Here is a 288358-nt window from a genome sequence, read left to right on the forward strand (position 1 = left end):
GGGAGGTCGTAATATGTCCTGTAAAAATTCATTCATCATACAAGCAAAAAGGATTTTAAATTCTTGTGATGCAATATTTTCTGCCATTTTGAGTCATATTCAAAATTGGTAAAGATAATTTTATTAATTTGTTTACTTATTAATCAGTTTTTTTTGTTTTGTTTTGTTTTGTTTTGTTTTTTTTTTTTTCGAGACAGGGTTTCTCTGTGTAGCTTTGCGCCTTTCCTGGAACTCACTTGGTAGCCCAGGCTGGCCTCGAACTCACAGAGATCCGCCTGGCTCTGCCTCCCGAGTGCTGGGATTAAAGGCGTGCGCCACCACCGCCCGGCTATTAATCAGTTTTAAGGTGTAAAATTATCAAGTACTTTTTTTTACCTTGGATGAAATCCTTTAAATGCTGGTGTTTAGGTCTTGTTTTTGGGTGTAGTAGCGCTGTTCGGCCAGCAGGTGTCGTGCTGAAGCAGATCCCAGGTAAGACTTTGGCCTGTTTTTGCTTTGTCTGGTCTACAGAGCGAGATCCAGGACAGGCACCAAAACCACAGAGGAAACCCTGTCTGGAAAAACAACAACAAAAAAGCTACAGGGCAAGTTTAATAACGAGGCAGCTGCGGTCATATGCTGGCAGGCACCCGCGGTGTGGCGTGGAAGACCAGAGGGGCGGCCCACTCTCGAACCGCCGGTCTGGGGGCTAAGCCTGCTGCGGGACCGGACTCCCGAGTGGAACCGCACTGCACGAGGAAGTGCTCCCTGGCACCCACACGGGCGTGGCGAGTGACACACACTAGGTGTAGTCAGCGGCTAAAGGGAACCCAGTGGAAGGGGAGTGGGGGGGATTGTGCCTGCGAGCTGGGGAGGGGGGAGGGAAGGAGGGAGGGAAGGAGTAGCTGTATTCACGAGGTTGTAGGCAGATCGGGTAAGTGCTGGGTCCCCAGGAGAGGCGGGAATTTTAAAAGACACAGGGAAGCATGGAAAGTGTGCCACAGCAGCCAGGGAGGCTGAGGGAGGAGCACACACACACACACACACACACACACACACACACACACACACACACCAGGCGTTTGGAGTTTGCCCCACATGAGCGCCAGATAATGCGATTAAATCGCTACCAATCCACGGAAATAGCTTAAGGATTATAGGAATCTATTGGGGGGTTAACTCACAATCCAGGAAATCGGGATGGAGGCACGGTCCAGCGCTGTTCTCCCAAGAGGTCCGCCCTGATCAGCACCAGCAACCAAGACCACGAGGTAGGAAAGAGAGCAAGCACCTAGGTCATCCCAGGTCTTAAGGGGGGTCTCCGTCTTGGCCACGCCCCAGGGGAGGGCAGTACCTAGCAGTTAGCTGCGGCCTCACTAGGGGCGGTGCTTCAGGGTAAGGCACAGACCACCGCCCCCTACACCATAGTGAGGAGGCCCTGGGTGCAGCCCCTGGGAACAGAGTGGTGTCAGCTGACAGCCAGCTAGGGAGTGAGGACTCCCTAGAATGATAAGACATCCTGCCGATAACCATGAAGCTTTGGAAGTGGAGCTTGGACCTCAGACAAATCACGAGTCCAATTAACACCCCAGCAGAGGACACAGGCCAGCCCATGAAATCTATGCTATACTAAATTTTTGTTGTTTTAAGTTTCTAAGTTAATGGTCATCCATGACATGGCAACAGAAAAACGGATAGGACTCTAAAAACTAAGTGCAAGACGGAGCGGCGGTGGTGGACGCCTTTAATCCCAGCACTTGCAGAGGCAGGCGGATCTCTGTGAGTTTAAGGCCAGCCCGGTCTGCAGAGGGAGGTCCCGGACAGACACGAAAGCTACACAGAGAAACCCTGTCTGGAAAACAAAACAAAACAAAAAAAACCCACCTAAGTGCAATTCTACCATTACTATTCTTTAACACAGTTGCCAATATGGCCGCCACTACCCACAGAGGGCTGTTTAGTAATTGAAATATTCTTCAGTTCAATTTGAGATGAACTGAAGACTCGGGTACAGAGCCAATGAAATGGCCCAGTGCATAAAGACCCTCCTTGCCAAGTCTGAAAACTCAAGTTCAGTCCCCAGAACCCACGTGGTGGGAAGAGAGAATGAGAACAGATCCATTCAAATTGTCCTCTGACCTACACACACATACACACACACACACACACACACACACACACACGTAATAAAAACTAATTTTTAAAATAAGAATTAAGGGGATCTGGAGAGATGGCTCAGTGGTTAAGAGCACTTGCTGCTTTTGTAGAGAACTCAGGTTCGATTCCCAGAACCCACAACCAACCTTAATTTCATTTCCAGGGGACCTGTTGCTGTCTTCTGGCCTTCCTGGACATCAAGCACACAAGTGTACACAGACATCTGTGCATGCAGAATACCCACACATGAGGTCATTTTTAAAAGAATTGTTCTAACATGGTGCATATCCACTGTGGAAAACATTTTGATGTGATTCCTCTCTGGTGTGTGTGTGTGTGTGTGTGTGTGTGTGTGTGTGTGTGTGATACATGGTTGCCCTGGCCTGGTACTTGGTGTATAGATGAGGTTGGTCTTGAACTCACAGAGACCTGCCTCAACCTCCTGAAGGCTGGGTGCCTCAACACCCAGCTGATGTGATACCTTAAAAAAAAAATTAAATATAGATGGCTGGAGGTGTAGCTCTATGGTAAAGTACTTGCCTAGACTGTGTGAGGCCCTAGGTTTAATTCCCTAGTAACACAACACACACACACACACACACACACACACACACACACACACACACACTTCTGTGGGGGGAGGGGAACCATGTGACCTAGCGATCTACTTCTCAGCATACACCCAAAAGAACTGGAGGAGTATCAAACATACATTGCAACGTTTTGCCATCCTCCAAAAACAGAAACAACCCAAAGTTCAACAGACCAAGACCTAAGCAAAGCGTAGTATGGGAAATACTATTTGGCCTTACAAAGGAAGGAAATCTGATAACACAGTATATGGGGATGAAGTCTGAAGACGTTGCAGTCAGTGAAGTAAGCCAGACACGAACACTGAAATCCCATCATGCCTGTACGCACTGTCTAGACCAAGGCTCTTCTTCTCCGGCTTGCAACCTCCTTTCACCCCAGAAGTTTTTATATGGCCCTAAGTACATAGATCCATAAAATAGGTAATCATTTATTAAAGATGAAAGGATGTTTGCATAGAAATGAGGTAGACATCCTTGTTTATTTCTACATAAAGAATTAAGTCTGGCTGAATACTTGATACTGTAGTACACAGAGCATCTTCAGTGTTTTGGATTTGGTCAGCATTTGATCTTACAGCTGTCAACGGGAAGATCACCACTTCACACACACACACACAAAAAGCTGGGTGGTGTTGGTGACGCACGCCTTTAATCCCAGCACTCAGAGGCAGAGGCAGGCGAATCTCTGTGAGTTCGAGGCCAGCCTGGGCTACAGAGTGAGTTTCAGGAAAGGCACAAAGCTACACAAAGAAACCCTCTCTCAAAATAAATAAATAAATAAACAACAACAAAAAATTGCCACTTTACAAAAATACATAGTACAAGTGACAGAAATATGTTGAGGGCCATTTCTGAAACTGTTGGATATTCTTTTTTTTTTTTTTTTTTTTTTAAAGATTTATTTTTATTTATTATGTATACAGTGTTCTGTCTGCATATACACCTGCAGGCCAGAAGAGGGCGCCAGATTTCATTACGGATGGTAGTGAGCCACCATGTGGTTGCTGGGAATTGAACTCAGGACCTCTGGAAGAACAGGCAGTGCTCTTAACCGCTGAGCCATCTCTCCAGCCCCTGGATATTCTATCCCAAGCCAAATGCACTGAATGATTTTTTTTAATGAAATTTAAGTCAGTAACTCAAATAGAAATTTTTGAAAAATAGTTATCATTTAACTATGTGTACATACTGTATGTCTCTATGTTAGTATGTGTACCTGAGTGCCAGTGCCCACAGAGTTCAGAAGAGGCCTTTGGCTCCTCTGGGGCAAAGAGTTAGAGGAAATTGTGAGCTACCCATTGTGGGTGTTGGAAACCAAACTCAGGTTCTCTGGAAGAGCAGCATGCCCTTTTGACTACTGAGCCATTTCTCCAGCCCTTAGATAGCAATTTTGAAAATCAAACATTCCAACACAATACAATCCAAAGATACAGCAATTTGATAATTACATGCTGAAGAATGATAGTAGGAAAATAGTAAAACACTTTGTTTTCTGTAATTAAAACACTTCTTTGAAAACATTTTTTTATTTATTATTTTATTATGTGCCAGATCTCATTACAGATGGTTGTGAGCCACCATGTGGTTGCTGGGAATTGAACTCAGGACCTCTGGAAGAGCAGCCAGTGCTTTTAACCGCTGAGCCCTCTCTCCAGCCCTTGAAAACATTTTTAAGATTTTATTTTTTTAATATATGTGTATGAGTGTTTTGCCTGCATGTATGTATATGGACTGCACGTCTGCCTGGTGCCCACTGAGGCCAGAGGAGGGTGGACTTACAGATGGTTGTGAGCCCAGGAATTGAACCCAGGTCCTCTGAAAGAGTGGCCAAGTCCTCTTAACTGCTAAGCCATCCCTTAAGGTCTAAATGAAAGCATTGCATTTCTTTAAATTTGTTATTTTCTCTCTGTCTGTCTCTCTGTCTCTCTCTGTGTCTCTGTGTCTGTCTGTCTGTGTGTGTGTGTGTGTGTGTGTGTGTGTGTGTGTGTGTGTGTATGAGCATGCATGTGCAGCAGTGGTGTGGAGATCATAGGACAACTGGAGGGGGTCAGTTCTCTCTTTCCACCAGGTGGGTCCTAGGGATCAAATTTTAAGTCATCAGCCTTGGGGGCAAGCATCTTTACCTGCTGAGCCTTCTCACCGGCCCCTAAACCATTGCATTTCTATAAGAGCAGGATGGAAAGTGTAGTTTATAGCATGCACTAAGCTAGAATGAGCCGCGGTGTCTCAGGCGGTGTTGGTTAATGCAGCAGTGTGACATCATGTACAGGTATCAAGTGTCTGTGTTAGGCTCAGAATAAAGGCTGCACCAGAGTCACTTGGTGCAATTTAGCCAAGCCCTGCCCAAGACATCTCAGCCTCATTACCTTGGCTTTCAATTAATTTTTTGCTCTTTATATACACAGAAACTTTTTACGCATGCCGAATTTTTCACACACTACATGGGGTTGCAGCCCACACACAGTTAAGCTGTACCCTAGCTAGGCTTTGGAAATTTAGAGAGTAGTAAGACATTATCTGGGGCTGAGTGGAAGAGAGAAAGGCAGTTTATTCCCAAATAGGTGATAAATTTGAGATTATTTAAGATTGGCATGAATTGACAAGAATGGTGATAACCAGGAGGAAGAGACAAAGGGGGAAGCGAAGAGGAGGATTTTTTTGTTTTTGTTTTTGTTTTTTTTTTTTGGAAACAGGGCTTCTTTATATAGACTAAGCTTATATAGAACATGGTGACCTCCAACTCATACAAATCAGGGTTTTTATCATAGCAGAGGTTGGGGTGAGGGGATTTCCAGGGTTCAGGGCCCTGATTGACTGACAATTGTCTAGGGGTATTTGTAAAAAAAAAAAAAAATAGGTGTGTGCTAGACTCAGGGACATCTGGCCACCTTATCTAATGGTTGGAATGTTTGGGATGTCAGGTACTTCCTCTTCCCTGGGTGGATCCCTGCGTGGTATCAGCTTAAGGCTTTTCCTGGGTCTGGGTGTTGCCTGCCAGTAAGCCTGTCACAGAAGCCAGGTCTAGGCCCCTAAGCCTGTCATGGCTGCTGTGTGGTCAAGCTGTTTTGGGGCCCCTCCACAAGACCAAGAATGAACTGTGACATCACTATGGACTTTGGGCAAAAATGATGTCGTCTAGGTCCCATTCATTGCTGCAAGTACCTTTCTGTGAGCAGTGTTGAGAACAGGGAAGCTGTGCACGTTTCGGGGCAGGAGCTACATGAACACGCTCTGCTCAACAGTGTGTGTATAGTTACCAAGAGCAGGTCAGATTTATGGCGTCTGAAGAGTGATGTAAGACACAAGCACATTCCTTGCAGCTGGCTTCCCAGTGGCCAGCCTCTAAGCCCGGGGCCCTGCCCCACTTTTTAGGGACAATTGGTGTGTCTTCTGTTTGATGAGAAGGAACAGACACCGTCAAGAGAGACTTTGAAAGTAGAGTTGACAGGGTTTGCTGACAAACTGTGGTGACTGACAAGTGGGATGAAGTGTAGTCGGTAGCCATAATAATAATAATAATAGTAATAATTTCACCAATAATGAAGAATCCCACCCAGCAGGTGACTGGAGCAGCCTCAGATCTGGCTCACGAGAGCCGATGGCCAAACTTTCCACAAGTTGCAAGCTGGTTGTAAAAACACAGCCTTTATTTAAAAAAATTATGCGCACTTGTAATTAAGTAAATCGCAATTAAGTAAATTATAATTGATTGCGATTTGGTAAATCACATTAGAAGCAAAGATTAAAAACACTCAAATACTTATTTTTGAGTATTTGCTCTATGACCCGTTCTATTGAAGCGATCTCCATCTACTGCTTTTGTTTTCCAGAAATTCTAAAGAGTGTAGAGGGGAAGATATACCACACAGACCTCCCCAGTTCCTCATCCAGTGATATTGCTGATCAGTAGCTTGAATTAGGTCATGACAGAAGTATTGACTGCACAGAAATTAGCAATGCCATAAATCAGTGCTTGCTACACCTTTACCAGCACAGCATTGGGAGTATCCACTTTCTGACTTGGGCATCTAGACAGGTAATGTCTCTCTCTTTAGTAACTAAGGGGATATTGAAGAGCAGAGTTAAGAAAGAATAAAAAATATTAAGGTTAAGCCGGGCAGTGGTGGCGCACGTCTTTAATCCCAGCACTCGGGAGGCAGAGGCAGGTGGATCTTTGTGAGTTCAAGGCCAGCCTGGGCTACCAAGTGAGTTCCAGGAAAGGTGAAAAGCTACACAGAGAAACCCTGTCTCGAAAAACCAAAAAAAAAAATAATAAAAAAATAAAAATTAAGGTTTTGTTTGGAGTGTGTGTGTGTGTGTGTGTGTGTGTGTGCATGTGCAAGCATGCCTGTGATCATTTGTGGAGGCCAGAGGTGGATGTTAGGTGTCTTCCTCTGTCATCCCCCACCTTTTCTTCTCAGGCAGGGTCTCTGGCTCACTGAATGTGCAACTGGCTGTTTTGTACTATTACATGCACTACTATGCCCAGCTGGGAATAAGTGGGTGCTGGCAATGTGAATTCAGGTCCTCATGTTTGTAAAGAAAACACTTCCCTCACAGAACCATCCCCCAGCTCCATGAAATAGTAGTGCATGTCTGTAAAGCCAATGCTGGGGACCAGAGAGAGGCAGAACCCCAGGCCTCACTGGCCAGCCATTCTATGCAAAACAGTGAGCTGCATGTTCAGTGAGCGAGAGACCCTGCCTCAAAAGAAAAGGTGGGGGATGATAGAGTTTTGAGAATATTAAAGGTGAGGGGTCTGTGGAATAGCCAAGGGAGTATGAGAGTGACTGAAATTTAGGAACTATTTTTAACTGATGAAAGAGGTCAGAAGAAGCACATAGGAGTAGGGGAAGGCAAGTTAGCAACCAAGAATGCATTGCTTCAGATTTTTATCAGACTCCTTTTTCCCACCTAAAGAAAATTGTTGCCACGCTCATGCCTAATTCTGTAGCAGTTTGTTTACATTTCATATTTCTTTGGGTGTGGAGATCAAACTTCGGGCCTCACACACTGTAAGCAAGTACTCTACTATTCAGCCTACTACACCCCTATCCTTCAACAGTAATTTTAAAAGGACATTTGTCCTCATTAAGTCCATCTAAAGAATTCGGCATCACACTTTCACGCTGACTAGGTTATGCAATGTCAAATTAAGTTACCTAGCTACAGTGGTACCCACAACTTCCAGAAACCTGTTGGGGCACATAGCTGAGACTCAGTAAGTATATAGTATAAGTAAAGCAATGGGAGCCAAAGTTCAAGAGTTTTCTGTAAGTAGCTCACAGAGTTTGGAGACCGGTGAGTAGCAGTGTGTATTTCTGGAACTAAGGAGTCAATTGAGGGCTCCTTCTGCTTACAGCAGCAATGGCCAGGCATGTGCTCAGCTATCCTCAGACACTGGGTTTCTGCAACTAAGTCTCAGTCCTTTTTTTAAAAGCTGTTTTTGGTTTTTATTTATTTGTTTATTTATTTGTTTTTTGTTTTGTTTTCTCCGTGTAGTTTTGATGCCTGCCCTGGAACTCACTCTGTAGCCCAGGCTGGCCTCGAACTCACAGAGATCCACCTGGCTCTGCCTCCCGAGTGCTGGGACTAAAGGCATGTGCCACCGCCACCCAGCTTAAAAGCTGTTTTTATTTATTTTTCTTTGTATGTGTTTATATGTTTGTGGGTGCGTGTGTGCATGCCACAATGCACATGTGGAGTCAGTTCTCTCCTTTCCCCAGTGGGTACCAGTGATGGAGCACAAGTTGGGAGATTTGACAACAGACTCCTTTACCTGCTGAGCCATCTTCCTGGCCCAGGTCTCTTAATTTTAGAAAGTGACTGCAGTGGTTGGAAAGAAAATGGCCCCCAAAGGGAGTGGCACTATTAGGAGGTGTGGCCTTGCTAGAGTGGGTGTGGCCTTGTTGGAGGAGGTGTGTCACTGTGGGGTGGGCTTTGAGGTCTTTGTTGAAGCTGTATTCTGTGGTATGCAGTTCACTTCATGTTGCCTGTGGGTCAAACAGTAACAAGAATCCTTGTCTGTAACACAGGAACTGGAAAAACAAGAGAGAGTATCAATTTGTCCCACGTGATTCAGACAACTCAAGTTTTTTGGTTTTTGCCCCTCTGAGGCTATCTGTAAATGACTGCAAAGGGTGTGGGCTGGGAGATGGCTCAGTCGTTAAGAGCACTTCCTTCACCCGGGCAGTGGTGGTGCCCGCCTTTAATCCCAGGACTTGGGAGGCAGAGGCAGGTGGATCTCTATCATCAGTTAGGTGTGTATGCATGCTCGTGCTAGTGGTCAGAGGTGTTGGACACTGGAGCTGGAGTTACAGGCAGTTGTGAGCCACCTAATGTGGGGTCTGGGAATCAAACTCAGAAGACCAGCATGTGCTCTTAACCACTAAGCCATCTCTCTAGCCCCTGATTACTCTCTTCTATCTATTTATCTATCTATCTATCTATCTATCTATCTATCTATCTATCTTTTTTATTTTTATTTATTTATTTATTTAGTTAGTTAGTTTTTCAAGACAGGGTTTCTCTGTGTAGTTTTGGTGCCTGTCCTGGATCTCACTCTGTAGACCAGGCTGGCCTCGAACTCATAGAGATCAACCTGGCTCTGCCTCCGGAATTCTGGGATTAAAGTTGCACACCACCGCCGCCCAGCTCTCTCTTTTGTTTAGTATTAACAGTGGTGGAGTACTGTTTAGTTTGTTTGTGACTTCCTATTTAAAGAGCACCTGAGCCAGGCGGCTTCTTCTGACTTAGCCATGGTGATCAGTTTTATCTGTCCATGTTTCCCGAGAAAAGTCAATCCAGAGAGAGGTAGTTAAGTTTCTTTAACTTATGTAAGTGTGTGTTTATTTGAGTTTTATTTTGAAACAGGGTCTCACTTTGTAGCCGAGGCTGGCATGGAGCTCACTGTGTAGGCCAGTGTCTTTGAATTCATAGTGATGCTCTTGCCTCAGCCTCCCAAGGGCTGGGATTGCAGGGGTAAGGCTATCAGGCTTTATTTTTTCTTCCTTTCTTCCTTCCTTCCTTCCTTCCTTCCTTTCCTTCCTTCCTTCCTTCCTTCCTTCCTTCCTTCCTTCCTTCCTTCCTTCCTTCCTTCTTTCTTTCTTTCTTTCCTTCCTTCCTTCCTTCCCTCCTTCTTTCTTTCTTTCTTTTTCTTTTTTTCTGGGTTTTGTTGTTTGTTTGTTTTTTGAGACAGGGTTTCTCTGTGTAACAGCTCTGGCTATCCAGGAACTTGATTGATAGACCAGGCTGGCCTCTAACTCACAGAGATCCACCTGCATCTGCCTCCCAAGTGCTGAGATTAAAGGCTTGACTTCCTTTTTTTTTTTTAATTAAAAGAATATTTAGTTAGTTTTTATTGAAACAGTGTCCCTATATATAGACTAGGTTGGCCTTAACTTGTAGCCATTCTCCTGCCTCTGTCTCCCAAGTGCTGGGCTTACAGGCATAAATCATTGTACCCACCCCTTCTGAAGAGTATTTCTTTCCTTTCTTTTTTTTAAAAGACAGGGTCTCCTTATGTAACCTTGGGTGGCTTGGAACTCATTCTGCAGACCAGGTTAGCCTGGAACTCAGAGATCTATCTACCTCTGCCTTCCAAGTGCTGGGATAAAAGGCATGTGCTACCACACCTGGCTGGTTTTCATTTATTTTTAAATTACATCTATCTATCTTTTTTTTTAAACTCTCAGTAGGACCCTGAAAATGGAGAATGGTTGTTATAGCACATGTTCCGGGATAACAAACCAACATACACCAAGCAATGAGCCATGGTGTGAAGGACGCTTACTAGCAGCCTAATCAGGCTGTGCAATTGAGACAAAAACTGGAGTTTGAGGAAGTAGGATGTCAATGCAACTGAGAAGAGCTGAGAACCAGGATCTGAAGATCGTTCGCTTCCGCTGCGGAAATGTTGCCTGAGCAGTTTCCTCTGTGGACGGGGACTTGCAAGGTGGGCACCCGTGAAGGAGAGCCATTGCTGATCACCACGGCTAAGCCAGAAGAAGCTGAAGGAAACATTAGGAACTGGGTTACTTTTTCTGTAAATGTGATAACTGAACCCTAGGTAGATAGGGTTGTGAGGAGAGTCATATGTGAATCCATGAAAACCCCAAGTGAGCTAATTTAACCAAAAGGGGCTTATTTTCCTCACCCAGGCAGAGGTCTGGAGGACGTGCCTGCACATAGCATCCATTCTCCAAGCTCTGTGGATCTTTTCATGTCACTCTCCTTTTGAAGATTGGTTTCGTGTGTGACACATCACTTCAGGTTGTATGACGACTGTCTCATCCCTATCGTCACATCTGTGTTCCAAACAGGTTGAAGTGTGAGGAAGGAGTGTTATCTACATCAGGAAACAAAGACCTTTCTAGAAATCCCCAACAGGTTTCTGCTCGTGTGGAAGCCACGTATCACACAGACATACTGGCTCAAGGAACCTGGCCGAGCAAACATTGCAGATGAACACACGATCCAGATGAGCATCAACCTGAGTGAAATTTAAAAAGCAAGAGAGCAGGGGAATGGTTAGGAAGGGAACCAGTACCGTGCGGCATGTATTCTAAAATATGAGTATTATTATTATTTAATAAGGCAGAGCCAACAGACAAAAAAGTAACTGTCATTGGAAACACAGGGGCTGGGGTTGGGGAGACGGCTCAGGGGGTCAAGTGGTTGCCTTGACAACATAACGACCTGAGTTCAGATTCCCAGCACCCACCTAAGAGCCAGGTAAGGGTCTGTAGGCCCAGCATTGGGACGGGAGGGGTGTGGACAAGACAGGCAATTCCCTGGAGCTTATTGACCAGGCAAGCTAACCCTTTCAATAAGCTTCAGTTTTAGCTACTTAGAAAGATATTGTCTCAAGACGACAATACAAAATTAAAGCACATAGCTGTTAAACTCTTAGATCCCAAGAGAAGGAGGCATGTCATCCCATGGGGTGGTGAGGGTGGGGGGTGGTGACCAGGGGTTGGGGTCGGGGATGACCCTGAGGAGGCAGTGGGGTCAGTCAGCAAGGTAAGAATGAAGGACAAGCGTAGCCAAGAGATCTGATTATGGTTTCTATGGGAATAAACAGGCAAGGCTGAGTAAGCAGGTTTAGGATTGCCTTATCTGGGTGATTTGCACGCTCTGGGGCACGGGGGTTATCCCTCTGTGTTTGGTACCTGGCTGCTTTGGGAGTAATTAGAACCTGTGCAGAGTGTGAGAATTCAGTAAAGATGGTGGTTGGGGGTAAGGCCTGGCCTGGTTGGTTTGCACATGAAAGGTAACCTCACCTAGGTTTTCTTCACCCACCTTTTACTGTATCTGGAAGTTGGCCAGTTCTGGGAGGAGCCAGCCACACCCGGTCTGAGGTCTTTCTCAGAGGCCAAGGCATCAGAATATGGAAAATAAATAGGGATGAAGCTCAGTGGTATAGTTTGCCTAACATGCTTGAGGCCCTGGGTTCAATTCCCAGCATGATTAAGTTAAGAAAGCCACCTAGGTATGATGGCTCATGCCTGGAATCCCAGCATTCAGGAGACAGAGGCAGAAAGATCCCAAGATCAAGGCCAAACTGAGCTGCATAGCATGACCTTATGTCAAAAACCAAACCAGAATATGGAAAGTCAAAGCCAGGGTTATATATGTAGCATGGCGGGTCTCATTCTCTAGATAAATAATGTAAAATCATGACCTCAATAAAAGTAGGGTTACCCCCCCCCCAAATATTCAACATCAATTCTGAAATGTCCCTTGAGAACAAGATGTAAGAGTTTTTATTTTAGTGTTTTTTGTTTGTTTGGTTGGTTTTTTTTTTTTTTTTTGGTTTTTCGAGACAGGGTTTCTCTGTGTAGCTTTGCGCCTTTTCATGGAACTCACTTGTTAGCCCAGGCTGGCCTCGAACTCACAGAGATCCGCCTGGGTCTGCCTCCCGAGTGCTGGGATTAAAGGCGTGCGCCACCACCACCCGGCTATTTTAGTGTGTATTTTAATCATAGGCAGCTGAATCAAATCTAAAGCTCTCTCTCTCTCTCTCTCTCTCTCTCTCTCTCTCTCTCTCTCTCTCTCTCTCTCTCTGTTTTCCTGAGATAAGATCTTCTGTGTGGCCCACACTGGCCTCAACTGGCCTCACACTCTTTGGTGATCTTCTGCTTCTGCTTCCAGTGAACTGGAATAACTGGTGTGAGGCACCACACTCAACTCACAGGTACTGTTATTTTTATGTGTCAAATTGCTTGAAGACCTTGAACTGTCTTAATCAAAATACTGTTCATCCATCAAGTTATTCTCTTTCTTTGTTTATTTGTTTATCTATCTATCTATCTATCTATCTATCTATCTATTTTGAGACAGGGTCTCACTATGTAGCTCTGGCTGTTCTGGAACTCCCTATATAGACCAGGCTGGCTTCAGACTCAGAGATCCCCCTACTTCTGCCTCCTGAGTGCTGGGATTAAAGACACGAGCCACCATGCCAGACTAAGTTATTCACTCTTACATCTATGGCAATTGCTTGACATTATGCTTAATTTGGGTTTTTGACATTTGGTAAGCTGGTTCTTTTAGTCAGCTACCACCATCTAGTGGGAGACCATTGGAAATGAGACTAAGTGGTCATGGGATAAAAGACTTACTTTAAGAAGGGCTTTTTCCTTTATACTCAAGTGTGGTCAGTTTGTCAGGATGCAGTTTAACATGCGTATATGACTAAGGCAGTGTGTTAGCCAGGGTTCTCAGAGTAACAGAACCAACAGAATTAGTATGTGTTTAAAAAAAATTAAAGATTTATTTATTTTTATTTTTATTTTTATTTTTATTTTTATTTTTATTTTTATGTGTATGGGTATTTTGCCTGCGTGTATATCTGTGTACCTCATGCCTGGCCCACGGAGGCCAGAAGAGGGTGTCAGATCCCCTGAGACAGGAGTTCTAGATGGTTGTAAACTGCCGTGTGGGTACTCGGAGTCTAATCTGGGTCCCCTGGAGGGCTGCTCTTAACCACTGGGCCATCTCTCCAAATCCCAAATGAGTATATATTCTAAAAGCAGATTATCAAATTGGCTTATGTGACGAGCAGAGGCACTAGGCAGTTAGGATGTCCACATGACATTTGCCTTTCAAATATGCTGTTTATTCATGCAAACAGTCCTTACAATATCAAACTATTATAAAGATTACCAGTGTTCCATGTAAACCAACATCTCACCAAACTGGGAACAGTGGGTCAGGAATGCTACAGGCTTCTCCTGGGGAATCCTCTATGGTGAGGGAGCTTCAGGGGCGGACTTGACCCACATCTGCCGTGAGGTCCTTCAGCTGTGGCGGCCTGGGAGGCTGGCTTTGTTGGAAGTTCCAGAAGGTTCTTGAGAGCACTGTTCAGTGGCTAGTGCTCACAGGTAGGTGGGCATGTGCGAACTCAGCGACAGTGTAGGAAACTCGCCGCTCACTGGGGCCAGAGTCACACAGCGGCTGGTCTCAAAGTACCCGCTGGGCATGGGAATCGCTGCGGAGGCTGGAGATGCTGCTGTAAGTGAGATCCTGGGGAGCCACCTCCCAAGGTCCAGTGTTTTGCATTGTTCCAGTGGGCATTAGCTTTGTGTTATCTGGGCACACAGCTTAGGGCTGATGCGTTAACATATCAGAGCCCGCCTGAGGCTTGGCTCAGAGTTGCCTTGTGGCTGGCTCCTTATCTTGCAAGCATTGCATTATTCCAATTCACACAAAATAGTTTTCGAGTTACACAAGCATTTCAAGTTCACTATGTTCCTAACAGCTTACACAAGAAATAGAGAGATACGAGATGTCACCATTAGATAGCCCAAACACGTATGGACAGCTCTGTCCATGTCATTGATACCTTAGAACATCTCTGACAAACTAATACATATAATAAGATTATTCTTTCTTTCTTTCTTTCTTTCTTTCTTTCTTTCTTTCTTTCTTTCTTTCTTTCTTTCTTTCTTTCTTTCTTTTTCTTTCTTTCTTTCTTCCTTCCTTCCTTCCTTCCTTCCTTCCTTCCTTCCTTCCTTTCTTTCTTTCTTTCTTTCTTTTTTTTTGTTGCGTTGGACAAGGGGTTGGGTACTGAACTCAGGCATTTGAATTTTCGGTTCAAGGGCTATGTAATGACCTGGAAGTTTCTATTTTTGCAGCTGCTGGGATAGGCATCTTGGTACTGCGACTGGCCTGAGAGACATGAGACTAGGAAGCCAAATTTGGCTCCATTTTTAAAAATTAATTTAATTTTATTTTATGTGCACTGGTGTGAGGGTGTCAGATCTCCTGGAACTGGAGTTATAGACAGTTGTGAGCTGCCATGTGGGCACTGGGAATTGAACCTAGATCCTCTGGAATAGTAGTCAGTGCTCTTAACCACTCAGCCGTCTCTCCAGCCCCTTGGTTCCATGTCTTATATGGAAAATCCGGCCCCACGTTGGAACGCCACAAAAATAACAACATGGAGACTTCTTATTAATTATGAAATTAACTATTAGCTTCTTATTAATTATGAAGTTAATGGCTTAGGCATTAACTTAGGCTTGTCCCACTAACTCTTTTAACTTAAATTAACCTGCTTTTATTAATCAACGTTCTGCTGGGTGGCTTAGTTACCTCTACTCTGTACTGTATGTTCGACCTCTTCAGTGTCTCCTTGGCTTCTCCTGTGTGCCTATATTTCTTCTCCTCTTCCTCTCTCTCCCTGGAAACCCTACCTATTTTCTCCTGCCTAGCTATTGGTCATTCAGATTTTTATTACACCAATCACAGCAATTCATCTCCACACAGTGTACAAATATTCCACAACATTGCAGCAGTCAAAGAACAGGGTTGGTCCTGGAGGATGTTAAACTGATCTGAAATTTCTTTAAGGCTGTTTGAGAGCTGGTGAGGCAGAGATGTTAATTGATGTAGAAAAGGCTTTAGTCGCTGGGCGGTGGTGGCGCACACCTTTAATCCCAGCACTCAGGAGGCAGAGGCAGGTGGATCTCTGTGAATTCGAGGCCAGCCTGGTCTACAGAGTAAGTTCCAGGACAGCCAAGGCTACAGAGAAACCCTGTCTCGAAAAAGCAGAGAGAGAGAGAGAGAGAGAGAGAGAGAGAGAGAGAGAGAGAGAGAGAGAGAGAGAAAGGAGAGGGGGGGCTTTATTTAGTCTAGCTGTTTTAGTCTGGAGTAGTGACAGATGTCTATTCTTGTCTGTCAACTTGACTATATCTGGAATGAACTATAATCCAGAAATGGAGGGCACACCTGTGATCTGTCTCTTGAGGCAGGAAGACAATGTACTTTTGATTCTGGTCTTGAGGCAGATGACACAGGCCTTTAATCCAGATCTTCAAGTGGGGAAATACACCTTTAATCTGGGCCATACCTTCTGCTGGAAGCCTAGATATGGAAAAAGGAAGAGATTGTTCACCAGCTTGCCCTCACCTTGTCAGCACATCCATTCCTTCACTGGCACTGGAGCCTACTTCTTCAGGATTCCAGCATCTGCAGAAGGACAGCTGAGACACCCAGCCTCGTGGGACTGAGCAACTGCTGGATTCTTGGACTTTCCATTCACAGCTAGCCATTGGTGGACTGCAGCCTGCATGTTCCAATAAAGTCCCTTATATACATATATACATACATGCATACATACATACATACATACACACAGAGAGACAGACAGAGACAGAGACAGAGAGAAGAGACGACAGAGATAGAGATTCATTCTATAAGTTCTGTGACTCTAGAGAACCCTGACTAATACAGTTGAATGGCCCATAAGTCCCCTTATTGGTCACCCAAACTTCTTTGAAAGGTTTGGGGTTGCAGATCTCTCTTAACTGCCTAGATCTGACAAAAAGGGTCATGTATAAAGGGCAGTGGTTATTTGGGTCTGCCCTGAGTGAGAGTGAGCCAGCACCCTGAGTGCTAACGGAGGCCCCTTCATTCCCTCTAGAGTTATATAGTGCCTCAGAGGAGGGTCCATCCAGGGGGCCACAATAAAATCTAACAGATGGCAAGCATCCAGAACATAAGTCAGCCATTTGGAGATAACATATTTTGGATTGTGTTGCATGAGGGAGGCCATAACTGTACAACCTTGTGGAGAACATTAAGAGACAAAGTTAACGAGGAAAAGGTTTTACATTAAGATTAACTGAATTTTGTTTAGTAGGGTTAAATGTAGTTTTACAGCTGGCTGGACCCTGTACCAGAGCTTGGTGAAGAATAAGGTAACTGTAATCAGCTGTTTGTTACATCGTGAAGGGAAGCAAGGCAGCGTGCAGGCAGACATGGTGCCAGAGAAGGAGCTGAGAGATCTTACAACTTGACTCACAGGCAACAGGAAGTGGTCTGAGACACTGGGCATGGCTTGAGCATATATGAGACCTCAAAACCCACCTCCACAGTGACACACTTCCTCCAAGAAGGCCACACCTCCTAATAGTGCCCCTCCCTTTGAGGGCCATTTTCTTTCAAACTGTCACACACACAAAGTGCTATATACCAATAGGTTGGAGATATACAAGTATAATTTTTCTTTTTTTTTTGTCTTTTGAAATAAAGCCTTTAAAAACTCTCTGTGTGTATGAGAGAGAGAGAGAGAGAGAGAGAGAGAGAGAGAGAGAGAGAGAGGTGGTATGTGTGTGATCATTTGTATATATATATATATATATATATATATATATATATATAATTTATATATATAATTTATATATATATAATTTAATTTTCTGTGCATTGGTGTTTTGCCTATGTGAAGGTGTCAGGTCCCCTGGAACTGGAGTTACAGACACTGGTGAGCTGTCATGTGGGTGCTGGGCATTGAACCTGGGTCCTCTAGAAGAGCAGCCAGTGCTCTTAACCGCTGAGCCGTCTCTCCAGCCCCACAGGATCACTTGTCTGTGGAGGTCCAACAGACAACTTCAGGTGTCAGCCTTTGCTTTCCTCCTTAGGTCACATAGGTCTCTTGTCAGCCTCTGTGTGTGCCAAGCTACCTGGCCCCTGAGATTCTGGGGGTTCTTCTGTTTCTGTCTTCCACTTTGCTGTGGGAGCACTGTCATTACAGACACATAAACACCTCTGACTTTTTGTGGGGGTTCTAGGGGGATCTGAACTCACGCCCTGGTGCTTGCAAGACAAGCGCCTCACCTACTAAGCAACGCCCCTAGTCCCTGAGACAGACTCTTGACAGGTGGCCCAGACTGGCCTGGAACTCCCTATGAAGACCAAGCTGGCCTCAAACTTGCAGTAATCTTCTCGCCTCTGCCCCCTTAGTTCTGGGGTTAGAGATGAACACCGCCATGTTTGGCGAGTTGTTTACAATAAACTTATAGATGTATTATGATGAAGCAATATTTATGGCAAGCATTCCTTTAAAAGTGACAAAGGAGCCGGGCAGTGGTGGCGCACGCCTTTAATCCCAGCACTCGGGAGGCAGAGCCAGGCGGATCTCTCTGAGTTCGAGGCTGGCCTGGGCTACCAAGTGAGTTCCAGGAAAGGCGCAAAGCTACACAGAGAAACCCTGTCTCGAAAAACAAAAACAAACAAACAAACAAAAAAAAGTGACAAAGGAAATGATCAGACCACTCATAGAAAAGAACCTTCAATGGCGAATATTCTTCAAAAGGAAGCAGAGGTGTGTATTGGTGATGGAGTATTTGCCTAGATTGCTTGAAGCCCTGGTTCAATTCTCAGCCCTGGGGGTTGGGAGTCAGGACAAGAGTTCAACCTCCTCACCAGTCAGGCAAATAAAAATTGATGTGAGCCGGGCGGTGGTGGCGCACGCCTTTAATCCCAGCACTTGGGAGGCAGAGGCAGGCGGATCTCTGTGAGTTCGAGGCCAGCCTGGTCTCCAAAGCGAGTTCCAGGAAAGGCACAAAGCTACACAGAGAAACCCTGTCTCAAAAAAACCAAAAAAAAAAAAAAAAAAAAAAAAATTGATGTGAATGATGGAGAGATGTCTCAGCAGTTAAGGGCAATGGCTGTTCTTTCAGAGGACAGGAGTATGGTTCCCACCACACACATAAGCTGACTATTACTATTTGCCTATTACTCCAGCTCTAGGGGATCTGATGCCTTTTTCTGTCTTCTGTGGGCACTGGCACACATGTGAACACACACAATACATGTAGGTAAATAAGTAATATAAAACTGTTTTAAAAACTGATGTAAAGAGAAACCTGCAGGGTCTGGGGATGTAGCTCAGTTGACAGTGTTTGCCCAGTGTGCTTGAAGCCCTGTGTTTGATCAGAGAGTTTATAGTCTTTAAAGAAAGAAGTGTTAAAAATAAAAACAGCTAAATTGGCGCCTGCCACCTGTTTCTCAGGATGATGCAATTTTAGCCTTTGGGACTGTTTTTCTTATATTGGATCCTGTTAGGTCCAAAGGGGACACCCCAAAAGGGCAGTACCACTGACAGTGTCGTAAATGGCAATCTGAGCTCAGCTCAGGCTGGTCTCTGATGGGGTTAACAGAGGACTGCTAGCAGATAAACCAAAGCCTAAAACTAACATTCCTCAGAAACCTGTGAAGTGGGTTTCTGTTTGTCAGGAAGAACATTACTTCCCTTCTGCCCCTACAGCCCACCTCTGGCAATGGAGCATCTAGTTCCCTATCAACACGTGCCTGTAACACACATCAAAATCCCCACACACGCTCTCAGGCTTTTCTGGCCTAAAATTCTCTCCTCCCGGTAACCTAACTTCCAGGCTGTTCCCACTGACACACTTCCTCTCTCTGCTGTCGGTCTCTTCAAAACTGGAAGGGCAGCCAGGCGGTGGTGGCGCATGCCTTTGATCCCAGCACTCGGGAGGCAGAGGCAGGCGAATCTCTGTGAGTTCGAGGCCAGCCTGGGCTACCAAGTGAGTTCCAGGAAAGGTGCAGAGATACACAGAGAAACCCTGTCTCGAAAAACCAAAAAAAAAAAAAAAAAAAGAAAAAAAAAAAAAGAAAAAAACTGGCAAGGTTTTCTCTGCCTTTTGCTATTCTCTCTGTTCCAAAGTTTTGAATTTCCCTAATAAATCTCTCCTTCTACTCATGTGTAACACGAATCTTAAAAGGTCAAAAATTGCTAAACGGTCTTAGTAATAAGATATTGGGGTGAAAGTTGAAAGATCTCAGCCAATCCTGCTTCCACAAATCCTCAGACTGAAAGCCTCTGAGTCCTCACCCCTGAGGGTCTCAGTTGAACTGCAGCTTAGTTCCTGTCTCCTTATGCCTTATATACTATTCTCCACCCAGCCATGTCACTTCCTGGGATTAAAGGCGTGTGTGCTTTCCAAGCAAAGGCGTGAGATCTCAAGTGCTGGGATTAAAGACGTGTGCCACCTCTGCCTGACTCTGTTCCCAGTGTGGCCTTGAACTCACAGAGATCCAGATGGATTTTTGCCTCCCAAGTGATAGGATTAAAGGCGTGTGTGCCACCACTGTCTGGCCTCTATGTCTAATACAGTGGCTGGCTCTGTCCTCTGATCCCCAGATAAGTTTTTTAGGGCACACAATATAGTGGGGTACACAATATATCACCGCACTCGTGGAGTGGTCTAGTTCAGTGGTTTCAGAGCTCCCTTGCTTATAGATCCCAGCCTACTCCCTTTCACACTTCATCATTTCTCTCTCAATCAATCCCTGAGTGTATCAGTGTGATGGCTATTCGTGCTTGTCAACTTGACTGTGTCTGGAATGCACTATAATCCAAAAATGGAGGGCACACTTGTGATCCGGATCTTGAGGCTGGATGACACACACCTTTAATCCAGACCTTGAGGCTGGAAGGCACACCTTTAATCTGGGCCACACCTTCTCTGGGAATACTATATAATGGAACTTCAGTCAGCACATTCATTCCTTCTTCGAGATCCCAGCAGACCAGCTGAGACACCCAGCCTCGTGGGACGGAGCAGCTACTAGATTCTTGGACTTTCCATTCATAACTGGCCATTGTACTGCAGCCTGTAAGTCATTCCGTAAGTTTGGTGACTCTAGAGAACCCTGACTGATACAATCAGGTGGGAAAAGTTCTGGTTCCAATCAATGTTTATTGTAATGGAGTTACATTTCCTGAAGGTGCAGGGGACCATCACAGAGGTGTATTACAAACCTTCTAGAGTCAAACTAAAAGGTCACACAATAATAACTTTTGATATTATTTCCACATTTTTAATACAATTTTCAGGCATTATTTTATTTAATCTTAACCATTATCTAACTTGAGCAACTCATTGTGGCAGTACTAGAGATGCAGAAGTTTATTTATTTTTATTTTTATTTTTAGGTTTTTCAAGACAGGGTTTCTCTGTGTAGCTTTGCGCCTTTCCTGGAACTCGCTTTGGAGACCAGGCTTGCCTGGAACTCACAGAGATCCGCCTGCCTCTGCCTCCCGAGTGCTGGGATTAAAAGCGTGCGCCACCACTACCTGGCTGAAGTTTATTTTTAAAATGTAATGAGAGCCTTCTTAGAATAGTTGTACTTGACCCAAAGACCAAGGGATCCAGATACTCTGGTGAGTATCTGAGACAGAGGTCCCTGGATTAGTGTCTCACCCTAGTGATGATTAAAGACACAGGTATTCACGAACATGAGGAAATCAGAAGCAAGCGGAGCGGGGCAGTGGTGGCATACTCCTTTAATTCCAGCACTCGGGAGGCAGAGGCAGGTGGATCTCTGTAGACCAGGCCAACTTGGTCTACAGAGTGAGAACCAGGACAGCCAGGATATACAGAGAAACTGTCTCAGAAAAAAAAAAAAATAGGTAAGGAAAAGGGAGACACTCCAGAGAGTAGGAGGGGATCCTAGGAGAGAAAAAAGCCTTTAATCTCTTTGTCAAAGGGCTTTTATAGGGCCATGGCAGACACTGGAGAAATGCTGAGGTAGCTGCTGTTGAGATCCCTGGGCTATCATAGGCTCACCCACTGGAGGGCCACACACTCTATGCATGTCTTCCGGCCCCAAGCAGGGAGATGAGCATGCGCTGTTAATACGCATCCAGCTCAGTTAGGGGTGAAGAAGCCCCCTCTGTCCAGCTCTGGCTCCAGCTTTGTTAGTTTGATTGTCTGCAACAACCTTGATTGTCTGCACGCTGTTAGTCACTTGGTTGCACTGTAGCCCTAAGACCTTGCAGGTGTTGCTGGTGCTGCTCATTATACTAAGCCTCCTGTTCCCACAGCTGAGACCTGGCTGTGGGTAGCTGTTCAGCTGACTCCTTGTCTGCAGCATCGCTAGATCATCTGCTGTCTCTTTCCACACGTGGGTTGAAGCCTTATTAGACGCCGTCTTTATTTACAATTTGGTCTGTTACAAAAAGCTTCATCAGAAGCAGGGATATGTAAAAGAGCAATGGTACCTCGCATACAATCCCAGGAGGGGCTTCCTGGAAGCCAGCTAGCCAGCTTGATGATACTAGCTTTGACTTTGAGCTTCTGTTTTTTCTTTTTTGTCTTTTTTCGGTTTTTCAAGATAGGGTTTCTCTGTGTAGTTTTGGTGCCTGGCTCTCACCCTGTAGATGAGGCTGGCTTTGAACTCACAGAGATCTGCCTGGCTCTGCCTCCTGAGTGCTGTGATTAAAGGCGTGTGCCACCACCGCCAGGTGCTGTCTGTTTCTTGTTGGGTTGCTTGGCTACCTCATACCCACCTTCAAGTTTGTTTCTCATCCTACGGTTTCTGGTCTGTTTCAATGCTGATATTCTTTGTAACCTGAAAGGCCTGTAACATATGTGGGCAACCTGAGGTTTCCACTGGGGGCCTTTCCCCTTAGTAGCTGTGCTGGATAGTTTTATGCCAACTTGGCACAAACTAAAGACATCTGAGAGGAGGGATTAAGAAAATGCTTCCATCAGATGGAACTGCAGGCAAGCCTGTAGAGCATTTTCTTAATTAGTGATTGATGGGAGAGGGCCCAGCCCATTATGGGTGAGGTCATCTCTGGGCAGGTGGTCCTGGGTTCTATAAGAAAGCATGCTGATCAGGTCATGAGGAGCAAGCCAGTAAGTAGTACCCTTCTGCTTCAGCTCCTGCCTCCGGGTTCCTGCCCTGACTTCTCTCAGTGATGGACTGTTACCTGGAAGCGTAAGCTATTTCACCCTTTCCTCCCCAAGTTGCTTTGGTCTTGGTGTTTCATCACAGCAACGTTAACCTTAAGACCGTGTTCGAGTTTGGCACCAGATGTATGCAACAGGGTGGGGTGGCGTGTGCGGTAAAGAAGCTGCCAAAAGACTGCCTTCTCCATGATAAAGTTTTTATTGTAGATGTGAGAGACAGAACACCCAGAGGCATCTGGAAGAGTCCAGAGCAGAGAGAGAAAGTACATGGCCGACAGACTGGACATTGCCAGAGCTATCTGTGAGAAAGGGGAGAATAACCAGAGATAGAAAATAGAGAGAGCATTGTGGTTGATACATTGTGCACCCCAATAAACTTATCTGGGGGTCAGAGACAGAACAGCCACTCTATTAAACATAGGTTTAGGCAGTGATAGCACACGCCTTTAATCCTAGCATTCCAGAAACAGAGATCCTCTGGAATCTCTGTGAGTTTAAAGCCACACTGGAAACAGCCAGGCATGGTGACACACTCCTTTAATCCCAGGAAGTGAGGCGGGGAGCATAAACCTATATAAGGCGTGAGGACCAGGAACTCAGTTCAGTTGAGATCCATTCGGATGAGGATTCAGAGGCTTCCAGTTTGAGGAAACAAGATCAGCTGACGAATAGGGGAGGTGAGGTTGGATGTGACTTGTTCTGCCTCTCTGATCTTTTGGAATTTACCCCAATACCTGGCTCCCAGGTTTTTTTTGTTTTTTTGTTTTTTTTATTAATAAGACTATTTAAGATTTGTGCTACAGAGCATAGTGAGAAGAGCAGGAGCCAAGAACAGTGAGAATAGCTGGATTATCAGAAGGGGGAACAGCCAGGTGGTGGTGGCGCACACCTTTAATCCTAGCACTCTGGAAGCAGAGGCAGGTGGATCTCATGAGTTTGAGGCCAGCCTGGTCTACAGAATGAGTTCCAGGACAGCCAAGGCTACACAGAGAAACCCAGTCTTGAACTCCCCCTCAAAAAAAGGATGAGTAACTGGTGGGCAGGGAGAGCCAGATAACTGATGTGGGGCTTTGAATTTTATAACAAGTGCTTGTGAGTAGAGAGAGCCTGGCGGCTAGCATGGACATTGATAGGCTGATGGGTGCCTGGTATGCTGATGTCAACTGAAGAGCCATTTGTCACTTTTGCTGGATGTAAGGGGAATGAATTTTTGCTGGACAGGAGCCAGCCTCACAAGTTCCTGAGGAATGCTGGGTTTTTCCCCCATTTTTATTTATTTATTTATTTATTTATTTTTCTATTGTCAGCTTGATAGTATAAATTCTTATCCTAATAGTGAAATGTTTCATTGAGGCTTGCCCAGTAATTGAGTAAAACCAAAACTTATTATAAGCCACAGTCATCCTAGGGTCCCCCCCTCCTGCTATATAGCCTCCCTGGTTCTGTGGGTTGCAGTCTGATTGTTCTTTGCTTTATATCTAGAATCCACTTATGAGTGAGTACATACCATGTTTGTCCTTCTGGGTTTGGGTTACCTCACTCAGGATGATGTTTTCTAGTTCCATCCATTTACCTGCAAATTTCATGCTGTCATTGTTTTTCTCTGCTGAGTAGTACTCCATTGTGTATATGTACCACATTTTCTTAATCCATTCTTCAGTTGAAAGGCATCTAGGTTGTTTCCAGGTTCTGGCTATTACAAATAGTGCTGCTGTGAACATAGTTGAGCATGTATCTTTGTGGTATGATTGAGCATTCCTTGGGTATATGCAGAAGAGTGGTATGGCTGGGTCTTGAAGTAGATCGATTCCCAATTTTTCTGAGAAACCACCTACTGATTTCCACAGTGGTTGCACAAGTTTGCATTCTCACCAACAGTGGAGGAGTGTTCCCTTTGCTCCGCATCCTCTACAACAGTGACTGTCATTAGTGTTTTTGATCTTAGCCATTCTGACAGGTGTAAGGTGGTATCTCATAGTCGTTTTGATTTGCATTTCTCTGATGATTAAGGATGTTGAGCATTTCTTTAAATGTCTTTCAGCCATTTGTGATTCTTCTTTTGAGAATTCTGTTTAGCTCTTTAGACCATTTTTTAATTGGATTGTTCAGTATTTTGATGTCTAGTTTCTTGAGTTCTTTATATACTTTGGATATCAGTCCCCTGTCAGATGTGGGGTTGGTGAAGGTCTTTTCCCATTCTGTAGGCTGTCTTTTTGTCTTATTGTCCATGTCTTTTGCCCTACAAAAGCTTCTCAGTTTCAGGAGGTCCCATTTATTAATTGTTGTGTTCAGTGTCTGTGCTGCTGATGTTATATTTAGAAAGTGATCTCCTGTGCCAATGCGTTCAAGACTACTTCTTACTTTCTCTTCTATTAAGTTTAGTGTAACTGGATTTATGTTGAGGTCTTTGATCCACTTGGACTTGAGTTTTGTGCATGGTGACAGATATGGATCTATTTGTAGTCTTTTACATATTGACATCCAGTTATGCCAGCACCATTTGTTGAAGATACTTTCTTTTTTCCATTGTATAGTTTTTGGCTTCTTTGTCAAAAATCAGGTGTTCATATGTGCATGGATTAATGTCAGGGTCTTCAATTCGATTCCATTGGTCTGTATGTCAGTTTTTATACCAGTACCAAGCTGTTTTTATTACTATAGCTCTATAGTAGAGCTTGAGGTTAGGGATGGTGATGCCTCCAGAGGTTGCTTTATCATACAGGATTCTTTTAGCTATCCTGGGTCTTTTGTTTTTCCGTATGAAGTTGAGTATTTTTCTTTCCAAATCTGTGAAGAATTGTGTTGGGATTTTGATGGGGATTGCATTGAATCTGTAGATTGCTTTTGGTAAGATTGCCATTTTTACTATGTTAATCCTACCTATCCATGAGCATGGGAGATCCTTCCATTTTCTGATATCTTCTTCAATTTCTTTCTTTAGCGATTTAAAGTTCTTATCAAAAAGGTCCTTCGCTTGTTTAGTGTTATCCCAAGGTGTTTTATATAATATTTGTGGCTATTGTAAAGGGTGATGTTTCTCTGACTTCTTTCTCAGCCCTTTTATTATTTGTGTATAGGAGGGCTACTGATTTTTTTGAGTTGATCTTGTATCCTGCCACTTTACTGAAGGAGTTTATCAGCTGTAGGAGTTCCCTGGTAGAATTTTTGGGGTCACTTATGTAAATTATGCAAATAGAGAAAGTTTGATTTCTTCCTTTCCAATTTGTATCCCTTTGATTTCCTTTTGTTTTATTGCTCTAGCTAGAACTTCAAGTACTATATTAAATAAATATGGGGAGAGTGGGCAGCCTTGTCTTGTTCCTGATTTTAGTGGTATCGCTTTGCGTTTCTCTCCATTTAATTTGATGTTGGCTGTTGGCTTGCTGTAAATTGCCTTTATTATGTTTAGGAATGTTCCTTGTTCTCTCTAAGACCTTTATCATGAAGGGGTGTTGTATTTTGTCAAAGGTTTTTTCAGCATCTAATGAGATGATCATGTGGTTTTTTCTTTCAGTTTGTTTATATGGTGTATTACATTGACAGATTTTCATATGTTGAACCATCCTTGCATCCCTGGGATGAAACCTACTTGGTCATGGTAGATAATTCTTTTGATGTGTTCTTAGATTTGGTTTGCCAATATTTTGTTGAGTATTTTTGCATCAATGTTCATGAGGGAGATTGGTCTGTAATTCTTTCTTTGCTGCATCTTTGTGTGGTTTGGGTATCAGGGTAATTGTAGCTTCATAAAAAGAGTTTGGTAATGTTCCTTTTGTTTATATTGTGTGGAACAATTTGAAGAGTATTGGAATTAGTTCTTCTTTCAAAATCTGGTAGAATTCTGCACTGAAACCATCTGGTCTCTGGGCGTTTTTGGTTGGGAGACTTTTGATCACTGTTTCTATTTTTTTGGGGGGGGTTATTGGTCTATTTAAATAGTTTATCTGGTCTTGATTTAACTTTGGTATGTGTTATCTATCCAGAAAATTGTCCATTTCTTTCAGATTTTCCAATTTTGTGGAGTACAGGTTTTTGAAGTATAACCTGATGAATCTCTGGATTTCCTCATTGTCTGTTTTTATGTCTCCCTTTTCATTTCTGATTTTGTTAATTTGGGTGCTCTCTCTTTGTTTTTTGGTTAATTTGGCTAGGGGTTTGTCTATCTTGTTGATTTTTTTTTCAAAGAACCAACTCTTCGTGTCATTGATTTTTTTTTTTTTTTCGTATTGTTCTCTTGGTTTCTATTTCATTGATTTCAGCTCTCAATTTGATTATTTCCTGGCGTCTATTTCTCCTGGGTGAGTTTGTTTCTTTTTGTTCTAGAGCTTTCAGTTATGCTGTTAAGTCATTGGTATAAGATTTCTCTGTCTTCTTTATGTGGGCATTTAGAGCTATGAATTTTCCTCTTAGCACTGCTTTCATAGTGTCCCATAAGTTTGGGTATGTTGTACTTTCATTTTCATTGAATTCTAGGAAATCTTTAATTTCTTTATTTCTTCCTTGACCCATTGGTGTTTCAGGTGGGCATTATTCAGTTTCCATGAGAATGTAGGCTTTCAATAATTATTGTTGTTGTTTTAAACCTAACTTTAAGGCATGGTGGTCTGATAAGATACAGGAGGTTATTCCAATGTTTCTGTATCTGTTGAGATTTGCTTTGTGACCAAGCAGGTTGTCGGTTTTTGAGAAGGTTCCATGGGGTGCTGAGAAGGTATATTCTTTTGTGTTAGGATGGAATGTTCTGTAGATATCTAGTAAGTCCATTTGAGTCACAACATCTGTTAGGTCCTTTATTTCTTTAAGTTTCAGTCTGGTCGATCTGTCTTTTGGTGAGAGTGGTGTGTTGAAATCTCCCACTACTAATGTGTGGGTTTTGATGTGTGATTTAAGCTTTAGTAATATTTCTTTTATGAATGTGGGTGCCTTTGTATTTGGGGCATAAATGTTCAGAATCGAGACTTCATCTTGGTGGATTTTTCCTGTGATAAATATGTAATGTCCATCCTGATCTCTTTTGATTGATTTTAGTTTGAAGTCTATTTTATTAGATATTAGGATAGCTACACCAGCTTCTTCTTAGGTCCATTTGATTAGAAAGCCTTTTCCCAGCCCTTTACTCTGAGGTAGTATCTGTCTTTGAAGTTGTGTTTCTTGGCAGAAGGATGGATCCTGTTTTCTTATCCATTCTGTTAGTCTGTGTTTTTTTTATAGGTGAGTTGAGGCCATTGATATTGATGGGATGTCTAGTTTTTAAAACATAAGAAAACTTCTCTAGTTGGACAAAAAAGGAAAGGGGAGGAGGAGAGGAGACAGGACTTACCTTATCATGTCTTATCAGAAGAGATGTCCTGGAGCCCAGGGCTCTGTTTCTTCGGGAGCAGCTTAGTCCAATCAGTGTTAGTGGGTTCTGTCTCAGGGAGCAGTTGTTCCCAGTTGGTGCAGGGTGTGCTTATGGTTTCAGTGGTTGTTAGGTTCGTAGGGTTTTTTTTTTTTTTTGGTTTGTTTTTTGTTTTTTTGTTTTTTTTTTTTTTTTGGTGGGGGAGCAGGGAAAGGTAGCTGTCTGGTCCCTGGGACTCCGATGGGTAGGGCCTAGGGGCTAGAGACCTGATCTGCCAGTCTGGAGATGGGGGCTTACCTGTTCCCAGTAGGTGTAGTGTAGGCTTATGATTCTGGTGATCTGGTTCAGTAGCTGGGTGGCGCCTTCTTTTGTGTTCTCAGGTTACATTTTTGCTCATTTGTCAACTCCTCAGCTGATCTTGTTTCCTCAGACTGCAGACTGTAGGATTCTGAATCCTCTCCTGAATGGATCTTAGCTGCGCAGGTTGTTTAGTAGGATAATCTCACCAACACCTCTAAGTTGTTGGGTTTTGAACGATCGATCTCGGCAGTTAGGCCCTGGGTTGGCCTCAGACAGAGTGTTCGGATCCGTTCTGGTCGTGACCTGTCCAGGAAGATAGCTCCTTCCCCGGGTGCTGGGATCAAAGGCGTCCCTGTTCCAAGCTCTTAATCTCCTTGTTTTCACTAACTCCTCAGTTAATAGCTCAGTTGCCTGCCTCTGCCTCTGCTCTGCCTGCCTCCGCTCTGCCTGCCTCCGCTCTGCCTGCCTCCGCTCTGCCTGCCTCCGCTCTGCCTGCCTCCGCTCTGCCTGCCTCCGCTCTGCCTGCCTCCGCTCTGCCTGCCTCCGCTCTGCCTGCCTCCGCTCTGCCTGCCTCCGCTCTGCCTGCCTCTGCCTCTGCTCTGCCTGCCTCTGCTGCCTGCTCTGTCTATCTCTTGGAATGCTGGCTTTTGTCTGACCCCCAAAAATCCCTCTATAGACTGTAGGGCCCTGGCCTCCTCCCATATTGAGTAAGCTGTTGCCTGCTTGCCGACCTTGACCAGATGTCTTCCCTATGCTAATTCCCTGCCGGCTTCCACCCCCCTGAAAGCTTAAGGGAAGTTCCTTGTTTGTGTATCCTACATATTGGGCGTTAACAGCTTAGATGCAAGATTGTAAACATCAGTAGTGAACTTCTGCCCTCTGGGGTTCTCCCTTTGTGCTGTAAGCCTGTATTTAAGGTTTCCTCCCTCTTTCAATAAACAACATTCGGCATTCTGCTGAGGCGAATGACCCGCTGTTTCTTGTCTCTATTTTTCGATCTCTCTCTCGGACATGATGAACGGGTGATGGTAGCGCCGGCGATATTGCTACAATAGACCAGGTTGAGCTCATTTCTGGATCTTTGGACTGTCTTTTGGAGTTAGGAGAATTGTAGTTTCCTTTGGACCTGACAAAGACATAGCTGTAAAAAGCTAGCTCTTGCATCATTAGTATCCTATTTTGGGGGAGAGAACTGAGACTCCAGGGCAACTTGTACTAATAATTAAACCACAGCTACAGACATCTGAGCATTGGCTTAGGCTGTATGAACGTTCTAGGGTGCAGGATGGACCAATGATTTTGTTGTTGTTACTCAACCCCCACCTCCTTCTCATGTCTCTGAATCCAAAAGTTTTGTCTAAGACAGTTCACTGGTAAGGGCAGAAGCCGCTTTCTGTTTGAATTTGCCTTTGCTAGCTAGGTTTTTTTTTTTTTTTTGTTGTTCCATTTGCTAAAGAATGGTGGAGTTGGGGTTGGGGATTTAGCTCAGTGGTACAGCACTTGCCTAGGAAGCACAGGGCCCTGGGTTCGGTCCTCAGCTCCAAAAAAAAAGAATGGTGGAGTAACATTCTCTGAAGTTTAAGTGCTGGTGAGTGGCATTTAAGGTAAAGTCAAAAAAGCCTGGCATGGAGCACATGTCTGTGAACACAGTCAGCACTCAGGAGCCTGAGGCAGGAGGATCTCTACAACTTTGAGGCCAAATTCGCCTATAATTCAGGTTCTAGATCAACCAGGGCAACACAGTGAATCCTTGTCTCAAAAACAACAACAAAACCCTCCAAAAAATAACCATAAAGAAAATATTGATAATGTTGCCAGTTGGGTTGGACTCCAGAGCCCGCTGGAGGATCTGGTCCTAAGCTCTGACTTTCTGCCAAGAAAAGGCGTTTCCACCGGAGGGCGGTGGCGCACGCCTTTAGCCAGGCGGATCTCTGTGAGTTCGAGGCCAGCCCGGTCTACAGAGCAAGATCTAGGACAGGTACTAAAACCACACGGAGAAATCCTGTCTCGAAAACCAACCCCCTCCGCCCCCCAAGAAAAAGAAAAGAAAAGGTGTCTTCGCGTTCTTCATTAGAGACGTGTATCTTGGCGTAAAGTTGCCCGCTGCCTCTGAGCGCCCTCCGGTCGTCATGGAGACGTCGCACGCCCCAGCAGGCTCCGCCTCTCCTAGAGCAGGGGGCGGGGCGTGCAGTGACGCACGCACGTTGGCGGAGCGGCGTCGCGGTGGTTGCCGGGAGCCAGCGTCCCGCCGCCGGGACCAGGAAGTGGAGGGCGGAGCCGGCTCCGCGGCCAGTGGCTGGAGCCCCCCTCGGCAGGTCGGCGCTGGGCGTGCGCGGGGCGGCGGCGGCGGCGGCGGGGGCCGCTGACGAGGGGCGGGAAGCGGAGCCGCGGTGGGCGGGCAGGCGTGCGTGCGACCGAGGCGGAGGCCGGGAGGCGGCGCGGGCTGCGGGCGCTGAGGTAGGAGCCGCGGCGGCGGCGGGCGAAGCGGCGAGTCACCCCGGGGGACTCCGCCGAGTCCTGAGGCGCGACGCGGCTTCCGAGTGGACGCGCGTGGACGCCACGCCGCCGCCGCCGAGCCGTTCTCCAAGCCGAGCACCTCGAAACGGGGCTCGCTTCCAGCCAGCATTGTCTTTTAGGCCGGAGGTCCATACGGCAAACTTTTGGGTGGGGAAGCCGGAAGATTCCCGGTGGGCGAGCGCATGGTGCCGCCCCTGGGCCCCGAAGTTTTCGTTAGCGAGTGTGGAGTAGTGGGGGACCACGGCGTCCCCTCCCTCCCAGGGCTGCCTCCCGACGGGAGTCTGCCCTGCCTTTTCTAATCCTGCTGAACTTGAGTTGTGTGCTTTCTGCGGAGTCCGAGAGGCGTTTTCCAGATCGGAACGCTTCGGTCTCTTTCGTGGTGCGCCCGCGGAGAAGCCGAAAGAGAAGGGTAGACAGGCTGCAAGATTGCAGATTCTGGGGTGGAAGGAACGGGGCAGTGGAGCCTGAAGATGTTCAGTTTTAGCCTCTCGGTATCTATCCCCTGTGAAACGCACCAACTCTCAGTTGGGTATCCTGTTTGTTGGTTTTGATTGACCAAAGTAATATAAAGACGTGGGGTGCAGTTTCTCTAGTACAGATGCTGCAAAAGGAGGGAAAATTGGCTGGAACACGAAAGAGTAAGGCGCTTGCTCTGGGTGCCTTTGTTGGTACCACAGAGACCTGTTCCAGGTCTGGGGCACTTGACCTCTTCCAGCAGCGACCTTAGTAATGCCTCTCTAGTTCAGGTTTTACTTGTTAAAATTGAGAGTACTAATGCCTAGTCTTTTCAGAGTTGTGGGCATTATGTACTGTCAGGTTTTTGTAAATTGTACAGCTTGGATCTGTCCTGAAGTCTTCTGTATTAAAAGGCCAGGTTAATCACCTGACCTTACGAAGTAAAATAGAAATGTTCCCTATTTTAGGAGTTGCACCCTGCCCGTTTCCTCGTCTTCTCACTTGTGAATTTTTTCTTATTCTTGTTTTCACGCTTTTCTTCCTCACTCGCATGTAACAGTTACTCTTGGAAAAAAAACTTTCATAACTACTTTCTCACTTTAATAGTTGAGCCAAAGATGGACAACATGGATAGCCCTCCCCGCCCCCAGTGTGAAGTTGAATTTGAAGCAGTCCTGTAGATTATTATTGCCCGGATGTTAGGAATTGAAACCAAGAGAAGCAGCGGTTTTACTCTTAGACCAAGGATTCTTCAACTCTTACCTGAAGTTCACACTGATTTTTTTGTTATGAACGCTTTCTTTTTTCTTTTGATGATCAAGATTAAACCTGAGGCTTCATAAATGCACACTACCACATGCTACTGTCCAGCGAGCTAAATCTCCAGTCTCCATCTTACTGGGTTTTTTGGAAACAGGGTTTCTCTGTGTACCTCTGGCTGTCCTGGAACTTGGTCTGTAGACCAGGCTGACCTTGAACTTACAGAGATCCGCTGCCTCTGCCTCTCAAGTGCTGGGACTAAAGGTGTGTGCCACCCCCCCCCCCCCCCCCCCAGCCATCTTCCTGTTTTTAGTACTCAGTGCCTATGGAACCAGTTAGGATTCTTCAGCTTCCCTGAAGATGTGGAAGCAATATTTACTCAGTAAAAACTGAACTTGAGGGCTGGAGAGATGGCTCAGAGGTTAAGAGCACTCACTGACTGCTCTTCCAGAGGTCCTGAGTTCAATTCCCAGCAACCACATGGTGGCTCACAACCATCTGTGATGAGATCTGGTGCCCTCTTCTGGCCTGCAGTCATACATGCTGTATACATAATAAATAAATAAATCTTAAAAAAAAACAACTGAACTTGAGGTTATGGTGTTTTCCTAGGCTGGTGACTTTTAGTACTGTGCTTTAGTGATGCGGAGCTCCCAATCCCTAATGAGATCATAAGGGCACCATTGTTACTTCATTGTGTACTGGGTTGCTAGGCATTTATGTTCAGTACAAAGGATGTATTAAATGCATTTTGAACTTGAAATATTTTCAGTTTATGATGGGTTTTTTAGGTATAACCCCATTGGAAGTCAGGGATTCTCTGTATACTGGTCTTTTCTCTCCTTACTGAACATTAGTTCAGTAGTGTGAAATTCAGTCATAGAGGCAAGTATGAGCTTTTCTGAGACCTCTGCAGTGTGCTAGGAAGAGTTAAGAAAAGAATTTTTGTAAGATTCTTGGTGATTCAACTGTAGTTCTCCTGGTTGTGTTGCGAGTGCTTAAAATTGTAGAGTTTCGTAACTGGGAAGGAGGAAAATGAAATGATAATTTCTACCTCCTTCCAAATCAGGAATTTTCTGTAGGACTCCCCGACCCCCCACCCAGTGTCTTGTTTGGTTCTAGTTGTCCTGGACTTCACTATGTAGACCAGACAGAAATCTGCCTGCTTCTGCTTCCAGAGTGCTGAGATTAAAGGCATATACCACTATGCCCAGCTTCTGTAGACATTTTAAATGCCTTAACCCAGCTTTCTTAGTTAATAAGAGAACACTGGTTCTTAAAATACACCATTTCAGCCGGGTGGTGGTGCACACAACCTTTAATCCCCGTATATCGGGAGGCAGAGGCAGGCCGATCTCTGTGAGTTTGAGGCCAGCCTGGTCTACAGAGTGAGTTTCAGGACAGGCTCCAAAAGCTACACAGAGAAACCCTGTCTCAAAAAACCAAAAAAAACCATTTCATTTATAGCAGTTCTGATTTTCTTCCTCTTCTCCCTCCCTCCATTCTCCCTCATTGAGCCTAAATTTGCTTCCTAATTTCTGCCCGGATTTTTGTTTGTAGAGCACTGGTCCATAGCAGAAATATAATGGGAGCTCCAATTGTGAGCCATGCTTGTAATTAAAATTTGTGTGTATGTGTTTATGGTGCTGAGAATTTATCCCAGGGCCCTATGCAAACAAGGCATATGTTCTATCAACCGAACTCTATCTCCAGCTAGAGAGAGAGACAGAGAATGGGTGTATTTTATCTGTGTATAGATTTTAAAAAAATATTTAATTTATTGCCATTAAGGTACAAATCTGAATCTACACACTATGGCAAACACTGGTACTTTCGCCACTGGAAATCATGTGTAGGCATGTGGCTACCTAAGGGATATACTGTAGTCATTAAAGAAAAAAAAAATCAAGAATTTTGAGTACTTTAAGTACAAGTTACAAAAATGCCCTTTGATTTTTATTATATAGATCCCAATAGATAATATGGACATTACTACAGATTACTGAAGATAAAACTGTCATTCAAGATTATTAAATTAGTTGCATGTTTTGGACTACTCTAGAAGACAGCTGTTAGCATTGGTAAGGCAGCAGAGTTGGTGTAGGGTTTCTCGGCTTTTCTATAAAGTTGGCACGGTTATTAAATGTAGCATTCATGTTTTCCCCTCAGCAAAACTGTTTCTGCTGCTCTGTGACTTGGCAGGAGTGGCCGGGGCACTGTCCTTTCCAGAGCTGCTTCTCGCCTCGCTAATGAAGGTGCGCTCTCTTCATCTCCTAGTTGATAAGCTGCCCTCCCTGAAGGAGCTGGTGCACTTCATTAGTAACATGACATGCAAGCAGAAGCCAGATTCCAGGTTACCTTGTAGACAAATCTCGTGAGTGTCAAAGTATAGAAACACAGGAGGGAAGTCATCTGCCCACTGATAATCTCTGCGGCTTTTTTTGTTTGTTTGTTTGTTTGTTTGAGACAGGGTTTTTCTGTGTAGCTCTGGCAGTCCTGGAACTCTGTAGAACAGGCTGGCCTCAAATTCACTGAGATCCACCTGCCTCTGCTTCCCAAGTGCTGGGATTAAAGGCGTGCGCCACCACTGCCCGGCCCTCTGTAGACTTCTAAATGTCATTGATGGCCGAAATGGGGAGACTCCACCTGGCATATGGGTCCCCGAGGAGGTGCTTACTCGTGAGATAGTCCTGGAAGTCCTTGTGCATCTCCGCTTCAGCCATGGTCATGCCACTTGAGGTGTAGCCGCTCTTTGGACTAAGTGACACTGTATGTTTTTAAAAAGTGAAAATTGGTCTGATGAGTCCGGCTTGAGGTGCAGCCGCTTAGTTTTAAGAAGTAAAAACTGCACTGAGGAGCTGACTTAGCAGGTAAAAATGTGCTGTGCAAGCCTCAGGACTTACGTTTACTCCCTAGGACCCACAAAAAGCTGGTTGTGGTATCTTGGTGGCTCTGATCTATAATCCTGTTAACTCCAACACGAAGACGAGAGATGGAGACAGGAGGATTACTCTGAAGGTCCCAGGCCAGTTGCTGTGAAGTGTGCAGAGTGACAGAATCATAGAGAAGGTGGGAAGCAAGAGCAGGTTCTTGTCCTGGCTTCCACACGCACTGAGGCTTATGTATTCATTCCTGAATCTATGAACATGAGCTGGCATGCACACACAAGAAAACTTGAAATGATTAGTGAAGTATGTTATTTTTGGTGCCAGGTTTTAATGTCTGTGATTTGGAAACAAGGTCTAGTGCGGCCCAGGCTGGCCTTGGGGTATCCAGCTGAGGATGACCTTGAATTTCTGATCCTCCTGCTTCTATCAAGTGTGATAAGTTTACCACTCTGCATCACTATACCCATTGTTGAAGATTTAACTCGGGGCCTTGTGTGTGATAGGCTAGCACTGAAGCAACAGCTACATCCCAGTCCTGCAGTCTGATACCTTTTGTATACTTTATCTGAATTCTGACTAGCACATTTCAGCTATAAACAGGCACATTTGGGTCATAGTTACCACAGTACTGGACAGCGTGGCTGTAGAGCTTTGGAGAGTACTTGTGTTTTTACTGACCTCACTACTGCCCTTTTTAAAAAAGTGAATAAATATAAATGCTAGCAAACTAAGTAAAAAGTTTATAGGAACTAACTTGCCAAGGTCTGTAGACTTGGCATGCAGGATTGAGTGATCTGAATTTATATTAAAGGTGTGTGTTTGTTTTTATAGCATTATGGATCCAAGCCTGTTGAGAGACAGAGAGCTATTCAAAAAACGAGCTCTTTCCACTCCTGTGGTAGAAAAACGTGCTGTGCCTTCTGAGTTGCCCTCCGCCTCATCCAAGAAGAAGAAAGCAAAGGTCGAACACGGAGGGTCATCAGGCTGCAAACAAAATGCAGGTCAGTGGGGCTGCTTTAGACTGTTGGCTCTCTTTTTTTCAGGAAACTAGCAATGGCAAGTTCAGTTTATTTTTTGAGACAGGATGTTTTAAAAATTAGGATATTAACTTTTTAAAAGTAAAACTATCAGGTGTGAAGAGATGGCCCATTGGTTAGGAGCACTGGCTGCTCTTCCAGAGGACCTGGGTTGATTTCCAGCACCCACATGGCAGCTCACCACTATAAACTCCAGTTCAGGGGATCTAACAGCCTTTTCTGGCCTCCATGGGCACTGCGTGCCAATGGTGCACAGACACATGGGGCAGAGCATCCACACACACAGACACATGGGGCAGAACATCCACACACAGACACACGGGGCAGAGCATCCACACACAGACACACGGGGCAGAGCATCCACACACAGACGCACGGGGCAGAGCATCCACACACACAGACGCACGGGGCAGAGCGTCCACACACACAGACGCACGGGGCAGAGCGTCCACACACACAGACGCACGGGGCAGAGCGTCCACACACACAGACGCACGGGGCAGAGCGTCCACACACACAGACGCACGGGCCAGAACGTCCACACACACAGACGCACGGGCCAGAGCGTCCACACACACAGACGCACGGGCCAGAGCGTCCACACACACAGACGCACGGGCCAGAGCGTCCACACACACAGACGCACGGGCCAGAGCGTCCACACACACAGACGCACGGGCCAGAGCGTCCACACACACAGACGCACGGGCCAGAGCGTCCACACACACAGACGCACGGGCCAGAGCGTCCACACACACAGACGCACGGGGCAGAGCGTCCACACACACAGACGCACGGGGCAGAGCGTCCACACACACAGACGCACGGGGCAGAGCGTCCACACACACAGACGCACGGGGCAGAGCGTCCACACACACAGACGCACGGGGCAGAGCGTCCACACACATATAGTTAAAGGGGAAGAACGTGTACCATGACACAGCCAGGAGGAAAGGTGAAAACCAAAACAGAAGCACCCTTCACTGAGGTTTGGCTTATATAACACACGATTCACATTTTAATAATGTAGTGTGGATATTGTTAGTAAATATGGTGAACTGTTACTACTGTTTTAGAACATTTCCATCATCCCTCAAAGGGCTGCTAGGTGCTCATTCGCAGTGACTTCTGACCCTAGCCCCAGACAACCAGTAATCTCCTTTCTGTCTACATATTTGCCTTTTCTGGACAGTTGCTGTAGACACACTTGTATATAGAGTGATCTTTTATATGTGGCTTATTTTACTTTATATGTTGTTTTTATCCATGTTATGGGGTGAATCAGTACTTTATTGCTAAAAAATATTCTTTGTTTTATGGATGTATCACCATTTGCTTATTTATTGGTTGATGGAGTTTGAAATAGGATCTTGCTACATAGCCAAGTCTGGCTTGGAATTCACTAGGTGGGTCAGGGTAGTCTTAAATGCAATAATTCTCCTGCCTCTGCCTCCTAATTGTTTTTATTTCTATTGAATAGAGAACTTAAGAATGGAATTTCTGGACAATGTGAATTTATGTTTAGCTTTTAAAGAAACTATTAAAGTACTTTACTCTTGTGATGTGAGCTGCTTTAATTTCTGTGTGTTGTTAGGCCACTATATAAGGGTTACTGGAACACAGAAACTGTAGTATCTTGGTAGTGATCTGACAACCTAGGCAGTTACTTCATAACTAACATATGGGTAGTATATACAGAATAGATATACTGGAAAGAGATGACCCATGGCCCAGGATGGACAGAACAAGATAGAGTTCATCATCTCATTCAGAATTGTGGTCAGTATAAAACTAAATTTACTGGGACATGGTGGCAAACACCTTTAATCCTAGCACACAGGTGGCAGAGACAGACTGATTTCTGAATTCCAGGCCAGCCAGAAATACATCAACCCTGCCTCAGAAACGAGCACGATTTATGAATTATTTCTGGGTTTTCCATGTAATTTTTTAGGAACATAGGTATCTGAAATCATGGAGAGCAAAAATCACTGGAAAGGGGCTGTTACACTCTATTTTTATCCAACTTTTGAGTTCTCTTAGGACTTAGAACTCTTGTGGCGCTGGGAAGATGATTCAGTAGGTAAAGGGTTTGAGGAATTGAGCTTGGATCCCAAGCCAGGGTACTGGGGAGGCAGAGACAGGATGATGCTTGGGACTAATTGGCCAATCTGGAAAGCTGGTGATCCCTAGGTTCAGTGAGAGACTCGTTCTCAAGGTTTGGTGGTGGTTGGGGGGGGGGGGGGAGATGAGGGGGAGACACCACAAAGTGGTAAAATCCCTTGCTGTGAAACCTAACAGACTTGAGTTCAGTCCCTGACACCTGTGATGGAAGGAAAGAACAGAGGAATCCTGAAAGTTGGCTTTTGACCTCCATATATGGGCCATGGTACATGCATTTACATACACATATGCACAAATACTAATAAATACAATTTAAAAATCACCCCTCTTTCTGTCGCAGCTTCCATGATGCATTGTTGTAATAGCATGATTACTGACTTGCCACTGTCTTTGGCCTAACTGTTATATAATAGTAAGTTCAATAAATGTTTGTTAAATGGCTAAATTACAAGATCAAGTAGTTGGGGAATAGTGGTGTATTATTTAAAAATCTAGAGATTAGGGCTGGCAGGATGACTCGGCGGGTAAAGGTGGTTGTCACACAGCTCTGGCTGCCTGTCTTGGATCTCCAGAACCCACATAAAGGTGAGAGGACGACTCCACAGAGTTGTTCTCTGACCTCATATCATGCGTACATACACCAAAATAACAACAACAACAAAATCTAGACATTCAAGATCCAAATGTGGTTGTAATAGTGTTAGGAATAGTTCCTGGGTACATGGTATTTTATATACTTAGGTATTACAAGCCCTTTATATTGTTAGTATTATCATTATTTTGAGAAATGTTATTACCATAGTCCAAGACCGGCCTGGAACTTACTGTGTAGCCAGTCTTTCTGCCTCAGTCTTCTGACTGAGGGTAAAGGTGTGAGCCGCCATGTCCAGCTTTGTGTTTCTTGGTGTTAGTTAGAAAAACATGGGGTTGGGGATTTAGCTCAGTGGTAGAGCGCTTGCCTAGCAAGCTCAATGCCCTGGGTTCGGTCCTCAGCTCTTGGGAAAAAAAAAGCAGAAAAACGTGTAAAAGTTAACGCTTTGTGGATGTGATTGTATGCTGTCAATTAGTGTTCTTTAAAGTAAAATTAACAGATTTCTACTCCCTTCTCTTTACATAATTATGCACAAAAAGTCATTAGTAGTGGAGATTTAAAAAAAAAAAAAGGCCCTTTGCAAACCCTAGCACTCTCCACAATCGCGTAACAGATTTCCTAAGGAGGACACACCTCTACCCCCCATACACATACCTACTTACTCAAATAGGGAACTGATTGAGAGAACAAAGTACATACACTCAAGTCCTACTTGGTGAACCAATGAGTTTTATTAGGGTTATTTGCAGGAGCAGAAAGGACTCAAAAGACTGCTGCACCACCAAAGCTGAAAACCTAGTAGGCAGCTCAACTGGTCTCTGTTCCCAGGGGGCTTGTCTGAGTGTGACTCTTAGCAGTCATTACTGTTTATATATTCTTGGGGAAAGAGAGACCTAGTGAGTCTGGCCAGTTTCAGGGACTTCCTGTAGCTGGTTTGAGTTGTTTACTTTCTATCTTGAGCTTCCCTGCAGGATGGAATGTTTTATCTCCAGGAAGCTGCTACTCAGCCACAATCCTCTTAACATATCAGTTAGTCTGCATTTGTCCGGTCTTTGCGTGTATAACCTTAAACTAGCGTCTTGTAGTATTAACTGTCAGAGCTGGGGAGATGGCTCAGCTGATAAAGGGCTTGCTGTGTGATCGAGGATACCCGAGTTTGGATCCCCAGCCCCTTAATAATGGGGAGACAGACAGGAGGCTCCCTCGGCCGGGCTGGCCAGCCCTTCTTGCCCGTCAGTGAGATCCAGGTTCAATGAGAGCAGTAGAGGAGACACCTGCTAGCCCCCCAGGCCTCTGCATGCACACGCACACATACACCAACACATACACACAAAATAAAACGGTGAACTTCAGAATATAAAATATATTCTGTTTTGTAGTAGTATTAAGTGGCCTTTTAATCTAGTAAGATGACTGGTATATTTAGTGAAAGGTGTATTTTCATTTTTTTTTTTAATATTGGAAATGATCTCTGTCCTCTGAGGTTCTTTGTTTGTTTTTACCTTTTTGCAGTGCTGGGGATTGAATGGAGGGTGTGCAGAGTTCTCAGCCCCAGCTGCTTGCTAGCTTCCTTTTTCAGAGTGAATCTGTTTCATTTACTTTTTCTTTGAACAGTTATTTTTGTGTATGAGTGTTTTGACTGTGTATATGTGCGTATATCACAGGCATGCAGTGTCTGCAGAGGGCAGAAGGGGGCAGTGAATCTTCTGGAACTGGTGTTACAGACAGCTGTAAGCTGCTGTGGGGATACTGGGAACTCAACCTGGGTCCTCTGAGAGAGCAGCAAAAGTTCTTAATCCTGAGCTATCTTTCCAGCCCCTAATGTAGTTTTTAAAAATAGCATATAAAATAATGGATTTCTTTATGACATGTTTATGCATGTATAGAGATGATTTATTCTGAGATAATTTCCTAAAGTAAATTTGTAGCTGTTGTTAATGGCTTGAAGGTAGTGTAATGGTTTTCTTAGATTTCCTCAGAGGTAATAGCAAAGCAATATTAAGATTGTAAAATACATTATCTGCATAGCCATAAGAGCACTTGCTGTTCTTGCAGAGGAGCGAGCCAGGCTTAATTCTCTGTATGTACATGGCCCTCATCTGATGCCCTCTTCTGGCCTGTGTGAGCAACAGGCATATAGATAGTGCACACAAAACCAGGCAAAACATCCATGTGCATTTAAAAAATAAATAAAACTATCACATTATTTTTTTTTCTTTTTCTTTTTTGGTTTTTCGAGACAGGGTTTCTCTGTGTAGCTTTGTGCCTTTCCTGGATCTTGCTCTGTAGACCAGGCTGGCCTCGAACTCACAAAGATCCGCCTAGCTCTGCCTCCCGAGTGCTGGGATTAAAGGCATGTGACACCACCGCCTGGCTACATTTTTTTTGAAGAGTGTGTATGCGCACGTGCACGAGCGCACTTCCACGAAGAGTGTATAGAGGCCAGAGGACAAGTGCAGGTGTCTTTCATTGACGTCCATCTGGAAACAGGGTGTCTTGTTGCTGTGTAACCTGCCTAGCTGGCCCATGACCATGAACTTCAGGAGGTTGTCGTGTCTTTGCTATAGGAGCCTTGAGTTCTGGGGATCTGGATTCGGGGTCTCATGGTATGGCAAGTACTTTACCCACTGAGTGATCTTTCAATCCCAAACTGCCACAGTTCTTAATAGGTCTTGAGTCTCTAATGCTATTATTAGAGCCAAGTGTGGTAGTGTAACCAGTAATCCCAGTACTTGGGGAGTGGCGGTTCAAAATGAACAAAACAAAACACCCAAAACCCAAACATGCATGGATTATTATCTGTCAGCTCTAACAAAACCTTCTCACCTTTCTTTGCAGTTTTCTGTATTGAGTATCTTTAGGTCTGGATAATGTGAATAAGAGAAGTAAAAATAATGAGCCAGGCATGGTGGCACACATCTTTATTCCCAGTACTTGGGAGGCACAGGCAGGTAGATCTCTGAGTTCGAGGCCAAGCCTGGTCTACACAGAGTGAATTCCAGGACAGCCAGGGCTACATAGAGAAACCCTGTCTCAAAAAACCAAAAGTAAATAAATAAAATAAGAAAATACTGTCTTCAGTCAGTTTTAAAATACTGGATTTTAGTAAGTAGGGACTCTGTGCCATGGTGGCACATGCCTGTGATCCCATCGTTTTGGAGGCTGAGGCAGTATGGTTGCTTCAAGATTGAGGTCAGCCTGGGCTACATATCAGGGCTATCTCATCCCCTTCTTCCTGCCGTGACAAAGGGACTCTGTAGTGGAAATCCTCCCCTCCCCACCCCAAGACAGGCTGTGTAACAGCCTTGGCTGTCCTGGAACTCACTCTGTAGATCAGGCTGGCCTCGAACTCACAAACAGCCGCCTGGCTCTGCCTCCCGAGTGCTGGGACTAAAGGTGTGCGCCACCACCGCCCGGCCTGGAAATGTTTTACTCTGCACATTTTCAGTAGGATTTTACTATTTAAACACTTTTTAATGTGTGTGACCAGGCACAAGTTACTTACTTTAGCAGTTAGCTCTGCTTATATTGTAGTTTGCCTGGAAACTGGAGTACTGCTGCTCAGTATTCCCAGTAGTAGTGGGTGCTGGGAATAGCTCATCTAGTGTTTGAGATGCCGTGTTAAGTAGACTGGTAGGTTCCCGTCATGAACTGTGTATTTAAGGAAGGACACACACACACACAGAAGTGCTCATCTCACTTGTTTTCTACTGGAAATCTTTGAGCCACTCAAAGTCAGCATCAATGTTGTCGTAAGGGTTGCCTTCAGCAAATTTTCATTTTCCTCAAGAGGCAGAGGGCTGTAAGCTTTTGTTTATCTTCTGAGGAGGGCTAGACCACCTCACTGTCCCGTTTTCTGATGTTGTCCATCATACTCCTGAGAGGGTTGGGCTCGCTTTTCAAGTCCTTCACGGTTTTGTTCTTGGCACAGCAGCAGCAGTCGAGTGCCTCGTAGAGGAAAGCCAGCACGACTAAGGACACCACGGTGAACATGAACAGAAGCAGGATGACAAAGCAGGCCGTGTTCCAGTTGTCGTGGAAAGGGTAGATGGTTTGCACTTGGAAGCCCAGGTCCTGGTGAACAGAGGGCGTGGTCTCGTTCCAGTGGCCAGAAGCCATCCTTGGGGCCCCACTTGTTTACTGCTGTTTGGAATCCACACAGAGGGAGATAATGAGTATTTATAACCAAACTCCAGACCTGTGCATTCAGATCTCAGCACTGAAGTTCCTTAGTGAATTCATACAGTCACCATGGGCTTTACTTGGGGTCTAATAAAAGTCATGACTGAGCCGGGCGGTGGTGGCGCACGCCTTTAATCCCAGCACTTGGGAGGCAGAGCCAGGCGGATCTCTGTGAGTTCGAGGCCAGCCTGGTCTACAGAGCGAGATCCAGGAAAGGCGCAAAGCTACACAGAGAAACCCTGTCTTGAAAAACCAAAAAAACCCACAAAAGTCATGACTGAATTACATTTTAATTTTTTTGTGTTTATGCCAACCAGTAAATTACACTCTAGTTTTTATGAATTTCACTTATTAGATGGTATTTGTGTTCAAGACTCATACACACACACAAAAAAAATTACGTATGGAATTTACTGCTAATAAAGGGTAAAAACAGGCAGCTTGAAGCTTGACTGAAGCAGTGGTCGGTGAGCAGTTATCTTGTCACGTTTTGGGTGCTTCTCACATAGTTTAGGGTGTTTCTGTCTCCTTTTGCCTCTTCTGTCAACTTCGATCTGAATCTAGAAATTGTAGCTGAATACAAAGTAACAGGAAGAGAAGCGCCAAATACTGACAGTTTTCAGTAGGAGGACAAAATAAAATTGTCTGAAGTGATGTTACTGTTGGGATTGCTAATTAGTTGTAGATAAAAGTCTTGAGTGTTTCATAAACCTAAATGACTGGACAGTAATCTTCAAGTGGATAAATTTAGGGCTGGCAAGATGGCTCAGGAAGTAGAGTTGCTTGCTGCTAAGCCTAGTGACTGAATGTGATCTCCAGGATCTGTGGTGGATAGAACTGACTATGCAAGTTTCCCTCTGGCCTCCAAGGCATGGGAAATGCCCTCCCCCAAAATGTATTCTTTTTTTTTTTTTTTTTTTTTTTTAGTTTTTCGAGACAGCCCCATAACTGATTTTTATTATTTCCGGGACATATAAAGTTACATCCTCAGTAAGTGAGGTGTGCCACTTGGTACTACATTTCATTTAAGCTATGTCTCTAGACCCAGGATTTCAAAGTTACATTATCGGGGGCTGGAGAGATGGCTCAGTGGTTCAGAGCACCGACTGCTCTTCCAGAGGACCTGAGTTCAGTTCCCAGCAACCACATGGCAGCTCACAACTAACAACTGTCTGTAATCAGTGCCAAGTGATCTGACACCCTCATCAGACATACATGCAGACAAAACACCAGTGAACATAAAATAAAAATAAATCAAAATTACCTTGTCCATGGAATGTTCTCAGAAGAGCACATTCTTTTTTTTTTAAATTTAAAATTGATTTTTCTCATATAATATATTGTGATAACATCCCCCCCATATGCCTTCTAGTTCCTTCCCACCTTCCCTCCCATCTGCATCCATATCCTTCCTGTTTCTCCTTAGAAAACAGTTAGGCATCTCTGGAATAATAATGAAATAAGATAAAACAAAAACAAATCGGAATAATACAAAAACCAAACTAAAAGGAGCCAAAGGAATGCACAGGAAACAGATGTAGAGACACACCCATACACGTCGGGTGTGCACACACAGGGATCCCATAAAAACAGAAAACTGGAAGCTATAATGTATTTGCAAAGGACTTACAGGGCTCAAAAAAATGCCTTGACTTAACATTATGAGCCAGAGAACCTCCAAGGAAGCTATTGAGTTCCTTTGGTTTGGCCATCTACTGTTGGGCATGGGGCCTGCCCTTAAGAGTGGTTTGTTTCCCCAGTGAGACTCCTTGGAGAAAACTAAGTTTTCATTCACAAGTGGCTATCAGTTGGAGATAGCTTCTGGGTTAGGGATAAGAGTGTGTGTCCATTTCTCCTTTCAGTTCTAGGACCTCACCTGATGCACACCCCGCAGAGCACATTTTTATGGAAAAACAAATAAACAAAACAAAACGAGCTGCCTTGTGCTTTATGGTTCCGTTGTCATATAATAGTGCAGTGTTACGTTGTGCCTCTTATGTTGTGTGATGTGGATGCCCTGATAGGCTGATCCAGTGTGTGTGTTGTTGAGGTCTCTGAGTCTAAACACCATGGACACAAATGTACAAGTACTCAGAAACTTGGTTAGAGACGGAATTTAGGTGTGTGGGTGTGGTTAGGTGTGGTATATGTGTGTCATGGCTAGGTCCTTTTGACCTGGCTTCTTTAATAAAGGTACTTGAGATATGTACACACGTCCCATGTGACTTTACAATGTTTGGCTTTTGAAACACCTTTAAGACTTATGACACTAGTATAATATGAATATTCATGCAAGGAGCCTATGTATTGTCACAGTTGTTTTTATGAGTTTTCAGATTCTTTTTTCTTTTTTGGGGGGTGGGAGTGGGGTATTCCGAGACATGGTTTCTCTGTGTAACTCAGAAATCTGCCAGTCTCTGCCTCCCAAGTGCTAGGATTAAAGGCAGGCACCACCACTGCCCAGCTTCAGATTCTCTTTGAAGAGCAGAGGTAACAGTGATGGATAGAAGACCCAGACTTCAGGGACTATAAAACCCAGAGCCTTGTTTGTGCTAGGAGCACCCCGCCATTGCCTTGTATCCCCACCCTAGATAGTGTACTTGATTTACATGTGAAACTTCATATAGTCATTAGCTTGCAATGACCGTGGAGTAACAGTATGCTTACCAAAGGCACTTGTGTGTTTTGCTGGAAGTATCTGTTTAGAAAGGAGTGTTTATGAGTGGTGTTTTGAATAAGAATGCTCCCCATCGGCTCATAGATTTGAATGTTCACTCACCAGGGAGTGTTCACTCACCAGGGAGTGGCACTATTTGAAAAGATTAGGAGGTATGGCCTGGTTGGAGGAAGTATGTCACTGGGGGTGGACTTTGACATTTCAAAAGCCCGTGCCAGGCCCAAGCTCTCTTCTTGCAGATCAGGAGGTAGCTCTCAGCTACTGTTCCAGTGCCTGTCTGCCTGCTGCCATGTTCCTCACCATGATGATAGTGCTAAGCCTCTGAAACTGTCAGCAAGCTCCAATTAAATGCTCTGTTTCCTGAGAGTTGCCGTGGTCAAGGTGTCTCTTCCCAGCAGTAGAACAGTGACTAAGACAGTGTATTCCAAGCTTAGGTTGTACGTTAGGACGTTTTGCCACTTTCCACAGTGTTGAAACTGGCGAGGAAGTCAAAACATTGTTGCTTTAGCTAGCTCCTCTATGTACCTGAAACAAGTCACACCTGTGTGGTAGACATCACTCCCCACCTTCAGTTTACTGTGTATTCCTTCAAAGTAGAGAGAAGCTCCAGCAATCTGTGTGTGTGTTAGATTTAAGGTAAAGACTACATTTTATGGCAACAGATTTGGTTTAACTAAGCATTCAAAAAGAAGTACACCATCAAGATTCCCTATTCTAGACTACGTTTTTCCAGTTAATGTTAAATTTGTTCAAGGAAATGCTGTAAGCATGTTATAAAAACTGGGAGGAAATGATTAAAAATAGAAACAATAATAGTCTAATACTTGGTGGATCCTCCCTTTATAATTTTATTATAGGAATGGGAAGCCTTAAAGCAAATCATATAATTTTAGGTAGGTTTTATTTCATGTTATTTTTGCTATGTTCCTTTTACCTGTTCAGCTTTTTCAAAAGGCCCCAGTGGAATATTTATGGTCTTGTGGTTTTGGGACCCTGGGTTACCAGATTAGAAATTATGATTTAGCTCTATTTATGGTAAAAACTTGTGAATTGAGTTCTCTGGCACTTTTAAGTACATCACTTTGAAATACGATCAGTTAATCATAATAGCCTTTAAATATAGAGCAACTCATTTAAGCTCTGAGACTGTGAGATAGGGTGTACTTGAAAGATGACTTGAACAGTAACAGCCTCCATTTATGCTAATTATAGACATACTATATGAAAATGTAGGCCGTTAACAAATGCTCAAACAATTTGAACTGGTAAGGTGTAAATTAACTTATTTGACAGTTGTTTTCTGTGTTACTTGGCTCCCATATTTCCTGTGGTAAGCAAGAATGGTTTCTAGGTAATTAACCTGCTGTGCTGAACCTGAGAGATGGAGTATCCTGTTACAGCAGCCTTTTGAGTTTTTCAAGATACTGTTTGTGTAACCTCAATGCTGATGAGGAAACAAAAGGAATACAAATTATGAAAACAGAAGAAAACCAAACCTTAGTAGTAAATATCCATAGCACCGAGGTGAAGGGTGAAAGGTGGACATTTAGGTAGTTAAGTACAGTATATCGTGGGGAGCTAGCATCTACTAAAGATTGTCATCTATTGGCAATACAAGATACTATTGACAGAAATTTGGCCGATTACTCTGAGCTAGGAGAATAATTTTACTACATATTATTACTGTTCTTTCTTAACTAGCTCTTCTTAGGACACATTTAATTTTAAAATGTAGTTTATCAAAAATTTGTATGTATCTAATACCAGTTTAAGAATAATTTATTTTAAATTTTTATGTGGCTTATGTTGAAAAGATATTTTAAAAGATTTTTGTGTAATAACATGGCTTATATTTTATGGTAAGATAGATTTTACTGTGAGGAATTATTTTAATTAAGATGTTGGAAATCTGACGTTCTATAAATTATCTTTGCTTATAGTATAATACAACCCACATAGTGATACGTGTTAAAGTATTTTTAATATAAAAATTATACCTGGTATTTTCTTGGCATTCTCTGTATTAGTACTCAAAGTCAAATACAAATAATTTGAATTATCTTCTCATTTATTAAAATATAAGCTTTCTCCATAACTGCTTTTTACCAGGCAGTATAATTTGTACATATAATCAGAAAGCTTTAGCCAAGGCTTTGCTATTATTCTAGATATTTTTCTTTGAGAAACATCCTTTGTTAAGACAGACTGGACTTCTGAAATGAATTTGCTTTGAGAAAATGAAATTAGCAAAGACCCAGGTTAACATCAAATGCTTTTGTCTTACTTAAGGTCTGAATAGATCAGATTAGTAGAAAATGTAATGAATTTTCCATTAAGGGACAGATGGTAAGGATGCTTATCAAATAGCACAGGGCAGTCGTCATTTTCATGATAAAATCCTACAAAATAATGGGTTAATACATGGCTTTTATGTTTTCTGTAGGCATAATGCTTTCTGCTTGATATTTTTTTTTTTTTATGGTAAAATATTTTCCTACTGCTTCCGAAGGATATGGATACTGAATAAAAAGGATCAAATAAGCCTACCTCTTGTCTGGAAAGGTGCTGCTGAAGCGATGGTATCGTCTGTTAGTAATGCAGTCTAGTGCACAGCCAAGATGGAGCTGTGCTTCTATTGGTTGGACGCATAATGCAGCTGACAGTTTCCTCTGTGCTCATTTGCATGAAATCCTGCCGTCCTGAGGAGAGGATCATTCATAAATTGAATAGAGCTATCTGGGGTATCGGCTGCCACCCCTCTTAAAAATGTTTTTTTGTCTTTAAGCTAATTTTTCACATAGAAACAGACTGATGATTTCTTTGTTTTTTATTTTTTTTCCTGTAAAATTTCACATCCCTCTGAATAGTTCAGTGCTGGGGCTAGAATACAGTCTCTAGAGGCAGTTACCTAGGAAACAGCAGCCCAGGTTAACCACCTTGGTAAAATGCTAACAGGAAATGGATATAAAATCCCATAAATAAGCTTAAAATTAACAAAAAAAAAATTGTTTTGTTTTCCCTCAATATGTTCTCAACTCTTGACTTCTGGAGTTATGAACAAATAGTGCTTGTATTTGGGAGAAATTTTGAGGGAACAGAAATAATGCTTTAGTTCTTTTTTCGTTTTTTTTTTTTCCGAGACAAGGTTTCTCTGTTTAGCTTTGCGCCTTTCCTGGAACTCGCTTTGGAGACCAGGCTGGCCTTGAACTCACAGAGATTCGCCTAGTTCTTTAAGTTAGAGTTAGTTTAGGTAGGTAGTTTTGTTTTTGTTTTTTGTTTTTTTTTTTTCTATTCTAAATTTTAAGGTATGTTTTTAGTGTAACTGACTGTTCATTGTCATTTTTAGTTATGGTGATAAGAGTTTGGCCTAATAACAGAATCAAGAATTATTTTTAATTAAAGGAATAGCTCCTTTTTTGTTTTATTTTATTTTATTTTGGTTTTTCGAGACAGGGTTTCTCTGTATAGCTTTGCTCCTTTCCTGGAACTCACTCTGTAGCCCAGGCTGGCCTTGAGCTCACAAAGATCCGCCTGGCTCTGTCTTTAAGTGCTGGGATTAAAGGTGTGTGCCACCACTGCCTGGCTTTTTATAATTTTTTTAAAAAAATTTATTTTTTTATGTGTACTGGTGTTTTGCCTGTGAGGGTGTTGGAGTTGCAGACAGTTGTGAGCTGCCATGTGGGTGTTGGGAATTGAACCCTGGTCCTTTGGAAGAACAGCCAGTGCTTTTACCTCTGAGCCATCTCTCCAGTCCAAGGAGTAGCTCTTAAAAGGGAAGAGCTGAGCATGGTGGTGCACACTTTGAATTCCAGCACTCAAGAAGCAGAGGCTGGCCTGGTCTGCATAGTGAGTTCTATTGTTGAGACAGGGTCTTCTGTAGCCCAGGCTAGCCCTGGACTTGTTAAGTAGCAGAGTATGAACTTAAAATTTTGTATTTATATATATAAATGTTGTGTTTGTGTGTATGGATGCCCTGGGAGTCCAGAAGAGGGTATTGGATTCCCTGGAGGTAGAGTTCCAGAGTTGTGAGCTGCCAGATGTAGGTGTTGAGAACTGAATTCGTGGCCTCTGGAAGAACAGCAAACAGGTTTTTTTATTTTAATTTTTTGAGATAATATAATTATGCCATTTCCCCTCTCCTCTTTCCTCCCTCTGACCCCTCCCATGTACCTCTTCTTTTGTCATCCTCCTGCCTCAGCCTACCAAGTTTTAAGATTATAGATTATGCCAGCACCCCTGGCTTTTGAAATCGTGTGGAGAGGCACATCAGTAAGGCATTCTTAATATTACTGTTTTGGAAGCATAGTAGACTTTAATGTGCCGATCGAGTTACTTTTCAAAAGTATAAGCTATTTCTAAGGGAAAATTTCAAAAGACATTGCATTTTAGTATTAAAGGACAGAAAACATTCAGTAAACACTTTTTACTGATTTCAAAAGGGATATTATGTGGCATCTAGAATCTGTTTTGGATCTCTGACAATTGCTATATTTGACTTGTGGTTGTGCTAATGCAATCTTCTGTTGAAATGGTTATTACCAAGCTGATGCCAGAGATGGCTTCCCTTCTTTTTTCTTTAGCCCCACTCTCCTTGTGTATCAGCTGTGTGGGCAGTTGGTATCTGACCTGATGGCTTGCTAATAGAATGTGTGCTTCGAAAATGCTTTTCTTGTATTTATAGTGAATTCTGTAATGTTTCTATCTGGCTCAAATGCATTGTGATACAGTGATAGCATCAGGGCTCTGTCTGTAGGGCGGTGACAAATGGTAAACATTTTGAAACAGTATGTAAAGATTTCTGAGAGAGGAGGTTGGGGGGTAAGGGAGATGAAGAGGGCATTATGGGGGCGATAGATATCCATCCATTCATCCATCCATCACTCATTTCTTACATTTATAATGTTCTCTTGTCTAATTATTGGAAGATTCTAAGCAAGTTTAAGGTGGGATTAGAATGTGATCAAGGTACTTGTAAGAGAATTGTATTTTGAGCTGGGTATGGTGGCACAGGCCTTTAATTCCAGCCGAAGAGGCTGAGGCGGGTGGATCTCTCTGATTTGGAGGCTAGCATGATCTACTAGTTAAGACTCTTATCTCAAAACAGACAACAACAAATTTGTGTTTGTATTTTGGGCTAGGGGTATAGTTCACTGTTAGAGTGCTTGTCTAATCCACACAAGGCCCTGAATTTGAGCTCCAGCACTGTCCTTCCCCAAACTGTTTTAATGCTTTTAAATTATATTTAGCCTAGTATATGTCATAGTCTTATAGTCCCAGCACTTTGGAGGCTGAAGTGGAGGATGGTGAGTTCAAGACTAATGTGTAGTAGAATAAGACCTTCTCTCTAAAGAAGGGTGGGTGAGTGGTGGGAATTGATGATTCGACAAACATACATGGATTTTGTGAGTTTTGCCAGAATATTACAGCATAGACTTCATTAGATGAAATAATTCAAAGAAAAATATTTTACCAAAGTTAAAATCATTTTCATTGCTCAAGTCATAATAGCATATTATATGAAAACGTTATAATAATTCTTTTGAACTTTATTTCCAGATCATAGCAATGGATCATTTAACTTGAAAGCACTATCTGGAAGCTCTGGATATAAGTTTGGTGTTCTTGCGAAGATTGTGAATTACATGAAAGTAAGTACTCACATAACAAAAGTCCCTGTGGGTTTTTGACAAAATAAAAAGGGAGTTAGAAGATGGGGTTTTCAGAAGTTAGGTATTTATATAAATATGCCAAGATTTATCAAGTTATTCATTTTATTATGTGTAGTTTATTATATGTTGATTATACTTCAAGAAACCCCTAGAATATTTAATGTTTCCAGTCTTTTGCCCTCCGTTAAACTGACATTACAGTAATGCACTCAATTATGTTTAATTTAATTTATATTATAGTCAAGTATACAACTTAAGCTCACCAGTTGACTTAAAAAGAGTATGTCCATGCAGTAGACACATGGCACAGAAAGACATCTATGAGAAGATGGGGGTTGTTTTTAAGCTAGTTCCTTCATTCATATGAGAAATAAAAACTACACAGTTCAAGCAGATGATGGCGACTGATTCTCTGCTTGGAGGTCAAGAAACTCACTGAGGATCTTCGGAAACGTTGACTCAAAAGAATTAGGAGCTGGGTGTTGGCTGTGTCTGAATTGTGGAGTTTGTACTTGATTTCCAGTAGGAACATCTTAGTTTGTATTTCTCAGTATTAGATGACAGTGAATTTTGACTGTTCAGCCCACTCACCTATTGCCCTTTGTGTTAAACCGTTATGAACATCTATTTCTGATAGTTGGATAACTCCTGGAGCTGTCAGTCAGTCGAAGGAAACTGACAGTGTTTTTGGCTTCTGATTTGAGTTGCTTTGCAATTATTGATAAGAAGTTGATTGGGGTAGGTTGATTCAGTTTGATTTGTATGTAACAGTGATCCATCCCTCAAGGAAATGAATGTAATCCTTTTCTTTTGGTAGTTACTGCTTGTTAGTTATTGGCAGGATGATAAAGTGGAATGTGGCACCAAATCTGCTGTTTTTAGATTTTGTAGGTTGAAGTGCAGAGAAATGAATGTTCATAAAGCCAAGTTAATTCTAATGGAGGTTTTGTGATGAGCACAGTTGTCTAGGTCATGTGCCACAAACCACCTGGATCTTCAGCTTTGCGGCAGCCATCATTTGACACACACAACAGTGGGGACTACTGACTGTCAGAGGATTTGGTGTCTGCTCAGTAACTGTTTCCTTTCTCAGCGTGTGTGTGTGTGTGTGTGTGTGTGTGTGTGTGTGTGTGTGTGTAAGAACTTTGAAATTATAACCCAAGGGCGTGAGGCATAGGGTTTGACTGTCCAGTGTATGAGATTCACATGTGTTTATTTTGTCATAACCCAATCATTTAAGACAGAAACTGAGACAAGAGGGTTCCACTATTAATGGGACTGCTTAGGAAAATAGAGGCACTTTATGGCCCATTTTAGAAGAATTTAAAAAGTAGTTAATAAGCCGGGCGGTGGTGACGCATGCCTTTAATCCCAGCACTCAGGAGGCAGAGCCAGGCGGATTTCTGTGAGTTCGAGGCCAGCCTGGGCTACCAAGTGAGTTCCAGGAGAGGCGCAAAACTACACAGAGAAACCCTGTCTCCAAAAAAAAAAAAAAAAGTAGTTAATATGAAACAAATTTTTCTTGTTTAAATAAAGAAGTCTTAAAAGTGCTTGGAACTGTTCTGAAGATTGCCTTATGCGGGATGCCTTCTTCATGAGATTCTGGGTACCCTGAAGGCCGCTGCTGTTCTTCATCTGCTGAGTCTCCCTCCAAATTAGTGAGCAGTGCAAGGACTGCCCATATCTAGCTTTCCTTTGATTTCTTCTCACTCAGTTAATGATTTTGTGTCTGTCTGTCTGTCTGTCTGTCTGTCTGTCTCTGTCGGTCCATCTGTCCAGGTCTGGGGATTGAACAGAAAGCACTTCTGCACTGAGCTGTATCTCCGTATTTTCTACCTTTTACAAGGTCTCAATTAAGTTGTCCACACTGGCCTTGAACTTGATTCTCCTGCTTTAGTTTCCCAAGTACCTAGGACTATAGGCTTGTGCCAGCAGGCCTGGCTTAAACTTGTCTTTATTTATTATGTATTATTATGTATACAGCATTCTGTCTGCATGTTTTCCTGCAGACCAGAAGAGGGCGTCTGGTTTCATTATAGTGGCTGTGAGCTATCATGTCAATGCTGGGAATTGAACGCAGGACCTCTGGAAGAATAGTCAGTGCTCTTAATCTCTGAGCCATCTATCCAGCCCCGTAAATTTGTCTTTTTTTGTTGTTCTTAAGAGGCTCTGCTTACCTATGTGCCTCTTCTTTTAATAAGCCTAGGTGTTTTTGGTATCAGACCCCAGAATAAGACAAGTTTGTGTTCAACCTGAGCTTTTTGCACAGTGGAGGACACTAGAGGCAGCCTTTTGTTAAGCATGAGCATATGTATGACTGTGGTCCAGCAGGGAAAGGGCCACAAAGAGAACTTCTCGGCTTAAAACCTCTGTGTGTAGCTTGTGGTGTGCTGCAGTTATTATTCTTGTTGATGTTCTTATTATTGTTCTTGTTGATGGTCAGGCCATTAGAGTGCATTTTGTCTTCCGTAAGGGTTGCCTGTTTCCTTTACCTTAACCAGTGGACGCATCAGACATTGCACTTTCCTGATCTGAATCTCTTTTTCTGCTAATCTGTGTTTCCCTCCAAGTTTTTTTTTTTTTTTTAATTGACCCTTAAAATGACTAGGAAAATTTGTTGTTGCTGTTGACCTCCTTTTCAACACATTTCCATCTTGTTATGTAGCCTCCATTAGTTTTCAACTAATCATGTAGGTCAGGCTGGACTTGAACTCATCATGTAACCTAGGCTGGTCTTGAACTTGTAATTTTCCTGCCTCAGCCTTCTACATGCTGGGGTTACAGGTGTGTAGCCCCACTCCTGGTTTACGGGTTAGTTTGTGGTATTTTTGTTTTCCTTCTGAGTTTAATGTTTGATTTTTATCACTCTGGTTTTGTATGATTTCATGTTCTTAAACTTGGTATTCATACTTACTACCTCAGATAATATGTGTTGTACATTCCTGAAAAGATTAGTTTATGACTGTGACTAGATGCACTTAACATTTGAAAACTTCCTTCAATAGACACGGCATCAGCGAGGAGATACATATCCTTTAACTTTAGAAGAGATTTTGGATGAGACACAACACTTGGATATTGGACTCAAGCAGAAACAATGGCTAATGACTGAGGTAAGAATAGGCTCAAAACTGTTGTAAAAATAGGTAATTACGAAAAGAGGTATTTGCTACAGCTCTTTAGAGGTTGTTTTTTGGCGGGGGGTGGAGAGTGGGAGTGGGAGTGGGGGTGCTAGAGATGAAACCTCGGACCCAGCATGTGCTAGGACATTCCACTACTGATAGAGCACTCTGCCATTGGATCTCCAACCTGTAGACGTGTTTTATTGTTTTTCTGGGGGGAGCTGAGGTGTCTGTGTGCTTATGTGCATATGTGAGTAGGGGATAGAGGGGAGGGAGGGAGTCAGGGAGAAAGGGGCAGGAAGCAGGTGCAGGTGTCATTTTATAGTCCCAGCTGACTTCTGACTAGGACTTCATGAGTCGTCATGCCTGGCTCAGAGTGTTTTTTTTTTTTTTGGTTTTTCGAGACAGGGTTTCTCTGTGTAGCTTTGCGCCTTTCCTGGAACTCGCTTTGGAGACCAGGCTGGCCTCGAACTCACAGAGATCCGCCTGGCTCTGCCTCCTGAGTGCTGGGATTAAAGGCGTGCGCCACCACCGCCCGGCACCAGAGTGTTTTTTAATAAATACTGTCATCTGATCGTATTTTTACTTTTTCTTAAGATTTGATGTAGAGCCTTTGTTTAATTTAAACATACACATTTCTATAATTTGTTTAGCTATTTTCATATAATTTTATTTATGTTTTAAAATGTCTTTGGTTTTTCGAGACAGGGTTTCTCTGTGTAGCTTTGCGCCTCTCCTGGAACTCACTTGGTAGCCCAGGCTGGCCTCGAACTCACAGAGATCCACCTGGCTCTGCCTCCCGAGTGCTGGGATTAAAGGTGTGCGCCACCACCGCCCGGCTTAAAATGTCTTTTAAGATTACATTAAAGTTGTGAAGTCAATTACCAATTTTGATATAAATAGTATTTTGAATTATTAAACTCATAACTTTATATGCCCATTAATTGTACATTGTATATATGCTTTAGAAAAATTAAAAGCCTATGATGTTAGGGACAGTAAGACATACTTGCATTATGACCACTATATAGTTTGGTAGCTGAGTTACCTCTAGTTATTCAGAAATATGATCATGAATGTTATATTTAAATACTCACCATTTGAAGAAAGCCTGAAACAGTCGTCGGCCATGCCGGTTTGCCAGTGAGTGACTTTTGTTTGGGTGTTTGCTTCTTTAAGTTGATGCTGGAGAATCCTACTTTTCGGGACCAGGAGTGAGAGTGTGAGGATCAAGTAGGAGCTGGGATGTAGTGGCACATGCCTGTAATTCCAGCACCTGAGAGGGAAAGGCAGGAGGATCAAAAGTTCAAGGACATCATCAGTTCCAGAGTGAGTCCAAAGCTGGTCTGGGCTACAGTTAAAAAAACAAAACAACAAACAACAACAACAAACCCCCCCCACTACTCCCTAAATAACCAGATGCAATAGTTTCATTGATTGATTTGAGGCAGGGTCTCACTCACAGGGCTCCTCCTGCCTGTGCCTCTCACATGCTGGGATTAAAGATGTGTGGCCCCATCACTGGCCTAGTTCAATTCTTTTACCAAGGAAGGTGTAGTTCTTGAGTTTTGTACTAGAAAGTGGTGATCTAGCCCAAATTATTGAAGGTCACAGTCTTCTATCAGTTATTTGGCCACTGCTAGTCATTGGGTCATTGGGTTTTTGTTTTATCCTTTTAAGTCTTGTTTTTTTTGTTTGGTTGTTTGGGTTTTTTTTGTTTGGTTGTTTTTTTTTGTTTTTTTTGTTTTTTTGAGACAGGGTATCATTGTATAGTCCTGGCTATCCTGAAACTCAACTATGTAGATCAGGCTGGCCTCAAACTCACAGAAATCCACCTGTCTCTGTCTCTTGAGTGCTGGGATCAAAGATGTGTGTGACTTCTGCCTTAAATGATACTCTGTAGTTCAGGCTGATCTCACACTTGGCAGCAGTCTCCTGCCTCAGCCTCCTAGGTGCTGAGATTATAGGTATGAGTCACCACAACTAGCTTATATCTAAGATTTTAGCAACATTATAGTTTTTAATTTTTTAAAATTTTATTTACCATTATTAGTATAGGGTGGGTAGAGTTGGTTATCTAATTCCCACCTTTACCAGGGATTCAACTTGGGTCATGAGGCTTTTGTGGCAAGTGCCTTTAACCTCTGAACCCTGTCGCCAGCCCAAAGACTGTTTTTATTCTTCTTGTTCTTATTCTTACCTCTTTACATTAGAGGTAAAGTTCCTATGCGCCTTGGCACTGAAGAAAGAAGTATGTAGGCTTCCTTTTTCCTTTTGTCTTCTTGGTTCTGTGGATTGAACTCAGGACTTTATCTGTGCGAGGCAAGCGCTCCCTGAGCTGTGTGTCTAGGTTTCCTCTAACTTTTTACTTTGAGACAGTTCTCTCATAGCTGCACAGGCCGGCCTGAGCTTATCTGTAACCTAGGTAGTCTTGAGTGTGTAATCCTCCTGCATCAGCCTCCCAAGTAGCTGGGATTGCAGGTCTGCCACCAGCCTGTCTTAGAGGGATTTCCTTCTGCTAGTAGCTGCACAGCAAAACTTGAGTAATTGTGTGTTCTCCTGACTTTACAGGTAAAGTTCCCATTTGCCTTAGGCTGGTCCACTCCTGTTCTTCCTTCAGCTGCTAGTGCCAGTTGATACCAGGAGAGGACTGACCATTGATTCCCCCCCCCCATGTTCTCCCATTATAATGCCACTATATGATAGACTGTATTTTGGAGGAGGGATTGGCATACCAAGTTCACTGTGTCTATTAATAGGTTATTTTATTGAGTCTTACTCAGTTTGTCTTCTAAAAGAATGAAAGTTCTTCAAAGCAATTGTGATAAAATGAGTGTCTTTAAAGAATATATGCAAATAATGCACAGTGTAGTCTGATTTTTCTTTGGGCCATCAGCTCACAAATAATGGCACATGAAAGCTATAACTTAGCTTAGGCTTGTCCCTGTTGTAGAATATTATTTTAAGGTGTACACTTGTTTGTGTTCCATTTATTTAGCTCTGTGAAGCTGTGTTACTCTGTCTAAAACACCTGATGGCCTAATAAAGAACTGAACGGCCAATAGCAAGGGAGGAGAAAGGATAGGCAGGGCTGGCAGGCAGAGAGAATACATAGAAGGAGAAATCTGGGAGGAGAGATCAAGGAATGAGAGAGAAATGAGGAGGACTCCAAGGTCCAGCCACCCAGCTATACAGCAAGCCACAGAGTAAGAGTAAGATTTATAGAAATAAGAGAACAGAAAAAGCCCAGAGGCAAAAGGTAGACAGGCTAACTTAAGAAAAGCTGGCAGAAACTAAGTCAGCTAAGGCCAGGCATTCATAAGTAAGAAAAAGCCTCCATGTGTGATTTTACTTGGGAGCTGAGTGGTACCCCCCCCCCAAAAAAAAATGTCCCACTAGCTCTTATAAATTAACCTGTTTCTATTAATCAACATTTTACCATGTGGCTTTTTACTTTTCTTTCATTCTGTGTGTCCAACTCCCTCTGTCTTGTTGGCATAATTCTGCTTGACTAGATTCTTCCTCCTCCTCTTCCTCTCTTCCCGGGAGTCCCACCTATCCTCCCTGACTAGCTATTGGCTGTCCAGCTTCTTATTTACACCAGTCACAGCAGTCTATTTTCACACAGTGTACAAATACCCACAAGGGTACAGGTTTTTCTTTTTTTCTTAAATAAGAAGCACTATGCTGATCTCCTGTTTTGGGATCCTAGGTGTCTAATATTTTAGGTCTGCTAGTTTATGTTCCCAAGATACTTCAGTTTGCCCCCGTGCTGGGGAATGTTAGAATTTCAGAACATACATATGAGGTTTCCTTTAGTAAATATAACCTAAGTGTGGTCTTACTACAGGCTTTAGTCAACAATCCCAAAATTGAAGTGGTAGATGGGAAATATGCCTTCAAGCCAAAGTACAACCTGAAAGATAAGAAGGCCCTGCTCAGGCTTCTGGATAACCACGACCAGCGAGGGTTAGGAGGGATCCTGTTAGAGGACATCGAGGAAGGACTGCCTAATTCCCAGAAGGCTGTCAAGGTAATCTCCTTTTTTCCCTCTTATATCTTATATAATTTGAATTAGTAATGTTGTCGTTTACTTGTTTGTTTATTTTCTTGAGACAGGGTCTCACTGTGTAGTCCTTGTTGTCCTGGAACTCACAGGAATCTGTCTGCCTCCACCTCCTGGTACCACCATGTCCAGCCTCTTAGGTTTCTGTGTGTGTATCTGTGTGTATCTGTGTGTGTATCTGTGTGTGTATCTGTGTGTGTATCTGTGTGTGTATCTGTGTGTGTATCTGTGTGTGTATCTGTGTGTATCTGCCCATGTATGTATGTGGGTGCTCAAGGAGAGGAGAGGGGGTGGATCCTCTGGAGCCGAAGCTGCCTGATGCTGGTACTGGGAACTGAACTTGGATCCTTTGGAAGAGCAGCAAAAGCTCTTACCCACTGAGGCATCTTCAGGCTTCTCTGAGGTTTTAAACATTTAAAAAACAGAACTGAGTTATTTTTAAATCCTTTGTCCTGTATATACATAGGGTTTTACTGATCCAGTTAAAATCTGAGCTTTGGCCGAGCGGTGGTGGCACATGCCTTTAATCCCAGCACTCAGGAGGCAGAGCCAGGCGGATCTCTGTGAGTTTGAGGCCAGCCTGGGCTACCAAGTGAGTTCCAGGACAGTCACCAAAACTACACAGAGAAATCCTATCTTGAAAAAAATAAATAAAAAAAAAAAAAAAAATCTGAGCTTTGTGGAGCTGGACTGACGATGGCTTAGCAGTTAAGACAACTTGGGAGTGAACCTGGGTCCTCTGCAACACCCACATGGTGGCTCCCAGCAGTGCCTAACTACACTTGGAGGGATCGGTCTCCCTCTTCTGACCTCTGAGGGCACTAGGCCCACACAGGATGCACATACATGCATTCAGACAAAACACTCATAAACATAAAATAGTCCAAAAAACACTTAAAAATAAGATTTGAACTTTACTCTGTGCCACAGAGCAGTAAAGAGAATCTTTGTGTGATGTTGACAGGTTTTTGGGTTTTGTTTGTCTTTATGAAGTTGCAGTATGATTGGATTTTTCAGAAGGTTTCAGGAAAGTTTTTCTCAAAGACATTAGTGTTTCTCTTGTAACAAAAATGTTAGATAATGCTTTACGAAGGAACTAGATGCATTAAAAGCTAATAACATCATTGCTTAATAACGTGTCTGTTCTGGTATCCTGAAGGGGTTTGCCGTAAAAGTTATGGTCATGAAGATTACATTTTCCATTTAAATTTGAGAGTCTCTTGCAAAACCTGCTTGTTGCCATTGCATGTTAGGCATAGTTAGTGCTCTCGCCACACACACACACACACACACACACACACACACACACACACACACACAAAAAGAAATTCAGCTAAAACCTGCGGGACGGAGCATGTAGACCTTAGTGGTATACTGGAGGCTAAAGAAAAAGAAGCCTTTGTTCTCTGTGTGTGTGTGTGTGTCTCATATATATATATATATAGTATATTTTTTAAATGAGTAATTTGATGTTAATTTTTTTTTCTCTAAGGCTTTAGGGGACCAGATACTGTTTGTAAACCGTCCTGATAAGAAGAAAATACTTTTCTTCAATGATAAAAGCTGTCAGTTTTCTGTGGATGAAGGTGAGCCATTTTGTACAGATGCTTCTTAAAAATTGCAAGTTTTGTTTTCTTTTGTTTTTTGAGACAAGGTTTTTTGTGGATGTTCTCGATCTCACTCTGTAAACTAGGCTGGCTGCCTCGAACTCACAGAGATCCGCCTGGCTCTGCCTCCTGAGTGCTAGGACTAAAGGCATGCACTACCATTGCCCGGCAAGAAACTAGAACTTCTTGATAGCAGTTCATGGAACCATTTCAGGAATAGTCTTTCTGTTTAGTAATATAGGACCACATATTTGTATAATCCTGATGCTAAACTATTACTGTTTCCTGTCTCTTAGGTGCTTTTTCTGAGAATCCATTTTCTGTTTGTCTTTTATTGGCACTTAGTTAATATTGCATCTAGTGTAGTTTGCCATTTTATGCCCTTAGTTGGTCTAAAATCTTTGTTATTGTTTGGCTGACAGAGATAAATGGGAGTTTTTATTCCCTTACCCCTCCAGATTGTAAGTAGTCATATACATATGGTAAGATTTCACATACCAAGGAGCAGATTTTAAGTAGCTTGATACTTATGCTTCTAGTTGGGTATCTCTGCACTACAAGTATTCTCTAATGGTGTATGGCTGTTTAGCTCTCCACTGTGTACTTGTGATGAATAGATTCTGAAGTGTTTGACAGTGCTATAGCAAGTAACTTGCATGTTGATAGTGTGTTGGTGAAGTAGCCTTATAACTCAGGAAGATACTGGAGAGGCTTTTGTGGGATACTTGAGCACACTGTATACACCTCGAGATTGTGTTAGTTACTGGAAAAACCTATTTCTAGCTGTGGTATGGCTCAGCCCTAGCATACCTGTAATCCAGGAACTTTCTGCTTACTGTAAATGGGATTCAGTAAAGTCAACCATAGGTCAAGAGGCAGAGCAAGCAACCAGCTGATAGGAAGAGAATAAGAACTAGCCATCGAAAGGAGGAAAAGAGTCAGGAGGATAGAGAGGGACTCACAGGAAGGAGAAGGGAGGAACATTCAGTTTGAGGAGTCTTTTGTGAGATGGCATAGGAGAAGGGAGGCTTCTGGGACACTGGCTGAGGAGGAAGGTCAGCTAGGTTCTTTCTGCCTCTCTGAACTAGCAGGCTTTCCCCCCAGCATCTGGCTCTTGAGTCTTTATTGGTAAAATCAAATGATTGAGATTTTGTTTAAAACAACAAGGGGCAGACTAAGAAAAAGTTGCTTCTTTTAAGATCTTTGTTGAGGCCAGGTGGTGGTGGCGCACGCCTTTAATCCCAGCACTCGGGAGGCAGAGCCAGGCGGATCTCTGTGAGTTCGAGGCCAGCCTGGGCTACAGAGTGAGTTCCAGGAAAGGCTCCAAAGCTACACAGAGAAACCTTGTCTCAAAAACCCTCCCCCACCTCCCCCACCCCCGCCAAAAGAAAGTTCTTTATTGTTGCTTCAATATATTGTGAAATGTTTTCCTTGATTTCTTAGTACTGAGCCATGCTCACCACTCCTAAAATGGACTGACTCCTGACTGGTGTCAGATATTTGGTCTCCGTCTTTGTCTCTTTTGTCTCCCAAAGATGGAAAATGATTTTGAGCAGTGGAGGTTTTCACCCCTCTGTATGGACATGGGGAGCATTCTTAAGAAAAACAGCGAGAAAGCCCAGAGTTTCAGGCTAGCAAGCATGCTTATGGTTTTGTAAGGTTGGAAAAGGACAAGGAAAGTTATGCTTTTGAGTTAGAATTCAGAAAGGTAGGCAGGCTTAGAAGTGAAGATCTGGAAACACCTGTCTGTTTCTGGATTCTTTATAGTAACATAGCTCAGATTTTTTGTATATATGTGTGCATTTGAGTGTGTGCATGTGGGTGTTTGCATGTGGGTGTGTGAGTGCAGATCTCCTAGGAAGCCAGAGGTGTCTGCTTCCCTGGAGCTGGAGTTACCAGTGGCTGAGAGACACCTGATAATGGGTACTTGGGTCCTCTGCAAGAGCAGTGTGCACTCTTAACCACAGGGCCATCTCTCCAGACCCATTGCTAAAATCTTTTTCAGCTTGGTCAGTTTTCTTTTTGGTGCTTTGTGGGGTAGTGTTGATGAGTATTATGCTGGATCCATACAAAAGAAAAGACAAGTGTAGGCTCTTCCCTGCCCTTGTCCCCTTCGTTATCAAAGTCTTGGATTCCTTGAATACTTGAAAGCATTCACTAGGAGTATTGGGCTGGTTGCTTTTTCTTTGATTCTATCCTTAGTGTCTTCTTTGGCTTTAAGTTTTCTGTCTTGTGAGTCTGTCCTAATAAACTCTTTTCTTTCAGAATCATCCATTCACAGATTATGTAAGATAACTTCTAGAACCTTTAATTGTATCATTTTACTTATTTTATTTTTTTTTCCAGAGCTGAGGACTGAACCCAGGGCCTTGCGCTTGCTAGGCAAGCGTCTACCACTGAGCTAAATCCCCAACCCCTATTTTATTTCTTATTAACCAACTTTTCATACTTGGTGTGGCTTTCTTAGTTCTTTGTCAGAATGTCATTTGACTTCTGTTGCTTGTTGTTGTGTTTAGTTTTTATTTTGTTCTTAGAGACAGGGTTTCTCTGTGTAACAGCACTGGATGTCTATAACAGCCCTAGCTGTCCTGGATCTCGCTCTGTAGACCAGGCTGGCCTCAAACTCACAGAGATCTGCCTGTCTGCCTCCCGAGTGCTGAGATTAAAGGTGTGCGCCACCACCGCCCGGTGACGCTTACATTCTTATGTATATCTTTTTATTATTTACTGTGTAGTGGCGTTTGTGAGCCATGGCACACATGTGGAGGTCCGAGAACTACTTGCAGGAGTCAGTTCTTTCCTTCTGCCTGAAAGAGCTGTGGGTCTGAAGATTGAACTCAGGTCACCAGGCTTGGTGGTAAGCTGAGCCACCTGAGGTCTCTTTCAGTCCATGAAGCTTACATTCTGAGAGAGAAGACTATACAAATTTAAAACCATTACAGAGGAGAAAAATCTGAGGAAGGGGGCTGGAGAGATGGCTCAGTGGTTAAGAAAACTGGCTGTTCTTCCAGAGGTCCGGAGTTCATTTCCCAGCAACCACATGGTGGCTCACAACCATCTATAATAAGATTTGATGCCCTCTTCCAGCACACAGGCATACATGCAGAACACTCATACATAAAATATAAATAAATAAAATTTAAAAAAAAATCTGAGGAAGGATGTTAAGCTTTGGTCATGTTCAAGGGAGAAGGTGAGAGGTTCAGAGATGGCCTCGGTGAGAAAAGATGAGGTTAGCTGAAACCTGAGCTAGATGGAGCCAGCCTTGCAAAGCCCCAGCATTGCGTCCACGTGTCCTGTTGTACAGAGACACCCTAGTCTGTTGGTGTTTGTCTGATCAGATTGAGTGAACTCTTTTTTATGACAGCTATTTTGTAATGCTTTTACTCTTCAGAAATTTATGCAAAACATTGTATAAGCTTCCTTTTAAAACCTATTTTATTTTATTTTATTTTATTTTATTTTATTTTATTTTATGTATATGGGTGTTTTGTCTGTATCACATGAATTTGTGGGACCCATGGAGGCCAGAAGGCGGCTTTGGGTTTCTTGGAATTGGAGTCTCAGATAATGGCTACTGAGTCATCTCTTCAGCCCCAACATAAACTTATGTATAATTTCTTTAAAAGTCAGAAGAATGCCCTAAATGTAAATGGCTATATTTAATGTTTTTCTTTGATTATTTGTAAGTAGTCAGACATAGTTATGCCAGAAATGTAATATAAATGAAATAGCTGTTTACCTTTAAATCTGGAGTCACCATGAATATGATAACTGTAGAAAACCAGTAGATGTTTGATGTATGGGCAAGCATATGTGCTGTAACTTGTGATTTCCTTAAGTGGTTCAGAATTCTTGAAGTTCTATAAAGTGAAAAGTACACCTTTTCTTTTTTTTTTTTTTCTTTTTCTTTTTTTCCGAGACAGGGTTTCTGTGTAGTTTTGGTGCCTGTCCTGGATCTCGCTCTGTAGACCAGGCTGGCCTCAAACTCATAGAGATCTGCCTGGCTCTGCCTACTGGGTGCTGGGATTAAAGGCGTGTGCCACCACTACCCGGCAGTGAAAAGTACACATTTTCTGTGGTTTACAAAGGTAAGCCATTCTGTACACAATATACAGTGTTTGTAGAAAATGAAATATTAAAACATAATACTTGTAAACAGTTTTGGACTATAAACTCAGTTTACTGTAAGGTATTTATATATACTTAAAAGTACCTTAAGGTATTTCAGCAACTAATACCTTCTAGGAAAGATGTTGGGAGCAGAATTTTCACCTTTGGCAGTATTGACATTTGAGGCTGATGTTGTTGCTGTGGAGGGTTATCCTGTGCAGTATAGAACATTGATCTGTGGAGGGTTATCCTGTGTGTGTGCAGTATAGAACATTGATCTGTGGAGGGTTATCCTGTGCAGTATAGAACATTGATCTGTGGAGGGTTATCCTGTGCAGTATAGAACATTGATCTGTGGAGGGTTATCCTGTGTGTGTGCAGTATAGAACATTGATCTTTGAGGGGGGTTATCTTGTGTGTGTGTGTGTACAGTACAGAACATTGATCTGCATTTCTGGCAGGTTTAGCTGTCAGAGACATAGCTTCCCCATGGTGGGAAGCCATAGCTGCCTTCAGACATTACCAAATGTCCCTTGGGAGACAGACTTACTCTGGTTGAAGACTGGGTTAAAGGTTCAGTTCATGTTTATGAAAGAAAAATAGATTGAGATGTGTTCATGACCTTTACCTTTTTCATGAGTTCAGTCATTTAGCACATTGTTATAAGGGATAAAGTGAATAAGGTTTTTGTCATTGAGCTTATACACAGAGTGACATGAAACTATATAATACCAGTTTGCTAAGCTGTGCTATTCAGTAGATGAGGTGTATTTTGACTTATATGTTCAATATAATGAGTTTACCAAGATGTAATCCCTCTCATTCTGAGTCTGGCACAATACGTTGTATTATAGTTTTTAGTCAGACAGTGCTCTAGAGGCAGTGTAGGGAACAGTCATGGACAAGAGCCCCAAGGATAACATAACATTCAGTTGAGGTCAGTATAGGTCACTGATGTGAAATTAACTTGCAAAACAGTTTTTGTTGGTGATGTAAATAAGTATTTCCATGTCAAACCAATTGAAAATGTATAGATTTTGGATCTGGGGTATAGTAGTAGAGTGTTTGCCTAGCATCTATGACGGTCTGCGTTCAAACCCTAGCCCTGTATCCCTCCTCAATCATGGCACATTTCGATATTTGTCTTTGATATGGTTGCATCCATGGTGATGTTTGTTTCAGCCCACTAGGTGTCAGTCTCCGATATAGAGCAGAAATGCTCTTGAATGAGCGAATTTCAAGCAAGTAAAGATCCTTAATTTTGTCTGTAGTAAAAGCATATATCCTATAGTTTGTTCTGTAGTGATTTTCTTAATCAGAAAGGTAAACAGAGCATTTGGACCAAGGCATATATTTTATTTCATAAAGGCATTTATTTCCTTAAACAAGGCTCTTACTCATTTAGATGTAATAGGAATGTGGTGGTCAAGAGAAAGTAAGAGAACAATCCAAGGAATCAAACTGTAGCTTAGGCAAGATCCCCTCTCTGTAAACTGGGAATAATGGTGTCTTTACCTTGATTTTATGAAGATTAATGAGTTAAATCAATAAAAGGGAATCTGGCACCCAGATGGCACACAGGAATTTTTAGCTGCTAATAGTAGTATTGAAAATACAGTGTCTAAGATACAAGCTGTTTTAGCCATTCCTATCTGGCTCCTTGTTATCTTGACTCAAGGTTTTTAGCTTTGTGTTTGATTAGTCAGATAGGAGAGAAATAGATCAATTTTAGTAGTGTGGGGCTGCAGTTGGAACCATCTTCTGCAGCTATATATAGTGTAGTGGCTTTTGGTATTCCTGATGAGAACCCCAAAATCTGACTATCTCCCCATTGTTGGTGTCTTTATTAGGGTTTTTATTTTTTCATTTTTTATTTTTATTAGGGTCTTTATTGCTGTGAAGAGACACCATGATGACCACAGCAACTCTTATAAAGAAAACAATTGGGGTGGCTCACTTACAGTTTCAGATGTTCAGCCCATTATCATCATGGTGGGAAGAATAGTGGCATGCAAGCAGATGTGGGCTGGTTACATCTTGACCAGAAGGCCGCAGGAAGTTGACTGAGACACTAGGTGGTATCCTGAGCATAGGAAACCTTAAAGCAGGCCCCCACAGTGACACACTTCATTCAGTAAAGCTATACCCGCTCCAGCAAAGCCATACCTCCTAATAGTGCCACTCCTTATGAGATTATGGGGGCCAATTGCATTCAAACTACTACATCTGGTAACTTTTTTTTTCTTAATTGGAAGCTTAAACTGTTCCATCTTTATCCTTAGAGTTCAAGATTCTCTCTAGTAGTTATCACTTTTGAGTCCTTACTTTTGGACTCTGTTCCTCTTTTAAATGGTTGTTTTATAGTGCTGTGGATGAGACCTAGGGCTTTGAGCATGCTGGGCAGGTTTTCTACCACAAAACGACATCCCCAGTCCAGAGCACTAGTTTTGATGGCTTGGTAACATTTTGCTTCATGCATGTACTTTAGCACAATTTTTATGTACCTCTGCAGATAGAAAGTTTTATTTATTTTGCCATGTGCTATTATAAATGATGCTTGGTGTCATGCATGCATATGCCCATTTTGTTTGTTTGTTTGAGACAGGGTCTTTCTATATAGCCCTGGTAGTCTTGAACTCAGAGATCCATCTGCTTCTGTCTCTTCGAGTGCTGGGATTAAAGGCGTGTGCCCATGGCCGGCTTGCATATGCCCATTTTCTTGAAGAGGAATTTTACTGGGTCAAAAGACATATATAAACAGATCTCAACATCTTGTAAAATGTCCATGGTGAACTTTGGACAGATGTAGACATTGGTACCGTTTGTAAGAAGACATCTGTTTCCTTTCCTTTCATCAATAGTAGGTAGTCTTTGTCTGTTATCTACCTACATCCCACCTATATTAGTTCCTTTGCTCATTGCTCTGACTAAATACCTAACAGCAGCTAGAAGCAGCTTAGAAGGATTTATTTTGGTTCACAAATTAAGATAGAAAGACAGACACAGACAGATAGAAAGATAGATGGATAAAGGCTGTCCTGGCAGGGGAGGCATTGCAGCAGGACTTGGAGACAGCTTGTCACATTGTGACTGCAGCAGTGAGGCAGAACAAGGTGCTAGTGACAGCCTGGGACCTCAGCCCTTCAAGATAAGGCACCATCTCTATTCAGAGTGGGCCTTACCTTCTAGCTCATCTCAGCTGTCACCTTGGCACACTGAGAAAGGGGCAGGCACTTCAGTTTGAGAAATTGCATGTCTGTGGGACATTTTCTTGATTGCTAATTGATGGAGGCGAGACGAGCCTGAGTGAGTAGTGTCATCCAGGTGGTGGTCCTGGGTTCTATATATAAGAAAGCTAGTTGAGCACAGGGAGCAGGCCAGGAAGCGGAGTTTTCCTGCCTTGGCTTCCCACAGCGTTGGGTTGTAACTGTCAGTAGAAAGAAACTTTTCCTCCCTGTCTTGACAGAAAGCAAACCAGAACAGCTTTGCTTTAGAGATGCCTTCTTCACAGACATAACCAGAGGTCTGCTTTGTAGACGGCTCCAAGTCTGGTCAGTCCAACAGAAGATTGTCGTCTGTCCACCTACTTACCTATCTGAGAGCAGAGTCTCACTGTTCCCAGGCCAGTCTACTCCTGAGCTCAGTCTCCCGAATGCCAGTATTGTAGTGGTGAACTACTGTATCCAGCTTAAGGAGTTTTTTAAGTGACTTGACAACTTCCTTAAAGGAAATAAAGATTAAGCCAGATGTGGTGGCGCACGCCTTTAGTCCCAGCACTTGAGAGCATACAGGTGGATCTCTGAGTTCGAGGCCACTCTGATTTACAAAGTTCAGGACAGCCAGGGCTACAGAGAGAAACCCTGTCTGGGGGGACAAAACAACAGCAACAAAAACCAGACCAAACTAACTAACAACAACAAGAAAATAAAGATTATCTTTTTTTTAATTTGTAGTCTTAGACCAGTTTTATAGGGTTAAAAAGTGTATTTCACGTTCCACCTTTGTTAGTTGAGCAGTTTTCTTCCTCACGTAGTTAAAAAGCCGTTAGATGTGGATCCTCTCAAACCCTGTTGGAATTTTGCCGTGTGATCTAATGTTCATCTTAAATATATGTGTAGTGTAGTGTGTTGTTCATAGGTACGTGGATACCAGAACCTGCAATGGCTGTCGGCTAGGGCAAGGCAAAGCCTCAGGAAGAGTGTTTCCTTTCAAAATTGCTGGGCATGGTTGGTGCCTGTCATTCTAACACCTGGGGGCAGAGGCTGTTGAAGGAGGGGAAGTGGCAGAGAGGCTTAAGGAGAAGGCCGGAGAAGCCCCTCCCTTCCCTCACCGGAGGGACCCACAGTGGAGTCTGTGAGCCTTCTGCAGGAGGGACAGCGTAAAGGGACACCAAGACCGGAGGTCAGCAGCCGCTGACGAACACTGCTGGAAAAGCACTCTGTCCTGAGCCCGAGGGGTGGCTCAAGGAATTGGAAGTTGGCTGTTCATTACGGGTAATGATAGCACAAGAGCTTGCTGACCAAGCTCACATCCCGACTAGGTTGACTCAGTCTCTGCAGGCTCGGCAGAAGGAAAGGCGTTCCCATTTCCAGGCATACAGACTACCTTTGATTCCAACTGTCCTGCAGAGGATGTCCTGCTTTAAAAAAAAAAAAAGGCATAAAGAGACAAAGGAAACCAATACAGTGTTGAGACTAGGGCAAAATTATTCTTCTTTCTTTTTCTTTTCTTTTTGGTTTTTCTAGACAGTTTCTCTGTGTAGTTCTGGTTGTCCTGGAACTCACTATATAGACCAAACTGGCCTCGAACTAAGAAATCCTCTCTCTGGCCTCTGCCTCCCGAGTGCTAGGATTAAAGTGTGCACTACCACTGCCTGGCTGGAACTAAATTCTTAAGATACAGATATTTGAACTTCCAGATACAGCATTTGCAATAACTGATAATCTTAACTGATAATGCTGTCTAGTAGAAAAGGCCAGATCAACTGTGTGATGGAGAACATTTCAGCTAAGAAAATCAATTGAGCAGTGCAGCGCAGAGCTGAGGAATGGCTCCAGTGGCCTGTCAGCAGCATGGTGTAGCAGGAATCTTAAAGAGTTTTATAATAAAATCAAACCCGAGGCCAGTTATTGGGGTCAATGCTGCTAGATCAGAGAGACAGAACAAGCCACAGCTACCTCACCTTGCCAGTTCCTCAGCTGGTCCTGTTTCCTCAGACTGGAAGCCTCTGAGTCCTCATCTAGAATGAATCTCAGCTGAACTGTTTTGCTCCAAAGCCTGAAAGCTTAACCAGCCAAATGCTTTCAGTTTCTGGTCCTCACGCCTTATAAACCTTTCTGCTTTCTACCACCACTCCCTGGGATTAAAGGCTCGCTTTCTGGGATTAAAGGCGTGAGTCACCATGCCTGGCTGTTTCCAATGCGGCCTTGAACTCACAGAGATCCAGAGGGATTTCTACCTCTGGAATGCTAGCATTAAAGGCGTGTGCTACCACTGCCTAACCTCTATGTTTAATATTGTGGCTTTTCTGTTCTCTGACCCCAGATAAGTTTATTAGGATACACAATATTTTGGGGAACACAATACCACCACAGCATGGTGTGACCAAGTGAGAAAGAAAGCTGAAATACAAACAGAAGAAATAAATAACACCAGCTAAGTCATCCCTCTCCAAACAAGTGAAAAACAGGAAAACACCCAGCATAGTTGGGACTGCTGAAGCCTGACGATGAAGAGAAAATAGTGAAGACAGTGAGAGGGGAGGGGTCATTACAGAGGAGCAAATAATTACAGCAGAGCTTTTGAAAACCGTGTGTGTGTATGTGTGTTTAATCCATGTTGAGTTGACTGTTGCTTATGGTATGAGATGAGAGCCTGCCTGCCTTTTGTACTTGTAGATTGAATTTTTCTGGAACATTTCATATTTTTCGTTTTTGTGTATGGGTGTTTTGCATGCATGTGTATCTGTATTCACTTATGATGTGCCTGGTGCCCACACAGGCCAGAAAAGGGCCTATTCCTGAAACTAGAGTTAAGAGATAGTTGTGAGCCACCATGTGGGTGCTAAGGAAGTCAACCCGGCTTCTCTGAAAGAGCAGCTGGTGCTCTTAACTGCTGAGCCATCTCTCCAGCCCCTCCTACATTTCCTTCTTCCATTTTCTGTTTGTTTTCCCCAGTTTTCTGTTATTACAGACTGTTTCAAATAATGAAAATCAACTGAGCTGGGTGGTGGTGGTGCATGTCTTTAATACCAGCACTCAGGAGGCAGAGGCAGATGGATCTGAGTTCGAGGCCAGCCTGGTCTACAGAGCTAGTTCCAGGACAGCCAGGGCTACGCACAGAAAAACCCTGTCTCAGAAAAAAAAAAAAAAAAGAAAATGAAGAGTCAGCTAAGCTATTTTATTTTGACTCATGTTAAGATAACCTTTTCTGCGCTCTGTGCTCTGTTTTGTAGGTTGATGTTTCTGTAGCTTTCTGCTGCTTTGATTACTGTAACTTTGTAATGTGCTTTGTGGTCATGTTTGTTGTCTCCAGCTCTTAGCTTAAGATTGCCGTCCTAGTCTTTTGTTAAGGGTCACAGATTGGGTGAGTTATAAAGAAAAGAGGTTTATTCAGGGGCCTTCTTCCTGGTAGAGTTGTTGGGTGCTGTGGGGTGTCATGTGTTGAAGGTGTGGGAACATACCAAACAGTAGCTGGACTGGCTGTATGAATTCTGACCCTTGAGATTAATGCGTTTGTTACGGCATGTATTCACATGGGTACGGCCTTAGTCACCATTTGTTTGTTGTAGAATAAAAGTTTGAAACATTTTTTATCTTTTATGTGCATGGGTATTTCACCTGCATGTATGTCTGTGCGTCACATGTGAGCAGGGCCATGGAGGCCAGAAGAAGGTATCAGGGCCCCTAGAATTTGAGTTTTAGATGGTTGTGAGCTGCCATGTGGGTGCTGGGAGTCAAATCATGGGTTCTCTGGAAGATAGCCTTAACCACTGAGCCGTGCGCTAGCTTGCAGAAGGAGTGTGTGTCAGCCTACAGGAAGGTTAATGGACTGGCGAGGGGAGAAGAGGCATGTCGGTGTAGGGGTTGGCACAGTAGTCAGGCCTGCCCTGCAGCCTCTGAGCTGCGGTGAACAGGAAGCTTAGGGACCCACCTCAGCATTCAGAAACGACCCCGTCTCAGTTCCCAGAGTAACACTGTAAGACTTGGCCATCACAGGGGTGTGTGTGTGTGTGTGTGTGTATGTGTGTGTAAAGAAAGGCTGACCGGGCTGTTAATGAGCTTGTGTGTGTGTGGTGTGTGGTGTGTGGTGTGTGTGGGGTGTGTGTGTGTGTGTGTGTGTGTGTGTGTGTGTGTAAAGAAAGGCTGACCGGGCTGTTAATGAGCTTGGTATTGAAGCTGTCTTTAGGAGAATTAAAGTGCATGGATTTTCGTTTTGTACATGTCCAATACAAGAGTGAATATGGAGGCTAGACCCTGCCTTTCCCCTTTGTTTCATATGGAGTATTTCTCTACCTACCCCAGGTTTGTTCTTTTCCTTTTCTCACTTAACAATGCCTGGGTTAGCAGATTTCAGAAAAAGGGAAAAAAGATGTAAACAAGGCGTTGTTACAGTGCCTCACCTCCATCTAAAGCTTGGGGCCCCTCTCCCAGAATGCTTCTTTGTATCAGTGCAAAGGTGGAGTACACTGAGCTCAGGGCCTTGACCAGTATTTGAAGAGTTTGCCCCAAAAGGAGGGAACTGATTTTAGGAGTAAAAGAGTGTTAACTGCTTCTCTTCCCTTGGAAGAGGGGGGATGCTTCAGCCACACCGCCCTTCTCTTACTGTTCCTGAAAAATAGAGCTGCCTTTCAGATCAGAGACCCTTCTGGTGCTTTGTCCAGCCCTGGAATATTCTTGCCTCCCCTTCCCTGTTCCCCCTTCTATTTTCTTTGTGGAGACAGTGTCTCACTATGTATCCTGTCGTCTTGGAATTTGCTACATTAGGCCAGGCTATCCTTGAACTCACAGAGGACGGCCTGCTCTGCCTCCTGAGTGCTACAACTAAATGTATTTCTTTGGTTTTTTAGTGAAATCTCAGTGGTGCTAATTAGGCCCAGGGCAGACAATATTCCGTGTGAACTTTGATCACCATGGTTTGTAAAAATCCATGATGAAATAACTGCTGTCTTGTACAGAGTTCCAGAAACTGTGGAGGAGTGTCACTGTGGACTCAATGGATGAGGAGAAAATCGAAGAGTATCTGAAGCGACAGGGGATTTCTTCCATGCAGGAGTCTGGACCAAAGAAAGTGGTATGTAACCTCTGGAAAGCAGTTAGTTAGTCCCTTCTCTGCGTCTCCTCCTGCTCTGACAAGTGAGCCTGTGATTCCCTCTACTAGGATTTCTCCGGGCCTCATGCATTGACTTGGCCGTATAAAGCCAGTCATGTCTGATGTACTGAGGCCAGTGAACCCGCCTGTCTTGATGGCCCGGCCTGGGAGAGCTTTCTCACCATCCCCCAGCCTGTTGCGGCCTTGTGACTTGGGAGCTCCAGCCACACCCTCCCTTCAGGGCCTAGCACTTGTCTTCTCTAGTTTGTGCACTTCCCTGGTGTCATCCTCAAGGGGCTGGTCTGTCTGCACCTCCATTTCCTCCGCTGCCCCTTCATGTTGATGTCCTGCTGATCCTGAATTGTCCTGTTTTAGGAACCACAAATGTTTGTCTTTATAGCCTTTTAGTTGGATTCCTGTGGATATTAAAACGAAGGCTGGGAAATCCCCCTGTACCTGTTAAACACTAATGTGCAGTCCAAGAACAGCAGGGTGGAAAGAACTACCAGCACTCTAGACTTGGGGCACTGCCCTCTCCCCTTCCCTTGCATGCTTTGTAGCTTTTAGTTTTTCCTTTTTGTAAAAAAAAAAGTGGTTCTCAGCCAGGCGGCGGCGGCGGCGGCGGTGGTGGTGGCGCGCACCTTTAATCTCAGCACTGGGGGGGGAGCGCAGAGCTAGGTGGATCTCTGTGAGTTTGAGGCCAGCCTGGGCTACCAAGTGAGTTCCAGGACAGTCAGGGCTACACAGAGAAACCCTGTCTGGGGGTGGGGGGGAGATAAAACACACACACACACACACACACACCACCCCTTAATACTTTATCATTGTTTAGAGTTTTCTAAAACGTGATATTTCAGGTCTACAGAATATAGAATAGTGCAAAGCTTCATGTGCCTATGCTTTTTCTAGCTTTGTCATTCATCAGTATTTGCCATATTTACTTGAGCTCACTTTTTCAACTCTAAGTGGCAAGTACTTTTTAGACTTGTAGTGGAGACAAAGTACAGAAATTCACTGCCTCTTGTTTTACTGACTTTAATGCCTAGCATAGTTGTACTACACTTCTGTGACCTACCTGTTGTTCCAGTGGGGTTTGTGCCTTGTGGTATCAGGGCTGGTTGGAGGCTGGGTGTGTGCTGTGATGGGGGGTGTGAGGCCGGACCTCCAAGCAGGAGGAAGGAAGGAAAGGGCTCCAGACCTGGAGTCTCTGCTGCTGGTCTCTGGACTTGCTCAGTCACTCTCAACTGTTGTGTCCCTGGAGTCACTGTTGTGTCCCGTCTTCCTTTTCCTGCAGGCCTCCATTCAGAGAAGGAAAAAGCCTGCTTCACAGAAGAAGCGGCGGTTCAAGACCCACAATGAACACTTGGCTGGAGTGCTGAAGGATTACTCAGACATTACCCCTGGCAAATAGGGACCGTTTCTATCCTCAGACAAGGTTACAGACACACTGTCAAGATCTTTCCTGAGGTCTTGAAGCTTGAGGTCTGAAGACTTTCTGCCTTCCCATCTGCTCCTCGGGTCTGAGGACAGGAGCAGTTGAGTTTACAGAACAGGAGCGGATTACCAAACTCAGCTATCATCACCCAGCAGACTAGTGGGGAACGGTTCCTGTTAACTCCTGGGGTTGCTTGGTTTTATATTTTTCTAGAAAGACACATAGCATGGCATGCAGGTGTCTCTGCTATTTGTCTTGATTTCTAGATGGTTCTTGATTCCATGTTTTCTCGATTGCTTTAGAACAGGTTGGCAGATAGTGCTGAATGCAATATTTCTTTATTCCAAGAGAAAATATTTATAATAAAATCATTTGTAGGAGGATCTTTAAGAAGTTAGGAAATTCAGTTTGTCTTTCTTAATTCTTGGAAATAGCAGGGAACAGCCGCAGTCACTGATTGCTTGGGTGGGTGTTTGGGATGTCCCAAAGATTGGAGTCAGTACTGTTGGCAAGTGTGTGGATTTCATCTTTGGAACACAGGGTATGACTCTGGTTAATAAGCTAAGCAATAAAATTACACTAAACGTAACTGTTAATGTTTTCTTTAAAAAGGCTAGGTATTTAGTAGGTTGGAGTCATGGTTTGCTCCATCTTGAACAAGGATTAGGAGACGCTTCTTGCCAGGCTGAACGTGAGCCTCACCACAGCCCAGCTCTCAGGGGGCTGTCCTGGCCATTCCTGCTGGAGGGTCCCTCTGTCACCTGTTCCTGGTCCAGTTCCGTGAGAGCCGTTATCAAGTGTGTGGACTTTTAGGGTTTCCACTTGAACTTGTAAACAGGGCATGTTCTTACCTGTCCTTTCATGACTTGCCCTGTTCCTTTGTGTTGATTATCACAGGTTTCCTCTCACCCATTGAAATGGTGTTATGGGAATATAAAAACCAAGTTTAATATTCTCAGAAAAGGGGTGACAGTACCCCAAAGCATTGGGCTTCTGATGATAATACTTCATATCCACTTCATATCATCTATATGCATTACCTTTCTTACCTCTGAGCTCCAAAATGTGGTCTAAGAAGATGTCACACTGGCTCCCACATAATTAGAAAATAAGAAACTTACATCTTGCTTTGTGTCTGAAGGTTTTTGCTGGTAAGGAGCTATAATGCTTAAGGCATCAACTTTTTCCTCATAAATCTAGACCTCGCTCATCTCCCACAGATGCCTCTGTTTGCAAACCATGTTCTCCAGGCTAAGTTACGGGCCAGGTCTGCGAGGGCAAGTCTGTGTGTTTCCAAGGCCTCCTCTGGCTCTAAGGAGGCAGACTCCAGACCTGCTGGACAGGTAGGTGCTCAGATACGTGTCTACTGCCAGGCCTGAGCCTAGGGACTTCTAGCTAAGCCTGTTCTTGTTTGTTTCTTGGGGACTGGCCTGATAATTGATTTTAATTTCTTGCCTCTCTTCACAGAAACGAAGACATTGAAATCTAGAAAAATAAAGTATCTTGCTACTTGCTAAACTTGTAATTTCTATAATTTTGTTTCATTCACTTGCGTTGTCTTGCAAGTATTATTCCCCTCGGCCTATAGCTTGTGTGAGTATTCTCTGTGCTGAGGTACCGGGACGGCATCCCTGGGTGATGTGTGGGGAGGAGACAGTCCTGTGGGAGACTTGAGAGCCTGGTTGTGTTCAGTGGCTCTGATAAAAAAGAACAGACTCTGGCAGCAGGTCTTCTGGGTGACTGAAGACATCCCCCAGCAATTCCAAGTGGAAGTCTGATCTCACCTCTGCCGGTGGCTGCCGGATCTGCTGCCATTTAGAAGCAAGTGGGACTGGTCACGGCTGGGAGAGTTAAAAGGCTGAGACAGTCTTCCGTGCATCTGATCTATAATTCATCACAATCACAAGAGGCTTTTAGGGGCTAGTTAAGAGAAATGTAGTTGAGCTCAGGCAAAGTATAAGAAATGAACCTCTGGCTGCTGCTGTCAGAGCCTGTAAATGTGGTCAGGTGATGGTCAGACCCAGGGGATGGAGAAACACTCGATACTTGTGGATTGGAGTACTCGGGGAAGGACAATGTAGGCACTTCAGTCCTAGTACTTCTGGGGAGCCTGGGGAGCCTGCACGTGTACAGCCCTGGATTTCTCTTGTGAGCTCTTTGTTTGAGATCACTAGAGCAGAAGCATGTTCTGAGTATAGGCGCTCAAGGGACAAGTACATTTGGATTTCTGAATTTTCCCATTCTTGTAATGGCAGGTATCTGAGACAGAGAAGATGAAACTTAGCGTCCCCTTTCTTCCTCCTTACTGCTTTGAAATGACTGCTTTGGGGGAAGGTTGGGGTTCTCTCAGGTCTGGCTGATTGTTGTTAGCTAGCTGAGACTAGTGCTGTGGCCGGGGACCAGCAGTGACCTGCTGTTCGTGCCATTGCTGTCTTTGGAGCTGCGTGTAGGATGGTTGTTTCCCCGTGGGTCTGTCCTGAGCAATCAGTAGGTGTTCACAAAAGGGAGGACCAGTGGGGACTGGGAAACCCTCTCAGACTAATTCGGAGCACCAGGCTGTGGCCCGTCAGGTGAATTTGTGGAAAGACAAATTGGAATAGGGCCTGACATTGTGGCACTGCCCCTCTTCTGTTTCTAGAGTTGAAGCACATTTTCCTTGATGAGAGTTTTTTCCCCCAGAAATAAATCTATGTGGCTGGTCCATGACCGTACTACCTTAAACATGTCTGACCTTGGAAGCTGAGTGTGATCTTCGTGGTTAATACTCGCATGGCAGAAGTAAGTCTCTCTTTAGTGGATTGACAGGGCCCTCTGGAAGTACGGGCTGCAGTATGGCCCAGCCACACTGGTTTGGAAGTTGTTAGTGCATTCCTGTGACCTCATGCTTTCTAGACTGGTGAAAGGGCAATGACTTTTCGCCCGGACAGAACACTGCATGCACACGGCTCTGGGTTCAAGCCCTGGACACAAAACAAAAATGTAAGTATGTCGAAAGTGATACCTGACTGTGAGCTGGTGCACGCCTTTAATCCAGCATTCGGGAGGCAGAGGCAGGCGGATCCGAGTTGGAGGTCAGCCTGGTCTACAGAGTAAGTTCCAGAATAGCCAGGGCTACACAGAAAAATCCTGTCTGAAAAAACAAACAAACCAAAAAAAACTCAAAACAAAGTGGTAATTGAGCAAACTACAGCCTGAATTTGGTGAGGCCAGTTCTAGAAATGTCAGAAAACAGGTGTAGTTTTGCACTTGACACTTTGTGTGTTTGCCAAGTCTTCACACTGAAACCATGTGTTTGGTTTTCGGAGAAAAATGCTCCTTTGTCCAGGTAAATATTTTAATTTGAACATAATTTCAAATTGTATTTAGGCCTGTTTTGTTCAAAAGACAACTTGGGTAAAATGTAAGAATCTGGCTCTATCACACTTCTAACTGTGGGTAGAGATGGGAAAGAACCTGACTTCGTAGTTCATTAATCTTGGATTTTCTACCTTCTGCCTCAGCCCTATAAATGCTGGGATCCCAGGCCTGTGCAGCTCTACCCAGCTTCTGATGTGACATGAACAGAGAAAGGGGACTTTTCAAGTGTGTAAGTAGAACAAGAGGACCTTGTAGCCCCCTCCCCCACCCCACCCTGGGTCACACCCTTGTTTCTAAGTGAGGAGTGTATATGAAGTGGAGAGCAAAAGCTTCAAGTTGTTAGTAGAGCAGAAAGTTACCATGGCTTAGCTCCCCAGGTGCACCAGTGAAAGAACCCATGGATATCACTGGGCTACAAAGGAGGAAGCTAGGAAAGAGTTCTTCATGCATGGTGGCTTAAGACTTTTGAATCTGGCCAGAGCAGGGCAGCTGAACGAGGGTTGCTATTGGCAGTGTTAATCCTGCAAACGTGTTCTGCACTGGTGGTAGATAGAAACTTTACAGCACGTTCAAATTTGAACACTTTAATCAAACTGCCAACTGCATATGGTTCATTTAGCACCTGTCAGGAAAGGTTTCGAGCATTTTGAGGACCAGTATTTCAGAGAACACGTCACTAACTAGTCACTAACACTCTAGCCTTCCCAGAATGTTGTAAATTGTTTGGTCACAGAGAATGTCTCACTGGTTTAAAAGTGAACGAGGAAGAGAGCATCCATTATGCTCTTAAGCCAGGGAAGAATGCTCTTTTCAGGGAGCAGTTGGCTGTCTCAGTGATTGTTGAGATGAATTCAGAGAGTTGGCTATGCTTTCTCATTCTTTAGCTCAGGTAATGCTTGCAGTCCTGCTTCAGCCTTTTAGGTGCTGGGATTACAGATCTGCACCACCATGTCGGGCTGATTCTTAGGGATGCCTGGTGGAATGGGGCAATACTAGTTGCAAAGTCTCATGAAATAAGGGCAGATAGGCAAACACTGGGTTCAGTGAGTCCGAAGCATAGAAGTGATTAACTAGAGGTGTTCTCATTTGGAAACTCAAGCTTGGCAATATTCACTTGAGTTGAAATTTAGTTGGGGGAACTGTTTAATTTTACATGCTAGATGTTGTGTTCTTGAGGAGAGTCCATTTGGCTCCGTTACCGTTCTTTTGAACAAGCCTATATAATTGAGACCTTTTCATAAGGGAGCAAGAGTGAACGAACAAACCAGTGTGCCCTTTTCTAATACCAAGTTATTGGTTCCCAAAGACCCTGCTACATTCATATCTGCTCAGCAGAGTGGCAGAAGATACTCCGGAGAAAGTTAACGGAGTGGGTGTAAACTGCTTGGTCAGCAGGAATTTACCTAGGGCTTGCACTGGACTGGGACACACCCTGCAGGCAGGCAGACAGGCGTGTCCTTGCACATAGCTACTGAGCGGCTAGGCTGAAGGCAAAGCCATCTATGATCACTGTGCTCCATAGAGCAGTCTTGGGCATACTTCCATGAGTCTCTGGAAAACTAAGTCATGAGCTGAAAGTATCAGTGACCAAGACTGAAGGTCGCCAGTGACTACTGAACAGTTAGGAGGCAGGACGGGCAGGGATGCAGCTCAGCCGGTAAAGTACTTGCCTAGCAGATTGATAAAACCCTCTATAGCACTCCGGTGATCTCAGTACTGGGGAGGGGAGGCAAGAAGGATCAGAAGTTAGGGTCCTCCTTGGCTACACAGCAAGTTTAGTGTAAGCCTGGGATTCGTAAGACATAGGGGGTAAAACTGTGATGAGTGTATAGAATACTGTTATCTTGGCTAAATCAGCAGCCACATTTTTCTAGATTTTGAGGCTTCTTTAAAAAAAAAAAAAAGATTTCATTTTATGTGTTGTACGTGCACTGTGTGTGTCGCTGCCTAAAGATGATGATGTAACCCTCGATGATGTGGACCTCGAGTTACTGCTTTGAGTCACTAGAGGTAGGTGCTGGGAACCTAACCCCAGTCCTCCACAAGAGCAGCAAGCTATCCTAAATCCTGAGCCATCACCCCCAGCAGAATCCGGTCCCCACCCCGCAGACAGGGTCTCGCCGTGTAGCTCTGGCTGTCCTGGAACTCTGTAGATCAGGCTGGCTTAACTGAGCCAGCCTTAACTGAGATCTGCCTGCCTCTTGGGATTTAAGGTGCTCACCACCATGCCTGGCAGAACCTTAGTAATTCTGAGCTCAAATTTTGTAGGTGAGGGTGGATGGTAACTCATCGGAGCCGAGTTAAAGGTACTCAGGCGTGTGACGCCCTCAGTGGCGCGTGGGTGTGTTGTAGTTACCCTGACGGCCACTCTCTGAATCTTGCCTAGTTGTGCCACTGCCTGGAAATGGGAATCTCGGCATGATGGGTTGATGTTGTGAGTAAGTTCCCAGACAATCGTGTAGTAGCTGGAATAAACTTTATTATTACTTTTTTTAAAAACGACAATAGAAAAGTACCTTTACAGTTTATAAAAGCATACTCGATGGGGAAGTGGCCTCTCTTTAAAGCAAGTAGAGGAGTCTAAAAGCCGAGTGGCACTGGGGTCATGAGCGGTCCCCACACACCACTGTGGATGTTTTAGGTCCCCAGCTGCTGCCTCCTCCTTTCCTCTAGTTTCTAGGGCAAGGCCCTTACGCCAGGCCTTGGCGTTTCTTTTTCCAATAACCTGTAAAAACTGGACATTCTTGCTTCTAATGAAAAATAATGAAACAACACCCCCCTCCTCAACCAATGGTATAATCATTAAAACATGATGTTCCCAACACAACACAAGCAGATCAGTAACAAACATACAAAGATTGTGATTATGTCTAGCTATATCAGCAGCTGGAAATTCTGAGGTCAATATAGTATTACACATGGCTCTTGTCTGAGGAGTAGGAGGAGCTGCCCTGTCACAGCCTCTGGAAATGTGTTGGTATACAACACAAGACTAATTGGGCTTTGAAGAGGTCTTGAAGCCAGGGAAACAGCATTCATTGTAAATGGCCATGGTTACATGACCCACCCAGTGCAGTGCAGTAGGTCGTCTCAAGATGAGCACACAGTATTCCGGAGGACGTGATGGATGGCTGCCAGCCGTTAGAACACCAGCTCAGGTAGGCCAGTGCTTTGCACAATCCCTTGAGATGTGATGCCCATTGCAGCCAAGCAAGCTGGGTGGGCAGCCTGCTTCTCCTGAGGCCATGTTGGCCAAACCAAGGTCCCTCTACTCACTGGGGAAGTGAGAACAGTTTATGGAAGGTGGGTGATATATTAGGTCCCACACTCCGAGGGTGCTATCATGAACAGTAAGAATATAATAAATACAAGTATAAAATGGCAATACCTCACTTGGCATAGTTTGTATCGTGGCAGCCAGAGCCACCATGAAACCAGATGGTACACTGTGCTCAGGAGACATGACCTAAGTAGTAGTCTTTGCCCAGATGTGAATATACTATGACAGCAGATACTCCGGGGCTTTGATTGTCTTGCCGAACTCATTTCTACACCACGTTACTAATGTGCCCTGACTCTGGGCCAGGCAGATGGAGTCCACATTCACAACACAATTGTGGAAATCTCGATGCTAGTCAGAGACATGCCTCAAACATGCAGCTCATTGTAGAAGAAAAACAAGATAAACGTCATTAAAAGCATTCAAAAATCAAGCGCAAAAGTGATCTAACCTAGTGTAAGAACTCATCCCTCCATTCTTAAAATGTCTGTTAGAAAAATACTAACCGTCTTGGCTTTACTGTTGTCTTTGTTCTGAGTATGTCTCCAAACTGTACAGAAATTTCAGACCATGCATTCACAAATAACACATATTTCTTAAAATTATACAGTGTAAAAGAGTAAAACACATTTTATTATTATATATTTTTTGTCTTTGAGGAAAACAGATGTGTGATAGAGGCTGTGGCAAAGTCTTGAAGGGATCAAAACTGGACAAGGCGTTTTCAAACCTGAAACAGAGAGAAACCATGTTGGAGAGCAGCCTTGGCAGTCATGTACCTCCAGCACCTCCCTAAGCGGCTGTGAGACCAGGAGTGGCGGCAGACTCGAGGGCAGTGGACAAAGACGTCAAGCTGGCGTAATCCAGCACTGGAGGCCGAGGCAGGAGGATCAGCTGGAGTGCCAGGCCAGCCTGGGCTACAGAAAGACCCTGCCTGGAGAAAACAAAGCAGGGGGCCCAGCCAGATGGCTCAGTGGGTAAGCATAGTCAGGTCTCGTGACCTGAGTCAATCCGGGGGACTTCCGTGGTGGAGAGGGAACAGAAAGCCCTTTCCCCTCAAGTCCAAACAAATGCTCGCTTACTTTGCTTTGGCAGAATCAGAGGCTGGTCTTGGAATTTTTTTTTTTCTTGAGAGGAGCTTGCTTTGTAAGCGGCTCCTCAAGCTCACAGCTCCCCCATCTCACAAATGCTAGACTAGGTACTGCCCTGCCACTGAGTACCTCCGGCCTAGGCTCTGGACTGTGCTAGCCACAGCTTTCCAGGATACACCGTAATCCCATTTTTACTGTTATTCACTTTATAGTCTCCAACTCCCATGTGTTCTTGCTGTCTTCCGGACAGGGCAGACTCGGGTTGTCCAACACAGGAAAGGTAGACATACCAGCAGACGAGGAGTCTGCACAGAGAAAGGCTTATGTAATCATAACAATGGCCTACAACTTTTGTTTTGTTTGTTTTGTTTTTTCCCAGAGACAGGGTTTCTCTGTATAGTTCTGGTGCCTGTCCTGGATCTCGCCCTGTAGACCAGTCTGGCCTCGAACTCACAGAGATCCACCTGGCTCTGCCTCCCGAGTGCTGGGATTAAAGGTGTGCACCACCACTGCCACCCGGTGTATGGCTTACAAGTTTTAAGGTCCTAATAGAAGTACTGAGTCGCTGTGAAAGCACCAGTGAGAACGCCAACTGCACATAGCTTTGCAGAGCAGGAAGTGACATGCGGGCGGGCGCACTGTGCTATGACTCTAAGGCTCCTCCCTCTCCCCCAGTTGTTACAACCCGGCACATCACCAGCTGCTTCCTGTAGAGAGCTGTAGGAATGCTGTGGCCTTCAGTGACCACTTCCTTCTCCCTGTCCTCTGGCAGCAGCATTCCCCAGTCAGAAATGTTTGTCCGGCAGGGATAGACAAAGCTCAACCTCCTTTAGGAGATGCACTTTCTGCCTCCTCGGCCTCTTCTCACACTTAGTACCACTGGGGGGAGGGGGGGCAGGGATGGACCACATACTCTGAGAGGCTCAAGTGAGGAGAATCTAAATGTGCCCATCTCTAGGCAGGCATGGAGGGGCATGCTTTCAATCCCAGAGGCGTGGGATCTCCTGTTCAGGCTGGCCTGGTCTACGTATGAGCTCCTGGCTAGTCAGGGCTCTACTGTTAGACCCAGTTTCAAGTCAGTCGCCAAAAACACTTGCAAAAAGTGCCCATCTTTTCTGTTAAACCCTGATTTCTACCTGGGAGTGGGTGCGACCCAGAGTTCCCACAAGCTAGGTATGCGTCGGGTGGCATTTCCCTTGCTGGGCGGGAGGAGCGGGAATCTGGGGCAGAAGAGGACAGATGGAATCACGTTTTAGGTGACAGCAACAAATTCTTTGTGAGCCTGTGGCCTCTTAGCCTGACTCACTTCCTCACATCACTGACATGCTAGAGGAGCTTCAGCTGAAGCACACTGGTCATCTCAGAACACTCCTGCCTTGCTCCCCATAGAGCAGATGTCAGGGGGCAACGAACGATAACTGGTCACAGAAACGCCACAACTTCCCACCATCTACGTGTCCTGCCTCCTCCTGACCTTGACCACCATCCATCAAACCCAGGCTGTCCTGCAGGGGTTCCTGCCGTGGAGACCCTCCAGGCGCAGCACTGGGCTCCAGGAACAGGTCTGTGTGGATCCTCCTGGCTCAGAGAGGGCCATCTTGGCAAAGCAGCCAGCTAGACAGTGACCGGGACTAACGACTTAGTGTGATGCTGGACGGACAGGATGGCGGGCTGCAGGGAACAGGCTGCCACTATGGCTGCGCCTGCTCAGCTGTTGAACCTGAGTCTACACCCACCTTTGTGCACTGTTCCACTGAGACCCGTCACCATCACTTCAGCCTTGGGCAGCTCTGTCCAAGGACCATCTCCTACCCACCAACCCTGAGTAGCAGAAAATGACTCCTCATACTTCTCCATTAGCTACCAATCCCTAAGTCCTTTGTACATCCTTTGAGACTGTCTCAGGGTGTTCCCCCCTTCCCTTTTCTAGTCCCCCTCAGCATTTACAAACTGTCTTTGAAAACTCACTTTCCTAGGCCCCTCAATCCAGAAGGGCTTTGTAGAGAAGTCCCTATAAAACTTCTAGGATGTTTTCTTCACCAAGACAATCCTCTACCCCAGTGGGAGCTAGCAGGGTACAGCAAATGTCCCTTCATTAGACACATGGGCCCCTGTCCTAATTTGTAGTTGCCAGGCAGGGGACTGTACCCCAGCTCTGTAGGAAGCGGATCCCTCCGGGGTGGGGTGAATAAGCCTGATTCTGGCTTTGTGACTCTCTCCTTTCCCTCCTGCACAGGATCTTTTCAAGTTGGGGAAGGAGGAGTGCTGAACCTATAGTCCCCTAGCTTTCCAGAACCCATCCTGGAGATGTAGTTCTCACATGGGAAAAGAATGTATCCACACTGCCATCTATGTCCCAGACTGAACACAAGGTCATAATGGAGCTATTTCAGTCCCTGTAAACAAGGAAGAGGTTTAGCTAGGGATGGAGTTCAAACCTTGGAATGTGTTAACAAGGACGTTTAAACAGAATCCAAAGACATCCGGGAACACAAAGCGCCACGGAGGGACAGCGGGCTGGGTGACGAGGGGCAGATTCTTTTCCAAAGAGCCTTTTGGGAAAGGGAGCCCAGAACAACGTGTAAGTGGTACCTCAAAAACCAGAACCACACAGCTGATGACACGGCTCTGTGGAAGCCTGACAGACAACCTGAGCTTGAGGCAGCTCCGGAAAGTTGTCCTGACTTCCACACGTCCTCTGCACGTGCGTGTGCACAAGACAATTTCAAAAGCGGAAACAACCCTGTCAAAGTTCCTCGTGGTGAGTGAGCTGCAGCCGCACACACTGGAAGACATGGGGACTTGAAGTATATCCAGTCCGAAAACACTGGACTGCGGCTGCCTCTGATGTGAGCTCACTGGGGCACGTGGCTGACTCACAGGGGGACGATAAAGTGGAACAACACCTGTGATTCTGCGTTGCTAAGCTACACTCTGCCTGGCCAAGTACCAGGTAGACTTTCTCTCGTAATCAAACAACGGCTTTGGCCATGCATCTGCATATTGATTTCCCTCAAAGCTTAACTTCAGCCTTCTAACGTTTATTTTTGCCAAGTCAGGTAAGAACTATTCCTCTGCTACCCTGACTCCATTTTTATACCTATCGGCTTAATCAAGGACTCATACAAGTGAATATTCCAAACATTTAAAGTGGTTATAGTCTTCTGCGGAGACCAGTCTCCATGTACCCTTCCTGGCCATGTTTGTGCATGGCTCCAGCCCCTCTAGGCAGAGGGACCCTCCCTCCCTCAGCCCAGGTGTGCCTCTGTCGGGGGCATCTGAAACTCTAGTCCTGAGCCCCTCACCGCCTCCTGCTCCTTTATTATTAGGCCCTCTGGTATTGGGTATAACATCACCCACTTCTGCCACTGGGCCGGTAGACCTTGGACAGCTAATATTTTGGTTGTTTTACTGCACTTAAAAAAATACCCGGCACTGGGGAGCTCGGTGTGAAAGCATTGCCTAGCATGCACAAGGATCTGGCTTAGGACTAGGAAAAAAAAAAAAATAACTGCACGAGTGTCTATACACTGATCTTTAAATTACCCAGAGAAGAAAAGAAAAACCCCTCAAAACAAAACTCATGAGGATCAAGAACATCATGGGCACTGCTGCCTAGGACCATGAGGAAAGGAAACAGATTACAAGGCCGTATGATTGATGGGTTGTATGATGGGTCATGTATAGGGCCTTTGACAGCTTGGTGCTACTGTAACGGGGAAATACATTCTTCTGGTGGCTCCGTTTCCAGGTGCAAGGCAGGCACAATGGAGCACGTCAGATGTGCGTTCTTCAAAACGAGTGTTAAGAGGTGCCGTTCTCAGCATGAGGTCACTTAGGCCCCCCCAAATGCCATAATGACCTCCTTGGTTAGCTGCCTGATCCTCTGCTCTCAGCAGCAACCCTGACGTCCTTTTTGACTCTTTTTTTTTTTTTTTTTAAATAGGCCCCCTCATAAGGAATGAAATTCGCCTCCTTATTTGGGCTGAGGCATGAAGTGGCCCTGGCATTCTGTTACCCGAAGCCACGCTCGGCACAGTCACTGAACGCTGCCGTCTGAGGCTGGTAGTGTACACTGTAATTTCATCGACAGACCACCACCTAGGGCCAGGCTTGGTGGCACACGCCTTGGTGGCACTCGGAAGGCCGAGGGAGGGAGACCCCAAGTTCCACATCGGCCTGAGGTAGGTAGTGAGACCCTGACTTCCAAGCCAAACTAAACCAAAACTGACGACTTGAGATTATGACAGCCACCGGGACACGGAGGAACCCCTGGAGAAGGCTGCAGCTTTAGTTCGACCATACTAACCCTGAGTTACTGTATTTGGACAGATGAGAAGGAAACACATGCACTATATCTTAGATTTCCAACAAACTGCTCAATTTCAAACGAAGGTTTAGGGAGCTGAAAGGGAGGGAAAATCTTCATTTGCTTATGAAATTCCCTTAAACCATGGTGCCACAGGGGCAATCCAACGTGAATGGACACAGCCTTACTTGAGAAGGCCATGGTGTGATCTGCAAATGCATGATAGCATATACCTTCCCCAGCATTAGAGAGGCTGAGGCTAGCCTGGGCTACACAGCAAGATAAGTACCCACCAAGAAACCAAACTACCTGTTTACTACCATCCTGGCTGACCTGAAGTGGTCTGTGGCTGGGAGTCCCTGCCATACAACCGGAGAGGGTATGCAGATACCACAGACTCATGCACACACAGGCCGTGGTTCCAGGAGATACTGGTGCCCATCCTGCCCACACTGGTTGCCACCTGACTTAGGCACTCACCAGCAAGCTCCAGTTTTGCAGAACAGCTGGATGACAGTCGCCACCAGTGAAGATCGCATTAATACCCACAAGACAGATTGCAGCCGCCATCACACACCCGAGACCTGGGTGGACAGAGAGATCTGTTAACTGCGCATGGCAACCTTCTCTGTGGACCTTATGGTGCCCTGGGTCAGGACGACCAGCCTGCCCTGTTGGGGCCAGGAGCTGAGCACAGCTGCCACTGCAGAATGACCTTGCAAGCAGCACCGAACGCAGACAGAAAAGTGGTCTGGGGACTTAGAACAATGTGAATAGGCTATTGGGCCAGAGGCAAGGGCACTCAGAAGTCACTGAGGTAGAAGCCGCTCAAGCACAGGCCGCCTGTTCTAGTCTGGAGACCATGCACCTAGAGTTATGGTGTGGGATTCCAAGAACCCCACTAGACCCCAAGTGCCATCCCAAAGCCGTCCAGCCAGATCATTAGATCTGAGGCTCCACACAGACTCAGGACGGCCACTAGTCCCAGGGGCTGCCTCAGACCATAACAGCTTTGGACAGCCCGAGAGCCCAGCCCTGTCACGTCTGGTAACTAGGCTCTGCTGTGAGCAGGAAGTAGTACATCTGTAACTGTCCTGTGATGCCCAAGGTGCTGAGACCCAGCCGATTCATCTTTACTACACTGGCTGCTGCTGGCCCAGGGGTTTCTACAAACTTTCTCACACTAGATAGAGAAGCCCAGCTCCACGGCCATGCACAGCAGACCCTACTGCCATGTTTCCATGAGCTCGCTACTGTCTCTAGCGTGCAGGGCTTCCTGATGCTCTGCTGAAGATGGAAGAGGCTACATCCTGTGTGGAATCTGTTCTTCTGAAGTCAGGGGTGAGCCTGTGGAACAGGCAGCCTTCCGGAATAAACGGGGAAGAGCTCACTACGGAAACATTTAAAGAGGGGGTGGGCATGCTTCTGGTTTCCTAGTAAAAGCTGGGTTGTTTGAGGAAGGAAGAGACCTAATCTCCCCCAAGCCTTGTCACACTCCAAGTGACCAAGGGTGCCCCCCGAGGCTGACTGGCAATAGCATCCCTCCTGAGGTGGCCAAGCTGCACTGAGTTTTGAGGATGCCTGTTGCTGCTGAAGTCACACTGGTGGCTTGCTTCCTCATGACTTCTGGGCTCATGCTAATCAGGAGGACGAACAGGCCCTACGTTCACCCGGGCATGGGGGTTTACCAACAAGCTTTGCAGATCGGGGCTCACAGGAGGTAGTGGGCAAGAGTCAGGCATTTCTGAGACTGTGACGTGCCCAGGGCCCCAGAATGTGTGCATTCCCCATGTTCTGCCAAGCACAGAAGCCCTCTGCACACCCTTGTAAAATCCGAAGATGAGTGGGCACTGGAGCTGGGGCAGGGGGTCAGTATCCAGTCTCCCATCTGGCCGCTCTCTTCAAGCTTGAACAGCCAGACACGGAACAGGTAATGGGGCACAACTTTTGTGCACGTGGCTATCAGGGGGCCTGGGTGTAGGGACCAGCCTGGTGGTCATGGCTGGGAGTAGATGTGTGGCCTTGCAGCTTACCGAGGCTTGGGGGACCTAGGACTGGCTGGAGGGGTGCAGTATCCGGCAGGGCAGAGGTGGGCAGCCCTGTAGTATCCATGGAAGCACACCAGACCCTAGGCTGAGAGCAGTCAGAGCCAGACCCCCCCATCTCCCTGTGGGCATCTCCCAGAGAAGGGCTGGCAGTGGCTTCTTCATGTGCTTTCCTCCAGGCCGCTGGTCACTTCGCAAGCCCACCTCCTTTTATTTAGCCATGGGAGAGGAAAATGGATCGGAGCAGTCATATTCTCCAAACATGGCACAGTGGGGTCTGCTGGGCAGCCCCGCCTGCTGAGCCTCCTACATGAAGCATGAAAAGCTGTCAAGCCCCCACAATTCCTAGCAGACTCCATGGTCCCCCTCTCCTCACCCCTAGTTGACCTATTATGTTCATTTTATTCATCCGTTACCCTCCTCCTCAGTACACTCTAGTTGTTCAATAAACACATGCTTTTGTGTGATCCTGAAAAAGTAGAAATAGGAGGGGTAAGTCAGTCGCAAGAACTGCCCTGGCTTCTGAGTGTACTGCAATATGGAGCACCCTGGTCTCTTCTAAAGGAGAGAGCAGAGGTGATTGCTGGAGCCACAGCAGCCATCTGGGCCTACATGAAGGCCCAGCCTTAAAGACAGAGGCAGACTAGCCTGTTCCTCCCAAAGAAGGTGTAGGCATAAACTGCCACAAATTCCAGCCATTTTATCTCCCATTATTTCCTCTAATTTAGTGAGGATGTAACGACACATGCTTACAATTTCCATGCCGTGGTTAAAGGCCAAGCGAATCTCACAAGTTCTTATGAATATTATCTCATCTCGCACCAATTCCCAGGCTCTTTAGAAGACTTGTTTAACTATATTTGGACATCCAACAAGGAAAGGCATCTGTTACTCGTAAGAAGCGACAGAAAACGTGTTCTCTTGTTCTTGGTAGAGCAGGGAAATCGATAATTTTCAAAACATTGTCTTTCAAACATTATCACAGTTCTCTATCACATGGTTGGACCACCACCAAAACTCTATAGTGATGGGGCGATACGTGCAGACAGACTAAACATCACTCATCTACCGACTCCGTGCCAAGCAAACAGCATCAGCGCACTCGGCCCTCCGGCCACTCTTCCAGAGGTCTCCCTCACACCACCAGTGAGGCAAACCCACAGACCGTTCTCTGCAGCCTGAGCCCAGGGCATCGCAGCAGCTGTTCTGTGGACACTCTGTCAACAAGGCTCCCCATGAGAACGGGACAACGTAGGACACACCAGATAGAACCCACATGTACACCCAGAGAAAGGGCTAGGTTGGTTTATATTTCAAGTTTAGTCATCTATTTTACGTCAGCACTGAGCAGCAGAGTGGGTAAACTAAAGATCCCTAAGGAGGCTAGGCACAGTGCTGCACCCTTGTAATCCCAAACACTTGGGAGCCAGAAGCAAGATCACAAGTCCAGACCAGCCCGCTACGTAAGACCTTGTCTCAGAAAACCAAACTCACACCCACCGCCTCTTCCGGAGTAGGCCAAGCACCATCGAGGATTTGAAGGCCAGCACACAACACTCTAACACCAGAAGGGATGGTATGAGGCCAAGCACCCCTACTGCCTCACTGTCTGTTCCAGTACCATTTTCTGTGGTATGAAGTTGGCCACCTGGCCAGCATTGGCCTTTCTGACACGTGTTTTGGTTTCCTGATTGTCCCTATTAGCTCCTCAGCTAAGAGGGACAGATCTGTTTCCTATTCCCCCAAATTGCGTAGCTTGGATTATTAGCTGACTTGGAAAGGGCCTGATCCAAGGCTCTGGAAGGCGCTAGAATGATGGCTGTACATGCCTAGCTCCATGCCACAGTAATGGGCACTGCTACCCACATTCCTTCTGGGCTATCTCCACATGACACACCCCCCGAGACCTTCTCACACCCCAGCCAAGCTCTGGCCTGTGGCCCATATTCAGCTCAGAAGAGATGGATTGTGTACAAGAGATGTTACATTCTTTGGTTCAGATCTTTCTGTGTGCTGACGGCAGCAGTCCCTAACCTGCTTTGGTAGCTGCGGCCACCACTGGGCCTCTGACTGACAGCTACCGTAATGGGTCTGTGAAGAATAATGATTTCGGGGGGGGGGGGGGGGATGTAAGCATGCTCGTACAAAGTGTAAGGTCTTTTAAACCAGAACACACATAATCGCTTAAAGCCTATATAAACAGTAAACAAAATGAAACAACAAAGAGAGAAGCTTTGTGCCATCGACATTCGCCAACTTGCCCACCAACTGAAACCAGTGTCCCTCGAGTACCTACCACTGCTGGCAGAACCACATGGCTCTCTGCCACTCCGATTCCATGACATGCATTCCTGCTGGCTGGTAGCCCCGCCCCGCCCCAGGCCAGGAGCACACTGGGAAACACTGACCTCCCGTCACTATGAGGTCTCAGCAAGTGCAGTCAACACTCAGCATGAATACCGAAGGTGACCCATCACCACCTCCACCTTAGGGCCCAAGAGGCTGCTGCCTGTGGCAACTTTGCTTTCTCTTCCGGAAGACAAGGCTAGCCCCATCACCCATCATTCTTACTTCCTCTTTCCACGAGCACTCACAAACATGAGGTAAGCTGCCACAGACTTGTTTACAACACAAGGTAGCTCTGCAGAGTCATGACCTAAGGAAGTCCTGAGCCTCTGCCTCAACAGTGGGAGAAGTATCTATTTATGTGGCCTACTCTCAGAGTAGAAGGGCTTGAAGATCCTGCCACCATCAGCATCAGGACCGGGGCCAAACACGCTGTCAGGGCTGCCTTAGCGTCTCAGGACCCAAGCCTGCTCCTCCACCCATCCGCTTCCCTCCCTGGTTCATAAACGGCTGAGGGATCTAACGGAGATGGTGACTGGGGAACCGTAACGCTGTTCATTTCGGCCACACGCCCCAGTTCCCACCACGTTACAGTTCAGAACTGTGGTGCCCTGTGCTTAATCAGAAATTTAGTCAAGACACCAAATTACAGAAGGCATCTGTGTTTCTGCAGACACTGCATTTACAAGAAATAATTGATACCATTGTTGTCCAAAGCAAAGTTAGGCCTAACCTGGCACAAAGATACCAGTTAGGGCGTGGTTTATAACCACACTTAGGTTGGCTAACACTACAACTCAATGGCATTTCTGTAAACTTTCTGTCTCATATCGCTTGTCTGGGCGTTTGGCTTACATATTAGGTTCTGATTTTTAAGGGTTGTTTTTTTTTTTTGGTGTGTATTTCTTGTGCCTTTTCTTTATTTTTTTAAAATTCTGGCTTGGTGTTTGTTCGTTTGTTTGCCTGTTTTTCTATTGGGCTGATGGGGAGGTAGGAGGAGTTGAGGAAGGAAAACTGTGATCAGAATCTGTTGTACAAAAAATTATTTCTGGGAGCTGGAGAGAGAGCTGGGGATGGGTGTGTGTGTAAGAGCACTTGTTGCTCTTGTACAGGACTTCGGTTTGGTTCCCAGAACCCACATGGTGACTCAACCACCTCTAACTCCAGTTCTGGGGGTGACAGATGCCCTCTTCTGAGCTCTTGGGGTACTGCGTGCATGTGGTTCACATACACACATGCAGGCAAAAAACTCATACATGTAAAGAACAAATCTAAAAAATAAAAAGATTTTAAAATCTTAAGGCAAGTCTTGGTAACAACAGCACACTGCCTTCTATAAAAAAAAAAAAATCTGTTTGAGTGGACAACATGTCCTCCATATTGGGAAGGGTTTTTGTTTAATGCTGAGAGCAGGTGAATGACAACCAAGTGATGATTTTTCTGATGCCTGGTCTGTAGACATGAGCACTGATGAAAACTTATGGGATGGACGGACAGGAATCTGATCCCTAAGTGAGAGCCAAGCAGCGCTGGGTCTGTTCGTCATCTTCCCACTCCGGGTGAAAATGCCCCAGGGAGGTACCCAGGTTTCTCCTGGATGGAGGAAGCTGCTGATCACAGACACCCGCCACGTGTGGGCTAGGTGCACTGAAGAGCCCCGGGAGAAGCCCCTGGAGAAGCCCCGGGAAGCCCCGTACTCACACAGCCTTCAGCAGAACTGCCGGGACTTCCAACCCTGAGAAGTAGCCTCGGAGGGAGGGAGCCAGCGCATCTGGAAAGACAGGAAGAGCAGTGAGCCAGGGGTCCCACCTGGTTCTGGGCGGGTCTTCAGCCCTCCTCACTGCTCCCAGAGGGCCACGGTAGGATTTCCTGCCCAGGGCCGAGAAACACCACAGCAGCAGCATCCTGAGAGACTTGCCCTGTGCCCTGTGAACGTACCAGCCAAGCTTACAGAGCTGCACCCGCTCCAGCTGGCACCGGGGTCCCTCCAACTGCCTTCCTTTTCAGAGCTAAGGAGCATCAGAGGCCCAGGATGAGCCAGCCTGTGGATCCTCCCCTCCAACCTCCCTTAGAAATACCCAAGCCGGGCAGAACTGCCTAATGGTTTCCTAAGCAAAATACAAGGGAAGGTGAGGAGCACTTCATGACTCCTCCCGAGGCTGGCCTGGCGGGAACTCAACTTTCTCAAGAGCCTGTTCTCTCAGGGAAGGGGTTGGCTCCCTGGCATGGTGGGGTTTCTGGAAGACCAGGCTGTGCTCACAGTGCCCCAGAGGTGCCTGGAGCCGGTGGCAAACAGCTAAACACAGGGCAACAGCAGTCTCTCGACAACCTAACAACCAGGCTGAGGGATGCCTTCTCCACCGGGCAGATGCTCCGGGTCTTGTGCCGAGCGAAGTGTGAACAAGCTTTGCACTCTTAAACACCCATCCACCGACAATGCCAGTTTTGTCTGTAGTCTGTTGGGCAGAGGGAATGCCTGTTGACTGCCGCCGTCTCCATTCCTCATCCCCCTCCTCTTTGTTTGGAGACTGGGTCTCACATAGCCCAGGCTAACTTCTAACTCACCATGAAACCAAGGTTAGCCCTGAGGGGCTGGAGAGAGAGACCAGTGGTTAAGAGCACTGGCTGCTTTTCCAGAGGTCCTGAGTTCAATTCCCGGCACCCACATGGTGACTCACAACCGTCTATAATAGGATTAGATGCCCTCTTCTGGCATGAGGTATACATGCAGGGCACTCACACATAAAATATAAATATATTAAATTAAAAAAATTAGCCTTGAACCCCCGATCCTCCAGCTTCTACTTCCAGAGAACAGGCTTACTCTACCTCTCCTCTATCAGGTAAGAGGGATGGCCCCCCACAGAGCTCTGCTTGCCAAGTGCTGGGATTAAAGGAGGGGACACTTGGGAAGTGGGGGCAGGACCTCCCTCCACACATGGCTCCTCAAGTATGTAGATGCGGCAGGAGCCATTCTGGCCGAGGCAGAGGTACCGTGGGGCCAGAGGGAAATTACAGACAAGCCTAGGAAGACCCCAGGGTCTCAGGGATTCAGGCAAACCTGCCCCTTCTTCTCTTTCACAAGTGTGGGAAGCAACCTGTCCCAGAATCCAGCTCAGAATGCAGAACCAGGCGCTGCTGGACCCTGCCTACCTGACTTTAAGGGCCGAGAAGCCAAGGGGCTGGACCCTAGAGAGAAGCTAGTTCTTAGACCTTTGCCCCGGTCCCCAAGCAGTCCTCAAGGGTTTCCTGCCAACTCAAGGACTCTCCCCCCATAGTAATCATGTCTCCTGGTTGTCAGTGTAGCACGGGAGGGCCACACTAGGGGTCTCCACCTACTAGGTCAACTTGGGGTAGAGACTTTTCTCTGACTTGGGACATATGTGGCTCCAAGCAAACCCCCAGGATGAACCGTAAGCTTCTGGCACTTCAGAGTCTACCTCAGGGCATCCCTAGGGCCATCTTGAATATGAGGTATCCTCTGGGGACCATGTCAGAGGTCATTTCCAGAAAGCAGAGAGCAGCTGGCCAGAGGCTCAAGACTGTGAGGGTAAAGCCATGTTGCCCAAGAGTCCCCCCCCCCCAATGGTCTTTGAAGACAGGCCAGCATCTTTCCCACAACTCATGGCAGGAGGGGCTGAGGGACCAGAAACTTGTCCTGGAGGACAGACTAAACAGCCACACTTGAGTGTCTGTAGGACAAAAGGAGCTTAAAAAAAAAAAAATCAAGAGGAGAAAATGTGGAAAATCAGGGTTTGGAGGGCTAGAGACAGAAGAGACCAGTACCTACCCATGGCTCATGGCTCGTTCATTCATCTGAGTCCATTTGCTCACTAAAGAGAGCAGAGTTGGCGCTGCCTTCCCGCGTCAGCTGGGGAAGGTCAGCCTAGGGGCCAGGGCCCTTAGGCAGGGGGCGCAGGGACCCGAGACCTAAAATGGTCCGTGTGCACTGGGTCAGTGTGGAGCGGCAGTGGCATTGTGAGGCCTGGGTGTGAGGAGGGGATGTAGGGCCCCGAGGCCACCATGGGATGGTGTTCACTGAGGGGACACAGGAATGAATGGGCTGGCAGGGGGGACAGTGAGCCGCAGGGTAGATGGCACGGGTCTGGGCCAGGTGAAGGTGACTGTGAAAGAGGCCTCCTCGCTGTCTGCCACTGTAACACACACACACACACACACACACACACCCTACACGCCCTCCATCACACAGCAGCCGATTGAGAAATGGACTCCCAAGCTCATCCCTCTGTGTGGTTCACGGCTGGGACTCCACAGTGCTGGGACTCCACAGTGCGCTTTCCAAGAGGTGGTAGCTCTTGCTGCGTTCCAGATACCCGAGGCAACCCACCTTCCAGCAGGGGGCAGTGCCTGGCAGGCCAAACTGAGCGGCCTCCTGTCCCTACACCCACAGAGGGGCAGAGTCCGAGGGGCACAGCCAGGAGTGTGGGCAGCTGGCCCAGGAGAACAAGCTGTTTTGTGCTAATCACTACTGTTTGGAGGATGGCAAGGAGAAGGTTCACCTTTACCCCCGTTTGGGCAGTCTGCTCTGCTGTAGCTTTTGGCCCCGGGTCACTCCTGTCCAAGCCCCGAGGCTGCTTCTGACTCCTCATTAACACCTGACTGCAGGGGACCACAGGCTTCCCCAGACTTCCTCACAGTAAGTTTTTTAGGAATACCTTAAGTCCACATGTAACCACGGAAGAAGAGCTGGCCTCAAGGGTCATCCTGGTCACTTCTGCACTGCAGAAGCATGTACACGCACGCACGCACACACGCACACACACACACACACACACACACACACACACAAACTTCACAAGCTTGTATACTATTCCGGGGGTTTAAGGTCCCCATGAGAACTTCTAATACAATATTTAACTAACACTACCCCTGAGTCAGTCTGTGCCAGAGGTAAGTGTCAAGCGTATCACAGACTGAGAAATCTAGAAACCTGAAATTTTTCCAAGTAACCGAGTTGTTAAGGCGGTAATTCATTGTCCTGGGGCCACACTGTATGGATTCCGCCACCCTCCATCAGGAATGCTGCTTTAAAACACTCCTCATAGAAAGGCAACATTGTCTCACCAGGTACTAATATCCCAAGTGGTGACAGGCTAGACGTGAGTGGCAGACACCTGGGAAGTAAATAATTTGGAGAAGAAAAATAAAACATGCCAGAGAAAGTAGCAGATACCCACAAGACACAGAACGGAAGCCCGACACTTCAACACCACGCAGGATTTGTTCCCAATGATGGTGCCCAGGGCAGAAAGGCCTGCCTGTCTCCAGGGTGGAACCCCCACTCAGTGCACCATCCCTGGCACCCCCTGCAGGCTGAGCACCCCAGGGCGGGGCAGGGGCGACTATCACTTGCTCTGATTCTCCTCTCTCTAGTGACCGAGTCCCACTATCACCATCTTCAGATTCCTGAGGAAGGCTTCCAGGACATAGGGACCACTATAGTTAGTGGACATCCTTTGGTGGCTTTCTCTGTGGACCACGGGGGCAAGTCCAGAGCTGCAGTCTCTGGGCCCCCAGGCTCGCTTCAGCCCGAATCGTTTTAAACATCGGACCGCATGTATTTGTTTATGAATTTATTTAGGTGTATGAGTGTGAGGAAGGAGGGCAGCCTGGCCGAGCTGGTTTTCCTTTCCACCAAATGGTGGGAGCCAGGGATTGAACTCAGGTCATCAGGCTTGGTGGCCAAGTGCTGCCAAGCCATCTCACTTGCCTTTCAAAGTGCCCTCTGGGCTGCTGGCATGCACATGCTCAGATGTGAGGCCCTGCTCTTGATTTAGACGTCCAGAAGCATGCCTGGAACTGTCTAGAAAGGCCGGCAGCACAGTAAGCTTGAGAGCTGTTAACACTCTCCGACCTTGGGCGGAGTCAATGCGGAACAGTGCATGAAAGGTTCTGCTGTGATACGGGACTCACCCCTGGCCAAGAGTCTTTTGACTCTGTACCAGCTATTAATACCCATGGAGCCGAGAAATGCCAGGGTGGGCCCCTGCCAGTGGTGATGAGGTGGGTCTAGGTGGCCAAGGTGCATCCAATGTGGCACCCAAACTTCTAGCTCTTAATGAAACTAACCTAACATTTGAAGATGACCACACCGGTGACATCCTGGTCTAGTCACTGTGGAACAAACCCAAAAGCAAACCTATCCATTTTGAGCCTAACAGTTAAGAGAGTACTTCAAAAAAGGATTTTCAGGACTGGTAAAGGGCTCAGTGGCTAAAGGCACTTGCTGCCTAGACTGTTCCCTGCAGTTCCATTCCCGGCACCTAAGAATTGTGTGACTTGTCTACAGGGAGGTCTACCATCTTACTCATCCCAGCAGCTGGGCAAGGACCAAGGTAGAACATCTCGGCTATAGCCAAGAGGTAGCTTATACAAATAATCCTAGCACTCGAGATGCTGAGGCAGGAGGATTGCTGCAAGTTTGAGGCCAGCCTCGATTGCCTGGCAAACACTATCTCAAAACATCAAAAAGTCCCAGGTGGAAAAGTCTGGTTCTTCAAAGGCTCCTAGGCAGGATGACAAGTGTGTCAGTCACTGGGATCTGAACCTCAAAACCAAGGTCCTAGGATCATGAACACATCCTCAAAGACCAACACGCGCCGGGGACCAAGCCCTTGGAGCTAACTCTCCAACCTGGGCCTCAGCTCTCCCTGGCTGTTCAGAGAGTAAGTTAGACTCCTGTTTCCAGACAGGCGTGTGAAATGTGCTCTGATGTCTCCAAGTTCACCGAGACGCTGCTCTGGTTGAGGGCATCCGAGCGTGTAACACCCTGCGTCAGATTCGGTCCACAGTGGCTGCTCGCCATCCGTATTTAATCTTGTCAGCCTGTTAATTTTTAACTATGTTTGCTAGCGAGGGCCATTAGAGGTCCCTGGGAGCTGCGCTCAGTGAAGTGGGCAGAGCTCATGTACAATGTATGAAGCTTAAAGTTGGGGTGTCCTACTTTCTCACCCTGTCACTGGGTTCCGGCTATCCCCCACCGGCAGCACCCACTCTGAATAAAACATGATCCCATTTGGAGTCCATTTTCCTTTTGCCCCCGTCACAACTGGTTTTCTTCAAAGAGAAAAGTTCACTTTCTCCTTTTTCCTGAAGCTGGTGTTAGATAATTACTAAGTTTCCTTTCGGCTCCGTTTCCAAAACTCCAAAGTCACACAGCGAATGGTACCGGGAAGCCCGTGTCTGGGGAAGCACGGCACCCACGGTGGACCGGCAGCCTGGCCCCACATGGAACCTCTCTACCCATTCCACAAGCTCCAGGAGACCTGGTTCCCTCCTGCTGCTGCTGTCTCTGTACCCCCAAAACCAAGTCCAGCACAGGTTTCTCTCTCCAGGAGCTACTCCGATGTTCTGCGCTCTACACATTATTTCCCCTGCTCACTGGTGTGGAAAGGCTCTTTAGCAAGACCTGTATGCCACACATTTTTGTATTCTTCCTCTTAAATTAGCCTCGTGAGACAGGTGTTCATTCTTCTATTTACACAGAAGGAAATGGAAGGTCAGTAGGATGAGAGAAACTTGCCTAAAATCTCAAATTTAACAGAGCAAGTAGCAACTGTTATTTAAAAAAAAAAATCCTGTTTGTGGGGCTGGCAAAATGTTTTAGCAAATAAAGAGCTTGCCCTGTAAGCCTGAAAACCCGAGGCCAAACCCTGGATCTCACACAAAGGTGGAGAGAACCGATTCCACAAAGTTGCCTCTGACTTCCAAGTGCGCACCCCTGCACATACGCCCAAACACACACTTCACAGACACACAAAAATAATGAGTAATTAAAAAAAAAAAAATCCTGTTTATGAGCTTCAAGTGGAGGCAGACGTGTAATTCAGGAGGCTTTTCACAACAGAAGGACCATAGATTTGAGGCCAGCCTGGGCCAGAGTAAGGCCCTGTCTCAAAAGCCAAACAAGATGACTGGTGTCTTCTGGGAGACTCCTGTCTTCACTTGTGATCTTCCCGCCTCTCAGTCCTGAATGCTGGGCTCACAGGTAAGATCGACCACGCCCCATTTACAATGTTGCTGGAGATTGAACCCATGGCCTCCTGCATGCGAGGCAAGTACTCACTAACGGATCTACAGCCCCATCTATCCTGTTTGGGCTGCTGAGAGTCCTAATTAGGTGGTAGGATCGCCCCACTGTGATCCTAGTCTTTGGTAATAATCCCAAGGAGGTGAGCTCAACAAGAGAATCTAGAGGTAGGGCTCATCGAGACTCAGGCCTGGGCTTCATCAGAGAGCTCAGGAAAAGCCTGCACATGACCCAGAGCTTCATTTCACACAGGGGACATGAGGACTTGTTTAGAAAACTGAAAGTCACAGGCATCAAGAGAACGCAGCGCTGCTGTGCCCGGTGAAGGAGACCCTGTGAGCTCTCTGACACCAGTGACCAAGAAGCTGATTGCTGGGGCGGTCTTTTTTTGGACTCAAGAGGCCCGGAACCAGTGATGAAGTCACAAGGAGAGAGGGTGTCTTAGCCAGGAGCAGGATCCCTGGGCTCCGATCACAGCTCTGAAGTCTAGCCTTCCAAGGTGCCAGACAGGACCATGGAGCCAGGAGCCAGAAGGAGCAGGTGTGAGAAGGCCCCAGAGCCCAGGGGCCTTTCTCTTTTGCAGCTTAACTGACAGAAGATGGGGGAAGGGCCCTGGCTGTGCAGATCAACAAGCACCATGTTACTCTCTGGGATTTCCCAGCATCCTCTGCTGGGCGAGGCTTTCTACAGGTGGGTGTGTCCTGCCTTGGCTGGGGGACAGAGGCGACATGTGGTACCTCATCTCTCCCTGTCCGTCATCCTTCCAGCCTCCGGCTTTGGCGGATCGGGGCTTTGCAGACAGCTCTTTTTTCTACCATCATGCCAGAGGAGAGGTTTTAACTGCTTCTCCTTGTGGGCAGCCTGGGCTGAGTCCTAGGTCCCTTCCTTCCTGCACAAAGCCCAAACATTCCTTAAAAAGGCCCCTGGAGGGGCTAAATTTGAGGGCTGGGGGGAAAGCTTTTGAAACAATTCAGCGGTGAAATGCTTGTCTAGAATGCTTAGTCCTAAAACAAAACAAAAACCAAAAACCACCACCAAAAAACAAGCCTAAGGAAAAATAAAAAAAAAAAACCACACAATATAATCCAAACTGTGAGCATGTACTAAGTTGCTATGATGTAACAGATGTTACTAACGCTTTATAACTAGGAATTCTTAGCCCATGTTCTTGAAGCTATTGAGGCTGCACACCTGTCAACTAAGGCAGACCGATTGAGAATGAGTGCCCTCATCGGCCTCAGACCTCCACACGCATGTACAGCCACATACATGCACAGCATGCACATAAAAATGGAGAAAAGAAAAAACTAGTGACACCCCACTGAGTAAATGCCCAGCTATGGCAACAATGGGTACAGACTTGCTGTGCCCATACTGCCTCTGGGTCCATCTGTCCCTGTGATGTCTACTGGGTTTGCCTGCAGCTCTCTTCCTGTGGACTAGTTCTGAATGTTTCCAGCCTGTCACAAGGATATCTCCAGGGGCACACCCCAAGAAATCTGTTATCATTTACAAAGTGTCGGTCCCTGTTTGTAGGAGAGGCTTCCCTGCAGCAGCAGCAGTGAGCTGTAAAGCACAGGGTAGAGAGCCCCCAGAAGTAGCGGCACTCGGGACCTTCTCAGCCCTGTTTCCCTGACGACTCCGGGGCTGCCTCTAGTGGGGATGGGGGCTCCACTTCTGCCCTGTGGTGACATCAGCAGCTTTCATTTTCTGCCATAGCCAGATGAAGCCAGATTCAAAGGGCAGAGATGTGAAAAGGGGGTGACAGGTGGGTCTGCACGCTGCCTTCACCTCCCCAAAGTGGAAGGTGAAACGTACTTCTTCTATCCAGTGACTCACACAATGTATTTAGTACATTCCAGACATCAGTGACCTTGAGGGTAAACCAGATGACCACGTAAAAAAACGCTAATGCTAGAAACTGGACATTGGCTACACACAAAGTCATGTCTCCTTCTGTAAAAATATTAAGGTTCTACACTGTGCTGTCTTGCTACTTTATCCAATTTGGAGCAGGGGGGCAGTTAAGAGAGAATCTCACTCGAGCCCAGGCTGGCTAGGACTCTGCCTCCCAAGTGCGGGGCATTACAGGTGCATGCCACCATTGGATCAAAAACATTGGGATGTGGTGGCACATAAGTACCTTTAAACCAGAGCTGAGGACTGTAGCTCAAGACTAGAACTGAACTAGAAATGAGATCCCACTCTATGTTAATAATGTCCTGGGTCTTCCCTTCCCTGGGACCAGAGCAGGCACACAGGGAGCGTGTGTCCACTAGCTGGATGTCAGCCTTGTTGGTACTGATGCAAGGACTTCTGGGAGTCGATGACCTGTTGGCACGAGGATCTTCTAGCATGAAGCTCGGGGTGGTTCTGAAGCTCAAGAAGATGGAGGTGGTATCGATGAAGCCCTCCGCTGGGCACAGTCTTCTAGAGCGCTTTCGGAGTCTGCTCCCGTGGAACATACAACTTAGCTGCTATGGGCCGGGTTCTCACAAACCTCAGACAGAGATGAAATACTTTTGCTCCAAAATTGTAGGACCAAGAAAACAAAAAACTCTGTAGTCTACTTGAGATCATTTTTTTTTTTTGCTGATTAAAATTTTTATTGAAATCTCTCAAATATCATCAAGAAATAAGTTTTTTGCAAAAGGGGGGGGGGGTTCGCTAACAAATTCAACATGGGAGCTCCCTCTGCTGCTCTGCAGTAGGTTGGTATGTGACAAACACATTCCCAGAGACAAATCTAATTTGCTGCAGAAGTGGACAAAAGACAGGTGTGTTGGGCTTTGCCTCTGGAGGGAAACACTAGAAGAAAAAAAAAAAAATCCATGTCTCAAAACAAAGCACAACATTGCAAAAAAAAAAAAAAAAAAAAAAAAAAGCCAAATTAGAAGACTCTCTGAAACGCTCAGTTTCCAAAACAAAACCCAAGTCACCTAGGAAGGGGCCCCACTGTGCTCCCCTCCAGTGAGGATTCTTGGAAGCCATCTTTGGCCTCCAACTCTCTCCTGACAGATTTCTCATCCACTTGGAGAAGAAAGTTCCAAAGAGTCACTGGAGTGTGGCCTCTCCAAAACGTCATCAAGAGTGAAAGTCTGCGGTGAGCCAGCACCTTGCTGTGTTAGTCAGCCAAGGGCAGCAGGTGACAGACAGCCCTGCTCAAGACCGAACCACTGTGATCTGGGGCAACTCTCCATCTCCTCAGGCCTGCTTTCCTCATCTGTGAAACGGGCTGGCCGGACCAGCTGTCTGCAAAGCTTCTACCAGTACACTTCAACACGGACGAATAAATTTAGTAAGGATGTTCATTCAAATGACTCCAGAGAAGTGAGACTCAGGTCACAGGGATCACACCAGCAGGTCAGAGTTCCACCCAATCTAGGGCTGAGGGCTGAGGTAGGAAGGCTGCAGGCTGGGCAAGTCTCAAGAGAAGGGGGCCACGTGGGCGATGCATGCCAGTGAGGCGCACGGCCACCATCCATCTAATCCCGCACCCTCTCCCCATCCTTCCTCACAGTGGTGTGGGCTTTCTAAACCTCCTAAGAGACCCTTGGTAGAACCTTTGCCTTCCACAGTCCTCAAATCACTCCAGATGTGAAGTCACATCATGACCAAAGCCAGTCTTCCCGGTCCTTTCTGGACACTGCCATGTCTTGATCCTCCAGGCAGCAGTGAATGGCTCTGTTGCCGACTACCTGAAGCCACATGAGCCATAAGGTGTGTGTGTGGGGGGGGGGGGGGGGGGTGTGGGGGAGACCACATCTCCACACGAGGTGTGGGGCGCACCAAGGGGGTTCCTGGTTGGTCTTTGTTGTCAACAAAGGTATCCACGGCACATAATGACTCAGCTAGCGACAGCCACAACTCAGCTGCTCCCGCCTGCGACCTGTCGGTCATGAGGGTTACTGATCACTGATGCAGAGACACCGGGCAGAGGATCGGAAGGCAAAGGGCACGTCTAGTCCTTGACTTGGTTCGTTTCCTGTACCCAGGGCAACTCACTAACACCGTCTGCACTTCTCCTCACGTCCCACAAGCTTTCTACCGCCCCGTCCCCGCAGGGGACAATGTCTGTTCCTGGGGCACAAGACACCAAGGGCTTCTCTCTGGACTCTGCCTGCCTGGAGCCGGGATGGACTGGAGAAGCAGGCTCAGCCCGCAGTACTCCTCACACGGTGGCTTGGGGACACTCGCGAGGGCCGCTCACGGGTGTCTTAATCAGGACTGTTCTGGGTAACGTGAAGGTGTTTCATCCAGTCTTGGAAACACATACCAGGCAAAATAAACACCCCCCACCAGCAGCCCAACAACTTAAAAAGATTCATTGTATTTGTTTATAGTGTGCATGTCTGCGTGCGCAAGTGTGTGGAGAGCAGGGCAGAAGACAACTAGCAGGAGTCGGTTCTCTCCACCTTGTGGGTCCTTGTGGAGCCCGGCAATTTTCGAGAGGCTTATGTAGTGAGGCAAACAGAAGCTCTATTGTACTTGTTGACGGCCAGCACCTGTCCACAGGCCGACTCACTAGTGGTTCCTTCCAAGGGTGAAGCTCAGCTCTCATTATTATCCTCACACGAGGCAGATCTCGGGGAACCATGGCCTCCGGGGGAGAGGAAGCCTCTCCCCGTATTTGGGGAGAAGCAAGGAGTTTGTTTATCAAACCCAGGCTATTTTGTGCGCACGTGTGTGGAGAGCAGGGCAGAAGACAACTAGCAGGAGTCGGTTCTCTCCACCTTGTGGGTCCTTGTGGAGCCCGGCAATTTTCGAGAGGCTTATGTAGTGAGGCAAACAGAAGCTCTATTGTACTTGTTGACGGCCAGCACCTGTCCACAGGCCGACTCACTAGTGGTTCCTTCCAAGGGTGAAGCTCAGCTCTCATTATTATCCTCACACGAGGCAGATCTCGGGGAACCATGGCCTCCGGGGGAGAGGAAGCCTCTCCCCGTATTTGGGGAGAAGCAAGGAGTTTGTTTATCAAACCCAGGCTGTTTTTAGCTAAGCAAGGAAACCCCACTGCAGAGATCTACCCTTGACATGTACCTTTCCTCACACGGCAATAAGCGACCTTTTGTCTCCCCTGCAATGTGCGTAAGGATCAGGCTTCCTCTCGGAAGCCTCCTTTCGGTCCCTCATCTCCCTGTGGACAAGAGAGCAGAAGTCTCTTTATACACGCACACCAAACACACATTAAACTCTGTGCTGAGTGCACGCCTCCCTCCCATACCAGGAGCACACACACGCGCACAGACACACATACATACACACACACACACACACACTCTTATGCCCCTGTGATGCCCTCTTGCTAGCTGGGAGCCAAGGAGGGAAGCCTGGCCCGGTCTTGGCGTGTGAGATGAGGGTGAGATCATTAAGGAAGAGAGAGGTGTCCTTTGGAGGAGACATCAGGCAGTGGGTGGGATCATGGCTGTCAGACGGTCCCCCGTAAGTCCCGGAGGGGTGTCAGCTCGTTGTAGAGGGAATTCATTCACTTCCTGAAGGTGGATCTGTTAGCTGGATAGGTGTTAGTCACGTGGTGTGCTCTGGGGAACCAGGTTGGCGGGGACCAGTGGTGGAGTGAGTGAGGTGGTGGCCGATGGGGATCAATTACCTGGGCATGCAGTGAGGCGGGATAGGTGAAAGCGGCAGCAGGAGGAGGAAGAGCAGGCGCTAACTCCGCTGGGTACAGAGGGTACGGGGCCCACACTTCAGGGCTACTGGGGTAAAGTGCAGGCACTGTGAGCTCATCTGCAAGAAAAGAATAGGGGAGAGTTAGTGCGTCCCAAACAGCGGCTGTCACGTCAGAAAACAAAACCACCAGCAACCCCGAGCCCAGATCCACGGCGGCGGCGGCGGCGGTGGCGGCCAAGTGACTCTCCTCCTAGTAACAACCTGTGGGCTTTGCTTCCCCAAACTCTAAGCAAAGGAAACCCTAAGTCCGGAACAAAGAAGGCCAGCATGTGCTGCCCGCCCAGCGAGGCTGCAGGCCTGGACTCCGAACACTGTGATGTCTCTCCAACTGTAGCCGGGACCCAAGAACAGTGGGAATTTCCTGCTAACAGAGAGTGTGGTCCCCTGAGGGATGGAAGGGGGAGAGAGAGAGAGAGAGAGAGAGAGAGAGAGAGAGAGAGAGAGAGCAGGAGACATCTCATGAGAACCTTCTGTGTGCCTTTCAGGGAACAACGGGTTACTGGCAGGACCCCAGCAGGCCAGAACTCCAAGACGTGTGTGCCTATCAGTATTGCTACGGACAAATAAACCACGATAAAGCATTTCCCACTTTGTGCCCAGAAGTGCAGGGCCAAACACTGGGACCACAGGACACTCAGGACATGCCAAACTCAGACAAGAAGAATCTCAAATGTCCCCATTAAAGTTAGGCTCGAGAGAGATGGGGTAGGAAGGTTTGCAGAGGCTGTTTGTTCGGACTGTCTGGTCTCAAAGTTCCTCGGCTAGCTCAGACTCTATTTGGGTCAAGCTGCAGTCGCCAGATGGAAGGTCACTTGCCCAGCTGCCTGGTGCATCAGGAAGCGATCTGTTAAAAGTGGAGGCCGGGGCGCACCAGTGAGCTCGGCACAATTACTGCTCAGTGCACTCTGTGGAGTAACAGTCTCGATATTTGCTTTTCTCACCTGTCAACATCTGAAACCAAGTATCCTGAGGATGCTTCCCAAGACAGCTGAGGGAGGCAGGAGAGGGTGACTGTAAAAAGCCATTAGTAAGTACCATACTGGACGATCCAGAAATCTAGGGGGCACGTGACCCGGGGTCAAGAGTCCCCTCCCTCCTTACCATTTCCGGGCAACCTGCCACCACCCTCCACCCTCCCCAGCCCTAGAAGTGCTGGATCTGGCCAGGACTGCCAATAAGGGAAGGACATGGAGGACAGCAAACCGCTGGGCTGGGTGTGTTGTGGCCACGGCTCTATGGAGCAACCAGGAAACGGAGGGAGGGCCTGCGAGGGCGTCACATGAGACAGGCATGGGGAGGAGGCAAGCGTCTACATGGCAGGGCTTCTCCTACGATGGCGGGGAGGCTGGATCACTCGCGTTCAGAGGTAGTGCACGCTCACCTCCAGACATATATACAGGATCCCAACGCTGGCTAAATGTACCCCAGCTGACCTTCCTCCTTCCCTCCCTGTGTCTGTCCCATCTACGGGAGGACCCTGGTGACAGAGACAGGCTGAGTATCAAGTGGCAGAGACCAACACTGATGATCGCTAAGTGTGCAACTGACTGTTACTGTTACTATTAGCCAGGGAAACAAGAGTACCAACTAGTGTCTTTAAACATGGCCGAGCCCACGCATCTACTTCAGGTCCTGGGGTGTGTGGTGTGGCCCGAGGCTCAGGGAATCCCTCAGAGGGCTGAGAGAAAGCCCCGCAGACCCTGCATTTCCGGCCATGCAGGGACCACATGTTTCCACCAGAGCCGTTCTTGTGAGAGCCTGGCTGGTGGAAACTCACTGCTGCCAAAACAGGGACCTTACATTTTAAACAAACAAGCACTCACAAATGGCAAGCTATTCTTGTTGTTGTCGTTGGTATTTTAGCTACCAGGCTATTTTAGGACACTCTGTGTCTTTTATAAAAGTCAAGAGAGTCTCATGCCCCGGCGCCCTCATAGCTCGCTCCTGCTTATCTGGCCGGCTGTGACAGCAGGAACCGGAGAGCTGACGGACCAACCGGTATCAACTGGTGCAAGCCACCAGCACAGGGGAACGCTTGAGTGCGGCTAGTCTGTGGTCCCTGATCACACTGGAACAGGATGACGAACTCCAGAGGCCGGGGGAGGAGCCTCACCCGGGCAGAGTGCTTCCTTCTGACAATCCGAAAAATGTAAAGATCCACCTGCAGGATATTGTCACTGGCTACTGTGTAAATGTGAGGTGTTTAGTAGCTCTACAAACACTTCAAAGAGAGGGAGAAATCCCACCCTTGTCCCATTCTTAATTTTTTTGTTTTGTTTTGTTTTTCCAGACAGATTATAAGTGATTTTTAAGAGGTGAAATGATTCTCTGGTAGCTTATTTTTTGGTGCAGCCATAAAGTAGTGGGATGCTGAACCGTGAGACTGTCTTGACAGTGTAACATTTCTCAAGTCGGTTGGTTTATCACACCCACAAGACAGAGCAAAATGCATGGGAGGGAGAGAACACTGAAGGCGTGCATGGTGGACTCAGACTTCAGTCTTGATCTGACTGATGCGGGAGTTAAGATTGGCATGTGACTTCTAGCACATCCATGTGGTCCTCAGGAACAATTCACCTGCGAACACATGGCCAAAGGCAGCCTGCCCAGCAGAATGGGATGTACCCGACGCCCGCTAAATGTGGGTGTTGAGCTGACCATATACAGTGTGGTTAGGGGGAACCTCATGGAACACCTCAGCATTCCTCTCTACCCGCTTCCAAAGGATTTATGGTTCCTTGAATGACTGGAGATGGCTGGTGCCTGGAACCTGACAACCTACGCCTGGAAGCCATCCTCACACGCTCTCCTAAAACACCCCCTTCCCGAAAGCTGTCTTTCTGCTGGCTAACAGGAGAAAATGACAGGGCTTGGGGGGGGGGAGGGGCTGTCCTGGGAAGAGCCGTCACACCTCCCCTAACCATCACTTCTGCTCCAGCTAACACGGTGGTGTAGCTAGAGTTTTCCTGCCTGGCCACAGTCAGGACAAATCTCTCTCACCCGCCAGTCCCACAGCCGCTTAGACCCAACCAAGTAAACACAGAGACTTATATTGGTTATAAACTGTATGGCCATGGCAGGTTTCTTGCTAACTGTTCTTACAGCTTAAATTAATCCATTTCTATAAATCTATACCTTGCCACATGGCTCGTGGCTTACCGGCATCTTCACATGCTGTTTGTCATCATGGCGGCTGGCAGTGTCTCTCACTCAGCTTTCCACTTCCCAGCTTTATTCTCCTCCTTGTCCCGCCTACACTTCCTGCCTAGCCAATGGCCAATCAGTGATTTATTTATTGACCAATCAGCAACACACTTGACATACAGACCATCCCACAGCACGGTGGTGAAGAGATCGGGAAGCCCAAGGCCCAGCGGATGGAACTGAGTTTGGCGGGAGTCAGATCCTCTGGAGTGCCCACACAGTAGGCAGAGGGAGGCACCGAGACCTTTCCATCTGGACTTAGTCCTACCCTCTTGAGCTCTTGAGAAGCTGGGCAAATCCCTTCACACCGCACAGCTCACCCTCCAGCCCTCCACCCCCTCCCTTTTGCACCTCTGGGTATTTGTTGGAGGGCAATGTACTGCTCAGTGGGTCTTAAACAATCCCAAAACCTAAGAATATCTGATCCAAGAAGCGCCAATTCTGTTTTGAGGAACACAGTTGAGAGGCTTCCAACTCCTCTCCAAATGGGAAGTGCTGTTGGAGGTTTGCGCGAGAGCCCTGGAGGATATCACCTTAAGTGAGGACACGGGAGGCCAGGCTTCCGGTCCAAGGAGAAGCTTTAAAGGAACTAAGGCCAAAGAACTTCCGATCAGTATTTATTTGGCCTCCTAGAAGGTTCTATTTGGAAACGCTGCACACTAATACGCTCAAAGCAAACCCATCCGTCTAGCAGCCCGCCCGCCTCCATCCAGACTCTCTAGTCAGGGTGCCCCTTCGACTGCCTGCCTGAGACAGGTATACTGGATGGTCGCCTCGCTTTCCCTGGGCCTTGATTCGATGTTACCGCACACTCTGACTGCATCCACCCACACTGTATTAGAGGCAGTCTCTCTACAACTCTCCAGCTTGCTACCCTAAAGCCAGCAAGACTAAAACACACGATCTGGTCTCATCACACTCCCCTTTCAAAGTCCCTGTGAAGCCCCCTTGAGTCCTAGGATCCACTTCCTGTTTTCCCGGTGGTGGTCGTCTGGGCCGGGCCTCCAGGACCTTCCCAGGTCAGCTCTTGAATGGACGCCCCTTCTCCCAGTCTGGGCCCGAAACCTTGCCTGCTTTCCACTGCATTCCTATCCTACCCGAGGCAATCACAGGGCCCTCCTGGGAGGTGAACTTCCTCCAGCATCCCAAGCCTAGCACAGGACTAGCCAACAGCCAAGCACTTGCAGTTAATAAATGAAGTCATAGCCTCCATCCTGCCGCCAGAGTGGACATAAATCACAGGTCATTTCTTCTCTGGTAGGAAAGAAACACGCAGAAGAAGCACTAAGACTTAAAAAGCTCCCAGTTAATTGACAGGAAGCCAGGTCTCTTTTGTCGCACTCAAGAGTTCACCCACACGCCCTCCACCCCATCCCAGGTCCTGCAAAAGCAATGCACTATTACAGGCAGCAGAGGGAGCCCCTAAGTGCCGGCGCACTGAGGGTGGGGGGTGGGGTGGGGGGTTCAGTTCCAGCTTTTAGAGCACCCAATTAATTACTACAATAAAAGGACAGAAAATTAGAAACCAGAAGGCTGTTTTAGAAGATGAAATTTTACTCAGGAAAATCAGTGGCCATGACGTGGAAGACCCAAACATTGAGAAACTTTTTCTTGGTTTTTTTTTTTTCCCCCAAGACAGGGTTTCTCTGTGTAGCCCTGGCTGTCCTAAAACTCATTCTGTAGACCAGGCTGGCTTCAAACTCACAGAGATCTGCCTGCGCCTGTCTCCTAGGTGGTGGGATTGAAGGTGTGCACCACCACTGCCTGGCTGAGAGAAACATTTCTAATAGGAAATGGGGGGGGGGGAGAAGAAAGCAAGAAAAATAAATCCTACTAGCAATCACCCCTCACGGTAGCTCACACACACCTCGGCAAGTAGCTTAGGGACTTCCACAGTCCTTCTGCTGATCTGCTGACGACCCTTCTTTTAAGGCCTGGTTTACCAGGACACATTCTTTCCGTATTAGTGAGGCAAAGCAGGCCCTGGGAGGCAGGGAACCTCTACTCCGAGAATCGGGAATTCCAACACAGTTAGCAACATATAAGTGAAGGCTGATGCTTCTTTTTAATTTAATTCTTTCTGTTTTGTTTTTTCAAAACAGGGTTTCTGTGTTTAGTCCTGGCTGTCCAGGCTGTCCTCAAACTCAGAACTCAGAGATCCGCCAGCCTCTGCCTTCTGTGGGCATCACCACATAATGGTTACGGACATATTTTCAAGTAAGCATGTTAAATAGCAAAGAGCCACGCTTAAGGCCTGAGCATATATGATCTAAGTATGGCCTTACTTCTACTGCAAGTACTTTCTGGAAACCTTACAAACAAAACTAACTTTTTTTTTTTAATTGTAAAAATTACCTTATTTCTCAAGCAATCCTTGTGAGTTTATCAGTTGTAATCCTATCCAATCCACACCAGAGACTGACCGACAATCTCGCTGAAAGTGGGGAGGGATGTGCATGCCTGTCTATCTGTCTACAATGAGGTTGCAGGGACACAAATCACCACAGCAAATGTCTGGGTTCAGCAAAGTGAGCTAACTGCACAAAATAATGGCATGTAAGGAGAAGCCAGGGCTAGGCCCAGTTCTGGCTCTCGCAGACCTTGGCCATTCCTTCTGCTTCAGTTATTAATTTAGGACAACTCATAAAAACCATTTGCTTTCTATTCCAATGTAAATATACCAAACCCCCATGCTTAACCCATCCAAAGGATGCGTTCACTGTCATGTATCAACCAATTCCTTTTCCTACTTCCAGTACATATATACACACATGCGCGTGCGTGCGTGCGTGCGTGCGTGTACTGTACACACAAGCATGGAGCAGAGGGGGACGTCTAGTGTTCTGTTGTATCACTCTCTGCCTTATCCCTTTGTGTCAAGATCTCACTGAACATGGAGGTAGGATAGTGGCCAGCATTCCCCACAATCCTCCTGTCTCCACCCTGTGTGGTGCTGGGGCTATGGGCCCACCACCTTAAGTGAGAGCTGGGATCTGAACTCAGGAGGTCCTCATGCTCTTCAGGGAGCCATCTCATCCGCCCCACAATGCACTCTTCTATCCATTTTACTCTAAAAATCTCCTCTAGGGGCTGGAGAGCTGGCTCAGTGGTACAGCACACTGGCTGCTCTTCCAGAGGTCCCAGGTTCAATTCCCAGCACCCACATGGCAGCTCATAACTGCCTGTAACTCCAATTTCAGGGGATCTGACATTTTCCCAGACATGCATGCAAGCAAAACATGAATACACATGAAATAAAAATAAATTATTTAAAAGTGTCCTCCACGTCTCATATCCAGTTGCTAACTCTTTTTTTTGTTGTTGTTGTTTTATTTTTTTTGTTTTTCGAGACAGGGTTTCTCTGTGTAGCTTTGTGCCTTTCCTGGAACTCGCTTTGGAGACCAGGCTGGCCTCGAACTCACAGAGATCCGCCTGGCTCTGCCTCCCGAATGCTGGGATTAAAGGCGTGCACCACCACCGCCCGGCCCAGTTGCTAACTCTTAGTAACAACAAAGACAAGTTAATGCCAGGAGCAGAAATAAGAATACTAGTTAATGCTGACTGGGTCCATTCTGTGTACAATGCTACTCATCGGGGGCATCGGCATCCGCTCCTTTTCAAATTCTGGAGAAACGGAGGCAGAGTGCGTGTCTAGCCTAGTCACTCCAGCATGTGAGAAACGCAGACCCCTCGCTCCTGGGCCTCCTTGCCTCCTCATTTATGTCACTCACTGCCCTTCACTGCCCTTCACACTCCTGGTTTCTTTCCTGCTTCGGCCTGAGCGGGTCCTCATCTGGCCATCTGTGACTTCCACCACCTCCCCAGGTGTTTCCTCACACAGCAGCAGTCTGAACCTGAGTGAAGGCAAGCTGACCCACAGGGCCAGTTTGCTGAGCACGTGCCCAAGGCTGCCTGCTCTTTACTCAGGGCTCCTAGTGGCTGTCCTGATGGCCACGGCCACGTTCTCATGTGAAAAGGCCATTCAATGCAAAGAATCTGCTTCCTTTGTGAGAGGTGAGGGAACGCCGGGGCTCACACAGGAAGAAAACGGTCTCTCCAGGGACTCGGGTCACTAGTTTTCTCTTCCTGTTCCCTGCATGGGGACATTTTCTGCCCCTTCCATCCTGTGGCCTGCAGCTGCGGTGATGAGAGACAGTGCTCCCCGGCAAGTCCACTCCCAGGCCTGTGTGAACTGAACTCAGCTTTACGCCTCTGTCAGCCCACTAGACAGCTGTAATCAAGCCTGGCTAGCAAGCAGCAGATCTCCGTGGTGCCTGCCACCACGTTCCTGCCCGGACTTCATTCCATTATGGACTGTGATGGCATTGAGTAAACCAAGTAAGCACCCTCTTTCCAAGCTGCCTTTGGCTATGGGGTTTTATCCCAGTCATAGAAAGCAAACAGAACATTGGCATATACCTGCTAATGTGTAAGTAATTCTGAGCAAATAAACAGACATGTGAAAAAGTTCCTAGTATACCTTCCACAAACCAAGAAATATATAACTACCTCTACAGACACCATGAAACACAACACCTAGCTTAGGAATTTTGTGTGACAAGGGGGTCTTTCTCACCACTAGAAAGCAAGTAGCCCAAAGGCTAAAAAGAGGCCAATATTAAACAGCCATTGAGGTCCCTACTTGAGTAAGAGTAAAAACACTGTAAATAATTGAAAAGTTGCAATGCTTTCCGTATTCTCACAGGAATTTAAATGAACATGGCAATTAGGGTCCAGCAAGACGGCTGGGTCCATAAAAGAGCTCCTTGTGCAAGTCTGATGACCTGAGTCTGAATCCCTAGGGCCCATGGGAGGGGCAAACACGGCAGCAGGCACCTGCCACCCCAGCGCTCCTGTGCTGAGATGTGAGGAGACAGGAAGACTGTGCAAGAAGCTTGGGGGCCAGCCAGCCTGGAGCTGCAGGGAGAGACCCTGCCTCAAAAACAAGGTGGAGGGTGGGCACCAATTCCATGTGTGCACTCAATCTCTCTCTCTCTCTCTCTCTCTCTCTCTCTCTCTCTCTCTCTCTCACACACACACACACACACACACACACACACACACATGCTGCAATGAGAAGCAGAAGGGTACCTCACATCTATAATCTCAGCACTTGGAAGGCAGCGGCAGGATGATCAACCCGGGAGACCTAAGACCCCGTCTCAAGTAACAACAGCAAAGCAAGCCAGTTTGTTCAAGGGAATATCTTAGACATTTTGATAACCGAGATACTCTGGGCTCCTAACAATAACAGCCCGTACCCCACCCTTCCCAGGATATCCGCCTCCTTCCCCACCCTCCTGGATGCAGGACACTGAGACATATATCTGAGTGCAAGCTGAGGCCAAGTCAAGAGAATGGCATTTGAAATGAATGTGTAGTCAATGTCAAAAGGTCCTGGTACACACGAGAACAACATATGTCCCCACCCCTTCCTGCCCCAGCCTCTGAAGACTCACTGAGGGGGTGGAAAACATAGATGATGAGGCCATCCAGATCTCAGGGAATGGGACATTGTCTCCAGAAAAGACCCTTTTCCTCTGCCAGCATTTTTTTTTTTTTTTAAGTTGCTGAAAACAAGGAGGCTAATTCTGCTAGGGAGGTGAAGAACTGAAAAGTATCTGCATATTTACCACAATAGGTTAAACAATGGTATTTCCAGAAAGGAATTCTACATTAATACAAATTACAGAAAATGTCCACAAAGCTACAGAACCTTTCTATAAAGTATCAAAAATGAGGTTTAAAAAACAGAATGGGGGGCTGGAGAGATGGCTGACTGCTCTTCCAGGGGTCCCGAGTTCAATTCCCAGCACCCACACTGTGGCTCACAACCATCTGTAATGAGATCCGGCGCCCTCTTCTGTGTACATAATAAATAAATAAATCTTTAAAAAAAAGGGGGGGGGGGCGCTGGAGATATGGCTCAGAGGTTAAGAGCACTGGCTGCTCTTCCAGAGGTCCTGAGTTCAATTCCCAGCAACCACATGGTGGCTCACAACCATCTGTAATGAGTTCTGGCGCCCTCTTCTGTATACATAATAAATAAATAAATCTAAAAAAAATTAAAAACAAAAAAGCAAAAAACCAGAATGGTCATTAGGGCAAAGGCTGGGGAAAGCTGAGATGCACCTCTTTTGTAGACAGGCTTTCTCTGTGTGGTCCTGAGTGTCCTGGAACTCACAGAGGCAGAACTCTAACTCACAGAGATCCACCTGGCTCAAAATGAATCACTTAATGTTTTTTCCAACAATGAGCTGTCTACTCATAATTAAGAGCCAGGAAAACACTGACAATTTTAGAGAAAGATCTTTAAACAGAGCGCGTGATGACTCAATATCTAACTTAAAAGTTTGTTAATGGAGCTGAGAAATATGTTTTATAAGCCGCACATAATCACCTTACATCCAGTACTTATATCTACTTGGGGACGTTTTGTGACTCATCCAAGATGACACAGCTCACCTGTGGGGGTGCGGTGGTGGCCCCGTCAGGGGAGGGGACATCCTAGACAGACAACTGGACCTCCTCTACACTGTCAGGTGATTCAAGGGGCCCCAGAGAACTAAGTTTCCTCAGATACCTATGGGAAGAAGGGAAAGCCCAAGCTACAGGCAGGGCTTTGTGCATGTCCTGCCTCTGCATGTCACCCCCTGCAACACTGCCTCTGGCAGGCAGCAGGGTCTGTCTGTCCTTGTGTGGAGAATCCATAAACACGGTTTCCTTTACCAGTCTGCTTCCTGATTTAAGATACAAGGAGACTGTGTCGTGAGTTTATGAATCTAATACCCGGTAACAGAAAGACAGACTAGTCTGCTTCTACAGGTCGGCTTTAAGAGTTCTTGTGTACCCTGAGGACCAGAGACAGACAGACAGTGGGGTTTGCTAGCTCAGGTTCAGAGAGAGACCCTGCCTCACGAACTAGACAGGTAAAAGAAAGAAGCTAGTCAGTGTGAATAAATAAAGTCGACAGACTAAAAATATGTCAGTGTAGTCAGGGTAATACTCTCAAATTTTATCACCGTGGTGGTCAACACCTTCAGTATCTACCACGAAACGGTTGTGAACCAAATGGCAGGTGGATGGTCTGGTTTTACGTTTTCAGTCCAAACAGCTTGCTGATTCCTGCTAAAATGGAGTGTACCCTGGAGACCCCAGCACAGCATCAGAGCAGCGTGCTCTGAAAAACAGACGGGAGAAAGGGAAGCAATTGATTCCACGGTGGCAGGCTAGCAGGAAGACATGGTTCGTCAAGTGGGAAGTGCCCAAGAGCTGGGGGTTTCAGAATTGGGGCAGTGGAGACTCAAACGGGTCCAGACCCGGACAAAAGCATCCCTACTATAGACGAGTGATTCTGGAATGTTACCTGTGGTGGCGGCTGCACAGGAACATTACTGGGTAAGGCCAGCTGCTTGAGTGACAGAACTGAACCAAACCAAAGACAGGAAAACAGGAGAGGACCGAAAGAACAAGGGGCAGGTGAGAAAAGGTGATGATGGGGCAAGACAACAAACTACTACACACACATGAAATTGTTCAAGAGTTTGGGGGCGCCCTAGCTGGGCTACAACGTATACGAGGTAAGAATCTGAGGTGCACACAGTAGGTTCACAGGGACTGGCACCTACCATCAGGAGATGTAATCAAGGTTGCCATGCCATGGGAATTCTCTCCTTCCTTCTTCAAAGATTCCCTTTTATTTTTATTCATGTATATGTGTGGCTGCCCGAAGCCCCCTAAGCTGGAGTTACAGGCAGTTGTGAGCCACCTGATGTGGGTGCCTAGAAGCAAACTTGGGTCGTCTGGGGGGATCAGCGAGCATCTGTAAGCATCATCATCTGTAAGCATCATCATCTGTAAGCATCTCTCCAGTCTCAAAGTTTATTTGTCACACAAGAAAGCAGCGGGAGCATCAGATGATGCCCATGCCTACCCAAACATAGGAGGCTGCTGTGGGATGCACCATTTCTTCTTCCTTTGTGTCTCAATTGAGGCTCATGCCCTCTAGCTGTGCCCAGGGACTCAGACGTATTCAAAGGCCAGCTCATTACACAGCCACTCAAGTGCCTTTGGGGCATCTGACTCCATTTCCCTGAGCATCATCCAAGGCCCACGCTACATCCATCAGGGCCCATGCTGCTTTTCCAAGGCAGCCCAAGGTGCCCATGCACCCAGTCCTGCCTGGTTATGCTTGCCTGGATTCTTTGCTATAAAAAACTTCACAAGTTTAAGAGCTATAACAGAGGCCTAGATGTCAATGATGCAGACTGTCACACAGTCGACTTCCCAGTCAGACAGGCAGTTAGGACTTTGCAAATGCTGGCCTCGGTAAGTCCCCCTGCCTCCCATCCTTGAGGATTGTACTCATTCCTGGGCAGTAAAGGACAAGCAGAGTCCATCTGCAGAAACAGGGCACCCGAGCCTGGTTAAAGGCAATCAAATGTCGAAAGGAAGCAGAGGAGTATAGAGCAAGGCTCTGAGGAGCTTCTGTCTGTCTCAGGATGGCCAATGAGCCAGAGCTCACAGATGGACTCAAGACACTAAAGGGCTCCCACCTTTTCCTCCAGTGTGACTCGAGGGGAAATCGGGGAAATGTGTGTGGTCAGCAGGACGGTCGCCAGTGGGTCTTCAGGGCAGGTGAGACACACAGGAGCCCTGTGAGGACTTCTGGGGTGTCTTAGCCATCTCAAGTGTCGCAAAAGGTTCACACTGCCCTTAGGTAAATCTCAGCTCCCTCCTCAATGGCCACATCTCATCACAGAAGGAAGGGGAGGGTGTGCGGCTGTAACTCAGGTGCACAGCACTTGTCTGGTATCAACGAGGCCCAGGGTTTGCCAGCGAAAATAAAGCATGCATTTAATTTCGTTTTAAAAAATAGAAACAAGGAGGAAGCCTCGTTTTCAGTCAGAATGGCACAGGCTGGTCATCCCAGAAGCAGCAGGCCTAGGGGTTGAAATTCCTGTCCCCGACTACAGCGGGACACTGGTCCCACACGCAACACAGCACGCTAGGAGGCTTCTGCTGCAACAGTGTGTGTGTGTGTGTGTGTGTGTGTGTGTGTGTGTGCGCGCGCGCGCGCGCATTGCTGGGGTTGTACTATACACAGTCATGTGACCTACCTTTTGCTTACTACTGCTCTGTGCAAATCCTTCATACCTATAAACACATCATGTATTTTATGTTTACCATTTACCATGACTTTAATATGCCATTTTGTAATTATTTAATTGAATTTAGGAGCCTCCCTCAAGTTCTTTACGAGACTCTTACAACCTTTTTTTGTAATGCTTAATTAACCAGCTTCCAGCTCAAAGTCTGGGCAGACCTTTTCCTATACCAGAGAAGAGGGAGACAGTAAGGAGGATACTGAGCTGAGGCTAGCCCTGGGCTGTCTAGAGCAAACACACCTACAATACACAAACACCCAAAGAAGCCAGACGTGGGCGGGAAACACTATGATTCCATTTATACAAAGGAGCTTGACTGACAGGTCCACTGAGAGAGAGGAAGGTAATGTACCACTAATAGTTGGAATCTGAGGTGATACAAAAGTCTGAAAAGAGCTAATTGTAAAATATTACGTAAATAATTAACGTTACTGAATGACTACATTAAAATTGTTAAAAGTGTGTGCGCAAGTACAGGAGGTGTGGAGGTCAGAGGACAGATTTATGAAGTCTGCTCTCGCCTTTTATGTGGGCTCTTGTCTGCCTGGTGAATTATTATATTTAAAATAGAAAGTTTTGTTGTATTTATCATAGTTTTTTTGTTTGTTTGTTTTTGTTTTTTGTTTTGTTTTTTTTTTTGGACAGGGTTTCTCTGTGTAGCTTTGCGCCTTTCCTGGATCTTGCTCTGTAGCCCAGGCTGGCCTCGAACTCACAAAGATCTGCCTGGCTCTGCTTCCCGAGTGCTGGGAATAAAGGGGTGCGCCACCACCGCCTGGTTATTTACCATAGTTTTTTAATGACCAGCAAAAACACAGAAACCCAATGAATTGCATACATGCTTCTGAACTGCTAAACAAAACAAAAAAATCCTTCAGGGTCTGAGGCCAGAGACTTAATTTTAAGACAGGATTTCACTATGTAGTACAGGCTGGTTGTGAACTCAGGCTGGAGCTCAGGCTAGCCTCAAACTCACCATGATCCTCTTGCCTTAGTCTCCTAAGTGCTTGCTTGGCTTTAAAGACTTAGTTGTGGGTCTCAGATGGGCATCTAACTCAGGCAAACTCTTTCAAATCTGTGTGCTTGACATCACAGAGACAGACAGACAGACAGAAAGGAGGAAGGGAGGGAGGGAGGGAGGGAGGGAGGGAGGGAGGGACCCATGCAGCCAGGGCTGGCCTCAAGCTGCTACATAGCTGAGGATGAACTTGAACTCCTGATCTTTGGAAAGCGCTGGGACTACAGGCAGTGTGGACCACCACCCCTGGCTCGACTCTTCCCTTCTGTGACATGAGGATAATAACAGCAATTTGTGAAGCAGGTCGTAGTAAAGAGCTTCACAGTGCTCTGAGTGAGCAGCAGCAGCGGGTCACATGATCACACCAGGGCCGCACTGCCTTAATAACCCTGGGTTTTTACCAATTCTCAGACCCAGTAAGTGACCAACCACAGTAACAGGTACGTGCTGCCTTGGGATCTGGAGCCCTGGTCTCCACGGACCGCGCTCTGAAAGCAACGTAACATCCCCCACACAGAGTCCATCAGGGAGCGAGAGGCACAGGTCTGAAAAGCAGTTAGTTCTGTGGGCAACACTGTGGCCATGACGGAGAAGCAAGAGGACAACCCACTGTCCTCCCTCTCCCATGGCTGCTCAGCACTGAACCTCCCCGTTCCTTCATCCTCCCTCCCGGCAGCCCTCCTCCCCATCTTCCCAGCACTGTGCATGCACCGGATTCCTTTTCTCGGTGTTGAGGCCCAGCATGAGATGCTCAGGGTGCTGCAGGGTCCTGCCCAGGGCAAGGCCGTGGTGTACACTCTGTCCAGGTTCCTTCTCTGGCTTCCTCGATGCAAACACGGGGGGAGAGGGGGGGGGGCTGCCTGGGGTCTACAGTTACTCATCTCAGGCACATTCGCTTCTCACAGGAAATACCTTTAGATGAGAAGCAGTTCCAAAGGGGCAAAGGATGCCGTAGAGAAACGTAGGTCAAGTGGGTCCGGGGAAAGTTCTGTGGACGTGCAGATAATTGGCCACTTGCGCTTTTCAGGATGAAGCGTCCAGCCCTGTCTGCATGGTGCTCTGCACTCTCCTACTGGGGGTGGCACCCTGGACCCAGCCAGGAAGGCAAGTACCCTACCAACTGGGCTGTTTCCGAGCCCATGTGATGCCCTTTTAGTCATCCCTTCATTTCCCCCTCCAAATTAAAAAACAAAACAACAAAACAAGCCAGGCGGTGGTGGCGCACACCTTTAATCCCAGCACTCAGTAGGCAGAGGCAGGAGGATCTCTAAGTTTGAGGCCAGCCTGGGCTACAGTGGAGTTCCAGGACAGCCAGGGCTGCAATACAGAGAAACCCTGACTCAAAACAAAACAAAACAAAAACAAACAAACAAACCTAAGGGAAAAAAAAAAAAAAAGAAACAAAGCCTTACTGCCTTTATAAATTATTCTGTTACTTTTATTTATATGGGAGGAAAGGTCAGAGGGACAACTTGAAGGAATTGGGTTTTTCCTTCCTCCATGTGGGTCCTGGTGACTGAACCCAAGTCATCAGGCTCCATTTCTATTTTTCACCCTCTTTAATCAGTTTATTTACAACCTGCCTTGGTACAAGAAATCACTCTTCTGGGGAACCAGTCCCCAGATCTGGATTCTCAAGGGCTAGCACATGTAAGGAAGCACAGGTGTGTTTCTGAGGCCAGTGAGCACAAGTTCAGTGTCCAGATTTCGGTCTGATAACAGCAGAAACGTGCTTAGAATTAACTTTAACACGTATTTTACACACTAATATGTGCCAGACACTCCACAAAGCCCACTCTTTATCACAAAGGGAACTTAGAGGCTAGAATAAAGGATGGAAAGGCCACTAGGACCATGCACTCATTTGTAATCCCTCCACTTGGGAGGGCCAAGGCAGAACTGTGAATCTGGGACTAGCCTGCGCTACAGAAGACGCTGTTCCACAAGGAAACTGGCCACTTCAACACAGTATGACAGGGTTAGCTAAAGTAATAAACAGTTCCACAGCATCAAGGCCAGACGGTAGGACAGTTAAGTCCACGGGCGGAATCCCCTGAGGTCTACAAAGTAGTGACAGTAAGGGACCTCCAGAAGGACAAACAGCTAATCGTAAGGGAACTGAATGATGGCCAAGAAGTTAGGAGTCTAAGGAAGTCTGGAAGCAGAGAGAACATGGTAGACTCTCTGGTCTTTGTACACTTCTCTAGACAGCAGAGACCCACGCCTGGGAGTGAGGATCAGTGGTGTGCCCATCAGAGCCTGCATGCTGGGAAAACTCTACTTAGGGGAGATGCAGCTCACAGTCACTCCGTAAATCTCCATCTATTAAAAAATGGGTTTTCAGACCCTCGAGATGGCTCAGCTAGTACAAGGAGCTTTATGACCCAAGATCAATCCTTGGAAGACCCATGGCAGAAGGAGAGAACAAACTCTCCAAGCTGTCCTCTGATTTCTAAACACATGCCACAGCATGCACACGGATGTGCATACACAAATCAAAAGGATGTATTATTATTATGGTTGCTATTAATTTAGGACTAAAATCGATCAAACATTTTTTTAAACAATTCAACACACACACACATATATACACCCAAGTGGTGAGGAATTCTTTTACACACCTATAGGTATTCAGAAAAGAGGCCAAGGGAAGCCAGGGGCTAGCAGCTAGCCCCAGGATTATAGCAGAATGGTGTGTGTGTGTGTGTGTGTGTGTGTGTGTGTGTGTGTGTGTGTGTGTAGGGGGTGTGTGTGCACACACACAGCTTGAAGAGTGATGAGTAGCAGCCATGGAGGATGCTATGTCTGGCTGGACATCAGCCATCACCCATAAGCCTGGTAACAAGGACAACTAATTCAAATGTTTTTTGCCGCTAGGATTAACCTACCTCTTGTCCCCTCCAAGAGTTTCTGCTCATCTCATCTCATCTCATCTAAAACTCATAACTGGATCAGCTACAGACCCAGCCAAAGACAAAGGAACCAGTGGGAAAGGCAAATCTTGCTTCCCAAGCGAGAGTCTCGGGTGCTGGCTGGTCTGTACTGTGGCTCTAACTCTACGTCAGAGTAGAGGCTGAGACTCCAGGGACGTCTGCGTCTGTCTGGTGATCAGCAGCCCTGAGGATACCTGACCAGGGAGATGAGGAAAGACAGCGATTTCTAAACATTCCACAGGGTTGCTCCAGGTTCCTCATGGAGAAGGAAGAAGGGTCAGGGGGAAAAATGATTAGATGCTTTCCATTTCTTTTTTCAAAGAATCAATCTTTCCTGGCATTTGAAGCTGAAGGCTGTTAACTGCTAAATTTAACATCTCACAATTACTGGGTTATTTATTCAGTTAACACTTGTCAGAAGTCAAGTTAAATTGCTATTTTAGGGAAAGCGCTTAAGCAAGTTAAGAAATGTTTATTATATAATAAAATAATCTTTTAAATAACTTTTAATGACAGTTTATCAAACACATCTATACTAAATTTATCCAAAGGAGATCTCCATTGAAATAACAAAGTGCTAGGGAAAAATGGTCCGTGCTTAGGGAAGATGATGGACTAAACCTGGAGCACATGCCTATGTTCCTGGTGTTGGCACTTTTTATGGACAGAATTGCTAATTGTCTTTAAAAGGCGCAGTAGAAGGTGGACCCCGAAAGCAATTTTATTAGGAAAGGTGGAAACTGAGATTCTAGAGCTACAGATACAATCCAATGTAACTCTTGACAAATGCCCGTGAGTGGAGCAGAGACAGAAACAAGACTGTAGTGTATATCTGAGCTTCAGGTATGGCACTCGGTACCACGTGACCCGGGGTGAACCAAGGAGGCCATCATCTTACAAAACAATGGTCCGATGCTTTAATGTACTGCTGATAGCTACAGTTAAAAAAAAAAAGGCTTTATATAACACTGGTTGATAAATATACAATTCTTTAACCTCGAAACATTAAAATAAAGGACAAGTATATAACTAAATATAAGAAGGAAAGAGTAATAGTGTATCCTAACTGACCACAATCATCAGAGGTAGGTAGCTTAGTATTCAGCAGCTCCATTGACAGAATGCTCCTGGAAGTATCTAATCAGCATCCTTTGCTCACTGATTTATGCTTATTTTACATGGAAAGGCATCCCAACCCCAGGAACACTGCCCAGGCAGGCAGGGTTGCATGAATCCAGGATTGGCCTCCAACTCCTTATGTAGCTGAACCCTGTGATGCCCCTGCCTCCACCTCCCAAGTGCTAGTATTTCAGCTCAGTATGTTGGACTTCAAAGACATTCGTTTTTCAAGTTAAATTACAACCACCAAGACCCCTTTTTTACAGAAAGGGTCTCTCTCATGTGCTCCAGGCTGAACACAAAATGTAGCTGAGGATGACCTTGAACCCCAGGCCCCCATACCCCTACATCCAGAGGATTAGTGTTACAGATGTGTGGTGGTAGAGGCTATGGAGGCTTTGTATACGCCAGGCAAACACTCTACCAAGTGGGCTGCATCCCCAACCCTAAGTGTCTTTCTTTTTTCAAATGATCCCTGCAGGAGGTACTTCACTTTAATTCCACCAGAAGAAATTACTAGACATGTAGAATTATTTTCCATTACACTATTGCTGAGAAAGCCTGAAACGTGAGAAGAAAAAGGCCAATCATATACTTGCATTCCCAGTGTGCTGTGGCCGTTCTTAATTTAAAAACCTTAATTAAAACACTTCTTTTCCAAAGCTTTTCTAGGGGAAGCCACTGAGGTGTCCGCTTCTGTCGATAGAGGAACTGTTTTAGTCAGGTCTGTAGGCAATTCCGTACTCGACGTTCACGGGCACCCAGGAACATTAGTCCTGGGCCACACAAACCCTCTCATTCCTGTGGGTAAAACACATCCCCAAACCTGGTCTGGGCCACACAAACCCTCTCATTCCTGTGGGTAAAACATATCTCCAAACCTGGTCTGGGCCACACAAACCCTCTCATTCCTGTGGGTAAAACATATCTCCAAACCTGGCCTCGCTGAGGTAATGTTGCATCTCCTTCCATCAAAATGCCGCTCTTGCCCTGCCCTGGGGCATCAGAAAGAAGGCTGCTTTACAGGAAAGCACCCTGAGAACACGTGAGTCCAGGACACTCAAAGGTAGGAAAAAAGAAAGGCACGAAAGCCAAGGGTGGTGGCCCAGGCCTTTAATCTCAGCTCTCAGGGGACAGAGGCAGGTGGATCTCTGTGAGTCTGAGGCCAGCCTGGTCAACAAGGTGAGTTCCAGGACAGCCAGGGATACACAAGTGAGATCCTGTCTCAAACACTGAAAGAAAGAACGAAATTAAATGAGCAGATTTTCCCTACAAGGGTGAACACCTGTGGAGATAAAGTCACATCTGTCTCACACTGAAAACCCACCATAAAAGGGAATGGATTAATGCGGGTTGGGGGTGAGCTACCTGTAAACCTGCAGGATCAGGAAAGTCATGTTTCAGCTCCCAAGGAAGGAATGAGGGGGATAAAAGATCAGTAGACACGCCTTTCAGATGAAGTTGGTATGGTTGTATAGACTTATGATTCCAGAACGAGAGAGAGAGAGAGAGAGAGAGAGAGAGAGAGAGAGAGAGAGAGAGAACAAGAACCAATCCACTGGGGAAATAGCTCAGTCAAGTGAAGTGCTTGTCTTGAGAGCATGAGGTCCTGAGTTCGATCCCCACAGCCCATGTAAAAACACCAGCTAGCTAGCCTAGCCTAAACGGTGAGTCACAGGCTAAGAAGATTTCAATCGTTTCAAATGAGATGACAATGGCAGCCAAAGCTGTCCCGTGGCCTCCGCACACATGCACGCTCTAGTCCAGATACATCAAAACCAAAGCTGTCCCGTGGCCTCCGCACACATGCACGCTCTAGCCCCAGATACATCCAAACCAAAGCTGTCCCGTGGCCTCCGCACACATGCACGCTCTAGCCCTAGATACATCAAAACCAAAGCAGTCCCGTGGCCTCCACACACATGCACATTCTAGCCCCAGACACATCAAAACCAAAGCTGTCCCGTGGCCTCCGCACACATGCACGCTCTAGCCCCAGATACATCAAAACCAGGTTTCCTCCTTAAAAACCACCAATAGCCTCCATGCAGTGTGGGGCCTAAGCTCTTGGTGACATCCACTGCCTAGGGAAGGTTTTGGCCAACAATGTCCTTTCAGTGCATCGGCCTTTTCCTCAAAGGCACAAGGTGTGGGCTTTTTAATACACGTCTTCCTTTCCTACTAAATTCAGGCTTCCGGCAACACCTAAAAGATCCTGCTCTCCTCTTGGGGAGAGGGTGGAGGGACTCAGCATTCAGCTCACTCTATGCCACTTCGTGTGTCAAATAGAGAGGCTCTTGCCTCACACAGTGAGGGGTTAGCAATTACGGAAGGCTACATTGTGGTAGTAGCTAAATTAAACAACAGTGCTGTGGGATGTCTTTCTGTATGCTGTGAATACGTGTTGCCCTGATTGGTTGATAAATAAAGTTGCATTGGCCTATGGCAGGGCAGGATGAAGTCAGGCGGGAGAATCCAAGAGATAGGGGGAGGAGAAAGGAGAGGAAGGAGATACCAAGCCACCGCCAGGAGACGCAAGACGTCACATGGCCACTTAATAGATTAGTAAAAATTGGTTAAGTTAGAAGAGCTAGCTAGCAAGAAGCCTGTCTTAGGCTATGCAATTGGTTATTAATATTAAGCCTCTGAATGATGATTTTATGAGTGGCCATGGGACCAGAGGGGACCATGGGGCCTGGGCAGGACCAGAGAAACCTTCAGATTACACAACAGCTTAAAAAAACCATTCTTCTAGCCAAGTACTTACAACCTCCAGCTCCCAGTCTCTCCTCCAGCTCTAGAACAGATGAGGTCACAGCCTGGCCAATACATTCATTCTTGCTCTGTACAGTCCACAGAACAAAGGACCTACCTAACTAACCCATGCCTGGATCTCTGACCTACAGAATCTGGGATAATAAAAGATGTTTTAAGCAAAATGAAAATTGCGCAAAGGATTTAAAAGAAAAATAGGAGGGATACTTCGGCAGCACCCTGTCAGGGTGTGTTCCAGGACGGGGTAAAAATCTAAACCTTCTGTCTGGCATGCAGCATTCCTAGAGCCAGCTCGTAACTCGCCTGCTGTGGCCACTTCCTTTTGCTGAGTGCAGCTCTTCGGTGGAACCAGCTGATGGGCTTTGGGGACTCCTTCCTCCTGTTAAGTTTGGATCTGTGCATGGGCTTCTCCACTAGCCTGGCCAGCTTTTTGTACCCATTCCGCTTCCTGAGCTCTTCCCCATGCTCAGCTAACAGGTTGAAAGCATCTGAAGGTGCCCCAGATGCCCCTCTGCCATCCTGTCCACGGCCCTCAGCCTCACCGGATGTTACGTCTGTAAGGCCACTTTCAACCCTTGTCTGTGTCATGCTGACAGTCCTCACAGGCCTGTTTCCTCTAGGGTAACAGGCGAGCAGAACTTCTCTCCCCTTCCCTCAAATGTTGGCTAAACTCAAGTGAGACAATGGGGACAGGAATTCACTGTCGCTTCCTGTACAGGGATGTTAATGTTTGACAAACTTGATCTCTTTGACCTTCAAGAGGGTATTTCATTAAAGGACAGAAAGACACTCCTCCACCTCCCGCCACTAATTAAACTATTTTGTTGAAGCAGACACCCCTTGTGCCCTCTGTTAATATAGCTGAGCTCCTAGAGGGTAGCTCACTGCAGGATACAGAGTAGGAGACCCCAGACCTAGTTGGCAAGTGCATTCTACCCAAGGCTTTCCCACTCCCTGTACTCTCCCAGCAGACAACACATCTGTAGATCTTTCTGGAAAGAGGCTTGCTTACAGGGAATTCCTTGATTAGGTAGGAAACCCACAAGGCCTAAAATTGGGAATGAAAGTGATGATACCATCGCGGGAGTGGATAATCCCATTCAATCAGCTATCCCGAATGTTTATCTGCTGTTATTCATCCATCACACTAAAATACATTCTCCTGGAATAACATAATTTTCTGCATCTAACTTCCAAATATACAGACACTGTTAAATCAAACCAGCTACATTATGGTGAGGGAAGACACCAATGAATATGTGCTGAGGGATGTTCTGTATGGTGTGAATGGTTGATAAATAAAAAGCTGATTGGCCAGTAGCCGGGCAGGAAGTATAGGCAGGAGTAACAGACAAGGAGAATTCTGGGAAGTGGAAGGCTAAGTTAGGAGATGTCAGCCTGCCGTTCAGGGAGCAGCATGTAACGGCACACTGGTAAAGCCACAGAACATGTGGCAATATATAGATTAACAGAAATGGGCTGAGTTTAAATGTAAGAGCAGTGGTAGGCCTGAGCTAATGGCCAAGCAGTTTTAATTAATATAAGCTTCTGAGTGATTATTTTATAATCACTCAGGACCAGAGAAAACTTCAGCTACAAATATGAAGAAGTTATCTATACACATTTTAAAAGCTGTATTATGAGGCCTTCAAACCACCATGCTTTAAAAAGTTGAATGTCTAGGTTTCCTGAGATACTGGCCTTGGTAACAGCAATGGGAAGGTGGGGCAAACAGCATGGGCCATTCATTCCCTAGGAGTATCTTTGCGAACAGGTGATGGGCTCTACCTGGCACAGGCGTCCTTGCCTCAGAAAGGCAGAAGGCTTGCAGAGCCCCAGTCCCATCCAGTCCAGCTCTACTGCTGCCAAACTCCGGGGCTGGCCCACACAGATTCCCATGACCACACAACCAGGAACAAACGCTAACTTTACATGTTTACCAATGGTCTGTTTTTGTTTTGTTTTGTTTTAAATCTCATTTATTTTTAAGTGGGTGGCTTGCAAGAAAGTCTTGAGTAGCCCAGGATGACCTTGAAATTCCAAGCCTCCTGCCTTCACTTTCGTAATACTGGGATCCCAGATGTGCGCCACTGTGCTTGGCTTCCGGAGTGCTAGAGGGAGAACCTAGGGCTCAGGTCTGCTAGCCATCACTCATTTAGACCCCTCTCTACACCTCAGGCGGGTGCCAAGCTCTTCTAGAGGCAGAGGCTCCTAGGCTTAAATTTAGTAAGAGTAAAGATGTGTGTGTGTGTGTGGGGGGGGGGGGGGGAGACACGACACACATCAATGAAGACAAACAGGAGGGAAAAAAAAAAACCCACCAACAATTCCACGTAACATTGACTGATACCTGCTTTGCTAAATGTACTAAATAAAATTATTCAGTTAAAAAAAAAAGCTATTAATGTAAATAGAATATTTGGGGGAAGAGGGCAGGGCACCCCTCACATTCCAAAACAAGTAAGGCTTTAGTTCCACATTTTTGCAAATCTCTTTAGTGTTTAGTTTATTAAAAGACAACTAGAGCCTCACATCTGCTTCTAATTAAATCTATCTCAACACACTGTTTTGGTTCTAGTACATGAGAAAAATATGGCCTCAGAGCGTTGTCAACCCAACTAGACAAGCTTTAGACGCCCTTTCTGGGTACTCTCTGGTACTACAACAAAACTTGACAAAAAGACCAATTCTCTTTAAAATTAACTTTCTAAGTTAGTGAATGTAACAATGGGCTCTGATATACATTTTAATACATTTATTCCTCACTGTCCCCGCCTCTCTGTCCAATCCTCCCCCCCTTGAAGGTCCTCTCCCTCCCCTGTCTGAGACCTCTTCTGCTTGATGTCATAGATACAGTCAAATCCAGATTCCACAGAAGAGAAAGTGTTCTATGTGTCCTTCCTGCAGAGAAAACATTACCCCCTCTGCCTTCAGACCGGGCAAATAGTTCTGGAGGCTATGTTGCATTGTGGAATCTAAAATGTCAATGAACTTTCATATTCTGCTACATTAAAATCAACTGTTACTTCTAGAAGGACTTTCTTCCTCATCCATGATTTTGTAATAAATCATGTCATTGGAAAAATACTGGGTAAGCTATGTGGATCTTCCAAATGTTGACTCATTTCACTATGCAAAAAAAAATGCACTAATTTCACAGCTATGAGTTGGGAAGCTATAACTCACGGTAGTAGAAAAGCTTTCTCAACTAAATTTTCAATTAATTAAAATTTCTAATTAAAGCTTTAATTTTATTGGTCGTCATTTTCCTTAAAATGACAAGCTTATTGTGCACATTTGTGAGAAAGCCTGTCTGCCTAATCTTTATGTCTGAAGAGCCACAGTTTATCAGTATCCAATAATAAGGATGTAAAAAGAGCAGCAGCCACTTCAACTTACGACTACGGAAGTGTGTTTTATTTTCACACATACATGGATGCACGCACATGTATACATGTGCGATTCACTGGTGCACTTGCAATTAAGATGGATGACCGTGTGCATTTGTTTTTGTAGTTCTGGGGACCCAACCACGGGTCTCATGGACTCTGGCCACGTGAGCTTAATTACTAGCTCAGCTGAAAATGCTATTTCAAGGTCATTATTAGATAAAACTTTATCTTTTAATAGTAAAGAATATAGTTTTAACTAGCAAATGTCAGTGACACTGTCCTTATATAAAAAGGCCAATCAACTGGGCATGGTGGCACTCACTTTTAATTCCAGCACTTGGTAGGCAGAGGCAGGTGGGTCTCTGAGTTTATGGCCAGCCTGGTCTACAGAGTGAGTTTCAAGACAACAATGGCTATAGAGAGAAATCCTGTCTTGAAAAACGAATAAACGAATGAATGGATGAATGAATGAATGAATGAGCCAGAATTATGTCGGCCACTGTACAGTGAGGAAGGGAAACTATTCTCATGAGGATATTTAGGGTTTAGGGATACAGCCCAGGGTGCCAGCAGGGTGAAGGACAGGGAGGGCTGGGGCCGGGAGGAAACAGTATAGACTTCATGACTACCTGGGAACGGGTCAGAGACCACCTAAGGGTGGAGGACCACACTGAGAACCGCCATACTGAACAGGCAGCAGCTGCTATTTATCTGAGGACCACAAGGGTGGGAGGCAACAAGAAACAGGAATTTTCAACAGTGGTTAGCAACAGAGACCTGACAGGCAATTGAGGCAAGACACTTGGACCTCAAGAGTGGAGACACAGACTCGGAAGGTCAAGGCCGGCCCAAGTTACAGGAGACCATGCCACAAACGTAATTAAATAAAGGCTACCTGCTTCTCCTGGATGACTCCTGTATACTTAATGCTTACATAAATACTTACATCAGCTGAGTTTACAAAGCACAGGTGGGGAGAATTATCTGGGTGACAAATAAATTCTATGTATTTTTTTAAAAGATGGCCTAGAGTTTTTAAAGATGAGATTTAAAAGATGAGATTTTAGTGCCGATTTTAAGCATTGCAATTAGGAGAAAGAAAGGTGTTTGGGAAGTAAGACGTAGCCCAGGATGTGGGTGTGGATTTCTGTCCACCAGAGCTACTGAAACCCTGACTCCTGCGATTAAGTTCACTCTGATGATGAAACAGGTACTAAACTTGGCTTAATCTCTTGGGGGTTGAAGGTAGAATGATCAGGAATTCAAGGTCAGCTGTGTAACAACTCAATTTCTATTTTAAATACCCTGTGTCTGCAGTTAGACACAGTATCACCAACACTGACCGTCTCATGCTATTTTAATGTTATCATTAAATTGTTAAAATCATAAACATCACCCTAAGGTGCACGTCGGTTTGAAGACAGGAGCGGGGTGGAGGTAGACAGTCAATGTTGTGCTAGACTGGATCTGGAATGTCCCCCGGAGGGCATTTTACAGGCTTACTGTACGGAGTGGAAACTTTTAGGGTGACCTAATGAGGTCTCCGGGTCACAGGGAGCACGCCCTTTCTTTCTTTGCCTCTCGGTGATAAACTGAGTGTTTTGCTTGGCCACATGCTGAAGCCATGAAGAGCATGGGCCGTAGGCAAAGGGCCCGAACCAATCACGGACTCAAAATCATGAGCCAAAATAAACCTCTTCCCTTTCTAAGTCAACTTCCCTCAGGTATTTCACCACAGCGAGAGAAAATGACCAACACAGAATGACTCAGTTAGAGATGGCTCCTCTTTAGAAGGATTTGTCGCTGTGGGCTGGTCTGGCTCTCCTTGCCTTCCGGGACTTCGGTACCTGGTGTATCTAGAGTACCAAATGTGTGGCCTCTTGGGAATACACCTCCTGGAGGAGGTCCTTTGGGGTGTCTATCACTGTCATGTTCCCAAGTCTGCAATGGCCTATGCTGTGTTACTGCTCTGAAGAGAGCATCACAGAGCTGCATTATGGTCATTTGGCGCTACCGGCAGGGAGGATTGCCGCCCCACCCTGCAACTTACTTCACAGTTCCAAACTTGCACAAAATCTCTTCAGATGTAAAGCTTGGACAGTGTTAAGTGGGACTCTCCAGGGGTGGGGCAGGCAGATAAAGAAGGGTCTGATTTTTCTAAGGGTTATGCTCTGCCATCAATGTAATTACATGCATGCTTTGGAGGGTGAAAGGGCAAAGGGGAGTTAAAGGAACAGGGCAAAGGTTGTTGTTTAATTCCTTGGGTTACTGATGATTCCCAAATACAACTGCACATTACTCACCCAAGGTGTGTCTAAAAATTCAGAGGTAACGGCCAGGGGAGACAGCTTGGTCAGTAAAGCGCTTAGCCCATGGGCAAAAGGACCTGGGTTCAATTTCTAGCATCTACACAGGAAGTCAGGCTTGGTGCACCATGCTGTAATCCATGGGGAAGTAGAGTCAGAAGGATTGGAAAGCTGTAGGTCCCATTGAAAGATGTGTGTGTGTTTATGTGTGTGTTTGTGTGTGCGCGTGCGTGCGTGCACCCATGGTGGTGAATACCAGTTACCTCAGCACTTGGGAGATGGAGGTCAAGGTCATCTTTAGGCATTTACTGGGGTAAAGGCCAACCTGTCGTTGTATTAAAAAAAAAAATGGACAAGGAGATCTGTTTAGTCTAAGCAAAGGCCCTAAGTAGGTGTTGGCTGCCTCTGCCTTTAGGTATAATATATGGTGAAATACAAGATATGCTGCAAACAGTCTAAACTCAAAAGCATTTATTCAGTTAAATTCCACGTGCACAATGATAAACACGACTGAAGTATACTTTTTTTTTTTCCCCCAAGACAGGGTTTCTCTGTGTAGCTTTGCGCCTTTCCTGGAACTCACTTGGTAGCCCAGGCTGGCCTCGAACTCACAGAGATCCGCCTGACTCTGCCTCCCGAGTGCTGGGATTAAAGGCGTGCGCCACCACCGCCCGGCTGAAGTATACTTCTTAAATATGTGCACTTCAGTGTATCCCAAAAAGATTATATCCTGGGGGGGGGGGTGGAGCGGGGAGGCTGCTAAATGGCTCAGCAGTTAGAACGAGCACTTGCTCTTCCAGAACCTGAGTTCGGTTCCCGGCACTCACAACAAGCGGCTCACAAACCACTTTAGCTCAAGGGGATCTGAGACCCTCCGCTGGCTTCCACAGCCATGTGCACACACGTGGCACACAAACAGACACGCATTTAAAGACTGCACATTTTTTTTATAGACCTTCACTCTGTGTCTCCTTCCACGTTTGCTGGCAGAAAGCAATTACGATCGCATTTAAAAACATAAAAAGCAAATCCACAACATGTTCAAACATTCCAGGTACACTTCTAGTTGATCGACGTGGAGGGTACAAAGGCAGACAACTACAGGAGCCCTAACTGTGAGGAGCAAAAGGTACGTTTTTATGCACACATATCAATGTGATTACATATGGCTGGGTCTGGTGGGACAGGACCACAGTCCCAGATACTCAGGAGCCGAGGCAATCCTTTCAAGTTCAAGGGCATGACGAATTATATAATAAGGGCTATGAGGAATACTAACTTCAAACTAATTTTTTTGTTTTGTTTTGTTTTTTGTTTTTCAAGACAGGGTTTCTCTGTGTAACTGCTCTAGCTGTCCTGGAACTCGATCTGTAGACCGGGCTGGCCTCAAACTCACAGAGACCTGCCTGCCTCTACCTCTCAAGTGCTGGGATTAAAGGTGTGCTCAAACTAATGATCTTATTAGTGAAAATATAGTTAATCTGAGCACAGAGACACACACCTATAAATGGCACTGAGAGGCAGACAATCAGGAGAATGTCCTCAAGTTCAAAGCCAGCTTAATCTATCCCAAAGCTTCAGGCTAAGGCTACACAGAGAGACTTTAGTTAGGAAGACATACTACTTTCCTGGAATTATACCATTTACTCTTTCTCCTAAACCTACAAGGAAGGGCAATTGGCTGTAGCCACACAATACTGATACCCATCTACTAACGGGAAAGAACATCAACCCAAATGCTCTATAAAAATAAAACTGGATTACATCTTGCATTCACCTGCTACCCAACACACATTTATGCCTTCCTAATCCTGACGTGGGTGATCCCGTGATACGGCTTTATTAGCTCTTAGAACCATCATGTGACTAAAACCTAACTTTCTTCTTATAGTTGAGAGGACAGGAGCACAGAAAGATTAAACGCCTTTGTGAGGGTCACTAGACTTGACAACAGCGGTCAGAACCAGAACTGACAGATACCTCGGGATGTACAGCCAAGGCCACCACCACCCTCACACTCTGCAGACCTGGTTCCTCGCTCTTTCCCCCAGCACGAATGAAGCATGCATGATTAGCACACACAGCAGTCGGGTGCCATCTAAGTTAAGCGATAGCACCTCTCTCATGTCCTTCACAATGGGGCCAAGATTTCCTAACCACCGAGACTGCCTCCAACTTCTTGGACTGACCACTCTCTGTTGGGCAGGGACCACAGCTTCCTTCTTTCCCAGGATGGAGTACACTGGGTCCCCATTTCAGTTCAACAGGTAGTGATTGAGAACTGAGTGCAAGGAAATGTGTGCTGTATCATCCAATCAGAGAACATGTTTCCTTTAGGGATGACAAAGAACACTTTCCAGGCTCATCATGTGAGAGCGCTGACAAAAAGCAGCATTCACGTCCCTCTGGGCTTTTCCCACCTCCCGATTCTCAGCCCACTGCATCTCCACCTGACAGGGAGTTAAAGGGATCAACGCTGTACGGTGTAACTGGACCCACCCGTCCATATCCACTCAGGCACTGCTAGTCTGTGATGTGGTTCTCAGAAAACGGTGACAGTGGAGGACATGGAAAATGACTGTTCCCAGAGGGACGTTAGCGGATGACAAGGTCAGCTGAGTTACAGTGGAGGGCTGTTTGTCAGGGCCTCTGTCGTAAAAGGGAGCTATATAAAGAGAAAGCACGCTAACTTTAATTTTCCCAGGAAAACACTATTATCTGATTTTTCAAAAAATAGCCTTTTGGTTGATTTAGGGGGATAGGGTTGCCTTTTTTTTTTTTGGTGAGGGAGGGGGGCTGAAACCCACTATATAGCTTAGGCTGGCCCCAAACTTGTGGCAATTCTCCTGCCTCATCTCACCAGCACCCCCACACTGCCCCGGCCCTGTGCTGGGAATTACAGGTGTGAGGTACCACACCCAGCTTCCAGCCTGTGTTGCCAGGAGCAGCCCCAGCAGTTTTGATTGTGCCGTGGAGATTATCTGATCACTTAAGAGTTCTGTTGTATTCGAATGGAAAGGAAATGTGTAGTGTGGCCAGACAGCCGAGCTCTGCTGACATGCGCTCCTGTAACTTCAGGGCCCGGAGGATGGCTAGTGTGCTCTCCCCCCACCCACCACCTACCCCGCCCCCGCAGCTTCTCACCAGCCTTGGTGAGCAGGCTATCTATCTGGTCCCTAGCCACCGGCTCCATAGGTCTGAGTTCTAAGTAGACATGAAAGGCTGAAGCTTGGTTTGTCACTAGGGTGACACTTCCTGTTTGAATGAATTATCTCAAGTGACGCTGAGATCCAAGGCAGGCATATTTCTTTTGCACACAAAAAACCAAGGCACTCTAAAAGTATTCTTTGTAAATGCCCTATGGAAGAAACTTCCAGACACAAAGATGGATGTCAATGTTTCCAGAATTCAGACAGCAAAATTCAAATTTTCAACTAACTCATTCACCTAATTAACTAACTAACTAACTAACTGTGTCACAAAGCACTGGTCTAAACGGTCAAGATGAGTATGTGAGATGTCCTCACAGCCTTCTGTAATGCAACTATTCTATGGAGATGAAGTTCTATTTACATTTCTTGCCTAAATATTCAAGTTACTTAGGATATGAAAAAGTAAAATAATTTTTCCCCCTGTTATGACTTTCTTTTCTGGTTCCATAAAAGACTTTGTGTTTGGCCGTGGGAGGGGATGAATCCGTTATCTACTGTTTCCATGGCCAACACCAGCTTTCTCAAGCTCACGGGGCTCCAAGTAATTAGCATCCAGGAGGATCTGATTGATTGTGATGTGCACATGGCACAGGCGAGCAGAGCCCACGTGCCTTTTCACGGCACTGAGAAGGGCATCTCCAGGGAAGTAGGCAAGGGGATCAGAACTGCGTGCTTTGGAAAGATCAAGAACCACGAGACAGAACATTCCAGATGACTGTGCGTAACCTGGACTTCTCGGAGTGCCCTGCCATGCTAATCATGTATGGCTCTGTAATGAAAGGAAAGATTAAAAGTCCATCTCATGCCTCACTTCTGCCACGGACGGAGCTTCAGAAAGAAAATGAAGTCAGCCTTTTTAAGTTATTCACTCGAAGGCAGAAGTCACAGTTAAAGGCATAAGCTCGTTCATGTGGGGTAAAAATCTTGCTCAACAATTAGCCAGTGTCCTTACATAAATAATTCAAAACAGGAAACCTAAATTTCTCTAAAACTCTACTGATCTCAGAGTGCTAAGCTCTGACTGCTCCGGATCTACAAATTTTCTCTGTGTTCATTACTCTCCTGAAGGTCTCAAAACAGGACGGCTTGCTCCCGCACATCTGCTTCTTTTACTTTTAATATTTTTCTGAAGCCAAAGAACTGATGTCCTTCAGCAGAGTAAAGCGAACGCCGAGAACCAGCTGCTCTTCCCAAGGATGGGGACAGGGAGGGCAGTAGGGACAACACTCGCAGTGGCCAATGGCATGTCAAGGAAACCCAGAAAAGGAAAGTCTATCTGGAAGGCGCAGTTCTGTTCAAGCTGAACCATTTTTAACAATGGCCAATCATCAACAGTGTCGTCCTCAGAACTTAGGTAGAAGAACAGGCTGTTTCGTCACCAGAATGAAAAATGAGAACCGCTAGCTTGCCATCCCACAGTGTTATCTCACGAGCAGCTCGCAACCATTCTTTGCCGGTGTTGTGGTTTCCAAAATGAAAAGTAGATCAACTTACATGGCTCTCTGGCAATGAACTGAGGTACAGTGTTGGGCAAAGGAGTACTGGGGTTTGGAGTCCCTACGAGTTTGTTCTTGGCCATCTTCGTGTTCGCCTTAGCAAATTCTAGTCGTAGTGTCTGCGGGATTTCAGGATCGAAGCGGATGCCCTTTGGGAAAAAGAACAAATGGAAGATGTAAACCAGCATGGTAACAAAATCAACACACATGTAAACCCTGGCCTATCGGGGAACAAGGTCAGCAAAGGCTCTCTCCTATTTACACAGAACATGGAAATCACACAGTACGGCGTGGCCAGAAAGCCAGGTCAACTTAGTTCTCGCCACCGGAATCTTCAGTTACATGGATGTGCAAACATCCCTGTTCTTCCTGGACACTGTCCAGTCCGCCCTTTAAAATGCAGACCAGCAAATTCATAACACAGCTTAAAAACTTTGACTGGTGGCTGCTACTGGGACCGGAAAATATGGCTTCCACCCAGAGAAGGACATGCTGGGCAGCAGTGGAGTCTGACACCTGAAATCCTGAGCGGGCTGCACTCTGCATGACACTGTAAACAATCAAATTCTTCAGTGCTTTTAGTGTCCTTACCTATAAATAGGGAGAAAGAACTCTGTCTCCAGTTGAGTTTTACAAAGGTAATACAAGTCTCTGCATACTCAGAACCCAGGAATTAGACAGCTGTAGTATTTTAAATGTAACTATGATCATTTAATCCCGGTTACTGCATGAATACGCTAGGCTTCAAAAGTGGTGAAATCCTGATTTCTTTTATGGTTGGTTTACAAGGTATGAGGAAACAAAAGACTCCCCATCATTGCATTGCAGTTGACCTTTTACAAAAAAAAAAAACAACCATGTTTCAGCCCGAGCGAGGTGGCGCTCTCCTTTAATCCCAGCACTCAGGAGGCAGAGGCAGGTAATCTCTGAGCTCGAGGCCAGCCTGGGCTACAGAGTGAGTTCCAGGACAACCAGGGCTACATACACAGAGAAACCCTATCCTGAAAAAGCAACAATAAAAATCATGTTTCACTAAAGCAGATTCCAGGCACTCTAAACTACAAGATTTACGTCAAGTAGATTTCAGGACCTTCTCAGTCAAGTATGTCTCCATTACCAAGCAACACTAAGAGTCTAATGAAAACCATTCAAGGCCAGGAATTCTAGACACGACCATCTGTGTCAAAAAGGCACCCCTGATTCAGACCCCACGTTTGTCTCAGTCCTAAAAATGGAGTATGCCAGGAACACAAGCTTTTCATTTCCATGGGCCTGATGGTCTTCCACATCCCTTCTTTTCTTTTAATATCTCATCTCTGGAGAACTCCATCTATGAGTACTACACACACACACACACACACACACACACACACACACACACACACACACAATCATCCCCTGAACCACTTTCCACCTTCCTTCTCTGTGAGGAAAGTTAGGGTGTTTCTATAAGAAATTAGTAAGAATCTCTGTAGACAAGAATGAGGGACTCTGAACTTCGTTCACAGGTTCAGTTCCAAAGACACAAGGAACAGTGGCTGATAGGAACAGGAATGAGGAACAGGCAGCCTCAGGCAAACAACAGGGTCCCGGTCCAGAGATGCCCCGGAGGGAGAAGAACTTCTTCCTGACTTAGTTATTTTGGGGAAGAAAACCATTAAGGCTAGAACATAGGGAGAGGCAGGGAGGATTGCAGTTGTATTGCTCTAACCAATGAAAGAGAAAAAGGGCAGTATCAGTTTTGTGAAGTAACAAAACAAAACAAAACCACAAACCAAAGTTAACTTCGGGGTCCTGACTTAGGAAAACCTCTGTATTGTATTACCAGAACACACGTAAGGAAACAAATCTGAAGCTGCATTTGCCTCCATCCCACCAACCTACAACCGAGACACACTTTATCCGATCAGACCTATTATCACCGGTTCACATCAGCAATCTTAGCACCTGGGGGGAAGCTGAGGCTAGAGGATTATTAGCATGAGTTCAAGGATAGCCTGGGCTACAGAGTGAGATCCTATCTTTAAGGCAAATAAAAACAAAACCACAAAACAGGCCAGGCAGCAGTGGTGGCTCACGCCTTTAATCCCATCACTCAGGAGGCAGAGGCAGGCCGATCTCTGTGAGTTCGAGGCCAGCCTGGTCTACAGAGTGAGTTCCAGGAGAGGCTCCAAAGCTACACAGAGAAACCCTGTCTCGAAAAAACAAACAAACAAACAAAAAACAAAACAAAACAAAAAACAGTACAGTTACCCTCACAACAAATTCCATATTCCCAGATATGGACTCAAGAAGTGTCTTTGCTGAGAGGCAACTGTGTTCCTCTGGAGGCCTTGCACATTCACACCAAAGCATGGCAGACATGCAGCAGCTGCTGCACCACCACCACCACCACCACCACCACCACCACCACCACCACCACCACACTTCAGGGAGTCCTCTCCAACACTAAACTCCTCCAACCTTTTTTGGAAGCATCTTTTTTAATCCCAAGCCTACAACAACCTGAAGGCCTGGTAACAAAGCCTCGTGGGTCCTGTCAACAGTCCGCTGGAGCATTTAACCTTAGATCACGGGGATGAACATCTGAATTCTATGATTTAGCTCACTTACTCGTGTTCTACAATTCACCAAGACCATCAACGTGCTTGCTTCTTGCACAACCAACCTGAAACATGCTGGACCGAGTCTCCCTGCTCCCTGCTCCCTTCTCATACCCCTCTCTTGTTTGAGCTAAAATAACATCAACATCATGTTCCAAATCAAAGTTCCAGCATCTTATTAACAAAAACAAAACAAAGCAAAAAAGCTCAGAAGTTAAAATGACCTAATTTGTTTGGCAGCTTATTGGGAGACCAGAGGCTCAGAATACAAGCCACATTCCGCCAGCATCTTTAGCAGCAATACCATATTTGGTAATCAATATCCTGCTCCACTAGGTTTCTATCCATAGGGATTAGCCAAGTCCCAAACATTTTAAATGGTACAGGATGATGCGCTGGGGGAGGGGAAAAAGAAGATAGACTATGCCATGGGGGAGGGGGGATACCTTGTGCTTTTAATTAAAACCTAGTAAGAGCCCTCTCTGGCTACAGTAATGTGGTATTAAAATGTTGTCAGGGTGAGCGCAGGAACTCCCCGCTGCTCAAAGTCAGCCTCGGGCCCCCCAGCTAACAATGTATCACAATGCTATTATGATGAAAAGAACCTTTCTCTTCAAAGTACAAATGGCAGCGAGGTTACATGGACCAGAAAAAGATACACTCTAGATATCAGTGCGGATAAAGAAACTGTTATTCACAAGCCCCCCAATCCAGCTGCCACAGGGGCAGGCCAACAGTCTCCAGCAATTCAGACTGGGTATGACCTGGGAGCCGAACAGGGCAGCCTGTGTGAGATGATGCAAGGATTCAGACAACTGTGGATCCCTGGTAGTCTACGGATATCAGAGAACACAAGGGCAGTTTCGTGAAAGGCTAAGTGCCTGGGAGTGGGGAAAGTATGGTGAGAGATGAAAGGGCTGAAGTCAGCAGGTGGCAGGGACCGAGAGGGCTACAGATGGGGGGGGGGGGCGCTGAAGCAAAGGTGAGATCATGCAGGGGCTGTTCAGGCATGGGGGCTCTGCGGTCCACGTGTGGCTGAGGTCCTCACACCCTGGTGCACTCAAGATCGAGTCCGGGACTTGCATTGTTTGGCGGGGCCACTGGGGCATTTCTTCTGGTCTAGGACTGGAAACTGACACATCCAACAGACTGTTTTGTAATGTTGTTGCCACCCGTGCAGTGATCCCGTGACTCACGGCAGTCAGTGGTCTTTTTACTGTGGTATGGAAGATGCGCTCCATGAGCATCCACGACAGACCAGATAGGAAGTAATCAGGGCAGCTGGTTGGGAAGGCAGCCCAACTGGTCCTCCTCTAGACTGGGCACTGGGGGACCATTGTCTAGGCACTGTGCCCTTGCTTCTCCGACCACAGCTGATTACTGAAGGGACAGACACTCCCCTAAAAGACCGAATAATTTCTCTCTCGGGATTGAAACCGTGAGAACACAAAAATGAAGGTGGCCAGAGCAGTCACCTCACCTCTCATGGAGAGTCGTGTCCATTAGAGGTTCTCACGTCGTGTCCATTAGAAGTTCTCACGGCATGCTAATGCCTGGGAGAGTACTTCAAGTCTGTGTCTACCTGCCAGCCCAAGCTACACAGTGAGTAGTCCCCCCAGTTAAGTGGTCTATCAGTCCTCAGCAGTGAGTTTTAGGAGTAGCAGAATCATTTACAGAAAGAAAGAAAGGAAAAGAAAAAAAAAAAAACAGTAAAGAATGAGGCAGTAGTGATATACACACATCTAAAAGATGTCCATGGGTTATATTAAGCTTTTGTTGTAAGAAAAGAGATACAGACACAGACTGGGTTATGTGAATTCTTACATACCTTAATTGATAGTTATGACTGATAAATTTATAAAACTCAACACAGTTATTTTCAGAAATAAAGAGTTGAGGCTGGTGTGATGCCCATGAATCACGTGATCAGTAAGATGGCTGGCTGCCAATTCTGATATCCTGAGTTGGATCCCAAACATACATGGTGGAGAGTTTTCTCCTCTACTTCCATGAGTTGTCCTCTGACATACTTGCTGTAGCAAGCACAAAATAAATAAATAAATTCTTTTTTAAAAAGATCCCATCAGAAGCTGGCATAAAGGGCTCCTTACAGGGCGGTGGTGGAGCACACCTTTAATCTCAGCACTCGGGAGGCAGAGGCAGATGCATCTCTGAGTTTGAGGCCAGCCTGGTCTACAGAGTGAGTTCTAGGACAGCCAGGGCTACACTGCCCAGAGCAGGGCCATGGAGGCACCCTAGCCTACAACACTCAGCTGGCATTTTTCTGTTTACCTTAATTAACGATGCTGGGCCAGTGAGATGGATAAAATGGATAAAGGTGTTTGCCATGTAAGAGTGATGACCTAAGTTCCATCTCGGGGACAAAAGCGACTCCGCAAAGTTGTTCTCTGGTCACACGTGTCATGGCCTGCCCGCCTGCCTCCCTACCTACCCATCTTTTAAAAATTACCCAATTTAGACAACAGGTACGCAGTACAAAGAATTCCTGCTACTGCACACAGGTCCCTGAAACGCCAGTTATTACCACACACACTTCATCTTTTTACTACTCTTCTGTCTCTATACATAGCTTGTACCACTATTTAAGTTTTATGAGTAATGTATAACGTTACTGCAGCTTGACTTCCTAAAAAGGACGATTCTGTGTTTTCTGACCCAAGATCTAATCAAGACTCATACAGAGTACGTACCTGTTACCTACTCAGTCTCCTTGACCTTTTAAGGGTACTGGCCCTTTGTTTTGTAGACCATTTCTCATTTTACTCTTTGTGTGTGTGTGTGTGTGTGTGTGTGTGTGTGTGTGTGTGTGTGTGTGTGGTGGTGGTTTCTGGTTTACATTCAGCATTATTTCAATAGGCACACGATGTCATTTTGGACCCTCCATTAGTGACAGGAGCTGTGGTCACTTGCCACATTTCCTGAATGTAAGGTTTCTAAGGTTTTGTTTCTGAGTTTGTTTAAGGACAATGAGAGGCCCTACCATAGCCTCCACAACACTGGGCCATCCTCAGGAGCCACCATGCCTGGCTCGCTCTTCTTAACTGCCAAGTTCCTTCCTTAACAGGATGATTCCTTCAGGATTTAGGAACACCTCGCTTCTCATCACACCTATCATTAACGTAAGACTTCCTTCTGATTCTTACTGGCTGACGAATGGTGGTTTGTAATCTGATCATTCCTTTTTTTTTTTTTTTTTTTTTTTGGTTTTCCGAGACAGGGTTTCTCTGTGTAGTTTTGGTGCCTGTCCTGGAACTCACTCTGTAGCCCAGGCTGGCCTCGAACTCACAGAGATCGGCCTGCCTCTGCCTCCCGAGTGCTGGGATTAAAGGCGTGTGCCACCGCCGCCCGTCTGATCATTCCCTTTTTGTGTGTTGTCTTTTGTCTCTCTATGCAGCTCTCTGGCTGTCCTGAAACTCACTCCATAGACCAGGCTGGCCCAAACTCAGGGATCCCTTTGCTTCCCAAGTGCTGGGATTAAAGCGTGCACCAGCAAGCATGGATCATTCTTTCTACGTGGTAATTTTCTATTCCCAGGAAAGCCTTTCAGTTAGACGCTTTATGAGCCAATCACATCAGTCCTGACATACAGGTTCATGGTGTGTGATTATTCCTGTATGACTGCCAGCCTCATTCTACCCAAACCTCGTCTCGGAGGCTTTCCTATCTATGGATTCAACTGTTTGCGGACTGAGAACATGTACCATCAAAAAGGAAAAAAAAAATCCAGAATACTACTTTTAAAAAGATTGAAAATATCCAATGTGTGGTGTGCTAGTTTTTATTGTTGTCAACTTGACATAACCTAGAGTCAGATGGGAAGAGGGGCACTGGAGTGAGGAACTGCCCAGATCAGACTGGCCTGTGGCCATGTCTGTAAGAGATTATTGATGACTGATGTAGGAAGGCCCAGCCCACTATGAATGCAACTGTATATAAGAAAGCTAGCTGAGGCTGAGCGTGGTAGCACATGCCTTTCATGCTAGCACTGGGGAGGAAGAGGCAGATAATCTCTGAGTTGGAAGCCAGCCTGATCGACAGAATAACTTCCAGGACAATCAGGGCAGTTACAGAGAAACCCTGTCTCGAAGAAAACCAAAAACAACAAAAACCTAAAACCAAACCGAAGCTAGCTGAGGATCAGGGTTCAGTTCCAGCACCTATGTGGTAGCTTTTAACCGTAACTCCGGTCCCAGAGTATCTTAACATCTTGACACCCTCTGCTGGCCTCTGTGGGTTCTGCACACACATATGCACAAAACACTCATACACATAAAATAAACAAATCTGGTTATATATGGTAGTGCATGCCTTTTGATCAGTGCTTGGAAGGCAGAAGCAGGAGGATATCTCTGATTTTGAGGCCACCCAAGTTTACATGATAAGCTCCAGATAAGCAGGACTACATAGTGAATCCCTATCTTTAAAAACAAAAGGAAGAAAAATTAAAAACAACGAAACAAAAGAGCAGAGCCCCTTATCTGAGCTAGGCACTGGGCGGGCCAGCAGAGTTCCCCCACAGTTTCTGTTTGAGTTCCTGCCCTGGATTCCCTCAGTGATGGACTGTAGCCCCTTCCTCCCAGAGCTGTCTCAGTCAGTGATGTATCATGAAGGAAAGCAAACAGCACGTAGTGATGCACACCCTGAACCCCAGGACCTGGAGGCCAAGGCCACCCTGGGCCAAAGTGAGGTTCTGTTTCAGACAGCAAGCAGGCATGTACATACTTTAAGGACACCACTCATGTGCTGCCTGCCATACCGAGGTCCTTTCTTGTCACTGTTCCTGAACAATACCACACAGCTACTATTTACGCTGCATCAGAAGGAGCTTTGAGCCCAAGCTCCGACTCTGGGTGGAGACGCGACATTCTACACTGCCCCAAAGATTGTAAAGTTACAAAAGCATACAAGTGTTTTTTCCCTTAGGAGTTAGTTCGAGGCGGCCTGTTAACTGAGTGACGGGAAACCACCCTGCGGGTAATTGATGGCCCTGAAAACAGCTTAAGTATTGTTATCTTTTTAATGGGATATGTGCTCACGCACCCCAGAAGACCTTCCCTCACTGCAGTCGCTTATAGATTCTCATTGCTAACTAAGTCTGGTAGCTCTTCTGCATTCTAACTCCAAAAAGAACTGATTTCCCCCTTTCCATTTTCTATCTCCTTTGGACACCAGCCAAAACCCTGAGCAAGCTGCCCAAACACCCCACGTCCTCTCTTCTGAAGACCCCCGCTCCCTCCACACAGCTGCTGGCAGACCTATGCTTTCTTGTTCTAACTCAGGGCTTTCTTCTTCTCCTCCACCTTCCTCCTCTTCCTGGCAGCTCTGCTGGGAATTACAACCTGCTTGCCCTGTCGAGCTAATAAAATGGTCCTCAGGCTTCCTTCTGGGTCTGTTTTAAAACGCTTTTACCACAAGACTAAGAACTCACAAAGGGAAACCATTATTCCCTAGTAAGCTCTAACCCCCAGCCCCAAACTCTAATTAGTTTACTGACAGGCAGGGTCTTACGCGCCCCAGGCTGTGTCCAAGTTCCAGTCCTCTTTGCCTCCCCTTCCCAAGTGCCTAGATAAGATTATGGAGTGCCACCACACCCCAACCCACCAATTCAAATGTGTGCTCAGACAAGCGGCCATAGGGAACTGCCCCTGTTGGTGAGCAGCTCACCATTCCCACGCTCCCTGTCCACTCTCAGCCACTTGCTTCTTCTGGTTAAGGGTGATGGCCACTTCCTGTCAGCATACCCACTTGCTCACTTACTTGTCTAGTGACCCACATGTCTCTGAGACACATGCACATCAAATGACAATTACAGTAGAGGACATGTCCCAGGCTCAGTTTGCCGAATCTAGCTTTTCTCAACACTCAGCTCCAAGCGGAAATCCTCTTCAGCTTTAAGGAATGTGGGGGGTTCCACAAGCAGCCCAGCCAGGTGTGTATGCTGAAGGAGGGAAGAAACAGCTTTCGCTTAAGCAACAGTGTTTACCTGAGCCATTCTGACTTTCAAATAGAGAGAAGCAGAATGCCGGGTAATGCGTTCCCTTTTGCAGTCATCTGCTGGGCTCTTCCTTAGCCTCCAGAACCATCTGACTCAAGGCTGGAGAGGTGCCTCAGCCAGGAGTGGTAGTGCCCCCAGGGCAGAGAACCTGAGTTTGTCAGCACCACCTCCCTAATTCCAGCTCCAAGAGATCCAATGCCTCTGGCCTCCGTGGGTACTACTCACATGCACCTACACACAGACACACACGCACACACTTAAAATTAAAGCAGGCCTTTTAAAACATCATCTGACTGCTATGAGGTTAGGAGAAGTCAATAGAACTGCCATCAGAGATCCCAGGAGGAATCCAAGAAGGTCCTCCAGACAAAGCCAGGCTTGCTACTGAGCTAAAGACCTTTCTAGACTAATAACTGAACGTGGATTGTCTACTGTCCTGTCCGCTGCACAACTTCGCACTTTCTGGCTGTAATATCTCATATTCTGGAGTTCTGCTAGTATCTTCTGGTTTTTCTAAGCACAGACGCCAGGAAACACTCAAGGCTGCTCCACAGCCCACAAGCGGCCTCTTTGCAACCCGGTCTACCTGCTAATGCCTGTGGGCCTGTCTTATCACTAACTACATGGGTGACATCATTAGCTATGTCTTATTGTCTTTACAAAGGCAGCACTCTCCTGGAAGGCTTAAGAAATCAAACAGTATAGTGAGACAGGAGAGAGGGCCAGGAAAGTGATTTCCTGTCCAATTATCAGTAAATACAAGCACTGAACAATTGAGTTGAGTCAACAGCCTTGGTTACTGTAAGCAGTAGCAACAGAACACAGTCCCCAGGGGAGGAAGCGCTAACCCAGCTCTGGGTAAACAGAGTGGTGAGCTGCCCTGATCCTGTGGAGGTTTTCCTAGGTCTTTAGATTCAAATTCCGTGAGATCATCAGTTGGCTGGGCTTTACTAAACAGTGACTGGTTTCCCAGCAACCTGCTTCTTCTATAAGAAAGTCACTTCTCTCCCCTACAGTTGACCAGAACCAGATAATAACAGTTGAAAGAATGACTTCTGTTACCCGTTCGGAAACACTTCAAACTCAAGTTTTCCAATCCTAACAGTATGTGGGAAAGCCATGGGCAAAATATTCAGAGACTGGAGGGGGTTTAATTATACAATATTATGTTCAAAATATTGCTGTTGGCTGGATGAGGTGGCACTTGAGAGGCCAGAGGAGTTCAAGGTCAAGGGCAGCCCAAGTTGTGAAGTGAAACCCTGTTTCAAAACAGATTTCTTCTACCGCAAGAAATGCATCTGACTTTTCCTGCACTTCAAAAGCAAATTCTGTACCCACTAGTAATTATTCTGTCTCCTTTTTCTCTTCCAATTCTCCCCCCAACAAGGACTAATAATGATGTTTTCAATTTGTATGAATTTGATTATCTAGCTTGGATAATTCAAATAAATAAAATGTAGCGTGTAGTCTTTTCTAGCAGGACCCTTTATCAAGAATAATGTTTTCCAGGTTTATGTATTTATATATATTATTTCAGGTAGCACAACAATTATCTCACTGGTTTCTTATTGTTGAATAATATTCTACTGTCTAGATGTTAAATAAGCACATGTTATTTAACAGCCTTTTTTGGGGGGGGGAGCTAGTTAATGGCACTAGACTGTTTATTTATGTGTGCACACATTCATGCATCTTGGTACCTGTATGGAGGTCAGAGGACAACTTGTGGGAAACAGCTCTGTCCTACCACCAGTGGCTTCTGAGACTCAGGTTGTCAGGCATGGCCACAGGGACCTCAAACCACTGGGTTATCTCACCACCCTGTTCCAACTTTTTTTTTTTAAACTGTATTATGAATAAGCCCACTACAGATACTTGGGAACAGGCTTCTGTATGGACATATATTTTTACCTCACTTTGAGTGGAACTTTATAAGGTAATTCTACATTAGCTTTTCTAAAGCTATCAGACCATTCCAATTCCACCACAAATGCCCAAGCATCCTGATTTTCCCACACCCTTCCTTGGCCAGACACTACCTGTTGCCTATCTTTATGTTCACAGCCTACACGGTGTGAAGTGATACACTGTTAGAGTTGTGATTGGCAGTCCTCTATGCTCCTGCATTTCAAAAGACCTTACAGGAAGAGTAAGTCTACTGTTTGGTCACAGGGAGGAAGAAATATCTTGGGGACAAGCTTTCAGCAGAACAGAAGGACATTAAAAGGAAAGACCTGGCTTTTACTTTTAGAAATTAAAAGCTAATTTAGAAATAAAAGCTGTCTTTTTAACGTTGTTGATGGGTGTGTCGTTTCCACCCCAGACCAGCAGGTAAATATACACTTTAAAGATGCTTTCGAGGTCCTGCAGGGGCTGAAACGTAAAACAGATTTATAGTTTTCTTGAGTGTTATCAGCTTTCCCGTCTGCCAGCATCATAAAGTGGATTAGAAGCAGACTCTACACAGCCTTTATGCAAAGCTCTCCCTAGAGGTCTGTGAAAACCACCTTTTCATTTAAACACTGAATGGCAGGGCGAAGACAAACCCTCCTCCAGGTCATCAATTACCCTCGAGTGGGTAGGATTCATTCAGAGACAGCAGCCTGTAGCTAAAGGAAGAGCAGCAGCCTGTTGTGACGTAAATCAAAGGGTGACTGGGCCAGTGCAGGAAATAAAGGGTAAAGCAATTCACCACCACAAAAATATCTCTGGCATTGCTGTTATTTCTGAAGAGGAATTAGAAACTGTCTAATTAATAAACACCATCGTGTCCCACCCAGCGAACACGCGCCATGATTTAAGAAATGGTGCAGATCCCTTAAGAAAGCTGAAGGAGGCCCTGGCTGGGTTCTTTGGTGCTCAGTAGAGGGTTATCTGTACAAAATTCCCACTTTTAGAGCTGTGAATTTTGGAGACTTCCTAACCTAGTGTGTTCAGTTGTGGACAGGGCTGTTCACTGGCCTCGCTTCCCAGCCAACTAGGGACAATTGGAACTGTGAGGGTATTTGAGGGCTGCTGACCACCCGGCATTAAGTGAGGGGAGGAAGGGGTGAACCAGGTCTACCAGGAACAGTATACACCTCTCTCGAGGGCCTGGGGTAGAACTCAGAAGGAAGTGCCTGACCAGCATTCACAAGGCCTTGGGTTCAATCCCCAGTAGGAGCTGGAGGGTTAGGTCAAGAGCCTCTGCCAGATGAAGAAAGGAAGAACCATCTGCATTGAGTAACCCACTCATATCCCCAAGGTGAGTGCTTAGAAGCCACTAGAATTCAACTTTCTGTTTCTCCTGACCGGGACAGGTTTGTTTTATAAAGCCCACATTGTTCAGATAATAATCAAGGTGGTTGTTCATTCTCCACTGTGCTGAAACCTGGGTGTATGTGGGTTCCAGAAAAGAATGAACAATGGGAAGCATCCATCAGATGCGACTGCACCTCATACCTTTCCTAAATAAGGATATTGCTGGCAGAAACATCGGGACTGTTCATACCGCGGCCAGGGCTGCTGGGCCAGTGCCCGCTGAGAGACTAGCGCAGACCAATCACACCCTGTTCCTCTGAATCCAACCACCTTCAAGAAGTGCTTGCCCTGGCTTCAGCTCAAAATAATCTAATTTAAGGCTCCCTGTCGGTGCCTGAGTTAGACCCACGTGACAGTATTTGTACCTCTCCATTAGTAAGACGTTGTTACACTTCAATAAACAGACCCCCTTCCAAGGCTGTCTATGGACATGTGGCTGTGTGGACGATGGATTCGGCTGTCATGGGTCTATGAACTCAGGTCCATCTCCCACCATTTTAGTCAGTGAATGAAAACTTAAGAGGATCCTTTAAAAATCTCAAACTTTAAATTGCTTTGAAGTGACGGACAGAAAGGAGTATTAGCCCATGCCTAGCCTAGAATGGATCCAGAGGCTTAGCCATTATTTCTAGAATGTGTACTTCTTACCTCTTACAGACTAAGATTTCTGAGTACCGCAATACACTAAACTTGACCATGCCAGGAGTCTAATCTCATCCTTCATTAACCAATTGAGTCTGGGAGTTGGACGATATTTCCTAGTGACCAGGCCACTTCGTTAAATGCAAAGCACCCTCAGCTTTCTATCATTTATGTGATGAAATGGCATTCAAAACCACCCCCACATTACCACCATCCCCCAAGCCAGATGCCTCAGGTTAGGGATGCATGCATGTGTCTGAACAGTAGTGGGGAACCCCTCATTACTGACCCAGGGGGTCTTGCTTGATTAATTCCCTTCCACTTTCTAGCCAGAAGTAGTTAAGAAAGCCAGTGGTCCAGGAATATCACCAGCAGTGGGTAATTACGGAGGCAATTATGAAGTAACACCTCAGGTAGAGGTCACCGCTTTGTGGAAGTTCCTTGCAAGCAAGCTTTCACTTGGTTTATGGGGAGAGGTTTGGGCAATTACAGTTGCCTGGAACGGAACACTACCTTTCCCTGCTGGGCTCTGCATCCCGGACTTCTCAGCTATAGGCTGAGAACAGTTGCAGGACTTGCTGAGTTTTCCCTATGGGTGGTTAGACACTGGATGATGATATACAGATCCCGGAGGCCCAGCGCTTACCAGCACAGGCTAGTCCTCCAAATTCGAAGCTTCCTTCCTGTCATCCCCCTCCCTAGCCTTTTTTGGATAGATGTTTGCATCACTTATGGAGGCAAAGGAGGGCATTCATACTGGGCTAAAATTCCCAGTTGGGAGTCAGCAGTGAGACCCCTGAGCCGCTATCCAATCTAGTGCTGTGCAGTTTGAGAGAACTCTTTTAGTCCACATGGTTTTTATTCCTCCAAGAACGGCTAAACTCTGTTCTACCTCGAAGGCCTCATCTCTGCTGGGCTACAGTCTGACTGCTCCTGGGGCCTGGGCAAACTTACAGGCTTTGGATCCTCTGGCTCAGGACTAAGGCAGACACCGGCTTGGCTATCCACACAAGCTAACTTGATTTTCACTGGGACACATACACTTCCTGTTAGCCAGGAACCCCTGTGCACATAACCATGCCTGAGGAGAATCTGCTTTGTATAGGATGACTATAAAGTCATGACAGGGCCTTTGAAGAAACTATGAACTCCATCTTTAACATGTCAACACAACCAGAGTTTATTTTCCACAAGGTGAAGAGGTCACGAGTGTTTGAACTTTTGCCTCTATGTTCTCAATGTCTCCTGAAAAGGATGATTGAAAGATCTGTACCCTGACAATGACAGGACGGGGCTATCTACAAGCCAAACACACCCAGCCAGCTACTCATTAAAGCAGAATTTTACAGTGTGGCTTTGAAATAGATATTATAGGAAAAGGAACACGGGCCAGAGTGCACATGGTATTCTTTTACCCAGGAATTCTGACAATAACATTTCACTCCCAAGAACTCTGGAGGTAAACTGGGACCACTGCTCTAGAAGGGACCGATGTGTCCTGGGTATCACAACACACAAATACCAAAGTGGCTGTGGCAGGCCTCTGAGCCCACATTCATTATCTTCTCTGCCTTCCTCACTGTTGGGGCAATAAACACATCTAAGCATTGACCTTTCCCTTGCCACGAAGTCAGGTTTACTCCTAATATTTCCATTCAAACAAATGGGAACCAAAGGAAAGCTTCGACGGGGCCAATGGATGTAGCTCAGCTGGCAGAGTGCTGGCAGAGCTGACAGGACACCCCAAGTTTGAGCACTAGCACCCCACAAGCTGAGTGTGCTGGTAGATGACTGTTCTCTTAGCATCTGAGGTGGATGTAGGATCTGAGGTGGATCTGAAATTCAAGGCCATTCAAAATTACACAGGGAGTTGGTTAGCGACATTCAAAACAGAAAACCAAACAAAGCCCAGAATGTACAGCCAAGCACAGGGCCCTGGGTTCAAGCCAGTATCATCATCATCATCATCATCATCATCATCATCATCACCACCACGATAGGGTGATATATAGAGCAAACTTGTGAATAAACCTTTTCAGTGATCTACATGTGCTTAATGTTGGCCAGAGACACTGGACACCAGAGAAACTGAAACACTCCAGTTTTTTTGTTTCAGAGGGCAGGAGAAGGAATCAATGAAGCATGTCTACCTCAACCAAGTACTTTACTGTACTTAACCAAGGCCTATGTGGGACTCAGTAAAAATTCCTGAGATTAGAAATCGGGTAAAGAAATATAAACTAGGAGGCTGCAGAGACGGCTTGGTGGATGAGAACACCTCTGCCCTCCCAGAGGACCTGAGTTTGGTTCCCAGCACCAAGGTCGAGTGGCTTACAAACAGCATGCACCTTGGTCACCTGCACTCATACGACACAGACAGACAAACAGAAATTTTAAAAAAATACAGACTAATAGACAATAAGTAACTCATCGACCTCCATGTTCACAAAGGTGACCTTTACTAAATGCAAGGGACACAACCAGAGGAAAAGAAGGTGGGAGGAGGTTGGAAAGAAGGGGATCAGGAGAAGGTGATGGTGTAAAACCCAAGTGTGCGCACACACACAAGTACATAAGTGTACAGGAAATTGTGAAAGGATATACACATTATTAAAAAAAAATCAAGAGCAGAAACAAAGGTCTGCCAGTGTGGGGGATGAACTGGTCTCTACATTGTATGTTCACCTATGAACACACGCTTAAATCACTGCCCTTGTTAGCCGGTCTGGATTACTGGATGACTGAACCACGACAGTCAAGAACACGTATGTCTCTGGTCACAGTGTAGCTGACAAAAAGCCAAGAGGGCTATGTGTGAATTCACTGGACACTGCAACTTAGAAACGAGCCGAACGGTCAACGAGATGCTCGGCGGGTATAGGCTGCCTGCCCTACCTCTGCCGATCCAAGCTCCATGCCTACAATACACGTGGTAGAAAGAGTGTGGATTCCTACAGTGGTGCTCTGACCTTCCTGTGTGCTACTCCTCCTCTCTCTCATTCATACACACACACACACACACACACACACACACACACTCTGAAAAAAATGTGTTTGATAGGGTCTCATTTTATCCCTGGCTGGCCTTGAACTCACAGAGATCTACCCGCCTCTGCCTCCCAAGTGCTAAGAATAAAGACATGTGCCACCATGCCCAGTGTCTTAAAAAGTTAAAACCTCAGTGCTGGAGAGATGGCTCAGTGGCTAAAAGCACTGACTGATCTTCCAAGGGACCCAGGTTCAATTCCAAGCACCCACATGGCGGCTCACAACTGTCTGTAACTCCAGTTCTAGGGGACCCAATACCCATGTCAAAGACACCAATGCACGTAAATTTTTTTTTTTGAAAAATTAAAATCCTCAAACAAAACAAAACAAGCTGGGTGTGGTGACACATACCTTTAATCCCAGCACTCTAGGGAAGCAGAGGCAGGTGGATCTCTGTGAGTTCAAGGCCAGCCTGGTCCACAAAGCAAGTTCCAGAACAGATGGGGCTGTTACAGCGAAACCCTGTCTTGAAAAACCCCAAAACAAAAACAAAAAAACAAAACCTAAGTTCTTTCTCAGGTAATGGCAGGCTGCAAAGCCACTAGCTTTCCCAGGGCTTCATGAGCTCAGTCAGACGGCCCGGGATCACTCTGGAAGGGTGTTTCGAATACTCATAAGCAATTTGTACCCCACTAGACAGGTGTTTTAAAGACACAATCGCTTTTGCAAAGATAAGGAAGATAAGCCCTGCCAGTGCTGGGGTTCTGTGTTTTCAGGATGGTTTGTCTTCCGAAAATGGAAAATGAGGTCTGATTTTGCATGTAATACATATGATCTTTACAACAGCAGAGAAAAACAACGGCCCTAGGTACAAAGGGCACCTCACAATGTGGGGGCTTGTGTACTGCCTACCACGGTACAACATGAAGTCTCACAGTTATAAACACCAAGTGTGAGTGTCCTGATGTCTACTGTTTAAAACTCACGAAGGATAAAGCTTTGGAAGGCAGGCAGGCTCAGAAAACGTGGTAAACAACTCATGAAGGATAAAGCTTTGGAAAGTAGGCAGGCTCAGAAAACGTGTTAAACATGCTCTTCTGCCAGCGTTACCGAAGTGCTTGTCGGGTCATCTGAGGACCATTTGACTTTCTATGCTTTAAGGATCATTCTGGAACGTTTCCTTTGAGCTTTTATTAGTGGCTGGTGTAGAAGGGGGCTGGGGGACAGGGAAGAGCAGCACTGATATAAACAAACTCTATAACTGAGAAAAGACAGTTGCCCGAGCGTTCCAGGGCCACATTAAGCCTCATGTGTGTTTTCTAGGCCCGCTCCTGCGTTCCCATTCCCACACTCTGTGCACTCCCAGGGTTCCCTACCGTTAATGAAGAGCCACGAGAGGGAATCTAGTATGTACATCCTCACAATTATCTTGAAGCTACACAATCAGATAGTGGAAAGTCCTCAGAAGGGAAAGGTTCATTTTACACTAAAAATGATTTTATATGTATGTATGTGTGTGTATATATATACATATATTATGTATATATGTAAATTACTTCTAGTTTACTATTAATACTACTTTATTACTACTTATTTATTTACTACTACTATTAATTACTACTTTACTATATATATATATATATATATATATATATATATATATATATATATATATGAATGACTTCTACTTTACTAAGGATAAAACTGATGCCATCTACACCAACTTGTTTACTTATCCTCAAAGTCATTTACTAACACCCGTATAGACAAGGTATTCATGACGGGGTGAAACGCAGGGAATTTCAAGAATACAGTAAAAACTCAGAACAAAGTGGGTAGAACTTACACCTTACAACTTTCTGTTTCTTTTCTTTGATTAAAGAGGGTCTCCTGCACCCGGGGCTTGCCTCAAGCTCCCCACACAGCTGAAGCTGGCACCCAGAGTTTGAGCATAGCAGGGTAGGCAAGCACGCTACCGGCTGAGCTACAGCCTCAGCCAAACACTTTCCTTCTCAACGCTGGGGCCGGGACCCAGGGCCTTGTGCTCACGCAAGAGGCCTGGATTCTACCACTGAGCCATACAGCCCACTCTGCCCTGAGACAGGGTTTCTCTGTGCAGCCGTGGCGGTCCTAGAACTCACAGACATTAGAACTATTTTTAAACCGTTGGCACAAACCATATATAGCTTACGCACTCGTTCCAGTGAGAATTTGGAGCTCAGGCCCAACTGGTTGCAAATGATATAAACAGTAGAGTCCAAACTTCAGGACACTGTAAAGCACTTCCTGTTTTGCTCAGGGAGCAAACAAGGGGGCAAAAGGCATCTAACCCGGAAGAGGCATGGCAAGGCTCTTCCCACTCCACTGAAAGATCGTTTGTGATGACAGAGAGCTGAGGCTGTCCCTCCCTTCACACAATGAACTCCACGTCAGCAATCTCCCTAGCACTGAATAAAGGGGAAGTGCTAAAAAGAAACCCACTGGAGCCAGAGGTGGACAGGGTTACAATGTTAAGGAAGAAGAATGGGGACTACAGTACGATTGTCTGCTTCCCAGTATTTCCGCCTGGGGACTAGTAAGGACCCCAAAGAGACCCGAGGAAGGACAGATGAATTGACTAGTGATTAATTGTGAGTCAACATTCACAAACATTCTGACCTCAGTGGAACTTGGAATTCCAAAGAAGTTATTTTGGAACCATTCTGTAGGAAAGGGCACTTCAGGAATAAATACCGGGCTCTCTGAAGGTCGCTATCATCATCCATCATCTTGTTTCTACCATACCGAACGCCAGCTCCTGCACAGCACTCACTTTGAGGGGCTGGCTAGAAGGCTCAGCGGCCAGGGGTGCTGAGTGCTCGGTCAGAGGACAGAGCTGATGGCCCTTTCTGGTCTCCACAAGACCTGTTGCATGCACATGCATGCACACACACACACACACACACACACACACACACACACACACACAAAACAAATCTTTAAAAATTCACTGAATTTGATCCGACTATGCTTTGAGGCAGGAACTGTCAGCCACACAGCGTGGGGGAAGAAGACTGAGGATTAAGGAATCTGACAGCATTAGGTTATAGAGCCGGGATTAAAGCAAAAGCTAACTGTGACCTCTTCAAAGGCGGATCTGAGGCTGGTAGTGTGGGTCAGTGGTAGAGTCTGTGCTTCCCATGCAAGAGGCCCTGGGTCCACTCTAACACTGTCCTTCCTTCCCCGATCTCTCATTCAGTTCAGATTGGGGTATGTATCTTTCTACCGGTATGAATTCTAACAGCGTTATATACAGCAACGTAAACTATTCTAACACAGCCACTATTGGGAATGTTTTCAAGGCGGCAGTTAACGTAGTTTAATTCTGAGGTACTTGTAGCAGTTTTCTGAAGATGCTGAGGAGGGCAGACATGGTTGGGTCGTGCCTGAGATCCTAACACTCAGGGGCTGGGGCAGGCAGACTGAGCTGCAGGCAGTGTCTGGACAGCAAAAGGACACGATGAGCCTGATGGGAAGAAACGCTGCTTTCCTGTGGCCATTCCCCAGGCCACAGCAAGGCCTCGCTTAGCATTCTGAGATGTCCTCAGAGTTCATCCAATTATCTGTGACCTGCTCTCTGCATGGTCATTTATCTAAAATCATGACATCTGTCTCCTAAGTGAACACTGAAATTCGAGGGGAAATTATGCTGCAGGATTTTGTGTGGGCCCTATATTTTTTTCTTATTTTTCAAATATGCACAGAAATACCACTTTTAAACTTTGTCCCTTCATCAGAATGGAGTATCTTTTCCACCTAAACTTACTTTCTTATCTCATAATATCATTTTGAAACTTACTCTTTCCAGGTTCCTGTATATTCATTTACTTACTAATGTTGTATAGGCAGTAAATAAAGGGAAACATCAGTACAAAGACTCAAAAAATGCAAGAGAATCACCGGTTCCAGCTTATGTAAGAATTTTCTACTCAACTGCTCTTCTGAGAAATTTGTTTTGAACTTTTAAAACAATCTTCACAATAACTTGCCATGTAAAACCTAGGAAAAATTACTTCTGGATGCTTTTATAACATGTCTCAGTTTCTCAGGGTATCACCTTAGCTTTTCAAAATGTTCTTTTGTTGGAAATTAACACTCTGTTTTTAGATTTTATGCTAACACTTTAAGAACAGACTTTGTCCAGATTTCACGTTAAGAAGCCTCATCACATTTGTTAAAATATTTATTATTATTTTGCTTTTTCTCTCTTGGTGTGTGTGTGGGGGGGGATAACATACACATGTGTGTAGGTGTGTACATGCTCATGTGTGCATGCAGAAACCAAGGGAGGATGTCAGTGGCCTGCTCCTTTGCTCCAACTTTACTCCTTTGATTCTGAGACAAAATCAAAGTCCCTCACTGAAGCTAGGGCTAGGCTGATGCCAGCAAGTCCCGGTGACCCTCCTGTCTCTGCACCCCTCCACACAGAGTACTGAGGTGCACTGGGGTTATATTTGGGTACTTCGGTCCTCGTGCTTACAGAGCAAGCTCTCTTGTTCAGTCTCCACAGACCCTGAGTTGGCTTTTAAATGAGGTCTACCTAGCTGAGGCTGGCCTTTCGTTATGTAGCTGAGGCTAGCCTTTTGCTGTGTAGCTAAGGCTCGCCCAGAACTTTTATCCTCCTACTTAGAATTCAATTTTATATCATACTCTTCCTATTCTCACATTTACTAAATGTTAGATTCCAAATTCTACAAACATTTGCTCTCTTAATCACTTACATACAAGAAATCTTAGCTGACCTTGTCTGGAAAGAAAGGAGAAATCTCTTATGAAGGGTTGCCATTTGAGCTTGGCAACACAACACTGCTCAGCACGTGACAGAAACTGGGTCCAATCCCAACACTAACCAGTAAAGACATCGGTAAAGTCTGTGGTTCTCACTCAACTGCCTGTAAAGACTTTTAGAAAGGCACAAAGCTTGTACCTGGTTATAAAGAAATGATCACATTTGATATACCATCAATTTAACAATGTCCTGTCCAATACACTGTTCCTCTTCAAAGAGGCCAAGACTCGCTCTGCCCCACCCCCAAGATTTAGAAATAAGTTCTAGACTTTGGGGGCCCACTGTGTTGTAAGAAATGCGGACATGCAAATTCCACAGCTGTTCCTAACGACACACCAGCTCTCTACCTGCCACGTTCCACAACCACATTTGTAATATTGGGAAATTAGAGTCTCAGCATCTTCTGAAGTACCTAAGGCACTGTGGAGCAAGGACAATATCAAATACAGTGTCTTTTTTTTTTTTTTAATGTAGTTGAAATATGTTGAGTAGCAGATGCCCAAATAGGACCACAATAATTCAGGAGGCTCACACAGGCACATGGAACATGATCATCGTTTTGTCTACAAAACCTTGAGGTGTCTGTGTACAAGAACATCAGGCAGTGTGAGAACCTGTGGTCCCTTCCTGCCTGTTTCCCTGAAGGAGGATCCTATCCTTCCTTCTTGTGATCTGCAATTTCCAGTTTCCCACCAGATGCTCCAGAAATAACACAAATCTTCTAAGGCAAAGACTAACAATAGGAGTCAAACAAATGTCATACTTCTGCAAATTTTCTCCCCAGCACGACACTGATTGATTAATTGATTGATTGATTGATTGGCTAATAACTGAGATACCACTGTCCGCTACATCACAAAACCATCTTCCTGACTTACTCTCCCTAGGAATTGCATGAAGGTACCACCATTCCCAGCGCTCTTTACTGAAACTTTTAAGTAGTGTGCGATATCGTCTAAGAGAGAGACTTAATAACCATCCCAAAACACAGCGTCACTGCACATCAAAGCTGAACTGAAGAAATCCTCCACCACCATGCACTGAGCACCGGCTGCCTAGTGCTCTTTTGGTTTTGTTGGTTTTAAACTGTACTTGGGTTAGAAGTCATTTGGGGTCGTTTATTTTTCATGGTAAAGCGGGAGGAGGGGCTAAACTGGACAGAATTTCGTGCGTGCTCGAGCACACATGCATTCCGTAAGTGAATGTGGACATCGGAGGACAACATTCGGGAGTACGTTCTCTCCTACCAGAGGACCCGAGGACGGAACTCAGGACATGAGGCTTGTACCTGGTGAGCCATGTCCGTGGCCCTTGGGTGGTTTTTGAAGCCCCAAATAATGCACAAGGTTGAGAGAGAGAAATGGGCCTAACAGCTCCACTTCAGGAGGCTCTATGCAAGCACAGAGGCCCAGCCCCCAACTCTGTGACGTCAAATGGCTTTTTAAACTCTGCAAGCCAAGAGCAGGCAGTTATAAACAGATTGAACAGATAAACACTGGGTCAGGCTCATGATCTCATCTGGCAGTCCTGCTTATTTCCCATCCCAAAGTCCCAGCTGGGCTCTCATTAACCGAGGCCTTTCAACTACCTTGAGCAATAGGCTAAAGGGAACTAAGGGAGAAAATTTCAAAAATGATAAGACACACACTGACATGGTGCCGAACGGGGGGAAGGAAGGCTGAGACAGGCCATCTGGACGCGTGCATTTGGGAGAAGTTTTGTTTAGTGGAAATAGCTGACCCAACTCATGGGCCGTATAAATATTAAGATCAAAGGTCCTAACGGCCACAGCTGTGGACGGGAAGGGAAGCCTGTGTGAGGGAGACAGACCGACAGCGGAGCATCTGCCTTCTTCATGCCGCCTGGGAGTCCTCCGGTACCTGGGGAGCCCGTGGTACCCAAACAGCCAACGGCTCCCTCTTAAGGCTAAGAAAGCATTCCCTAGCGGAGGTAATGGCATGCTCACTGGCAAGGTTTTCGATCAGCAATTCCCCTCAACACTTTCGAATCAAGCACAACCTCACTTTAGAGGAGGAACCTGGCCTAGGACAAACGGATTGATGTGCCTCAAGTTAAAGGAAATTACGTAAAAGGCTGGAATCACTGCAGATGAATAACTGGTTACTGCAATGCTTGCTTGAATGTCAGAGTCATGAAGATTTCTTGATGATACTGTTTTTTGGGAGGGTGTTTTGTGGGGGTGGCTGGGGGGTGAAGGTTCAACAGGTGGTACCACCCAGGGCTTTTTAAAACATGTTTTAGCTGAGCATGGTGGCTTGTGACTTTAATCCCTCGGAAGGCAGAAGCAGGAGGATCTCCGTGAGTTCAAGTTCAGCCTGGTCTACACAGGCAATTCCAGGACAGCCAGGACTACATAGAGACCCTCTTTCAAAAAACAAGCCCCCCAAATTTTTATCATATATTATTAAAACTTTTATAATACATTCATTATATTGTTAAAGCAAATTTCCATAAAACCTAGGCATAATTAAATTGCATTTTCCCAGATATATACATATACATATATATAAAAGATAAAATACACTGTTCAAGGGTAACGTGGCTCCCATCAATCAGATCTGCGATCACAGAAATGGTACTGGTCCCAGGTAAACATTGAAAGTCATACAGGATTCAAAAAGAATTGAAACATACCAATGAAGTCAGTCAAATAACTGGGCTGTCTAGATGGGTAAAGGAGGGTACCTGCCACTAAGCCTAACGGCGTGAGTTTGATTCCTGGGTCCCAACCATGGAAAGATAAAACCTGCTCCTACAAACTGTCCTCTAGCCTCCACATGAACACCCACACAATACACCAAGAAATGAAACAAAAATTAAACCGGGTGGTGGTGGCACACACCTTTAATCCTAGCACTTGGGAGGCAGAGCCAGGCAGATCTATGTGAGTTCGAGGCCAGCCTGGTCTACAGAGCAAGATCTAGGACAGGCACCAAAACTACACAGAGAAACTCTGTCTTGAAAACCAAAAACAACAAAAACAAAAAACCTGATGACAAGGGCAAACCTCAAGGATTGTGAGAATTTTAAAAAATAGTAACAAGTATTGATGAGGACACCGAGAAACTGACAATCTCATGCAACTCTGTAGCGGGTAGCCGTTCCAGCTTTGACCTAGAAGTACCACCCCCACTAAGGCTTCCTTCAATCATGCCTACAAGGCGGGGCAGAGAAAGGAGTCCTGAAGACCCAGGTCTGGATGGGCCGGCTCTCTTGGTTCCTGGATCCTGGACGCTGGATATAGACTAAGCAGAGTTCTCCAGAGAACACCACTGGACTGCGCTACACATTCCCCAGACCCTGTAACCTATCCCGTTACCCCACAAAATAAACCTCCCTTTTAACTATGTGGAGTTGCCCTAAACCACAACCAATACAACTCCACTGAGAAGGTAAAATGGTGAAACCACTATAGAAGTTTGGCAATTACTCAAAAAGCTAAGAAGCACAGAACTCTAAAATTCCAACCCCAGGTGTGCACAAAGATCACAGAGACCCGTATGCCCAACGGGTGTGGCAGCACTTGTCTCGGATTGATGGGCGGATGGATGGATGGATGGATGGACAGACAGACAAGCACTGCCAAAGTTTGCTACACAACAGTCAAAACAAGCCAGACAGTGGTAGTGCACACCTTTAATCCCAGCACTCTGGAGGCAGAGGCGGTCTGGTCTACAGTGAGTTCTAGGACAGCTACACAGAGAAATCATGTGAAGAAGAAAAAAAAAAAAAAACAGGCAAAAACAATTCCAGTGTCCATCAACAGATGAATAAATAATTATATTCATATAAAATGGAGGACTTTGTCATTAAAGGAAGGTACAGAACTACCCATACAGGTGAATTTTTGTGGACCACTGAGTTTGAGCCCCAGTACTTCTAAGTACTTACTCAAAGAAAGAAAAAAAAATTATATTCTAAAAAAGTCTCCACATGAAGAATACTTCATATATCATCACATCAAGGAAGGAAGAGGCAGAAACAAAAAGAGAGAGAGAGAGAGAGAAACACGTCAATATTTAGAGTTTGTAACTTTAGGCAGCCAGAAAAGTAGATCAGAGGTAAGCAGGGACTGGGGGAAGACAGAATGTCTTTTCGATTGAGGTAATGAAATGGTTTAGGAAATAGTGATAATTGCACAACCCAGTGAATTACATGCTTAAAGGCTGTTCAAATGGCAAGGGTTTGTGTTAACATAATTTCAAAATACTTCATGAAAATGTAACCCAAACCACTGAAATGTATGGTGGGTGAAATACCAATAGTTATTTTAAAGCAAAAAAAACCCTACTGTTACCTAGAGTTCACACAGATCGATGAGTACATTCTGAGACTACACAAAGGACCACAGTAGCTCAATGAAGATAAAACATACTGTCCATCAGAGATCACGGAGATCAGTGAGCACACTCTGGGAGTACACAGACTACTAACTCACTAGCTTAACTGAATGTGACTAGCAAAGGCAAGGTGGAGGGATACATCATAAACTTGACTCTGTCAGACCTCTCCAGTTTTAGAAACCCTAGACAAGGGGAGGATTGACACCCAATTGACGGCATGCACATGAAGACGTCACAGCTCTTCATAAGCCACTCATTTCCAATGCCCCCGTGGAACCTAGGCAAGGGTCCTACTCAGCCCTGCCGTCTGATGCACTACCTGCCAACATTAGTTCTTAAAACAAGGATCCGATTAGGCAGTGATGGCGACAGTGAGGTGCTCGGTTACTCAGAAGACCCAGGGGTAGCATCCCACGCTGCTCAGGGGCTTCACCCTTAGGCCTGTGTGCTTCTGCTACAAATTCCACGAGCTGGAATTTTTACTCGGTCGGGCTAACCTCGCAATTATCACTTTATGTACCTTCTAAAAGTACACGCAAATCCTACAAGTAATTTGGTTCTAATGAGCTTTCTTGTCCACATTCATGGAAAGGACTAATTGTCCAAAAGTGACAATTTAGTATAAAAAGGAAAAGTAGGCTGGACATTTTGCTGTCACCTTCAAAGATGGAAGAGGTTCCTAATCATGTGACTACTGGAAGCATTAGCAACCAAAAGGGAAATCTGAGTTTGAGTTGTTCATAGCCTAATATGGGAGCTTCTCCTACAAAAGCAAAATATACTCCTTCACTCTGGGGGATTGTGAGCAGCCTCGGATCACAGTTCATGCTACCCTAACCCGAGGGCACTGTCCAGAAAGACCGTCCGACTGACAGAGAAGCCAATGGCTTTAACAGTCGTCTGCCTGGGAAGGCTGACACTAATTACTGAGTTAGGCGGTCACCAAGACAAAGGACCAAGGAAAGCCGCGAATACGGAAGTGGTGTCTGCCGGTCGACTAGTCTATACGAGGTTCTTTCTGGATCAAGGTTTACATTTCTCAAGAGTGGAACCAAACCAAATATTACACCACTTAACTATTCTCCAAGGATCTGAGGGAACGCTTTGAAAAGAGCCTCAACAAATGACCCAAGGGACGTTTTGCAATAGCTGTGAGCAGCACACGTTTTTAACTCATCAATTACAAAAGATGACCCTGAAAAGGACCCAGAGGTCAGCGCCCAGAGAGGGAATCAGAAGCTTTATGTTTAAGTACACTGCCAATGAATGGGTCCATTTTCTCTACGGAGAGGGGTAGCCAAGCTCCACGGCCGCACACGAACTTGATCATGGTTGTTTGTCCCAGACAATGAGAAGTAATAGTCTATAACTGGCACCAGATAGTGCAGCAAGGAGCCAGGCGAGACCAGACGGGACTAAGATGGAGGGTCCGACTCTGAGTCACCTCCTAGTTCCATCTCCACACTATCCTTACTCAATCATTCGTCCCCTCTAGGTCTGTTTCCCGAACTGTACGGCTGCAGAGGTTTCTACAGTGTATTGAAGCGCTAAAGCGACATACGCATGTTAAAATCATCAAGAAAGGGTGGCAGCAGCACGCACCCTTAATCCCAGCACTCGGGAGGCAGAGGCAGGTGGATCTCTGTGAGTTCGAGGCCAGCCTGGTCTAGAGAGTGAGTTCCAGGATAGCCAAGGCTACACAGAGAAACCCTGTCTCCAAAAGCCAAAATAAATATATAAAAATCAAGACATGAGCCATTCAGTAGATGTCTTGTGTTCACAAGTCAGCCCTGAATAGCAGCAAGCCCAGGCCCTCCGCTCCACATAAAAATACACACACACACACACACACACACGCACACACGCACACGCACACTTAGATTGCTACTATTTGAGGTTCTCGGTGATCCACACAAATGAGAATGACCAGGGGACAGGATGCTGCTACAAGGCTTGCTGCCCAAGTGGAGAAAAGAGAGCCGGGCACAAGGAGACTAATAAACTATCACTAGACTCGAAAGCTCAGGATCCTGGAGCTAGCTGGCATGGGGCAAACAGAACACCCCTGAGCACCAGCAGAAACTGAAATGATGTCAATGATGTTTGCTGGGCTCTACTCGGTATGGCAAGGGATGATCACAGCTTGACTATTACTGTGATTAAAACAGTAGCTTCGCTTATGTGTTAAAAGCCAAGATTGACACCCCACCATACCCCCAGGGAGTGGGGAGTGCTGCCTGCTTGCTGACAGTGTCTCTGCAAAAGCCTATTGTTCTCAGGACAGAGAGTCGGGGGCACCAGAAATAAGGAGAAGCAACTAAGAGCTGCACTGGCCATTCTTCCCCTTACAAGAACAAGTATGTCTCCATGGTTAGGATAAAAGAAACACAGCCTAAATGAACTGGTAGTTGTCGTCTGAAGTTTGGTGACATTGAGAGTATTTTGCTTACATCAACATACCATGCAAAATTCTAAAATATTTTTTGTAGAGCTGGCAGCTGAGTCGGGGCCTTCTGCATGCTAGACACACCCTCTGTCGCTGAGCTCCATATAATAAATGGTGACATGACAATATCCTGTAATATACTGTGCTTCGCCGGGTAAAGCTGGTGCTCAGTAAGTAACTGGTTTACACATTGTTCTGTAGAAGGCAGTACTTCTGAGCAGAGATCATTAACTCAACGAAGGAGAGATTCTACATCCTCAGGGAGATGCCCTTAGGTGCTGTACAAACAGGACATACACAACTCAAATTCTAAACCCTTGGAAGACTGTGCCGCCATTATGCAGAGTAAACGTTCATTAAGTTCTTTTCTTCCTTTTTCTTGTTGCTTTTTGAGACAGCATCCCTCTATGTAGTCTAGGCAGTCCTCGAACTCAGAGATCCACCTGCCTCTGCCTCCCGAGTGCCTGGGATTAAAGGTGTGCGCCACCCCACCCAACCAACAACAAGTTCACTTAAGCTCTCCTAAGGAGCGGCTGCTCAAGTTCCAGAAGCCCATATGCTGTGTCGCCTGTGGTGGCCAAGCAGCCACCTGCCCGCTGAGAAAAGCCCGATTTAGCTGAACCGCACTAACCACCACTCACTCTGCTGCCTGGGGCACACCTCGGCCACTCCTGACTGAAACTCCCCAAGGGCCATCCTCGGCTCCTTCCACCTTCCGCTGTCTTACTAGAAGAATGGTGGTACAAGCCAAAACATCTATGGCAGGCAAATGCCTACCAACCAAAAGCCCATTACACACGATTACATTTCTTCCCCCCAGACAGGATTTCTCTGTGTCCTGACTGTCCTGAAACTCGCTTTGTAGACCAGGCTGGCCTTGAGATTCACTCCGAGATCCACCCGCCTCTGCCTCCCAAGGGCTGGGTTTAAAGTGTCCGCCACTAGTCAGCACTAGACTTTTAAAAAATCTTTTATTTGTTTGTTTGTTTAGTTATTTATTTTTTTACGGCAGGCTACACTTTAATACAACCTTTAATTGTAAATTTTAATCAGTCATAATAAAAATTATGATATAAAAAGGTAAATAAGGGCTGGAGAGATGGCTCAGAGGTTAAGAGCACTGACTGCTCTTCCAGAGGTCCTGAGTTCAATTCCCAGCAACCACATGGTGGCTCACAACCATCTGTAATGAGATCTGGTGCCCTCTTCTGGCTGTATATGTAATAAATAAATCTTTAAAAAAAAAAAAAAAAAAAAGGTAAATAAGATGAAGTAAGAACAGCCAAGGTTTTGATCTGTTCTTGGCTTATCTGTTTAGAGCACAATGGTGGCCAGGCTATATGCTCTGTATCAGCTCCTACGCAGATGACAGACACAGCTGTGTGCCACCACAGACGTGACAGACCCAAGTTACAGTGCAGCCCAAACCAGATGATGTCAAGCATTTACTCAACACTCTGTCTGCTTTTAATCTAGGGAGAGAGCTCAGAGGCGTAACTGAACTGAGGAGTCCTCTCATTGGACCTGGGCACTCATATCTCCTCGGTAACCATCCTGGCATGAGTGAAGTATTCTTTTTCTTTCTTTTGTAGTTCGGAGGACTGGAGCCAGGGCCTTCGCATGCTGGGCAAGTGTTTGACCATTAAGCTCTATCCATTAAGTTTTGGGTGGGTGGGGTTGGAGACAGGGTATCCTATATAGCAAAAGCTATCCTCGAAGTCTCTTTGAACTTCTGATCCTCTTGTCTCTAGACCCCTAAATTCCTGGATCACAGGCATGCATCACCATACTGAGGTGTTTTTGTTTTTGTTGGGAGGAGGGTGTTCAAGATAGGGTTTCTCTCTGTAACAGCCCTGGCTATCCCAGAACTGTCCTGTAGACCAGGCTGGCCTTGAACTCACAGAGATCCCCTTGCCTCTGCCTCCCAAGTGCTGAAATTAAAAGCATGCCCCATCCCCCACCCCTACCTGGCTCACACTGAGGTTTTATGTCACAATGGAGATCAATGCCAGGCTTCCTACATTCTAGGCAAGCTACAGCCCAGCAACAAGGACATTCTAAGAGAGACAGGCACTGTACCTCACCCCTTAGCTATCAGACTACTGAAACAAAGGCCCCGAGGAGGTGGAATTTCCCTCCAAAGTCTCATACTGGGAAAGAAAAGGCTGAGTTCCTTGTGCCAGCAAAGGGAGACTGAATCCCCAAAGAGACTGTACAGAGCGCTGACAACTGGCAACGTCAACCAGGAACCAAGACAATGAGGCGCTGAAGTTGGGCGGGCCCCAACTGGAGAGGGATTTCTGAGCTGTGTACACCTCTAGGCTGCTCCTTAAAACTAAACCTCACATCAGAACTCCAAAGATGGGAGTTTGGTGGGGGATTGCTAGGCCTCCTTATTTGTCCCATTTCCTGGTAGGGCTACACTGAACAAACCTCCTTGCTTCCTGCAGTGGTTTGAATAAGAATGGTCTCCATAGGTTCATATATTTAAATGCTGAGGGAATGGCACCATTTGAAAGGATTAGGAGGTGTGGACATGGAGGAAATGCGTCACTGGGGGTGGACATTGAGGTTTCAAAAGCCCATGCATGCCAGCCCTAGGCTCTCTCTGGTGGCTGTCTGTGGATCAAGATGTAGGACTCTCAGCTACTTTTCCAGCACCGTGTCTGCCTGCAGTGATGCCTCTCACGATAAGATAATGGACTAAACCCTGAAACTGAAAGCAAGCCCCAATTAAATGCTTTCTTCTTATAAATAAGAGCTGCCATGGTCATGGTGTCTCTTCAAACAACAGAACAACGACTAAGAAAGAAACTGGTACCAGGAGTCGAGTATTACCATGACAGGCCTCACCATGAGGTTTGCTGGAAGAACATGGGAAGACTTTGGACTAAACAGCTGACTGCTTTAAGTGGGGCTTAACGGGCCATCCTACTAGGAGCATAAAAGATAGTGCTGGGGGCGATTTGAACTGTGGGGGCCCATCTCAGAGGGTTCAGAGAAAAGTATTAACGCAAGCACCCCAGAGACCATTCTTATGGTATTTTGGGGAAAAAATGTGGCAACTTAAAATTTTTTTAACTAAAAATCTGCCTGCAGCTAAATTGAAAAGTGTGGGATTAATGCATTGGCAGGAGATTTCAAGAGGGCCGAGTATTGATTGTGTTATGTGGTTATTGGTAATCATGCTTATGCAGACCTATAATGAAAAGGAACAAGCTGGACAAAGAGAATTACAAAATGTGCAGTTTGAGGAGAAAAGGAACACCAGGAAGTGTCATGGAGCCAAGCCCAGTGCTCAAGGAGATAAAAAGTTTAAAGAAAAGCCTGATGCTAAATGGTGTGGTGACCTCAGGGCAAGACCCCAACCCAGCTAAGCTCCACATTTATGAGAAGGAATTAAAGAAAACCTTAAGCCATGAAGGAAATCATCAACAACAGAAGGCTGATACACGTAAAATTGAAAGAGGAAGCCATGTTCCAGCCCCAACAAGCAGCAGAACCTGGCAGCCTCGGCCACGTGGTTCTGGCTTTAGAACCAAGGGTATAAGAAAGAAGTTGTGGAATTTCTGTCCAAGGCTAAGGAAAGCCCTGAGACTAGGCAGTGTCAGGGGTGTCCCTACATGGAGACCCAGAGAGGTCATTGTGTGAAGCTGTGAAGGTGAAGCCTGGATTGTATGGGAGACCCCAAGATGTTGGACATGCCAGAGTCGTGGGCTAGCCACAGACCGGATGGGGAATCAGCTCAGGAGAGTTAAGCGTGTTGCAAGTCCACAAAGCTGAAAGGAGATGGAAACCTGAAACATGCTTTGACATCAGACATGGAGATGCAGAATTTGGGGTTTCCCCAGCAGGCTTTAGGTCTTGCTCTGCTCCCTTTTGGAATGGTAACGTATATTCTGTGCCACTGTGTTAGAAGTATGTGAGCTGCTTTTTGATTTTGATTTTACATGGGGATGCAGTTAAGAGATGGCCTTGAGTCTCAGGGACTTTGAACTTTTAGACTGCGATAGACTGAGGGGATTTTCCAAGTTGGACTGGAATTATGTCGCATTATGACATGGCTAAAAGCCTGGGGGTGGGGTCAGGGAGCAGAATGTGATGGGCTGAATGAGAATGGTCCCCACTGGCTCACTGACTGAATGTTCAGTCACCAGGGAGTGGAACTCCTTTAAAGGATTAGAAGGATAAGAGGAAGTGTAACACCGAGGTTTCAAAGGCCCATGCCAGACCCAGTCTCTCTCTACCTGCTGCCTGCAGTTCAGGACACAGCTCTCAGCGACTGCTCCAGCACTGTGCACGCCACCACGCTCCCCCACAAGGTGACAATGAGGCCTCGGAAGCTGTAAGCAAGCCCCCCAGTAAACGCCTTCTTTAGTAAGAATTGCCGTGGTCATGGTCATGGTGTCTCGTCACAACAGAACGATGAACTAAGTATTATTTGTCTCTTTAATGGCATGTGGGGGACAAGGAGCTGGTGTAGCTTGTCAGGGCTGCAGCAGCCCAGGCTTTGACATTAACGACTCTAGTTACACGAGCATGTGACTTCTGATCTACTGGGATTCTACTGTTTCCCATGACCTAAGGAAATGCACACAACCAGAGCAATGCACACTTGAATTCAGAGCAACGCACACTCACAATCAGAGCGATGCACACTCACAATCAGAGCGATGCACACTCACAATCAGAGCGATGCAAACTTACGTTCAAAGCGTTCTTGGCAGCTTCCGCTTCAGAACGACTGTCGAAACTGACAAAACCTACGGGCTGTGGGAAAGAGAGAGAAACGTCAAGACAAAGCAACCGAAACCCAAGGGACGCCTGTTTTCTAGGTCAAGGGTGGTGTCTAACTAAGGAGCTAAGACAAAGAAATGACCACAGGCAACGGGCGGAAATAAGAAAGCCAATCCCAAAGAATCAGGGCCTGGTGGCTCAACCAGATTTCTCACGTGAATCAAAGGGATGGTGAAGGCAGTTCTTCAAGGACACAGCCAAGAATTTAGAGAATCGCTTTTTTAAAAAAGAAAAAAAGAAAATAAAAAAATCAGAGGTGGTTGGAAGGTGAGCAGCAGTGACCAGGGGACAGAGGGAAATCTGGGTTGGAGAGACGCTAGGTTCCTAAATCAAATTCACTGTACCTCAGCTTCTTCGTCTTTTAAAATGCAAAGAGAAACGGAATCACCTTTTGGTTCACTGTAAGTGCAAGGAATATCATGACACAATGGTAAAAAAAGTCCTATGTTCTCACTGCGCAACCAAAACTACCAAACGAACCTTTCCATCACAGCCAAAGCCGGGCCTTTCAAGACAGCTCGGATTTACTCAGGCACGGCAGGACACTGCTCAAAGACGTGGGTCCCTCCCTTTAGATCTTTGTGGGCTGCCTGCAGTTTAGTTCATTTCTGACACAGCACAGGTCAGTGACTCCGGAGTGTTCAGCTTCAAAGGTAAGAAATGTTAAGCCAGCCCCTCTGAACTCTAAGAACCCCATGGCCATCAATTCCCACCTCTAGCCTGTACTTTCTACACTTTACTCTATACCCGCGATTCCTCTGTGCTTTTGTGGGTTCAATGGACAGCATGATTCCTTATCATATAATATTTCTATAAACTACAAACATTCCGTGAAGAGAACTACTCTGTAATTTTGAGTAGAGCTGGAGAGATGCTCAGTGGTTAAGAGCGCTGACTGCTCTTCCCGAGGACCTGGGTTTTGGTTTGATTCCCAGCACTAACACGAGGGCTCACAACTGCCTGTAACTCCAGTTACAGGGGAATGACACCCTCTTCTGTCCTCTATGGGCACTGAATGAAGAGACATAGAATAATAAACCTCAAAAAGTTATGGCTCAGTATCTGGATAATATAGTTTGTTTATTGAAGAAACAAATTAGTTTCAGTATAACTCCGCTGGAGGCACTATGTACCTTCTGAATCTGAAAAAAGTCCTATCTAGAAACGATGGAATTATATACCGTTTTCCTATACTAATTCCCAATCAACTTCACCTTTAATTCTGATAACACAGAGGTCAAATCCTAGTTGAAACAAAAGAATATTTATTGGGCTTCATTAGCAAAAGGTGATCATGTTCAGAAGTTCTAAATTCTTACCTGTTTAGATGTAAGCTTTATAAGAGACCCCTCATAGCCCTGAAAAATAAAGAGTAAGTTTAGAAGGAGAAAGAGAGCATGACAATTCTATCTTCCTCAAGTAAGGGGAGTAGTCACTTAGGACTGGGACTATCAACTATGTTGCACTTCTCAATGCCTTCAAAGTTAGCTGGGGACACACGTTACAGACAGACAGAAGATGCTCAGGGTGCGGAGCTGTAGCTACGTGTAGCTGAGTGTCGAGTCCTTGCCCAACATATATAAAACACAAAAGCCTTGGATTTAGCCCCCAATATTGCAAAACAATACAAAACGGATAACCATACGAAAACTACCAGGAAGGGCTAAGCAGGAGACACAGCATTCCGCTGAGCTCTGCTTGTTTCCTGAAACAGCCCATTTCCACGGTGGAGTCTGATGGGAACAGGAAGCACTCCCCTATGTTATGATTCCAGCTCATCCTTAGGCGTTGAAGGCATTCCTGTCTTTCTCTAGCTTATTTCTCTTGTGCTTATTTCTAGAAATATCAATAGCTGGTAGCATGCACTGACAGGTGGATACAGGGGAAATACACCAACTGACATGAGCAACCGCTAAAAATATCGGTGTAGAGACAGACCAGGGTCAGCTGCCCTGGGCTGAAATTAGGAGGGTTGTGCTAGGGATGTTTCATGGTCCCGACTTCATCGTTGTGGTTTCTGGGCAGGGTGCTGGGACTGGGTCATCCCCGCCTCTTCCCAGCAGAAAACTGAGTTACCAACTAACTACTGTGAACATTTCTATCCAAGGCCTTCAGTGCCTCAGGACTCCTCTTCCTACTCTACAGGGGGCACCTTCTCTTGGAAATCCCAGAGATTTAAAACCCTGCAGGCTTCAGGTGCAAAGGACAAATGGTATTTCACTCAGGTAAAGCAGCACTCGCAGGGTCATACCACGTTCAAGTCACAAACAGGAATCAAATGGTTTCTCTCTGTAGTCACCGCTACTGATGCATTATGGGAACAGCTACCTTTCCACACTCACACACATAGTGCCTCCTGGGCACATCAACTGCACTCGCACCTTTGTGGGTTGTAACCAGCTGTTTCCTGAACCTCTCTCCTTCCCAACCCTCTCGTGTTCTGTCGCCACATCCCTACCCAGCTGAAGTCTGTCTCTCAATTGTCCTCCAATCAGGTTGGTCTGGAATCAGAAACCCCCATCTCTTAAGTGTCCCCACCCGGCTTCAGTGATCTTCCTACTGCTAACAAAACCTCCCTTAACTCACAGGTCCTGAATTCATGATGCCTTCCAGGCCACATTACAGCTCCCAAAGGCCAACCTTCCAGGTTTCTTCTTGACAGTATAGTTATTTCAGTTTTGGCCAACTTTATGGTTAAGGCTCAACTGTTAAAAAGTTGCAATCCAGCAACATTTCAGTATCTCTAAAATGATCAAATTTCCATAGGAACAATGGGAAACTCCATTTGGCAGTTCATTAAACACCAATTTCCCTACTGTTCATATAAAGTTAGCCTGTAACATTTTGTTCTGTTGAACATTTATGACTTTTGGTGTAAAAGAAGCACAAGGTTGTTAATCCCCAAGAATGCTTGTTCAAGTCCATACAGACCTGCCTAACGTGCTATTCCAGCCAATAAAGGCACCTACCAACAGGGTTCAAACCCTACTGCTGCATTTCAACTATAAATATGTAGTAAGTTATTTATATTGTTTTGGGGGAGAGTGTGATGTTGGGAAAAATCAAACCCAGGGCCTTGGACACATTAGGTAAGTGTTCTACCAGACACACAGTATACTTCCTCCTGACCCACTCTGGAACTCACATGCTCTGCACTTAGGGACGTGCCTCTAACTGAAGGTTACTAAAGCTGACCTACATGGAATGCTGGGGCCAGTTGCCTCTCCACAGTAGTGAGAAGAGACTGCTCTGAATTCACTGTCAGAGACCAAAGGGCAACGTTAGACTACTGTCCCAGTGAGACTGTATGCTAGAACTCTGATGTTAACTTTCTTTTGCTTATTAGCATCTTTAAAAGAAAACACTGTTACAGGGCAGTTCCTCCAACATTCTTCCCCCTCTAAAGGCTACGAGGAAACATTCATAAAGTACCTTGAATGGTCTGAAGAGCAGGTAGAGCTCCCGGGGTTTGATGTCCAGAGGCAGACCACTGACAAATAGTGTCCGGACCTAGAAAATAATGCGACAGGTGAGCAAGGGTGTGGAAAACCCAGAGGCTACTTCTCATCTTAAATCAACGGATCCATGACTCCTCTAACAACGTTCTGGGACACGGTGAATTGAGCCCCCCACACACACAATATAATTTCATCATTAGTTTAAAACTATGTCACGAGGACAGTAAATCTACACTGCTACTCTAACCATAGCAATATGACAGACTTGAAAAGAAAAAAGTAAATTTTTCATTTCTCTTGCTTTGGTCTCTTGTCACTGTGTCCCTTGATGGTATTCATTACCATTATTTTAATAAGCATGAAGGTGCTGAGATTTCCTCAAGCGCCCTACCCAGGAGCTCCTCTCACTGACTGATGTTTCTTCTGTGTTGTATGACACAACCAACTCATAGACCTTCAAGGTACCCGCTAGGTGCCAATGACAAGTCATTCAGGACGTGTGTCTAAACACACAAAGTGGGAGACACTGAGTACAAACTCTGTATCTGGTGTCTACTACTGTATACGACACTGACAACATGCTTCTGGCTGAAAATCAGAGAAAGCAAGTTAGCATCTCAACTAGAGCCTCAAAGAAATCAGTAGGATTTTACCAGAGAGAAAGGAGGGTGAAATGGGGGTAGGGAAGTGCAGGGCTGCCCAGTACATTCTGGGGGCAGAGTCTGCCAGACTACACAAGGAACCCAGGGTCAAACCACAGGGCACATGTAAGACCTCCTGGCTTGGGAATCTGACCTGGAATCCAGAGGCCAGGAGTGGACAGTGAATGGGCACTGCCCGGCTTGAGAGGCCAGGGCGGCCACAGAATGATCCTGCCTGGCTTGAGAGGCCAGGAGCGGCCAGTGAATGGGTACTGCCCGGCTTGAGAGGCCAGGGCAGCCACAGAATGATCCTGCCTAGCTTGAGAGGCCAAGAGTGGCCAGTGAATGGGCACTGCCTGGCTTGAGAGGCCAGGGCGGCCACAGAATAATCCTGCCCGGCTTGAGAGGCCAGGGCAGCCACAGAATGGCACTGCCTGGCTTACAGTCCTCACTTTCCTCAGACTGGGACAACACGACTGCACTCCTTATTAGACATTGTGTCCAATCTTTAACAATACATGGACAACGAAGAGGGAGCATATATGCTAGATTTCCAACACTTCCCATGTTATGGGCAGAATCACAAATCAGTAAGGCTTTTATATTGGTCCAGCACAGTACAATGTCAGGCTGTTTCCATGTTCACACTTGTTACACAGCAACCTCAGAATTCTGACTGGTTTCTTTAAATTTATTTATTTTTAACTTCTATGCTATGTCCTGAAAATGTAGGATTTGTTAGATTTTCACACGCGCGCGCGCACACACACAGTGAAACCATCACAACTGAGACAATCCATCACCTTTAAAGGTGTCCTCATGCCTCCCACACCACCTACCCTTTTAGAAACAGGATCTCCACACACAAACCAGGCAGACCTTGAACTTACAATCCTTCTTCCTCAGCATTCTGAGTACTGACCAGGATTCCAGGGGTCTGTGCCACCTTCATTCCTGACTTCACTTATTCCTGTAATCCTTCCTTCTAGCCCTGTCCCGCCATCCCTGGGCATCACTCATCTGCTACCACTGATGAGTAGTATGTATTAAATATGTATCCCAAAGTCAAAACGGAACCACAGAGTAAAAGTGCCAAGTCTGTCTCAATTCATTCATATTAACATAAAGTTAATTTCATCCATATTGTTATGTCTATCCGAAGTCCATTCCTTTTTATTACTGATTAGTATTCTGTTATATGGATGTACCAATCCACGAACCTGTTGATACAAACAGTAAGATAAGGTTTGACTTAAAAACAAACTCTCCTTCCATTCCTTGTTTTACGGCTCCGAGCACTGCAAATGTTCTCTGAGTTCTTTAAACAATGTGTGCTTCGCTGCTGTTGGACGGAGTAGTCCAAAACAGTCGATCAGGTCAAGTCTGTTGACCAAACTTCTTATGTGGTCCTCATGTCTTCTTTCGTCTTTGTCACGGAGAAAGTTCCCGAGGAAAAGCTGAAATGACTAACGAGCACATGAGGGAACTCTACTCTCCACTATGCCCACCTGCCTTCTCACAGGGAGAAACTGAATACCATCTGGGCCGTTCTGACCAGGGCAAGCCGGACTAGAGAATTAACCCTATCTTCAAGTGCCTACCACATCCCTAACTCCGTGCTGAGCATGGACTGGACTGAAGATGAGCAGAGGAATGACATGATTTGTAGACTGTGTTTTACAGTTACATCACCTGTCCAGCAGTACAACATGCTGTGACATGTATCGGTCATGTTTAAGGAGTTCACCCAAGCAGTTAACTAACGTTTCTACTATTGTTCTAAAGAAAGAGGTTTTAGAGACTTGCTAGGCAATTTACCAACAGAATTCACTAGACACCCGGGGATTGTGAACAAAAGACAACTTAATATAGTCGTGGTTCATCTATAACATAATAGTATAGTATAGCAGCAATTAAAACATATGTGTGAAAACAGGGTGTGGAGATGGCTCAGAGGGTAAAGGCACTTGGCACCAAGCCTAACCACCCATGTTCTGGAAAGAACCACCTCTCCTGTGATGTCCGCTGACTGGCAAATGCATGTACTCGCACACACGTAAGTGAATAGAAAAATGTGAAATGTGTGCAAGAAAAAGATAGACTTTGATTTCAGAATTTAGAGAGAGCAAAGATCTTTCAGGATACAGATGCCCGCGTCTATGAATCAGCCGTGGTTTACAAGGGCTTTTGTGCTTCCTCTTTCTATGATAATAATATTCCAATAGCATGCATTATATGCGAAGGTGTTTGCAGGGTGGTTGTTGTTTTTTAGACATGGTTTCACGTAGCCCACGCTGGCTTCAAACTTCCTATGCAGCCAGGGATGACCCTGAATGACCCTAGCGCGACTACCTCTAAAGTGTTGGGATTACAGGCACATCCTATTATGCCTGGATTAAACACTTCAGGTTTTTGTTGAGAATTGCCTTGATTTATTATCTAGTTTGTCTTAAGAAATTAGAATAGGTCAATATTTGTATTAATATAAATTGTCGTGTTAATGGAGGAAGCCTTAGGTAAATATTCTAGACTGAGATGTGAAAGTGTTTTGTTTTAATGTTCCAGTAAGAAACTGCTACATATGGGAGAAGAAAAGCCAACTCTTGGTATGCCTAACTTTGCAAATCCTCTATAAACACAAAGCCTCTAAACCAACTCTTGTTCAAAATGAAGGCAACTAAGGCTGGCATTTCCTGTCAACATGGACAAAAAAATGGCATTTCCTAGAGTCGAGGAGTGCTCACCCCATCTCAGAAGCCTACCACGTTATCTCAGTCTCTCATATTTCCTGCCATGACTGAGCAGACGAAGGAATTGCTGAGGGGAAATAATTCTTGAATATTTACATTATACACTGCCATTCAACTAAAGGTTAAACTCAAGAGTATGATGAGTTTACAATCCTTTCTAGTCACTCCAGATTTGGTAAATTTAATCAGTCTCACTAAAGAAGGAGGAGGAGGAGGAGGAGGAGGAGGAAGACCAAAGAGAGAAAATCCAGATAATTAACAAGGGGGAAAATAGCTTTCTAAATCCCAGTCACGCTTTTCTGTGGCAACCAGGAGAAGAGTCATAGGATTTAAGACACATCTCATCGCCGCGCTCTCTGCCTGGGTCAGCACATAGCAATGCACTGAATGTGTGGTGTCTTTCCTAAGTCTGCAGAAATCAGAAAGATTCCCTCGCCTGCAGAGAGTTTACTGTCATAAACTCAACAGTCACCTATGGCAACAGAAAGCTTAGCTTGGTCACATGGTGACCCAGCTGGATGGAACCAAAGAGTGAGACAAACACCTAATACTCCAAATCCCTCTGGTACCCCCCGCCCCCGACCCCAAATAACAAACAAATGCCTCCACATGAACTTCTGGAGGGCAGTCCTTAATTTCCCAGCACTGTTTATGGACACAGACGTGCTGGGCACTGTGCCTTTAACATACACATCTTCCCTTCATAAGGCAGGAAAAGGCATTTCTCAGTCAAGGACAAAGAGAAGTCCAAGAGAATGAAGCCGTTGACAGCCCCATCCCCAGGGGCTCCAGTGGATCCTGTGGGCGGGACTACTTCATTTTTGCCCCAACAGGGCTGAAAGAAGAAATGACAGCATTAACCACTCTGTGGGACAGAGGAGCATCCGTGGCTTAGCCACCATCCAGCACTGCTGCCGAGGCCGCAGCTGGGCTTCAGGTAAGAACAACCATGTCTTCTCCTCAACAGGGCTGCCGCTTTCCCACTGGGAAGACAGCCTCATTTGAGCGACTGACTGACTTAATAAACTTCAGAAGTCACTGTGCGAATCTGGGACTTGAAAAGAAAAAGAGCCCTTTTGTAACAAAGAAAACGCCTCACTTGAGGATGGGGAGACTCGGAGGGGGGGGCAGGCTTATGGCGGTGTATATTGGTAACCAATGGTCACACTTGATGACCATTTGCCTGAGAGTCTGTGTATGCTTTGTTTATGATGGTTTTAAGGACTACATCCACATGTGCTCAACTGTGTTAAATTGAGCTACAGGAAAAGGCCAGTTGTCCCTTTCTAAGGACCCGTGGTTGCACAGCTCTGCTTATCTAGCCCTCTACAAACTTTAACATTCTCTCAGTTTACCTTTGTTCTTTTCTTTTTGACAAGGTCTTACTATGCAGTACAGGCCAGCCTCGAATTTACAACCCGCCTACCTCAGCCTCCCCGGCTGGGATCAAAGGCATGATCAACACACTGGGATTCAGTGTGCCAGATTGGTGTGTACAAGTGCTCACTTGAGTGTGTGGACACATGTGGAGGTCAGAGAGCAATTTTTAGGAGTTGGTTCTCTCCTTCCACCACGTAGGTCCCAGGAATTGAACTCAGGACATCAGGCTAGGCAGCATGTGCCTTCCTTCACCTAGAGCCTATTCACTGGCCTATATTTCACATTTTTTATACCTACAAATAGACTCCAATTAAAAGAAACTTCTAAGTGTGTTTTGTGAATGAATCATCCCTCTGTAGAAACTATTCTTTTGGAAGCCAAATCCAAAGAAAAGGCTCTCTCTCAGGTAGTGTTACCAAAAAGGTGCTTTTTTACAGTGTTTCGCACAGTAGGAGGCACAGAGGACATAGGATCTCTGGGCTGATTCACGAGTCTTCAGAAAAAACATCCAATTTGGGTGCTGGTGGCGCACACCTTTAACGCCGACACTCGGGAGGCAGAGGCAGGGCGATTTCCAAGTTTGAGGCCAGCCTGGTCTACAGAGAGCTCTGGGACAGCCAGGGCTACACTGAAAAACCCTGTCTCGAAAAACCAAAAAAAGAAAAACGCATGCACCCAAATGGCGTGTTTGCTTGTCAACAGTTCTGAAGATGTCATGGCAAACAAGATGAACGGTCTGATTTCTCAGTCATAATCACACAGCGTCAGTAATGACACCACCAATGACAAACCCTTACATGTGACAAGCAGGCACACAGATCAGTAGTTTTTAGACTGCCCTCCAATAAAATTAAGGATAAAAAAAAATGGTAAGTCATGGACTGCTAGGTGTGATGGCACACACCTGTCATCATAGCAAATGACCAGAAGTTCAAAACCAGCCTGGAAAATACATTTCAAGGCTATGTACTCTCATTAACAAGGACAGACTAATATACAGTTAATAATAAAATCACTCGTTTCTACTCATGAAAGAATTCAAATGTACTTAAGGGATATAAACAAATTAAATTGTAAATAATAATTGTGGTTCTTTTAAAAAGAAGTTCAACTCTTGGTGATGGTGGTGGTGGTAGCACAGGCCTTTAATCCCAGCACTCAGGAGGCAGAGGCAGGCAGATCTCTTGAGTTCAAGGTCAGCCAGGTCTACAGAGTGAGTTCCAGGACGGCCAGGGCTACACAGAGAAACCCTGTCTTGAAAAACAGGAGGTGGGGATGGGGGGAGAGATGCTCAGACTTAGTAATTTGCACATATAAAATGGTGACTAGACAGTCTTGTCTGCTGATGTGATACAAGCCTCCTGATTATCAAGTGAAAGCGCAGCAGAACTCTTCTGTATTCCCAGATTAATTCTTTTATCACTGTCACGTCACTACATGCTCCAAGGTGGGAAAGATACTGAAGGGATACATCATCTTTGCATCAACAGCGGAGGAGGGTGGAATTATAAAGAACTTTCTTCTGCCATACATGGCAGGTATATATGTGTGTGGGTGGGAGGGGGTGCCCGATGCCTCCTATTCCTTCAAATATATAAACACAGGATAACTAACTACACATCTATTTCTGTTCTTGGATCTCACCACCACCACCACCACCACCACCACCACCACCACCACCACCACCACCAATTTTCCTGTTCATCCTTGATCCATAGGGTCAGGCTTTGCCTAGCCAAAAAAAACAAACAAAACAAAACAAAACAAAACAAAAAAACCACCACCACCACCACCAGAAAAAAAAAAAAAAAAAAAACGAACCACATTTGTGCAACGTGAGTCACATTTCAACTCTGACCACAAGTCAGTGTTTCTTGTTTTGTTTTGCTAGGTTGGCCTGGAACTATGTAGCCGGGGGCAACCTTGAACTCTTGATCCTCCCTACTTCCATCTCCCAATGCTTCCATTACAGGCATGTAGGTACCGGTCAAGTCCGTGTTCCCTAACACACCAACCAGAAAAGGTCGCTGGTGACTCGGTGCGGCCCGGGGTAGAGGACCAGCCTGGTTTCTGTCACCAGGTTGTTCTTGCTTGAGGACTGGCTCACTCCAGAGATCACTCTACACCAACCAGGGAGAGGCTCGGCCTCAGGACTGAGACAGGCAGACTCACTTAGGACAGGGTGCTGCGTGCCTTCCATCTTAGCACTGGGAGGGCAGGGGCAAGTGACCTCTGGGAAAGAGGCCACTAGGTCTCCACGGTGAGCGCTAGGTCAGTCTCAGGGGGGAAAAGAAGGAAAAAGAACGTCCTGTTTATCTAAGCACTATCAATCCTAAAGGGCGTGAGTTGTTTCAACACTGAGAGGAGAGAGGGGGAGTCAGTCCCACTAACACTGAACACTGCTTACATTATTCTCAGTTATCTAATACTGAACGGTCAACCCTGAAACCGTACATACAAGTAACATTATACAGACTGACCACACACACACACACACACACACACACACACACACACACACACGAATGAACAAGTCAGGGGAGGTCTACTAGCCAGGTCATTGCCAAAGAAGGTTTTGTTTTGGCTTGCTATTCATATGGTGTCAGCATGAAAACTGATTACTCACAAGTATTAAAATGGCCTCCTAGGCATTTGAGTCTGATTACAGCCGAGCAGAAAGTGACCAGTCTTTCTCAAGCGCCAGGTTCTTCTTCTTCTTCTTTTTTTTTTTTAAAGATTTATTTTATGTGTATAAATACTTTGCCTGCATGTATGTTTGCACACTATATGTATGCCTGGTACCTACAGAAGTCTGAAGAGAGTGCCAGACAGTCCCGGAACTGGAGTTATAGGTGACTGTGAGGCATGATGTGGGTGCTGGGAACCAATCCCAAGTCCTCTGTAAGAGCAACAGGTACTCTGAACCTCTGATACATCTCTCCAGGTCCAACTCAATGTCACCAGCTTCAGGATGGAGGCGGTAGCCTGACAATGTCCCCAACACTAGACTTAAACTCACTCCTTTCCCGTCCTCAACACTAGACTTAAACTCACTCCTTTCCCACCCCTTGGGAAAGTATTTTCAGGACAGTGACTATAGGAACAAGGACTGAATGACCACAGAATGAAAGGGTCACTGTATTGTTGTTATGATGCATTTCCTGCTTTATCTAAATTATGTGGGGAAACCCAAACTGCCCATAGGCCATGCCTCCCTAATTTCAAGAGATCTGCCAGTGTTTGCCCTAAGTGATACCAAGTGAGTCGACTCAATCCACACTGAACAACCAAATGCCCTGGCATTATGCTGAGGTGCCCAGAAAGCTCTAAAAGGCTCAGGGCAAAAAGGGAGTGATGTGAAAGAAACATTCATTCAAGCAAGGCCTGAGTACTGCCGGAACATGCACAGGAAAAGGGGTCAGGTCAGCAATGGGTAAATCAAGTCCCTGTGTTCAGTATTGACCTTTCTTATCAGATGGCTCATAATCTTTCCATCTGGTAAGTCTCCCCTAGGCTATCTGCCATCTAAAGGAGAAAAGGTGTTCATACATGTGAACACTGGAACCTCATTACAAACCAATTTTTAATGCTACAAGAAACCAGGAATTTGGGGGAGTTTATTAGTGTAAATAGAAAACAGAGTGTGTGTAAATACACATATAGTTTAAAAACTTCATCAATGAAATTAACTTGGGGCCTACTGCTAGCTTGCTCTGGCTTCACTTGGTTTTTTAAGCCAATTTTCCAGTGCCCGGCTGCTGCTGCAACCCTGACTGGCCCACAGAACCTTACTCTTCATTCAAACACCCCTTACACCACTACATCACGATGGTTTAGAACACACACGCTAAAGGAGCAGGCTGTAACCAGAGCTCTGCCTTCTAACTCCCTAGAGTGTACTTGCTGTACCCTCAAGACATGTCAAAAGAGCAGCACCAAGCAGACTTTCTCATGGATGGACAGCGTGAAAGATAAGCAAGAAATATGAAGAAGATTCTATTACAACTCCCAAACCTCCCTTCCTTCCTTCTGCACAGACTGAGTGACTCTTTCTTTACAAGCCAGATTTAAAGAAAACAGTCATTCTGTATATCCTGAACTACACAGAAAAAGCAAACCCAGACAGAACACAGAGATGCTTATGGTCACTCAAGGGACCTTAACGGAATAAATAGTAGACATAGGCAGATGCTGCCCCCAACACTGCCCAGAGCATTTACTGTTGACAGCAGCGGTGGGCACCCTCCACTGGAGAGAGGGACTTCACTCCAGTGCCAACTGGGTTTGCAAGGTATGCTGAGTAACTATGCACAGTGTCTCAGCGTCTTCACACTAGAGAATGCGTAAGAACTGCAAATGAGGAAATCTGTAGGAAAAGGTTTACCATGGTAGTTACCCAACACCCAGCTGAAAATCCTTCAGTGCCAGCTCAGCTCACCTTCAGAGAGCAAGTTATTCCCCATAATAAAGTATCGGGTTATCTGTACAATAAATTAAATGAGCCAAGGCAAGCCTTAGTCCAAGAACTAGGAAGGAGTAAAAAAAAGAGAGAGAGAGAAAGGAAAGGCCATGGGTCTTGCTTGGGAAGTCGCAAAAGTTGGCAGGTGGTTGCCTTGAATGTGGAAAACCCTGGGTTTGATGGCCAGCATCACATAAACCAGGTGTGGTGGTGCACTTGGGAGAAGGAAGCTGGTGGGTCATGAATTCAAGGTCATCCTTAGCGATGTAGGGAGTAAGGCCAGACTAGGCTAGGAGACGATGTTCTCTTCCCAGCCCCTCCCCGGGCACACAACAAGTTACCATACAGACCTAAGATATCCAGACAGAGGGCTGGGGATGGCTCAGTCCACAAAATGCTTACTTCTCAAGCATGAGGACCCGAGTCTGATCCCCAAACCCACGTAAAATAAGGATCTGGGGATATAAAGGGAGGAGTGGCCTACAATCCCAGCACTGAACGGGTGGATCCCTGAGGCCCACTGGCTAGTAAGCCTAGACAAATAAATGAGCCCCAGGCTAGTGAAACACACACACACACACACACACACACACACACACACACACACACACCCCCTAATAGAAATAGAAGCATACAAATACATACATACATACATACATGTGTACATAGGTAGGTAGATAGCTTTTTACATGGACTTTAGGTGTGTTTTACAAATTTTAAGAATCACATGAGGCCAATTTGCTTGTCTGCTGCAAGAAACTCACCTCTCCATTCCAAAGCTTTCCCATCTTAAGCCATGCTTACAATTATTTGATGAGTAATTATTTTTTTATTTTATTTTTTTGAGATCGGATCTCACCTCACTGTGCAGCCCCAGCTAGCCTAGAACTCACAGAGAGCTGCCTGCCTCTGCCTCCACTTCCAGAGCACAGCAGTTGAAGGCACGCACCACCATGCCTAGAAGGATATACATCGTAATTCTTTCCTTCATAATTTTGAACATTATGTGTTTCACGACTCCTTTAAGACCCACAGCTGACGCTATCATCTCATATACAAGAAATCAGGACATGAGAAAGGCCGGCAGAAATAGAGAAACAGGCTCCCACAGAGACTGCTGGTGGACATAATCACTGCGGAGAAGTTTGACGGTTTCTTATTAAATATGCAATTACCATGCAACCTAGCAGTTAACTGTCCAGTGGCCATTCACTTCTTTTTTTCTTTTCTTTCTTCCTTGTTTTGTTTTGTTTTTCAAGACAGGGTTTCTCTGGGTGGCTGTCCTTGAACTCATGGATCCGACTGTCCAGAGTGCTGGGACTAAAGGTGTGCGCCCCCACTTCCCAGTGAGGGGATGCACTTCTAACAAAGAAGAGTATGGCAGCCAGATAAAAAGGCCAGTGTGGCTTTCAGACTCTGTTCGGTTCCTTTATCAGGAGTTCGAGGGGAGGAGATGAGCTGTCAGACTGAGGTGACTAACACTCAACAGTCCCTATAAAGAGGCTTTGGGGATAATGGTGGTGCCTCTGGCAAAAACTTAGATCCCCGAGGCTGGTAAGGCCTTAGATGGCGTAACCTGTGCTAAAAAGGTCTTCTTGCAACCTTGAGACCTCGGGCTAGATCTCAGCAGCCAAGCTGCTCCTAAACAGCTGGCTCTCATCAACTGTCACGTGCTTGGAGCTGCTACGTCTCGGGGTCGCTTTTTTAGTTGCTACCAGAGTAAAATGAATTAATTTGTGTGAGTTCATAATACACCTACAGAGATGAGGAGCGACAAGGGTTTAACACTCGATTGAAAACCTACAGAATCATGCAAGTCAAGAGACTCTAATCTTATCTTTCTCTATGAGAACAACCATGAACCCGCCCAGGGCATCACGGGTACGCATATCCAAGAGGCCATCCAGTATGAAAGATGTCACTTTAAAGAAGCCATGTGTGCTGTTCTGGGGTACAATGGTGGAGTTGATAGGTGCACCCAGGCCAAACCAAAGACTGGGGCTGGACACAGGGTTGGTGGCCAAAACACAGAGCTGAATGTTTGTTGTGCCTGCTTCAAATTTGCAGGGAACAATGCTGAACTGAAGGGTTTTGACAGATTCTCTGGTCACTGAACACATCCAGGTGAAGAAACTACTTAAGATGCACTGTCGGACTAGAGTTCACGGCCAGATTAACCCGACATGAGCCCTCCCCCGCCCACTCAGTTGATCGATCCTCATTGAGAAAGAATAAACTGCTCCTATGCCCGAAGAGGAAGCTGCATGGGACGAGAGATCCCAGAAGAGTGAGGACACAAAAACGTATGACATGGGGATAAATTCTGCGCAAAACAAATGCAAATGAAAGCTTACAAATAATACAAATCACACAGTTTACAGAAACCAAGCTTGTATTTTCCACTTTGTGAATGAATGTTGTTTTTACTCAAATTTATCCATTCTGTGTAGGTGTTCACACACACACACACACACACACACACACACACACACACACACACACACACACTCCCTGCAGGACTTGGCTCTCTCCTTCTATCTATGGGTTCCAGGGATGAACTCAGATTGTCAGGAGTCTTGGCACAAACACCCGTACCTACTGAGCCACCTTGCTGGTGAATTTTAAACAACCTAGGCAGTTTCTAAAGGTGTGCTTTCCAACTGGGAAAGAATTTTCAAAACTGTCTGAACCTAGGGGCATGTGAAAGATCCTTTTAGAGTGGACATGACCTGGCCCGTCGGTGACCTCTGGAATCCAGTGTGCCAGCTCAACTCTGGCTGGAACACGGATGAAGATATGTGCGAGCAAAACAGCTCTCACCGTGCCAGGGAGAATGCATTCTAATATGACCAAATAAAGACACAACCAACAACATCCCACATGGGCAGTTCCATCGTGCCAAAGCTTTTCAATCACCCTTCCAAACGGCCACATCTAGGCTGTTATAATTTACTTGGATCTAGTGGAAGAATTTCTAAGTCATCTAAATATAATAAAGGACGTCATCAGAAAGCTGAGACAGCATATATAGGCACAGAACAAAATTATGCTCACTATTTAAGAAACAGATCTTTTTAGTGTGGTCACTACCACAATAAATACTTTACCCCCCTAGCTGACGTTGGGTCAAAGGTACATGGACCGAGAATCTGAGCTCTGCATCTCTCATCTATCCAAGTAAAGGAGTGTCTGGACAAACAGCCTATAGCCCTCTGGTAATCTTTTACTGATACAACCATCATTTTTGTTGTTGTTGTTGTTGTTGTTGTTGTTGTTGTTGTTGTTGATGATGATGATGTTGTCTAAATAACTTAAATCTGTGCTGTGGGCTATATGACTCACTAATAACTTTTATGTGTGATGCCATCTTAGATGAAGAAAGTAAACATGTTTCAAAACTAAACAATGAAAACCAACTAAAGGCAGCTGATTCTGGCTCACGACTGCAATTCCGTTATCCAGAGGCTGAGGCGGAAGGGACAGCAAGTCTGGGAGCCGCAAGGCAGCTTAGCAGGACCCTGTCACAAAAGAAAAATCAAAAGGGACTGAGGGTGTAGTTTAGTGGGGTCTTATTTTAGAGTGGGATCTAGGGAGATGATAGAGCAAATAATTATAAAAGACACACATCTGGATTTGGGAGCCAGTTCTTGAAACGACACAACAATTCCATCGCTTTTCCAACCTCACTGTAAGCACTGCTGACATGCACAATGGGCTTCAAGTCCTTCCTCTTCCATCGGAACAGAGTCCCAAGCCGCTTGTCTTCCAATGTCCCACACAAGAAGCCTTCCCTCCCTGGGCTCTGCTACACCAGCCTCCTTCATTTGGATGAAGGCCTTGCCTTTCATAGTTAATTTTCACTTCCAAAGAAGGCTTTCTTTGACTTCTAGAAGCCCAAGTTAAACCATGCTCCTCTGACAGAGGAAGCGGCTCTGCTGGAGACCCCAAACTCTCTTCTCTTCTGCACTGTCTGCCGCCACTGCTGATTCTCCAGGCTTCTTCACCCCAGCTTCAGTTCAACGCTTTCCTTTAAGGTAGCTACCTGAGAGCAGGGACTGCATCTTACTCACCTACCCTTTGAATTCTGAATCAGAGGTTCTGTTTTAAGGATCTAAGTTTGTGCCGGGCGGTGGTGGAGCACACCTTTAATCCCAGCACTCGGGAGGCAGAGCCAGGAGGATTTCTGTGAGTTCGAGGCCAGCCTGGTCTATAGAGCAATATCCAGGACAGCGACCAAAACTACACAGAGAAACCCTGCCTCAAAAAGGATCTAAGTTTGTATGTACATCTGATATTTAAAGATGAAAGTATTCAGAGAAAGCTTTAACTATCACTACTTAAATCATTTAACAAAAATCATCAGGATTTTAGTCGAGGGAAAAGACACTCTATTAAAAACAAGAAATTTAAACTCATAAAAATCAATCAATCTATCTATCATCTATCATCTATCATCCATCCAGGCGGGGTCTTCCTATGTCTGCTCTGGAACTTACTATATAAACCAGATTGGCCTCAAACTCAGAGTGAGCCACTGACCTCTGCCTCCTGAGCCAGAGACTAAAGGTATGGGCCACTACACCCAGCTGTGTATAAATTTCAACAACTTGAAAATCTCAAACCATACAGTACATAATTTAATCATGGATCTATGTGTGGGAATAACAGATTCAATGGCATGCTAGGCAGCAGTATCCTGTATCTGATACTCACCTTTCTGTATCATGTCAAAACACAAGAGTTATTCTCATCCACAATTACTGACCAACACCACTTGAGTCTTCCCAAAAGGCAGCTTACTTCTTGTCAAATTCCTAAGAATGGCATTATACTTTGAATTTGCAATACTCCCAAATAAATAAAGGCTGAACCCAATACGGGGATGGGAGTGGGGCTTTGGGGAAAGGGGCTGAATAAGGTCTGTGACATTCAATTTGGTGACAACTGGGAAGTGCAGAAACAAGGAAACAGGGCTGAGTTACAGAAGTGGGCCACTAGAGGCACGTCCTTCAAGGGATGTTGTCCTGGACCTCTTCCTGGCTGCCATGGCGACAGCTAAGCTCTGTCATGAGCTCCCTATCTTAACGTTGGCTGGGCCCAAAATAATATGAGGCTCAAATGGTTCAAACCCTCTAAAACCATGAGCTGAGACAAACCCTTCATCCCCTAAGTTGTTTTTGTGGGTATTTTGTCAGTGATGAAAAACTGACTGATACAAATAACACAGGAGCTAATTATAAGGAAATGGAGGACTGGTTTCACTTCTTTAGCTACTTAGTAGTAGTTTATCTCTGTGGTTAAAGCACATCTGAGAATTAATGTAAGAAAAGGACTGTGGGATGAGAGATGACAAGTCACAGCTGGACAGAGAGGCATGCTGTGATCCCAGCACTTGGTTGGTGGAAGCAGAGGAGCCAGAAGATCTCCCAGGAGGGAGGGGAGAAGGAGAGAGAGGGAGAGGCTAGTTGGTTATATGTAGCCCCTCCCTAGATGATCCTATCCAAACACAATAGCCACACATCCTCATGTATTCCATATTTCATCGTTTTCCTATCTTAAATCCTATTTTCCCTGCAAGCAAAGTGAACATTAACATATGGCATGCTTATAATGCTTTTCAAAGAAGTAAGTACGAAATGATTAACACACATTTTTAGAGTCTTAGAAAAACAATACTGTGGGGAGCCACGAAACCTGAGTCAATGTGTGAAGACAGACTGAGGTCCTGGAGTGTATGGGCACAGCCATGTCGAAGGCCGATGCCTCGAACCCGTGGGAAACTGGCCCGTTTGTGTAAGCCCTGACATAGCACACCGGCATATCTTGGACAATGCTGTTGAGTTTTCAAAAACCAAATAAAAACATCCATTTATACCTACCCAACTTAGAGAAGGCTGGGGCCCTTGGCTTCATACTGCTTAGTCACTGGGCTTGCTGGAGAGGTGGACTTAGTGCCAAGAGTGAATCCCACACAGGGAGAAAATTAGGTCTTTCTTATGAGAACAGATTTTGCAATTAAGTTTTATGAGGTACTTCTGACTTATTTAGGAAACCACTCTATCTCTGCCTAATCTAGTGAAATCATGAACTTGCGTATTATTTTCATTTACTCTTTAGTGAATATGATGAATAAAAGAAAATATTCTTCTGGAAAAAACTCCCCTAAATTTCTGAGAAGCTAAAAGTCTGTGTGGGGAGCTGTTTTATTTTATTCATTACTAAATACACTGTAATAAGAGAATAATTCTTCTGAGACACTTCCTAAATTTCTAAGAAACTAAACGTTTGTGGTTTGGTTTTTTTGTTTTGTTTCAGAAAGAATGTTTGAGAAGCAGATCAACTAACCAACAGGCAATTGTTAACTAACGACAGCTTAAGAAGAAATTTACTCAAACTTGAGCAGGATTAGTATCACAGAATTTTGTCAACTAGAATTGGACTCTGCTTGGGGAGACCTAATGGAACTTAGGCAAGAATCTTCACCAGTAGTCTCAAATATTAATATACATGAGCTATTAAAAAACAAAAGATCCCCGGGGCTGGAGGGATGGCTTAGCAGTTAAGAGCATTGACTGCTCCGGCAGAGGACCCAGGTTCAATTTCCAGCACCCATATGGCGGCTCACAACTGTCTATAATTACAGTTCCAGGGGACCCAATACCCTTCCACAAGCAAAACAAACACCAATGCACATAGAAGTAAATGTGGTGGTATTGTGTTCCCCAAAATATTGTGCACCCTAATAAACTTATCTGGGGTCAGAGACAGAACAGCCACTAGATATAGAGGCTAGAAAATGGTGGCACTCACACCTTTAATCCCAGCACTCCAGAGGTAGAAATCCCTCTGGATCTCTGTGAGTTCAAGGCCACATTGGAAATGGCCAGGCATGGTGACACACACCTTTAATCCCAGAAAGCGAGCCTTCAATCCCAGGGAGTGGTGGTAGAAAGCAGAAAGGTATATAAGGCATGAGGACCAGAAACTAGAAGCATTTGGCCTGGTTAAGCATTTGGCTGGTTAAGCTTTTAGGTTTTGAGCAGCACAGTTCAGCTGAGAGCCATTCGGATATGAGGACACAGAGGCTTCCAGGCTGAGGAAACAAGATCAGCTGAGAAGTTGGCCAGGTGAGGTTAGCTGTGGCTTGTTCTGTCTCTCTGATCTTCCAGTGTTCACTCCAATAACTGGCCTCAGGTTTGATTTTATTAATAAGAACTTTTAAGATTCATGCTACAAGTAAATAATTTTTTTTTTAAAAAGGGGATGGAGGAAAGAAAGATTCTCAGTCTCTTTTCCTGCATATTCAGGTGAAGTAATGCCAGGCCTCAGGAATCTCACCAGGAATCACTGTTTAAGTAAGGGCAGTAATGACGCCAACACGGCCAATCTACAGAATACACATTAAGAAGCAGCTAGAATGACATGGTTGGGGAACTGGAGAGATGCCCGCGTGGGTAAAGGAACTCCGCACAAGCTTGAGGACCTGAGTAAGGCCTAAAGTGGCTTCTGACCTGCACTTCCGGCTGGCACTCCCACACACAAAGCGGATCGACGTAAAACATTTAAGCCTGGGTGTGGCTGTGTCCACCTGTGAGCCCAGGTCTGTTAGGGGAGAGACAGGGATCCCCGGGGCTCGCTGGCCACCAGGCCTAGCTTCCTATCTGGTGAGAGACCCTATCTCAAGAGGGTAAGGAGTGCCCGAACAGGACATCCCACACCCTCTCTTGGCCTCTCTGTACACACATACCCTGCTACATACACACAGACAGAGATTTGACAAAGTTACTAAACTTTAGTACTTCTTCCCCATGAGTTGATAGGAACGGGAAAACACTGGTACCTGTCCCAGCTCACAATCTGCTCTTCAAGACTGGAGACAGACATTTCAGGAAGAAGAATTCTGGGGACAATGCTGAAGTTTTGACTAGTAAACAGTAATGGCTAAATACGAAAAGGTTATTTTTAGACAGATATCACACACACACACACACACACACACACACACACACACACACACACATATATTTCATAAAGTACAAAATACCAGGGGCCAGCTTCCCACATAATCTCTGATTGTAAGGTGGTTTTATGGTAAAGAGGGCCGCCCTGTATAAGCCTTCAGTACAAACAAGTAACTAGGCAGTTGGTTAGAATTAGAGGCATAGGACCATTAGTAGTCTTCCCATCTAGACATCCTTACAGAGGTCAGAAAGGACAAGAAAAGAAAGGAGAAGGCTGTCCCTCTCTATGTACTAACAGTTTCTGTTGTCGTCTGTGGAGACAGGAGCTCACTATGCAGCTCTGGCTGGCCTGGAACTCACTATACGTAGACCAAGCTAGCCTGAAAGTCATAGTGATCCATCCACCTGCCTGGGCCACCACACCCAGCTCTATCAGAATTTCTGAAACTCCTGTAGGGAGTTGAGGGAGACCTAAATAGAACTGCGCCGATCACATCTATGTTATCTAGATAAAATGCCAGTGAAGAATACTTAACTCCCACCTAGGGATTCTCTACTGTTCCTCCCCATTACAGCTAGCATACTTTGTTTATTACAAGTTGGATGTCTTCTCTGTAAGTGGTAACACCTGGTACAACCAACTCCGCAAACATGAGGTGTTCATTCCCCCTAGATCTCCAGTCTGGATTTTATGAACACTGGTTCCTGGACACTTCTGATGGCCGAGGGATAGCCATATTATCGCCATGATAACTAACCAGGCACCAACAACGTCAAATGCACTGCTCACTGCCTAACTTGGTGCAACCCCACCTATCCCGGGCTCTCACAGGTAGGCACGCAGCCTTGATCTCACAGGAAGAAGTAGAGATGTGGAGGGGAACTGCATGCACGGAACTGCATGCACGGAACTGCATGCACGGAACTGCATGCACAGTCCACTACTAATGCCTTCAGCCACTGCTTCATCGAGAACTGTCATTTGCCAGTATGACATCTTACTGAGCACACTGGCTATAATACTGGGATGAACATACACATAGAGAAGAGACACAAAGCCAACCCTTATAGTAGTTAGAACCAGACTAAGGACAACTCTTGGAATAATGCTCTCACTGACTTCTCTGGTCCTTGGAAGATGGGAGAGACTTGAACAATTATTAATGATTTTAAAAAACAAACAGGCTACATGCCTCCCTGCAGAAAACCTGCCTCCCAGGCCTGTGTAAACGTCTCCAGCCTCTCACTCCTCACTCCTTCTCTTTCTTCAAAGAGTATCTATCACCAGCAGACAGTCTCCTGCTGGGAAACATCAGGAAGACGGCAGTTTTCCTGAGAAAGACACTAGACCCATTCACACTTCCAGAGCCTGAAACAATGTGAGGTATTTCCAAAGAGAAAACTGTTCGAAAGGGGGAAAGATCATAATCTGCATCTATCAAAATCTCAACTCAGTTCCTGTGCAAAACATTCTGGCTTTGCTTGACAGACAACCTTCACATGACCTACATCAAAAAAAAAAAACCCACTCCACAGTGAAAGACAGCGCAGCCCTGCCTAATCAGCAACAGCCCTTGAGTACAGACCCCGTGCCGGCAGCTGAAGAATTCCTGATATGCATCCTTCCATACATGAGGTCCGCTATAAGAAGGGGCAGCCAATGGCAGAACATAAGCCAGAGATCTGAGCTTGGGGGAAAACGCAAACACAATCTTTCCTGCTAAGGGCACAGAAATGGCGGGCGGAGTCCAAAGACTCAGGTCTGCACTGTGAAAAGCCTCTGCTACAAACCACGGGAGAAAGGAAGAAAACAGACAGACAGAACAGTGGTCTACACCAGGGAGGTGTGCACACTTGTGAGCCCAGCACTGGGGAAGCGGATGCAGGGGGATCATCATGGACATGGGACCAGCTTGGGCTAGACAGCCAAGGCCAGAGTGAGACTCAGTCTTTCAAACCAAACAGGCTGGAGAGACGGCTTGGTGGTCAACGGCACCTGTTGCTCTTACAGGGGAGCTAGATTTGGTTCCCAGCACCACACGGTCTCCAGCTGGGGGGGTCTCATGCCCTACTTTGACCACCACGGGCCCAGGTACACACATTTTGCATACATATAAATCTTTTTGAAGAAAAAAAAAAGAAAAAAATACAGCAAAAAAGGGACTAGGGGAAAAGAATCTGCTCTGCTTTGTCATGTAGGGCCTGTCCGAAAAGCCCTGCTTATTTTGGCATGAAAATAATTATTCTACCTCTGGGGTTGTAAGACAATCTGTGTGGTGTTGTTTTTCAGCTTCATTTTTATTCAGTGTATGTGGGTGCTTTATGCCCTAGAACTGGAGTTACAGACATCTGGGAGGCGCCATGTGGGTGCTGGGAATCAAACCAGAGTCCTCTGGAAGAATAGCCAGTGCTCTTAACCACTGAGCCACCTCTCTAGTTCCCCCCTCCCCCCATCTGTGTACTTTAAGTATTAAGATATGCTTTAAGCAAATGAGAAAATAAAAATTATAAAGTATTGGCTACGTTGTCCACTTTCCAATCGTGAAGCTTTGGAAAAGCAGGAGTTTACATGGCGTCTATCCCACACCTCCAGCCTGAACTGGGCGGAGGCCACCACCAAAGCTGCCATTTGCTTTAACCTCAGGAACACGCAGCCACAACACAGGCGTGCAAATGTGTGCTCACACCCTCACGTCCCTTCCACCAAAGTCACTTCCCCATCTTCTCCTCAAAGTCGAGTTCTGGGCTGAGGGAGCAGAACAGACACATCCGGTTAAAACAGCTGTAACTAAGTCTACCTGACAGGAAACGGTAAATCCAAAGTCCATCCAAGTCCACTTCATGGTGGTGTAAGCAGCCAGCATGCAAGGGATTACATATTTTGCCTTTAGGAAGACACTGTTTCCTTTTTTGAGACAAGAGATCCCAAGCTAGCCTTGAACTCCCCATGTAGCCAAGAAGAATGACCTTCCGGTCCCTTACTTCCCCCTGGGACTACAGGCATGAGCCAACATGCCTGGTTTTAAGTAGTGGGGATCTAAATGATAGCTTCAAATAGCAAAATGCCAGCCTTTAATCCCGGCACTCAATAGGCAGAGACAGGCGGATCTCCGAGTTTGAGGCCAGCCTGGTCTACAGAGTCAGTCTCAGGCCAGTCAAAGCTAAACAGTAAGACATTGTCACCCTGCTCCTCGATTTTAAAGTATCTAAGTATAGCAATGTAAATTTACATACTTCTGCCAAGTACAAATTTAAAATCCATTTTCCTACCCCTCCTTTGGAAAGTTTCTTGGGAGAAGGAATTTATTTTGCTGTGGCAACTTGTCTTCCATCTGTGTCCTCCGTAATACCTCTCCTTGTTTAAAAGGAAGATAAACTTTCCCTCTAAAAAGGGTTGGAGCCCAGTCTCTAAACAGGACATCCTAGCTGACGTGAAGTGGAACTAAAAGTAAATTGCCATTTTTCATCATTTTCTGCTGAAACCAAATCTTACTCATAAAACTGCAGAATCTGGTCCCGAGGGGTTCTTTTTATAACAATGGAAAAGTACTTTGAGGACCAAGGCCTAAGAGACAGACAGGGGAGCACAAAGCTCCAGACATGGCCTCAAGTGTCAGCTGAGCAGCGACATTCCGCGCATGACTCACTGAGTGCCAGTGTCCTCGCCGAGGTGGTGACTGCCTGCTCGGGTCTCCAGGTGAGGCAGGTGGCAGGAGGAAGACAGGCTGAAGTGACAACTGAGGGGACCAGGACAACACTGAAGCTGCTTCAGGACAGCAGGATATGAAACTGAGGCAGGAAAAGAAGATCATGTATGACAATCTCAAAGAAGAAAAAGTTTACATGTAAGGAAGAACATACTAGAGTTCCCTCGTATTAAAAAAAAAAGGAGGGGGGGGTTGGGGATTTAGCTCAGTGGTAGAGTGCTTGCCTAGCAAGCACAAGGCCCTGGGTTCGGTCCTCAGCTCTGGAAAATTTTTTTAAAAAGTCATTTAAAGATCTAAAAAGTTGCTGGGAGATGGTGGCACCCGCCGTGTTATCCCATCACTAGGGAGGCAGATCGCTGAGTTTCTGAGGCCAGCCTGGTCTATAGGACAGCCAGAGCTACACAGAGAAACCCTGTCTCGAAAAACAAATAAACAAAGAAGAAATCTACAAAGCTTGTTTATTTCCCGTTTTCCACTCTCTTTCATCTCCAGTTCGACACAGCACAATGGGAGGTGGTGTCAGCAAATTAAAAACCCAGTAAAACTCAAAGTAGTAAGTGTGGAATTAGCACTGCTCCTGACTGCTGCACAGCCTGGCGGCAGACACTACCTGTCCTTCTCAGCATTCCCAGCTACAGCGAATAATGAGCCGAATCCCCACACTTCTAAGTCTTAGCACCAGGCAGGCAAGTGAGCTAGGCTGACTCGCAGAAGAAACTGAAGCTTTCCTATGGTCGGTCTTAGGTAGTTCTGATGAACATAACACAGATCAAATAAACATTCTACCAAGCGCTTTGCTTCATGCACCATTTATTTCATCCTAACCCCACGTAGGTAATCAAACTTACGTTTCTGTCCTTGTGTTACAGATAAAGAAACAACTAGAAAGTAACAGAGCCAAGACAGGAACCTTGGACAAGATCTGGCTGCAGAGTCTGGAATCCTCGCTGGCTGGCTTCATCTGTACCGCCCGCACTCTGGACACTTCTCCAAGGCCTTCTGAAGCGTCACACACTGCCTTCTTTTTCTCTGTGTTCTATTTCCACGAGTAGAGTCTAGCATTAGATACAACAGATGCCTCCTTCACTTCAGAGGCAACAACCTAACCAAGGAGGGGGAACCGGCTGGGAACCGCTTTTAACAGAAGTACTGCTAGCAATGTTGGCACACACCTTTGATCCCAGCATTTGGAAGGCAGGTGGGTCTCTGTGAGTGAAGCCTGCCTGGTCTACAGAGCAGGTTCCAGGACAGACAGGGCTAGAGAGAGATCCCATTCAAAACAAGTAGTATTGAAAACAAATGAGAAGTGCGGGCCCTCAAGCCAATGGAAGGAAAGTCACAGGGGTTAATCACAGAGACTATAGCACCGTGCAGTCAAGCTGTGGAATTTCTACCTCAAATTACATGGTACATCCAAATAGGAACACATGGGAACTTCATGCAAGCTAAATGTTATAGGAAAATGTCCCAGGCACAGAGGTTACTTTTCTAATACTTGCCCAACATGCACGAAGTTCAATTCTAGTACTTTAACTAATGGAAAATAACGATACAAGCACTGTCTAGAATTAAACACCAGTTTAATTTCTGCAGGAGGCCTTGCAGTCAGTTGTCAATGCATCTTACTAACGTTTGCTGATTGCTCTGAGAAGCGTGCATTTTCACAGGAAAGGAAAAAAAAAAATCAGGAATTTGGCCTGACTCTACACTTCTGAGACAAGAAAGCAGATGGACCAAGAGGCTTTAGAAAGCTCCTGTTTATATGAGAGCTGTTTATAATCCATCATTAAAAAACAAAAAACAAAAAACCTTTACAAATGAAGTATATGATAGTTACATTAACAGGACTGTTTGGAAATTCCCACCCCACTTAAGTACCATATAGCATTTTCCTAAAAAAGGAAAAAAAAAAAAAAAAGAATATCTTGAGTAACTTGAGGGCTGGAGATGTAACTCAGTACAGTGCTACCCAAGCATACACAAAACCCTGGGTTCAATTCCCGCCACTGTAGAAACTGGGCATTGGTTGGCCTAGCCCTGTTTATTCCAGCACCAGTTTGAGGCAAACCTGGAGATCCTATTTCAAAATGAAAGAAAAAACAAAACAAAACAAAACAAAACAAAACAAAACAAAACAAAAAAGCAGTCTAACAGTCACTGTTGGGATTGGAGCACGGCACATGTAGTTCCCTATACCCACACGATAAAAGCATGTAGCTCAATGAGAGGTGGATTTTCTTCCCGTGTTTTACTCTTGTAGTCCGCTTGTGGCAGAGCTGGAGCTCAAAGCCAGGTTGTTCTTGCCCGTGGTGGGCAAGCATTCTCCACCACTGAGCTACATCCAGGCCATCTGATCTTAAAAGTAACTATGTATCCTTACAAAGCCTTTCCTGAATGAAGTTCCTCCACAACTGCCGAAGAAGAAGAAAATATTTCCTAGGGAGGCTGGATTTGGTGGTTTATAGTCCCAATGGCTACATAATAGGCTTTCTCGTCCCAACTCTGATGAGGGACCACAATTCAAACATCTCATAACTTCAGTCTCAGCTGCCCATTTCCTACAATATTTATTCTTCTAATTTCACAGACGAAGGAATTTCGGCTGGGCACATAATGGTCTAAACTGCCAGGCTGATGAGGAAGGGGACTGTACTGCTATGTTCTGGCCTAGGCGGTGGACAGAAGTGATTATCTGTAACTTTTAGGCTCTGCATGGAAAGCAAATGTTCCTCTCCTCTTTCCTGTTGAGTACAACATGACCACGGTAACTGAGGAGCACAAGATGACGACAACCTGTTGAAGACAGCAGAGCATCAAAATAGGAAACCCTCAGCCATGCTTGGCAGCTCACACCTGTAATCCCAGCACTTGGGAGATGGAGGCAAAGGGCCAGGATTCAGGAGTTCAAACCCCCACTGCTATACAGCAAGTGTGAGGTAGGCCTGAGCTACACAAGACCATTAAAAAAAGAGCTACACAAGACTACTTAAAAAAAGGAGGGGGGGACGGACTTGGCAATGGCTCAATGGGTAATATATCTGAGTAGCAAGCATGAGGACCTTAGTCTGGATCCCCAAGCACCCACATAAAAGCCCAACATGGTGGCCGCACCTGTAATCCTAGTCCTGGGGAGTGGTTTATAATCCACATTATTTCAGTTTTCTGTTCCTGTGTCCAAGTTCATACATACATACGTGCATATGCACACCAGGTTTGAATACTATAACTTTATCTCAACACTTAACTCATCATGAGTGATAAGTGAAACTTAATCAACTCGGATTAAACCTTAAAATAGAGGTCTGGCAACACGACTCAGTGGGTAAAGGTGCTTGCTGCCAAGGTCCACCGCCGGAGTGTGATCCCTGTCACCCACGCAGTAAGAGAGAACTGATCTCTGACCTCTGAAAACAAGTCCTTTCAATTGTTGATCCTGCTTCCATTTCCAGGTGAAAGGTAGCTCTAGAAGACTACTGGATTACATGGTAATCATTTCTGGGTTGTTTGTTTGTTTGTTTTGAGGAACCATTATAATCTTCTCATACCAACCTGCCCCATTTTGCATTCCCATCAACAATACACAAGGGTTCCTGGGGTTTTCTTCCTACTCCAAAACTTCTTAAAAAAAAAAAAATCAGTAGCCATAATCGCTACTGTTTGACAATCATAATGATCAAACAGTTGTTGAGCAACTGGGGGTGTACAAATGTGAGGTGTGAGTAGCTAACAAAGAGTTTAATTTCTTTCTAGGCACTCCCTACACAACTGTAGGCTTTATTCACAGGGGGTCTAGTGCCGAGTACTATATTCACTCTTCATTCTCAGTCGCCTGCCCTGAGGATTTTCGGCCTGGGTTTGAAAAAAAAAGAAAGAAAAGAAAAGTGTGCTATGGCCAGGGAATGTGTAGACAGACCCCAAACTTGGCAAAACTATTAGGGAAAAAAAAAAAAAAAAAAAGCTACGTTCAGGAAAACAGACTGTAGACAACGCATTACTCATGTCACAAGAGTTTACACATAACAGGTGGAGAAGTACTGAGACGTTCCTTGCCCATTAATGGAAATGCTCCTGAGACCACAGTCAGGAAGATAGATAAGGTGGTGTCTTCCCTGATTCACCCCGCACCCCACCTCCCCCGTCCCTTTCTTTGTTACATTTTCTTCCTTTTAACTCTGAAAGATAAAACCTCCAGAATATTAAGAAGAAAAAAAAAACGTTTGGAAAGCCTTAGTGCCATCAGCATTTCTTGCTCCTGAAGTAAGTAGTCTCCTAATACTAGAAGTAATTTTATAATCTGGGTCCTCTCGACAGCACACTTTTAAGAGAATCTGGGAGAACTGGATAGAAAAGCAAGGGAAACTTCTTTACCTCGGTACATACAGTGGCTAGCAACGTTAAGCAGTGTGTTCTGGGTCTCCGTGCACCACATTTCTCTCTGGTCATGCAGACGATATTAAGCTAGCGTATGAAAGAAGCATCCAGACTTCTTGCTACTGAGACCCAGAGAGGTGGAGAACGGCTTTCCAACTTTGAGCCTTGCTTTGTGGCTCATGCCCTCCCCTAACTCTCACTCTTTCGTGGTGTGGGTCTGCAAGGCCTCATGGCGTTTCTGCAAACCTTCAAGTCCTGCAGCCTTTCCCATTACATCCCCACCCCCTCATCCGCCTGGAAGGCTTTCCTGTTTGGTCACAGCTGTCTGTTCTCCTGGGGGCTCTCATCTTAACGCTGTAGTTTTTCTCTTTCTCCGGCCCCTGGCTGCGGGGGGTGGGGGGGTGGGGGGGGTGGGTGGGGGGGTGGGGGGGTGTTCTTCCGCTGCACAGACCGGAAGCGGAAGCCTGGGGCAGCAGCTACACTTCCGGCACAGCCTCAGAGGCAGCCATTGCTGCCAAGTCAGGCCAGTGTCTCTGGTAGAACAAACACATGAGGCTAAAGCCCTGTGCCACGTCTCACTTCCTCCCATGAGTTAGGGGTGGCTGCGGCTACAGGAGAAGGCCAGGGAAAGCCTTGGTGGTCAGGTCTCCATGTGGGCGCCATGCTGCCTGTCATGAACCCCATTCCATTGACAAGACCAGTGCTCATATTCCTAGATGAAAGGTCCTTAAAATTGCCTGAGCAAGCTTCTCCAGCCAAGTGGCTTACAAACCTGAGGTGATGGCATTTGGGGCGGGTACTGCTATTCTTACCCCCTTGGAATAGTAACCACAGTCGACTTCCTGGTTCCACTTAGTGTTGTTTTCCTTGACTATCCAAGAAGGATATAAGAGAAAAATATACGTATGCTTTGTATCTGATAAAGGTTATAGAGACCATCCTAAAATGTGGAAAGAAAACAGAACAAGATAAGCAGTTGGCTCGTACCTTTACTGGCCATATTATTTTTAGAAACATGTTCATTTTCTGTTCTTTTTACCAAAAGCCAAGAGACAATTTGTCAGCAAGAAAAGGCAAAGACAGGAACGAATAGCAATAAATAGCTAAAATTATACTCCAGACAAAATTGCATAACAGATAAATCAACTCCTATGTTTAAAAAAATAGTTCTTCAAAAGGGAAAAAAAAAGGACTGAAACAGAGTTGAATGCAAAACTCATCTGAAGTAAGCATGTTTTCCCAAATGTCAACCTGATAAAATCAATTTTAATGTTTTGACCTATACTCCGGACAACTCCAGGTCAAATTGCTACACATATCATGACAAGGGAGTACAAACATTTAAAGGCTCATTATTTATTCAGTTACATTTATGAAGCAAGCGCCTACGCACAAGGACCTCTGTTGGTACAAACCCAATTCTATGAGTTCAACATGGTGAATTACAAAAAGACGACACAAGCAAACTGTAGCTGTGTGGAAGACTGGCATGGCATCAAGCTCTGGCCCACAATCCCCCAGCCTCATACAAGCACAAAAGGACATGACAGAGTACTACTACTGTAGACCTAAAGGGCCGTGATAGAGCCAACTGGCCCTATTTAAAAGAGAGGTTGTACTCTAAGCAAATATATATATATATATATTCCACCAGCGATGGTGGTGCAGGCCTTTAATCCCAGCACTCGGGAGGCAGAGCCAGACGGATCTCCGTATGTTCGAGGCCAGCCTGGTCTACAGAGCCAGATCCAGGACAGGCACCAAAGCTACACAGAGAAAACCAAAAAAGATTCCATCTAAGGGCTGTCAGAGAAAAGCTGGAGATCCAATGAAGGGAGAGTTATCAGGTCAATTAACTAAAAAGTATGACATACAAATTGTTAGGAAACCAGTAGGTAAAGGTGCTTGCCACCAAGTCTGACTGACAACCTGAGTGTGACTCCTGAAACCAGGTGATGGAAGAAAAAAACACAATCCTACAAGACTCACATACAAAGGTGTCACCTAGATGAGCTTTGCAACTCCCAAGACCAGATGGATGATAGGTGTCTTTGGAAGTCCACCCCTCAGCAAGGGTCTCAAGACCTCTTCATTTTCTGTTGTTTATCCTAGCAGAGACTGTAAATTCCTTGAGACCTTGATGGTCTCCTAAACCAAGAGAACATTCGGTTTTTAGTTGGTAGTTCCATGGGTTTCTGCAAACTCATGAACAAAAGGAAAAGGAAAAACAGAAACAAAAAGCCTAAGAGAACTACACAGCATACACACATATCATGATGGGCTAATTAGGATTTTTAGGAATGTTAGCAGAATCAAAAACTGTCTTATTTTTGTTCCCAGTAGGAACAAAAGATGACCAGCTCCCCTTTTCCCATTCTCACATACAGTCTTTGGTATGTATGCATTATGTCCTAGGTGGAAATGAAAAAGATTCCACTCCTGCTACTGGGCTTAACATCACAGAATTTCAAAATATGATGCTTTCTCAGAGACCTATTTGCAGGCTAGAAAGGTAAACTGACTCAGAGTTCTAAGGAGGCTGTCACTGTTCTCCCCTACAGACTTTGTCATTTTAAAATACAGACAAAATGTAAGCTTACCCTGCTTAAAAGCCATGGCCCTAGTTTGGCCCTGCAATTAGTGATTTATTCAATCAGTTTATGCTAGAGATAACTAGTTATCACTTAGAACATATATATGCAATAAAGACAGAATCTGGAATTCAAGCCATGTACCTTAGTCAATGTCAGAAGTTCATCAGTTTCTTCCATACACTAGACAAATTGATCAGATCCTGTGCATAATGTGTGTATATATCTTTATAGAGATATAAATATACAATCATCCCAACGAACCTGACATTATAACTGTTCCCACCTAACAGCTAAAGGTAAACAATGAGGCTGTGTGCCCAGAGCCTATCCTTCAAAGTATGGGTTTAAGCCTAGGCTGTGTGACTGCAAGTCCTTTGTTCTCTTTACTGGCCTGGGCCACTTGAAGCAATGTCTCACAGTTCTTCAAAACTGCTCCAGGTCTCTAAGACCCCATTTCCCGTGTGTTTGAAAAGGTACAGGAGGGAACGCTTCACTGCTAAGAGCCAAGGGCTTCAGGCCCTTGACCTACTGGTTCAAACAATCCTAGAACAAAGAGCTATTCTTAGACAGGTATCGGCAAATCTTAGTAAGTCTCACGGAATGAGCTTTTCATAAATTATTACCCTTAAAAGTCATAGGACAATGTTCAGGTGGATAACTTATAAATTATCCCAAATGTTGTATAAATACCCTAGAAAGAAAAAAATGCACCCACAGGGGGGAAAAAAAGGGATAGTTCCAAAATCAAAATAGAAAATACTCTATTTTGCTTCCCTTGAGGGTATTTATTTGTTCCAGAATTAAGTGGCCATTGGAAGATAAATTTTTCAACATTCTGTTAAGTCATCTTAAATTAGGCCCCGGAAAGAAATGGAATCTCTTTTAGTAATGACTTGTTTTCTTTGAAAGTTCATGTTTGGGTCAGCCAAGTTTTAACGGTAAAATTATATTGCTTGTGTTGTTCATCAAGTGGGGAGGGGGAGCCACTGGCTGTTTGAATCAACTGCAGGACGGCTTATCTATCTGGCTGCTATACTTGAAAGGGGTCTATTCTTAGGCAAGACATCATGGTTTGAGAAAAGGCTTGCCCAGGGTTTTTTATTGGAGAGTCCATATAGAAGACTCAAGGACAGGTCAGTTCTCCAACAATGGGATGTTTCCAGAGTCAATCAAATATCTAAATTAAAAGAATTTCCTTTTGTTATCTTATGCTGCAAGTGAGGGAGCCAGCTGTGGTGTATGTGTGTGTGTGTGTGTGTGTGTGTGTGTGTGTGTGTGTGTGTGTCTATTTTTTGCTTTTGAGACAGCTGGCCTGTAACTCTCAATCCCTCTGCCTCAGCCTCCCAAATGCAGGGATTTCAGGTGTGTTCCACCACCTCCTTCTAATGCAGCCGCCCTCGTGGGGCCATGGCTGTAATGAGAAGGCAATCCCTCCACTCCAGGAAGGACATTAAGTGGTATCCCATGGCACCATCCTTAAGGCACTATGGAGTCCTCTGTGACCGTATTTAGTTACCAGAGCACAGGGTGAGATGGTCTGCTTAAAGGTAAAACAGAAAAAAAGAATGAGACCCAGGGCCAGCTTTCCTGACATTTGCCAGCTAACATAAAAGTTACAACAAGCATCTTATCACAAAATGAGGTGAAAAGTTACATTTTTGCTCTTGTCCGTTTATTTAAACCATAGAATTACTTCAAACTAAAAATCCAGCAATTGGAAGCAGAGCCTTGGAAGCTGAGTTGTCCCCCTTCCCAAGCAGGAAAGCCAAGGACCACGTGCTCTCTCTCCACCTGAACACACTGCGCAGTCACATCCCACCCTGGAGCCACGAGTAAACTAAAGCTCAGCAAGTTCAGAGTCCACCCTACACTCCACACCTCTCACTCACAGTCAGGTACTGATTGAGACTAGTAAAGCGCACTTCTAAATACCATAATCCATGCTAAAAAAAAAAAAAAAAAAAAAAAAAAAAAAATCACACAAATGATTTATCCTACTATAATAGGATATATAATATATATATAATATTATATATATATTATATATTATATACGTATATAGGTACATAACTTCTCATTTCACTGCCCTGAAGAAATAGGCTTGCTTTGTCTCTAAACTTCAGCAGCTTGCATAGCGTTCTAACACATGAGATACAGTGTTTGTAAAAGAAGTGAATGATAAGCTATTTTAAAACGAAATGCATAGCTCTTCCGTCCATGCTTAGGTAAACAACCATGTTGGCCTCTAGGACAAACTACTAAACACGGTACTAGTATACATGCCTCACATGTAAGAGAGTTAAATAAATGGCCACTCCGTCTTTACACTTAGTAACTGAGACCAGCCACTAGGAGCACCGCTCTTCACACAGCACATTAAGTATCCCGTTACTGGGCTGGAAAGATGGCTCAGTGGTTAAGAACACTGGCTGTTCTTCCAGAGGTCCTGAGTTCAATTCCCAGCAACCACATGGTGGCTCACAACCATCTATTGGTTGTGATTTGATGCCCTCTTCCAGCACACAGGCATACATGCAGAGCACTCATACATAAAATATAAATAAATAACATTATAAAAAAAAGTATCCTGTTACTGCATTTTTGTTCTTTGAAAGACTTCGTACAGTACTTTAGGGGTCAGAGTTACTGAGTAACTCACTAAAGACAGGCTTCTTTAGAAGATCTGAAAACTGCTCCCAAATACATTTTCCCGTCATGCACAATTAAGCCCCTGCATTCATCGTGAAAGCACCTTTCCCACATTATAGAAAAGCATGAAGACACACAACTCCATTTGTTTCCAACAGCCATCAAGTCTACAGGATGATTTTCTCCCGTGTTGCCAACTTACATTATTTCAGATTTTTTTTTTTTTTAGATTTGCCAAGCTTATGTGTATACTCTGTATCTACACAACTGTAATCAAAAGTATGTTTAATTTTTCTCCAGCACTGGGGGGGAAGGTCACATCCAGTCTTGGCATGTGCTAAAGAAGTGTCCTGATAAGCTACAACCCTCCTCTTTTTCTTGAGATAGGCGGCTCACTATATCACCCCAGGCTAACGTTAAAGGCTTGGGCTCCATCACTCCAGACTATGCTTTGAACAGCCACCGATTACAGGCATGGTCTCGGATTCCTTCTTAAGTTAAAAGTTACAGCAGCGTGGGCATTTAATTATTAAATTACTAATATTTACTTTCCCCTCTCCCTCCTTCACACTAAACCTAGCACTAACATCACAAACTGGGAGACATTTTGAAAACAGAGGACAGTAACAAACGTGCGTGTCGTTTTGAACATGGAATCCAGAGATAACATGCCGTATGCGGGGCCACAAATCTTCACATCTGCAGCCACCAGTAATCCAAAGCACAAAAGGGAGGAAACCAGCTGCCAGAGGCATTTCACATCTGCCCTCATGGGGTGAACCTTTGATATAAAATAAGATGACTGAGTGTTTTTATATTCTGTTGCAAAAACTCTGGGCTGTGTGTTTATCAACCACTGGGGTGGTTAAGGATTCTGGCACTGTCATTATCCAAATTGTCCTTTTTTGTTTTCATTTTTAAGGGGAAAACTAGCTTTCAGGAGGCCAGGGTTTCACTGCTTTCAATTGAGGCAAGCACAAGGAAATACTGTACAAGAAAGCTTCCTAGACACAAGCTGTGTGTCTGAGTATAGGGTCTCCTAAAGAAAATGAGGACTTGAGTCCCGTTCGCCCACCACCATGTGCCCACCATGTCATCACTGACACAGACCCTCTGTTCTCACTCCAGCTCCAGGGACCTCACTCCTTTATCTGTAAAAGGAAATAAGGCATTGAATTTTTTTTTCCAGTTCTAAGATAGGATGATCATTATGACTTTCACAGGGTATTTGTGGCCTCCAGACAAAAGGCGTTAAGGAAAACTACACGCTTGATAGTTTGGTCAAAATCACTGCATTTGATTTGCTTTAAAAGAAGGGAACAAATGTCCTAAACGTTACAAATTAAGGCTACAGAAGGTGACCTCCCTGCCCTCTCTCCTCCAAAGCTTGCTGGGGCTACTAAGAAAAAATGTTGGGCTCAGCCAGGCAGTGGTGGCGCACACCTTTAATCCCAGCACTGGGGAGGCAGAGCCAGGAGGATCTCTGTGAGTTCGAGGCCAGCCTGGTCTACAGAGCGAGATCCAGGACAGGCACCAAAACTACGCAGAGAAACCCTGTCTCGAAAAACAAAAACAAAACAAAACAAAACAAAAGGTGGTCTCAACAAGGTTTTCAAATATATTAAATCATAAAAGAGTGTACAGAGGATTTCCTGCCCCACCCCCTCAAAGCACCCAGTACGGGTCAAGATGTAGAACCCTCAGCTCCTTCTCCAGCACCACGTCTGCCTACACACCACCATGTCCCACTACAACAACGGACTAAATCTCTAAACCATAAGCAGCATCCTCAATTTAATGTTTCCCTTTGTAAGAGTTGTCGTGGTCATGGTATCTCTTCACAGCAATAGAAACCCTCACTAAGACAAAGCCCTATAAAAATTTGCACTTCTTAGCCAGGGCATGAGGACACACACCTGTAATCTCAGATACTCAGGAGGCAGACCCAAAGGGAGAGGGGGTCTGGGGCCAGCAGGGCAACGTAGCAAGTCACTGTCTCAAAATACAAAACGGAGACATACACTTTCCTAGCAACCTCCGGCCCTGCAAGAAGAGGCCCACGCTGTGATGTAAACTTGGACCATGCAGAATCAACTCAGTTTCCCAACAGCAATACTGCTCCGCATCATCACGCAGCGGGATGGTTTAGCGCATGCTCCGTCCTACAGCACAGACTCAGTGATCTCCACGCACTGACGCAATTCCCCCAGCCCCTGCAAGTCTACGACGAGGAAGCAGAGGCACCACACAGGAGACTCACGTCTCCAAAGTCATCGAGTCAGAATCTGAATCCTGGCCTTTTACCCCCACAGCCCACTTGTTTAAACTATGGCTGGCAAACTCTCCTCGCACCTGACTCCGTGCTGGGTGATCAAAGATGCTGAAGACAAATCCGTGGTTAATAGGCAGTGGAGTCTGCCAAATCTATAAAAATAATTACAGCATGATACGTGGGCTGCAACAAAGGCCTTTAAAACTCACTATGGAAACGGGGAGGCTGCCCGAGTTCAGGAAGGCCCCATTCTGACCTGGGTACTGAAAGATGAGCAGGCATTTCTGGAGGGAAGAAAGGGAAGGGCATTATAGGATGTGCCAGGTGCGCGGGGGTGAATGAGTTCGGGGAATTCAGAGGGGGAGAGGGAGGGGGAGCGATACACCTGAACAGAACAACTGGACTCCTTTCCTATCGATTCCTATTTGGCTACTGGCGCCTAGAAACACAGGGTCTGCCTCCTGAGAGGAGGTTTAATTTATTTCATCCCTTCGATGGTCACTTCAGGCAGACGTTAAAATGCAAAATAATTTCGTGTGAGCAAAAGTTGTTGTGTATAGATGGTTGGAGCTTGGTCCTGCCTCAACTGAATGTACCAGGCTTTGCTGACTCCTCAAGGGAAGCCTTACCTTTTCAGAGGAGGGCATTGGGGGGGGGGGGGGGGCGCTGAGGGGAAGCAGGAGGGATGAGAGGGGGAATCTGTGGTTGGTATGTAAAATGAATAAAACATGTCTTAATAAAGAAAAATTAAAATTAAAAAAAAGGAAGAAAAAAAAGAATAGATGGTCCCAGGCTTGGCCTCCTCAGTACATAGCCCCTATGCTAATTCAAGGACCTTTGTGTAATAAACCAACCCCCTGGGTTTTAAAGCCAAGAGAGCACACACAAGCCAGCAGTAAATTCTTTTCCTGATAAACTGCACATAGTCTAAAGCCTAAGTCTGTGACCCTTAGAGGGTTAGGAATTAACAACGGAGATACGGCAGGGGTCTCAACAGATTCTCCAAGATATCCATGTCCCCCACCCCCAAACAACAACAACAAACCAACGAACACTTTGATCCCAGCACTCCGGAGGCCCGCCTGGTGGGTCTGTGATCTCGCTTTTTTAAACAGACTGGAACTGAAACCTCCATGTAACTTATCATACCGGGAGAAAGACTTAGAATGGGGTGGGGGTAAGGGTAATCACTACGAACAAAATGTGCAAGCCCTCCCCCAGCGGGCTCTAAGGCACACTGGAAACTATGAAAAAACACTTTAGCCTCCGATGTGGTTCAAAAGGCCTTTTCACTCATTGCGGCACTCAGGAGGCAGAGGCAGGCAGATTTCTGTGAGTTCAAAGCCAACCTGGCTATAGAGTGAGATCCAGGACAGCCAGGGTTGTTACACACAGAAACTCTGTCTCAAGAAAATAAACAAAACAAAAAGAACTAACAAAGGAAAGAAAGACAAAAGAAAACGAAAGAAAGAAAGACCTTTTAGATGGTTCAGCAGCTAAGAGACTTTGCACATCCAGAGGACCCGGGTTCAATTTCTAGCACCCTCCTGACAGCTCATAGCCATCTGTAACTGTAGTTCCAGGGGATCTGGTGCCCTCTTCTGGCCTCCAAAGGCAACACACATATGTGCTGGCAAAAAACTCATACATAAAAATAAAAGGTTTTGCTGGATATCGGGACACATAGTTAATCCCAGCCCTCAGGAGGCAGAGGCAGGCAGATCTCTATGAGTTCAAGGCCAGCCTGATCTACAGAGTGAGTTCCAGGACAGGAAGAGCTCTGTAGAGACTCTGTCTCAAAACACCTAGACCAGATAGATTAGATAGATTAGATAGATAGATAGATAGATGGATGGATAGATAGATAGATAGACAGACAAATACACACACACACACACACACACACACACACACACACACACACACAGTGTAGGGGGAAAGCCTGTAATCCTAGCACTGGTAGGCAGAGGCAGGTGGATCTCTTTGAGTCTGAGGCCAGCCAGGACTATTAGTGAGATGTCTCAAAACAAAACAAAACAAAAACAAAAATAAAAACAAAAAACACTTGTTTTCCAGCCTTTTAAGAGGCTGGTGATGGGTCAATAATTAAGAGCACTGGGTATTCTTCTTCCAGAGGACCAGGTTAGATTCCCAGCACCTACATGGCCGCTAACTACCACTTGTAACTCCAGTTTTAGGGGACCCTACACCTTTGAGGGCAATGCATGTGCGTGGTACAAAGACATGCATGCAGGCAAAACACTCATATGCATAAAATATAAATAAGTCTGAGATTGTGTGGTGGTTTTAATGAAAATGTCCCCCCATAGGATCATAGGGAGTGGCACTATTAGAAGGTGTGGCCTTGTTGGAGGAAGTGTGACCCTGGGGGTGGACTTTGAAATTTCAAATGCTCAAGCCAGGCCCACTGTCACTCTCTCTTCCTGCTGCCTGAGGATCCGGATATAGAACTCTCAGCTCCTTCTCCAGCACCATGTCTGCCTGCATGACCCCATGCTTCCCACCATGCTGATAATGGATTAAGCCTCTGAACTACAGCCAGCCCCAATTAAATGCTTTTCTTTATAGGAGCGGTCATAATGTTTTTGTTTGTTTGGTTTGGTTTGGTTTTGGTTTTTCGAGACAGGGTTTCTCTGTGTAGTTTTGGTGCCTGTCCTGGATCTCACTCTGTAGCCCAGGCTGGCCTTGAACTCACAGAGATCCCCACCTGCCTCTGCCTCCCAAGTGCTGGGATTAAAGGCGTGCGCCACCACTGCCCAGACAGTCACGGTGTTTATTAACAGCAATAGAAACTCTAACTAAGACGGCCCCTACAGGTTCATATTTGTGCGTCTGGTCCCCAATTGGTGGAACTGTTTGGGAAGGATTAGGGGGTATGGCCTTGGTGGAGGAGGTGTTCCTGGGGGTGGGTTTCAAAAGCCCACACCAGGCACAGTGTCTGTCTCTGTCTACAGATCAGGATGTAAAGATCTCAGCTACTTCTCCAGCACCATGTCTGCCTGCTGCCATTCCCCCTACCATGATGATAATGGACTGATCCTCTGAAACCATAAGAGTTGCCTTGATCATGGTGTCTCTTCCCAGCAGCAGAGGTAAATCCCCCAAGCACATCCCTCTTCCACTAAGACTGTGCTGCTTACCTAACTTTATTCAGGTCTTATTATGAAAGTCTGCCATATACAGGGCTCGAAATGCTCACGATTTACTCAGAAGATAGTGTCCAACCCTCCCCATTTGTAATCAAATTCTCCTTGAAAAAAGCTTCTCTCCAAACAGTGGGGAAAAGTGGAGAAATACAGGCAAGCTGGAGCCACAGGCTGGGTACCAATTTTTTTTTCCATCTAATCTTTAAAAGCAAACTTAAAAATATACCACACTTCAGTAGAACTCATTTTAATTTTCAGCCACAAGATTAAAAGGATGACTGCCCCTCACCCACAGAAGAAAAAGTGTCACCAAGTGTGAACCCAAGAAGCCTTACTTCACAGAGTTGTAGTAAGAACCCTGGTGGGGCATGAACACAGGCCCAACACCTGCCAGTATTCTTCAATTTTTACATCACCAGCACCCCACACCAAAGCCTCTGCTTTCCAGGTCCTTGACACCAGCTTGAAAGTAATGCCCATGTCAAGGGAACAGGGGCGGAGGGATCTGCCTTGAGTAAGGGAGCCAAGCCCAGCGTGGTTAAGCACACAACACTGCTGTGGGACAAGCAGCCCAGTGGTAGAACATGGGCTTTACATGAGAAGCCCTGTGCTCACTGAGCAGAGAGAAAGAAAAAGAACAAAAAGATTAAGAAAACGGAAGGGGAGGTGTTGAGGGGGAGGGAGGCAAAGGAACTGCCATGGTCGTTAATGAATACCTGGGTCCAGCCGTCAGCCTGGGTCCAAGTGATGTGAACCTAGGTAAGTTACCTTCTTAGCTGCTTATTCACCACAAAAGGAGGTCTCAGCTGTGCCTCCTTAGCCTGCTGAAAACTCTGTTTTAGAGCACTATCTGGAACTGAGCAAGTGTTACACAAATGTGCCGATTTCCACAATTCCCTGTAGCGCTGAACGAGACTGGTGAGGAAAAGCATGTTCAGGGTTAAGCGTGGCTGTGAAGACAGTTGCTGCCGTGCAAACCGTTGATCTGACAATGGAGGGGAAGGTAGTCTTCTTCCTTCCTTTCTGTTTTGTGTCTCTAGACAGGGCTTCTCTCTGTAGCCCTGGCTGTCCCGAAACTTGCTCTATAGAGCAGGCTGGCCTCGAACTCAGGAATCTGCCACCACACCCGGGTTAGGAAAGGTATTTTAAAAAAAATCAAGAAACCAATATAAGTTGAAAAAGCTCTTAGGATATGTGAATACCTGTGCTGGATGTTAAAAGCCTCTGAAGACACCACTTTCGATGAAGAAATAAGAAGTTGATATCATTATTTTATTGTATGTGTGCGCCATGCCACGAGAGTGGAGGTCAGAGGACAACTTTTAGGAGTTGGTTTTCCCTTCCCCTGTGGGTTCCGGGGACTGAACTGAGGCGGTCAGGCTTGCAGAACAAGCACTTTTACCTGCTGACCGACCTCACTGGCCCGAAGAGTTAATATTTAATAACAGGCTAATGCTGGATGTTTGATTTCAGCTGAAAAATAAAAGGAGCATCGAGTTTGGAAACAGAATGCTTGTGTTTCAAGGACACTGCAAACGAGAGTAATTAGTTACTGAGCATTAATTGTTTCCCCAGTACTTTAAATTACCGTAGAGGAAGGAGCTGGGCCCACTCGGTGTTAGGACATTTGGAAGTAAAAAGTTATTGGGGCTTCCCCCCCCGCCCCCCGCTAGTTTCTTGCATACATGTTTCATTGCACACAAGGGTGCAATGCGTCTTACACACTAGTATCTCCTTTAAATCATCACAACTCCACAAAGTAGGCGCTGACACTCACAAGTGGAATAACTAAAAGTTTAGAGAGGCTACAAGTTACCAGTCAGGAGGCAGGAGAGGTGTCGCCGCAGGGCCAAGCCCTTGTTCAGTTCCCAGCACCCACGTGGCAGCTCACAACTGACCATAACTCCTGTTCCGGAGGATCCCGGGAGCTCTCCTCTGGCCTCCGGGAGCCCCGAATGCATGTGCTACACAGACACGTAAGCAGGCAAAACCACTCACACGCTTTTTCAAGAAGCTATCCAGCCGGTAAGTGCAAACACACCTAATGTCAACCTACAAGACACTGTAGGTAACTGGGTTATAATGAAGTTTCAGATTCCACAGACACTGGGTTTACAAACTAATTTCTCCACAACGGTCTTCATCTCCCATCTCAGCCCTCTTCCAACATCAGTGGCTTCCCACTCCTGACTCCATTATTCAAATTCTATCAGGGCAGGATCTTTATAATTAAAGATATTTATTGGAATCCAACCATCAATTATATTGTTACTCCTAATTTATACAACAATTAGCCTCCAAGAAACTAAGTAGTTCCCCTCTCTGACCCAGGGTTTCATTCTCCGCCTGTTTGGTAGCTACAGTAACCTATGGTCTAAAACTATTAAATGGAAAATTCCAGAAATAAACAAGTCGTAAGTTTTAAATTGCATGTTCTTCTGAGTGTCATGACGAAATCTCACCCAGGATGTGAATCATCCCTTTGTCCACCGAGCACATTGCCATCTATAATAACCCATCTCTCATCTGACAGCCATCAAGTCAGGGTACCAGGATGCTTCAGGCTCTCTTACCTAATGGCCCCAAAGTACAAAAAGAGGTATTCCAGGGAAACCACGGACGGAATCCTTTTCCCGGAAAAGGTCAAATATTTTTGGCACTTTTTTCCCTAATTGTCATTGCACTATCTTATCCTAACTGTGAAATAAAGATCATTGTTAATCTGCCTCAAGTATTAATTAAACGGTAAGTACTGGGGCTAGAGAGATGCTCCGTGGTTAAGGCAGCTCTTTCGGAGGATCGGAGTTGGGTTCCTGCACCGGTCAGACAGCTCAGAACCACCCGTCACTCCGTCTCCGGGGGATCTAATGTTCTCTGCTGGCGCACACATAGACATACACGCACACTCTAAATATTGGGGGGGGGGGGCAGGGCTTGAGTGCACTGTCCTATACCAGATCCAAATAGAGGTCAGTACCACTGTATCTCCCAAACTGAGCTAAATAAACCTATTTTCTTTGTATTACACATCTTCCGGTTTTATATGAAACCATGAAAAGGCAAATAAAACGGGCACTACGCGCAGTTTCGGATACGCACTGGGCGCCTTGGGACAGACGGATGGACGAACTTCCTGTGGATCAGGGAGGTAACAGCTGGTAGGCAGCAGCCCACACAGGAAACCAGGTGTCAAAGCAAAGCTAATGGACTGTAAATGCACAGACTACGGAGAGCGTGTGTCTGCATTGTGTGGATGCACACTCCTAAGCCCCTTGGCACCGTGCTTTTCTCCCCCAAAGTGTCTCCTCTCTTCAAAGCTGATTTATCCATAGCTTGTCTCAGAAGAACCTAGACCAAGCTTAACTTCTCCAGGTAGTCCTTCACCCACCAACTTATCCCACAGTGGAATGGAGATAAAAGCAGAAATGAAAAACAGTAAGAAAGGACCAAGACAGGATCGAGGAGGCAGAAACACCATAGATGGCCCTAAGCTCTGTGACCACACCGAGAAGGAACTCCAGCTTCTCCTCTGTTTCCCCTTTCCACACACCAGTCCTCACCGGGTACCCTCAGAGGTAGCTAGGCAACCAGGCCCTGCACACACAAAGAAGAAAAGGTGCCAAGCCCGGCCAGACAGGTCTTCAAACAAGTGCAGAATGCAGAACTGGTAACCTATAAATACCCACAAGGTGATGGAAACAGATCAGGGGCAAGTAGTACAGAGATGTCGGATTCTAGATCTCCAGCAGAGGAAAGTAAAAAGAACCCGTGGAGACAGTTAAAAGCGAACTGGTCAAGGAGACCATCAAGAAACAGGCGGCTTGATTCAGTACCCAAAGTATCCAGCTGAGACCGTGGGAGGCTCCCAGTCTCATGGGGGAGGGGGGAGGTCTGAGCAGCGATCTTGTGGGAAACACTTTACTGCTCAGAGACCTGGATCCAGATTCAGGTCCTCAGCCCATTTGGATGACTGAGATGAACAGAGACCCCTCAAAAAATAATGTCAGTTAGAATGCATTCACTCAACTTGCTTTACCGATATTCACTGAAAACAACTTTTAGAAAAAACACATTCACTTAGCACCATCTAAAATGAAATTGGGGGATCATCCACCCCAGAAAGACTGAGCCTAGAGGGCTTTGCTAGGGCAGTGTCTGCCAAAGAACTAGATCCCCAAACCCTCCATTTTTGTTCAAGAAGACATATTTGTTACATATTTTGCCCTGTGGCTTTTTTGTGTGCTAATTTAAATAAGTAAAAAAATTTTTTGAAAAGAAAGGAGCAAAGAAACTGAGTCCAAATAGGTCTTCTTAAAAAAAACAAAAAACAAAAACCAAAAAAAACCCCACAACTATCCTCAGTTTATCTGTTTAAATTTGCTCAGAAAAAAAATAATGTAGCTTTCTCTGAAACCCTGTGTGGCTCCCACAGAGGAAGTGCTGAGGCAGTGCATGCCTAAACAAACAAAAATGATTTGTGTGTACAAAGCATCAGCAGGTAACCCTACACACCTTACTCAAATGTGACCGACTGTCCCTCAGTCTCCTGCCTGTAATGACTACTTTGCTCAGATTTCTGTTACAGCGATGAGCCTTTCCCGGACTTGGGTGACACAGTTCAGCTTGCTAGCCCCACCCCATGTTTGAGGGCACACAGTAGTACCTAAAAAGATGGGCTTTCTAACTTAATATACATGTAAACGTTTGGATACATACACTTAAAAAATTGTGCTTTGAGGAAAGACTCAAGAGAAGTTCACTCGGACAAAACACTATAGAAGATTCCTGAAAGTTATCAACATAAAGTTGAGAAATTTATATAGAAAACGGATCCCTGCAGACTTGCCTGTCCTGTGCTCAAGCTGAACCAGTCTGGTTGGTGCTGTCTGGTAACAAGTTCCTGAGTGTCGGGAAGCTGGTTAGTATGTGATTAAACACGCTTTCCCCCATAGCTCCACGTCAGATGCCTGAATTTGCCAAACAAAAGGTTCTGTAACTGGCCAGCTCCTGCGAGGAATACACACATGCCCTGGGGCAAGCCGACTAACTTTGCCAAATCTTCCTGCACGTCATTCCACACCAGCTCCAAATCTCTTCTAATCTCCACATTTTGTCTCTGTTTTGTTCGTAATTCAGCAGAAACCAATTTAAAGAAAGAAAGAACTAGATGGTTCTGCGGGTGGAGAAAGGTGCTTGCCACCAAGGCTAACGGATGCCTCAGGTCCAGTCAGTGGAGAGAACGGACTCACAAACACTATCCTCTGACCTGCATGTAAGCACGCACGCACGCACGCACGCACGCACGCATGCATGTAAAATTAAATTTTAAAAAATGGGTCTTTTCCTGAGTTTAACAGACATCTTAAACTTGATTCACAACATCCCGGAGTTATAAGCTGACCAAGTGTCTCATCTGCTCTCATCTGTGCTCAGGGGACCCTCTTCCCTTCCCGCCCCCACCTCTGAACTGCTCTCCTCTAAGTGAGGAGGTTTTCATGGGGAAAGAGAACGTGACTAGCTGGCTGGATTTACATTAGCTCTGTCTTTCTTCTTCCCGTAGCTCAAGCCTAGTGAATGTGCAGATTGCCTGCACCAATCATTTTCCCTTTGACCTTTCTAGTTGGTGATGAGAAATCCCCGGATGTCCTGCTACCAGTTAGAACTGCATACCAACAGTCCAGAACCTGGGAAGTCGGCTGAAAACGTCTCAGCATGGCCTTAACTGCATCATTCCCTTTTCTGCACTGAAATTTCTTCATCTGGTGAGTTTGCCTTTTTTAAAATCAAGAGCATGAGGTGTTTTTTTTGTTGTTGTTTTTTGTTTTTTTTTTCCAGAGCTGAGGACCGAACCCAGGGCCTTGCGCTTGCTAGGCAAGCGGCTCTACCACTGAGCTAAATCCCCAACCGAGCATGAGTTTTAATACAGAGCAAGTAGAGTCCCTATTTCATAGTTCTTCTCAAAATAAATTGTGGCTTTTTTCACAAGTTCCATTAGGTCTTTCCATTATATTCAAATTCTAAGGATAGAATAAATAATAAATAAATTAATAAATGAATGAATGAATGAATAACAAAGCTGGGCAGCGTTGGCGCACGCTTTTAATCCCAGTGCTTGGGAGGCAGAGACAGGCAGATCTCTGTGAGTTCAAGGCCAGCCTGGTCTACAAAGCAAGTTTCAGGACACAGGGCACACAGAAAAACCCTGTCTCAAAAAAGACCCAAACAAAACAAAGAAAGCATAACTCTAGTCCTAGGGGACTCTGACGCCCTTTTCTGTCTTCCATGGGAACCAGGCACACACATGGTGAACAGATATACACTGTAGGCAAAACACTCGTACACATAAAATAAAGATAATTTAATAACCAAGGAATGAGCTGTCCATAGCGACATCTGTGAATCTAAGACTGTCAGGTCAAAACCTAAAAGCTGGGTTGGTAGCACACATCTGTAACCCCAGTACTTGGACTGAGGTAGGAAATGGTGAGCCACAGCCTGGGCTACACAGGGAAGACATCCAGGACTACTTGAGAGACTTGGCATCTAAACAAACAAACAAACAAATGCTTGCTGCTACTGACAGTATTCTGATTTTTAAAAACAGAGACTCAGTCTAGTCCAGGCTGAGCTTGAACTCACTGTAGCCCAGGCTGGCCTTGCACTTGGGAGATCTTCCTACCTCAGCATCCCAAGCACTGGGATTACAAGACACCACGCCTTCCTCATCTTTTTATTTTATTTATTTATTTATTTATTTATTTATTTATTTATTTAGTAAAAGAAAAAGCAAGCTGTCGTGGTATCTGTAAGTTTGGTTTGTGGGTGGTGTTGCTTTTAGCTTTTTGGAAGCAGGTCTCTGGAGAAACTACCACTGATCTTATCAGGTACCTGGCACTAAACAGGGAAAGCAGTTAAGAAAGAAAGCAGATGCCATCCAGTAACTCCGGAGTCCTGTAAAAACAGTCATGTTGATGGACTGTTTTGCTTTTATGAAAGTGAAGTAGTACCTGAACATACCAGCAAACTCTTCAGTGATCATAAATAACCAACGATTTGACACACAGTATCTATCTGTCCCCTTTGAAGAGTAAGCTTGCTTCACCAAACCGGGAGAGCAGAAGCAACCATGGGTTAACATTTACGCAAACACTAACTCCACTAATGGACAACTTCTACTCTTTATCATTTTGTTTAGTTTATGTAGCTTGGAGGATACCAAAGGAACTCAAGAAGCAGCAGGGGGCCCGGCTAGGCTATCTGCCACTCTCCCAACTCCCAAGTCACTGGCACATCCGGAATAAACACTCTATATCCTGGCTCACAGGGATTTCCCAATTCTGAAAATCCCGATGGCAATGTAACATCGCTCGGCTGTTAGAAAGGAGACCCATTGTAGTTCCCTGAAATCTAGTCCTGCACGAGGTTATTTTAAGTAGAAGACTAACACAAAGCCAACTGTAAAACATCAGAACTTAGTTCCGATAAGGAAATCAGGATGTCCTGGGGCATCATCGGCAATGGATTCTCTCTAACATGCAGGAGGCCGCAGTTTGATCCCCAGCTCTGCTAAAAAAAAAAAAAAAAAAAAAAAAAAAAATCAGGATGTCCTTCCTCTCTGCAGGAATTTTGCTCTGAGTAAAGCAGGGGAGTCTGCAGGAAAGGAGGCCCAGGGGAAGCTATCTGGCCAGGAAACACAGTTGCAGAATGACCACCCATTTGCATTTTTGCCCTTGTGAGGAAGACTGAAGGAAGGCGGGCCTGGAGGCAGGAAATGGTGAAGTTTTTCTGGAGGCTGGACTGGACCTCTGTCCGGGAAGACGGAGTTAAATCAACCATCTGTAAGATGTTGGGGAGCAATGACGTCCAACGATGGGTTAATAAAGGAGAGAGACGAGATGGACAATCGGGTGAAAGAAGACACAGGAGGGCAGATCTGGAAATGGGGACACAGGAGGGCAGATCTGGAAATAGGGATAAAGGAAATCAGTTCCACGGCATTTGAGGAGAGTGGGAGACATGCATCTGGATGGAGGTAATGTGGACGGAGGTGTTACTATTTAAATCTGGAGCTCTCAGAGACGCCACAGGTAGGGGTACAGGGTAAAAGGAAAGACGACGCGAACAGACAGCTAAGGGACATTAACATCTACCAGGCACTCCAGGGGAAGGAAGGCCAAGGAGCGCGTGGAGGAAGAAAGTCAGCTGAGTGTGGTACCACAGAAGCCAAGAGGACAGCAAGGATGGAAAAATCCAGAATGTAACCTCTGTCAGCACTAGATTTGCGTTTCCTTCCTCATACTTTCCCAGGATTCTCAATGCTGTCATTTATTATGCAAAACTTTTGTTATGGTTTCTTCGTAAATTCAAGAGCCACAAATAGTCCACCATGCACAGAGCATATGTTTTGAGTTCTTTTTCAGGGTCCGTGGGTGGACTTGCACTCATATAGTCACTGTCCCAGCCTCATGACCAATGACACACATGGCCCAGCCTCTGGGCCAAGGTCTGGGATCCCAGCAGGGTTAGCTGACCCATCCACAGTTGGCCCAGTGACCTTGAGTCCATTAGCATACTGTTCTAATCAAATGAGCTAACCCGAAACAGACCCTGCCCAGTTTGTCCCACTGCCCACCACTACTCAGGCCAAAGTTCCTCAACTCTGAACCGCTTCCTATAAACAAGTGAGTGCCGGCAAACATCCACTGGGCTACAGGAGGTCCAAGGCTCACCAAAAATATTTGTTCTTTGCCTCTAAATAGGGCTGATGACCCAGTAAACAGATGCGTATCACTGATGGAAATACCGGTAACCAATGGGACAGCCTACAGGGTAACCAGTAACCCAATGCCTGTTGTTCTGGCAACATTAAAAAAAATAAAAGTGGGGGTGGGTGGGCAAAGGGATGATGGAATACTTTTTAAGTCAACAGGGATTTAAGAAACGATATTCTACAACCCCCACCAATCCCTTGACCCTCTTCCAGCTATGAAATATTTGATATTTGTTTTTAACAGCATTCACCACAGAACAATCTAAGTAGCTGCCTCATCCTTCCCACTTTATACGTTTAAATATTCAAATGTTGATGTCAGCACTCTTTCTTGAGAGAAACAGGGATCAGTTAGAACAATGCCAGTTGAAGTACTGTAGCTTTAAAAAAAGAAATGCCAGCATGAGGACCTATGGAAAAAGTCAAGTCAACCAAAAAAAAAAAAAAAAAAAAAAAAAAGATAAACCGGGTAGCTGTGGCGGTACACACCTCCTTTAATCCCAGTACTCGGGAGCCAGAGGTGGGGGGAATCTCTGAGTTTGAGGCTATGATGGTCTACAGAGTGAGTTCTGGGACAGCCTGGGCTACACAGAGAAACTCTGCCTAAAATTAAAAAAAAAAAAAAAGAGCCAAGTGGAGGCCACCAGACCGTCAGAGCTTAATTAATAAGCCCTGGGTTAGTAAGAAACCCTGTCTCAAAAACCAAGATGGGCTGCACCTCAAGAGAACTTCCCTCTGCTTGTGCGAACACATGCAGAAGCATGCCATACCTAATCTAATCCCTAGCTTCAGCTCACGTGCAGGTGCTGGTGCATCTGTATTTAGGTCTTTCCCGCTCACCTCTCAAAAGCCTGTGACAGTACAAATCTTTATCATTACACTGGCAACCATGAGAAAAAGCTGTAAAATTCACTTTTGATTTCTGTAAATTTCCATGTTTCCGTACTTTTTTTTTTTTTGGAAGAAATGTCTGTCCCAAGGAAAGAAAGTGAACATACTTTTGTAACCATCTACATCCATCAAAGGGCTGAGGATAGAGGTGAATTGGTAGAACGTGTAGTGTACCTCAACACACACAAAACCCTGGGCTCAGTCACCAGCACCACAGCCAGGCAGTGTGGTGGCCTAGGGGTCTAAACCTTGTGACTGAGCACTTACTGGGTGGAGGCCTAAGTTCAAAGTCACAGTCAGCTATGAACAATGATGGGGGTGGAGGTGGGAGAAACTGGAGATGACAGAGAGACAGAGACAGACAGACAGACACACGAGACTATCTGGGCATTCCTTGAACTCTGGATATAACTGGAATTACAGCTGTGTACCCCTGTGATGCCCAGTGCTCTGCTGGGGACTAAACCCAAGGCTATGTGCATTCCAAGGCACTAAAAATATATTCGAACATACTAATTTATTGATTTGGAAAAGTATATAAAGCACTAATGAGGAATGTCTCCCCCCACTCCCGTTAGTTTTTTTTTTTTTTTTAAAGAGTAAGCTTACTAAGTAATTCTTGGGATTAGTGACCTATCTTTCCAGGAAAAGAAAATGTAAGAACTTTGACTGAAGACTACTATTCAAACAGATTTTACTATAATTGGTCTTGAGAGGACAAGAATCATGAAGATGGGATGCTAAATATAGATGCTGTAAAACTCGGGGGTGGGGGGACATACTTGTAAGCCCAACACTAACAATTAGCAAAATGTGGTATCACTAGTATTAAAATAGGAAATCTGAGCCCATTCCGGGAACACTGTCATGAACTGCCACAGTCACTCCAGGGGCTCTGGGGTGGCTCAGCACTCCAGGTCCTCAGCCCAGGGGACAGCCTTATAAGGAAATTGTGCGAGAGAGAAGATAAGAACACCACCGAGTACTTAACATTTCCAGAGGCCTCTGAAATATTAACTCATTCATTCTCATGGTGTTCTGGGTGAGCTATGCTATCATTCCGAAAGCGATCTGTGGGGGGAGAAAAAAAAAAGCTCCCTGATTAACGACAATTACTTGTAGTAAGGTGGGAAGGGGGCTGGCCACCTTCCTTCGGCACCTGGCTCCAGGCCAGACAAGCATAATGAACAGAAGGGCGGAGAGTTATTTCTCAATCTTGACAGCAAGTGAGGAACAGGCCCCCCCCCCCTCCGTCTCCTATCTCCCACAGAGTCCCCACAAGATTCCAGACCTTAAAATAACTGAGACTCCCACTTGAACAGTCTAGGAGAAGAGTGAGGCCCAGACCAGGGTCTGGTGAAGACACACGAAAGGGTGTGAAATGTGCTTTCTCCTTTGGTGAAATAAACTTAGCAACTATGATTACTAAAAAAAATAAAATAAAATAAACAAGCCGGGTGTGGAGCCCACCTTTAATCCCGGCACTCAAGGTAGGAAATCTCTGTTGAGGTCGAGAGCAGCCCGAGTTCCAGGACTTCACAAAGACACCTTGATTAAAAAAAAAAGAAAAAGAAAAGAAAAGAAAAGAAAAGAAAAGAAAAGAAAAGAAAAGAAAAGAAAAGAGGCAACAAACAAGCCATGCAGTTAAGGAAGGGATGAAACGGCCTCGCTAAACTTTTAAATTGAGCAAACTTTAAAATTAGTTATGACTGCTACAGAGTTGAGAATCTATAGGCTATCTTGAAGTTGGATGCTCTAAAGAAAAGAGCAACCACTATACATTTCAAAAATGAAGCCAGATGCAGTAGCTTGCAATCCTAGCAAGCAGGAAGTTCCAAGTGGGGGGATCAGGAGTTCAAGGTCAGCCTGAGCTCCATGGGACCCTGTCTCAGAGCAGAGCAAGGCAAGGCCAAACAGAACCCCAATGACAGACAGTGGGGAGAGGCTGAGCAGCTGGGAGGAGGCTTGGTGTGTCCCAGCTAAAGCCTCAGCGGCTTCACAACACGGGGAAGTAGAAAGGAAGGTAGAACTGGATACTGCTTTCCAGCAGGCCCCCATCACACCAGTCATGAAGAACCACCATGGCTTAACTCCTCCTTCCAGGTGGGACCCATGATCCACACCCCACCTCTAAAAGATCTACCACATTGGAGCTGAGGTCTCCAGCACATGAACTCTGGGGGACGGACTCAAGTTCATCCAACCACAGCATAGATATGAAAGGATTAAGTAGAAACAGTAGACAGTACAATGAGTACGCTACGTCAGCACTCAACTGCAGTCCTACGTAAACTAAGACCGTCCCATAGGTAAACTTAAACAGAAAAAGGGTAAAGGTATGCCGAATACTGAAGACTGCACACCAGGCCCTAGAAATCCAAGGCATTGGGGGTCAAATGTGAAAGGGCTTTGCAATAACTACCCCCACCCCACAAAGGGCAAAGACACAAAGTTCCTCAACAGATGAATGAGTCAACAAAATAATTATTACCTTGACAAAATCTAGAGTCACCTGGAAGATGGGACTCTGGATATGCCCAAGGGGGATCATTTTAATCGCATTAGTTGAGGTGGCAAGTCCTGCCCACTGTGGGTGGCTCCATTCCCTACCTTGTCCTGGACTGTAAAAAGAGAAGGGGGGGGGTGCTGAACAGGGCATGTAATCATGCTTCTCTGCTTCCCTATTGTGGATGGGATCCCTCAGCTGCTTCAAGCTTTGGCTTCCCTGCCAGGATGATGAGAATCCTCAACTATGAGCTAAATAAATAAACCCTTTCTCCCTTAAGTTACTTTAGTTAGACTATTTATCACAGCAATAGGAGAACAAGCTAAGACAACCAAACATCAGCAAAGGTTATTTACACAACTCTGCTAATATGCTAAGAATGATTCAACAGACAACTGGGAATGTAGCCCAGTGGGTAGAGTTCTTGCCTAACATGCGTAAAATCTTGGGCTCAAGATCTCCTGTGCTGCGTATTGAATATGGTAGCACACATCATACCTGCTTTTGGAAAGTGAAGACAAGGGGATCAGGAGTTCAAGTTCATCATTGGCTGTTTATTAAGTTTAAGGCCAGACTAGACTACCTGAGACCCTGTCTCAAAAAAAAAAAAACCACACACACACACAAAAAAAACCTCTAGGCATGGTGTCCAATACTTTTAGTCCCAGCACTAGAGAGTTAGAGGAAAGAGGAGCTCTGTGAGTTCTAGGATAGTCAGTGAGACCCTGTCTCAAAACAAAAACAAGTAAGAACTACCCAATATCACTTTCAAGTGTGAATTTTTAAGTACATAAATTACAGCTCAGTTAAGTTCAATGTTGCACACTAACTCACCTGAATAAAACAGGTCAGCTGGGTGGTGGCGGCACATGCCTTTAATCCCAGCACCCAAAGATGGATCTCTAAACTGGAGGCCAACCTGATCTACCAGAGCCAGGACTACACAGAGAAACCCTGTCTCGGAAAAAAAAAAAGAAAGAAAGAAAGAAAGAAAGAAAGAAAGAAAGAAAGAAAGAAAGAAAGAAAGAAAGAAAGAAAGAAAGAAAGAAAGAAAAAAGGACTCGGCCATTAACAATGGGAGTCCACTGTGGGTCCAGGAGTCTGACTTACAGTCCATTCAGGAGTGATGGGGAGGAGTGAAGGATTAGATGGTAGCTGCCTTGTGTTATGTGTGGTAAAGAGTTAACAGCAAAAAGGAACTTGCTTAGAACAGATGGGAGGGCGACCCGACCCGACCCATCAACTAAGTCTCCCGTCAATCGAACCCATCTTCACAGTCCTCATCACTGCGTCTAATTCTCTTACAGCTTTGTTAACACACACTTGGTCACTACCACCTGGGATGCTCATTTTGCTGCATCACCCCGGAATTCGGGAGGCTGAGGCTGAGAGACTGAGAGCCAGCACGATGGAGAACAGGCCTGCCTGGTATTTGCAAGAGGCAGAGGCGAGTTTGAAATGAGTGCGGTCATGGAAGAAATGACTTCAACGGGGTGTGAAGGGGGAAAACTGTTTTCTTTTTCTTATCTTAACAGCTTGCACGGCTTTCCATGCACAGCTCTTTTGTTTGTTCTAAGGAAAGGTGAGGAAAAGGCTTAGCATGTTCGCTAAAGTGATTGGTTGCGTATCAATCACCTGTGGAACAGAATGGAGATGCCAACGGCTTTTCTTTGGACAGATAAAAATTCTTTAAAATCTCCCCAAATGTGTATCATTCACTTCTCAATCATTTGCAAATCACTAGACAGACGAGACTTCTCCCTGCCCTATCATCTCCCTGCCTTTTCTAGTCTCATTTCTTTTTTTTTTCCAATTTTATTTTATGCATGAATGTCTTGCCTACATGTAAGTATGTTTACCATGTGCCTGGTGCCTGTGGAAGCCAGAGGAGGGCACTAGATCTCCTGGAACTAGTCAGGATAGTTGTGAGGTATATGCGAGTACTGGGAACAGAACCCTGACCCTTCTGGGGAGGAGCAGCCAGTCACTGATTTCACCTGTTCATCTCTCCGACTCCAGGGCTCGTGTCTCTGCCTATTTAACTTTTCAAAGTTCCCCAAACCCTGTACTTCTTCCACAAGGCCGGCTTCACTCTGGCCCCACTCCTCTGCCTTTATTTCTAAGCCTGCTCCACACGCATTTCTCAACACTGCCCACTAACATCCGATTTCAAGTCACTATCCTACCCTTTCCTGAGTTTACTGGGATCCTTCCAACTAGGCAGGAAGACGATGTCTTACTCACTAACTACCTCTACATCCCCAGAAAAGGCCAAGGCAATGCCAGGCTGTCCACCTGCCGTCTTTAGCAAATACCATTCCTGCATCCCAGGGGAGCCATTCGGCCTCCCCACTAATGAACTTCTCTTCGCCATCTGTCAACCTGAATCGAGGAATTCAAGAAAAGAAGGCAGGCACTTACTTGCCAAAGAGCTTCCAGTTAGTCTGAGAAAGGCGCCAGGATGCATAAAATTTCAGTCGCTTCACGAACTCATTGAGAACTCACACTCAAATACTCGTAAGAGCAGAACGCCAAAAGCGAAGCGAATTCCCCTCACAGAACAGAAAGGATGAGTCAAGACAGAGGTTTCCATTACATCGGCTCATTTCCTAGACTCACACTCAAACAACATGTGTGCTGCCTTTGTAGAGGGTGCGCTCCACAGAATGTTCTGGTAACAATTAAGAAGGCCTGTGGGCTGGGGTTAATGATGGCTGCCCTGCCCACAGGAGGAGACCTGAGCTACACTCCTCGGGCAATGTTTGGCTCTTGGTATGCTGTGGGCATCTGCAAAGCCGCCCCTCCTGGGGGCACAGGAACAGCCTGACTGGCTGAGGAATACTTATGACTGCTTCCACACTGGGGCTCCATGCTTCCTCCTCTCCTCACAGGGAGAGGCAGGAAGGGAATTTTCTTAAGTACATGTACACCGTGACCAATCCCAATCCCAAGGCCTTGCTATTTAAATAATAGCTCCTTTGGAGCTGGAGAGATGGGTCAGTGTTTAAGAGCACTGGCTGCTCTTCCAGAGGACCCAGGTTCGATTCCCAGCACCCACACGGCAGCTCACAACTGTCTGTAACTCCAGTCCTAAGGGATCTGAAGCCTCACACAGACACACACGCAGGCAAAACATCAAATACACACAAAATTTTTAAAAAAGCTCCTTCCAGGTGTCAAATTGGCTAGCTGTTCACCAGCTGTAGATCAAACTGCCCAGAAATATCTACTCTTGTCTCTGTCCTCACCCCAAGGGCAAGCCAACCACGGGACTAGAAAATAAAAAGATATAGGACAAAGCCACAGATTCTGAGACACATGTCCATGCTGAGATGCCTAGAAGCCAGTATGGTTATAGTGTTGCCTCAAGGGAGGTGTCATGAACCCACTCGAAAAATGCTGGAGTTAATTCAAGAAAGGCTGCCTGAGAACCAGGGGTGGGTCCAACTTTAATCCTAGCACTAAGGAGGCAGAGGCAGGCAGGTCTCTGTGAGTTCGGGGCCAGCCTGGGCTACATAGAATTCCAGGATAGCCAGGGCTATGTAGAGAGAACCTGACTCAAAAAAAAAGGGGGGGGGGGGCGCTGTTGGGGAATAAAGAAAGACTCAGACCCAGGTTTAATTTCCAGCGCCCACATGGCAGCTCACACCTGTCTGTCACTCCAAGTCCAGAGGATGCTGTGCCTCCTTCTGACCTCCAAGGGTACCAGGCACACAGTGGTGCACGGACATACTGTGGTAGTTTGAATGTAATTGGTCCTCATAATCTCATAGGGAGTGGCACTATTAGGAAATGTGGCTTTGTTGGAGTGGGTAGAGGCTTGTTGGAGGAAGTGTGTCTCACTGTGGGGCGGACTTCGAGGTTTGATATACTCAGGATACCACCACTGCCCAGTGTCTCAGTCGACTTCCTGTTGCCTGCAAGATGTAGGACTCTCAGCTACTTCTCCAGCACCATGTCTGCCTGCATGCTAATGATAATGGACTGAACCTCTGAAACTGTAAGCAAGCCACCCCAATTAAATGTTTTCATTTATAAGAGTCACATGGTCATGGAGTCTCTTCACAGCAATAAAAACCCTAACGAAGAAACATACATTCAGGGCAAAACACTCACATACATAAAAGTTTTAAAAAGGAATGCCACACACGCATCACATCAGAACTGCCCATCAGCACCCATGAGCAGCCAGTAAAACACATCAAGTACCTCACAGGCATCACAGAACCAACGTTTCTCCTTGTGTTCCCTGAAATGATTGGCTAATGTGCTAACTATGGTGGTACCTACTACAGTATTAGAATCAATGCTTTCGAGAAGGGGGGGATCACAGTCTGTCACAACAAAGTGCTGCACATCAATCATGAGCAGGGGAAGACTGACCATGAGTCACAGAACAAACACAATGTGACCAACGACACGACCAAGGGGCATTTTATGAAATTCCTTTAAATTTCAGGGGCATGGGTTGGGGATTTAGCTCAGTGGTAGAGCGCTTGCCTAGCAAGCGCAAGGCCCTGGGTTCGACCCTCAGCTAAATAAATAAATAATAAATGAATGAATGAATGAATTTCAGGGGCAGGGGCTGCAGGAACATGGGCCTGTGATACTCTTTGTGGGAGTACTCAGGGCAGCGTTTCAAGAGAAGGCTTGGCAATAGACATCAAATGTCTTTAAAAGAATGCATGCTCTTTGACCCAGAAATTCCATTTCTAAGACTTCAAGCTAAGGAAATCACTTAAGAGTATACACGCAGTTTTAACTAGGAGCATATACAGAACTATCTATACCATGAGGCTAGAAGCCAGCGCCCAATAAATAATCAGCAGTGGGCTAGATGGGCATATTCAGGCTATGACACAGTTCGAAGAACTTTAAAGGTAGTCACAGAACTGTCTCTGCTCTGTTTGCAATCAGGTGTCAGGTTGTTTAAGAAGCCCCTCAAATACCCAAGATGTGGGCCAAGGAGATGGATGAGGAAAAAAGTCTTTCACACAGAAAAGAGGAGCTAAAGAAAGCTGAGAAGCTAAAAATCCAAAGACACAGGGAAGACCTCCTGGCCACAAGCGGAATCAATAAATTTGGCAAAAGCTGGGCAGTGGGGGCCCATGCCTGTTTTCCCAGGAGTCTGGAGGCAGAGGCTGGTGGATCTCTGAGTTCGAGGCTGTTTATAGTCTCAAACCCTAGACAAACGGCTGAGGTGCCTATTTAACCTATCACAGTGGACCTGGCTGCTGGGTTCTCCCAGTGTCCCTCAGGTCCTACTGTTACAGGGTATGTAGCAGGTAGGGCCGCGGCATATCCTGGCCCCTTACCCTGAACTCTCCAGCCTAGGGGCTGGGCTGCCCTTCCCCCAGAGGCTCTTCCCTACATAATCCAGACATTCTGGTTACCCACCCCTCTTGTACCTTTGACCTCCAGGCTGCTGCACCTGGTTCCCCTCTCTTCTCCCTTCCCCTTCCCCTCTCCCGACACAGCCCAGCTCTGTCTGGTCATGTCCACTCTGGACTCTCCTGGATGTCCCTGCCTCTGGCTATGCTCTCCCTCATATCCATAATAAACTTTCTCCTCCACCACACCTAGGAGCAGTCATGGCCTTTCCTTTCCATTTTCTTTCATTCAGAGGTCAGCCTGGTCTACCAGAGCAAGTTCGAGGACAGCCAGGACTACACAAAGAAACCCTGTCTCAAAACAACAAAAAGCAGGCAGTTCCTTGTGCCTATGATGGTGACTCTCTTCTGTTCTTTTAAACATCTACATTCCCGGCTGTCATATCTTTTGCCTCCTACAGCTAGAATCAAGTGTTGTCTTAGAGCCTATTGTACATTGTAATAAACACATCTCTACTGATATCTCTGTTAAATGAAAAGCAATCAAAACATTCAGATTTCATTTGTCAAAAATGTGTATGTGAGCCGGGCGGTGGTGGTGCACGCCTTTAATCCCAGCACTTGGGAGGCAGAGACAGGCGGATCTCTGTGAGTTCGAGGCCAGCCTGGTCTACAGAGCCAGGGCTGTTATACAGAGCCCTGTATACCGGGTCTGGAGATGGGAGGGGACTATGTGTGTAGACAAACCTAAAGTCTTTCTCTCTTCTCCTCTGCCAGGATCTCAGTCAATAGACCAGGCTGGCCTCATCTTCCTGTCTCAGTTCCCAGAGTGCTGGGATTATAGGCACAGGCCACCAGGCACACTCTTACCATTTTCTCTTCTCTTTTTCCCTTCCCCCTCCATTTTCTGATGGGGGTAGATAATGTAGAAAAATGTGTCTGCCAATCAGAAAAAAGCATTCCATAATGAAAAGAAAAGTCCCATTAGATAAGGGGCGGATGATTTGACATTGTCAATCCCGAGTATCAGATAAATTATATAGCAAAAACAATCACAGACGCTTGCCTCAGTGTCTCACTTGTGGAAGTAATTCCTGCAAATTCTTATTATACAAAGACCAAAAACAAAAAACAAAAACAAAAAAACCCATCCCCCACCACCACCCCTGCCATGAGCATCCTACCCTAAGGGTTTAGGAACAGACAGTACCTCAGGGCTTTCTCTTTGTCCCTGCGCATGAGAAATTCCCTAAATTGTAGGGGTGAAATTGACTCTGGTGGGGAGGTGAGGAGGACATTTACTGCAGGCTCTAGGGGGAATAGAGTGCAATTTCAATTTGGCGAGTGCAATTAATGCTTGTTAAAGTTTGTAGAGACTCCCAGCGAGCCCTAGATTGAACGGGGAACCTGGGTCACTGGCACCTCAGCCTGTGTTTCCCTGAAGTATATGGGAAGAGTACTCTTTTATTTCTATCTAGATAAGGTCACACCAACAGGATGATTCATCTATGTCCAACGGTGACCCTTGGTATTCCAAAAGACACAAGCAACCTTTGTCTTGCCTACAAAACACCACAACCAAAAACAAGTTGGGGAGGAAAGGGGTAGGGCACAGTTGTCGTCAGAGAGGAAGCCGGGGCTGGAACTGAGAGAGAATCCTGGAGGGATGCTGCTTACTGACTTGCCCTCTGAGGCTTGATCAGCCTTGCTTTCTTATACCACCCAGGACCACCTGCTCCGTGGAGGCACTGGCCCCCGTGGTCCAGGCCCTCCCACATCCACCATTAATCCAGAAAATGCCCCCCAGCCTGGCCCACAGGCCAATTTCTAAGAGAGGCATTTCTCTGTGGAGGTTCCTCTTTCCAGATAGTCTAGCTGGTGACAGTTGACTAAAACAAACCAGGACAGACAGCCCCCAGGGCGTTTTCTGGAACAGGTGGGACGCTCAATGGTTAAAACATTTTGGATGGGGCTTCAGGTGCCACTCAATGGTCAAGCTCACCAAAACCAAATAAGACCAAATCTTAACTTTGGATTTGTCAAAATCAGAGGCTCACAGCATATCCCAAAGCCTGCCCCGCCCCGTCTCTGTCTCTCTGTCTCTGTCTCTGGATTCAGAGTCACCAGGCTGAGTGCACTACAACCAAATATAGACGCTGGCCCCACAATGGGCCAGACACTTGCTTACCTCACTTAGATCAGCTGAAAGCATGGAGAGAACGGACAAGCATCCCTGATTTTCATTCTGATTCTGGGTTAACCAGTAGTTCCACAGATGTGAAGAGCTACAGAGAAGTGACTGTAACACCAACAGAATCAAACACTACACTCAACGTACACCTACAAAGGAACCTACGAGGTACATGCTGCTTGTGACTGACTGCTCTTCCGGTCCATCCTGCAAGGACAGCGGACCGGTTGGTTTCAATACACAGAATCACTGGAGTGTAGCCATTCTTCTGCTCTGGATTTTGCTCAGGGGGAAGGAGCTGGGAGAGCGGGTCCTACTGCTACTGTTACACGTCTTTTTATAAGTTCAAGTCATGTTAATAATACATTAAAAAAAAAAAAAAAAGCAGCCAGGTGGTGGTGGTGGTGGTGGTGGTGGTGGTGGTGGTGGTGTGCCTTTAATCTCAGCACTGGAGAGGCAGAGAACCCTTCTGAGTTCGAGGCCAGCCAGGTCTACAGTTCCAGGACAGCCAAGGCTACACAAAGAAACCCTGTCTCGAAAAACAACAATAACAAAAAGCATATACACCTAAAATATATGGTATATAACCACCTCCAAGTAGACCCAGGTCAAAATACACTAGTTAGGTCCAAAGGGGCCCCCAAAATAGCAGTACTAGTTTCCTTGTCAAAAACAGGACTTTGGCCCAGTCAACTGAAGGACTGTCATCAGGTAAACAAGTCTAAAGGGGGGTTTCTGTTTACCAGGAAACCCCTCCCCCTTCACCCAACCCCAAAGGACAACCACCTTGGCAAGGACATCTAGTTCCGGGTCAGTGTGAACAGTTCATCGCCTCAAAGATGTTCACCATGTTAACTCAGGTAAAATCCTCTTGCTTTTCAATCATTTTGCTCCTCCTCCTGCTCAGCCTTGGCCAGTTTGATCCCCAATAAACCTTTCTTTTCTCCCCGTGGAGTGGCCCGGTTTGGCGGTTTCATTGTGCCCCTCCCTTACAACTTACCTTTCTTGAAAGTTTTTAAAAGGTATTAAGGCCTGGGGTTATGGGCTGGTGGAAGAGACAACATCTGCGTTGGGTTCAATATCCCTCACACAGCAAACAAAACAAGATGGGCATGTCGGTGTACACCTTTAAAGCAGAGACAGGCAGATCTCCCTGAGTTCAAGGCCAGCACCGTCTACAAAGCAAGTTCCAGGACAGCCAGGGATGTTACATAGAGAAACTCTGTCTTGAAGGGAGGGACAAAACAGGAGAACTAGGGAAATGTTTCAATATCCTCAGACACTGTTGTTGTTTCAGTGAGAATAACTTTCCCCTATAAACTGAATTTCCAATGCTCCGCTTCTTTTAAGCACTGCTCTGGGCCTCCCATCTAAAATACAGAGCTTCCCAGCACACCGAGCACACAAACAAAACCCTTTAGAATTGAGATCTGAATGGCGGCTTTAATCTTATCTCTGCACTTAACTGATGGGTGCTGTTAACTGTTTGATGCCAGAGAGTAAATACCGCAGATCCCTACACACACACACACACACACACACACACACACACACACACACACACACACACACACAGGCTATGCACAAAACATTATCAGCTGGCCTTCTGAGTGTAGCAACTAAAAAAAAAAAAAAAAAACAAAGAAGTCTAAAAACATCCTCTACAAAGTTGCTTGTCCTTTTCCGCTGAAAACTAAGAAAAACACAAACCCACTTTCAACAAAATGTGTGTTTCTAGTTACTGGCGGATGGGTGCTTCTGGTAAGATAAAACTACTTAGCTAGTAACATAAACCCAGGACCCCACTGAATCGATTCTGATCTACTAGTCACTTTGAAGTAGAGGGGTCCAGGATCTGAAACGCACTGATTACAAACTGTTTCATTGTTAGTTTAAAGACTATCTACTACAGACTCTATCTACTGTGGGACAGTCAGTTCAGATTAAGAAAAGGATCTGTGTTTTGTTTTGTTTTTTATTTATGCAGGGACAGGGTCTCACACTCAGGCCAACCCCCTGCCTCAGCCTCCTTACTGATGTGATGGGAGATGTCTCCTGAACCAACACACCTGGCAAGACCCCTTCTGTCTGCCTCCCCCATTGTGATTGCAGGTAGTCAGCATTCTGATGCTCAGGGGCTTTTAAGCAAAAGCTAGAAATCAGAGTAAAACCTACAGGCCATGCCGGGTATAGCTCTGGACAATGGGCAACCCATGCTCTTTTTCCCTCCTTGGGGTAGGAAATCGTGCCCTCCTAAAGGGCTGCCAGCCCCCACTCATATTTCTTGGGCTCTCACAGTGAGTGCTGCCTGGCGTGGCTCTAGAGCAGCGGTTCTCAACCTGTGGGTCCAAACACCTTTGGGGGGTCACAAAAATCAGCTATTTACATTACGGCTCATAACAGCAGCAAATTTACACTTATGAAGAATCAAGGTAAATAATGTTACGGTTGGGGGTCACCACAACAGGAGGAACTGTCCTAAAAGGTGGCAGCATTAGGAAGGCTGAGAACTGCTGATTTAGAGGTTACTCACCATAGCAGATTCTACCCGCCCATTTCCCTCTCCAGGAGAATAGCTAAAGCTGGGATTCCAAGTTCTGGTTTTCTGCATAACCCCCTCTCCAAGCACAAAGACTCAGGATGGGCCTTAAATAATCCTTTTGTTTACCGAGGGTCATTTCCTGCAGCCAGCTCACACCCGCAGAGTCACACCCAATCCTCCAGGGGAGCCCCTGGTTTGCTTACCAAAAAACAAAAATGAAGCCACTGCAGGTAGGCAGGCCAGGTGTAAGAAACTTCTCTAAAACAGAAAGAAGTCCCAAAGCCTAGGGCGCTCTGGTTTTTCCTCACTGTATTAAAATAATCTAACAAATAAGATCTACGGGGTTTGCAATCTGAAAAGGCGGGACAACGTACTCTCCAAATGGCCCACGAGGGACTCGGCTTGGCATCCGGTGTCCCGGTTGGGAAATGGAAAGTGGGAAGTTGGGATTTACAAACTCCTTCAACACACAGCAGACAAGGTCTGGACCACCACTCTCTTTCAGTTAAGTAAGGAAAGGGAGGCCTGCTTCCCTAAACAGCTCAAGTGACTTGTCCTCTGTCCCACAGAGAACACAAAAAATGAGGTAATAAAACTGAAGGGCAGCCACAGGCTGGCCAAGAACCGACTTCTGTAAGAACCCGTAACTTTGGTTGTGAGATTATCAGCCGATGGGTGACCAAGGGATGTCAACAAACACCGGATCCAGGTCAGGTTTGGATTGAGTGTGCAAATGAGGACATTCCGAAGGAAGGCCAGCATTCCACCGCTGTCCTCATCTGCACAATTAACAGCTGCTTTCCTTCGGACGCTAAGTAAATGACAAGGCACATTTCTTCAGTCCTGGGATAGTATTTCTTTTCTGCTTCACAATGAGAAGCAGAAATAAAACAACAACAACAACAACAACAGAACAGCCAAGTTTATAAAGACAGGTGGGTGCGGCCTGGGGTAGCTCCCTAAGGATTCCTTCACACTGGAAGCCAGGTGCTTACCGTGTGATCCGGCCACCCAAAGCCAGACTGACTCTGAACTTATCTCTCTCTCTTTGTAGGCAAAAGGAGGAGTTAACAGAGCTAATAGGCTGGACTTGGCCAAAGGCTCAGAAGTGGCCAATCTCACTCTAAATCAACTCCATGTGACTATAAACATGTAACCCTCTCAAGGCCAAAGTCACACCTGGCAAAACTTACCTGGCTCTCCAACTCCAGTAATTATCTCATTCCAGCCACGCCCCCACTTCTGTTTAAGCGTAGCTGGGTTTAACTGGACCAAGGGAAGAATTCCTGTGTGTGTGCAAAAAGGCCAAATTTCTGTTTCAGTGTAGCTGGGTTTAACTGGGCAACAGGAAAGAATTCCTTTCTGTGTGCAAAAAGGCTGCCTGCCCCTGCAAGGGTTCAGTCATATACCACCCAAACAAAACCTCTGACTCAAAAGGGTGTGAAATGATAATTCTGGTTTCTGATGTAATCAAGTGGGGGGCGGGGGATGGGAATCAGAAATATTCACCTCAGAGACAGAAACAATTAAACTTATCCTGAGCCAGGCACGGTTGCTCAGGCTGGATTCCCAGCACTCGGGAGGCAGAGGTAGGTGGATCTGTGAGAGTTCAAGGTCAGCCTAGTTAGTCTCCAGGACAGCCAGGGCTACATAATAGAGAGACCACACCTTTAAAAAAAAAAAGTGAGGAGAGAAAGAAATAGGGAAAGAAACCAAAACAATCTGGAAACGGATGAAAGGCTCTATGACGATGTGGTGGATCACACAGATGTCTGCCTTTGAAAGGCAAGTTTGTGAGCATTTCACAAACAAACGCACCGGGCAGTTCTGGGCCTTGTTCTAGGCTCTGGGTTTTTTTTTTTTTTTTTTTTTTTTTAAAGATATTAAATAAGACAAAACTCCATCAGAGGTGCAAGGTAAGCAAGTCCAATGGCACACAGAACATGGCAAGACACACCACCTGGAAAACAAACGGATGACACAAGGCAGAAATGCGGGCTACTTTAAACTTGTAGGTCACAGGTCTCCTTCTGGGTGACACAGGAACAGACTAGGACAAAGGTCAGGACTACCCTGCAAGCAGACAGACTGGCTGGCACCAAGGTCCTGCGGCAGGAACAAGTCTGGCAAATGGGCACATCTAATGAGGACCCGAGGTACTAAAGCATTATTAGATGAGACTGGGATTCCCAGGAGATGGGGGTCAGAGGTCCAGAAAGAACCAGCCACATGAACCTTGTGTGTCACTGGAAATTTTTTTAAATTATCTATTTTTATTTTACTTTATTTTACGTGCATAGGTGTTTTGCCTGCATGTGTGAGCCTGAGTTACACACACCGGTGAGCTGCCATGGTGCTGGGAATTGAACCCAGGTCCTCTGGAAGAGCAGCCAGTGCTCTTAACCTCTCCTCTGTCCAGCCCCCAGCCATTGGACACTTTTAAGCTCCTGCCCATCAGCTGTAAAACCTCAGAAAAATTAACCTCATTTCTCAGAGAATGCTTCAGTTTTCTTATCCCTAAACATGGCATAACAGCTCAATTCTTTTGTTAAGAGTAACATTAATAAGCAGGGTATTTGCACCACACACTTACACAGACCAAAAATAAATAAATAAATAAACCTATAATCTCAGCAGGTCGGGGGGTGAAGCCAGCCTAGGCCTTTAAGAGCCCCAGTATCTTAAAAGAGGGGGTGGGGCACAGTGGACTAGTGTCCGCTTTGGACTAACTATAAAAATGCTTGTCACTTAGCATGGACAAACACAAGTGGTTTTTTTTTTTTCTCTCCAGAGACAGGGGTTCTATGTTCTCTATGTAGCCCTGGCTATCCTGGAACTCGGGTGACCTCAAACTCACAGAGATCCACCTGCCTCTGCCTTCCGAATTCTGGGATTAAAGGCATGCACCACCATGCCCAGCCATCTGAGATTGAAGAGGACATTTTGACATCTATGAGCATGACCTGCTAGCAATTCTGTTGCTCATTACTGGAAAAGTACTCAGTGATGCCAGGTAAAAGTAGAAATTCAACTCAGAAGAACGGAGAGGAGAGGTCTAAGTGAGAAACACAGGTCCCCCTGATAACCCAGGCTAGCCCCTAACCATCCAACATCCAAGGGCCTGTAAGGTGGTCCTGTCTTGCCCTCCCCCATCTCATGATGCCAACTGGAGGAACGCTATATTCAATAACAGATGCCTTTGGAAACTCACACATCCAAAGTCTTGCAAATGGCACACGCTGGGTAAAAGCAATTACACCTCGGCAGCACTTCCCCTCTGAGCACAGAGCAAATTCTGCTACTTCAGTAATAGGATAGCACTTGCGCCTGTCCCCTGGTCCCCAGCGGCCTCAAGTATGCAGCCCTGAGGTGGCAAAGAGGAGTTTTCACAAAATGAGATCCTGCGGAGTCAAGGACAAAATCACGTGCAGGATTTCTCTTGGGATCACGCTGGCCACTGGCCAGCATTATCTACCTGGTGACATAACGGAATTTGGGGAATGAGAGGACCCTCATCATGAAGACTCATTCACTCCTGAAAAGTTAAGGACTAATTCAAGGTGGGAGTTTAAGACTTGCCAAGATAGACCTCGTCTATCCTGAGATGCTCAGATTTCTCATACCTTTGCAAAATCCCAGGTGCCGCCAGGATTAAACCAGGCTGCCTAAGCATTTCTTTTGCCTTTTAAATTGGTGCAACAATACTGCATTACAAGCTGAAATCCCGGCCTCTCTTCCCGGTGAGACCCACAGTTATTCCTGCCATCTCTTTCTCCTCGTCGCTATTCATTAATACACATCATAACGGCTGCCGTGGGTTCAGACATCCGCAAGAAACACCACAACCGTATGTTGTTGGTGGTTTTCTTTTTAAAGGGCCTTTCCAGGACGGCTCTTTGGCAGACAGTTAGCAGAGGACCAAACAAAACAAGACAGCAAACCTGCAGGGAGTGAGTGGAAATAGGACCCGCAGAACACATGGCCTTGGGCGGCCAACGGCTCAACTCAGCCTCTCTAGATGTTATGAGAGCTTGGTCTGCAATGAAAGAGAACTGCAAGTCTGGGAACTCATGACAAACACAGGGACAAAACACATTCCTTGGACTTTGATGAAAGCAAACAAACAAAAAAGCACGAGAAATACTACATATACCTATATATTTCTGACTCCTCCCAATACTATTATAATCAGGCAGTTTCTAAGTAACACATCTTTATGTATCAAAATGAGTCCCTTTTCCCTGAGGACTTCCAATTCTCCACCTTCTCCCACAAGCCTTTTCTCTTCTCCCAGAAGCCTTTTCTCTTTCCGTAACTTCCATCACAAGGTTTCCCAGGGATTGGAATTCCATTTCTGGACACTCATCCACATGACCCACATTTTCAATGACCAAGCTATATGTGAACTATTCTGAAAAATCCGATTTTAACATCTGGCCTAGCCTGTCACCCCAAACTCAGCATCATCACTCTTAGCTGCCCTATACCGAGTTTCTACAAACCAACCATTTATCTCGTCATCCAAAGGAGAACCCAAAGAGGCATGAGGGTCGAGCCTTAACCTCCTCTCTGGTACACTTCAGATCCGGGCTCTTGCAGCTGGGGCCTCACTGACTCTTCCAAAGCTGGCTGTGTGTTCTGTTCCACTGGATCAAGAGGATACTGTGTGCTGCACGTCCACCCTTTGCCCTCTAGCAGAGGACAGAGGCCCCTTTCCTAGCTCAGAAAGCAAAGGCTCCCATCACCTGCCGGCCAGTGTTCTCTCTAAACTTACCCCTTTCCTCTCTGCCTTGCTTGTCCCTCCCCAAAAGGAGCCTTGAATATTCACACGGAACTGACTCCTTACCTGTCATCTTTCCCCCCACGATCTTCGGGTTAAGCTGGATCCCTGACCTCTTCCTCACCACCCTCTCAGGAGTAGGCTTGTTTCCAGTTCAAACCACCTCCACCTTGCTGGCATGCTTTATTAAACTTGTTAATTTGTGCATGGCCATCCCTCCATTAAACAAAGCAACTGAAGAGGAGGAAATGTTTCCCCTAGATCCTAGCACCCCTTCCTAGGTCTTCACCTGATGGCCCTGGTCAACTAGCCACACTTCACAACGCCTCGGTTGCCTACCCATAAAACGGGCACAAACACCCGAATCAGCTGAATGTAGTGGGACACACCTGTAATCCCAGCACTTAAGAAATTGACACGGAAGGGATCCTGTGTCTACTGGGCCAGCCTGGTCTACATAGCAAGACTGTCTCAAACACACACACACACACACACACACACACACACACACACACACACGCAAAACAACAACAACAAAACCCTACATTAGTTTGTAAGGATACAAAAAATGGTTATAAGTGGTCCAGTGCTTAACCTGTAATACAGCACACACACAAAACTAGCCAGGCGGTGGTGGTGCCTTTAATCCCAGCACTTGGGAGGCAGAGGCAGGCGGATCTCTGTGAGTTCGAGGCCAACCTGGTTTACAGAGTGAGATCCAAAGCTACATAGAGAAACCTTGTCTCAAAAAAACAAAAAACAAAACAAAAAAAAAAACCACTAAGCAAGAGTCAGTGATTGGCCAGGCTTAGAAGCTTATGTTTTAATCTCAGCACTCAGGAGGCAGAGACAGGAGGATCTCGTGAGTTCAAGGCTAGCGTGGTCTACATAGCAAGTTCCAGGCCAGCCAGGGATACACAGTGAGAGACCCTGTTTCTCTATATAAATAAATAAATACTAGTGACTACTATTTCTTTAGTAAATGTATAAAAATATTTCTGGCATTCTCATAGGGTAGATGATCCTGGTAGTTCTCCGTTCTGCAAACTGGGCAACTTTATTCTCATAAATTCAAGCACATATCCTCCAGGCAGCTTCAAGGTCCAGGTCTCATCAAGCGACCCCCACTTTCTCCAACACACACACACACACACACACACACACTCTGCATTAAAGTTGTTTAAAACAGTCTCCTGGTGCACATTAAAGATGGGCAAAGTTATACCCGTTATCCTCATACAAGCTTCTCGCCATCAGGGTCTGGGGAACGTTAGGGTCTTATCAATACAGCATCACCTTAAAGAGCTGGTCCTCCCCAGGCTTCCAGTCACTGAACTATGCAATCACTTCTGCTCTAGCTGTTAAGGTCCATTCTCCTCATTCCTTCCTAAGTTTTTTCTTTGGCCAAAGCAAGTACTGTTCAAGAGGGACATTTGCATTCCCTTTCCACTGCCCCCAGGCAGACACTAAGGTGCCAAATGAAACTGAACACAAACATTCCAAAGTGGCTGTCACATAGTGCAGACTTGTTTGGGAACAGGGGGAGCTCCCTGCTCCTCCACACAGCTCAGACTTCCGGAAGCCCATGACCAGAAGGTCAAAAAGGAGTTCCACAGGAGAACCCAAATTCTAACGGGGAGAGCCCAGTAGTTCCATGGGATGAGTAAGCACATCTGAGGGACTCACTCGTACCACCAAGTACGACAGGTGAGAAAGATCTTTTCCCAACAGGTGGGGTCACAACCTTTTGAAATCTCTAGTAGGCAAAGGACTCTCAGTATTAAGCAAGCAGCTGGTGTGTGTGTGTGTGTGTGTGTGTGTGTGTCTGTCTGTCTGTCTGTCCATGGACCTGGCATGGGGAAGTCTGACCGTTAGGAATCCCGTTAGACGATGGCATGCATCTCTTTTGCAAAATTGCCTGACAGAAGGTGAGGATGGCCTAGGAGCTAAGCAGAGGTAACAAAGAACTTCCTGGGAAAATGACGCCTCCATGGATGTGGAGGGTGGGCCCATAAACAGAGGGGACAACTTGAATCCTGCTCAGCTTGGGCCAGATCACAGAAGTTGGTAAAAGGGTTCTCAGAGGCATATCAGAACAATCCTGAGCGTCCAGTGTGGACTTTTGTTCTGTGGACATCTGAGCTGTGCGTAAAGATTTGGGATAGCATGAGACCCAGCTGCACGACATCATGCTGGACTGAGGAAGGCTATTAGAACCTGGGAGGGCAGCTGAAGATCACGAACATGATCCAGGATAAACGAAGGTGGGGAAGAATCTCATGACGAAGGGCCCTGAGGAGCAGAACAGGAGGCCTGAGTCCTGCCCAAGTCAGGCTGGTAAGCCAAACCAACCACCTACATGGATCACAGAAGAATTTAACAAAATCTGCAAAGCCAGAAGGCATCTCATCACTGGCTCACGTCGTCATTTTGGAAATGCAGAGGAAAGCAATTCACAATGACCTGTGTGTAATCCATCGATGACACTCATTTTCTTTATATCTGGTTTTACATACACCCTTGTTTTAAAGAACTTGAAAAGCATAGTAGGGGTGTTCCACAGGAGGGTGTGGAGGAGGTAGAGGGAAAAGGGAAATGAGATCATTACAATCTCAAAAAATTAAAAAAAAAAATACTAAAACTTGAAAACTCCTGCTTGCTCAACAAAAACACACCCCTCAGGATGTCTGGAGCCCGACTCTTCCCTAACATTTTCCAGGAAGCAATGGCCTGCCAGGACCCTGTCTTCAGATTTTTAGTTTCCAGACCCGTCTATTGTTATTATATAAATTACATACACAGAAACAATCTGTAATAAATACACATTTCAAAGAACTTACCCTCTAAAGGCTGTATAGCATTCCCTACGGAATTATAATGATTGGCTTAGCAAATTCCCGTTTGTAGAACAGGCTCTGAGAATTTTCACCATCACAACTATGCAACAATCACTCCTAGAAAGAAATGTTTATCACCACCCAATTTCCTTAGAGTAAGTTCTTAACAATACAGGTACTAAATCAAAGGGCCAGAACATGTTTTGATGGCCCCTGCCAGAACTCCTCAGAACCACAGTCCCAACTTCATTACCGGTGACATGTGCCCTGTTTATTGCCCCAGCTCTAACACCTACTCAGGCCTCCATAAAAGAAGTCTCTACCTCAACCAAAGCACCAAGTCAGAGCACTTGCAAATGCTTCGAGGCACCACCAGCAGCTTATCGGAGAAACTGAAAAACCGCTTTTGGCCAAGGAGCTGAAAACGCATGCTACATTCTGCAGCGGCTCTTCCGACATCATTCTACCAATGAGGTCACATTTCCATCCAAATCACCGCTACCAGCTCCTGCTCCAGGACTGAAACAAGTTTGCTGTGCTAGATTTGGTTTGCAACAATAGGTTAAATTGTACAAAGCTATATCGATCTTTCCAGAATCCAAACAATCTCAATATGGAATGAGAAGTGGGTTTCCACACCACTGACATTCCCTTTCCTGTATACCAACTGTTTCAGACAAACAAACAAACAACTTACAACCCCAATGCTTTGGCAAAATACTAGGCACTCTAAAAGATCTGAAGTAAAAATTGCATGACCCTCCTCAGATCTGACTTGATTCAATTTCTGCCAAACATCCCAATCAATGCGTGGCCAACTCTTGCTTCTCTGATTTAATTCCCCCTTACACTGCTTTCCCAGAGCTGAGATGTATTTTAAACTGCTTCAACATAAAGGTGATCCACCTAAAAAGTACCCAATGACATGAATGACACTAAAAATATAACCAAATGGCATGTTTATCTCATATCCAACAAAGAAATCACTCGCCAATAAGGTTCTGTAAGACAGGGTCCCGGTATGTCCGAACACATTGAAACTTACTAATGACAGTTGATTATGAGACAAATTATGAGTTTATTACTTACATACTTATTAACTTAATAAAACCTGATCATACATACAACTGGAGACACATTCTAAGAACTTTCTTGAAACTTTCGTTTAGAGACAGTGTTTCACTATGCAGCCCTGGCTGGGCTAGAACTCGCTATGTAGACTACGCTGGCCTCAGACTCAAAGAGATCCACCTGGCTCTGCCTTACAAAATGAGGGAATCATCACCACGCTGGCCTCAGACTCAAAGAGATCCACCTGGCTCTGCCTTACAAAATGAAAGAATCATCACCACGCTGGCCTCAGACTCAAAGAGATCCACCTGGCTCTGCCTTACAAAATGAAGGAATCATCACCACGCCCAACTAAGAACTTCTGTTTCAAAGCAGAGCCTTGCCATGTAGCTAAGGCTGGCTTCTGAACATTCAACCCTCCTCCAGCATTATTTTCTTTAAAGTGAGGTGATGTAAGAAATAATCCAACAATCTGCACATACACACAAAACCCTGGCAACTCTCAGGTCCCAGCAAGATTGACAACTGGTTGCCCTTCCAGGAAAACTTACAAAGAGCATACACAACATGCTAGAAGGCCAGATGTACTGTCTCTCGCACAGCTGCAAAATCTTAAAATTACTCCCCTTGGTTTGAAGTGCTACACAAAGCTGCAGCTCCTCAAAAACTTCTCAGCCAGTGGTGTCGTAACTGCAGAAGCAGCCCTGGGGCTCAGGGTTAAAACATACTGGATGATAAGAGGAGCTGGTTTCAAACATAGGAAGAAGAAAACCTTGAACTAAAACTCTCCAATGTAGAGAAAGTCTCCACTCCATGGTGATCTATGAGATACGGTTTTCTCTTAGTGATGGGTGGACTCACTTTTCCAACTCAGTTCAGTAGCCACGGGAAATGACAACAAGCACATTTCTCTTGTCTTCCTACATGTACACAGGGTGTGTGTGTGTGTGTGTGTGTTTTCTGTTTATCGGAGTCCACTCCGAGGCTTTTCAATGCATCTGAACAGGTGCTGGTCCACTGGACGGGCAGGGCATGTGTCCAGTGTTGTGGTTTTTGTATAATGACATGCACATTCATGGAACTCACCAAAATATTGTACTTATTTGACTTGTGGCTTCCAGGATTGGGGGGTAGGGAGTGGGGGTGGGGCACCTAGGAGTTTTTCAAAAACCAAGTATACAGGAGAACAGAGAATTATGATAAAATTACCTGGATCACTAACAATTTTCTTTCCCTATTATGCTAGCCAGGTGTGATGGCAAATATCATAAGCCAGATGGTGTGACTTGGGAAACCCTGTTTTTAAATAAAAACACATAAAGCACCTAGTAATAGAGTGCTTGCCCGGCATGCCTGTGGTCCTGGGTTCATTTCCTAGTACTGGAAAAAAACAATAACAACAACAAAAACCCACAAACAACTAAAGCTCATTTTTCATGGTGTATGTGTTTTATACACTCCCACTAGTGCATAACCTGAGCTCTGCAGTCTTCCTACCCTTCTCATTTCTTAAATAACAAATGTCTCCCTGAGAAAGATAAACACCTCCTAGAACCACATGCCATTCCTACCTGACAAAGAACACTCCCGGTCAGCGCAACCGGGCAGAGAGATGATCACGCCAACATGGTCCACTGCTAGATGTGATCACCCAGAGAGAAGTACTGTTAGTATCTGCAGCTTAAGATTGATCAAGAGAAAAATCTGACTTGCCGTAACAGTTAGGCAAGTGGGTATGGAATTTGGAGACAAACCTGTTGTTACCTACTAAAACCTGAAGAAAATAAAATACAGCTCTGGGGTTTTGTAAATCATTTTAAAAGGACCAAACTTTGGTGTTATGTGCTTTTTCCCAGCTGCAACTTTTCTGAACCAGATGGAGGAAGAAAGTTGGTTTCCTAGGCTCCATCCTTTAGCGGAGATAAGGGTATTGCTAAACTGAAATGAGAAATTACCTTGTTGTGTTCATTAAAGCATGCCAAAAACCCAGAAATTTCTTTAAAAGCAAATGGGCATCTTTTTTTTTTTTTTTTAATGTTTAACTTGTCAGGAAATACACTGAAGAGCAGCCGGAACTTGAGGCTGGCTCCCCGGCTCTGTTATAAAACAGCATAAACAAAACTTTCCAAAGCAAGACTTGCTGAGAAAATAGGTAATTTCTTCAGGTGGGGAGGCAATTTTCAGCTTTCTTCAATTCCCTTAGGGTTGCACCCCACGACAACTGCGAGCAAACTCCTACTTTGCATTGTTTTGCATAAGTCTGGGTCTCTTTTGTCCTCCCCATTAAACAGTTCCCATTTTACCAGTGGATAGTTCACAGGTCAGAGAGATGGGTGGATGGATGAACTTTCTTAATGTTTGGTTTCAGTCTCGGTATCTTAGTTTGCACACGCCGTCCCAATATTCTCACCACCCTAACCTCGTCACAGCCAGTTTTGAGTTGTGTTCACCCTCCTTATTAGGATGTAATTTACCTGTAAGATCGCTTTTTACGGTATAGTGGGTTGGGCACTTTCTGCTTCTGCACTTAATTCTGGGAGACCTTAAAAAGATAAATACAGTTTCTTGGACCTCCAGAGAACCCACCTGCAGGAGTGAAGTCAGGCAGGGCAGGACAACCACAAAACCGACAAAACTCACTGAGTCCCATGCACACCCCATCCACACGTATTACTCAAGTGTTTTCAGTAAGACACGCACCACAGCCGCAAATTGTTTTTAATCATCATTTCGAGTGTGCCACATCAAGTTGTGATTTTCCTATGAAAAGACCCTCCATGCGCCTTTGCTTTGGGGAACCCAAAGCTTTTAGTCCTTTTTATTCTACCCACCCACCCACCCCCATTCCACATCGTCCAGGTTCGGCGGGGGTCTTCGACTCATCGGAGAAGAATGCGGCTGATGAGTTATCTATTAATCTAAAATGTCTCAGCTAGGAAGATATTTCACCCAGCACTTTTAACACCGAAAGGGAGGGGGGAGGGAGGGGAGCTGGGGTCGGAAGTATCTTTTAACGAAAACTTTCCCAGAGTTTCTTCTTCGACCATGCCTCCCTCCAATTTCCAGCAGCAGACGCCGAACCCAAATCTTGACCCTCCCCGATCCCAATCATCTGAGGTCACCCGGGAGTCAGCTCTCGATTCCGCTTTTTAACATCCCGGGTAGACAAAGCTGAGCATTCTACTTACAAAAAGTCTCGGGAAAGTCCTCAAAAGTTATGCAACGGGAGGCAGGAGGACGCGCGTGGACACAGCCCCGCGCCCTCGGGACGCCGCGTCCCGTGGCACCCCCCTTCCCTGTGCGCCCCGAACCCCCCAAGCCGGCCCCCCTCAGTACCTCCTCCTCCTGAAGGTTGGCCTCGCTCGGGGTGTTCTCCTTCTCGGCTTTGCCTCCGCCGTTCATCTTCCCGGTCCTTGGTCGCCGCGCGGGGCTGGGGCGAGGGCGCGCTCGCCCGCTTGCTACCTTCCCCCGGGCGAGCCGGGCGGGCGGGCGAGCTGCGGGGCTGGAGCCGGGGCGGCGCTGCTGCGGAGGAGCCGGGGCGGGCGGACGGGGACCTCGGAGAGGCCGGGCGAGCCCCGGAGTCGGGAGGCGGCCGAGGCGGAGGAGGCGAGGCGGCGGGCGCGGTTGGGACCGGAGCCGCCGAGGGCGCGCTGCTGGCAGGCTCTGGGCAGCGGGGCCGCACGCAGCGCGCTTTCTCTCGCCTTCCACCCTCCTCCCCTCCCCTCCCCTGCCCTCCCCTCCTCCCTCCGCCCTCCCTGGACGTGCGCGGCCGGCCGCAGCCCTGGAGGGACGCTGCTCGGGACCGCGAAGCCCCCCGCGGGAGGAGGGGCGCGGGGCGGAGCGGTCGACCCCAGGGCCCGGCTGGGGTGGGGAGTGGGGGGGTGGGGGGTGTGGGGGGGAAATGTCACCGGGGTCACGAGGCCGCGGGGACGGCGGGAGGAAGGTCGGGTCCGCCCTCTCCAACCCCAGGGCCTCGGCGTCCGTGCAGGCCCGTGCGCGTGGGCTTGGAGAGGGGCCTCGGGGCGGGGGCCAAGCCTGCTGGGGGGGTTGGGGTGGGGTGGGGGGACACGGAGACTGGGGTGTGCTACTTTGGTGTGCTTGCTTTTCACGACGGATGTGCACCTCAACCCACCCTGCTTGGCAGGCACCCGCCGAGACTCGGTTCTAAGTGCCAAGACACGCGGGGGACAGCCCACCGGCGAGCCCCGCTTTGGCAGGACACGGCTGGCAAGCCCACGGCCGGTGCCGGAGTCCGGCGAAACCTCCCCAGCCTTCCCCCTCCTCGGCCGCTGTCGCTCTCTAAGGCTTCCGGCCGCCCCTGTTCAGACTCGCACAGCCGGCACCAGGCTGTTCTGGAATCGTTTTGTTTACTTCACCCTTTGGGGAGCCCCTTCCTGGAATACCAAGACCGTGCCCTGTGTATCCGTGGCACCCCGCCACTCCTCAGCTAGGCTACCTGGAGCATAGTAGGCACTCGCTGTCTGTTTGTTGGCAGAGTGTCCCTCCCTGCCCCTTAAAGGGCAGGACATTTATCTCTAGAGAATCAAAGCAATTTCCCAACACCGGGATGACCGCACAGCTTCCGTTTCCTCCGTCAGAGAAATGGGAGAATATATATATTTATCCCAGGGTTTTAGAGATTATAGATGGGGCAGGCGCAATCCTCCTCTCCTAGCACTCATGCTTGTACGGTTATGGTTTACAATAGCCGGAAGGTAGCATTATTATTAAGGAAGTTTCCATTTTCCTGGTCCTACAGAACTTTTCCAACAATAGATCCTGTCAACTTTGACGAGTATGGACAGACGTTGAAGACCCTCACGTATCAATGGGTCGTGCCTGTCTCTCTGAGGAAGTTTGTCCGGCATGCCGCACCAATCACAATTTCTCATTTATGCCTCGGTTTAACTGTTTATCTCTTTCTCTTCCCCCACTCAACATTCTTGACCCTTCTCTGCTCGGAGTGCTGTTGGGGGTGGGGTGGAGGCGGAGGTGGGTGGGGGTGGGGTGGGAGTCGGAGATAAGGGCCCTGCCTGCAGGCAATTGAAAGTGGTGTTGTGGAGACAAGATACCCCAAACAACACCAAGGCAACATAATCGCTGAATCCTGGTTCAAATTATAAAAAAGCAGGATACACGCACCCTTCTTCTTTTGCTTTTAAGGGCGTTTGTGACTTGAAAATCCAGAGTGATCCTTAGGTTTTTAGATGAGTTGTTTTTTGTTTTTTGTTTTTTCTTTGAAGGGCTCTGGAGATGTGGGAAATTTTCTAAAGGAAAATAATGCTTTAAGTTGCTGCCGAAATGTCTTGGCCCTCTATAGTAACAAAGGTGCCTCCTGGGAGGAAATGAAACACGAGTCTTTGGAACAGCGGGAGAAAAAGTTCAGAAGCGACAGTTAATCGGAAACTTTGTCCGGGTGTTGATCTATTGATTGTGTTGATTGGCCCTCTTTGCACGGCCTGCTTTTCATTCCGTTATAAGAGGAACCACGAGGGGGCAATGTCTTCCTGAGCAATGGCCGAGGGGTGGGCTTGGGTGGCTGGACGGGCCAGTAGACCTAGCCCGTAGACCTAGCCCTTTCGCCTTCCTAGGCTAATCTTGCCTATTACTGAATACACTCCACAGAGAGATGTTGTTTTGCTAGAGCCTGCAAAGACCCCCACCCCCCCCCAAAAAAAAAAAATGGCAAGCTAGACCTTAATGGTTCCAGCCGGAACCCATTTAGAAAAAGGTGAGTTAGGTTTTTTTGGTTTTTGGCTTTTTGTTTTGTTTTGTTTTTGGTCTTGCAGCCAAACCAGAATTTCGTCTTTAGTTAAAAAGTTAGCAACCTCTGGTATAAGAAACATTAGTCCTATGAGAGGAACTTTGCCTGGCATCTTTGTGTGTTCCCAGCGTTTAGACAGTGCCTAACACATAACAGATCTCAGTTATTTTTAATGAATAAACAGGGCAGTGGTGGTGCTCGCCTTTAATCCCAGCACTTGGAAGGCAGAGGCAGACGGATCTCTGAATTCCAAGCTGCTGGTCTACAGTGTATAAGTTCCAGAACAGCCAGGGCTATGCAGAGAACCCTGTCTCAAAAAAAAAAAAAAAAAAGATCCAAAAGGTGTGTAAGCACGGTCACTAGACAGAGTCATTATCAATTTTTGATTTTTGGAGAGTGTGGCCTGGATGGAGCTGTTGCCCACAATGGGACTGAAAAAAGAGATTTAAAGGAATAAAGGTAAAAAAAATCACACCATTGTATTGACACAGCAGGCAATAAAGCTGTCAGAGACTGTGGACATACTGTCTCAGCACAAGGTACAAGGATGAGATAATACGCCTGGAAGGAAGGGATTTCATTTTCTATCCTTTCGGCAAGGAATGGTATGTACTTATTTGGAAGAAAAATCGAGGAACATAGGAACAACAAAACCCAAGGAAAATCTGTAAACAGACTTCCACTATTTATAAAAAACGCCATGGCTGTAGAGGAAGGAAGGGGGAGGGGGAGAGAAGATGGGAGTTATATATTCAGCCAGGCTTTAAATGGTCTTTATGAGTTATTTACTATTTCAACAACGAAGTTTCAAGAGTGAGAGCTCCTTGGTAGCCAATAGTTGCCGGGCATGCTAAGAATTATAAGACAACAAAGGGAGTTTATATCCCAGAAAAATTGGGCTATTGACCTGGAGACCTTTGGCCTCTCACCTGCCCGGCTGCTCCGCCATATTTCTGCCTGGCCTGCAAGGCTGCATACCAGGTTGAAAGGGAAATATTGTGTGCACCTGTAGTTTTCATTACTCATCACTGTTAGGCTGGCAGTCTTCCTTTTGAGGCTTGCTTTAAGAAATCCAAACCCATAATTATGTCTTAAATGTTTGTCTCTGGGAATTGCAGGCATTAAAGATCTATTTGGGGGTTGGGGATTTAGCTCAGTGGTAGAGCGCTTGCCTAGCAAGCACAAGGCCCTGGGTTCAGTCCTCAGCTCTGGAAAAATAAATAAATAAATAAATAAATAAATAAATAAATAAATGGTCTATTTGGGGACTATTGGCACTGCTCGGAGTTATGGATCTGCATTAATGCTGCATCTACCCGTGTGTGTGTGTGTGTGTGTGTGTGTGTGTGTGTGTGTGTGTGTCTGTGTGTTTTGTTGGCTTTTTTCATCCTTGACAACTCACTCTTCCTCACTTCCCTGCCACTCTCCTCTTTGGGTGTTTTTGTTTTTGTTTTTTTGGAGACAGCGTTTCTTTATGTAACCTTGGCCATCCTGGAACTCTGTAAACCAGGCTGGCCTGGAACTCAGCAGATACTGCCTGCCTCTGCTTCCGGAGTGCTGAAATTAAAGGCGTGCACCAACCCCATCCTGGCTGTTTTTATTTTCACTTTTTGATAGTGGCAAAGGACACAAAGTTAACCGTCTTAACGTTAAATGAACACTTAGGTAGTGTTAGATATATTCACTTTTATGGCATCCCCTGAGTTTTTTTTACCATCTCCCCAGTTCTAAAATCCTCTCACTATTTTCACAACACAAATAGCCACAGGCTGCATCAGATAAGGAAGAGAACTGGGTTCCCAGCTTGCAGCTCCAGCCAGTTTCTCAGCAGAGAGGGTGGGTACCAGTTGGCCAACCTTGCTGAACATACTCTCTTGGAAGTGAGTCCTCCAGCCTCAGGTGAGCTGTCCCAATTAATACCACACAGGAAAAAAGGTATCTCCAGCAAATGCAGCCCGTATTACAAAATTGTTAGTAAACATACTTTTAAGTGAATCCTGTTGTTTTATACCACTAAGATTTAGGTGGCTTTTAAACTGTACTAAACAAAGGAATATAATTGCGTAGCCACAACTGGGGGGCCTGCTGTAAAACAAAATCAGGGTAATTTAAGACTTTGGGGTGGTATGAGGGGTGGAAACAGGAAGAAGTTTCCATCCTAAGGAGTCCGTTAGCAAAAATCACTATTCAAGGGCAGAATATCAGTCTGCAGGCTGCGTCCAACTCAGACACTAGAAAAACAATTAGTTAAATTAGCTCGCAGTCACAGGAAAGAGAAACAGTACCTAATGAGCTTGTGGATCTGGCTGTGGCAATTTCTAGATAGAATGTTGCAAGGGTGGAGGGGTTTGTTTATTTATTTGTCAGTACCGGAAAGTGCAGCTCGCGCACTTGGAAAGTGAGCACTCTTCTGCTCAGCTGTGCCACAACCTGCAAGGTTTTATTTATTTTCTACATTTTTGTTTTGTTTTGAGACAGGGTTTCACCATGTAGACCTGGTAGGCCTGCAACTCTCTGTATAAAGCAAGCTGGCCTCAAAACTCAGGAAGATCCACCTGCCTCTGCCTTCCGAGTGTTTTCTACATTTTTAGTATATGTTCATTTTACAAAATAATAGGGTTATGCTATAACATTTTCATACCTGTATTTTATGGACTTGGATTGCTCTCACTGCCCCATTAACCTGTCTTCTCCCAGCCACCACCAAAAAACAGTGATCTCTTTCCTCTCCCCAAAGAATTCCTCTGCTATTTTTATGTCTTCTTTAACAAACAAAAAAACATAGATTTCATGTAAGAGCAATTCTGGGGGCTGGGGATTCAGCTCAGTGGTAGAGAGCTTGCCTAGCAAGCTCAAGGCCCTGGGTTCGGTCCTCAGCTCTGAAAAAAAAAAAAAAAAGAGCAATTCTGTTGTTTCATTTGCTTCTCAGAAGACTTGTAATTCATACCAACCTTGTCAGTTCTCCTAGACTCTTCTGTTCTATCAGAGTCCCATTCAGAAAGCCCTGCCCTATGCTTTTATCTTGAAATGTCTTCCCCATCTATTCCTTTAGCATTTGCAAAGTTCATACCTTACATTAAGATCTTTGATCTGGTTTGAATTAATGTTTATACATAGTGAGAGATGGGGATCTGACTTTATTTTTTCTATATATGTAGATAGTGTTTTGCCATTATGTGATAAAGAAGCAGCCTTTTCTCCAGTGAGGTGTTTTGGCACTTTTGTTGAAAATCGGAAGGCTATAGTTACATAAGCTTATTTCTATCCCCTATTGGTGTGCTCTGGTGCCATGCAGTTTTTGTTACTATGGCTTTATAGTATAATCTGAAATCGGGTAGTGTGAGGCTTCCAGCCTAGCTCTTCCATATGAATTTCAGGATTATTTTCCTACTTCTATGAAGAATGTCATCATATTAGGGATTACACTGACTCTGTGGGTCATGATAGCCATGAACATAGGATATCTTTCTATCTTCTGGTGCCTTCTTCAATTTCTTTCTGCAGTGTTTTAAAGTTTTCAAGAATGGCTTCTTTGAGATCCTTGTACTCTCCCTTGAGAGAAACAAAGTGAGCTCTCTCTGCTTCCTGTGTTCACAGGAAATGTGACCAGCCAGCCTGCCACCCGTGCATTCCCTGCCCACTGCTGAGTCTTCCCGACAGCTATGGACTCTCCCTCTGGAAATGCACAGCTGAGTTTGTGATGAGTCTTGGAAGACATTTTGGACTTGGACTTTAGAGCAACTTTGGGACAGTTAAGACTCTGGAAACTCCTAGAGAAGACTGCTTTTGAACTGTGAAATGGGCTAGCGCCATTGAGGGCTAGGGGTGGAATGTGAGAATGAGAGCCACGTGTTCAATCCTAGTTCTCAGTGATTACAGTGAGAGATGGGGCAGTCTTTAGGATATGGAGTCTAGTGGAAACTTTTGTTAGGGACATATTCTCAAAGGGCATTGTGGGACACCCGTCTGTAGCTCAAGAAGGAAACTCTGAGAGAATAAAGTCCTGAGTGAATATGCATTGTTGACATGGGCACAGACATCCCAAGGGCCAACGCCTCAGGCCCATGGGAAATCGGCAAAGCTTTTTCCCATGTATATGGGTCAAGCTTGAAATTGGTAAAGCCTTCTTCCTCCAGGCCATGTATGAGTATTTTGGGACAATTGTCAGTGTATACAAAAACCAGCAACTATGTCTTCCTTCCCTGGAAAGTCTACAGCCTGAGAACCACTTTCCTCCAGAGACCTCCTACCAATACTAGCTAACTCCACCCCCTGTGCTCTGCAGGGTAAACATGCAGAGGTTCTGGGTTTCACAGATAGTAGATAAGGCTCCATCAGAGCATGCAGCCACTTGGCTCCTGCTTTTCTGTGTTCATATCTGTGTGTCTATCAATTCTTTAGTGTCTGTTCTTTTCCCCGTTTCTTACCATATCAAATCCGGGTTACAGGACCAAGATGTGGGGTCTAGTGGGGATGTCAATTTATTAAGGACACACACTCTGAATTGTGGGACATTATCTTTCACTTCATAGTCGTGAGAAGAGCAGCGCATACCGCCCTGCATTTCCACCATGATCCTGATTTTCCCCAGGTTCAAAATCAGTGGCACCAACTGATCATGGACTTTCGGAAACCATAGACCAAATAAATACATTTTTGTTCATATGAAGAGAGAGACTCTAAAAGGGGGAATTACTCCATTATTCCACCTGAATTTAGAAGAAACAGAAGCTAAAAATTGTGGGGGTTAAAATAAAACATTGGCTGGGCAGTGATAGTGCACGCCTTTAATTCCAGTACTCAGGAGACAGAGGCAGTCAGATCTAAGTGAGTCTGAGGCCAGCCTGGTCTACAGAGTGAGTTTCAGGACAGCCAGGGCTTCACAGAGAAACCCTGCCATGAAACAAAACAAATAAATAAAATAAAACGTTCTCACTTTTAGCTTCTTCAGACAACAAGGCTCTCAGAATGAAAAGTTGCCTGGGAACAAAGAGCCAATCAGATGCTCCCAGGACACCAACCATGGCCATAGGTAAATCTGGGCACAAGGATGTTGTTGGAAGACACTCTGGTAGGCAGCCTCCGTACAAGTCCATAGTCACCTTTTGGTACTTCCACCCTGTGGAATCCCCTCCCCTTTAGTGTCAGCTGGACTGACTAGTTTCTAGTGAGCAGGGCACGACATGGCGGTGTTTTCCACGCCCTTCCTGGCTCTCTCACTTGCTGCCTTTGACAAAAGCCAGCTGTCAGGAGATAAACGCCCAAGGAACTGCGGAGGTCTCCCCATGTAAGAGCCAAGGAGGAGGGAGGAACCGCCTTTCAGTTCAGCATCCTTCATCCCTCCCGGAAGGAGTCCTGCCCCATCTGTGTGAGTAAAGGAGGAAAATTGGTTCTCCCTAAGTGGAGTCTGTACATGAAACTTGTGATAGACGAGAGGCCTGTGTCCTCCCCTGAAATTCATATTGTAAAACCCTGACCTCCAAAATGATGGTATTGGAAGTAAGCCCTTCAGAGGGAATTAGATTTAGATGAGGTAGGAAGAAGGTGTCTGCTCCGTAATGGAGTTAGTGTTCTTATACTTACAAGAAGAGAAAAAGTTGTCTAAGGCCTTCTCTCTTTGTCCTGTCTGTCTGTCTGTCTGTCTGTCTGTCTCATAGAGGAAAATGTGACCATCTGCAGCTATGAAGAAGGCCCTACCAGGAACAAAATTACCTTGCACCTTGATTTTGAAATTGCCAGCCACCAGGTGTATGAGAAATGACTGCTGTTTGAGCCATCCACTATACGGTACTTTCTTATGACAATCCGCATTAAGACAGGAATTGATAAAAGAAATAGGTCGATGCCATAATTAATAGCTAAAAGTGTGGAAATAGCTCAGGACTAACGGGTGGATAGGAGAGTTTTGATTGTACATACAACAAAAAGTCCAAGGTTTCTGTGGAAGGGTTAGCTATCATAGGCGACCCTGATGGTGACTGAGACAGAGCAGAGTGAGCGCTATTAAAGCCCTGTCAGTCATCCGAGAGAACACAGAAGAAACATTGACGGACTGTTGAGATAAACGTGCAGTAAAGATCACTCTCATAAAGCCTCAGAGGGAGAAGAAGCCGGTTTGGAAAATGTGCAAATTCCATCTTTAAGAACTTGACTGAACTGTGCGCTGAAATGTGTTGTAGAAGCCAGGACTTTTCGAGAACGAAATTGGATATCTGGCTTCAGAGATTTCTAACCCAAGTGTTGAGGAAAGAGTACTTTGTGAAATGAGCAAGACGGCTCTCTGGGTAAAATGCATGCTGGGTAAACTTGAGGGCTGGAGTTTGATTCCCAGCTAGGAGGCGGGGCCAGGTGTGAACACACCCACTTGTAACCACAGCACTGGCCGATTGGGAAGCGCAGAGACTAGCAGATCCTCAGCGCTTACTGGTGGTAAGTATTGGATCCCTGGTTATTGGGTATCCTCCACTGATGCAATAAGCCAATCAAGCTGAATTAATAAGTCCAGGTTTAATAAACAGAGCAAAGCGCCAGGCGGTGGTGGCGCATGGCCGGGCGGTGGTGGCGCACACCTTTAATCCCAGCACTCGGGAGGCAGAGCCAGGCGGATCTCTGTGAGTTCGAGGCCAGCCTGGGCTACCAAGTGAGTTCCAGGAAAGGCTCAAAGCTACACAGAGAAACCTTGTCTCGAAAAACCAAAAAAAAAAAAAAAAACAAAAAAAACAAAAAAAACAAAACAAACAACAACAACAACAAAAAAACAGAGCAAAGCAACTCCCGAGTGACTCCTGGAAAGGCAGGAGAGAAAAAAATCACATGGCAGGGCAGGTCTGGCGACCAGGTCTTAAATACCCTGTAAGCGTGGTCTTGAGCAGCCCTAGGGAGGGGCTGACCCTTAGTAGGCTTTCTTTGGGCAGGGTCTGGAGAGGGCAGCTGCAGGGGAGATCCCCAACAACTGACCCACAGATTTCAGCCATTGGTGAGCTGCAGGCAAGTCCACCCAAGCTAAACCACATCTCTGTTCCCGGCAGGACGATTAAGCCATAATAGCAATTGATATTTGAACTTTTTTGGGTTCCACCACCCCTTTCAGCCATCCTGTTTCTCTCTTTTGGAATGAACAACATCTTTACTCTGCTGTCCAGCCATTCTGTTTTAAAAGCCTATAATTTACCCAGTTTTACAGGCCTGCAGGTGGATTGGAATTTTGCGTCAGGATGGATTGTACCCATATCTGATTTCTATGGTATATGTATGATACCTTGGTCTTTAGACCTGTGCTGGCGTGAATTAAGGAAGACTTAAAGTACTCGTGGGATGGGATGGGATGGGATGTAATGGGATGACCGTATTTCACACACAGGATGGAAATGAATTTTATGGGATAATGGTGGGAAGGATGAATAAATCAACACCATAGGCTGGCTGACACTTAGTTTCAACCTTGGGGACCTGAGGTGAACATATTCAGCCAAGCAGTGTCCATACTCCTTACTAACAGAAGCTGAGATCCACAATCAAGTTTTGGGGTAACCTGTTAGGCAGAAATAGGTGAATCGATACAAGTTTTTTTGTTTGTTTGTTTGTTTGTTTTTTGGTTTTTCGAGACAGGGTTTCTCCGTGTAGCTTTGCGCCTTTTCCTGGAACTCACTTGGTAGCCCAGGCTGGCCTCGAAGTCACAGAGATCTGCCTGGCTCTGCCTCCCGAGTGCTGGGATTAAAGGCGTGCGCCACCGCCGCCCAGCGGATACAAGTTTGAAGGTGGTAGTTTTGAGTGGCAATACATCTTGTCAAGTGCATTTGTAGGTGATTTTGTTACCGTGTAAACATGCAGCTATCTTATCAGACCACAGTCATAAATGTGGTCCATCACTGACCAAAACATAGGGCATATGACTGTGTCACACAGATCCCTTGTCAACTAAACACGGAGGCCCCTGAGCCCCTTATCAGTCAAATGTGCCCAAGGCAAGAAATGGTGTGTTTTGGAAAGAAACAAGACTATGGGTTTTGTTTACAGGAGAGATTTAGATAATATCTATGATATGGCAGATTGTCTCTTTTTCCGTTTTCCCAGACAGGGTTTCTCTGTGTAGCCCTAGCTATCCTGAAACTCCCTCTGTAGACCAGGCTGGCCTCGGAGTCACCGAGATCTGCCTGCCTCTGCTTCCTGAGTGCTGGGATTCAAGGAATGCGCTACCACCACCCGGCTTTTTAAGGATCTCTACGTGTGCACATGGAAATGGAGGCTGTTCATAATGAGAAGCAGCTTTAGAGCCCACCTTTACAGCTAGGAAGAATCTGCAATTATTGGCTGTTTCCAAAGGGCAAGACAACTCAGGAGACAGAGCAAAGAACCAGTGAGAATCATTCCAAAGAGCAGGAGTGGCCTAGTTAAAGCACTGATATTACAGAACTAGCTGGATTGCAGAATTCCCTGGGGTTAGTTCCTTCCACATCTCTCCCCTTATCTCCCCTGATTACCTCGTCCCCTTTTGAGACAGTCTCACTATACACAGTTGGGGCTGGCCTTAAACTCGTCACAGTCCTGCTACTTCAGGTTCCCAAGTGCTGAGATTACAAATGTGCATCACGACATGCCTCATTAGCGTGCATGAACCACGTGCCTAACTCCCCCTCCTCCTCTTCCTCCTCCTCCTCCTCCTCGGTATAAGTTTCTATTAAGTGTTTTCTAACCTTAATATATTTTCTTGGTGTTGAATGTATAGAGACCAGGTATTTTGTCTTTTTAGGTCCTGGTCCCTTCCAGTCAAGCAGTCTAATAATATGGGGCTCCCCAGGATCTGGCATCTGCAAACAGAGATCTTAGGGCATAGTTCACAGAGCTGAGTCGGGGAGCCATGTCTGTACTTGGACCTGACTTTGATAATGGTATTTTAGACTAGGGATTGGTGAATGTTTTCTGGGTAATAAGAGAGTGGATGATTTTAGGCTTTGAAGAACATGTGTGTAATGACGCCTATTGTATAGTCCTCTTTGTTTTTATAATCCTTTAACAAATATAAAAGCCATTCTTATCCCAGGGGCTATATAAAAATAAGCCACAGGATGGACTTGGCTTTGGGGCTGTGGTTTCATCATTTCTGGCATAGATTAAAAACTGATTTATTGGGCAGTGGGGGACGGGGGACTGAAGAGATGGCTCAGCAGTTAAGAGTATTGCTGCTCTTCCAGAGGATCTGGGTTCAATTCCCAGCACCCGTATGGCAGCTGATAACTGCCCGCAACTTCAGTTTTATGTGATCTGACAGCTTCACACAGACATACATGCAAGCAAATGAGTGCACATGAAATAAAAATTAAAAGAAAACTGATTTATGATAGAATGAGAACTACATTGATGTCTTGGGGAGGGGTAAGTATGGTTTTCACATGGGGAGAACATTCATTGTGCTCATAGAATGAATAATGGTAGCTAGTCTTCCAACTAAGTTCCAAATAATTCACCATAACATATATGCACACATATATAACACATACACACATCACTCTTGCCATCAAGAGGGAACTTGGAAGCTGGAGACACAGCTCAGCAGTGTAGAGCACTTGCAAAGGACATGGGTTCAGTTCCCAGCACCCACATCAGTCCCACGACTGCCTATAACTCCAGTCCCAGGGAACCCGACCCCCTCAGACTTCTACAAACACCTGCACACATGGAGCACATCATACACATAAATAAAAGATACACCTGTTTTTGTGCAGGAGGTGCGCACAGCTTCATAGAAGGAGGGGGGGAAGGGGGGAAGGGTTCTCAATTAAAGGGGACTTTATGTAAGACAATGTCAGGATGCTGGGGGTCTCCAGGGGTCGGGCCAGAATGCTAACATTTATGAAAAAAACAACTTGTTTTAAACCACTAGGCCTTGAGGCAGTTATTTGCGTAGCAACAGGAGACGGAAATAATGTGAGCAAGGCCCTGAAAATCAGAAATCACTGGGCATTTTCAGGCACCTAAGCCCGACATAAGAATAAGCTCTAGGGCTGGAGAGATGGCTCAGAGGTTAAGAGCAGTGGCTGCTCTTCCAAAGGACTTGGGTTCAATTCCCAGCACCCACATGGCAGCTCATAACTGTCTGTAACTCCAGTTCCAGGGGATCTAGCATCCTCACAGAGACATGCATGCAGGCAAAACCCCACTGTACATAATAAATAAATCAATCTTAAAGAATGATATCTATAAAATAATAAATTCTGCTTATAGCTCTGATGGACAGCAAATGTATGTGTGTGTGTGTGTGTGTGTGTGTGTGTGTGTGTGAGAGAGAGAGAGAGAGAGAGAGAGAGAGAGAGAGAGAGAGAGAGAACACATGTAATCCTTTGAGAGCCTTAATAGAAATTCCCAAATGTATGATAATTAAAAAACAAAAGCAGGTCAAGTCAAGGTGTGGCTGCTGGGTAGCTTGCAAGCAATGTGACTTTTCCTTTGAAATACCACCTGCGATTTGAATTTGAGCCCCGGGAAAGGAATAAATAGCAAATGTTTCTGAGGAATCACAGTCAAGTGGCACATTTACAAAATTGAAACGTTTACAGAGAATCCACAAGTGTTAGGAGACAAGACTGAAGATTTAAATCATTTAGTCACTAAGTACTGCCCTTCAGAGGAAGCATTTCACTGTCCATCTCAAGGTGGATTGAAGTCAGACAAGGAGGAGCTGGAAACGGGCACTTGTGGTCCCTGTATGAGAAAAGATGATGTGATGGTTCATGTCTCAACAGATGGACAGATGCCGAGAAGGTTGGTAAAGCACACTTCTGAGTGTCACGGTGAAGTCATTTCCTGAGAACTGAGGGAGGAAAGGCCCGCCCTGAGTGCAGGCAGCACCATCACATAGGCTGGGCCTCCACGGAATTGAAGTAGAGAGGAAGCTAGCCAGGAGCTTTCAAAAACAAAAACAGAGGCAGGGGAATCATGGGATATAGAAGGCAAAATGTTGTGGTTATGATATCTGTATGCATCAAAGCATCATGGGGCTGGAGAGTTGGCTCTGTGATTAAGAGTACTAGCTGCTCTTCCAGACGACCCAGGTTCAGTTCCCAGCACCGACATGGCAGGTCACAATTGTCTGTAACTCCAGATCCAGATCCGACATCCTCACACAGGCATACATGCAGGCAAAACACCAATGCACATAAAAAAATAAAATGAAAAGAAAAAGAAAGAAGGAAAGAAAACAAAGTAAAAAGTTTGTAGAGTCAATTCTCTCTCCTGCTGTGGGATGGTCTTTCTGTACGCTGTGAATATGTGTTGCTACTATTGGTTAATAAAGAAGCTGTTTTGGCCTATGGTAAGGCAGGATAAGAACCAGGCTGGAGAAATACAAGAGAGATACGGGAGAAGAGGGTGGAGTCAGAGCAGATGGCAGCCCACCGCTCAAGGAGCAACATGCCAACAGACCGATAATGCCACAGCCACGTGGCAAAACATAGATGAATAGAAATGGGTTAATTTGAGATGTCAAAGCTAGCTAGCAAGAAGCCTGAGCCATAGACCAAATAGTTTGTAATTAATATTAAGCCTCTGAGTGGTTTTTTTATAAACACCGGCTGCTGCTGTGGGATAATGCTTTTGTACACTGGTTTAATAAAATGCTGATTGGACAGTACTGTGCAGGAAGTATAGGTAAGGCAAGCAGATGAGGAGAATTCTGGGAAGAGGAAGGGCTGAGTCAGGAGTCACCAGCCAGACACAGGAGGAAGCAAGATGTCAAGGCAGAACTGAGAAAAGGTACCAAGCCATGTGGCTAAACATAGATAAGACTACAGGCTGCTGCCCGGGTGGGACTGGGCAGGACTGAGAAACTTCAGTCTACATTCTCCTTCCACTCTCCTGCGAGTTCCAGGGTTTGAACTCAGGTCAATTGCATATCTGGGCAGGAAGCACCTTTACCTAATGAGCCATCTCATTGGCCCAAGCTTAGCTCCTCTAAAGTGTGTGTGCTCTGTTGCTGCTTCTCCAGCCTTAGAATGCAGACTCACACCCAAGACTCTCCAGGAATTTAGAGGCCTTCGGTGGAGTCCAGTTGGGCTACAGATTGTATTCCTGGTTGCCCTTTCCATAAGGCTTCCAGTTTCTCTAATCTGCCTATGCTCTAATAGCATTCCTGTTACAAATAGACCTGTTACAAGGCCCTGAACCCTTCCTTTTGGTTCCTCTAGAGAACCATGACTAGCACCAATGCAGAGGAAAGCCATTTCTAAGAGACAGTCTGCACATTTGACAAACCGTCATCAGCTAGAGGGGTTACAGGACCGCAAGCTGTCTGTTACGGTTTGAATAGACACCCTTAAAAACTCATGTGTTCAAGGCTTGGTGCCTGGCTGGTGGATGCAGTTACTGAAAAGTGATGGCATCAGGAAGGATCTGATGTCATCAGTGGACTAACTCACTGATGCATCCCTGTTTGATGGCATCAGTGGGAAGCAGTAGAAAATTTCAACATGGAGCCTAACGGGAGGAAGGAAGTTGCTAGGGGCCTTGCTTCCTGGTCTCTTCCACGTGTTCTCTCTGCCAAATAGTCTGTCTCCCCTCAGGCCCAAAGCAATGAAACCTGCTGACTTTGGACTAAGACCCCAAACCATGAGGCAAATATAGCTTTTCCCCCTTTTAACTGGTTTCTCTTGGTTATTTGTCTTATGAATGAATGAAGAAATGACCAAGACAGCATCTCAGTCAGATGGAAGACAGGAAGGAGGGAGGGGGGATGGGAGGAGGAGGGAGGTTGGGGGAAGGAGGGAGGGAGGGAAGGAGGAAGGAGGGAAACCAAGTCTGGCTTAAAAGGGATCAGATCAGGGCTGGAGAGATGGCTCAGCAACCCAGAGCACTGACTGCGCTTCTAGAGGTCCTGAGTTCAATTCCCAGCAGCCACACAGTGACTCACAACCATCTATCTATCTGGCATGCACATACATAAAATACATAAATAATTTATGGACTAAAAAAAAAAAAAAAAGGACTAAAGGAGCTGGGGCAATGGCTGAGTGCCTAAGAGCACTGGCTGTTCTTATCAAGAACCCTGCTTTGATTCCCAGCACCCACATGATGGCTCACAACCATCTGTAACTCCAGTCCCACGGGCACTGCACCTGCATAGGCTACAGCCATACATTCAGGCAAAACATTCACACACATAACCAATAAAAATTAAGTCTGTTCTCTGTTTAAAAAAAAGAAGAAGAAGAAGAGAAGAAGAAGAAGAAGAAGAAGAAGAAGAAGAAGAAGAAGAAGAAGAAGAAGAAGAAGAAGAAGTCTTAAGGACCCACAGCAGAACTTTGTGGATGCCAGGCAAGCCCTATCCCCAAAATGAACTTGAACTTGTGACCCTCCTGCTCACACCTCCTGACTGCTAGGATTACAGCATGCACTACCATGACTGGTTTTATGCATCTCTGAGGATGAAACTGAGGACTGTGTGCACACTAGGCAAGCACTTTACACACCAAGCTAGGTCCTCAAGCACCAAAACTATACGTTTTAAGATGTGTAGACCACATATCCTCTGATAAGCACCTGTAACTCCAGTTCTAGGGGGATATGACGCTCCCTTTTGGCCTCTTCAGGCACTGCATGCAGACGTGCACAGGCACATGTAGCCGGCCTTCTTCCGGACCACCAACCAGCTCCCAGATAAAGACACAGAGCCTTGTTAGTAGTTATGAATGCTCAGTCTTATCTTATGCTCGTCCCACTAGCTCTTAGAACTTAACCTGTTTCTCTTCATCTACATCTTGCCTCAGGGCTTTTTACCTTTCATTCTGCGTGTCCTACTCTGTGTCTGGCTGGTCCCAGAGTCTCCCTCTGTTTCTCCCTTGTTCTCTCCTCTTCTGCTCTTCTTTCTTCTCAAGCCTAGATTCCTTCTATTTATTCTCTCTGCCTGCCAGCCCCGCCTATCCCTCTCCTGCCTAGCTATTGGCCGTTCAGCTTTTTATTAGGTCGATCAGGTGCCTTAGGCAGGTAAAGCAACACATCTTCATGTTGTTAAACAAATGCAGTATAAACAAATGCAACACATCTTTACATTGTTAAACAAATGTAGCACAAACAAATGTGACACATCTTTACACAGTTAAAGTAATATCCCACAACAGGCATATATATATATATATATATATATATATATATATATGTAGGCAAAGCACATGTACATAAAATAATAAATAAAGCTGGGCATGGCGGCACACGCCTTCAATCTCAGCACTTGGGAGGCAGAAGCAGGAGGGTCTCTGTGAGTTTGTAGCCAAGCCTGTTCCATACAGCAAGTTCCAGGACAGCCAAGGCTACATAGAGAGGTTCTGTCTCCAAAATTTCAATTAAAAAAATAAAATCTGTGTGAATACTCATAATAATTGCAGACGTGTTTTCTTAATGTTGAAAAAAACTTTTTGAGATAGAGTCTTAACTCAGACTGGCCACACACTTACAATCCACCCAAGTGCCGATATTGTAGATATGCACTACCATACCTTGCTTCCTTGAGATTATTCTGTTCTCATTAATTTATGATTCACTCTTATGTCCCACAGATGGCTATTAATCACTGTATCGAGTCCTTAGAAAACAGTAAGCAACAAGGGAGCTGCTGATCCTCACTATGGCCAGGCAGATTATTACACAGGCACATGAAGAGATGTGTGCAGTCATTACAGAAGTTCAAAATCCTTGAGAGTTCAAAAATATAGCTAATAGCTGGGTGGCGGTGGCACATGCCTTTAATCCCAGCACTCAGGAGGCAGAGCCAGGCGGATCTCTGTGAGTTCGAGGCCAGCATGGTATACAGAATGAGATAGAGGACAGGCATCAAAACTACACAGAGAAACCCTGTCTCAAAAAACATATATATCTATAGATATAAATATAGATACACACACACACACACACACACACACACACACACACACACACACACACACTGGGACAGGGGCCTCAGCACCTTCCAGACGAGGTGATATTGCATTGAGTACAGAAGGCTGGATGGGCAGATATGGCCAGTTAACGGAGGAACAAAGACATTTCCAACCAGGAGCTCATCTAACCAGATGATGAAAGGCTTTTGGCTGGTGAACTGAAACCATGAGAGACAGAGAGAGAGAGAGAGAGAGAGAGAGAGAGAGAGAGAGAGAGGGGGAAAGTTGGTAAGAGATGAGTTTAGAGAAGAAAAGAGAGACTGATTAGTAGGCGAGCAGGTTGTAGGAGGTCGCATGTACTTACTAAGGCAGGGGCCATTGAAGAGTTTCAGCTGTAACAACACAAAATGCATGCATTAGCTACTCTGTCCTTATTGTCACAAAATACCTAATGGAAACAAGCCAGGGAAGAAAGCTGGCTTTTGTTTGTTTGTGTCGAGAGTTAGGGTCCATCTTCTTGGGGAAGGTATGGCCGGGTGACTCTGTTCACAGTGATGGTGGCACTCAGTACAGACTCTCCACATCACAGCCCTTCAGAAAGCAGAGAGTGAGACAGGAAGTAGGCAGTGATAATATGTCCCTAAGGACTCGCCTCCTCCCTTCCCCCTTCCCCCCAGCCCCCAGAGTGACCTGCTTCTGCGGGCTGGGTCCCACCTCTTCAACTGTCCACGGGCTCCAAAATGGTGCCACCAGCTGGGAACAGTGCTGGCTCAAAACATGAGCCTGTAGGAGACATTTCAGATTCAAACTGTGCCAGAGGGTTTGACAGGGACACACTAGGGCCCTGCAAAGGAAACGTTAAAATGTCTCACATGCTGAGCAGTATGGCGCCTGCCTTGCTCCATTGTTTCTTCTCATGCTGCTCCTTTGAATGTGTGGCTCCCCTCAGGACCACATGATCCCTCTCTCTTGGTCCTAAGGTTGCTACAATTCTGAGGCTGATAGCTACAATTCTCGAAAATTACTATAGTCTAGCCTTAATAATCTTCCCAGGGGCCCAGAAGAGAAGCTACGGATGGAAAAGAATCTAAGTACACCGAGCTCTTAGTCCGTCTACTTTATTCCTCTGGGATAAAATCCTGTCTACACAGCTTCAGTTCTGCTCTCATGCCTAGCTCCTTTCTTGCCTGATTTCTCTCTACCTTTATCTGCCGTCCCCTCTAAGTTCTATCTTAATTCTCTCATCTTAGTTCTGCCCCGTCTTGGTCTTTCTCATCTCGTTCTTCCTCATCTGGCTCTTCCTCATCTGGCTGTTCCTCATCTTCCATCTCATTCTTCTAGTTCTCCAGTTAAAATCTTCTCTCCGTCTCTGAGGTTTACAGTTATATACCCATGCAATAGCAGTGTTGTAGCTAAAGCAAGGTCACCAGGCTTGACTTCTTACAGGGTCGTAAAGGCAGACAAGAGTTTTCCTCAGGCAATGACCATCAGGCTTTCTTTTACAACCCAAAAGGGGATTGGTAAAGGAGGAGGTCAACTAAGAGCTAAAATCAGTTAGTATATCAGAAAAAGGGAATTTATGTGCTCAAACTACATTCCTAGAGGTGGTTACGCAAATGTTAGGAGTCTATAATGTTAGTATAAATACCACTAAGGCTGTATAAGAAAGGAGGGTCTCAGTTTAGTTTACCTTGCCGGGCGGTGGTGGCGCACGCCTTTAATCCCAGCACTCGGGAGGCAGAGCCAGGAGGATCTCTGTGAGTTCGAGGCCAGCCTGGGCTACCAAGTGAGTTCCAGGAAAGGCGCAAAGCTACACAGAGAAACCCTGTATCGAAAAACAAAAACAAAAACAAAAACAAAAACAAAAACAAAAACAAAAACAAAAACAAAAACAAAAAAAAATCAGTTTAGTTTACCTTAATTCAGGAGATCATTTAGCCTTGGATGCTTGATAGGTATTTCAGATAAAACACAGTGTTATGAGTCATTGGAAGCATACATTAGCATACAAGGAAGTCATTGCAGGAATCGGCTAATATGTATAAAAAAGCTAAAGTATCACCAAGACTTCTTAAGCCACGGCTTGATCTTTGGGAAGGTCCTTGACCTTTTCAAGTGGTAGCTTTTGTGATAGTAGCTGGATTCTATACATTTTCCTGTAGCTTGCAGCATACAATTTCATTTGATGGCTTAGGAAATGAAAGTACATTCTCTGTTGACAGATAGGAAAGTCTTTTCTAGAAGCCTCTGACAGAATTCCTTATTTCTCCTTGACCAGAAACCAGATCACAAGGGAACCCCAAGTTGCACTGAATGCTGAAAAATTGGGCATCCAGCTTCTATCTACAGGGAAGAATAACAGCCTTTGGGTTGGTAACTCACAGGGTTGCTCTCTACATTTGAAGGGTTCTCTAGCCCCCTGGATCTGATTTGTCCTGTCACATTATTCTTCATTACCTCCCTCCTCTACAATCAACCGTGACTTTAAGCCAGGCACTGTGGTACCCATCTGTAACCCCAGCATTTCAAAAACTTAGGCATCAGATCCTGATCGACCTGGGATGCTAATTCTCTCATCTTTATTTTCAAGCATATTAATATTATTCTCCATATGCCCAAACATTGATGACTCAGACTTGATTCTGACATAATTGCTTAAGATGGATATTTTAGAATACTTCAGATGATGCTTTTGTTGACCCCCCCCCAAAAAAAATATCTAAAATGGGTTGATGAAGTGGCTTAGGAAGTAAAGGTACAGCCACCAAGTCTGAGGACCCAAGTTTGATCCCCATGCATGGTAGAAGGAGAGAACTAACTCCAACAAGTTGCCCTTTGACTTCCATGGGTACATGCTTGCACACACACACACTTGCACACACACACACAGACACACACACACACACACACACACACACAGAAGGGGGGAGGACCCAGAACAAATTAATATTTTGGATATTAACTATGTTTAGATGTGCCTTGAATTGCCACGAGTCTGTTAGTCTTAATTTAGCTAAGTGTAGCTGCACACACTGGCAGAAGCAGCTACTCTGCAGGCTGAGGTGGGAGAATTGCTGGAGCCCAGGAGTTTGGGGCCAGCGTGGAAAACATGGTGAGACCCTGTCTAGAAACCCCAAATGTAGTTACTTAATTCCTATGATGAGAAACACGCTCTTTGATTGCATCTGGCATGCCATCAATAAATATTTGTAAAGTGAGTAAGTTTTAAATAAATAAGCCTCCAGCCCATCACTTTATTTCAACATCTTTTCTTAGGAAATGAAAAAGAAAAAGAAAAAAAAAAAGGCAAACATGCAAATTTTGCTGAAATGTTCATGACATTTAAAGAGCAAAGGATGACGCAGCCTCATGGGACACTCTGGTTACATGTACTTACCACCATATTCCAAACACATGAAGGACATCATGATCTGGTTACATGTACTTACACCATTTTCCAAATGAAAGACATCACACTCTGGTTACATGTACTTACACCATTTTCCAAATGAGAGACTTCACACTCTGGTTACATGTACTTACACCATATTCCAAATGAAAGACATCACACTCTGGTTACATGTACTTACACCATTTTCCAAATGAAAGACTTCACACTCTGGTTACATGTACTTATACCATTTTCCAAATGGATGAAACCATCACAGGCAGAGTAGATGGCTCTTTTTATAAATATGATGAAAACCCACTGTCTTGTCTTTCAAATTTGATGGCACATCAGTTAAGCATTCTAGAAAATTCTTTTTGAAAAACATCATTTTCTACAGCTGTCTAGAACTTATTTTTCATTGCTGAGCTTGGTTTCTGGCTGGCCCAGACTAAAATTGGACTTGTTGTCTGTCCCAAGTCCTAGACTGCAAGCTGGTGTGGCTCTCTGCATCTCAAGAGTAGTCTTTTGTTTTGTTTGTTTGTTTTTGAGACAGGGTTTCTTTGTGTAGCTTTGGCTGTCCTGGAACTCACTCTGTAGACCAGGCTGGCCTCAAACTCATAGACACACACACACACACACACACACACACACACACACACACAGAGAGAGAGAGAGAGAGAGAGAGAGAGAGAGAGAGAGAGAGAGAGAGAGAGAGAGAGAGAGAGAGAGAGACTTTGAGCTATAGATACAAAATGAAAATGGGGTTGGGATTAGTTATTTGTAGTACTTTCAAGTGAACCTGGTGTGATGAAATTGCACTGGATTTAGAAGTAGGTGACGTCTCCGTCTCCGTGGTGGTCCAGCAGTATTTACTTTGCAGTGGCATTTGTTGGAGCTTAGATGCAGTTTTCTTATTTGGGAATCGGGCTAGGGATCACTGCCAACCTCTAGAGCAGAGCCGCTATCTAGACTACCCAAGAGCCTACACAATACTGTTCCTATTAGTTATTGATAGGCTCATGAACCCACCTGGGGCCACTGGATCCTCCTGCTTCAGCATCCCAAACAGCTAGGACTACAGGCCTGGCCTTCTCTGCCTGACTAACGCGTACTTACTTTAACAGAAGCACAAACTTAGTAAGTTGCCAGTTCATAAGCCGCTTGATTGACATGTTTGCACATGAGCAGCCAGGTGAAATAAATTGTCCATAAGCCATGTCTCTACAGGGCACCATGCAGGGCTAAAATAGAACCTGTTTCTCTGGGGAGCATCTCAGCCGAGGACGGCCATGGCGTGCCTCCTTCATGGTGGAGTATAGACTTTCTACCGAAAGGGATGCCCTTTACTTGAAAAGGTTAAGTAGGATAAGCCTCTCTCTAAAAACCTTCCAGGTAGATAAATTTAGGTACTAAAACCCATTTTGAGAATATCCCCTGGCTCTAGGCCTTTGGTACTACTTTTCATATTGGATTTTGAACTGGGTGTGACTATAGTCACTTGAAACTCTCAATTTTCACTATATACTTGTTTTTGTACAACTAGCCATAGTTATATGGACTGTGGAAGACCAGCTCCCACATTTATTTACCCCAGGGACTCTTGAGGAATGAGAGATAAGAGATTTAGATAGAAACATAGAGGACAGAGACAAACAGAAACATAAGATAGCCTCAGGAGGGCCTGGCTCAAAACCCACGGGCCCCTTCTGTCTCTTCTAAAGGGCTTTTAAAGGAATGCCAAGGGGTGGAGCAAAAGACTTCCCCCCAGCACAGCCAAGTGCAGAACATTCCAAACACCTGGTAACCACACACATGGTCAATCCATCCCCTTATGCAGCCCTGCTGTGTAAAGCAAGCTCAGATCTCACTAGGAAACCTCTGTGGACCCCAACAATGGACTTTAGTAGGTACATTTGATTTTAGTAGATACATTTGATCCACAGGTGACAGGAAGTGAGCTGAGACACTGGGCATGGCATGAGCATATATGAGACCTTAAAGCCCGCCTCCACAGTGACACACTTCCTCCTACAAGGTCAGACCTACTCTAACAAAGCCACACCTCCTAAGAATGCCATTCCCTATTGTAGCATGAATCTTAAATGGTCTTATTAATAAAAACAAACCTGGAGCCAGGTACTGGGGTCAGTGCTGGAAGATCCGAGAAGCAGAACAAGCCACAGCCACCTCACCTTGCCAGTTCCTCAGCTGATCCTGTATCCTCAGACTGGAAGCTTCTGTGTCCTCATCCAAATAGATCTCAGCTGAACTGCTGCTCAAAAGCCCAAAAGCTTAACCAGGCTAGTTCCTGGTTTTCATGCCTTATATACCTTTTTGCTTTCTGTCATTACTTCCTGGGATTGAAGGCGTGAGTCACCATGCCTGGCTATTTCCAGTGTGGCCTTGAACTCACAGAGATCCATGCCTCCAGAAGGCTAGGATTAAAGGTGTGAGTGCCACCATTTTCTAGCCTCTGTATCTAGTGGCTGTTCTGTTCTCTGACCCCAGATAAGTTTATTAGAGTGCACAATATTTTGGGGAACACAATACCACCACGCCCTATGAGCTTATGGGGGCCAATTACATTCAAACTACAATAACGATGATAGTAATGATGATGATGATGATGATAACAATAATAATGATTGTTGTGTATGTATGTCTGTAGTTGTTGTTGTTTTACTCTTTTTTTTTTTTTGGTTTTTCGAGACAGGGTTTCTCTGTGTAGCTTTGCGCCTTTCCTGGAACTCACTTGGTAGCCCAGGCTGGCCTCGAACTCACAGAGATCCGCCTGGCTCTGCCTCCCGAGTGCTGGGATTAAAGGCGTGCGCCACCACCGCCCGGCTGTTGTTTTACTCTTAAGGGCCTGCCACCCAGCTCTCAAATAAATACATGGATACTTATTCTTACTTATGAATGCCAGGCCTTAGCTTGGCTTGTTTCTAACTTAACGTATCCCATTTCTCTTTAATTACATTTTACCTCTGGGCTTTTTACCTTTCTTTACTCTCTATATCTTTCTTTCCTTCTTACTCCATGGCTGGCTGAATGGCTAGCCCTTGACCTCCTCCTCTCCTCCTTTCCTCGCTCCTTTCTCGAGCCTAGATTTCTCCTATTTATTCTCTCTGCCCACCAGCCCCACCTATTTCTCTCTCCTGCCTCGCTATTGGTCGTTCAGCTCTTTATTACACCAATCAGGTGTTTTAGACAGGTAAAGTAACACAGCTTCACAGAGTTAAACAAATGCAACATAAAAGAATGCAACACATCTTCACATCATTAAACAAATGTTCCACAGCATAAACAAATGTAACACATCTTAAACTATATTCCACAGCATGTGTCAGGTGTGGGTAGGTGCCTTAGAGGCAAGAAGAGAGTGTTGGATGGATGCGTTGGGTCATGGAGTTCTAGGTTCCAGAGGTTCCCAGCACCACGTGGTTGTAACCACCAAACCATCTCTCTAGCCCCTATCATGTTTGTTGTTGTTTGTTTGTTTGTTTGTTTGTTTGAGATCGTCATGTTTTACAGCCCAGGCTGGCCTTGGACTCAGAGTAATCCTCCTGCCTTTTCCCAAATGTCGGAATTACAGGAGGAGGCAGCACCCCACCTGGCTATTTAGTGAGAATGTTATTTTCAGTCAAGACTGGGACAGGAGGAACCAAGGCTGTATAACCCAGCTTGTCTTTTTTCTCCTTCAACTCGAAGGTTTTTCTTTTACCAGTTTGCCACGGAGCGTTCAGTCCTGTACCCTCATCTGGTTACAGCCTGCACACTCTTCTCTCACACCCTCCTCCTCTGGCTTTCTTCTGCTGGGGATTTGTTTCTTCTTACTTTTCATTGGAAAGAACTTGAAAGTTACAAGGGGACTAAAAAGTTGCCAGAGTAGTACAGGAAACTCCCATGAGCTCTTCTAGCCCGAATCGTGATGTTTGGCAATGGTCTCAATCATGTCCTTGACGCGAAAGGACCTGGTCCAGGGCCACACATGCACTGGCTTCTTCCATTTCTTGACTCCTCTTCAACCCAGGGTAGTTTCAGAGAGACTTCGTACCCCATCCTTCAGCTCGGCTTGTCTGCCGTTCCTGATGGCTGTGATGAGACTGTATTTTTTGGTAGGATTGTCACCAAAGTGGCACTCAGCTTTTCTTAGTGCCACCCCCACGGGTAGTCAACGCTGTCAGTTTGCCCTAGAATGATGCTAACACAGTCTGCTGCCAAAGCAACATTGTTTTTCTTTTGGAAATTAAAAACTGCTTTGTAGGAGGAGGACCTTTGGGGCCATGCAAATATCCTGTTTCCTTTCCAACCACTGCTTACCAGTTTGGGCATGTTTCATGCCTGGGTTATTACTATCACAGTTGACATGTAGCAATTTTCTAATGCCATCGAGCTGTTTATGCTCCATAGTTGGCACTTGACTTTAAAGAGGAGCGTGTAGACAGAGGACGTGGATCAGTGATGGACCCTGTGTTCTATGCTCAACACCACACAAAAAGAGAATTCTCCTTATCATGGATCAATTCGATTTTCTCACCATTTATTTATTTATTTTAAAGATTTGATTGTTTTTAATTACGCATGTGTCTGTGTGATTATGTGCTGATGAGTGCCTGAGGAGGCCAGAGATGTCCAATTTCCTGGACTGGATTTACAGGCCATTGTGAGCTACTCATTGTGGGTGATGGGAACTGAACTTGGTTCCTCTGCAAGAACAGTTCATGCCCTTAACCGGCGAACTATCTCTCCAGCCCCCCCCCCCCCACTTCCCTATTCACATCACTGTGGATTCATGTTTTATTCAGTGGAATGGAATGAATTATTATCATCAATTTGAATGCTTGAATTGTTCCAGATTTGGCCAGTGGAATGCTCACCCATGCTGCTTCCTGCATCCTTTTGACATATCCCATCAGTGTATAGAACTTCCTTATTATCTGGTGAGATAAGATGCTGTAGACTCACTTGGACCTTCCATCCCCAGTCCTGGAACCAGCCATTTCCCCAAAGACCAAAGAGAATGGTTTTTAGATACCAAGATTTGAGCACATGGGTGTGTTCAATGCTAAAACCATCCTAGAAGACAGAGCAACACAATGGGTCAGTGGTTCTCAACCTTCCTAATGCTGCGACCCTTTAATGCAGTTCCTCATGTTGTGGTGACCCCCCAACCATACAATTATTTTTGTTGCTACATCATAACGGTAATTTTGCTGCTGTTATGAATTGTAATAAAAATATTTTTGAAGATAGAGGTTTGCCAAAGGGGTTGTGACCCACAGGTTGAGAATTGCTGCAAAGAGTGTGTGTATAATATTTGAGAAAGAATGCAAAGATATTTGTAGAGCTCCACAAGAGGTCTTTCATTGTGAAAAAAAACATGTATGTGGTATCGAACAGTTTTATTAAAAGAATAGAGGACTCATTTGCATGAGAGAGTGAAATAATTGATTTTTACAGCCTAATGTGAGTTAAGAGAGTGGCATATCCCATCATTTCTACCCAAAGGTGCTGAAAGTGTGAAGATCACCTCCCCGTCTTAGGTCCTGCTGCTGGTGGCTCTGTGTCTACCCCTTACATCCCATAGGTCCCCCAGAGTGGAGCCCTTATGTATGGGAGAGGCAGGGTGGGTAACACTCGGCTAGTCCTTGAAGCATTGATAAAATGACTACCTATTAATGGGGAGGAGATGAGGCTAGTTCATTCTGCTCATGTATTAGTCACATGTAGCAGGGTGGGGAAGGACAAAAGGGACTTCCAGGAAACAGATCCCTCCGGAAGGAGGCTCGAGATTCCTGAGCCCCTTCCCCCTCTCAATTTGGGGCACTTGAGATTGGGGGTGAGAGGGCGTATTGAGGTTGTGACTAACAAGATCGGAGACACAAGTAGGTTACATCCTGGTCCTGTGAAAGGCAATGTCGGGTGGAGTGGGGTGCTGGGCCAGGACACAGATAAAGTTGGAGGTTGTGTCAACAGTCAGTGGCCACTGTTGAAGCTCTTGGTTTTGAAATGCTGGTTCTTTGTGATTCAAAGAATCAGGGTGAATAAAAATGTGGACGTGGCTGCTCCTAGGTATCATGGAGGGGAAGGTTTTATTGTAGCTACGAGGGAGAGAACAGTCAGGGTCACCTGGAAGAGCCCAGAGACAGAGAGACACAGAGAGAGACAGAGACAGAGGGAGAGAGAGAGAGAGAGAGAGAGAGAGAGAGAGAGAGAGAGAGAGAGAGAAGAGGAGACCAAGAGGACCAAGAGAGCGCGTGGGAACCAAGAGAAACAAGAGGGCGTGCAGCCAAAGCTGCGGAGTTATAGATGCAGGGAAGCCTGCTCCTGGGCTGGAGAGGGTTAGGGTAGGGGGGAGGATGAGAAGTGCTGAGTGGAGCCACAGGTACTGAGCAGCACTTCTGTTGGGACCCAACACAGGGTAAATTTCCCTAATTTTTTATTTTATTCTTGCTTTCTTTAAACTTGATGTGGTACCTAATTTTGTGTGTGTTTAAAGTGAGTGTATATACTGCATTTGTCATCGGGGAAAACGGTGGCGCACGCCTTTAGTCCCAGCACTTGGGGAGACAGAGGCAGGTGGATCTCTGTGAGTCTGAGGCCAGGCTCTTCTACATAGTGAGTTCCAGGAGATCCTGTCTCAAAAAAAAAAAAAAAAAAAAGTGAAACAGTAGCGTCTTAGGGTTTCTGTTGCTGAGAAGAAACGCCATGACCACGGCAACTCTTATAAAGGAAAGCATTTCATGGGGTAGCTTAGAGTTTCAGGGGTTCAGTTGGCAGTGTGCAGGCAGATGTGCTGGAGAAGGAACAGAGAGGTTTTGTTTTGTTTTGTTTTGTTTTTTGTTTTAAGAGTTTTACATGTTGATATGCAGACAACAGGAAGTGGTCTGTTGCACTGGGCGTCGCTTGAGCATATATGAGACCTCAAATCCTGCCTGCACAGTGACACACTTCCTCCAACAAGGCCACACCTCCTAATGGTGCCACTCCCTTTGGGGGCCATTTTCTTTCAAACCACCGTAAACAGTTAGTTAAAATGAACTAACAATGTGGCAAATATATGACAATTAGACACTTAAAAAAATACCTAACCTAGATACTCAGTGGGAAAACAAATTAAAACCAGAAGGAACTCATACTATATACCTGTCAAATGATGAGACCATTAAACCCTAGGGCAGTGGTTCTCAACCTCCCTAATGCTGTGACCCTTTAATGCAGTTCCTCATGTTGTAGTGACCCCCACACATAAAATGATTTCCATTGATACTTCATAACTGTAATGTTGCTATCTGTGTTTCCCTATGGTCTTAGTCTACCCCTGTGAAAGGGTCATTCGACCCCAAAGGGGGTCGTGACCCACAGGTTGAGAAGCACTGCCCCTCAGAAGCTGCACTGGTGAGGAGTCAACAGGAAACTTTCTTATGCTGTCTTGAAAACAGCGTGACAACAGGTTCAAACAACTCCTGGTGACTTAGCCGTCCCCCTCTGGGTTTTACCCAGGTCCTAGAAAAAGTCAAAGTCACACATGTCCTGGTGTTGTACAGACATGCATGAAGGCAAAACACCCATACACATTAAATTAAATTAAATTAAATTAAATTAAATTAAATTAAATTAAATTAAATTAAATTAAAAAAAAAAGCCAGACATGATATTTTAGCTTGTAATCCCAGAGCCAAGGAGGCAGGGGTAGCTACCTTGGTAGCTTCAGGCCAGTGAGAGACCTTGTCTCAAAAAACCCAGGTGGATGCTCGACTTGGCAGCAGATACACTAAAATCGGAATGATACAGAGATTAGCATGGCCCCTGCACAAGGATGACACAGGAATTAATGAATTGTTCCATATTTAAAAAATAAAAACAAACAAACAACAACAAAAAACATGGTGGGTAGTGGCTGAAGAAAAACACCCAGGTTGGTCTCCACAAACGCATGCACCCATAGACGCCTGAACACACACAGAGAAAAAGTTTATAGCCACACACAAAAATCAATAGACCAGTGCTTGTCATGACGTTGCATGTAACATCCAAAGACTGCCAGCGACCCAAAAGTTCTTCCCTGTATGAATGGACGTCAGTTATTTCCCGTTTCTGTGATGAAACACTTGGGGAGGAAAGGGTTTATTTGGTGTAGACTCCCATGTAGCATTGACTTCCACATTGAAGGAAGTCAGGGAAGGAACCGGAGCAAGAATCAGGAGGCAGGAACTGAAGCAGAGACCATGGAGGAACAACGCTTACTGGCTTGTTCTTCATGGCTTGCTCAGCTACTTTTATTCTACTTATTTGTTTGTTTATTTATTTTGTTTTTTGAGACAGGGTTTCTCTGTGTAACAGCCCTGGCTTTCCTGGAACTCCATCTGTAGACCAGGCTGGCCTCTCGGACTTACTTTCATTTTTTCTTTTGTTGCTTTTTTTTTTTTTTTTTTTTTTGGTTTTTCGAGACAGAGTTTCTCTGTGTAGCTTTGCGCCTTTCCTGGAACTCACTTTGGAGACCAGGCTGGCCTCGAACTCACAGAGATCCGCCTGCCTCTGCCTCCCGAGTGCTGGGATTAAAGGTGTGCGCCATCACCGCCTGGCTCTTTTGTTGCTTTTTTTGGTTTTTGTTTTTGTCTTTTTGAGACAGGGTCTCATTATGAAGTCCTGGCCGGCTTGGAACTCATTATGGATACCAGGCTGGCTTCAAACTACCTACCTCAGCACCCTGCCAACCCCGACCCCTGTGCTGGGATTAAAGGCGTGCGCCACCATGGCCACTTCAGTGCTTTTCTTGGGCTGGTGTGGAGCTATGTGGTGGGATGCTTACCCAGTATGCCTGAGTCCTTAGGTTCCACCCTCAGTACCACACCTGTAACAGGCATCTCAAAGTGTAATCTAACAGTGTGCGTGTCTTTATGCACTGTAAATCAAAACAATGGCCAATGAAGTATGATATCAATAAATCCCAAAGACTTTTTGTTTGTTTTGTTTCCCGAAACAGAGTTTCTCTGTGTAACAGTCCTGGCTGTCCTGGAACTTGCTCTGTAGACCAGGCTGGCCTTGAACCCCCAGAGATCCACCTACCTCTGCCTCCTGCCTGAGTGTTGGGATTCAAGGTGTGTGCCACACTGCCTGACTCAAAGGTGTTTTGTTAAGCAGAAGGTGCCAATTAGTTTTGAGGATGGGGTGATAGGGATGTGAGAGTCCTTACACAATCCTGTTGTTCGAAAGTCATACAGAGAATGTAATTTGAAATTAGGTGACTTTGGGAGTTAGAGAGATGGCTCAGCAGTTGAAAATACTTATCGCTTTTGCAGAGGACCTGGGTTTAGTTCCAGCACTCACATGGTGACTCACAACCATTTATAACTTCAGTTCCAGAAGGATCTGCTGTCCTGTTGGACACTAGGCACACACATAGTGCATGTACATACATACTGTCAAAAACTCATGCACATTATGAAATAGGTCTAAGAGAAGAAAAACAGTGGTTCCTGAGGGCTGCTAGCTCAGTGGGAGAGTGCCTTCCTCCCATGAGGCCCTGGGTTTGATCCCTTCATGAAGATTTCTTTTGGTGGGGGTGGTGGTACATGCCTACAATCTTAGCACTCAGAGAATGAGGCAGGAAGATCTTGGAGTTGGAGGCCAGCCTGAGCTACATAGCAAGATCCCGAGGTAAGGTAATCTTTATTGCTTATAGATTATTGCCACAGCCATCATCATGTGTGTAGTCAGACTTTTCTGTCCTGCCTATCAACCTCCAAAAAATGATAGGTTGACTTAATTATGAAAGCTTGGCTGGTAGCTTAGGCTTGTTTCTAACTAGCCCTTATAACTTCAATTAACTCATTTCTATTAATTCACTTTCTGCCTTGTGGCTTTATTATCTTTACTCTGTATTGCCCATGCTGCTTTCCTGATTCCTCTGTGCCTGGCTGGGACTCTGCCCTTCTTCTTCCCAGCGTCCTCTGTGCCTGGAGATCCTGCCTAGCTATTGGCCATTCAGCTTTTTATTAAACCAGTCAGAGTGACATCTTCTCAGTGTACAAAAAGATTATTCCACAACAATGTGTTCATTTGCAATTCTTAAGACAAAGATTGGGGTGCAGTTTACTATTGAATGGTGAGGTGGTTGGGAAAGGGGAGGGGAGTCCTGGCAAGAGCAAGAGAATATGTTCTTGTTGCTTTTGTTTTCTCTGCTTCTTGAATGCTAGGATAACAGCCCCGTGTACCACCGTCATAGGCAGGTAGAGAGTGTGTTAAAGAGTACTATGTTAGTCAGCTTTCCTCTACTGTAACAAAACACTTGAGACAGTCAACTTAAAAACAGGAAAAGTTTATTTTTGAATCACAATTTCAAAAATCAGACTGGTAACTGAAAGGACCAGGCAGACGCCATAACAGGCTGCTCGGTCTTCTCTCAGAGATCAGCCCTCAATTTCAGTTGTTTCCAATTGTTTACTGTCTGGGACCCCTCACCAACTTAGAGCTATGTGCATGGGTCAATGTGAATGTGCTAGGCCAGCCAGCCTCCATGGCAGCTCAAGGACAGAGCCTGGGCCCCTGAGTCAGTCTCCACAGTCAATACCTGCTAGGCCAGTCAGCATCCATGGCAGCCCAAGGACATAGCTTGGGACTTGTCCAGGCCTGCCCAAAAATGATAACTGTAACCCTCAACCAGTAAATTCAAAGGTTACACACCCTCACCTAATCATATGACACAAAGGTTTGTACCACCCTGCTTGTGTTTTTCCCTTTAAAAACCCCTCACCCTGTGGGCTCAGGGCCATCCTCCTCCACCCGTTGTGTTGAGTGATGGACACGGATCACTCCCAAGCTTGCTTGTTATCAATAAACCCCTGTGTGTTTTGCATCAGATATTGGCTCTGTGGTGGTCTTGCTCAGGGGTCTCGAGACATGGGCACAACAGAACCATAGGAAGAAACTGTCTCAAAAGAAATTATTTCAGCCTGGTAGTGGTGACACACACCTTTAATCCCAGCACTCAGGAGGCAGAGGCAGATGGAACTCTATGAGTTTGAGGCCAGTCTGGTCTACAGAGCAAGATCCAAGACAGCCAGAGCTGTATAATAGAGAAATCCTGTCTCAAAACAAACAAACAAACAAAAAAAGAAAATAAATTAATTGTCCACAAAGGTCAGGAATATGAGGCTGATGCTTGAGAAAGAAGAATTACTGACTTAGCAGATGCTTCTGACTGGGATATTTGTAGGGAAGAAGGAAGGATGTGAATTCTCTGAGCCTTAACTGGGCATTGATGAGTTCAATGTAGATGGGTGGAAATCTGTAAAAATAGGGTGCAGGACTGCAGAGGGCCTTGATTGTCTGGCTGAGGGCAAGAGTATGCAGGAATTAATATGTAAACATTGCTGAAATCTTTTTTAGCAGAAACACCATGAACAAGGGGACATTGTCAGGAAGACACATGGCTTGGTCTGTAGTATTTTATGCACAGTCTAATCTCAAGCATTCTGTGGACCTTACAGTGTCCATTGGAGGGCTTCCATTTCTGGGGAAATGGCAACTAGATAGCCTGAAAAAAATACCCCTCAGATATATGGAGAGAATCTAGATGGCTCTGGAGGCCCATCTACTCTCCCCTTTCTTTGCTTAGCCAGAAGCTGCCTCAGCAGAGCTGTGTTAGCTCAACAGCAAAACGGCTTTGCCCGTGGCTGGAGTCCAGAAGAAAAAGCTAGTTGTATTAACCGGGAAGCTCCTATTGTCCTGGTTTAAATTTTCAATAAACTGCACCTTGCCCAGGCCGACTTACCTAGTGAAGGGAAGAGTGACATATTACGTTTACATTACAGGTTGCTAGTGTCACGTGTATCTAAGGCCCTTTCAGGACAGAGAAAACAAAAGATGGGAACCATATAGCAAGAGTTTGTCTAAAACAACAACTACCAAGGGATGAATACTATAATGGAACCCACTCTGAAAAGAGGTTTTTGGGGGATCTGGGGGAGCTGCTCTCCAGCGCTGCTTCCTGTTGCCATCAACAGCACTTCACTGTCAGAGCCACAGGTGCAGGAAGCCTCAGTACCCGGGCGACGATCTCAGAGCACAATGGCCTTAATAAGGGTGGTATTAACGTGGACAGAGAGGGAGATGCGTGCGTGCGTGCGTGGCCAGGAAATATCGCTAAGGGACAATGAGGCAGGACTAAGAACAAAGCCACTGTATTACTTACTCTTTGTTGCTGGAATAGAACACCATGACCAAGTGGCTTAGGGAAGAGTTTGTTTTGGCTTAAATAAACTCAGAGAGGGAGCCCATAGTGGTGAGGGAGGCATGGCAGCCAGGGCAGGAAGCCGAGAGGTCACATCCCCAGATCCTCTCCCTTTTATTTACTGAGACAGGTTTACACTCTAGAGTCTTGGTTGGACCCTGTCTCTAAAAAGGAAAATTCAAAGAAACGAAAGTACATAGGACTGAATGGAAGGGGGAAATGACTTATCACAATAAGTGGGGTGCAGCTGATGTCACGTTGAGAGACAAACTTATACCTCTAAATGCATAAGTCAAAAATGAGCAGCCTCGCCGGGCGGTGGTGGCGCACGCCTTTAATCCCAGCACTCGGGAGGCAGAGCCAGGTGGATCTCCGTGAGTTCGAGGCCAGCCTGGGCTACCAAGTGAGTTCCAGGAAAGGCGCAAAGCTACACAGAGAAACCCTGTCTCGAAAAACCAAAAAAAAAAAAAAAAAAAAAAAAAAAGAGCAGCCTCAGCTGGTCACGTGGCTCACGGGTGCAAAGATACCTGCAGCCAAGCCTGATGGCCTGAGTTCCATCCCAACGTCCACATGGAGGAGAGGAAGCAGGGAACCAGCCTCCCAAAGCTGTCCTCTGCCCTGCACATGAAGGTGAGGTGGGGTGGGGGGCTGGCATACACAGAATAAATAAATAAATGTAATAAAAAATCGGGAAAGACAAAGAAATCGGGAAAGTGGCGCACCAGGAACCAAAGTTCCCACTTCAAGAAGCAAGGAAAGTCAAAAGCAGAACACAAAGCAATGTGGAACTAATAAAGAAGGCCGTGAGTTGTGTTGAAAGATCACATCTGTGGTCTCTCCCCTCCAAATCCAGGACTTCATCCTTATCATGAGAAAAAGATCAGACAAATTCCAGAAGGAGAGAAAGCCTATAAAATTCCTGATCATTACCCCTTAAAAACCAAGTCTGAGAAACATTCTGAGCCAAGAACCTCTGCATTCACAGCAACAGTGATGTGATGCCCCAGGTAGGAGCTGGACAAATGTGGGGGAAATCTGCACGTTTGGGCTTGACTTAGTAATGATGTGTTGCTGTAGCATCGTCTGAGGCATGGATATTAGATGAGAAGGGGTATATGAAAACTCTTTACCATTTTCAATTTTCTATAATGTAAACGGCTCTAAAAATTACTGCCTGCCCTCTGGAAAAAAGAGCGGGAGAGTTCTACATGCTTAGATAGTTCAATTTGAGAATTATATGAAACAGTTAAAAGAAAATCAACACCAGCTTCGCACAGTCTCTTCCAGAAATGCAGAGACCACTTCTCCACTCATGTCACAGAACTGGCATCACTCTGCTATCCAAATCAGATAGAGAAGGAACATAAAAAGAATATCAGAGAGAGCTCAAGGCCAGCTTGGTCTACAAAGTGAATTCCAGGACGGCCAGGGCTGGTACACAGAGAAACCCTGTCTTGAAAAACAATAGATAGACAAACAAACAAATTCTGATATTCATCAGAAAGCCAGGCATTGTGGCTCACATTTTTAATCCCAGCACCCGGGAGGCAGAGGCAGGAGGATGTCTGTGAGTCTGAAGCCAGTCTGATCTACATAGTGAGACCCTGTCTCAAGAAAACAAACAAACAGAAAAAAATAATACCGGGCACCAAGAGTTGTTATGAACTCTGCAGTGAAGAAAAAATTATTTACAACTGGGCATGGTGGCACACACCTTTAATCCTAGTACTTGGGAAGCTGAGGTAGGTGGAGCTCTGTGAGTTGGAGGCCAGCCAGGTCAGCCAGGGCTATGTGGTGAGACTTTTAGGAGGGGAGAGGGTAGGAGAAGAGGAGGGGAGGGAAGGGGAAGAGGAGATATCTGATAAAGCTCTGCTTCATAAAATGCACAAAGAAAACTCACATTTTCCCTCATTCCCATCCCCCGCCTTTCTCCTAGTTCTAAACCTTAGTGGAAACCCCAGAGAGGGTGACTGGGTTTAGGAAATGCCCGTCTTTGGCTGACTGCTCCTGAAGAATGTGCAGAGCCTGACTCAGACTCTGATTGTGTCCCCCTGGGCCTGCTGTGGGCCTCTCACCTGGGGCTGAGGCCCATAGCTGATCCCCTGTGGTGTGTGTCCTTGTCCATTGTGGTGGCATTAGGTGCAGACCCATGCTGTGCCTTACAGTCTCCCAACTAGACCTTTTGCAGATCTCTGGTCAGGTGAATCAAGGATACTTCACTTTTCTTCAGGGAAAGAATTTCAGAATAGCTAGTGTGGAGCTTTAGCTGGAGTTTACTGAGAAGTCTGGAGGGCTGAGGAGATGAGTCAGTAAGAGCACTTGCTGGAAAAGCAAGAGGGCCTGAGTTTGAATCCCCAGCATCCACGAAGAGAAGGGTAGAGCTGCATGTGCCTATGACCACTGTGTTGCTGGGCAGAGATGGGGAGATCTCAGGGAGCTCAGTGGCCAGCCAGCCTAGCCAAAATGGCAAACTCCAGGTTCAGTAAAAGACTTTGACTCAAAAAAAAAGATGGTCGGGGGCGGTGGTGGTGCAATAATGCAAGCCTTTAATCCCAGCAAAGACAGGCAGATCTCTCCAGTTCCAGAGGATCTGACCTCTTCTGATTCCTCAGGCACTGCATGGGTACACACGCATACATGCAGGCAAAAATACTCATACAGATCAAATTAAAAAAAAATTAAATCTAAGTCTGGGCGGCGGCGGTGGCACATACCTTTATTCCCAGCACTTGGGAGGCAGAGCCATGTGGATCTCTGTGAGTTCGAGGCCAGCCTGGTTTACAGAGTGAGTTCCAGGACAGGCACCAAAACTACGCAGAGAAACCCTGTCTGGAAAAACAAAAACAAACAAACAAAAATAAATCTAAAGTAAATATTATGAAGGCAGAAAGAGAAGACATTTGAAGTCCTCTAGCCTCCGTGTGTGTGCACAAACATAGGCACACATGTGTGTAATACACACACAAAGGTTTAATACAGATTTAAACAGGCATATGTGCACATGTGAAACAGACAGACAGACAGAACCTTAGAAGGACAATATACACCCAGGGCAACTGAATTGCTAAATGATAGCCATGTGTAGGGTATTAGTTTCTGATGTTTCATCATTCAGAGGGCTTCTAACTCATCTTGGTTTGTTTTTCCATTGAGTGAATGAGTCTGCTGTTTTCTGAAGTGTGTTGGGTAGGATTACAGGCCAATAGGAAGAAAGCACAGGGTAAAGGGGTTAAAGGAATCCTTACTGTACTAGGTCACAAGGAGTGTGGGGGAAGATGTGTTGACTGTAAACAAGCTTGTGTAATCTTGTTTTTGCGATCCTCAGGAAGTTACAGGTTTAAGTTGGGAAGGGAATCAGGTTAAACTCAAAGGTCATATGTGCTCTGGCCTCAGGTCAGGCTCATGGCTATCTTGATACTCTTGTTTGAAATACCTATGTAAGTATGAGTATTGTGTGGATATGGGCATTCTTTTTTGTCTGTTTTTGTTTTTTGAGGTGGGATTTCTTTGTGTAGCCTTTACTATCCTAGAAGTAGCTCTGTAGACCAGGCGAGCCTTGAACAGAGTGAGTGCTGGAATTAAAGATGTGGGCCACCACTGCCTAGCTGTATATAGGGATTCTTTGCAAAGATTTTTGCTAGTTGTGTTAAAATTCTTTACTCCCAGTTGTAACACGAATCTTAAACGGTCTTATTAATAAAAAACCTGGAGCCAGATATTGGGGTTAAAACCTGAGAGATCAGAGGACTAGGAAAAGCCATGCCAACCTCACCTTACAGACATCTCAGTCTCCAGAGACCTACTTCCTGTATACCCCACGCCTATACGCCTTTCTGTTCTGCAATCTCACTTCCTCTCTCTGCCCAGCTACATCACTTCCTGTCTGTACAGACCTCCAGACCTTTATGGTTAGTGCTGGGATTAAAGGCGAGTGTCACCATGCCTGGCTCTGTTTACTGTAGTGGCTGGCCTTTCCCTCTGATCCTCGGATAAGCTTTATTGGGGTGCACAGATAAAATATCACCATACCCAGTTGATGAAAGGCTTCAATCAGACTCTGGGGGTAAGGGTCCCTTTTCCTTTCACACATTTCCTTGATTTTCCTGCCTCAGTGAGGGCTCTGATCCTGGACAGGTACTGAGTCCAGGGCTGACACCCTGAATATAGAGTTGATTTGGCACTGGCGGTGTATGGGTGTGTTTCTTCCCGTTGGTGACCAGAGCAAACACTGCCATGGCTGGCCCATCACTCTCCTCTCTGCTCCCTGTGACTTGTCTCTGCCTTGAGGGTTCTTCTGCTAATTTGGGCATCAGGCCCCTAATCCCATGCCTGACAAGCTCTAAAGAAAAATCACCGCTAACTACTAAGGAAAGAGAGAGAGAGAAAGGAAGAAAAGGAGGGGTACAGGAAGACAGAAGGGAGGGGGAAGGAGGGAAGGAAGGGAGAAGCTATAAGGTCCGACAGTCTTGGAAATATGAATGAGGTTCTAAGCAACTGAGAACACGGAAATTCTCTTTTGAATGTCGTCAACATCCGTTTTCTTACTCTTAGGGCGGCTGCTCGATTTGATGCACAGATGTGGTCTCTAAAAGCACCTTTATCAAGTTTGATGAAACCCTTTGTTTTATTTTTTAAAAAAAAAAAAGATGCTTCAGATTCTGTCTGATTCGCAACTCTAGCAGCTTGAAATGCTTCTCGTGACAAAATTGAAATTTAATTTTATTTTGAGACATGTGTCGTGTGGTCCTGGCTGGCCTGGAACTTGCTATGCATATCAGGCTGGTTTCCATCGCGCAGGAGTTTGCCTGCCTCTGCCTCCAGAGTGCTGAGACCACAGGCCTGCGCCACCATGTCTGGCTTTTTTTTGGCTTGTTTTTGAGACAAATCTCCCACTGTGGTCCTGAAACTCTGCATGGAGCCCAGGCTGACCTCCAGCTCATGGCAATCCTTCTGCCTTAGCGTCCTGCTAGGGTTACAAGTATGAGCAATTACACCTGGAGAGCAATTTACTTTTGGTTTTTCATGTGGAACGCTGTAAGTTCAGAATTTCCCTCCACGCCTTTGGCTTTTTCCTTCGTGACATAAATGGTTTTACCTTGAACATCATCGCCGGTGTTTTGTAAATGTATCCCCATAAGCAGGGATCAAAGAGTAAATGCTTCTAACCCTTATCTTTCTCCTCAGTGACTGAGCACTTGCCAAACATTATTCTTTGATGTCTTTGCATCTCCCTTTTTTTTTCTTACTTCTAAAATTATATTCAAGACCCATGATCGGAAGCTACTTGGGATTAGCTTTGTAGCCAAGTGATTTATTCCCTGGCTGGCCTTTGTCATGGTTTACAGCCTCCTTTAAAATAGGAGATAATAGATCCTTCTCTCTTTCTGTGGTTATTTGAGACAGGAACTCACTCTGTAGGGCTCAAAATCAGAGACCCGCTTGCCTGCCTCTGCCTCCCCAGTGCCGGGATTAAAGGCATCCCCCCCCCTCAAACCCCCCCACAACTCCTCTCTTAACAACAGCAATCCCAGCCTACCAGTGACTCTGTGGGTAGGGTACCGTTATCCTAAATGTACAGATGAAGAAAGTCCAGAGACGGTAAGTGACACACGTACATGGAATTGGGCTGGGGCTATAGTGCTCCCCTAGCGTTTGGTCCCCAGCACTGCTAATCCACCAATAAAACAAAAACCAAACAAGCCAAGTGTGGTTGGCATTCATTTTTAATCCCAGCACTCGGGAGGCAGAGTCAGATGGATTTCTGTGAGTTCAAGTTCAACCTCGTCTATATAGCAAGTTCCAGACCAGCCAGGGCTACATAGCAAAACCTTGTCTAAAATCAACCAACCTACCCTTACATATGAGCAGGGGAGCTGAGACCTGGAATGCAGGTGATCTGTCTTCAGTTTCTATGTTGACCTCTTAGCCTGTCATACTTCCTGAATCATGGTCTGTGAGGAGCTGGTTCCTGGGTACTCCTTACTTTCATAAAATGAACACATCTCCACAGATGATGGAGTATAACAGGTTGGGACTTTTATGCTAAAAGTCATGCTGATGAAGAGGGAGTGGTAATTCACGAGAGGCCATGGGGACTGAGGGGGATGTTTCTATGTGCTAATTAAAGACACAGTCCTGACTCAGTATCTATCTGGTCTACCATGTCTCTATCAGCAGCAGAGCTTCCTCAGAACCGGGTCCTAGTCCCATACCTTTGTTTCTCTAACCTTAACACTGCTATGCTGTCATTGGCACTCCGTCCCTAAAACTCTCTCTCTCTCTCTCTCTCTCTCTCTCTCTCTCTCTCTCTCTCTCTCACACACACACACACACACACACACACACACACACACACACACACACAATCACTCCACACCCACAGTGCAAAGAGGAAACCGGCGGCCAAACCCCGATGCTTCATGGGTACTATCACTTCTGGAGATGGACAATGAGCAGCACTAACCAGGTTCTTCTGAGAATCTTCCCCATTTTCCTTTCAGAGTGCATCTCTCAAGCCTAACTTGAAACCCAGGGGAGCAAACTCAAGCAAATATTGGCTTATGGGTAGAGTTGGGTGTTGTTGGGGTCGCTGACCTAGCTTGAGAGCTCCCTGCCCCTCACTATTGACAGGGAAATGGGGTGCCACCCTGGGAAGCATTCTTCCTAGCTCCCCAGCTGGAGGAGAAACACTTCAGGAGCCAAGGGGATTCCTTCCCACTGATCTGGCTGTCCCAACAGATACCATCTATTGTGGTTAAGAGGCTCTGTGTCCTTTCAACCTTACAACCTCCCTTCAAGGTAAATAGCATTATCCTCATTTTATCAGAGAGATTGAGGCTTCCAGAAGATAAACTCGCCCCCCCCCCTTCCTGAGAGTGATAAAGGCCAAGTTCTTAACATTCCTACTGCCTCTTTAGACCGACCAGCCAATCCTGATCAACTGGTTCGAGCCCCTGCCCTGAGGGATTAGCTGACAAGTATTCCCAGAAGTGCTTTGTAATCTTCAAGGCAGAACCATAAACATGATTAGTCTTCGAGACTCCAGAGAAAATGGTAAGACATCAGACACTGATTGCTGGATAGTAAAGGCATGTGGGCACTTGGAGGGCTATTCAGAATTTCCTCATGGCTGCCTGTGGGTATACCCCTGCCTCACCCCACAATCTCACCCTCTACTGTGTTGGCATTATCTACTCTTTGACTTCCCAGGTTTACTTTTCTTTTTCTTTCTTTCTTTCTTTCTTTCTTTCTTTCTTTCTTTCTTTCTTTCTTTCTTTCTTTTATTTTCTTTCCTCCTTTCTCTCTGTCTCTTTCTTTCTTTCTTTTTCTTTCTTTCTTTCTTTCTTTCTTTCTTTCTTTCTTTCTTTCTTTCTATCTCTCTCTCCTTCCTTCCTTCCTTTCTTTCTTTTTAAACTTTGCATAAACATTAAATTTTACCGCATGCCATTGAGCGAAAAGGATTTCCCTGCCTCCTCCAAGTTCTGTGTATATACTGTTAATGTTTGACCAAGTTTAAATAAACCGCTGCTCACTGCATGGTTTATAAGGAGGAAGCTCATTAACTGCATAATAGCTTTGTGCTCCCTGGCCTGAAATATAGAATGTGCTCAATATTAAAAATTAAAACCCATGCATCAAAATCTGATAACTGAATAGGGATATTAAAAAGCCAGAGGCACTATTTGGGCCGAAGTCAAATTATCATGAGATTCACAGAAATACTTGGCAAATTTTGACATAGGACGGAGCCTGGGGTAAAAATGCAATGTTGTGCAGACCAAACCCAGATTAATGAAGTCAGTTTAGGGAAAGGGTTCACCCAGTAATAGGAACACCTTCACCTTCCTAACCTTCAGGCAGGCTTGTGGGAGGGTCACCTGAAGCACATGAACCCCCACGAACAGCTTTGAAACACCTCGACACTTAAAAAAGCTGGTGTTCTCATATCTCTTTTGTTTTCAACTCTTTATGATGTTTTGATCATTTCTGAGTCTTTGGGGGGGGTCCTCTGGCAATTTAGAGAAGCCCCCACTCTCGCTTATCATCAATACGTTGCTTTTCAGAACTGATGTGTGGAATGTGTCTTAATATAATTGAATGATCAATGAAGTGGTGACTATTTAGTTTTGGTAGATTTATGTGAATATTTTTGCAGCATTTTATTTTAACATTTTTTAAAAATTTTATTTAATTTACATTTGTGTGAGGGTGTCAGATCCCCTGAAACTGGAGTTACAGGCAGTTTTGAGCTGCCATGTGGGTGCTGGGAATTGAACTCTGGCTCTCTGGAAGAGTAGCCAGTGACCTTAACCACTGAGCCATCTCTCCAGCCCCTAACATCTATTTTTTTATTTCATGTGTATGGGTGTTTTGCATACATGTATGTATATGTACCATTGTATGCAGTACCCACAGAGGCCAGAAGAGGGTGTTGCATCTCCTGGAACTGGAGTTACATATGGTCATGAGCCTCCATGTGGGAGCTGGGACCATGTGCAAGCTGGGAATCAAACCCGAGTCCTCTTCATGGGTAACAATTCTCTTAACCGCTGAGCCATCTCTCCAGCCCCTTTTGTAGCATTTTAATATTAGTCTCTAGGTTTTCTCCTAATACTCCGGGGAGCTATAGATTCACAAAGTCTTAGTGATTTTTCAGGCTTTATGAATACTGCTCAGGCTTCTTGCTAGCTAGCTCTTTCATGTTAAATTAACCCATTTCTATTAATCTATGTTTTGCCACATGGCCATGGCATTAACGGTCTGCTGGCATCTTGTTCCTTGGGCGGCTGGATGACGTCTGCCCTGACTCCGCCCTTCTTCTCCTATATCTCTGCTTGGATTTCCTGCCTGGCTCTTATTCATAGGCCAAAGCAGCTTCTTTATTAACCAATGGTAGCAACACATATTCACAGCATACAGAAAGATATCCCACAGCACCTCTCTCTTCTTGAATACAAGAAAAAAGTTACCATGTGGAATTCTATTGCTGGAGAGATAGCTCAGCAGTTACGAGCACTTGCTGCATAACCATGAGGACGGGAGTTTATAGCCCAGTACCCAGATAATATACTGTGTGTCCCACCCATACTTGTAACTCTAGCTCTGAGAGAGGCAGAGAAAGGAAGATCACTGGGGTCCAGGCTCAGGGAGAGACCCTGCCTCAAAGGAATAGAGAAGAATGATAGAGGAGGATGTTCAATGCCCCCTTCTGACCTCTGTGTCTTCTCTCCCTGTGTCTGTGTCTCACAGACGCTCGCACACAAACAAGCCAGTCTTTGTTTGTTTGTTATTTTTTGCTGTTTTTCAAGGCAGGGTTTCTTTGTATAGCCTTGGCTGTCCTCGATCTGTAGACCAGGCTAGACTTGAACTCAGAGATCCTCCTGCTTCTGCCTCAAGTTCTGGGATTAAAGGCTTGTCCCACTGTCATCCCATCATAAATAAATCTTAAAAAATAAAATGACATAATATATATATATATATATGTGTGTGTGTGTGTGTGTATTATTTTCAGCTGGCTCAGCAGTTAAGAGCACTGGCTACTCTTCCAGAGGACCTGGTTCAGTTGTTCCCAGCAGCCACATGGTGGCTCACAACCATCCATAATTCCAGTTCCAGGGAATACTATGTCCTCTTATGACCTTGTCGGACACTGTACATATATGGTGCACAGACATGTATGCATGGAAAACACCCATATAAAACAAACAAAAATTGTAGACTTTTCAGATTTTTGTTTGTTTGTTTGTTTTGTTTTTTCGAGAAAGGGTTTCTCCGTGTAGTTTTGATGCCTGTCCTAGATCTCGCTTTGTAGACCAGGCTGGCCTCGAACTCACAGAGATCCACCTGGCTCTGCCTCCCAAGTGCTGGGATTAGAGGCATGCGCCACAACCACCTGGCTCAGATGTTTTTTAGCTTCAACTAAAAAAACAAAATTTTCTTTTAACTTTTAACTAAGTAATTTGAAATCACTTTGCCTTTCAACTAGCTAGCTTTATGACCCAGGGGGAAGTTACTTACCTTCTGAAAATTTCAGCATCCATCCTTATGTGTTGTTATCTGTGGATAACAATACACTTCCGCTACAGGGTTTCTATGAGAAGAGGCAAGCTAATACTGACTGGTGAAACTATGTATGCAGAATGTACCCAAGGATAGCTTGATTATGAGCCTGGTTAACTGATAAATAGTGAAAGGAGCTGGCCTCAGTGTTTTTGTGGTAAGATATTTGCTGTTTCAAGCACTTCAGTATAAAATCCTGTGCCATGTAGTGCAACCATCATTATCTATTTCTGAGACATTTCGTCATTTCAGACAAAATCCTGTACTCATTAAGCAATAACTTCCTATTCTCGCATGTCTCAACCCTTGAGTAGTCTCAATTCTACTTTCTGTTTCTGTGAACTAGTCTAGGTACTTCATACAAGGAAGACTATATAAACTTTGTTCTCTATTTGGTTCATTTTATTAAGCAGAATATAATCAAGCTATATTCATGTTGTAAGATGTGCCTGACCTTTGTTCCTTCTTAAGAAATAATTTTCCACTTAGAGAGAAAATTAAATATTAAAATACACACACATATGATTTTGGTCTGTTAAACTATTGGTGGACACTTTCACCTTTTGGCTATTGTGAATAATGAGGTACAATTATTTGTTTTGGTCTCTGCTTCCAATTATGTTGGGTATATACCAATGTGTGTGTGTGTGTGTGTGTGTGTGTGTGTGTGTTTGTGTTATGAGCAAAATGCTTTGTCCTTCTTAAAGTCCATATGCTGAAGTCCTATCCCATAATGTGATGGTCTTAAAAACAGAGTCTTACTGGGCAGTAGTGGCACACGCCTTTAATCCCAGCACCCAGGAGGCAGAGGCAGGTGGATCTCTGTGAGTTTGAGGACAATCTGGTCTACAGAGTGAGTTCCAGGACAGCCGGGACTACACAGAGGAACTCTGTAGCTAAATAAATACATAGATAAATAAATAAATAAGAGTCTTGGTGCTAAAGAGATGACTCAGCTCTTCCAGAGGACTGGAGTTCAATTCCTAGCCCAGCCCAGGGCAGTTCACAATCATCTGTAACTCCACTTCTGGGGATCCAACATTCTCTTCTGGCCTTTATGGGCACCAGGTACGCTAGTGGTACACAGACACACATATACAGGCAAAACGCTCATATGCACAAAAACAAACAAACAAACAAACAAATAAATAAATGAAAGAAATTGTCTTTGGGAGTTGATTATGATTAGATGAGGGTGAGCCTATCATTAATGGATTAGTGTCTTTCCAAATCCCAAGAGAACTGGCTTCTTCTTTGCCGTGTGAGGGCATAGTAAGAAACTGGTTCTGAACCCGGAAGCAGCCTTTACCCCATACCAAATCAGCTGGCACTTAGGTGGTACTTCCAAACCCTCTGGCTGTGAGAGGTTTGTTTAAGCTTTTTGATTCTGGCATTTTATTACAAGTTAACAGAGTGGAATTGCTAGATCATAGGATAATTTCATGTTTAACTTCCTGAGGCATTGCCAGACTGTTTTCCCACGGTGGCTTTCTTATTTCTCGTTCCAGCCAACAATATACGAACATTCCAGCTCCTACGTATCCTGACCAAGGGTTGCTGAGTCTTCTGTCGTTCGAATGATGCAATGCCGTTAGGGATGAAGTTACTTCTCACTGAGGTTTAGGTTTACAGTTCCTCAATGACTCATGGGGATGCTTCAAAAATCTTAAATTACGTTTATTTTGTGTGTGTGTGTGTGTGTGTGTGTGTGTGTGTGTGTGTGTGTGTGTGAGAGAGAGAGAGAGAGAGAGAGAGAGAGAGAGAGAGAGAGAGAGAGATTTGGTATGCATGTATGGTCAGAAGACAACCTTAAGGTGTCAGCCCTGGCCTTTCTCCCTTATCTGAGAAAGGGTGTCTGTTGTGGCTGTGTGAGCCAGGCTAGCAGGCTCATGAGCTTCTGGAATGTTTTATCACCTCATAGGAGCGCATTGAGAGTACAGACAATGGCACTTGGCTTTCACAAGGATTCTGGGGCTCCAGAGTCAGGCTGCCAGGCTTTCATGGTTAATCTTAGTTGCCTCTGGGGTCAACTAAAAGGCAAGTGTTAGGAGGCCTCGGGAGTAGACCGCAGGTGCCTCCATGGCCTCTATTTCAGAGCCAGGTATCAGGAAATCTGGGCTGTTCCCTCTAGGGTTCTAGCACTGACCTCCAGGGGGTGGGTACTGGTTCATGCTGGTCTTTTAGGTACTTTCTATTTGGTTCTTTGCAGGTGGTAAGGGAAGACCCTAAGTTTATACGTAGTGTGGTGGTTTCGATGTCTGTCGCTTCCCAAACTGAAATTGACTTGAACTTGAAATGTAATCCCCACTGTCATGTGCCGAGGTGAGATGAGACACCCTCGGGAGGTGTGAGGTTGCCTTAGTGAGTGGACCAGACCCGCCGTGGCTCTTGTTACCATCTCTCACTCTTTCTTTTCTCCCACCATGTTATGATACAGAAAAAAAAAAGCCCTGAACAGATATCCACTCACACCTTGGGCTCCCCGACCTCCAGAACTACAAGCCAGTACATATCCATTCGCTGTAAACTGTCAGTCTGCTATCACAGAACAGGCTGAGACACACAAGGCATTCCATGTCCCGAGCCATGCTCCCACGCCCGCAAAACCAAGAAATAAAGATGCTGTGCCAGCTTCCCTGTGGAAGTACAAGGAGGAGCCTGGGGCAAGGTACCTAGTGTTAGAGGACTCACCCTGCCTCTCCATGCTTCCATAATGCCCTGCTTTCAGGCCTAGAACCAGACCTTCTCATGCTCAAGCCCAAGCCATGCCAACTCATGCTTTTTTGCACAGTGGGATGGGATCCCACTTCCCAGTGTTACTGAACTGTGTATTGTGCAAGGTGAGATGGTCTCGTCCCTACCAGTGGGGAGCACCTCAGCCAAAATAGAAAATGGTGGAACCACCAACTCCATAGCAGGGAAGGGACTGGCAGGATTCCCACTGTGAAACTCAAGAAGGTGGTCCTCTTGGATGGTAGCTGTCCTCCTTGGCTTTCTGTTGCTGCGATTAACACCATAACCTCCAGCAACTGAGGGAGGAAGGGATTTATTACAGTCCATCACTGAGAGAAGTCAGGGCAGGAGTCTAAGGCGGAGACTGGAGGCAGGAACTGAAGCAGAGGCCATGGAGGAGCGCTGTGTACTGGCTTCCATTCCCTGGCTTCCTAAAACAAGCCCAGGCCCACTTAGGGTGGCATGGGGGATAGTACTGCCCACAGTGGGCTGGGCCCTCTTCCATCAGTTAGCAATTTAAAAAATGCCTCACAGGCATGCGCAAAGGTCGATCTGATCTGGGCAATTCTTCAGTTGGCTTACCCTCTTCCCAGGCGACTCTAGGTTGGTGTCAAGTTAATAGATGAAGCTGACTTTGATAATGTCTCTACATATTCCCCTAATCCCTGGAGGCCCTGGACATCATTTCTGTGTAGGTCATCCCTTATCTCCACCTCCACTCACTCACTCATCTGCCAGGTTGACATTTTCGTCTCTGACATAACTGCTAAAATCCCTCATTCTCTAGGATGGGAGTCGGCACACTGAATTCGTCATCCTGGCCTGTGATGCCGACCTTTTCTGCTTCTCCATTCTCAGTCTGCCCTGCACCAGTGGACACTGTTTCAGCTCTTTCCAGGTAGCAAAACCACCCTTCACTAGACCTCTTTCTTCTCTGCAGTTGTCTGTGGTCGTAGCGTGGAGCCAACACTGACTCCTGCTTTTCTTCTGGCCTTTCATCCAACTTTCTTCTAAACCACACTGGGGGCAGTATTGTAGTCCCAGGGACTTGGAAGCCTGAGGCAGGAGGATTATTTGAATACGGAAGTTTAAGACTAGCCTGGATGGTGTACTGAGACCCCATCTCAATAACAGAAAAGAAAACAGGGGTGGTGTCTTCCTGTATCCTTGGCTTTATTTGTAGATAGCACAAGTCTTAACGTTCTCTCCCTCCCTTCCTACCTCCCTCCTCCCCTCCCCACTCCTTTCCGTTTTGATTTTGAGGAAGAATATCTATCCCTTTTATTTATATAAAAACCATCAAAGGGTTTGTGAAAATGGAGAGACCCACCATGGAACATAGGCAGGTCTGCACATTTGAAACTGGACTTGAGCAGAATGTGTGGCTTCTAAGTACAATGGAAGAGAAATAGGCATTTGAAGTTACTCTCATACTGATTTTATACAAGTATAATATCCACCAGGCGGTGGTGGTGCACGCCTTTAATCCCAGCACTCGGGAGGCAGAGCCAGGTGGATCTCTGTGAGTTCGAGGCCAGCCTGGGCTACAGAGCAAGTTCTAGGACAGGCTCCAAAACTACACAGAGAAACCCGGTCTCAAAACAACAACAACAACAACAACAAAACAAAAAAAACCCACCACCACCAACAAAAACCAAGTATAATATCCATGGAATAAAATAGCTTTTGATTAAAAAAAACGAACAAACAAACAAAAACCAACCTAGTAGTGAGTGTATGTGTCCCCAGATGTGCTCATGGTGAGGCTGATGCCCTGCACTACACCACACCCCTCTCTTACTGTTCCGGGTAGGTATTTTGCTGTCAGAACAGTTCAGAGGATACATGTTAAATTTAACATCAACCCTTTAAATCAGAGGACTAACTGAGGGGGGTGGGTGTAGGCAGGGAATGAAGGCAGTAGATTTGTGGAGCATCAGCAAAGAACCCCAGGTAGACGCACTTCCGGGGGCGGGCAGGACAGCCCAGTAGGCAGAAATACAGATTTAGAGCCGTTATTAGACATTAGTTATTAGTTTAACAAAAGTCCAAATATGAGCAGAGGCAGGTAGATCTCTGTGAGTTTGAGGCCAGCCTGGTCTACATAGAGAGTTGCAGGCAGCCAGGGCTGTATAGTGAGACTCCGTGTCAAAATCAAACCCCAAAACTCAACAACAAAAACTCCACAGTAGGAAAAGAGATGGGACAGAGCCAATGTGGAGCATCGTGGTGGAGACAGCAGCTACCTCTGAGAGCACCTCAGGTATTTGGGAGTGGTATGTGGGG

At 45.6% G+C, this 288358-nt stretch overlaps 3 protein-coding genes, 1 long non-coding RNA gene and 1 other non-coding gene across 14 annotated transcripts; 3 read left to right on the forward strand and 2 right to left on the reverse strand.

The window, feature by feature from the left end:
- Positions 1-6301: 6301 nt before the first annotated feature.
- Positions 6302-11114, forward strand: LOC131894052 (uncharacterized). Its single transcript, XR_009374827.1, has 2 exons — positions 6302-6765; positions 10427-11114. It is a non-coding gene; the product is annotated as an uncharacterized LOC131894052 (long non-coding RNA).
- A 19446-nt stretch (positions 11115-30560) lies between these two features.
- Positions 30561-74519, forward strand: Gtf2e2 (general transcription factor IIE subunit 2). 2 transcript variants are annotated; one of them, XM_059244188.1, is made up of 8 exons: positions 30561-30691; positions 35828-35997; positions 51165-51256; positions 54283-54390; positions 58250-58432; positions 59958-60051; positions 72362-72477; positions 73790-74519. In XM_059244188.1, exons 2-8 carry the CDS (start codon positions 35832-35834, stop codon positions 73904-73906), a joined length of 876 nt encoding a protein of 291 aa, XP_059100171.1. In that variant the 5' UTR covers positions 30561-30691; positions 35828-35831; the 3' UTR covers positions 73907-74519. The 2 variants fall into 2 exon arrangements, with proteins under 2 accessions (XP_059100171.1, XP_059100172.1); XM_059244189.1 differs by lacking the exon at positions 30561-30691 and adding an exon at positions 30728-30833.
- Smim18 (small integral membrane protein 18) lies at positions 42339-43010 on the reverse strand. The gene has a single exon (XM_059244190.1). It carries the CDS (start codon positions 42866-42868, stop codon positions 42581-42583), a length of 288 nt encoding a protein of 95 aa, XP_059100173.1. The 5' UTR covers positions 42869-43010; the 3' UTR covers positions 42339-42580.
- Positions 74520-80584: 6065 nt separating the features above from the next.
- On the reverse strand, positions 80585-240535 carry Rbpms (RNA binding protein, mRNA processing factor). 9 transcript variants are annotated; one of them, XR_009374901.1, is made up of 9 exons: positions 195424-195756; positions 170132-170209; positions 168019-168057; positions 166610-166672; positions 134714-134864; positions 104017-104153; positions 94149-94288; positions 92060-92129; positions 81170-81297 (listed from the first exon to the last, which is right to left on the reverse strand). XR_009374901.1 is itself a non-coding variant. In XM_059244632.1 (8 exons), the coding sequence occupies exons 1-7, from the start codon at positions 195496-195498 to the stop codon at positions 92067-92069; spliced, it is 606 nt and encodes a 201-aa protein (XP_059100615.1). In that variant the 5' UTR covers positions 195499-195753; the 3' UTR covers positions 81170-81297; positions 92060-92066. The 9 variants fall into 9 exon arrangements, 7 of the variants coding, with proteins under 7 accessions (XP_059100613.1, XP_059100612.1, XP_059100615.1 ...); XR_009374902.1 differs by lacking the exons at positions 94149-94288; positions 104017-104153 and adding an exon at positions 86448-86551 and having other exon boundaries at positions 195424-195775; XM_059244632.1 differs by lacking the exon at positions 94149-94288 and having other exon boundaries at positions 195424-195753.
- A 28260-nt stretch (positions 240536-268795) lies between these two features.
- On the forward strand, positions 268796-268899 carry LOC131894773 (U6 spliceosomal RNA). The gene has a single exon (XR_009375008.1). It is a non-coding gene; the product is annotated as a U6 spliceosomal RNA (small nuclear RNA).
- The last annotated feature ends 19459 nt before the right edge of the window (positions 268900-288358 follow it).

This window comes from Peromyscus eremicus, chromosome 17 (genome assembly GCF_949786415.1).
Source record: "Peromyscus eremicus chromosome 17, PerEre_H2_v1, whole genome shotgun sequence".
NCBI lineage: Eukaryota > Metazoa > Chordata > Mammalia > Rodentia > Cricetidae > Peromyscus > Peromyscus eremicus.

What these genes read in the sequence shown, in the direction of transcription:
- Gtf2e2 (XM_059244188.1), top strand. Translation starts at nt 35,832, where the DNA reads ATGGATCCAAGCCTGTTGAGAGACAGAGAGCTATTCAAAAAACGAGCT. An exon ending in TCAGTTTTCTGTGGATGAAG is followed by an intron (nt 60,052 to 72,361) that starts GTGAGCCATTTT and finishes TGTCTTGTACAG; the next exon opens with AGTTCCAGAAACTGTGGAGG. An exon ending in AGTCTGGACCAAAGAAAGTG is followed by an intron (nt 72,478 to 73,789) that starts GTATGTAACCTC and finishes CTTTTCCTGCAG; the next exon opens with GCCTCCATTCAGAGAAGGAA.
- Smim18 (XM_059244190.1), bottom strand. Translation starts at nt 42,868, where the DNA reads ATGGCTTCTGGCCACTGGAACGAGACCACGCCCTCTGTTCACCAGGAC.
- Rbpms (XM_059244627.1), bottom strand. Translation starts at nt 195,498, where the DNA reads ATGACCAGAGAGAAATGTGGTGCACGGAGACCCAGAACACACTGCTTA. An exon ending in TGCTCTTCAGACCATTCAAG is followed by an intron (nt 168,058 to 170,131) that starts GTACTTTATGAA and finishes TTTATTTTTCAG; the next exon opens with GGCTATGAGGGGTCTCTTAT. An exon ending in GTTCATTGCCAGAGAGCCAT is followed by an intron (nt 104,154 to 134,713) that starts GTAAGTTGATCT and finishes CTTTTCTTGCAG; the next exon opens with ATGAGCTCACAGTGCCTGCA.